Here is a 243,793-nt window from a genome sequence, read left to right as displayed (position 1 = left end):
CTATGGCGCTGAGAACTTCTCAACGAGCAAGCTGCTAAGACAACCATTACTCATCCTGGAGCGGAGCTGGGTGGGCTGCAGCTGGACGTAGCTTTTCTTGTACCACGTATTCCTCCTGTTTCTGTTCCTTACCTACAGACTGCACTCTAGGTTATTATTATCAGTTTTTGTGGGAAAATAAAGCAAATTCAATACAGTGTGATCTAATGATGGTCATGTCTCAAGGAAAGAATTCCAGTTCAAACAATAGCCCTTACAACTTCAAAATCCAATTGCTTTAACTGATGAAATACAAAGATTTATTGGGTCAGCATTCAGCTTCTTGGGAACTCTATTCTGCAGTTCAGACTATGGGGATAAGTTTAATAAAAGTAAGAACAAATGCACTTAAAGTTGACTTAGAACTTAATCTTATTTCCCTTATACCTTTGAACCACCACGGCTGCAACAGCGCTTCCACTAACCCTGTCTCTTAAATGTAGGGCTACAATTGCTTTTAAACTATGATCATCATAACCCTTCAGACGAATTTTCTGGATCCTTGTTGCCTCAATACCCCAAGGGCTTTTACTCTCAAGCATTTTTTCCTCAGCTGGTACACTGACCATAAAGCATCACAGCAAGACAGGGAGAGGAAGACATCAAACATCTACTGAAAGATTTCTGCTGACTTCAGTAAACATTATATCAAACAAACAACCATGCATCAAACTATGTTTTGATTAATGGATTTCAGTGAGAACATATTTCATAAGCAAAGCTTACAGAAAGAAAACATCCATTCTTGTTTCTCTGAACTATCTTTTAGTGGATGGAGCATGGAGCTAAAGCACCTTAGCAGTGATCTTCTCTGTTGGTTACCAGCATGTGACTGTGAGCAAGAGAACTATTACACCAATTTCTCATATAGAAACCACAGAAGAGGTCTAATAACAACTAACTATCCAGGGAGCATGGGCTGTCTTTATAAATGCTGAAACTGAATACAAGTCTTCTGCATTCCAGCTGAATGTCTAAGCAAGCAGATTAGTCTTATCAACACAGGAACAGTGCTCTCTTTAATGGGTATCAACTGCCTGGCTTCTATAACCTATCCTTTTTAACCACATGGCTTTGAATAACCTGTTTTGACTGTTGTGCCAGGTTGTGTCACAACAGTTTGAACTTCCAGATTTCTTTGGCATGAGTCTACCCTTCAAATGACACCGATTTGAATGCCCGTCTATCATCATCTTTTACTCCTGTGCTCAAAACGAAAGACCATCAATCTCTTGTGACATTACTCACTCAAATGTAGGAAGTTAGGTTAATTTGGACTAAGAATTTTCCAAATCCATGAGTGAAAATAATTTGTGTTAATAGCTGTAGATGGTCCTCTGTGGATTTTTTTGTTCTTCAGTACCATGTATAAACACTACTTATAACCAAGCTCATTGTTCCACCTTATTTAAGAGTTATTTAATATAATGGCTTTCCTGTTTTGTTCTCTGTATGCTCAGGGAAGGGAAGGAAGCTCATGAAAACAAGGAAAAAAAGAACCATCATTTTGATAGCTCTGCAGTAATGAATAGTTATTGCTACATCTAGACTACTTAAGCAAATGACCCATCTAGTGATTACCACATCTCTGGAGCTGATTGAACCTGCGATCCCTGTGTGGTCTCCCCTCAAGGGCATCTGTTTAACTTTCAGGCAGAAGCGGTTATCTTTCTCTGATCAGAACCTGTTCCTTCTCTTCCTCAGCAGGGTGTTGACCTGAAGCCTCCTTGTAAATCACAGTGATCGTTCTCCACTGTCTGAGTGCAATTCAGCACCTGCAGAACTTTTCCCTCAGAGGGTAACAGAAAAACAGCTGATCACTGCCTCACTTTTGCAGAGCAAAATAACAAGCTTAGGACAAAAGCACTAGCAAAAAAAGCAGATAAACGACTGTAAATGATTCATATACATGCTAATCAAACCAAGATTTGAATCAACTTTGCCCGCTCCTGGACTGAGCAAGAATTTCTTTTCCAAAGCGAGAGCTCTCTCCACTCATTTTGCTTTTATTCTTCCTTCTTAAGATGGAAGAAACAAGTATTCGAGGCTGAACTGAATCCACCCAGTACCCTGGCAGGATCTCTGTTTACTCTTACCCATGAAGTTTGCATTTCAAAGGAGTGGGATACCACACCTGGCACAGTTTGGTACCTACCTCATGACTGCATCCCACTGCAGAGGAGTTGATGCAAATTGCCTTGGATGGCATCAGGTGGAGAGAAATGGCACATGTTGGCCCAGCTCCATTCACCTCCCTTGTCCCTACAAGTCAGATCTGCTCATTCCACTTTCTGTACGACAGGATTTTTGTCAGTAAAACAATTTCACTCACCTACATTTCATTTGGTGCACCCCACAAACAGACACCTGGGGCAGCTGTCCCTCTTGGGTTCATCCTGCCGGAGCTCTGACACTGGATGCCTTTTCCCACTTTGCTGTGGCACTTCTTTGTCACACATTATTAAGGATTTGCATTAGCTCGTAACTTCAGTTTCTACAAGAAATCTGTCTTGTTCAGCCAGGAACTAGAAGGCTTGGATAACGGTAATTCCCTCTTCCTCGGCTGCTCCACACTCCCATAGCATCTCACATCACAAGGCTTCTTTTGAAACTTCTTCCTACAGCCTGCTCCAGTCTCCTGCAGAGAACCTGAAAAATACGTTTCTTTTCCTGTAATTCCTTTGCAACGTTTCGTGTAGTTTTACGGTAGACAAGATTAAAAAGAAACAAAATGCCATGACCAACAAGGAGTTCTATACCAGGTAACAATTTAAGCTGCAATTCTACAACAAAAGATTGTTCAGATAGCAGTTTGTTATAGCTTTGCAAGAAACAGTGTGCCACGTTGCGGTCATATTTAGACATTGTCACTATGAAGATTACACTGCCTTGGTCAAAAGTCTCTCAAGTGCTTCAGCATGTTTTTTCTTTATACTCAACTAACATTTCAGAGTTCAAACTGTGGAAAGAAGTTCTATTTCTTCCTTATTTAACATCCCAGCACCTTCTTTTAAACTGTTTGGGATTTTTTTTTTTTTCCTCTGAACCTTCCCTTTTGTGCAGAATGGTGGGCTGCAAATGGAACACGAATTATGCACTCATCTTCCCCCTTCACCCATTTTAATGGCTCTGAAGAACTGTTTCTTCCTTACAAAAATTACATTATATGTAAAAAATGAAGACCAATTAAATAAAAGTTTTAAAATATTCTTGTAGATAATTTTTTTTTTTTTTTCCTCCACGTGGTACAGGGCTATTTCCTTGGGTACATGGAAGGGGCTTTGCTATAATAGCTGCATGAGCTGCTGTAGATTTTTATCTTTCTAATCTCATAATCATCATTAATGTTTTTAATTCCAGGTGGTAGCTACTGAAAAACTTGGAATACACAGCAAAAATGACAGACCCCAGATTCCGTATCAGTTTCCATTACACACTTGATTTGTGGGTCCCCAACCTTCATGATTATGTGCATTTCTAAGCCATTGCCACCAGCTTATTGGACCACATCCAGTTCTCAGTAGCCTATGCTGGAAATAATGCTGAAGGCTTTGAGATATCAAAACCATTTTCACTCTAGACTCAATCCAAAACTTGAGGTTTTGAGGTGGTTTTTTGGTTGGTTTGCTGTTTTTTTTTTTTTAATGAAAAAGATGACTTACAGAGGGGTGACATGGGTTTTGCCACCAGCCAATTAACTCATTTCCCCTTCCCGTTTCCAAAGTGTGCCTACGAAATCTGTACTAAATCAAAAGGGTATACTTCTTCCAGAAAAATGCTTCTGAGTTGAGTAGCTGACATACTCTAAGAAAAAAACAAAAATTTGCAGAGCTTCTACCAGATATAGTTAGATGCATTTTGTGCCACTGTAGACTTTTATCTCAAATTTCAACTGTGCAGTAGTGCTTTAAGCCAAGAAATTAATCTGACAGTAGAACTCTGCAGCTTTAATGGCTTCACATTTGATTATACTTATACCCTATTTAGTCTTGCAAAGCATGAGAGAACTATGTTTAAGATTTCATAGAAATCACAAGCTCAGCCAGCAGTCATAGCTCATGAGACCCGTACTGCTTCACCGACGTTATAAGCAAAATCTGCTCAGCCATTTGAGTTACGAGTTCCCCAAACACTTTTTTCTTCACAAATGACTGTATCCTGCATTAACTGCAAGAGTAGGTGTTAAGTTTTATCATACAATTTAAAACCATACTATTGCAGTCTATTTAACAGAGCTGACTAAACTTCCTGTGGGAACTGGTGATGAGCTCCATTCTGCAAGTGTCTGGTGAGTAAAGCTAGGAGCAATGTTGACCCTGATACTGAAGTCTTAAGTAGAAGCTTCCCTAATTCACAAGATTATACTGTCCTAAAAAATAAATTTAAAAAAATATTGCCATGTTGTACCTTAAATCATATATTTTTACTTTTAAATTTGTTTCTAAAGTATAGTGAGCTTCACAAGAAATTGTATTTGTAATGGCTGAAACCATATTTTACCTTTTGAAGTGAATATAATCAATTTGAGTTTTCTTATATTATTCTGTTTTTGCAGAAGATAATTTTATGCTTAATGCATCATCAGTAGAACGTCAAGTTTACACGAGTGATGGTAAAAAGTATCCTATTTTGCAAACCAACAGTCTTAAACCAGTTCTATTAGCATAGCAACAGTAAACACAGAGCTCACAGAAACACCCTACATTTTGGTAAATATGATCATTATTTCTCACTTTCTGTTGGCCTTGTACCTGCAGTCACACAAGGGTAAATTGCTGATAATTTCCAGTGTAAGCCCTGGTGCTGACTCTTTTTCCAACTTTTAATTCTTACCTCTGGCCTCATAGAGGGCAAAAGAGTGGAGGCTCTGTCATTCTTTGATCCAGCTCCTGTAGTGTGATTGGCAAAACCATCAACACAATCATTTGTTAGGGGCTTTTTGGTAGTTTTTCACATTTCACCAATATACTTGGGTACACAGGACCGGGAGGCAGGCTGGTTATCCCTAATCCTACTACAACAATAACAGTAGAACTGAGGCGTTATTTCTTAACAAAGAGACCTATCTATGTATCTTCCTCCATCCTCCCAGAACAACCCACTCTGTGCTGACTTGTTCAGGAATGTTGCCATTAGTAAGTACTGAACTTACACAAAGGCAATATTCTTGTTTTTCTGAACCATCCAATAATTACTAAAAAGAGAAGTGAAGAGTATTGGAAATATTTTCTTGGGCATGTTTATTCTAGTTACCTAACAAGTTTATGCACGGTTTTGGTATGTTTAACATAAGCTGGCTGTTTTGATATCTTTGTTTTACTATATACTGCTATTTCATCTCAACTTTGGGTCTTACAGTTTATTAACAACTGCTGTTAGGTTAAAAAAATTGAAGATAAACCACTTAAAGAAGTTGAGCCTTTAGCCACTAAGTTATGCATTGGGTAACAGAGGGTTTGGGGGACGCCCTCAAACATTTTGTTAAAATTGTTTGGAGTTGTGGGGCAAAAAGGGGGCAGTACAAAAGGAAACGCTGGTTTGGGTGTTTATGCAGATGTGTTTCAGCCCTCTGCTCTAACAGTGTTTCCCGAGTTTTGCTCCAGGTAGTCACTGTTATACACAAAGAACCTTTGAGTGCCATTTTCTAAGTCATTAGGGCCTGTGCCTTGGGTACGGAAAATAATAGAAATGAAGGATTCATTGGAAGGTAGTAAGCCATTGGTTTCAACTGGATTCCATTCAGATACATGGATTCATTAGGCCCTCAGCATATGAACTACTTACAAAATTTGCGTTACTAGAATGGCACGTTTTACACAAAAAGTCATGGGTGTGCTAATTTTGCACATGAATGTACTTTCAAAGTAAATCTCCTGATTGTCCCCATTGATCTGCATTGGTTCACATTCTGGACTATTTTTGGTGTGTGCTAACTGGACTAGTTTGAGACAAAATTAAATTGGAAGTGCACATCAACCATTAATGGGCACTTTTAGTTCACAGAATGAGATCCTAACCAGTCTGATGTAAACCCCACCCCTTCAAAACACATACAGTAAGTACATGGAGCTTGCAACACCACCTCTTTGTTTCTGCAGATCCACAGCCACTGCTCCACAGTATTTATTAACGCAGACACAGCCTAGAGAATGAAAAAGCTCAAAGAGCGGACTGTATTTTAAGACTTCTTGGGGTGGAAGCTAGTTCTTGTACTTGTTTTCACTGTGCCCAGAATAAGACTCCAATATAGATCCTAAGAATTTCTAATACTGCAATAGTTGCACAACCTAGGAATACGACAAAAAGATAACAAGCTGCAAATCTGGAATCAAAGCAGGTTCCACGCCTCCAACTAAAGGGGGACTGAGGCTGCCAGACAGAATGGAACTAGGAGAAAGTTCCTTCCCACTTCAGTGCTATAGGAAAAGCAATTAAATCAGAAGGTAAGTCTCTTCTCTTTCTATTCCTACTGTCAGAAGAGAAGATGGAACAACTTCTGACTTACTAGGTCAGCACAGTCCTCAAGGCTTTGCAAAATAACAGAGATGCAAGTACTTTCCTATGCCTAAGGCTTGCCCTCTCAGAAATACATATATATAAATCGTACACACATAAATACATATATCGATTACATTTTAAACTTTGTGAGCACTTTTGGAGACACTATCATCAGCTGGGCAGAGCAGGGAACGTATTTTAAGTGATAATACTTACGAACACTAATGCATATTTTCACAAGAAGTAACACATCTTCCATATATACCAATTCACTGCAACAAGCATTTCATATTGCTGGTTTGTATGGTTCTAGTAGAGCTAACCTGACCTTGTTCTTTAGGGAGAAGTCTTTTCAGCTGAAATATATAACTGTTCTCATATGACCTCAAATTCAGACACTTTCCACCTCCCACACTAAACTATGGCTATTTCGTCAGTGTGAATCACTGTTGAGTGGGACCGCACGTGCAATAATCGCTTTTTGCGAAAAATTACAGATTAAGAACCTACTCAGGGAAACCCATTTTTGTGCATTTTAATACTTTTCAATCGATATAAAACAAAATGAAAATGTACAATGTATCAAGCTTGTTTCAGCTGTGGGGGTGCGTGGAAAGTCTGTCTCATTTTAAAGAAAGCTTTCTACTATTTCATAGACAGCCAAAATAGGACAAGCTAACGATAGGGTATTTGGGAAAAGGTATGTATTTTAAGGTAATTTGATAAATTTACATAATTAAGGACTTCATAATGGCTAGGTCTAATGCAGCTGCTCAGGTAAATACGAGTCGCATTATGCCTGTTCTTTCTTCTTTTCGAGAAAATACTGTAGCTTGACTCAAGCCCTGGTGATAGAATGGGCTGATTGCTCTTTTGTACCTTTTTCCATCCTACATGGTGGTGATGTAGTGACAAAGGGCAGAGTTGAGCAGAACAGAGCCAGCACGTACGCATAGTGGGAATTGTTCTCTTATATGTGCAGTAGTAAACTAGCCTTCTCACCTCTACTTACCCTTACAGCTGGGAAATAGAATTTAGCTCTTAGAAATCATGTAAATTAGTGCTTCAATTTGAAACTAGATCAATTCAAACTAGTGACAGTATTACCCAAAGAAATGTCTCTAGGATACAGATTGAGACAACTAATAACATACACTTAGTTTATACTAAAATCATACCTGAACCAAACTCAGAGAAATGATGTATGTTTGCCTACTAAACTCCAAAGACATGGGACCAAGTTACACTGAGCATTTTGGTTACATTTAGCTCATGATCTGTGATATTTCTGACTTTAATAATCACATCTTTAAGGAGAAGATATAGTTTTTGTATTGACCAGATGTTTCTGGAAAAAGCCATCAGCATCAGAGTAGCTCTTCTGTCTGTAAGAATTTAAGAATGGCAGCTGAAAAAGTTTAATTTCTTATGTTTTTAAGATAATATTGCAATATAATATTTGATCTGCACTTAATTACGAGAGGAAACTATGTAATCCACTTAATGAGACAGAGTTATATATAGCAGAAAGGGATACTATAATATATAATGAATTTTGGCAGCTGCTTTTATTTACAGAAATAATAAATTCTATCCAAGAAGTTGAAGAAATGTAAAAGGAAGTAAATTCTCATTGTATGCCTGAAGTCTGAAGGGCTATTCACCAGGGTACTAACAATCTTCAGAGCCAATAGCTCAAGATCTCATTAAACCATAGACTAGATTATGCATATTAAAACACTAAGGTTTAGCCGATTGCTCAGATGTGCTGCAGAAGTGTAAAATCTCATTTAGTTCTACTGCTAGTTTTCTGCCCAGCTTTACCAGAGTGCTTTTGAACTGGAAAGCTGTTTTAAGAACTTCTGTACGACGTATTTTCTTTCCCCAATCAGTAAAATCAGTCCATATTTGGTTTGGTATTGCAAACTGCAGTTATTCTATCATCAAAGGATTTATTCTTGCATCAGTTCACAAAATAAGATGTACTATAAAGCCTGAAGCATATTAAAAACAATGGACAGATCATAGGTTTTCACATCCTCAGGTTGTACAACCATACTCCTCATTCACATAATGATCATACATGAATATTCTTTGCATCAAAAATTACCTACGATGTACAGTCTGTATATCTACAATCAGTAAAACTGTAAAAGAAAAAAAAGTCTTTAGCTAAATGAATCTCTTCCAAAAAAAAAGAAGTCATCTTGTTCCCTCAAAAAATTGAAGGAAATTAAGCACAAAAATTGGGAGAAACAGGTAAAAAGATGTTCCTTCTTAAATATATGGTACTTAGTTCAATCTTGAAATATTATTTCAAGAATAAGCAGTTCTAAAAACATTTACCTGATTCTTCATCTGAGTTGTCAAAAAATAATTTGATCACCATCCACTCTTGCTTAAGTTTTAACTCTGAAGGGCTACAGACCTACAGAGCAATCCGTAACCAATTCAACAGCTGGAAGCTCAAGAGTTAAGACTGGAGGTAAGTTTCATCTTTTTAAAAAGTGAAAATAATTAAGCATTGCAGATAAGGTCTGTGGTAGGTTCTCTGGCATTTGAGCTCTTAGATCAGGATGAAATGTTTTCTGGGTCCTTTATTGAAGTCCTTCAAGCTTCTTCGGTGTTATTAAAGATGCTCCTATGAGGTGATGGGACAAAGACAGATACCAGGCCACTGAAGTAGTCAAGACCCCAGGCACAAACCTTTACCAATCAACATGAAAAACTCCAAGATATTTTCAAGCAAGCAGGACTCTGCAAGAGCCTTTGAAAACTTATGGGCTGTATCATATGAAACTGCCAACATGAGGCAAACAGATATCCTTAAGTACTACCTCACCTGTGTCCTCAAATCAATCCATAATAATAACTCCTACTGCTGGACTTAACCTTTCCTTCTAGACCATAAAATATTTACTCAGAAAACAGAAACATGCCTTCTCATCTGCCCATTATAAGTAAATTTTGCTGTCAATGCCTTCTCAAGTTGTCCAAGGAGGTAAATCACTTGACACAGACGTGGGTATCTCTAGGTTTGCTTTATTAACTCAGAGTTGGGCCAGCACCTCAGGTGTGTGACAACTGAATTCCAAGTCCTTGCAGGTTTCATACTTTTTTTACCTGCAGATTTTTTCTTTATCAAGACACAGAGTCCAAAGTCTTTGTAAATTTTCACTCAACCTTTCAGATCTTCATATTCATCACTGAAGTCCACTCACAATCCCCTTACTCAGCTGGGTTCATCTTTTCTGGTTCCAGTTCTTGTTTCAGTTTCGGGTCATTGTCTACAAAATTATCTTTTCTACTAGTCCTATATTGTTACAATTCTGAGAACTTCTTCCACCAAGTACTTATAAGCCACAAAGTTATTAAAGACTTCAGCAATAAGTAAAACTCACACTATCCTAATCTTATTTCCCTATGCTTAGCACACTTGTTACAAATTAATCACAGTTATTTTATTTTCCTACATGACCTACACAACTGGGTTGGGAGGGTCTATACAAAGGACAAAGCTAAGAACATTTTGTTGGCTTTTAGAGCAGCTTATTCCACTGTAAAATTTTGCTACACAAGTGACTCAATCCCTGTGTGCGTTCTTACCTCTGTCTAACAATTTGTATGATAAATACAACATGTATCTTTCCTCATTTTTATTCACTTATTAGCAAAGCAAGCAGTTAACTGAGGGGGACAAAATAACCTTTCAGACCAATGGTATGGGGAAAGCATAACATAAGAAGGCAACAAGAGACAGACTTGCTAGGTCCCATAGCAGTTGCCATGGCACTGCGTCTGACTACAATGACTGCAGACTTCCTCTCTCTCAGGCATGTAAAAGCAGTCACAGGAGTCACTTTTCATCCTCTCTGGGACAGGACATTTTTTTTCCCCCCTCACCTCTTGGGCATTAAAACTCAACCTTGTTCACAGTGCAGAGAAATACCGGGCTTACCCTGAATTTCACACACGTAGAGTCAGCCTACACCATACTCCACACACTCTTCTCACACTTTCAGGCTCTCATCTTCGGTACCAACCCTGTTCCAGTGAACCTCTCTCCAAAACTTTTTCACTGCTTTGTATAGAAAAGTAATTCCTGTTGCTCCACTATTTCTAAACCTTTTGGATCTACAACATACTTTTATCTTTTCTTCACTGAAATTTGACTTATCCAAGCGACCAGGTAGACACTGACAAAGTCCAAGTCTTATCTTCATAAGATTTTTTTAAGCTTTTTGATGATTGAGCCTATCAATCTATATAACGTCCAAGAAAAAAGGAGAAGTAATAACTCCTCCTCCTCCAACTTAATCTCATTGCATAAGCCGATAAAGAGACAAATTTACTTTTCCTGCAGCCTCAAGGGGAGCTCTTTCGGTGCACTTTGCCTCTTTCACCTAAATGACATCACTTATTCTCAGTATTTCCAAAAGTCATTTTTGCCTTTGAGTGATCTAAATCTCTGCTGGCATACTCCCTGCTCCTACTTGGAGCAGTAGCATTGAATGCCTTGCCACCTCCAGCTAGCTAACAAAACTAAAAAATGCTTCAAGTTTGTTATATCGCTTCTGTCAAACTTTTTTTTCTTCCATCATCAGAACACTCAAACCTATTTCTCCTTTAGCTAAGCTATCGCTAAAGCCTATCTGCTTCTCTTCCACATTGTTCTCTAAACCTGTTTTCCTCTCTCTCTGATCCTGAAACCATAGTAGATACCTTTGGCATCATCCCTTTTCCTGCTTGTCACCCTGCGTTCTTTGGTTTAGTGGGAATACAGCTACTAACCACCCCTTGCCCTTAGCACCTGGTTTTGTCATTCCTTTATCTTTCAGATCACATCCAGGCTTTTCATTTTCTGCTTCAGAACTCTCCAACTCTTGCCTAAACTGACATCTCGGGCTTCAGTTTAGTCTATGTGCAGTCTGAGTTCTCCCCTCCAAATGTCCTGTTTCTGAATCCTTTTCATGGTATGCTCTGTCAGTACTTTGACACCTTTATCCAATACTATTCTTCCGTTTGGAATAACCTCTAGAGATTTTAGGTTACGACTTTTTTTTTTTTTCTTTCTTCATCTTTCTCCTACTGATTATAAATCATAAGATTCTTAGCAAAGTGTAATTCTTCATGTAACTTCATTTTAACACCAGATAAAAGGAATAAAACTTTGGTAAGTTCTGCATAAAAAACAGCTCAAAACTTTTTTTCCCCTCAAATAGTTTCTAAATTTGAAATCAGCAGTTATCACTCCTCCATTTGCAGAACAGATTATACTACGGGTAATCAGAGCAGTCCTCAATCCACGTTCAGTTTGGTATGTACCAATGAACATGGTTTAGGTCCTTCCATGAGTAACATGGGACCATGATGACGCTGAACATATAAAATTAACATGGAAAAAAGCAGTAATTGATTATTTGAATTTTTACAGCCTATTTATTATTATGATTTAAGAGGCTTGGCAAGGTACAATCTCCCATATGAGGAAAAATTAAAAAGGGAGGATGAAGTGGCTACAACTGAAGACAGGTACACACTGAAATACATGTCATTAAGAAAAGCCAGTTGTGTCAAAGTCTTTTGGCTCTTTGGTTCTCTGATGCTCCATGGACTTCCCTTTCTCTTTGACAATTCTCACTTAGCATTTCCCCAAAAAAATCAGGTAATCGCTGTAGAGTCAGTATTAAATAATTTGACCCAAAAGAGGATTGGATGGTATCAGAGTAACCCCTGTACCATCAACTAAGTAAAATCTAGCACAGTTGCCTTCCTCTGGGGAACATGGGTAAAACTGATGTATCTTAAAAATTGGAACTTCCAGCCCTGTAACTATCTAGGACCACTTAGAACAATGACATTATTTATACACTGGCCATAAATGTCAGCTTCACTCTTTGCAGCTATACCCTTTATTGCCTTTCAGAGTAGCGTGTGGTAATCACCAGCTTTATAAAACAGTAACAAATTCACGCAGCAAAGGAAAACACAGACTGCAATGACGCCATAATCTGGAGGTGAAAGTTCCAGACCTGTTGAAGCCAGTCTCGTGTGTGACCCACTGTCACACGCAACTGTGCAACTGATTTCTGTGTAAGTAATAAAAATACCCGAGCTCAAGCCAGCTACAAGGCTTATTTCCACGTCTAACCATGTTCCAGTTCCGTAGCCACACATCTTTACTTTTTACCTTTTTTCTTCTTACATTTTTCAGTGAATTTGCTTTAGTCATACTAGGGCACTTCTTACATTTACTTTCCGTGAGTGCTCAAACAATTGAGTTTTCCTGACATAAATGCCTGTGGAGAGGGAATAAATGTCAAGGTCTTAAGTCAAAGCATTTGTGGCAACCTAACTTATCGTTCAATGCAGAAATGATGTGTACTTTTTCGTTTAGTAAATGGAAAGAAACACACCATTGTGGTTTGATTGAGTACCTCTAAACAACACAGCTTGAAAATGAAAAACTAGCAGAGAGTTGTCTACAGTATATAAAGGGGAAGGCAGGGCATGAAAAGGTGAAATGCAAAAATACATGTGGAATTCTAAATTAGTAAGTAAGTTTAAAGAAAAGAAAAATCTGATTTTTACCTTTTTTAATCTTGAGTTGGTAATATCTTTAAGTCTTTGTCACTAGTTTTGAACATCAACTTCAATATAGAAACTGTGAGCCATCTTTCTTGCCTTAGTTTCCTTCTCTGGTCTTTGCTATTCTAGTTCTTGGTGAGAGAGGCAGGTCTTCATGGTTATCACTCACATTCATCTACCACAGCTGTACCTTTTCAAGTTACATTTCCCTTCCACCACAAACTTCATTTTCCTCTAGTCAATTTATACTGCATTGCTGAGTAAAATTTACCAGAACAAGGATTTTCATACTTTGTTTTATAAATAATTATGTCTTTTTGTCTTTTGAGAAAAAAAAAATAAAAATAGTCAGTAACATACAGTTAGCTGGACAAGAGCTGGGCAAGCTGCAAAACAACTTAATACAATAACTGCAAATATAGACACTAAAAAAAGAGTAATTGCATTCTATATTTCTGCAAAATACATTACAAAAAATTAAAGAAGCATGTTTTACTGAAATACAAATGGTATATGGCCCATAGAATACTGATTTTGATGTCCTCATTACTGCTAAATGATTTTCTTCTCGTGTACCATTTAGTAAAAATATTGTCAGTTAATGACACTGTATTAGAGTTTAAATTATGTTTTTTTTTTAAATTAAATCTGCTCAGAAAGTCTGTTTCATAAAAACACTGCTGAAAATATGATTACTAGGAAAACACTAAGATCAGATTAATGTAGGACTTCTAATGGGTGGCTGATGGGGGTCACTGTAGGTCCCTGATCTGAATGCCAACTGCTGCACGAAGAGATTTGCACCCGTGTACAGCAGTGTGCCAGGGTTAACACGGCAAACCTTGAGCCGTAACTCATATGCAACCCAAAAATGGTTAAGAATGACTCTACAGAAAAATTGTGACCTAAGGAAGTTATATGAACATCGATTATTTTGCTGTTCTCATCATTGCAACACTGAAATGTCTTCCCCAAGCAGTATCTCCTTAGCATCAGCTTCTCATTTTTACTTGGAAGTTAAAGTTGTGTATAGGATTTCGTAACTTTCTCCCCCCTTTAGTTTTAATTTCTCTGTTATATAGGAGAAGGCAAGTGGAAGACAGTACTGACACAGCACAGAGCTATGACATGTATTTCAACAGGTATTTACATTCATTACACAGCACTTCCAATAGATGGGGAAAACTTGTACTAAAAAAAAAAAGCACACAAGACAAAAATCAAGGATTGGACTGCAACAGAACTATTCTTACAAAAAATAATGTTGCTTTACTTACTTGGCCTTGCAGCCAGCTTCCAAACATACCCGTGCGTCCTTTTTTTACATCTGAAACTCCTCAGGAAACAGGGCTTTGCTTTGTGCTTACATCTACTTGTATTTTGTCAGTCCCAAAGCATTTTACAGGAGGAATAAACGTTTTAATTTCCACTTTATTAAGATCCTTACTCTTTAGCTACTAGTGAAGAGAGATACACTGATTTACTGGAGAAGATACAAATACACTCTTTAAGGAGATTTATTTAAAAACCTTGACCTACCTTTTCAGTGACCCTCTCTAAACAAAAAACCCAAGTACTCTTCCGCTGCATAAGAATTTCTGTTTTAGAAGAGTACAGCTGGGTTTGACGGAGGCCAGCAATGGACTGATCCATGCTGTTCTCTCCTTGCTGAGGGGCTCATATTGAGCTCAGGAACTAAAAAAAAAAAAAAAAGTTTCTTTTAATACTGGCTTTTAAATACTATTTCTTAAATAAACTGAAATTGGAAGTCCCTCAGCATTAAAAATCTTTTCATCTAACTTGGAACGCCATTGTTAATCTTAGATCAATATGAAGATCCAACATTGTGTACTGAGGAAACAGAAAGATCATATTTCTTTCTGTAATGTATGCAAATAGTACATTTTAATAAAATAATTTACATTGCCCCAAGTTAAATCCCGGAAATATAAAGATACATCTTTTACTGAATCTACAAATAAATTGATCACACTGCCTGTTTTGTTTGGCAGTAGACATAGTGGCCCAGCAGTCCGCAAAAGCAGCCCAGGATCAGCCACACTTTTTTTGCTCAGTTAGCATTATAAGGTAAAAGATGAAGGCAGTCAACTGGGCTATACAAAACTATCAGGTAGGAAAAAGTGTGGTAGGGCGTAAATCCCTAGGAAAGTTGGTGCCACTAAGGCGGTGTTCTAATGCACAACAAATAATTTGTTTCTTTCACAGTTGCAGTTATAATTTTATTCATTGTACTTAACACAATGATGTAATAAAAGTACTTTATAATGGATGAAGTAAGTAAAGCATTTTCATGATCCAGAAGTCCATGATAGGGAAAAGTCTCTTACATTCATCCCTCTTTCCAGTAACGCCTGCTTGCACAGGAAATGCGAAATCAGAAGTCCATCATGAAAACATGCTTGGAAAAACTCTATTCTATTCTTCAAGCCTCAGGTTCTTTTGTCTGTTTATGCACTCTGTAGGGAACAGGCCAAGCAGAAGAAATCTCATGTTTTACTAAGTATGTGTTCTCACCACCCTTAGTTTTCACCACTTCAGTCTCAGCAGGTCATTGCAACTTAGCTATGTCTTTCTCGGTTTTCTTTACTGCACTATATGCAAACATGGTCAGAAAGAGAATTTCCCATCATAAAAAAATCAGCTTAGAAGGGAGGGAAAAGTGTCTTTTGGATTCTATCAGCTAGAAATTCTGAAGTGCCCCACACCTGGTTACATCCAATGAGCTGCACAACTGCTGGCACCTGTGTGCAGCAGCAGCTGCCTGAATCATGGTTTGAGAATCCCTCTATCAACTGCGGGACTCCAGCACCCCTTCCCTTCTCAGGAGGGTACTAACACTTTTTTTTTTTTTAATCTTTATCATCTATGTGTATACTCTACATCTAGAAGAACGGATTCAACTATTCCTATGAGGCTGCACACACAGAACTGGCCCAATCCTGATACATATTACAAGTGTGAATAAACAGCCATAACACCATATTAAAAAGGGGGGAAAAACCCTACTGTTAATCCAGATAAAAAGGTTTTTTTCCTTGAAGGAACTTTCAACTCTACTGCCACCCATATTTGAGCCAGTAATTTAAAAACTCCCTGTACTGAACAGACTAAATTGATATTTTACAATAATATATTTTGTCAAGGAAGCATCCAATGGCAGCAAGTTACTATACAGACTCTAGCATGGCTTGCCACACTTTTGCTAGTGTTTTCAATGTCCACACAGCAAGAAGCTGCCCATTAAATTTATAGACCAATTTTATGCTAACTGTACTCATTACAGTCTGTGAGGAAACGAGGTAATTGGGTTGTTATACTTCTATCTTTAGAAATAAATTAGCATTACTGCTTAGTTAGAATAATTTAAAATGTCTGACTGTGCGTGCTCTAAGCATCCACTAACAAATGCTGGCTTCTACTCGACTTCCCACTGCATTAAACAGGCCATTTCTGCACACAAGACAAAGCAGCTAATCAACTGGAGGTTGAAAATAAATATGCAGGGAGCAGGCACACAAACCGCAGTGTTAAAATACATTTGTCTTACGCCAAGATTCATTTGTAAATTCAACTCAAGTGTTACACTTACTAAGTCATGTTGATGTGTTTTCAAGATGGTTAAATGCTAGAAAACAAATAATATTTGCAGTACAATTAAATGGAGTGAGTTACCCAGCAATACCCAAAAGCAGGATCTGCAAAGACAGGTGTACGGAAGCATTTGTATGCTGCAGTACTCAGTACTGTAACATCTAACTCCTAGATCCTTTTACAGCTAAGGGACTCTGACTTCCATGCTCAAGATTTCTAAAATTATGCACAGTCTCTATGTGACTCTTCAGAGATCTAGGAAAGCTAGTATAACAAAGCCAAACCATCCAGTAGAAAATACCAGCAAGGACTGCAGAGACAGAGTGATTCCGTCTTTGTGAAGACACACGGACTCTCCACAGACAGCTGCAGGGAAACACTTCCCTGCACTTACGAAGGTTTTAGGTTCAGAAACGTGAATCCTTTCTGAAAGTGGAACAACTAACTCTACTCCAAACATACCTCAGAGGCCAATAAAGCATCATACTATTATCTTTTAATTCCGTATCTTTGAGATAGCTAACCAGAGTTACAGAAGCTATAAATTAAATTCTCTCTTCTGTGTGTCATAATTAACTCCCAGCTACCAAGAAGTACCAGCCATCATGCCATAAAACATCCTAAATACAGATGCAATCCCCCAATCCATTCAGTGTTAAGAGTTCCTCTTTCCATTCACTGAGCCAGGAGAAAAAAAAAAAAAACCAACAAAAACAAACCTGTAAGCTACTATTTGGAAAGCTCACATAGAAACAAGACGACAGATGTTTAGTTTGTTTTGTGAAAGGTGGTAATCGAAGATCAGTCATCCATGCATCAAACAAGTGCTCCGAGTCTGCTGACTGCACGGTGCTGTGACAGCACCACAGCTCCTCCTGAGAATGCCTTCTAAACTGACTCCTGTAGGCAAAATAATTTAAGGATTGCTTTGAGATGTGACTAAACCTCTTGGCAGTAGCTACACCTCTGCTATTTTTTGGAATTCCAGAAATAGCTATAGGTAACTAAAGAAAGTCACAGGCAAAAAACTAGGCATGGATGGGTCACTATGCAAACGCATGTTACGCGGACACCAAGCTATGACTTTAGTTTATATTTTGAAACTGGCCACCTATGAAGTTCAGCATTAATTCACCAACTAAATGTTGCTACAGCTGCTGCCTTAAAACAGGAATATTTACTCCTATAAGACCGAGCATTCTGCTGTTGAGTCAGGAAAGATACTGACTGTGAATATAATCATGAAACCTAAAGTGGTTCTTTAAGGGAATTATATTTTTAATTATAAAAGTGAAAGCAACTCTGATATTAGGAAGTAAGATCAGGAGTCTTGTATGAAATGTCAGTAAGTTTTGCATCAAACTAAAGCAGTAACTCTAGAACTTGAATAAACTAATAGATCTTCACAAAGAGAAAAATAGAATACATAGTAGAAAAGCAGTGGGAGGCTTAGTATCATCCCTAAAATAGATTTTGGTAAGAATGGATGCACCCGCCACCTGGATGCTACGGCAGTATATACTTTGTAGAGATGAGATGATGGAGGAGCTAGAAAAGAGGCATTACATACATCCATCAGTGGCCCAGTTCAGGGAGAAAACAGAGTACAGCAATTCCAGTATCAACAAAAATTTGAAGTTACTACCTATTAGATGTAAACCAGATGTAATTACCTGTTACCCATTAGATTCCCTTCGTAAATGGCTCATTTTGGATAGTACTTCCACAGAATAAATAATTTCTTAATATTAGGGCACTTCACCTTAGAAGTAAGAAGTTTAAGATTAGAACTTCAAATTATTTAAATTAATTCATGCACCAACTAAGATAGACACTTTTTTTAGGTTGTTCATTTGGCCAAAAAGCTGGTATTATATACAGCAGAAATGCATCCAGCATGTTTCTGGCCCTGTAGTTTCGCCATCCATGAAACCAGAAATTACATTTGATCGGAAGTACAGGAATTTTCATGGTAAATTTATTCACAAGGGTAGTATTATTCTGTTTTCTTGCTTGTACTCACATTAATGCTGGGTGCAATATTAATGGATAGGACAACAATCAGAAGTCCCACATAACATGCAGATCCCAATTTCAAGTTGCACTTCTACTTGCAGGAAGTGTAAGGAATCCCAACAGAATGCAGAAAAACAAGTGCATGAACTGGGATTCACCAGGGTAGTAAAAATGAAGCCTCTTTATTTTATGTATTACCATTAGAAAGCTGCTATATTGTGGTACATTCCAGCCTATCATGAACACTTTGAGGCCATATAAGATTCCCCAGTATTCATCATCGCTGCTCCAACATAAGGTTCCAAACAGAAATTTTTTCTGAGGACGACTTTGTCTCTTTATTAATGTACCTTGTACCCCAAGAACCATCTCCAAATGGTGGGGAAAATCCATATAGTCCCCACTTGGCAAAAAAGCCTGGACAACATCAGCTGCTAAGATAGAAATACGAGTGCAGTATGTATGAACAGAATCAGAATATCCAAATGTGAGCAGGTGTTTGCTCAAAATCTGGTAATGCTGAAAATTAAGACAACCATTAGCCACATTAAACACTAAGCAGGCAGTTACCAAAAGACCTTAGGTGGGGGAAACAAAGGAGTCAGCTTAAGATCAATTATAAAAAGCACTAAAATTCTTAACAGTGAGGAGAGCACCGGTCAAAAGCTGGTCTGACACAGAGAAGAGGCCGTCCCGGCATCTCAAGCCGTGTTGAGGCCTGAGGGAGCACCCTTCCCAGCAGCCATGAGTAGGCTGCATGCCTGCCAGTGGGCTGACAGTACAGGGTGCAACAAGCACCAGCCTCTCCTGGGGTGTCCACACCTCACCTTGTGAGGTGCTATCCCAGCAGGTGGGTGGATTAGTGCAGTGCAGGGAACAGCACCCACGCCTCCAATGAAGACGGATGTAAGTAGGGTAATGTATTCCTAGAAGGGTGGGCTCTTATAACCCAAAACTCCTGTTAAAGGGATAGAGGTGAGCATGTAACCACAAACCTGTGGAGGATTGCCGTGGAATGGTGTTTAGATATCTGAAGTTGTCTAGTAAGGTTTTGTAAGGGTCTGGTACAGTCATTTATCTGTTATATTGCTATTAATCCTGCACGTATAGTTCATGGGCTAACAGTTAATTACAAGCCATTAATAAATCAACAAACCACTTAATTCTAACTTTTGTTTTTCCCTACAACAATCACATGCACTCTCTTCAGTGTATTCTACTTCACACTGATATGCAGCCTTTGGCTAAAACTTAACTGTCTCAGGTTTGGGGTTATTTTAATTCTTTTTCCTTTTCCTTCACTTGAGGGCAACCAGCTAGCTATACAGGTCACATTTGCTTCAGTACTCAGACTGATTCCAATCAAACTACTACAATAACTGTACTCCCCCAAGATAATGGCTCTGAAACCTGGACCAAAATAGATCCAAGTCTTTGAAAAGGGGATATTAAGATCTCATGTTAGACAAATGAACATTTAAAAGGCTTCACATATAAGCTAGCTTTCTTACTGTGGCTTCTTGGACAAGATGCTCTAATGAATTTAATCCACTAGGTCAGATCTTTGCATCAGGAAATTCCAATTAAACACTACACAAAAGACTGGTGTGCTCCTCCCCCCTGCAACTGACAAAGTTTAGTTTTAGCTCACTTCTAGAAAACATTGAAAAAAAGTGTCGTACATATTTATTTCTAAACAGAGTAAAAAAATTAGTTACATTGAATTTTGTATGGTTCACCTCTGAATTCTGCTGATGACATTTTTATAAATTAGAGATAATCAGGAATCCTTTCCCATGTTTTAACTTCACAAATTCTCAGTCTTTTGAAAGCATAGGAGCTGCAAAATCTGATGCTTGGGTTACAAGCTGTAGGGCTTTGTTATCATCCCTGTATCTTAAGTATGACTTGCATGAAACGACATACTTTGACAGATCTCATAATCAAAGACGCTGAACAAGCAAGCTCACTGATCTGTGACTCAGACCCTCAGAACCTTTTGGAGGCTCAAAAATACTAATGTTCATTAAGTATAAATGTGCTGCTTCTAAAATTTGCTTTTCATTATTTATGGGTGCCTAACTTTTGATTAGTCAAAATAATTACCTCCCAGAAATCTTTTTCCTTTCTTCTATAACCAAGATTAAAGCATTTTGTATTATGCATCAGGATTTTTAAAACTAAGCTTAACAAGAGACATTGTCACCTTAGCAACTACTTTTTAGAAGTCACTTACTCTGCAAAATCTGATTTTTAATACGCACTTAAAAGTTTAAAATAATTTCTAGACTAGCAACTGGCAACCACATTGTTCTTCATCACATCTTCAAAAAGCCATAAAGACTTAAATCTGAAAAAGAGAATCAAAATGTAACAGTCTTACATGACAAAAACATCTGTTCATAGTAAACTAGCTCTTTGCAAAACCACTCATTCTGCCACACAAAGCAAGCAGCTAGTGGAAACCAGAGTAACACAGAATTCCAAGCAATACTACAGAAAAAAAAAAAAAGGCAATTAAAAACACATATAAAAGGCAATTATTCAAATGCAGTCAGGCAGGGAAACGAACACCTTACCTGTCAGTTGCTTGCCCCCTAATTCTATCCAGTGCTGTATTTATTACTCCCCACTTCTACTACTCCCCAGCCCTTTTTCAAGTTAACTGAATATCTACATTTTTTTTCTTCCAGGTGCTAGAAAGAAAAGCTCCCACATTTCTCCCTGTCCAGAAGGTACCTTCCCCCATTAACAACCACATTCTTACCTACTTTACTGTTTGTTTATTCCATCTGTGGAATATGGCATCAAAGAACTGGAAATCCTGCCTTTCCTCCATAACTTAACCGAGTGCTTCAAACAAGCGCAGTAAGAGCACTTCCCCAATTAACATTTACCCAGCACATTCCACCTCCTCGTTCCCTTAACACATCTGAGTCACAAGCACCAGCTCAAGTGACTGGAAATTAACCTACTAAAGCAAAAATGCACATAGTTCCAGTCATTTGACATGTAACTTCATAGAAGCCTATGTTTGGGAAAGTAGAGTTTCTCCTTCAATTAAGTGAATTTTACTAAAGACGCAGAGGATATGTAGAGAGATGCTGTGTCCCGTATTAACTCCATCGATGTACTATTAAAAAAAAAAAAAAATTAAGCTTTCAGAGACACAAGCTCTTCTTTCAGATTTAGCCTTATTTTTAAGGGTTAGGAAGGTTATCAGACCACTTAGAGCCTCTCGCCATTGTTCCAGGAGGGTTACTCTCCTTTTATAAGGAAAATCAAAGATGAACTCATTCCTCTTGAATAATTATGGATTAGGCTTGTAAGCAAAAGCAGGACAGAAGATTCCTTCCCTCCTTATGAGGACGTTTTGTACCTTCTCTGCCCATTTCTTATTTAAAGTCAAAACCTGGTAGATAAAATAAACCCCCAAATTAGGCCTTTAAATTGATCAAGTCAGCTGAAACCTGCATGAATAGGTTCTTTTTAAACAGCATTTCTGTTATTCTGAAAATTGAGTATTTACTTAAGCAGTAGGAGGTAACTTTACTATGTCTTATTCTTTGAACCATAATTCAACAATCCCTGACGGAATATGAAGGCTTCTGCCTACCTTGCCTATTTGGTCTGTGCCACACCATTCCGTCCAACTCCACCTGCTGGATAAACTTCTTACAACCAGCCTAGAGAAGCTCTCGTTTCACCAGCAGATACAACAGCTAGGTGCAACGGTGAAACTGATGGAACAGTATACCTGATTACATATTCCTCATGTTTTTCCTTTCTATCAGGACTACAGTCAAGTGAAATCTCTGGGTAGGCATTTTTATTAAACACCTTGGGTTAACGGGCCATATTTGTAATGAATATCAATTTCTGGTTTTACAGGAAAATCCATAGTTCCATGTCACAGCTAAGGAGAAAAAAGTATACTTCACGCTTTTCAGCCTCTGGTAGTAGAAAAGCAGAAAGTAATATGTAAATATAATTTTTAACTAATATTTAAATAAATTATCACCTGTAATATTTCAAATCCTACAAGCTAAAAGAACAGGTAAAAAAAAAAGCCATGGAATGCCAGAAGTGTACCAACTCCAGCGAATGCCAATTCTAAGATAACTAATTTGAAAAGTTCACCTCCATCCGAGTGCTAGGTGACTCTTCTGCTTGCTGCTCCTTTCAGTAAATTAAACCAAACCAGACACGTGCACTGCTGTTTGAGCTACAACGAAGGATTAAACATTCCTTATGGCTCACCTCTACTATTCACGTTCAGAAACATTTCTAGCTTTGAGGGGGAAGGAAGAGAACCGAATTTGAGGGCTGTAGGTGAAGGGTACCAACCTGAGATACTTTTATAACACAGAACTTACTTAACCACTTCCTTATACACAAGACAAACATTCAAATTTCAAACAGTAACTGACAGTAACTTTTTACCCACCATTTCCAAACCACAAAAGCATAATAATTTAGATCTGTGTATTCGATGGTATTTTCTCGAATAGGATGCCTTATAAATACACTTGCCACCAAGTAATAGTCTTTATTATCATCTACCATCCTTCAGGAATAATTAAAACATAATGCAGGGTGATATACACTCAAGACTTGTGATTCATACCTGGAGCAGCCTGTGATACTGAAATGCTGGAAGAGGCATCACATTTGAGAATAGTAATTTAATCAAAAGTTGGGAGAGCATGTATTCACTTTCCAGAATACTGCTCAAATATTTCTCTACAAATAAAAAATGAACACCATTTTACACAGCTGACGTTGTAGTACAGGCAGTAAAAAAACCAACCAAAATCCCTGCTGCATGCAGATTATTATAATTTCAGAATGTCGTCACAAAATAAGCACAAGTCAAGGCTATCTTCAATAAGAAGTTTTTCAGAAGCTTCAAGACAACTTATTTCTGACAAAGGACTATTTTTTCCCTCTTGAAAGAAGTCCATCAATTTTTGCCAGATCTCCAAAAGACACTGTTGCAGAACCTCTCTGGGCTGGTCTTGCCTAAGAAAAAAAAAAAAAAAGAAGAAAAGTCTATAGTGATAAGTTAAAATATTTTGTAAAAAGCTTTTAAAGAATCAGCAATTTACAAATACCTTCAAAACAGAAAATAGCTCAGCTTCACATTACCTGTGATTCATGGAATTTCCAGCCAATCATGTAGTAGATCTGAAACGTGGCAGGTACTGAGCCATCGCTATTTCCGTACATTTCTGTTAGGGCATGAAGCGGGGGGGGGGGGGCCAAGAGAGGTACACGGAATGTCAGTTCTAAGAAATACTGAGTTCTAAGAACACTAGAACCAAGTATGACAGATTCATCATAATGACTCTTGGTGAAAGATTTGGGACAATAAAAATATCTCACACTGCTGCATCAACATAGTTCAAATCCTGTCATTGTAATTAAGGTTAAAAATATCTGTACGATAACGGTATTTTGTTCTATTCAGAAATGTGGGGGTTTTTTGTTTTGGTTTGTTTGGGGTTTTTTTTACACAGAGGTCAGAGAAAAAGATATGGAAAATATGTTCTTAAAGTCATTTCAGATTAACTCATTACCTCTCAAATACTTACCTTGGTATATTGCAGCAGCTGCCAACATTGTCTCCCTGTGTAGCAGAGGTTTTCTATTCCAAGAGCAATTACTCTCCCCCATACCTAAAAATATGTTTCAGCTTTAAGGAAAAGAAGATACAGCATACGGCATGAGTTAAGTGCCATGCACTAATGACAGATTTTTACTAAACCACAAGTATAGAATCCTTTGAATCTCACTGTAAGAGAGAACAACGTACCGCAAATAATTAGGTGAGTTTCTTGCCTGTAAGAATCCAAGCCTTTTAAAACCAATGCTTCGCAATTTACAGTTTGCATTGCTAGGAATGATTTCAAATTATTACTCCTTCATCTTGAGTCCTCAAACATTTAGGTTTTCTAGTATATTTTAAGCACGAGTACAAAGTGTTTATTCTGACACACCACTCAAACGTTTGGGTTTTTTAACAGATAAGCACTATTAGATTACTATTTATAACCATGAGATTACTATCCCATGAGATTTTTAATAAGAAATAAAATAACCACAATTCTAGTCTCTTTAATCACTTACTGCATCTGAATGTTTCTGCAGAGAACGAGAGTTTTATTTTCAGTAAGGAATTACTCTAAACCGCAGCAGCTGATCCACAGCAAGAAGATGCCCCAAATCGCTCTGTAAGTAACAAGCGACTGCACAGGAATGACCACTTCACAATCCATGACAAATGCAATCAGGAGACTAACTCAATTGTTAAGCATTTCAACTGTGTTTTGCATTCCTCAGCAGGGTCTATTTATTTTCAAAGCAGTTTCCTGAATGTCTCGATAATTATGGAGGTTCACAGGAAAAACTAGTGTGTGGGATACATGCTTCTGACTCCCCTTTAGGGCTTTTCAGCAGCTTACACTGAGCAGGCTCATAAAGAATGGGAATACAAGGGAAGCAGAAAATTCATAGCAGACCACAAAGTAGCAAATCTTTGACTTCTGCTTCCCAACACAAAGCTGCTGACAGGCATAATTCCCTAACTCACTAGAGATCAGGAAAAAAGTAATGCTTCCACTGTTGCAACAAGCCTTACTTATTTTTTTTTAAGGAAGAAGTATTTTACGATAAATGTGGTGAAACACCAGCATAGGCTGCCCAGAGAGGTGGTAAAAGCCTCATCCCTGGAAACATTCAAGATGGGGTTGGATGGGGCTCTGAGCAATCTGATCCAGCTAAAGGTGTCCCTGCTCATTGCAGCGGATTGGACTAGACGGGCTTTAAAGGTTCCTTCCAACCCAAACTGTTCTACAATTCTATGATTTGGAGTTAAGAAATACACAGTGAAACTCTTCTGTGTCTGCATCACTAACATAGAAAACTAATATGAAATATATACTTGCCTTGCAAGTCTTCCATAACCTCAAACAACCCTGGGTAGTTGACTTGAATTTCGTCAGTATCCTAAAAGAATTGGGAAGCTTAGTTTTAGAGCATATCAAGCTAAAACGGTAGCATTATTCAGTCTCGAGAGTTGCTCACGGACTATTCATCTGCCACATCTGTTCAAACTGCACATTTCTAAGAACAATACTTCTAAAAAGTTTTGGTTAGTAGCCCAAATACAACCAAATTTTCATTGAGATGCCATTATTGTCTTCTTGGTTTTAGAAGAAATAGCAAGAGTGTCTAAAGGTTTTTCAAGCAGGTCTAACATTTGCTGACATTTCTCCAAGAAGACCATCCAAATTCAACCGGGCCAGTAGCCAAAGATACACTTCATTAAGTTGGTTTCATTAATCACAGTGAAGCCGAGAACAGAGGCAGTCCAGGCTGTTTCAGAAACTTATTCAGCAAGATGCATCACATGCAGAAGAAAGCAGTACATTACTAATACATGAGTAACCAGTATTTTTTTATATACCAGCTGATGGTTCTGGATTGTTCTCTTATTCATAATTACCACAGTCAGGGTGTTAAAGCCAGCTCTTGACAACAGATGTCCCAAGTCAGAGACAGCAGTGAATGGTGATACATGAGGAGAAAATCCCCCTTCTCTTTCCAATTCTGCTAGCTGCAAAGAGCAGCGAAGCTCATACAGAGTGTCTCCCCCAAACATTGCACCAATGAATACTCCATCTGGCTTAAGAACTTGGTGAATCTACAACACAGAAAAAAAAATTAATGTTGTTATTAATAAGCCCATTTAACTAAGAAGTTCTAGGACTTTTTTTTTCAATTAACTTAAAACACTGCAAGATAAATAATCTGTCTGAAAAGAGACTAGTTGTTCTTAAGAAAGAGTGAATCACCAGAAATTACACTTACCGTCAAGAAACGCAAAATGCACTGTGGAAATCTAGGGTAAAACTGTTTTCAGTGGGATATTCCTAAAATAATATCCTCAATTAATTTACTTCTGAAAATAAGGTAGATTGAGTAGCTTCTGCTTACTTTTACTTCCTCAGATGAGGGCTACAAAAATACTTTTTAATGGCTTGATTTAAGAGAAATGGAGGCCTTAGTTTCCAGCAGTGATCTTTGCACTTGTAGACACACAACAGAGTAATGCAATTCACATTATGCCTATCCCTACTTATTTTTAAGTTGCCAGAATAGCAATACTATAGCTCAAACGCCAAGGTTGACAAGCTGCTTTCTTGTCTTCTAAGTCCTAGCCCCCTTCCTACTGCGATAGTCACTAAATTCATGCTTTCTTTCTTCCTCAAGAATTGGCAATGATCCCCAGTTTAGATATCTGGAAGAGCCATCTTAACAACAACTAACAAGGCAGCAAAAGTCTCAAACAGTTTACCTTACTCAATTCAAACAAAGATCTTTTAAACTGGTTTTTAATTATGTATTAATCAAGCTACCTCTTCTATGCTAGTAAAGAAGCCTTTAATTGACATATGAGAAATTTAAGCAGTTGAAGGCAGTTTCCATCAGCTAAAGCCAATGGTCCCAACATAGGAAATAAGCACTCATGATGCAAGTGAGACAAGAATCCCAGTTCCCTCCCCTTTGTGGGACATTATAATGTGTCAGTCAATTTTATGTGGGGGTAAAAAAATTTGACACTCCATAGAACACTTGAATTCCAGAGAAAATGATCTATTTCTTTCCAAGACTTTTTTTGTTTTTGAAGTACTGAAGGCCTTCTGATTTCTATTTTTATTATTACTATAACAGCAGGTTACTCCTATTCATACCAATGGGTGACAGAATAGCACTGTAATGACTGGCCAACGTGAAATAAACGAAAAAGCAGCAAACTGGTTAAAATATTTCCTGCTCTTGCTCCGAAGTTAGCTGATTATAAAAAGTTTTCACCTGCAGGAAGGAGCTGGAGTAATCCAAAATCAGGTTTTGTTCAGTAAGTTCCAATTTTCTGTCCTCAATAAGCATTTGCTTCATTTCAAAATCAAAAAAGCTTTTACCTGATAAAAGTCATATTTAAAAATAAATAGCTGAGACATAGAAGTAACACAGGTTCCATAAACCAGTTCTGGAGAAGTTAGATTTTTTAAAATCTTGTACTACAATAACACATAAAAAAACCCAATAGCGTCGCCTCAGTTTACATTAGTTATCATGATCTCAGCTGTTGAGACTACAAAATATTACACAAACATGTTGCTTCACAGTTATTTATTCCAAACTGATTTGAGACAGTAAATTAGCAGAAATAACAACTGATGCTCCTCAAACTGCCAAAAATACTGAAAAAAACCCGCTCATGTACAACATGAGCTGTTTCTGGGCCTTTTATTTAAAGAACATATGGAAATACAGAGTGCTCTGAATGCAAGTAACAACAAGTGTTGATTTTTAGTATTAAAAACCAGGTTCTTACCTCTCTAAAAGCTCTAGGAAGGTCATTCACCCAATGTAAACTGAAATAACAAAGTATAAATTTTACAGCTACATACTAAATAAAATTTAATGAATGCAAGTAATTGTTACATTATCTAAGTATATTTCAGAAGCCAAAGCACTAGTTTCTGAAGCTGCAAAAGTTCTGAAATGCCCGACTAAAAGCAATACTAAGTAAAAACGTTACAAATAGGGGGTTTTGTTTGTCTGTTTGTTAGGTTTCTTGCTGTTGTTTTGTTTTTTTTAAAGTTGATAAGATGCAAGCCCTGGGGACTAGTTTGTCAAAATGCAAGAAAGAGAGAAGCTACACGTGTTTTGAAGGAAAAACAAACAAAACAGTAAAAACCACCAGGACAGCAGTTTTTCCAAATCTAGAGTCCTATTAACTATGGAAATACATTTCTTATCGCTGTTTAATGGACTAATAATCTTCCTTTTTTTTTTCTTGAAGTTACTCTGAAAAGAACATTATTTAACACCTTTAACCAAAAAATAAAACGTAAATAAATGACTAATGCATACCTTAGGCTGCTAACAACAAGATCAAATGTGTCTTCTTTGAAAGGAAGGAATTCCTCATCAGCCACAACACTGATTGTAGGGATCTCAGATTCTACAGCGTTTTTCTAGTGTTGGGTTAGAAGAAAAACAATGTCAGAAGCTCACCTCTTTTGCTTTCCTGTATTATGGAACTGAAGCACATTAGCATTCAGAAAGCTACTTACTAAAGCATTCTCTGCAATATCAACTTGAATAAGTTTTTCAACTGTTTCCTGAAATAAAATTTCAAAAGTCTATCAAATATGTGAATCATTTTATAAATGGACATTATTCATTTTTGGGAACACTTACACATATTTACAGTAAGTTAGAAGAAGGATTCTCTTCAACCCTTGATAAAAACTTTATATAAAGCAGAAAGCACTTTCCCCCCAATGTAACACTTAGTAATTTCTCACAGGGAGAACAGCCGAGATAATCCATGTTAATCTGTTACTGCTTCTAACAGCCAATGAAGCACCTTTCCTTACAGTGCAGTTCATGAACGGTAAACTGTTCGCTGCTTAAAAGTCTCCATAATGACACTTCTAACAACTAACTGCGTCCAACAAAGCCTGATCGAGAAACATGCACTTTCCTACTCAAGACTGAAGGTTAACTCTCACACCACAGAGATCTTCCCTCGCACTACTGCCTAGTCTGCGGTGACAATCAACAAAGAGTAACAGCCTGCACAACACCCATCTTTGGGCTATAGCTACAGAAATGGGGGGCGGGGGGAGATTTACCTCATCAGGATTCAGAGATTTGTTTTAAGTTATAATAGAGCTCTATCTGAAAACAGAGAGATACTTATTTTAAACATTTTCACATGAAGAGACAGTACCTTGGTTAAATGTTGAGCTATGTAACCTCTTCCAGAGCCGACATCCAAAGCAAGGGGAAACGCTCTAAAGAATAAAGTTTAGCAACACAAAACGTAATCAAGGCTTAAGCCATTCGAAGTCTTAGTCCATATTAAGTTTTGTCTGCCAATTTCCAAACTTCTTTTCCAATTATGGGCATCGAGCATCCTTCTATGGTTTTACCACCACAAGACAGCCAAGAGAAAGGCGCTCACAAACCAGCGTTTCTGGTTCCCCTGACCGTCACCCTGCAGCTGCAGGGGAGCGTGTGGGATACGGAGCGGAGCCCTGTTCCACCCGCGGCAAGGCTTACCTGGTGATGTCAAACACCCTGTCCGCTATCCTGCTGCCGACCTAGGGGGAAAGCCCGCCCGTCAGCGGCGGCGGACGTGGCCCACGCCCCCGGCAGCCGCCCCCCGCCACCTCCGCGCCTCGCTGATGCCTCCCCCACCTTGCCGAGGGGGCCGCCTCGGGCCGCCGCCCGCCGCCCCCACCTCCTCCCGCAGGTAGTCGCACTTGGCGGGTTCGCCCTGCAGCGCCGCCCAGTTCTTCTGCTTCCGCTTCAGCCGCCGGTCGAAGGGGCTCAGCGCGCCCGAGCCCGCCGAAGCGCCGGAGGGAGGAGAAGCGGCGGCCGCGGATCCTCCTGACAGCGCCCAGAGCCGGCGGCAGCCCCAGCCCGCCCGCAGGACCGGGCAGCCGGACCCCCTCAGGGACCGCACCCTAAGGGCCGCAGCCGCCATAGCCTCAGGCGCGCCCCCGGGCGCATGCGCGGGAAAAACAGTTCCCCCCCCAACCCCAAAGCCTCCCAGCTTGGCCTCACACCCCCGCCCCCTCCGCGCATGCGCGCTGCCACTCCTCCCCCTGCTTTCCGCCGGTCGCGCCGTATGATTGGTTGAGGGTGCTTTGCCCTGCTGCGGCCGCCGTAGTGCCGCCGGAAGTGGCTGTGTCGGCGCGTGGAGGTTGGGTGTCCGCAGTGAGGGAGCGCAGCCGGGCGGTGAGGCGGGGGCGGGCGGTGGGAGCAGGGCGCCTTGTTAGGGCGCCTTCGCGGGGCGCTGCCCGCCGCTGGGTTCGCGGAGGGAGCGGGGTGCCGCAGCCGGCTCGGCGCAGGGCAGCAGGCGCCTCGGGGAAGGCCCCGGTGCTGCCGTGGGGCCGCTGGGCCGCGCTGAGCCTCTGCCGGGTGGCGCTGGCCGGTGCTCGCCAAAACGGCCGCGCTCTTGCCGGCTTCGTTCCTACCTGGCGCTTTAAAATGTGAAATGCCCCGGTCCTCTGGGAAGTGGAAGTCTGAGGTCCGGCTTACAATGAAACTGCTTGAGGGCGTGTTCGGGATTGACCGGGAGTCACTTAGGGCTGTGTCTGCAGCCGCTGAGGTCTTTTTAGCTGTGTATCCATTATCTGAGGAAGCTAAGGTTTGTGGCAAAGACTGCAGGAGTTGGAGGATTATTTGTGACTTGTTTATATGTGCATTTGGAAAGAACTTTTAAGGTATACGTTAGAAATCTAACTTGGCTTAATTCTTTAATTTTTTTTTCAATTATGTGTCTATCTTAATCAATTTTTTTATTCAGAAGCGAGTTGTTTTTTCTTTCCATATTGTAGACGTCTAAGTCTTCGACAGCATCAAAAATGTCATCCCAGGAGGAAATACTGAAGGATGGGCGGTTTAGCTGCGTTACGAGGGATCCCAGGTTTTGGGAGATGCCCGAAAAAGAACGTAAAGTCAAGATTGACAAACGATTCCGAGCTATGTTTCATGACAAGAAGTTTAAGTTGAAATACACAGTGGATAAAAGAGGTCGCCCTGTTAACTATACTTCTACGGAGAACCTCAGGAAATTTTATGCCCTGTCAGAATCTGACTCTGATCTTTCAGAAAATGATAGTGAAGAACATACTGAAAAGAAAATAAAGAAAAAAAAAGCTAAATCGAAAGGAGAAGCAGATTCTGCAAAACTACTTGCCGATGGTCTCCCTCAGGAGGACAGCAAAATAAACAAACGAGGAGTGGGCCAAACATGTGAAGTGGTGACAAAACTACATGGCCCTAAAAGTGAAGGACAAAAAATTACATCTAAATTCAACTTGAAAGAGGACTCCAAGAAAACTGCAAGAGAAATTGATCGCTTTCAGGGAAACAAGGACCTTTTACACAAAGGGGAAAACCAGCAACTAGATGCATCAGGAGTGAAATCGATTTCTATTCAAAACAAGCAAAAGTCTTCACAACCAGGTGGTACTAAATTGGTTAAAGCTCCCACGAGGGACCATTCTGTAGGAGGAAAAACAAAAGAATCAGGTTAGTTGTTCAAATAATAAATAGAATGTGACTATGTTTGCTTGGATGTTGTTGCTTTTGTTTTATCCATGGAAGATCTTTTGCAAGATCAGTCATAAAACAGTTGACTGACTCCAGTTTGGCATTGCTAAAGAATTGGAGTTGATCAGCTCTGTGTAGAATCCATGCTGACTGTAAACATCCTGGTTAGTTAGAAAAGTAAAATGTCTAGTAGCGTATTCACTGCTGTATTTATCAGACTGGATAGCAAATACAAAGTCTGATCCCGTGAAGGCTTCAATATATACACGCTTGTTGACTGAAAGTGTAAGGATGGCAGCATCAAGCCATTAATATTTGAGGGCTTTAGAGAGAACAGGTGCCTTGAAGAAAAGCTTTCTTTGTGTGTACGTATGGCCTACGTTATTAAATCCAATTTCTACTTGTTGATTCTATACATATAAATAGACTAACAGAGTAACACTTCATTAGAGTTTGAGATAGATAACACAATTGTAAGCCTAAAGAGCGATTAAATTAGATTAGAAACCTGAAGAGGTGATACTGATCATTTATGTTGTTACCCTTCCCTGCTGTAGTTTGTTCCTGCACCATTCCACATTTCAGGGATTCTGTACATCTGCATGAAGAAAACCAGAAGTTTTTTCCTTTGTAAAGGATCATATGTAATTCCACCATAAAAATAGTATCTAATGTTTCTCTTTCAGTGGCTGTATGCACAGACACCTGTGATCAAAGTGACGTTAGTAAAAGCCAATTAGAGGAAGAAATTTCTGCAAGTGATGCTTTTGAGTCCGCAGAATCGGAAGAAGAGGAGCCAGAAGATGATGGGGAAACGGGCGAAGAAGATAGTGATTCAGAAGATGACGAAGAAAGTGATAGTGGGCCTGATCTAGCTAGAGGCATAGGGAACATTGAAACGAGCTCAGAGGATGATGAGGATTTAAATGACCTGTTTCCAAAGGAGCCAGAGATAGAGCATTCATGGCGCGAGCTAGATAAAGATGCCCCTCGGGGAGATGAGGTAACAATATCTTGTGTGTGAAAAGTTGCTACGTGACAAACTCAGAAACGTGCACTGTTATAGACCTTCATCTGTGAAACAGTTTGTGAAAGTATTTTTCACAGAGGTATTTCAGCCTTTTAGTTACAGAATGCAAGTGGCAATGAAATTGGTTGAGAATGAGACTTGCAATTTTCACTGGTGTTCCCCCTTCCTTCTAAGCAGAGGCTTACCTATAGATAGATAAACTTTCTATAGATGAAAGAACAAACAGAACTGAGCTTTTCAGAAATTCCAGAATTTAAATAGTACTGCTTTTGTTCACTACTGATTTTTTTTCACTTTTTTAAATTTAATTTTTTAACTCATGCTTTAAGAAATTGAGAAACCATTAGATAGTGAAGTAGGAATTTAAAACTGAGGACAATTAATGTCTAAGAAATCACAGTGCTCTAGTGCTGTTATAATTCTGTGGTACTGGTTGCTATTGTGACTAACCATAACTTAAGTGATGATGTTGTAACTGCAGTCCTAAATCTGTGATTGATGCAGTTCCTTCTGGGGTGTTTCGCTATTTATGTCCTTTTTATTTGCTCTGGTGGTTGCTGCTTCTGACTTTTGCTAGTTTAAGTGTTACAAAGTCTTGAGGAAAATGCTTCTTTTATTTTTTTCAGCAATTTATTGCTGACTTTGATTTTTACCAAGGATAGCTGCTAGAGAATTGTGTATTCCCCATAGCAGTCAGGAATTAAACCGATGAACTTTGTCCTTTTTTTTTTTTCTCTCTGTTCAGATTACAAGTAGATTGGCAGTTTGTAATATGGATTGGGATAGGTTGAAGGCCAAGGATTTGATGGCTCTGTTTAATTCTTTCAAGCCCAAAGGAGGAACGGTGTTTTCTGTTAAGGTAAGACCTGATTTCTAAATAAAAAACAAAACCAAAAAACCTGCAAAATAAGAACAAAAGTCCTGTGGAGAATCAAAAGAGAGATTAACATGATAAATGAGAAACTGTGCTGCAGTTTAACTTGCTGTGTTAGAAATAAACATCTGCTGCTCTGCAGCAGCAGGCATATATTTGGTAGAGTTAGAGCCTGAAGTTGCTGACTTCTCGTGTTCATAAGGTTGGCTCCACGTGCTGTTTTTCTGAGACTAATAATGAAGTTCTCAAAGTCTAGTAGGGGGGGAAATCCATTTCCTTGGCCAGTTTAATTTTCAGTTATCTGTATGGTAGATAACCCAGCCTTAAATCTGGCTATTTCTAAATGCTTTCCAACCCCATTTAACATTGCACAACACTTCTTGTTTTTCACCACTTTTGAGTTACTAATAAATTGATTGAATTCTGATCAGTTAAGTTATATTTTTCCGGTTTTAGTGTCTGCCTTCAGTTTTCTGAGAAATGTTAGTCAAATACCCCTTTCTGAAAAGGGCCACAGTGAAATGAACGAAGTCAGGGTTCCTGTTGTTCTTCATCTGTCCCAAAATATTCTCGTTTGTAACAGGCAGTTTGTTTGTTCTACTGTCTTTTCTGTAAATTAAAATTAAGGGGTATTAAAGCTTATGGAGTTGATGCCTTTACTGATTTTAGAGAAAAAACATGGTGAGATATTTTTTCTTAGTTGATGTACATTGTGGTGCTACAGTTAAAAAATTACTTTGGTGGTGGTGTATTTGTAGATTTATCCTTCAGAGTTCGGAAAAGAGAGATTGAAAGAGGAAGAACAAAAAGGACCTGTGGAACTGTTCGATCTTCCAGAGGATACCACAGAGAATGATGGGTATTAACTTTATCTTCAGCTGAGAGATACAATATGTCTAATTCTCAGTGAAAATCCTGATCGGCTGCTGTTTCCAAAACTTCGTATGTGGAAGTCTCCTGTGGATGCCTTCCTTTTTACAGCTTTTTCGAGGGATATTTTATAACTGGCCCTGGTTCATTGTCAATGCATAGAGCTTAACGTAGCATTTCTTTGCTACAAACTGCCATTCATGCAAACTCCCTTTGTTGCTTACTGTCAACATTTTTATCTACGTAATCAACAGGGACCTTAACTTAGGCCAAGAATTCCCACATTGAGATTTCTTGAATGCCGCCAGCAGCAGCCTTGGCTTACTAGGCTGAGCTCATCAGTCCTGCCATTGCCCAGGCTCCTTCAGGCATGTCACTTTTTTTTTTTTCCACCCTTTTGTTCTGCTTGAAAGTCTTGTCTGTATGGAACTTCAGAGGTTTTGCTTTTATATTTTTCCAGAATTTCCAGATGTTTGGCAGCCAGACTGGGGACACTTTTGTATAATACATCCTGCTGGACTGCCCTATATTTGGAAAATCTGGGTGCTTCTCAAATAAGTGCAGATCCCTTTGAAGAAACTCTCTAGTGCATCAGGGAAGTGTATGATGAAGTCAGCTTCACTATGTGCATCAAGGTGCGTCCTGAAGCATTAGATTACTGCTCAGGGGGCTCTAGAGCATCTGGAATACAACAAACAAATCCAGATGTCCTAGAGGTACCTCAGTGAAACCTGTGCATGTACCCTTCAGATTCACGGGACAGAACCTCAGCCCTGCGATCTCGCTCCTGCATTCTTCCACTGATTCATCCACCTCTTAATCCCTTTTCTGCTTTTCTTTTTCTCTTGCTGTCATCTTCTATGACACCCCCACCACGTCTACTACCCGGGTTAGTATCCTGATTCCTTTCCTCACCCATACCGCTTTCCTACTCCTGCACTGCCTGTCACTAGCGTGAGGATCTGCCATCCTGTCCGTACAGTCTCGCAGTTTCTCTTACGTTCTTGACATGCACACTTATATATGAACATCCTTTTCATTGGCCTTGTTAAGAGCCAGGATAATTGCAAATAACTTGATAGGAACTAGTAAATAGTACTTTCTGTGGGCTGCACAGAGGCATACAAATATGCTATTCTATGCCTTGCTCTAACCTTACAATGCCTGTGGGAAGCAGAGTCAGATGCAGAAAGTGTACACTTAATAAAACTGTGTCAATTAGTCTTTACTTGAGTAAAACTGAATAGATACTGGTGAAACTTCATGCTGTTTAACCTCTAGTCTTACAAGATTAGTAGAGTGTTTGAATGGTGCATATTTTTAATGAATTGAATGAAAATATTTTGCAAATGAAAGGTTGTTAAAGCCAGCTCACTTGGTTGTGGTGTTTTCCATTTTGCAGGCTTTATAGGGAAAAACTGCGGGAATATCAATTTAAGCGACTGAAATACTTCTATGCAGTTGTAGAATGTGATTCTCCTGAAACAGCCAATAAAATTTATGAGGAATGCGATGGACTGGAATTTGAAAGTAGCTGTTCTTTTATAGACCTAAGGTAACTCTGTTGGTGACTTTAACATGTTGGGGAGGGGAGAGGGAATTAAAGCCAATTGAAAATAATTTGGAGTAAACTATATGGTCTTTATTCTGTCACCAAAATGAGATATGTAAATAAATTAGGCATACAGCGAGTTGTTAGGTTTCCCTTTGGTTCTTTTTTTCTTTTTGAGCGTTTTTACTGGAATATGGAAAGTTTGAGAGGATCTCTGCATAGAGAGATTATTCTCAGAGAAGTCGGGTAAAATGTTCTCATTGCATCTTCAACCTTTTGGTGCAAATAATGAAGTGGTAGGATTTAGAAAACAAAACAACATACTGCTGCTTTTCTCTTTTCTTCTTTCCCCAAGGGTCCAGAAGTGGTTCTTTTTCAGGATTGCTTACCACAGGGCAAGAATATTGCTGCTGTTGTCATGAAGCTGCAACAGATTACTATGCTAGCTCCTATGAATGAGCTGGAAGCTCTAAGATTTCAAAAGTCACGTTTGGAAAGAAAGAATATTAAATTACAGTTGTGCTTTATTGTTAGTATTTCCTTTTGTTACAAAAAAGCCTTCTAGTCTGAGCAGAAGAGAAGTTACTAAATCATACTAAGTTTTGACAGAAGCTGGCTTTGTCTGCTGGGATCTGTGTTACGGGCACTCTTGCAAGTCAATGAAATACAAGTTTTTTTGTTTTGAATCATTTTCTAGAGAAGCTTAATTCATCTGCTTTGAACCATTCTGGAGAAGATGATCTCTGCCAAATGAACATGTAACTTTTCATGCTTTTAAACATTGAAAGATAACATTTTACAACAGACACAGCTGTTTGAAATTCTCCAATGCTTTTCTTAATCTTCTTTGTTAAATTTTAATGTTGAATAGTATTCATCATACTACATTTGCAATGATTTAAAAAAAAAAAAGCACAAGTAATTTCTCATGTAGTCTATAAAGGTTTTTTTTAATCTAAAGTCTTCTGTTGTTACTTTTTTCCCAACTAATTGTACTGTTAAAGATGTGCCAGGCTTTCCTAACAAGTTTAGATTTTTTTTGTTTCTAAATTCCGTTTTATTCACTTTTTTGTTTTGAATTTTTAATGTTAAGCTTCCTGAAAAGGTAATTCTTAAAACAAACTAAAACACTAAAAAACCCACTCCAACCCTGCTAATACCAGAGTGAAAGTTGTTTAGTTACTTTCACAACATTGGTGGTGTTATACATGAAAAACCTGTGGAATAGGTGTGCAGAAGCCAGTTAATCTTAACATGTGTGGAGTACTTGTCCCTTTCTTTTGTTTCCTTTTCAGGCATACCAGCTTTTTATTTCAACAGATTCTTTTGTGCTTACGTAGGGTACTCATTAAAAGTTTAGATTGTTTATACTATGAAATTTCCCAGTGTATTTGAATAATAACATGTTTTATTTGCCTTTAAGATTCATTCCAGATAATGTTACATTTGATGATAAGCCAAAAGATGAAGCCTCAGAAGTGAACATAGCTGTATATAAGCCAAAGTACTTCACATCTGCTGCTATGGGAACATCAAAGGTATCTTTACAGTGTTTTTGTAATGTTTTTCTAATTTGTTTAGTTTTATTGTCGGCTTATAAATTATATATGTAGTGGGGAAAAGATTCCTGATTACCTTCACCATTTCAAAGTAAAGACATCAAACGTGTTAAGAGAAGTAAGCATGTTACAGAGCCACAAGTTGCAACCCCATAAATAAGCTCGAGTTTTGGATTTTAAGAGATCTGGTTTCTTTGTTACAAATGAAATACTACATTTTGACCTCATTATACTTCTGTTACAAGTCGCACATGGAATTACTTTGTTATTCACAGTTAAATCTTCTGATTTGCCTAAAATGGGTATTTGCATGTAGCTCAACAAGAGCCATTTTGGTGGTGTTGCCAGACTTAAACAGTTGCTTCCCCTCCTTGTAGCTGTTCATACCTACTCTGTCTTATGTGACAGCCAAAACTTCCATCTGGCTGTGAAGGGAACTGGATTGGAGAAGTGATTAGTTGAGAAAGAAGTAATTTCTGCTGGATCATTTTTCAATCGGATCTGTTTCACCTTCCGGCTGAGGGTGCAGTTGTGCAAATGCTTTCATTGTCCCCATTGCAATGCATGCGTGATTCCAGGGAGGAGTTGCTGCTGGAAGAGGAAAGGAGAGGAGTTGGTGGCTGTTTCAACACCAGTATCTGCTGCCATAAAGGAAATCTGGCTTACAGACATTTTGTGTTGTGTGACCTGCTGTTACAGAACCTTTCAGTGCATAAGGAGACTTCTTTGTTCTTTCATGGAGTTAAAACTCCTTGAAACTCATTGTAGAACAAATTCCAAAAAGTTGTCATTAGGTTTATTTTAGTAAATGGTTATTCTACCTAATTGTTGTAGAGAACACGAGTGACAGCTTTACGTTGCTTCTTAAATGCAAGGTATCAAATATTTTTCCCTAAAAAAGAGAGAGTTACAATGTTTAATTTTAACGTTTCAGCTTCTACAAGTGGCTTTCTTATTTTTAAGGTAGATATCACATGGGATGAGACAGATCATGAACGAGTTATGTCACTTAACAGAACTTTTAAAAAAGAGGAACTTCTTGACATGGATTTTCAAGCTTATTTGGCTTCGTCTAGTGAAGAAGAGGAAGAACAGCAGCAAGGTACTTATGTTAATAAATGTTGTCCACAAAGTCATTAGCTGCAGTGTTTTGAACACAAGTTATTTAAATATGTAAATTCCATATCTTTAGAAAATGCTTTGAATGTCATCTTTTACAGGGACAATATTATGCTTGTTGTATAAAAGCTGTTGTCAAGTTCTACTATGAAAATAACCTACCTTTCCTCCAGAGCTAAACGTCTCTGAAAGTGACGTGTGCTTAGTTTTTGTGTGTGTGACTTAAAGGTGGAGGCCAATTGGTGAGCATGTTGGTGTATATGGTCTTCGCTCTTTTCAGTTAGGAAATAAATGGATTCATGACAGAACACTGACAGATTAACGTGCTAAGAATTTTTTTTAAAAGGTTCATAAGTTAGTCGTGTTAACATGGAAGCTGTAGAGTTCTTTAAATTTGCTGGAACTAGGCATTCCTTTACTTCTTTGTTTGTTTGTTTGAGTTAAATACACTTTTCCGGTGTTCTTTATACATGATAAGAAAACACACGTACAAGTTTTTAGACTCAGTTGAGATTGATTGTGCAAACCTGATTCTGATTCTCCAAATAGTGTCACTAGGATGACCTCAAAATGACTACATTCTTGTCTTTGTTGAAGACAAAGTATGTTAGCTGAATTTGAAGTTACAGCTTACTTTGAAGATTGATCAGTGAGAACTTGACCTAAGTATTACCACCCTAGCTTTAAAAGAGCTTTCTCGTTTTTATTTCTGTACTGTAAAATCTCTTTACCTGGTGTAATTAATGTTTAAGTCAGCCATGTGTAATGATTAGAACTCAAGTGATTTAAAGTGGCAAGATCACAGGTAATTAAGTCATGGCATATTTTCTTTATTGCTGATATGGTAAATCTGTTTGATTTATGTAGAGCATGTGGTAGCTATTCCGTTCATTCAGTGCTGAATGAAGATCTGCTCCCTTTCTGTGAAGTCTGAGTAAAACTGATCAAAAATTACCCAGTGGTAGGTGATGAGGAGTTACCCTAAGGATTGAACCCCTGAATAGCTGCTTTCTGAATAGGAGCTTGCACCTCCAAGTGTAAAATAATTTTCTTCCTCTTCCCCCCCACCCCTTCCTACCCCTCTCTTCCTTTTTTGGGGGTACCTGAACATTTCTTTATCAAGTTTGGCAATGCCTACTTTAATCTCTTCATTTCTGAGATTAAATTATTTTCAATAGAACTGGAAGTGCTTACTTTTCAGATGAAAAGTCCTAGTTTGAAATCTGAAGTGGCTAAGGACCAAATGGGTTAGGTACAGTGCTCACTGTGGAAATCTATTTGTAGGTTATACAGTGTTTTGTCCTCTTCGTGGTCCTCTATACACGTACTAAAGTCTTGGCAGGGCGAGGATATTCTGAAGAAGCTGCTGTAAGATTGTGCTTGTTGGAATGGCCCAGACAGGGTGTTGAATGCACTCCAGACCTGAGGGAAATGTGGATTGTACAGAGCTGCTTCACTCCAGCCGTAGCTCTTCTTTGGTGACCAGGGGAATGTGAATGGCAGCGCAGAAAATCTGTGTTTTGGGCCTTCTGGAACTCCTAAACTGTAGGTCTTGCATAGTGAGGGGAAGGGTAAGCAGCAGAACATATTTGAGGGAACTTTAGAGAGTAGTAACATCTTTGAAATGCTTTTTGATTCATGTACTTAAGAATATAAAGAGAATCTCATCTAACTTCGTAAATCTTCCGTGTATGGTGCACCAACATGAACATTCCTGAATTACTTTGCTTGTTTTCACTCTGCTCTTAATTAATAATACATATAGCCTAAATGACAAGGAAAATTTCATTAAGCCTTAATCAGGTCTTTCAAACGGATGTTAGAATTGATTTATAGTGCATTAAAGCAGGTTGTTGCAATCAGAGATGAGTTTGGAGCATTCAAAAGAACATTACAGATTTTTCTGGTTATAGAGTTGGGAAATCTGGTAGCAAATTTGGCTTGGCAGTATCTTGGCAGGGTTAATGTCCATTTGTTTCTCATCTTACGTAAAAACGCACTTATATACTGCACCTCTGTGAGCTTTAGTTGCTCTAGTAATGCTTAGTAAAGTATCCATATGGGAGCAGTAGATGCAGGGGAAAGCATTTCCATCTTCTTACTGCATACAAGACTACTGCTGTATTAAAGAATAGCATCTGTAATGGGGTGGTGAAGAAAGCAAACATTTATAAGTGAGCAAAACTTCAGAAAAAGTAAACTTCTGTGGCTGGGAAGGAAAAGAAATTGACCTTAAGTAATCTTATCACACTAATAAATTTTAGACCTGAAATGTCTAGATTCTAAGGACGTTTTGAAAAGTCAGTTATTAATAGAGGGATTATGCTGCCATGTCCTTAACGTGTTCCTGACCTTTTATCCATTCAGTTCTGTGATACAAAACAGGATTCCATCCGACAGGCTTCCATCCAGCAGAATTATGTGGCACTATGCACAAATGGGAAAAATCAGTGTCAGCTGCTTGAATGGAAATGTAGGAGTGTGATAAGCAGGAAAAAAATGTCCTGGACTTTTATTCATATTTTTTAACTTATTAAAATGTTGTATTTATAAACAGGTTTTTGTTGGCCTGGTCTTATCTGTTTGTTGGTTTTTTTTTCTGGAATTTTTCAACTTAAAGTATGTGTGTCATGAATGTTAGTAATACTATTATACAACAGTTTTGTAATGTCAACTATTTCAGTGACCTGATATGTTGTTGTGGTACATAGCACAAAGGATCTCCTTTATGTTGCTTCCGAATTTTCTGTTACTTGGATGCATTTGTTCCAGGTAGGAAGAGTTCGTGGCATCAAATCCAGCCCATAATTGATGTTTTGACCATGAGCACCAGTGCCTTAATGTGTGGCATTTTAAATGAGGCTTCAAATTAAGCATTATGGGGTTTGTGCCTAAGCTTTTGTTCTGTTTTGTTTGTTGTTGTTTTTTTTTATCTTTGCGAGAGCAACATCCAGTGGGTGTTATAAAATGCATTGAACAGGTTATTATTTGGGTTAGCCTCTGTCCCTTTCTCCTGGGTAGCTGCTTTGGACACTCAGGCGTTACTGCTGCTTCAAAAGTAACAAGGATCTGACTTTCAGAATATTTCTGTTGAGCTATTTTTGTCATATTACTAATATGTTTCCTAAGGAAACAAGCTAGCAAGAGGAAGTTTGTGATTTAGCCAAGCCTGGGTGAAATTTCGTGGGACAGAAGAGAAATACCACAACCTGGTTATTTTCTTTCTATGAAGATTCAGAAGCTTGGTATAACTGATGCAGGTGTTGGATACTTTTCCAAAGCACATTTTCAGGAGCTTTTGTGTTGGGTTTGTTTTTTATTTAAAAAAAAAAAGGTGCTTGGAAGGCGAGGAACTAGCTTTCCTTCTAAGAAGTTCATACAAGCTGTTAGAGGTGTCCAGTAACTTAGAGCTGAATGTATGTTATTGCAGGCCAGTGTGTCCCTGCTCAGAATTGACTGGACAGGAGCCGGCTCTGCCTGCGAGCATGTTAGTCTTGGCTTACCTCTGGCTGGCTCAGAGGCCTGGTTCTAGGAATGCCCGGACACCTCTCATGCGCAGCTGGTTGCTTAAAGGCTTCAGTAGCTACAGTCAAGTAGTTTGCAAAGTGGGTTTTAAAAACTGCATCCAGTGCACACCACTCAATTGGTTAGACTACCCTGACCTGCAAAAAAAATGCAAAAAAATTTAAAAAGCCAGAATGTAATGTTTACCATTCATTTACTGTTACCTCCCTGTTCACATTCTCCTCTTCCAGTATCTGTCTTCTCCCTGAAAAATATCTTATAAAAGACTTTGATATTCTTCAAATAGACTTATTGGATTACCTTGAATTTGAAATTTTTTCTGTTTCTATTATCATTTGGATGAACTAATGCAATTTGCACAACTTCTTGTTCAGAGAGTGCTGGGAAAGTGGAGTTAAACCCCAAAGTTTTCTTTGTCGCTATTTTCTGGCTCAAGACTGAAGTCAACACATTTAATTTTCCATACCATGCTGTGGTACAGCGCAATAAGTTCTACCTTGGACTTGCTCCTTGAACACTGGAGTGTAGAGCTTTTTAGTTTTTCCTTCTGCGAGCCCACATGCCTTGTTGGGTTTTTTTGTATCTGTCTGAATTTGAGTAACTATCCTGGATAGAATTGAGACATTTAGTACATTTTTATGGTATGTCCATCAGCATCCAGACCAGTAGCTGAATTTTCTGATGTGCCATTACATCATGAGGGGGAATTTTATCTTTTCACCTTTAAAAGAAATGCAGCTTTGCAGCAGGCCTTTTGTCAAATGTTGTGTCTGCTCTAGTTTTTCTGCTCTCTTTAGTTTGCAAGGGGAAGTTAAAAACAAAAAGTGAATCATCTCCTTGGCCACTGCAAGATAAACTAAGAATACGATCTCTTCAAAACTCTTTGATTACGAGAATGGGATCTCAGCTAACGTGCTGCCAATCAGCAATTGAATATATTGAGCCTCTGCATTTGTTTATATTTTTGTTGAATTGCAGCTTTTAAAAAATGAACAAAAGCCCCCTACAAACTATTGTATTGAAATGTTTCTGACCTTCCTCAGGATTTTAACTTTTTCTTTTAGCACTTGTGTTATTACTGTCCTTTGAAAGCAGTAAGAATGTATTTAAAATTTTCTACTCTAAATTTCATCAGCTTTTGCCTTTTTTTCCTTCACAGGTTAATTGTGTTTCTCTTGCAGTGCAGCTGTTAACGTACCAGAACTTTTTGTTTGTGTGTTTTGTTCAAAAAGTCTTTGAACAAGCTATTGGCAAGCAGCATTACTGCCTTAATATCCAGCAGAAAGTGGTTCCTCGTGTTGTGCAATGCAGCGTGATACTTGAAAGCTAGTGGCAAGGTTATTTGAACTGTGAACAAACTTTGAGAACATATTCCAGCTCACTTTCCTTTCTTGCAGCTGTTGTCAAGTGTTTTTTATTTGCTTACAGAATGAGAAGGCTCTTAAGGTTTTTTTTTAAGGTGATGTTGAACATTTGTTTTAAAACTGTTACTTTTGACAAAAGAAATGCGTATTTTATCTAAATGAGAAAGTATGACACTATACATTGCCACTTAAATTTCTCCTAGCAAAACCAGCCATAAATACAAATCAGTACCCCCTTACTTAGGCAGTTTCAATGGAGCCTTTCTTAGCTTAAGGATTTCTTCAGTTCCCATCCAGTATAGCTTTACTTCTCATTTCATGTGACACCCAGAAGAAGAAATTCAGAATGCTTATTTTTTTTCTCAGTCTTCAAAACAAAGTGCCATTTGCTTTCTGCGTGAGCAGATGGTTTCCTCTTAGATCTCAGCTTCCGATGAGGAAAGTGGAAAAGCAGCTGCGGTTAACTGTCCCCATGTGCCAAAGGACAAACCAGGGGTGGGGGGAGGAGGACTCGCCTGGCTGAACAGAGGGTTTTGGCTGTAACTCGGGCGAAAAAAAGAGAGTTTATGACCTTTGGAAGAAGGGATAGGCAACTCAGGAGGACTACAAGGATGTTGTGAGGTTATGCAGGGAGAAAATTAGAAGAGCCAAAGCCCAAGTGAACTTAATCTGACTACTGCTATAAAAGACAATTAAAAGTGTTTCTATAAATACGCATGCAACAAAAGGAGGGCTAAGGAGAATCTCCATCCTTTATTGGATGCAGGGGGAGACATAGCAACAAAGGATGAGGAAAAGGCTGAAGTACTTAATACCTTCTTTGCCTCAGTCTTTAACAGTAAGGCCAGTTGTTCACCGGGTACCCAGCCCCCTGGCTAGAAGACAGGGACAGGGGGCAGAATGAAGCCCTCATAATCCAAGGGGAAATGGTTAGTGACCTGCTACACCACTTAGATATGCACAAGTCTGTGGGGCTGGATGGGATCCACCCAGGAGTACTGAGGGAGCTGGTGGAAGTGCTCACCAAGCCGCTTTAGAATTATTTACCAGCAGTCCTGGCTAACTGGGGAGGTCCCAGAAGACTGAGGCTTGACAACGTGATGTCCATCTACAGGAAGCGCCAGAAGGAGGATATGGGGAAGTACAGGCCTGTCAGCCCGACCTCAGTACTGGTGAGGGATGCGGAGCAGATCATCTTGAGTGCCATCGCCAGCACGTACAGGACAACAGGTGATCAGGCCCAGCCAGCATGGGTTTATGAAAGGCAGGTCCTGCTTGACTAACCTGATCTCCTTCTATGACAAGGTGACTGGCTTGGTGGATAAGGCAAAGGCCGTGCATGTTGTCTACCTGGACTTTAGTAAAGCCTTTGGCACCATTGCCCACAGCATTCTCCTGGAGAAAATGGCTGCTCATGGCTCGGACGGGCATACCCTTTGCTGGGTAAAAAACTGTCTGGATGGCCAGGCCAGAAGAGATGAACCCAGTTGGCGGCCGGTCACAAGTGGTGTTCCCCAGGGCTTGGTACTGGGGCCAGTCCTGTTTAACATCTTTATTAATGATCTGGACAAGGGGATCAAGTGCACCCGCAGTAAGTTTGCAGACAACACCAAGTTGGGCAGGAGTGTTGATCTACTCGAGGTCAGGAAGGCTCTGCAGAGGGACCTGGACAGGCTGGATCAATGGGCTGAGGCCAATGCTATGAGGTTCAACAAGGCCAAGCGCCAGGTCCTGCACTTGGGTCAGAACAACTCCATGCAGCTCTACAGGCTTGGGGACGAGTGGCTGGAAAGCTGCCTGGTGGAAAAGGACCTGGGGGTGCTGGTTGACAGCCAGCTGAACACGAGCCAGCAGTGTGCCCAGGTGGCCAAGAAAGCCAACAGCATCCTGGCTGTATCAGAAATGGTGTGGCCAGCAGGAGTAGGGAGGTGATCATGCCCCTGTACTCTGCACTGGTGAGGCTGCACCTCGAATGCTGTGTGCAGTTTTGGGCCCCTCACTGCAAGAAAGACATTGAGGTGCTGGAGCATGTCCAGAGAAGGGCAACAAAGCTGGTGAAGGGTCTGGAGAACATGTCTTATGAGGAGCAGCTGAGAGAACTGGGGTTGTTTAGTCTGGAGAAGAGGAGGCTGAGGGGAGACCTTATTGCTTTCTACAACTACCTGAGAGGAGGCTGTAGCGAGGTGGGAATTGGTCTCTTTTCCCAAGCAACAAGTGATAGGACGAGAGGAAATGGCCTCAAGTTGCACCAGGGGAGGTTTAGATCGGACATTAGGAAAAATTTCTGGACTGAAGGGTTGTCAAACACTGGAACAGGCTGCCCAGGGAAGTGGTGGAGTCACCATCCCTGGAGGCATTTAAAAGATGTGTAGATGTGGTGCTTAGGGACATGGTTTAGTGCTGGGTTGATGGTTAGATTTGATAATCTTAAAGGTCTGTTTCAACCTAAACAATTCTATGAACAGTGAAGATTTCTGCTCCCAGGCAAGAACCAGCTTCTTGCAATGATGGAATATGGAAGAGAACAGTGTCACACCTCTAAGCTTTAGCCAAAGACCAGAGGTCACGCTGTGTTACCTTGCAGCTTCCGTCTGTCTTTCTAGACACAGTTACGCTGTCCATGCAACTCCATACAGTAGGAAGCACAGCTTTGCTGCTATACCAGAGAAAAAGAAAAAAGGGGCTTGCCTCAAACCTAGTTTTCTACGGTTCGAGGAGCTGCAGTATCTTTAAAGCCTAAAAGCTGTGACTTTACACATTGTAATTGTGTTTTTTCTGGGGGAAAAAAAAAGAGGGAAAAAAACTCTTTCCTTCTTGCTTCATTTATTAGTTAATTCAGCAAGTCACTGAAGATTAAGGCATTGAATAATTATAGGTGTTACGGAATCTTGCAAGGTTTATTTGTTAAAATGTAGCACTATTTTCAAAATGCTTTGCACAGCTGTTTTTTTGAGATTTAGATACTACTCTGCTCTGAGGGACTTCTGAAACTAATAATTTTAAAATGCAGTAAAGGATGCTGTGTCTGACCAGTGATTTCCTTTGCTGGATAAATTTTCTTTTGTCTTTTCTGATACTATTTTTATTTCATTTAAGTAGGGGAGTTCTAAAACTGGTTACTCTTCAGGGATGTAATAGATATAATAGATGAAAATATTTTAGATTGTTTGGTAGAAACAGTGTATGTGCTTTAGGTGTGTTTCCTAAACATCAACTTCAATTGATCGCTGTCTTGAGACTGGCTGTGATAGTTTTACTCTCTCTTTCTAGGTGGTGAGGTAGCTCATGAAATTGAAGATGACAAACCCAGGAAAAGCCAAAAAGACGATGAAGAGCAAATTGCCAAGTACAGAGACCTTTTGAAAAGTATCCAAGAAAAAGAGAAAAAACAGGAAGAAAAGGATATAGGAATGGAGATTAAATGGGTTCCAGGTATGCTGTATTTTTTTTCTTTTACTAACTTGGAGGATATGCAGTATTGGCCTGCTAATAGGGATTTAGTGTAAGGTGTTGGATTTATAGTAGTAGAAACTGACCTTTTTTTCCATAAATTGGAATCCAGATGGATTATAATGAGGAAAATAGAAGAAGTAATATGACTGAACTCAGTTCCTCAGCTGTAAGCTTCTCTTCGTAGCTTACTTTTTCGTCAGGTTTTTTTTTGTGCTTGCTTTTTTCATTCATCACTTTATAGATTTTCTTGAATAGAATTCATGTGTTTGCCATATAGTCCTAAAACATATCTACACTTTTAAAAGTGAAAACCAGTATGATTTGGAAACATGGCATAAAATTAGAGAATGATTTGGAAATGTTGCTTGCATAATGCTGAAGATTTGGGGGAACAAAGAAGGGAGAAGTGTGACCTTCCACCGAGGCTGCTCTGTGCCAAAAAAAACTACTACAAGAAAAGTTGGGGGATAGTGACATCCAGATTTTCATCTGGAAATTAAAAGAAGATAACTTACCCATATAGCATCCCAGCAGAACTCATCCTGAGATCTGAAAACCAATGTCTAGTATGTTTTTTTTCCCCTTTATGATGAAAAGACATCCAGACTGATTTTTATGTTTTGTTTCTGTGTGTGTGCTTTCCCTGAGGTGGAATGAGCCAGATTTACACTAACGTTATCCTGAATTCACTCAGGTAACTTCTGTTGAATATGAATGCTCGCTTTTTAAATCTTGTTCCGGTCTGTACCGATTCACTGAAGTTGATTGAACTGAATGGAATGGTTTTACTTCTAGTTCTTGATAAGATCTGTGTTCAAAAGTATACGCTGGCGTTAAAAATTGTTGTGTGTTTTCAGTCGTGCTTATATAACTCCAATCATTTCTGGCATGAATTCTCCCGAATGAGAAAGCATGTTATCGTGTGTGATAGGACACAGCCGTATTGTCATGTATTACTTCATCTGTCCACAGTGTGTCAGTATTTGCATTTTCATGTTGCTCGCTTAGTGGCTTTAATTCGTTCTCACTGAGCATTCAAGGCAAATGAGTTTTCATACGTTGGTAGCTATTATAAGGTTTTTAGAAAGATTTGTTGTTGCCACCTTTCAGACTGAAGGTGGAAACCAGAGTTGAAACCATTGCTGCTAGGAATGTGGTCTGTATTTATAGAGGCCAGGCATTGTTTGAACAGTTAGAAAAGCTACTGTTTTTTGTGTTGGTGTTTTTGTTTGTTATATAGCCTGTCTTCCGAAGAATCTTGCAAATTGTATGAATGAAGTTCAGTGAATTAAAAAAGTCTAAACAATGTAATGTGGTGACATAGTTAGGAATCTAGAGCGAACCATTCAGTGGAGGAGACAGAAAATTGTTTTGAGAGAGACTAAAGGAAACTCTCTTTAGTCTCTCTTACACACGGAGAGCAAGAAGTTTTCTGAAAGGCTCTGTCTCTTAAAACTGTGCCTTGCATGTTACAAGTAAATAATATTAACATCTAGGAACTGTAACAGAGATGGGATCCAGTTCCCTAATTCATGGGCTCGCTATTTCTTTGCAACGGAACTTGACTTTAGAAAATGGCATTTGTTCTGTATTGCATCTAGTCTAGCCCCTTCCTTACTGCACTTTCTTGTGGGGCTCCTAGAACTTTTGCTATATCCTCATCTCTTTTGAGGGAGGGATGGAAAAAGACCCACCAAAACAAACATAAAAACACACTATCCTGATAAATATGACTGACTTTGTCTAGAGTCAGTTGGATCTGTGCACTGGGTCAGATTTGTTCGTATAATGATGGCTTGAATGTGCACGTGTGCACGATGCAGTTTACATTGGTAGTTTATAGTACTTGATGTCAGTTTAGTAACTACATTTTATAACATATAGTTAGTTTAGCAACTAACTGTATGTTAGTGTTTCCTCATTTCTTACCCTGAAAAAGTTAGAGTATTGTCAAATAGCAGAGGTTGTGGAAATGATAGAAGTGTTCGCTTGCCTTTGCTACCTCCATGGAGTCAGTCCATACCACCACTAGCAATCAGCCCCTGGAATACGGAATTTTGTCCAAAAGTCCTACAAGTGAGGATGAGTGTCTTTAACTTTTCTTTCGTGTCTAATGTATGGGAACACTTTACCTGTTAACTGATTTCAGGCAGCATTTGGAGAGGAGGTCCTGCACACCTGAAAGGGAGAAATTTATTTGTGTATTTATTTACAGTGGAGCATAGTCAGCACATGCTGAACAGTAGTTTGTAGCTCTGGCAATATATACACAGTTGAGGCTGTGCTTTCTTAAGGGAGAGCAGTACATTAATTATTATGTTATTTTTTCTTGAACCAATGTGCTTACTTAAATTCCAAAGCAATTTAATTATGTTTGGTTGGAGCATTCTGGGAATTCAAAAATAGTTTTTGTTATAATCTCTTAAGACTCCTTAATTTTTTTCAGAACTAGTTTATGTCTGTTGAAATATTTTTATTATCGAGCTCTGTCTTAATCTGCTTGATGTATTGCAAAGTCTTCTTCCCACCCAAGTGTTTAATATACAGAGAGTTACAGCAGTTAAATCTAGGAAGCTTTTCAGTTGAAAAGCAGAGATTTGAATTAATTTAAAAATTTGAGTTTTGGCACAAATATTTACACATGGTTATAGAAAGCATACTTCGTGAATGATTCAGTTATTCTTGAATCATAATAGTTTTAAATAAACCACAGTGCCAGTAAAAATAAATTAGATGTAGTTCCAACTCTCTTTGGTCTGTTTCTTTTAGGCACAAAATCAGTGTTATATTTAAGCATCCATCTGTTTTCTTAATCATATCTGATTTGAGCAACTATTACTAGGCATCCTTATCCAACTCCCAAAGCTCCCTTTAGAAGGTGAAGAGAGAGAAGACCACAACTGCATTTCTTCATGATATTCAGCCAGGTTTTCATACAGTTTTTTTTTATTGGACTTAAAAGATCTTCCTTTGGGAAGAGTGAGATGTAAATATTTAGCTAGACTTAAAGGAAATTTTGTTTTCATCTGAAGTAGAATAGCAGGCAACCATGTCTATGTAAAATGCATAGTAAACCCCAACCGTATGTTGTTACAGATGATATGGAGCACAGAAATGCTCATATGGAATATGTATCTCAATCTGTATCACTGCTTTGCGTGTCCTCTGACTGAAGCAGTCTTGGCTCTTGCAGCCCGAAGCAGTGTGTGCTCAGCTGCACGTGGGCTCAGCACTGTAGTTCTTCACACATGATGTCTTAGCTGTGAAGTGTGGTGGGTTTTTTTCAGGGAGTTAGACTATGTTCGGAAAACTGTTTTGAATTAAGGTGTCTTGTCTTTGTGGGTGACAAATTCTAATGTTATCAGACTATTTCTGTCTGCCATTCCTTTCAGCTACCTGCAACAAGGCATTTCTTTTTTCCGAATTGCTCGCTTAAATTTCCTGAGACTAGGCAAGTCTCTTATTAGCTTCCAATAATTGTGACAGTTGCATGCTATTAAACTTCCAAAGTTTTCAAAACTAAGCGTTTAGAGAAGTAAAAATTCTGGCCTGCTCACTCTCCCTCACTCTTCCACTGGTGTGAGAATCAATATACTTAGGTTTGTTGTAGTATTTATCACAGTTCTAATCCTTTAGCTCAGGTATGATTAGTTGTAAGCTCATACAGAAGGCCTTTTTCCCCTGCTCTTTTCTTGGCCCTTATTTGTGAAGATTAAATAAAATTGGTGTGATTCATTTATTCTAAAAAACTTTGATTTCGATAACAGTATAAATTAGCCTTTTCTATGGACAGTTAATAACTCTACCTAAAGTAGACAATTCCTTTCCCCTTCTGCAATCACAAGCCTTTTGACCACTTAAATACACTCTTATTCTCGGGAAGTGGTCTGGACAGTAGTTTCTGAGCCATTCTAATCTGTGGAGAAACTCTAATGCCTTTCATGAGACTGCCAAATACCACAAGAAAGGGCTGTATTTTCCTCCAAGTCCTTCTCTGCCAGATGGATCAAATGATTCCATTTTCCAGGCAAATAAATAAATCAGAAATCTTGTAACCTCCTTTGAGATTTTGGGTCTCTCTTTTTCTGGAGATGTGACATACATTTTTTTTAATCCAGTATTTACTGTCTTCAGAGAGAATCTGCAAGGTTGCTACCTGACCAGTAATTTTTTCCACAAAAGTACTGCAAAATAATATCCAAAGTAATAGTAGTTCAGTTTCTGGGAAGCTGTTGACTCTGCTTTCATTGACTTTGGAGATGAAGAGGTGTACACTTGGAAATAACTAAATATTTGTTCGTCTTGTATGAGAGGATTTCTTAGTGTCACGTTTTTAGTGAACCTATACAATATCCTTTCTTTAACATGGCTCTGCATTTGTTTGCTGATTAGTACCCAACTTTTGTGGCTGTAAAGATTTGCTAGTTACTCTTAATTCTGGCTTCTTTCCAGGATAGTAGAAGGACGCTTTATCTTTATTTTGCTCCACTCTTTTCTTCCTATAAGGCATGATTTAGTACGATTTTAGAACTCGTCCACACTTAGTGTTTCAGACATGTTGTAACCAGCTCTCCAGCCTTTTGAATTATTTTTGGAGTGCCGACAAGCGCGAGAACAGGAATTGGTGTTTGCAGTTTTTCAGAAGAACGTTCTGCCTCCTTTTCTGAGGAAGGGTAGAACTGTCCATGAGAGCTGCCCACTTTTTCCATTATGAACTCTGTTTTTAGTTCCTTCTTACTGAGGAGGGCTGGAAGCCATAATGAGGAGTGGGGACTGGCCAACTGAGAAACCTGAGAGTTGGGAGAAAGAATGGGATCTAGTCTAGGATGTCTGAGAGGTCTGGGTATGATTTCCAAGCAATAAAACTGGTATGAGGGGCGGGAGAATAGGATTTGGTTAGGTGAGGGCTGGACTGGGATGGTAAGAAGGGGTTGCTGAAGAGAAACAATTAGAACAAGTAGAATTGTGTCGGGGATAGCCTGACTGAGGAAGATGATATTGGCCTTGACAGCATCCCAGTATACCCGTGAGAAGATGAAAGAAGTGGGTGAAGAATGTTGTAAACAGGTTTGAGGAGGTGATAAGAGACTAAACAAGTGAATACCACAGAGCAGAAATTTGGCAAGAGAACAGTAGATCAAGTGGGAAATACAGTAGGAGCTCCAGCCAATTAGTATGTGAATAGAGGCAAATGGTCAGAGCTATTGAGTGAATCATTTTAGCAGCCTTAATGCATGAACCGGTGGACAGATAAGAAAGGTTATAAAAGGGTATGCTTTTTCTGCTGCGCCATCTCGGCCATCTTGGCTTTTTGTAACTTAATAAAGTCTGCCTTCTTACACATATTTTTGTCGGTGTCAGTCCCTACCGCGACAGAATTGGGGAAGAGAGAGCAAGTATCAGACTTGGAAGGAGAAGCAGAAACACAATTCCTACACGTTCCTGAGATCTATCAGTCACATTGTAAAAGAGGATGTTAACTATAGGATATCTGGCTCATTTGTTACAGAAGTTAAAAAAAAAAAGTGTGTGGTGAATGAAGCAAGGAGTTGCAGGTTAGGAGAAGAATACTTCATTGCTCAGGTTGTTACCTCCTGCTAGGAAAGTGGATTCTGTCTTTCTGCCACTGAATTCTGCTCCAGTGTGTTGCAAGGCAAGTCTGTTAATCTATTTACATCATGAAATTCTGCTTTTGCAAGTGCCCATCTTGTGAAGAACGGGTTGAAAGTGTATAAATTGCATCTGAAAGCAGTATTTGTCCTCAAAACATGCAAGTGCTATGTGATGTAAAGACTTTGAAAAAACATTCCTGAAGTGTATGGAATTTTTCACCAAAAAAATGAAGATTGCTTTTAAAATAAGTGCTTATTCTAGAATTAAATATTCTAGATGTCAAATGGGGATGCTGCAGTTATTTAATGGATTCTTTTTTAAGGTGATGTTTTTGCACCATTGAATACCGTAATGGTGTGTATTATAGAAAACTCCATTCTGTTTCTAGAGTAGGGTTCAGTTACGTTTGGTAATTTTGCTGTACATTATTGTATTCAGTAACTTAGCTATACCTTGAATAGTAACACAAAATATTGAGTAGTTACATGTTCATACCTTATAGCTCAAATGGTTGAGATCCTCTGGAAAAGGTAAAGTGTGATCATGTGATGAGAAACTATCAGAATGCATATTTACGAAAAGTCTAAGTTAAAGGTTAGGACGTACTTGTGCATGCAGCTCCAAGTGCTAGGCATTGAAACAGTGGCAGTCTGTGCTAAATTACGGAATTTGATGTAAACCTTAACTGTCTGATCCTGTTATGCAACAATTATTTAGAGCCAGATACGTTGCACTTCTACGGGGTTTCCTTTTCTAGGACCCTTGGAAAACTGAAAGTAAAGAGGAAACTTCCTTCAACAAAGTGTGTAGCCACCTTCCCAGCTGTTGACAGGTCAGGAAACACAAACTTGAGGGCTTCTCTTATTATACCTGTAACAAAAGGATACAGAAGATGTGCAGGTCTGAGGTAATGGTCTAATAGTTACAGTTCCTCACTGAATCTGGTGAGAGAATGGTGCTCTTTCTCCTTCAGTCTTTCAGTTCACGTAGCTGTTAAGTACAACAATGACTATTGCTAACTTGGTGTGCTAACAGAGTGAGAGGATGGTTTATTTCTCATGCTGCTTCTTTTTTTTTCTTTCTTTGATCTTGAGTTACTACAGTTTGGACTAGTAATTGGTGATAACAGAAAACGTTCTTTCGAATACTTTGTTTCTTTGAGATGCTGATATGTTTCAAGCAGTCTATGCCCTTAATCTCCACTTCTTGTTAAAAAATACTTTAAAAAAAAACCCCAAAACATCTGTCTACCATAAGCATTGAATCTGGATCTACATTTATTGTCATACCAGGTGTGTACTGCTTTTTAATTTTAGATAGTTTTCTGTTGTTAAAGCAGACTGGTACTAAGTAGCTTTAAAAGGCTAGATGATTTGAAAATAACCTGTCTAGTCTAACTTAATGCATGTCGTGTTATGACATTAGTACATAATGAAAGAAATTATTTGGGGTGGGTTTTTTTATTTGTGTTTTTCTGTGCTTTCTAGCTGTGGATTTATTTTTACTTTAAATTTGTTCAACTAACGGCTTATTGTTCTCTTTCACAATGATGGATGAAAAATACACTGGTCATCAGAAATACTGCAGTATTGTCATAGTATTATCACAGAGGCAAAGTTTCAGCAATGGAGATGCTGTATATAGGAAGTTTATCATGTGACCGAGGCATACTGATACAGCAACAACCAGATAGTATTTCTGTGTGAAATGGAGAGCGCCAGCTATAGGGGATCAAGCCAGCTGTGAGATGACCTTGTGTTCTGATAGTGGTTTAACATTTCAGAATCACTGTCGAGTCACTTCTGTATTTGTTTTGCCATGCACAAAAAATGGGTATGACTGGAGTGTATTCAAAGTGTTTAGTTATAGTAAGGTGCATTAATAACTATAAGGGCTCTGTGTATGTCTGTTGTTGTTTTGATTGTGTTACTCTCCTCCTTAAAAAGTGGCATCTGTAGACTGTGCAGTCTGAAGTCTGGAGAGGAGACCTTTCTGAGGAATAGCAAGAGTGCTGGGAATCATATATCACACAAGCAAGCTCTTCTTCTGCCTCCTGTACAATTTATTACTGAAGGAATGTTTTATTTGGAAAAACACTTTGTGTAAAGTGATCTTATTTATGAAGATGTAGTTTCAAGCAACGTTTATGTTGTTTTCACAGACTTGTTAAAGAACTACTAGATTTTTCTTTTATAAAGGAGAAAACTGTTGATTTGAAAGAAAAAAAATTTGAGATTCCTCTCATTTCTTTAACTTACTTTTTTTTTGTTCTAGGCCTCAAAGAAACTGCTGAAGAAATGGTCAAAAACAGGTTGGAAGGAAAGGATAACCTAACTCCATGGCAAAAGTATCTAGAGAAGAAGAAAGAAAAAAGAATTCTTAAAAAAAAGAGAAAGGTAATGTTTGCATTGGCCACTTGGGGGGAGTTGTTTCTTTGTTTTCTTAAGTTACTGCTATTGTTCGTTTTGGATGAACTACACAAAAAAATTGTATAGCTTCCAGTACTGTTTTAAGGTTAGAATGTACGTTGGTCACTCATGTGGAAAGACGAAGCGTGCCTCATGAAACATACAGAACAAAAGGATATTCAGGATACCACTGATGACACATACGCTTACACAAAATTTCGTTTATCTGCTTGTGTTGCTTTAAAGATAAATAAGTCCTAATAACAGTTGGTTTTCAATTTACATTTTTGAATGCATTAGGAAACGTCTTTTTGCTACTGTATGCGTATCAATTCAAAGTTGTTACGATAATTGTAGTTTTGGAAATGTTTGGCCTAAAATAGCACAGACTTATTTCCCAAAGCTGTTAACAGCAAAGAATTAATAGCCACGAAGAACTATTCAAATTTCAAATTGCAGGAGCAAATTTGGTAAATGGTTCTGTGTATGAATAACAAAATGGTCCTGTAGTAATGTGAAAATTGCTGTTTCTTCATCTTTCCACATGCAGAAAGTAATTGTGAAGTAACTGACTGCTGTGGCAGTAATGTGCAGAAGTAGGCAGAGAAATGAAATGTTTGTGCATATGTGAGGAAAAAAAAAAGCACGTAGCATACAGAATCTAGCTTCCCTGAATTCTTAAATTACTCTGAACGTAATTCATGTTGCAGAATTATGTTTTTAAGAGTTCTGTCTACAACTTGAGTTACACTGTGCATTCCAGTTAGTTTTAACTGTCGTTTGATGAGTAACTTCTTAAACCTTACAGAAGATGAGTGCTCTGAATAGAGTAGGTAGCACTGTTAGGTACTAGACCAACTTTTGCTAGCATAATATTCTTGTTCATTCTGATAAATGAAGTCAAGGGGCAAGGTGTATGACATGATACTTCCAGTAGTAAAATTTGTTCTTTTAAATCCAAACTCAGTCTTTTGGAATTTCAGAGCACAAAATGAAGCTCATTGCTCAAGGTTTTTCCCCGATAGAGTTTTTGTGGAACATAAAGTAAGAACATGACAATGCTGTGATCTTGTAATTTGTTACTATGGTTAGCTAATGCATCACAGTTTGTGGGTAGACCTACTAAAGATCCTTGGAATATATGAATAGCCCTTCTTCAGGTACACAAAAAGCTTTCCATCTGTGAAACAGATTTTAAATCGTTGATTTGTCTTTACTAGCAATTTTTAGTGTATTCTAGTTTTATGATGTTCAACATACAGCATTTCAGTTTTCATCTTCATAGTTACTAAGAGAGGGAACATATAATTCCAGTGCAACCTAAGAGTTTATGTGTTGACTGAAATAATGTTTGTGCTTTCTTACAGGCTACTGCTGAGAGAGAACAGAGTGAAGATGAACTTCCATCTGATGTTGATCTCAATGACCCGTATTTTGCTGAAGAACTTGAGAAAACAGGTGGGTTGAGACAAGTGACTTCTGGCATAAATCTGCCCTTGCTTTAAATAATGAGCTTTAGATACAAAGTTGGGCTAGAGTACATGCAGAGATAGCATGTTCAGAATGAAATAAAGTAGGGGTCATTTGCCAAAAATTGCAGGTGCTGTTCTTGTAAAAAGTTGTGTGTTGTAATATGTGGAATGGTAGGAAACGTTGTTCTCTTAGCTTTATCAGAGACCATTATTTAGCCAATTTCTGTACATGGCTGTTGGAAACAAGCTGACTATCTGCTCCCCTAAATAGTCCAGAGAAATAACTTTATTGGCTTCGAAGCCTGTTTCCTTTAATATAGGAGAAGCCAGATATGTATGGTAACAGCAAATTTATTTTTAGTTTAATTTTGCTGGTTAAAATTTTAAGGTAGGGATAATCAGTAAGTGTGAGTTCCTGGGTTTCCATGCTTTTGGGAGCCAAAACCGAAGGGTTTCTCATACTGTTGTATATTAAAAGCAGAAAAAAAGAAGTAGTAAGAAGACAAACAAACAAAAAAGAAGGCATCAACAGATTTACACGTATCACCAGTCTGTTGTTTTGGTTGTTTCTTTTGAGTATAGCAGTACAGATCCAGGTTCTATTTAAAAAGAGTAAATTACTTCAAGTTTGATACCAGCCAGCATAGGCTTCTGTCCTGATTGTTTGAAGTTTATATTAGGAGAAAGTAAATAATTAAAAAAACAAACCTGGACTTCTTTGTCTCTTAATGTCCTTATATATATGTCTTAATAGTCTGAAGTACAGAACAGTAGGGTGAGTCCTATCCATGTTTTATAGAAAGTACCACAATTTAAGTTGTCATGCAATGCTCTTTGCTGCCATGCTTTCCTGGTGAGTTGTGTGTAGGTTATTCCAGGACTCTGCCATTCCTTCCACCGCATTTTTTCCCAGTAAGATTACTTAGGTACTCTCTGACTAATGTTTGATGTTTCAATGTTCTATGTGAAATCTCTGAAAAAAAGTTTTCTCCTGTGTTATGTAAGAAATTCTTTGTGTCATGGAGGGGCTCAGCAGAGAACTATCATACTTGCAGACTCTTAAGGAGAAGATGCTTTTAGAGTGCATGGAGTCTTTGGGGATAGTAAAATAGACATAAAGGTTAAGAAAGTGAAGTTATTGTCTGCAAGATTACCGATAAGATACTAAGAAAGAGGAAAACAGAATGTGGCTAGCCCTGCAGAAGTTTTAAAGTGATGGTACAGTGGCTGGCTGAAAGCCAGCTAGCATTTTAACAATGACTATACAGCACAACTTTGTCTGGGTTTCTGAGCCTCTGTCTCATAGCTGGGGTTGTTTTCCAGCACAGCTAGCTTATCTAGTTGGGGAAAAAGGGTTACAGTCTTTTCTGAACTACACTGTAGCTGTGCCAACTTCATATTTAGGGTACAGGCAGCAATAACTTGAATGATCGTAATTTTTCATAAGCCTTCCACAATTCCCCTGAAAGATTGAAATTTCTCCCTTGAATTGACTGTCAGATGATCTTAGATTATGCTGAAAAAAAGCATATGACAGGATATGTTTGCAGACTCAGGTGCACCAGTGCAGAAACTGAGGGTGCAGTAGTGCTGTCAGGGTTTTGCAGGGGTGTATTTGCTGCCATGCTGGATTCACTTGTTGACTGTGGTGTGTATGGGTCTTGTATAAGTTAGTTTTTGACAAGCTGAGGCAACTGAAGGGAAACAGGTGTGTAAGGAACTGTTAGACAAAGGGCCTAACAAATTTGTGTGCTGTGAAGGGAAAGCTGGAAATTATGGGAAGTGTACGTGAATGTATATTCATCAGGTTTGTCTTTGTTCCTGAAAACTGTTTGTAAAGCAGGCAATGATTCTTAGACTGTGGGTGCTTCATCTGGGGTGAGGCAAGGTAGAGCAAATTCTTTGTGCCTGCTGTGCTCAAAGAGTGTCTGTGCAGGTGTTTGCAAACTAGCACTCCTGAAATTCATGACAGTGCTTGCTTTGCACAAAGTTTTCATGTGAGCATAATCCCAGTGTGGCTTTTCAATAGTACCATGGGCTAAAATGTAAAATGCTGCATATATATGAGCCTCGATGTTCAATTTCAGAAGCTTGTTTGACATTTGTCAAGAAAAAAATAATTTGTCACTTTCGTTTTACATTGATGTACACATTGTTCCAAAAACTGTTGTAAAACTTTTGTTTGGCTTGGCCAGTTCCAGTCTTGTGCATCTGTTTCTGTGGAGTCTCAAAAGGTTCACATAAGACAGAATGACTTTTGTAGCTTAAACTGTTGGAAGATTAATAGCTGAATAGTGTAATTGCTTATCAACATGAAAGCAATGTCCTGCTTTTGGAGATCACTGAATAGTTTCTGAACACTTTGGACTATTAAACATAGTTTCTGTTGATATGTCTTTGAGGAAAAGGCCTATGTGTCTTTACACACTATTGTAACTCCTATCAATGGTTCCAAACCGTTTGATGCCTTCTCATGATCTGATTTATGTAGGAATTGATGGCTTTTTAATGCTGGAAGGTACCGGTACGACTTCTGGGACACAAGAGGTTAACAGCAAAATCTGAGTTAGATGTAGACCTGCACTTGGAAGATAAAGGTCTTAGCTGTATTACTGATCCGTGTATTGTGTGTCTTTGCAAGGCTTTTGAGACTGACTTTCAAGTTTCTGAGTAAGACGGCTAAGAAGACTTGTGAGAAGAGATTTTGATCTGGGGTCAGTCTCTGAAATCTCAAAATCATGATTAGCTTTTATTGTTAGCACTGGAAAGTTGTTGATATGCAAATGAATGTTGCGAAGTAATGGCAGCTTGGGGAGGGACTGCAGCAGAGACTTTTCTCACTGGCTGGTGGCAGCTATCCATTCTGCATAGCATTGAAGACAACTATCTACTGCTGTAGGGTGGAACAAATCAGATTAAAAGATGGCAGTGGGGATTAGGTGCTAGGAAAAACCTAAGGTTTTGCAATACGGAAAGACTCTTAGCCATAGGTTTTACATTCATAAGTGTGTAAAATGGGCGGTGGGGGGGCTTCCAGAATGTATGTGGGCAGAGGGACTGTGTCAGGATATGTTAAAAAGACAGAAAATGATGTGTTTGTGAATTCTGAAACCAAACCGGTTTCAGTATGATGCAAAATTTTTAGTGCTAAGAGTGAGTTTAGGTCCCAAGCTGATTTTATTAGCTGCATAGTGTTATAGTAAGAAATAGTTTTATTTATTTATTTTCAAGGACAAGAGCTTAGTTTGATACTAGCTCCTGGTTCACCCCCATCTGCAGCAACAGAAATCTTTGAGGGCGTCAAGATAAGTTGCCGTCACTTCTGTGATTCTACATATAGTGAAAGATGAGGGAAGATGACTCAAGGGGCCCTTCTTTGGAGGATGGGTAGAAAGGCCAAGAGATTTACTGATTTAACTCCCAGAATAATTGTTTTCGATTTGTATCTCTGTGCCCTGTTTCCTTTTCTGTAGTTCAGCCAGTGCTGGGAAGATACAAAAGATTTCATAGTTGTTGAAGTCTTACATAAGACATTTATTTCTCCCTTCTACACATTAACATAAATTGTGTAGGTTAGGTAACAGTATTATATCTGAATCTGATTTTCCTGAATATTTTCTGGAACTACTAAATCAACAGTTTAGTTCTTAAGCTGATGACATTATCCATCTGGATAACTTATTTTTTTGGTGGCAGTGGTTTGTTTTTTCTAGAAGTCAATTTCCAGCTTGGAATCCATTTAGAAATAGTCAAGAGAATAGTTGAGGGAGAAAAAAATGTTCTTCAAGAAATGTGTCCTCTTCCAGAGTATACTTAGTGATATAACTTGACATTTTTCTGGCATGTTTGTATTTCTAGTCTGACTAGAAATCTGGCTTAACAAAATGGAGCCAAATATCTTCCTTAAGAGTACCCCCAGTGGACTGTAATAAATTGCCTGGGAATGTAATTCCAAGCTCAAAGGTCAGAGTGTGTGGTTCAGGTCAGGAAACCTTCTGCTTTTCCTGCTCCTTCTTGATCGAGGTCTATAGACATTCCAGAGAGAATAATTTGATTTTGTAGGATTTATAAACAGGTCTGTTTTCATTAAAAGTTATGTCTGATTAATGTCCTATGCTGTTACTATTCATTATGGCTGTCTAATCAGCACTGTGTGTCTAAAGTAAATTCTAAGAGAGTAAGAGAGCTTCATCAGAGTAATATTCAATCTGAACAGATTCGATCGTATTTTCATTCACATGATTCTGTTCAGGTCTTTTTTGCAAGGCTTTTTGCACCAGTGTGGCTAATAGCACAATATGGTCTTTTAGCCTTGCATATAAATTATAAAAACTGTTTCTTTTTTTTTTCTTTTTTTTCTTTTTTTTTTTTTTAAGTAATGAACTCTTATTCAGCTGGCAGACGTGTTGTGGATACAAAGAAGAGATGCACGCTTGCTATTTATTCTAAAGTATTTACTACGTTGTCTACTTAAGTACAAAGAATGAGCAATTTGAGAACTGCAGGACACTTCAGTTACATTTATGAATATGTAAACTAATTTCTGTTTAAAACGCCCTGGGAGCGGAAGAATGCCATGTGTTTGCCTGCACTGTTGTGATACTGCTGTCTACTACTCTATGAAAACTACAGTAAACCCATTTTTTCTAACTGTTCTTTCTAACTGTTGACTTGTCATTTGAATATTGCTGCCTCCTTAAATGGAACACATATTCAGCAGATTTTTATTGCTTTAAGTCTAGCTGTTTTTCTTAACTTTTGAGCCATTTTCCACATCTGACATTTAAGTATTGATTACCAGAAAATGGATGCACTTAGAGTTGCTATTCATAGGTAAACTATTCATCGTGCGTAAGCTTGAATAAATGTGTGTGTGTCCTGTCTTTGCACTTAGGTTTAAAGAAGAAACCAGAATCAGTTGAAAGTACCTCAGAAGATGAAGATGAAGTTGAAAAACAGAAGGTAAAGTGGTTTAATATGTTAAGAATTACAGATGTTGCATTGCCTGAATTCTGCAAATATCTATGTTATGTGTTTGTGGGTGGAACTACTGAATTCCATAGGATGGCAATAGAATAAAACTGTGCAATTTTAATAGCGAGAGCTGTTGGAACAAAAACTACCCAAGAAGAAAGGTAGATGGTCCATGCCTTTATGTCTTAAGATTATGCCGGGATATCTTTCTGGAAGATTGTAGTTGAACACAGCTCAACAGAGTTAGGCAACACTGAAATGTAGGGACACAGAAGCCATAGTGGTTGAGCTGGTAGTCCCTCTTGCTTTAAAGCTATCCCAGTATGTTTGTGTGTTGGGTGGTGCCGAATGTTTGCTTTTAGCATCAACGTTGTATGAAGCATTTGTGTGTTCAGACTTTGTCCTGTAGACTTTTAACCTCAAAGGCTGAATTGTTTGCTATTGCATGTTTGCTTTTCATTCTTTCACAGAACAAGTTAACTAAATAGATGTGTTAAATTCATATATGTTAATTTTTATTTTGCTATAAAAATATCAATATAAAATTATATCTGCTCATGATTTCTAAGTTATGGTGTACAATTTTCAGATTAGATTATTGGTATGTTTAAATGTTGAATGTGGGTATTAGCATTTATTTTATGTCTAATGAAAAGTAAATCAGCTATTGTGTTCAATATTACACCTCAAAATCACAGAAATGACAGAATGGTGGGAGTTGGAAGGGACCTCTGGAGATCATCTGGTGCAACTCTCCCACCAAAGCAGGTTAAAATGTTAAAAGAATGTTATGAAGGAAATAATACTGCCCTGACAACCGTATTTCAACTCAGGTGTATGTATGTAGACTCATACAGACTTTATTAACTATTTTTCACAGAAAACTTAATTTCATTGTGTACATGGACTTTCTTATTTTGTAACAGGCTGAAATGGCCCTACTTATGATGGATGATGAGGATGATAGCAGAAAACATTTTAATTATACAAAGATTGTAGAACAACAGAATTTGAGCAAGAAGAAAAAGAAACTTTTAATGAAAAAGAAAGAATTACTAGAAGATGACTTCCAGGTAATGATGTGCTCTTGATTTTGAGGCTCAGCTAGAACCTTTGTTACTGTAAATTCTCTTCAGGACAAATTTGGTGGTTTCATATCCTTCTCCTCCCTTACTCTATCTGAAGGAGAAGAGCTAGATCTACCTTTTTAGGGAGTTACAGGCTGTTTTCAAAAAGCAAGAAATATTCTGCTACAATGTTGAAGGGAGCAGTCTCAAACACTGTGTAAGGTAACAAGACAGTATTTATCCAAGGCCTTGTACAATGTACTGCCTCAAATACTCATTGGTGTGTTTGTTCCGATTGTTATCCACTGCTGCTTTCGTCCTGGTCAGTTCTCAACAGCAAACCTTTCCTTGGTCTGCCCATAGAGGCATATACAGGATTTGTACAAGCACTCACTTGTCTGTTCTACCAATAACATCTTCTGGCTCTTTACTTCACACTCACTGGGTTTTGTGACTGGAGCAGTTCCAGCAATGGTGAACAATCTCATGAGCTATGACTCCTTAAGCACCTCATATTTTATTGTGTTAAAAGCTTTGCTGTCGCGGGTAAAGGCTACCCAAAATAAATACTCCTTTTCTGCCTTCAGGTAAATGTTGCCGATACAAGATTCCAAGCCATGTTTACTTCTCCCCTGTTTAATTTGGATCCTTCAGATCCAAATTTCAAGAAGACAAAAGCAGTAGAAAAGATCATGGAAGAGAAAGCTCGCCGAAGAGAAGAAAAGGAGCAAGATCTTAAGGACGCAAGCATGGGGCAGGAGAACAAGAAAGGAGAGGTTGCTAAGAAAGCTATAGATCCTGCCTTATCAATGCTAATAAAATCTGTCAAAAATAAAACTGAAGAATTTCAGGCAAGGAAAAAGCAGAAATTCAAATAACTGAACTTCATTTTTACTCAGACTTTACTTTAGTCTCAGTTTTTCCAACTGGTGACATCTGTTCAAGTTACTGCATCTTCCTCTGATTCCTATCCACCTAAAATTTCCCAAAAAGTCACTTAATTGCGGTGGTGAGTTTTGAAATAACTACAGTAGTAATGACTCTTCTGCCACCATAAATACTGGTTTGTGCTATTATTGAAAAACTACACCTTGAAAATGTACCTAAGTAAGGAATTGATGGTTTTGGGGTGGTTTGTTTTGTATCATTCCATCTCTTTATAAAGATAATAGAAGTGCTGAAAACAACTACAAGAAGTAGTCATAATTATGGTTGTACTTATAAGTAAGAAAATCACTTCTGCAGAGGTTTATTGCTGAGACTAAGGGTCTTAATGCTTTCAATTCCGCAGAAGTCTATAAAACGTATCTCTCTTGACAAAGAAGATAGTAATAAAACTAAAAACTGAAGAAATTTTGTATCCAGTTTCTTTGTATATTTTTAAAAGATTACATATATGCTTCATTCTTCTTTAAATACTTGAAGACTTCCTGGATAATAGAACTAATTAAGGGAAATAATGCTCTTTAGAAGTGTTTCAGTAATATATATTGGAAATAAATGGTTTAAATTGGCCCGAAGGAATTTTGGGCACTTAGCTGTGTTTTTTTCTTCTGTGCCTAAATGAAAGTATGTCAAAATTAAACTTTTTTGCTATTAACATTGCATTCCCATTAATATAATTACACTTCTACAAAGTCTTCCAGCATTGCAAGTGTTAAGAAGGAAAGAAAGAAAGAAGAAAGTCAAAGGCAGATCTAGATGATACAATTTCAGAAACCCTGTTGTTTGGTCATATTAGTATCAGTGTCAGTGATGAAGGTATGAATGGTGCAGGGAAAAATACAGTAGATAGAATATGATCTTTCTTCCCTGGAGTATGGGGATTGATGTGTCTTAAGGTTTGGTTTGGGTTTTTTTTTTTAAGTGCTTGCTCTTTCAGCTCTAACAGCAGTGCAACATTATATCAAAAAAAGAATGAAAATTTTAGAAACAAGGAGCTGAAAGGTAATTTGTCATTTTAAAGAAGTGTTGTTAATTCCGAAGACCTTCTACTTCTTTAAACAAAGCATTCTATTAAAAGAGAGGTTAGAAACTTGAAGATAATCAAAACTAGTGTTTATATGAAGTAAATATATCTCAGTATGTAAAGGAAATTATGGAGTCAGATTTAGCACAGGAGAGACTGTACACCTAATGGCCAGAATGGACAAAGTAGTTAAGGGACACAATATAGAAATACAGGTGGAGAGGGTTTTTACAAGAGTGCTTTGCAGTGGTGTGCCTGAGGAATACTTGCAGACCTCGAACATTTTAAATGTAATAGTTCTTTGTAAACCTTCGAACATCTTCAGATTCATTTTCAAGTAGCTAACAGAAAAAGTTGATCTACAGTCTTTGATCCCAGTTCTGTGGCTTCTTAGCCTTTCAGGCACTATGGCACGACGCAGTAAGCCCATGTTTTGTAGTTTGAGCTGACCAACTGTGATGGAGAACAAGGAAGACTTGTCCCGCTGGAAGTGGCAGGAAGCTTCTGAACGTGGGCGTACAGTGGAGAAGAGCATAATGATATTCACCAAGATAGGAATTTTCTATAAAGAGAGAGAGGAAAGGAAGTTGCTTTGGGAAACAGAATTTCCACCAAGGAAAGCACCCTTGCATCAAACAGCAAAGTGAGGTGTTATTACTAAAGAAAATGTGTAGTGTTATACGAAAGTGTACACATATGCCTCTGATACAGACAGTGGATAAGGAGATAAGCCTCTTCCATGATGAGAGACCATATTATTTGTATAATAAAATTGCAGCATCAAAAACTAAGTAGTGGTCTTCAATGCAGTTTCTTAAGACTGGCACACATGATATGATTTCCAGGCACAAAGTAGTGACACCAAGCTGAAAGGGTAAAATGTAGACATGCCATGTATTTGTACAGATTTTTTTCAAATTGCGATTCATTGTATGGCTTATATTTTGCAGGGATATGAAATGCACTAGGGACAGTAGCTTGAATTGCATGAGGTTTAGAGATTAGTATATCGAGTCTTAGTGGTGATGGAATGATAAGCGTTTCTGTGTAAAGTGCATGGAAAATTGGACAGCTGAGAACAAAAGCAAAAGGTCTGAACAGAAACGTCAGTTAAATGAAGGATCCATGTAGCCCAGCGTCCATCTCTGATGGTGGCCGGTAACAGGAGATACTAATGGTACATGGACAACATTACACCTTGTCAATGGGGAAGTGGGTAAGTTAATAATTGTTTTACCAGTTTCTTTCAGGAATACAGCTTGGGTAGGACTAATTGTTGTAGGTACCTAATTTGTAAAAGCACCGTTTCACAGCTGTAGGAACCCCACAAAGTTTCATTCTGTGTTGGTGCACTTACAAATTCTGTGTCAATACGGGGTCTGCAGACAGTCTCCCATAACTGTTTAATAATTTTTATGGAAAAGCAAGTTGGGGGGGGAAATGAAAGGCAACAAACTGCACTGTCTCTTGAATCCTCTAACCCTGCCAAGTTCTGCTCTGTTTTGATGCATGTTACATGCATGCTTTTACAAAGGAGTGTTCCTAGTTTGTGCACTAGCAGTAGGCATAGCCTGCTGTGTTTGACTTCCTGGCAGTGCTGAGTAGGGTCACTTAAATTATCAGTGCTTTTATTTTTGGCTTGGCGCTTTTATAACTTTACTGGAAAACAACGCGTGGCATGGGTGAATCTCTGCTCCTCCAGAATGCCCAGGTACGCTGAGTGACTCGCTAGTACAAAACACTCCAACAGAACGCCTGTACTTCTGCAACGCATCTGTCCTTTACAGTAACTTTGCTGGAAGGCTAATTTGAAAAAAATGGTTACAAAATTAAAAAGTCACAAGTAGTGATGATGACTTATTGAAATTAGATGGTGTAAGTTACGTTGTGTCTTTTCTTCACCTGTACGTGTGCTGGCTACCTTCTTTCTTCCTGTTGGGAAGCCTCGCCTGTACTTGGAAGTCATAGCAAGACAAAATGCACAAAAATACGAAGGCAGACTTGACAGTGATTTCAACTATTGGTTGAAGAAATTATGTTGCTGTGCGGTAATGTGTATTGGGTGTCATGTAAATGCTTAGTGTGTGGTAATTTCATCTAATCAGATGTTGCCGGTTTTGTTCTCAAGTTGCTGAGTCCTGAGGGGGTATCTTGGTTGGGAAGAACTGCAGGATCTGTCCCAGCATGCCCCTTGGATGGGAAATTTTTGGTCTGTTTATAAAATGGTTAGGTCTAAAGTCTCTCCCCCCCCCCCCTTTTTTTTTTTTAAATCAAGTTATTAATTGCTAACTGCTAACGGCTCAAAGCCCATCAACTAATCTCCATAGCTGCAGAACAGTGCTAACAAAATCTGATTTCTTTCTGTGTTTTCTGCAGAAGCATATCTTGGAAGTCTGGTAAGAAGTGGTCAGGTCTCATCTACAATTCCTTACAGTTCGCGGCCCTTGGTGCAAACCACACAAAGGATGTTTTTGACCATCTCATCCTTTTAAACATGAAAATGGGATCTAGAAGTTCTAACCTTGAACTTTAACATATGATTTTATTTTTTCCCTTTCACTAAATGTCATGTAACCAGCAAAAGTGATGGCAATTAAATAAAATAAGGCATTAAAAAACAGGACTGTTAAAAGTGAGACAGAGCTAATTTTTCTAGCAACTTATGGAGGTCTGGTATAAAGTAGTTTGTCTCCAAGTTGGCAACCATCAGAGCTCATGCTAGAGTGTAAGCCAGATATTTAAAGATCTAATATTACAAGTAGAAATCACAAGAGGGTTTGATTTATTCAAAAACCGAGAAAGATCAGACAACCAGAGATGAAGAGCCACGTATGTTTTCTATTATTCCTTCCTTCTAAAAATTAAGTGTATTATTTCCAATTAATAGCAAGTTGGCTTTTTGTTCTTTTCATATTTCAGTAGTGTCCAAAAATAACAGTAAGTTGTGCCGTCACATACTTTTTTAGCAAACAAAACAACCAACCAAAATACTGTGGAATTTGGGGTTTTTTTAAGTTTAAATAAAGTCTTAGAAACTTACATTATATATATTTAAAACTATGAGGGTAATTAGGCACTTGTCTTGAATCATCAATTAAATACCTCAACCTCAGTTTTGTAGCTATGGTAAGAATAACACAAGTAGTTCTGACAGCACAGTAATATTCATTATACTTTATTTCATAGAATACTTTAAATAACTGCATCCTTCCGAAAGTAAAAATGTACCTTTGCATGCACAGGACTATATTACTGTATTCCTGTAAAAAACCAAGACAAGGTGGCAGAAAGGTCTATTGTCTTGTGTATTTTTTTCTGTGCTTGACATATGGTCTTATAAATGGGAATATTTTTGTCCGGGCTGTGGATCCAATCTAGATTAATGTCACTTAAGGTCATTATTACTTTATATCCTCCTCATCACTAGCATATGAGTAATCCCTGCTCAGTAATGTTCCAGCTCTGTATTTCAGCCATGCAAGTTTTGAACAACATTGCTTCTAGCCTCCAGTGAGCGCCCTGGCAAACCTCACTCCTGTCCCATTTTCAGAGACACCCGATCCAAAGGCTGGCTGCCACGTTTTCATGGGCAAATGCTCTTGGACCGCATCCCGTGCGCTCCTTGGCATTGCACAAGTCCCTTGGCTTTGCTCTGAAATCCTGCCCAATGCACTTAGACCTTTCTCTTTTTATACTTCTGGGGCAAGGGAGGAGGGAAAAGACAACTGAGGCAGATGGGGTTTGTATTGACTTCCGACAGCATGAGTCAAAGATGGACATTGTAAGTCTGAACAGAAAAACTGCCCATCACAGTCAGCAACGTGTGTGGCTGAACCGCTGCTCAGATGGGTTGGCAATTTGTCCATGGAAAATATAACTGAACAGAAGTGGTTACTAAAAAGGACTAAGAATAGCAAAGTGACTGTTTTAGGATGGCTGTCATTTCTGCAGGGGATTAAGAGTTAAAATCACTTCTGTGGAGTGCAAAACTCCCTAAGCATGAGCTGCTTCCCTTCCTGCTTCCCCTGTCTGCTTTCCCCCTTAGGTTAATGCCCGGGCAAAGAGGGAGTGGGTGCGTGAGCTGCCCCAAGAACGGATGCCTTGGCCTTTAGGAGGATTTTGGAGCAGGGCAGGGCAGCCTGAGCCCTCGGTCCTTTTCCTTAAAGAGTTCTGCAAAAGTAATGACTGAGCAGCATCAGCAGGGAGAGAGCCTGAGAAGATGCTCGGTGATGAACGCCGCCTCTGGTGTCAACTAAGAGTTGCTCTGAAGGGTGTCCTTACAGCCAGAGGTGGGAAAGAAGGTCAGTAATTTTCAAACCAGCTGCAAGTTACACAATTTATTTTTTTTTTGCATGTTTCTCATTTGGTGACTTTTAGAGCTCTGTGTGAGGGAACTAAATACAAATGCCAAGGAACCAAAACCATGTCAGAGAGAAAATCAAGCATGGTACGTGTGAAATCAGCACTAGCATTTGTTTCGGTTACATAAATGGATGCTTTTCTTTCAGCTGTAATCTGACACAGAAGTGCCATGAAAGGAAGCAGTCTTCATTATTCTATATTTTGGTGTCAAGTGCTTGACTTCACGAAGTAACTGTTTGGTTAGCAAGGTTTTAATTTTAATTTATTATAATTAAATAAACCCCACAACCCTTATGATCCACGGAACCCAAACTGCCTCATGGATCATACCCTTCTCAATCCAGAAGAGCAGACCGACAGCTTTGTCATGGACCAAGTGGTCAGTCAGGACCAGTGGATGCCCTAACTGTTAGCAGCGAATGGTGGTGTGCTGTGTATGGCCCTTGGAGTTCACCAAGTCAAAGGCACGCTGCATGAGGTGATGGCTATGGAGCTACTCACAGCCCTCTTGTGTTAGCATCAAAATAGGTGTAGCAGAACGATGACACTTTAAAGGAATATAAATCTATCACTAAAGTTAGCTGGTTTTCTTAAGAGGCCCAAAATTTACATTTGACAGCAAAACAAGTTGCCTTGGTGAGCAAAGATGCATTTGGCACAGACTGGCTGCCTTACTTTGCTGCAAGTCAAATTTTTGAAAAGGCAGAGGGCACAATATACAGAATGAGGGTAACAGTAGTGAACTTAAGTTCATGTATTAAAAGAGATTTAGTTTAAAAGTGCAAATTCTGTTTTAAAATAAACCTTCATCGATTTTTGTATCAATCTCAACCCCTCCAAAATGCAAATTTGCTGACAGAGCTTGTGAGCTAGTCCGAGGGATGTGAATGGATTTTTTTCTCCTCATTTTACATCCTGAAGATCAGAACTTCCCCAATAAGAGAATGAATCTGCCAGTTATTCTTAAACCTTCATAGTGAACTTGGGTAGCCTGAACTCTCTTTGTTGCAGTTGGATCAGCATCATAGAATTTGATGAGGAGGATGTTCTGAAGACTGCCCCACTGAAATTGTATCACACCTTGAGTGCAATAAAACAACTTTGGTTTGGACTAAATCATTACCCGAGAGAGCTGCAGAAAGCAACCATGCAGGTCAAAACCCATAAAAATAATGAGATGATAAAACCTGTGGAGAAAACCCAGTCCAGGATTTACTTAGTCACCAACTTGGCCTGTTTTTCCAAAACACGTACTTCTAAATTGTCGTATTTAAATCTGTACCATGCTTTGTGTGGGTGTGAAGAGAAATGATCTCTGACTTTGAAAGCCACTGTTCTGTGAGTCCTGGCTTCCTGATTGCCCATAGCGGTTGATGGGGAGAGATGACTACCCTGCTACAACGGCCAGTACGTACCCAGTACACGTATAACTCACTTTCCATCTTTAAAGAATGAAGACAAAACCTTGCAGGGATTTACTACTAGTGGTTATTTTGGCAACAGCTGATGAATGCATATTTGAAGTTTCATTTCTCAAAAGTCCTGTGTCTTATGATTTGGCTCCCGTCTAGTTACAACTGCGAAAGCTGGCTGAGAGAACATCACAATCACACTGAGTTAGGGTTGTTCAAGATGGCAATGGAATGAGCGTTGGAAATAACCATGTGTGGGTGTTGAGTGGCCGGGAGGATGAGGAATGCTATTTAGACAGGTCCAGGATGCTAGAGTATTTTCCTCATGTAAAGTGGCTCATTATCTGGAAAAAACATTATTTTACTGGCTGGAAGTCAAAGAAGGGGCCTCTTTCATACGCAGAGGAAACAACAAGTGTGCCTGGAGAAGACCGCAGGCTTATTTATGCTACCTGTGAAGACCAGTCAGACTTTCAGGGGGATTAATCATGTGGTATCTGAGGGGATTGATCGCAGCCTTTTACAACGGCCGTCAGATGCTATTCTCCTTTTGCATGCCACCATTCAGATAACAGTTCCTGTTCGTATTTGTTGGTGCATTCAGCTGCTTTTTCTGTTGCAAAGTTCCTAAACTAAACTGGAATGGTCGATATAGGGCTGTATTTCGATGTGCTTGCCTCCCCCCACCCTCTTCCCAGACAAATTCTTTGTTAAAGCATTGAAGTTGTCTTGAACTGATTGTTTAAGGTTGTCCTCTCATCTGGTCAAAAGTGATAGGAGAGGGATGTGAGTCTTCTCCTCTTCTACTGCCTTTTCTCAGCATCTCTGTCCTTTAGCGAGTGTCCAAAGCACAGGAACCTCCCAACCCAAAGGTTCACCTATTTGTTGCCTGGAACAACCTTCTTTTGTAAAACGGGGACAAAATGGTTTTGTGTGGTCAGGATCTCTATGCAAAGCAGCTCTCCTGTTGCCTCACAAAAAAAAAAAAAAAAAGCTGAAGAATTATTAGAAAGGAGATCTAAACCATGATGAAAAGCCTGCCTTTCTTGTCACCTGCTAATAAATATTCTTTGTTGCACCTGAAGGCTACAGCTTAGCATCTCTAGCTCCAAATTCTAGGCTGCCTTGAAGGGAAGTAGCTGAATTACTTTGCTATAGGTTTGAAAAAACCTACAAAAACCTAATAAAAATCAGCAGTCCTTGAAGGTTGTAACTAGCAGAGGTATCGAATGGTGTCTCTCTTTTCTTTGTCCATATCATTGTAACAAACTAGTGTGACACCTGAATGTATGTTGTCAGATACGTGGGCCTGACTTGACAGAACCTCATAGATGCATCCTGTGTGGTGCAGGCTTACTCAAAGAAGCTCTGAAATTTATGTCTGCAAGGAATTTCCTCAGTGGAGAAACTATAGGACATGTGTAGAGCACCCATTCCAACCCTGTTTTGACAAGTTTATACTGCTGCGTCTGAAACAGGAGTTGTGAGGCAGCAGAGAGAGGTTGGACTTCATCTTGTTCCCCTGGGCTGAGGCAAATGATTTCGCCTGGTATGGTGTTAGGCAACTCGCCGAGCTTAACAGCCAACGCACACCCCTTACACGTAGCTCCTAACTGCATGCCACTTGCCCCTCTGGAGCAGAACGCTTCCCAAAATCCCGGTCAAAGAAGCTTCCAGCTGCATTGTGTTAAAATGCTTCTTGTAGGGATGTGCTTGTACCCGTGTGAATGTCTGTGGGTCTGCCTGGCTGCAAATGCATTATGATTCTTATTACTGAGCACAGGGGATCACCCCACTCCACGTTTGGTTAAAAAAAACCCCAAAAGTAGCCACTCTCTGAGCTTTTCTTTCAGGAAATGGAAGGTGTCAGTATTAAACCAATACTTTAAGTTCCAAGAAGTAATTAAGCAGTGGCAAAGGTGTCTGCATTTTATTTAATTAACGGTTTCATTATAGTACAGCAAGTGAGATGAAGCCTCACTGAAGCCTCTGGGCTTGAACAGTCACTTTCATTCAGAATAAATTAAAGCAACAGGTAAGCTTTTTATCAAATTAGGAAGTAAAACTAGTAGAGTCTGCTTTGAAACACAGACAAAGTGCAAGAAGAAATCTAAGATAATCAGCAAGAAATAGAACAAAACCAAAACCAGGCATTAAAACACAGCTGGAAACCTTGTAAAAGGAATAAAGGAAGCCTTTCACTTCAAACCTGTATGCTGAGGAATGATTTACAGAATGAGATCACCTTTTTATTGGAGTAGCACCACAAATCTAGAGACAAGCAAGGACCAGAAAATAGGAAAAACCAAGAAGTATTTGGCCAGTTTGGAAACTGTCACCGGCAGCAAGGGACAAGTTAAGTAAAAGCGTCAAAAACCAAGTGAAAACAGACATTTGGATTTGAAATCCAGTTCTCCTGGAGAATGGGGTAGGACCAAACATTGACACTGTTTTTAGCTTCTCCCCTAAAGAAAGAAGGATGCCGTGATCACACTGTCCATCCATCAGTCTGTCAGCCTGCCTTCGTAATTTGAACCTGCTGGCCAACTTCAAGGAGATTTGACAGAAAGGTCAAGTCAAAATATGCGTAGCTCAGTCAGCCACATGTTCTGCTGCCTCCTCCTTGGCCAACAGACAGGGGAAGTGAACAGAGAAAGGGAAAAAGGGGGCGGGGGGGCAGAAGGTGCATAGGACCTTATGCATGACAGAGAGGTGAATGCACAAGGACAAATCGAAGCTGCTCTGGTAGTGGCCAACGCTGTGTGTCGAAGAAAGGGCTGCAGCCAGAAGGCAAGTGCATGGCAGCACTTCCACAAAACACCCTACCTTTCCCCAAAAATCAATTTGCCTAGGTTGGATGTAACTATTGCCATCTGAGAGGCAAAAAAAGTACCTTGTAGAATCTCCTTGGTTCACTTCAGCATCGCTGTCAAGAATAATGAGGAATTCTTAAAAAAAAAATTGGCAACAGAGCAACTCTAAATTGGGATTTGGACCTCACGTTAAAATCTGTGAAAGGAGGCCAAAGAATTTCTAAGGGTTTGTGGACTTCACGTTTTTTCCTTGTAGTTTTATCCAACAGAAGAGGAAGCACCTGGTAACGTGGAAGACAAAAGCTGATCTCCATAAGCCACATAGTTCTGCGTGCCAAAAACGTGTCTTGAAAAAGGAGACTTGCATTTGTTCTTGACATTTTTTGCATCATTAAAAAAATTTAAGGCTGGTCTTTTGGAAAAAAAAACCCAAACCAAAAATTAACAGAAGCACATTGTTATTTATTGGGAAAAAAGCCATAAAAGGGGTTTCTGGGATTATAAGGCAGGCCAGGAAGGAGCCTCCTGAATGCCTGGGGAGATGCTACGTAGGAAGATTAGGACACAGTGGAGATGGAATAAAGTCTGGGGGTAAAAAGGTTAGTTTCCAGATTTTTTGTTTGGTTCTTGCCAGTTCAGCAATCAAATTTCTGTTAATGTTTAATACACAATATAACTTGTGTACAACACGGCGGCCATAGGCTAAAATGTATTCACCACAATCGTGAGACCAGATGATGTTTCTCTTACGTGGTAACAATGGTCGGAAGTGTAAGGAATCGATTACTAGTTATTGTTTGCTTTGAAATCTATTTTGGCTAGTGAATGAAATCGATGGAACAGGCTGCCCAGAGAGGTTGTGGAGTCTCCTCTGGAGACATTCAAAACCTGCCTGGACGTGTTCCTGTGTGATCTACTCTAGGTGGTCCTGCTCTGGCAGGGGGGTTGGATGATGATCTTTCGAGGTCCGTTACAACCCCTAACATGCTGTGAAGTGCTGTAGAAACTTGATTTGTAAAATTTCCCTTTGAAGATGTAGTTTGGCTGAAGCAGGTGATTTCCGCATGGCTGGTTTGCAGAGAACGAATGATACTGTCCACTGGTGCAGGAACCACTGCAACAGCTACATGCTGTGCTCACTTTTAGGAAAAGAAGAATGGGGAGGAGTTAAAATCTGTTTCATCTGGAGGGCTCAGGAGAATCTTTCATATAATATATATCTTATCACTTCTCATGTTGGAGCTTGAGCTCAGGGAAAACCTCTGGAACCAGGGAAAACTCTTCAGTGAATTCTGCAGAAAGAACAACTGTGTCTCGATCTTATAAAAATTTTACAGTTTCAACTTGAAAAAGCTGACCTTTGCAAATGAAAGTTTGAGGTGTCAGCTGAGATAAATGTACTCTACAATGAAAGTCCGTAAGGGCTTCTGGTCTTGTTTCACAGATCTATGAAGAAGAGCAGGGGTAAGCATGAGGGCACTTTGGCACTGGGATAACGAAGTGGCATGCATGTACGCAGCCGGGTCCCAAGACTGACAGCAGCAATCATCTGAGAAGGTATCAAGGCAACAGGATTTATATATGTCTGCCTGCATTCCTAGGAAGGTGGCTTTAGAAAATGATGTTGAGTCCCCTCTACAACAAAGTGGGCAGAACTTAATATCTCTGTAACAGTACACAAGACTCAAATGTCCGTTGAAGCAGGAAGATGCAAAATACCCCCATTGTTGTAACAATTTCCTGACAGGCCTATTACCAACAATATTTATTTGCAATCAGTACATTTTGTTGTGTTCCAGCCAGCTATCAGAAGTCACAGGTCTGCTGGGAGCAAGGTAATGAAGCCAGAGGCCACTGCCCCCCCCTCCTTACACACAACCCAGCTCAGCGGCTGGACGCTGTTTCCGTTAGGTTTTCTCGCCGTTGGTGAAGATGTTGCCGAAAGGCAGGGAAAAAAAGACAGCCCAAAGGCCCAACAGCCCGCGAAAGGGCCGGTACGTGGGCCATGCCCGCCTCCCACCCCACCTCCCCACAGCCCCTGCTTCCCCTCATCCCGCCCGCCCAGCGCCTTCCCCTTGGGGAGGCCTCGGCCGCCATTTCCCCCACCCCGCGGGGAAGCCGACGGCCCCGGCCCCCACCTGGGCGCTCTCTAAGGCGCCTCCGGAGTCGCCCGGGCAGCAGCGCCCGCCTGAGAGGCAGCAACCGAACAGAGCCACCACTTCACTCCGCCCTGGCCCTGCCCGCCACCCTCACGGGTAAAGCGCGGGCGCCGGGCCCCTTAGCTGCCGCCACAGCTCCCTCCCCCCGGCTGAGCCCCGCCCCCCACCGCGATTGGTGTTCCCGCGGGAGCTGGCGTCGCATTCGCCTTCCGAGCCGCCAATCGGCTTTACGCCATTTCCGGTCGCCTGCCTCGCCTCGCCCAATCGGAGGGAGGCAGTGGGAGGGACGCCTCATCCTCACCGAGGCAACGGGAGGGTGGACGGTTCCGGGTGTGCGCGAGGCTGGCGGCGGTGGCGGGTGAGTGCTTCGTGCCTGGTTCCGCCCTGCCCCGCCTTAGCCCGCCGGTCCCCGCCTCCCCCCGGCCCGTCCTCTCCCCCCTCCCCGCGCTCCCTTATCCTCCCCCCGGGGCTCCGCGGGCGGCTGTGCACCGTAACGGCCGCGCCGCGAGGCGGCCGCGCAGGCTGGAGCGGTCGGGTGCGCTGCCGCCGCCGGGGGCTCCCCCGGGTGACGTCACCCCCCGCCGCTGCAGCCCCGTTTCCCGGGAGGGGGGTGGGACCCCTGAGCGTTGCCGCGGCCGCGGCGGCGGCTGCGCCCCAAGGCGGTAACGGGGCTGAGGGCGCGCCGGGCTGCGCCACCTTCCCGCTGGGCGGCCCCCGGGCCTCTTCCGCCGCGGGTTTGTGGCAGTCCCTGGGGGCTTCGGTGCAGCGGCCGGTCTCGCCGAGGGTTGGTTTTTTTCCTCAAATAAAAGTTTCTTTTCGACTTTTGTTTCGTGGCTGCTCGTTGCTCCTTTCCTCGTGGGCTTCTCCGTTGCCGCCCGTTCGCCCTCGATGGGAGAAGCGCGCGGGGCTGAGCGCTTTCCTCTCGCCCTATTGCTCTTCCCGCCTCAGGCCTCTTGCTGTAAAACCCAAAAGCTCTTCCAGAACGGACTCGTCCCTGTTGCCGGTCTCTCCCTTCGCCCCGCTGCCGCGTCTGGGTTCGCTCTGTAGGGCTGTGTACTGTGCCGCGGGCGCTGAGCAGGGCTGGGAGCTGGGGGGGGGTGGGGTGGGGTGGTGGTGGCGAGGGTCACCCCTCGGCTGGCGGAATGGCTGTGGTGGTGCGCTGCAAGACTCGGCGACTCCTGCCTTGGGTGTGATGCTCGAGTTACTCACGTTTATCTGAGTGCCTGTGTAGGATTCAGTGTTACTTTTTCAGCGCAGTAAGTGCTTTGGGCTACTTTGTTAAAATCGATATGGTTCGTGTTCTTCAGGAATCAAACTACCTTTCTCCACCACTTCTCCAGATGTAGAAGTGTGAACTGTGTGGCGAGGAGGGCTGAGATCAGAGGTGATGGATGTCTGACAGCCAGGAAGGAGAACAGATAAATCATAGAAGAAAGGGGAGGGTTGGGTGCACCCGGAGCTTTCCAAGTGAAAGCAGCGGGTTTGTGAAGGAAATCTGAAAGGACTTGAAGAACGGTTTGAGATGGAAGGGGTTTGACAAAATCCAGTTCATATGGAGGAAGTGTTACAAACTGAAGGAAATTACTGAGATAGGTTCACCGCACAGTTTCTGGTAAAAATAAACGCAGCCTCGGACCCAGGTGTATGTAAAGGCCTAGTAAGGGTTTTCAGCCTGGACTTAGTCTTTAAGTGGTGCCTGTATCTTCATTTTCAAAACTGGTTTAACTACCATCATTATTACTTTCCCTAACACCACACTATTTCATCCATTTCTTCAAGGATGTAGGTTCCTTACTCGCTTCTCTGCCACTTTACTGAAGTCTTTGTCATGCCCCTGTTGCTGTGAGGATGTTCTTTGAGGCGTGGTAAGATGCAGCAAAGTAGTTTGTAAGAAACAGGCTGTGTTTCAGCTTACTGCCTGTACCAATGGCTGCTGGAGCTTTCTTCATCATTATTAGCAAAAAAGGAAGTAAATGCAGTGATTAGGACTTTAATTGTAGCTCTGAAGTTTATACAGGAGACCATTACAAATGGATGTAGTCCATAAATGCTTTTTTCTCTGTAGAGTCCATGTAATGTAGTGGTCTTTCATTTTATATAAATATATATAAAAGTAAGTTCATATTAAATTTTGAAGTCTGAATTTTTGGATATATGAAGATACCTATATACATTTAGCATGTAAGAAAAAACAAGCAGAAATAAATAACTCTTAGAAAGCTGGGCTAATTTTCATTATTGAAAGGATGGTTGTGGTAAACCAGCAAGTTTGTCTGCTCTGTGCCAGTGCTGAATCTCGCTAAGCATAGTTTGTATTGTTTTGTTTGTTTCAAGGGAGTGGTGTTTAATTACTGGAGTGAGCCATACAGCCTTTGCAAAATCTGGAGTTTAAGTCCTATGTATTAAACATCTCGTTCTTTTCACTTCTATTCACCTTCTAGTATTCTTAGGGTACTAGCAGACCCTTTCAAGGTGGCAGGAGTGATAGACATCGTACTGGAATATCTTGATATGTTGTAGAGGTTTTCTCCATTCGTGCATTAACGCTATATGCTTTTTTCAGTTCCTGAATTAATTCAACGTGAATGTCTCTGGTTTTAATTTTACCTGCTGAACTAGAGAAACAATATTGTGTTAGGATTAACATGTATTAGGCCGTGGATAAGAGGAGCAATAAATACAGTGAATTTTTTTCTGACTCTTGAAAAGATACAGAGTTCTGTACTTTAGCTTGGGAGCTTTTTTGTTTTGTATATTAGAAAATACTGACAGTTTTTCCATTATAAATATTAAATTCTATAAACAACTTAAGGGTTACGTTCAAAACCAGATAGGGTCACTAAATTATTTGAGATTGACTTAAGCATGTGTGGTTCCCTGATAATCATGGTAGCTAGCCTTACAGTAGGTAAACTTCGTTTCACTGCGTTAGGCTTATTTGGTGCATTTTTTTTTTTTTAGAAATACTTTGCTATTAAAAAAAAAAGTTAATTGTTTTCTTCTTTGCCCCCTGCAAATTACTGGAGAATAATAAGGGTAAGGGATGAAAAAGTATGGAAGAGTAGGAGTTTGTTATAGGATCTTAAACAGCTGTTTCCTGCAAAAGAAAGGAAGAGGTATAGCGTTTTTAAGTGTTACTTGCTTGCTGCAGTTCTTATATGACTGTTGAATTTGTGTTAATACACAGATTCTACATCTCCAATGTAAAATGTAGACACAAAATCAGGCAGGCAGATGCCAGTGTGTGATTTGAGGACAGGAGATTCTGCCGTGCAACCATATATACTATCTTTCAGCTCTTGTCAGCATTGCTACAGTGCTGCCTAGGACTTTCCACACAAGCAGGGAATGGTGCTTTTCAAAAGTGAAGATTGTGACTATGGGGCATCATCATATTAAAAACTAGTCAGGCGTGATGGGTGGAGAAGTAAGTTATGCTGTTGAGTGAAAGATGACTACAGAAAGCAGCTTTCTCTCAGTCATGGGCAAGCTTTATATCAGCAATTCCCTACAATGTATGGCAAGATAATTAGGTTCAAGTTAAGTTGTAACGAAAAGGCTGCTTTCAACTTGTGGTGTGGACTTTGATTATTTTAAGTCTCATTAATAGTGTTAGCTAGGGAAGCCCTTCTTTCAAGAGGCATACTCTCCTTTTTTCAAACCTCTTTTCTGAAAGTTCTTTCTGAAGTTATTTCTGTGAAATTCACCTCTCAAAATCAGTATCTAACTTATGCATGTGTTTTGGTTTTAGGATGATTCCTCTCCAGAGTTTATTTTTGAATGGAAGCATGCCCTTTTCCAGTAGAAGATGGTGATCCTAATGTATGATCATGGAGAAGGGGATAAGTTCAGTAGAAGTGTTACCTTCCAAATCATCTCAGGTTACAGCTGTAAAAGTGGTGGTCAAAGAGCCCGAAACAAAGCAAACCCAAAGAGGGAAACGAGTGGGATTTGTGCTTGTCCATGCAGGTAAGATGCAGAAGCTGGAATGGAAATAGTGTGTATGCAGATTAAATCTCAGCTAAGATTTTGTGTTGGCTTTGGACCACTACCATGTTAATGAAGTGACATTAGCTTTGGGTGTGGATCTGGGAGTGGAGGGTTTGATTAGAAGTTGCATTGGCTGGCGGATCTTGCAAATTGTTAATAATGTTCTGAATGGGTTTTTTGGGTTTGTTTTGTTTTGTTTTCCTCCTTGACAAAGAAAACCCCAAACAAAATCCCTAAATTAAATAGTTATAAAATATCAAATTCTGCAGTTATCTGCTAAGCTTGGGAAATCTATGAAATGTGAGACATTTTTCCGTATATTTCCTTACCCTCCAGAAAGATCAAACATAGCTCTTTCATTACTGACAGTTGCTTGTCTAGCTTGTCCGTAAGGACAGTCTAATTAAGACTTTTTGAAACCTGTTTAGGCCATTTGTGGCAGAACTTCATTATTTTCACCCTTTTGAAAGTTTTCCTCCAAGTCTATATTTTTTTTTGAATCTTTCATATTTAAGTGAATTACTATTTGTTTTTTTCCACATGTAGTGAAGAAGTCATCTACTCAGATGTGATACAAAAATGACGTGTTATATCTGTCTTGTTCATAAATTCTTTTCTAATAGGTTCTTTCTTAAATACTGTTAAAACTTGAAAATATTAGGGATGCTTATATCTGGCTGTGTATTTGTTTTTGGCATATGTGTGATGATGAGGTAAAATTGAGCAGAGTAGCCTGATGACACCTAAAATATTTGAAAAACCAACATGCTACTTTGTTTATAATATCCTTACAGTAAAAAAAACCCAACATCCCCCCCAAACCTCAAAAAAACCCTCAAAGAACTTGTTCTGGGTTGATATTTGACACCCCCGTTATTCTATTTTAAGAGCAAATAGAATTGCTCAATATGTTTTCCATTGCTGGATTACTTTGTTTAAAATTCTTTTTCTTTCACTGCTAGAGTTAAAACTTTTTTTTATTAGAGTTTCTCAAAGCTAACCTTTCTAAAGGTAAGGAAAGGGAAGTTGAGATAAATACAACAGTATTTTTCAAGTTCAAAACCCAAGAAAAACAGAAGGATTTAAATATCAGCGTGCTAGTCTTGTCTGTTATTTTTCTGATGCTGTTTTTAGTTGAATACTGGGCACTGATAAATTTTTCAGGTGTGGAAGTAGCGAGTAGTGGTTACAAAACAGGACAAAATGGTTATATGCAAAAGGATAGCCATGAAGACTGAAAATGAGAAAAAGGTGAAAAAAATTGTATGATCTTTATTTTCAGGAACTCTCCTGGTTCTAAAGCAGCAGTAATGAGCTCTAAATATGTAGTGTAAGCATGAGAAGATGAACAGAAGAATGGTGATTGCAAACTTGCAGATCTGCAGAAAGGGAAAATTTGAGTACATCTTAAAACCAAGGTTTTTTCCCAATGATGGACAATAAATAAAAAAAACTATGCTGGAAGTCCTCCAAGAATGGGCAAAACTGCGATCTCTTGGAGAATGTTTATAGGAACAGATTGTGCGATGCTGAGATTTATACCTGTGTGCTTCTGCATATTTGCTCTGTATCCTGTATTTTACTGAGTGTATTCAAATTAGTGTTAGAATGCGTGAGGTTGTCAATCATTGATAGAAAAAAGGGAATGCCAGTGTAATCCAGAATAACGAAGGCTGTGTCTGTCTGTAGCTTAATTCTTCATGCGAACTATAGGCTGTAGTTTGACAGGTAGTATAATCTTTTTTCTTTTTACCTTGATTGTAGGTGCAGGTTATCACTCCGAATCCAAAGCTAAAGAATACAAGCATGTGTGCAAAAGAGCCTGTCAGAAGGTATGTCTTAGCAGCTCCGCAGTCTCGTAGTCAGTATACAAGGAATATATTTGGTAGCACTATCCCTTCAGTATGAACGAGCATATCTGGGTTTAGCTACCCAGGCTGAATGCATTTGTAGAGGAAAAATGGAGCAGCAACAGTTAACGTGATGCGGAATCAATAGAGTGCACGGCCATGAGGTGCAGCAATGTTCTCTCATCAGTGGTGGCAAATAGCACGCACCAAAGGAAGGGGGGGCAGGAACAGGAGAAGGTCACGGTGGGACCATACAAGGAGTATTCCTGCAGCTTCCTGCACTGTTCCCAAGGCTCTGGGATTTCTGGAGCTAAATATGGTGTCTTTTATCAATGTCTACTCTTTTTGGAATTTATTTAAACTCTAGCATCCAAATTGCTCGATGAATGCAGGGATTTCTAGAATTCTTTTCTTCTTGATAGCTCTTCTTAATAGGAGAGGAGGTAGAAACAGGAAAATCAAAACCCTCTTCCCAAAGCTGGGGAGACATGGCAAGACTTTCATTTCCATTGAAGGTAATTTTTTTGTTATCTTCTCCAATAACTTAGCTTCGGAGCAGGCAAGTCCTGCCTACTAAGTGTTGAATGAGAAGCTGGAAGACCTGTCTCCAAAATTTCTCATGCCTTTTGCTTTCTCCAGGAAGAAGGAGCTGGGGAGCTTGGCAGGCTTTTTAGAAGAGTCTCAGAGTTGGCCTCTGATAATTATCACTTCATCTTCCAATTCTGTTGCTCAATCCTAATACCTGTGTAATTTTGTAATGAGAAGCCTCAAAAATCAGCCAGACTTAACACTAACTTCATTAAAGTTGTGCATTAGCCCTGATGATATGAATTTTCCAGCTAATTATGTGTGAAAAAAGGTTGTTTGCTGTTGAATTTAGGTCTGTTTTGAGATTCCATTTGGTTCCTTAAGCTAAACAGCCAACATAGGTAACTGATGTGAAGAGCAAACAGTCAGAGGTTTGTCTTGCAACTGAGGATGCAGCCGTAGTTGTTTTCTGGGGTTCCCTGGGAGAACTGGACTGTAAGGTCTTGTCCACTATGGATTGAAAAAATAATATTAGGCTCTAGAAGTTCATTTTTGTGTGTGTATGTATTTTGAGATAAAGATTTGTCTTACCTGATCTGCTTTTGTGTGTTGGCTTTTAGATGAGCTTACTTGTAGATTCTGTTCCATGTCATCACAATTGCCATAGATGGTACTAGGGACTTTTGTTGAATCTTGGAAGGAAAATTAGAAACTTCTTGAATGAAACACTTAAGAATTTGAGGACACCAGGTATAAGAATTTATTTTGCCATAAATTTGACTACTAAGTGCAGTGTCACAATGTCCAAGTAGTAAAATCATGCCTTCAGATCTGCCCTTGCTTGGTGCATACTATTTCAAGTTTTCCAGTGCCACTTGTTTTTATGTCCTCTTATTTTAAACTAATTGATGAAGGTTTTGTTTTGTACAGGACTGGGAAAAGACAGAATATTAGACTTTCCTAATCATCAACTAAAAATTCTGTTTTTCAGGCAATTGAAAAGCTACAGGCTGGTGCTCTTGCAACAGATGCAGTGACTGCAGCACTTATAGAATTAGAGGTATGAATTTCTGACTAGTAGTAAATGTGTCTCTCAGGTACACTGCCAGATTTTCCTGTGAGAAGGTATTAGTTCAAATGGGAAATCTGCTGAGATTTCTGGTTTTGTGCTATGCTAATTTTGTCTTTTGCTTTTCCATTAAATTTTGGAGTAAATTTATTTTAAAACTTTCTAAAAATGCAAACTGAATAAAAATTGTTTAGCTGGTGCAATTTGGTTGTCATCTTAGGAATGCATTATCAGATAGTCATTAATATTTACAAATAAATACAGTCATGAAAGACTTATTGAACACTTTGTAGGGAGCTTTATCTCTGGTTTACTGAGCTACAGGCAGGCTGTACTAGCTCTGCGGTTTACATAGATAAATTCTTGATGAAGTCTTTATTCCTTTTGTTTGCATTAGTAACTCACACTGAGTTATGTTTCACTTCTTGAAATGATGATCCAAAGAATTTAGATGTAGTTGGTCTTTAGTAGTTCTGTTAACGCTGTCTCTGAGTATGCTTTCTTGGGTAGTGTTAGTCATATCTTTTTCAGTTCTTCGGAATAATTCTACAAGAGCGATTGCATAAACTTAATGCTGCTTGTCTCTACATCCAATTAAAGCACTCTGTGAAAATAAAGTACGAATTTTAAGTTCTCATTGGTCATGCAACATACTTTTGCTATGCACTTAAATTAGTGCAATTCCCGAAAGCTACTTTGTGTCTGTATGATCTCTGGCACAGGGTAAGAAGCAGGCTGTTCAGATAGTGCTTTTTCTGATTTTTATGACAAAATATGCGTAGAAGAATAGGACAAGCAATGCTTTTATTTCAAAATAATACTGGTTAATTAAGATAGAAAGTCTTGATAATCATAGAGAGATGAGCAGCTGTTTGTGAGGTTTTTGGAAAAGTGTCTTTTTGGAGTGGTGACATTTTTACAGCATCTGACTTCAGTGAAGGGGCCCTGCGAAATAATGTAGTAGAGAGTAAAGGCTAAAAGAATTTCTGGGGTATAAATGAGGCAGTTTGGTTATTGTCCTAGGTCCCTTGAAACACTCTTGTAAGGAGTAATTGCTACTTCCTCTCTAACTTTATTGGTAAAGAAGGAAGGCAAAGTAAGTGTTGTGCTGTAAAAATAATTTCCTGGGTTTGGAATTTATGGTAGTATTCTGACAGGATTAGCCCTGGATTTGCTTACACATATTTAGGAAAGTGTTAATTAACATACTTGATAGGGTTAGCATAAAGCAGGCAGTACGTACTTTAATATGCGTTAGACATGCTGACTAGGAGCCAAGACTTCAGTCATGCTCTTAACTTGGCGAGCTTTTTAGCTTCAAACAGTACTTTTGGTCTCCACTGAACTGTTCAAATATGCTTTCATGTGTTACGTTACGTACTAGAATACAGCTACGTGAAAACAAAAGGTATCTCTCTAATGGAATTATTTATAATGCACTTCCATAAACTTACTGAGGCTGCTGTTACTCCACAAAATTTTTTTGTGTGTCAGTTCCCTCCTCAGTGGGGAGAAAAACCAAACCCCAAACCTACTTTGTGATTTGTATCATGTTTCTGAGCTATGCAGAAGAAAACATGTTTTAAGAAGTTTAACTTACCGGTTCTGTATTTCTTTGCAGCTGTGCCTGGGGTAAATATTTTATCTGTTTTTGTTATCCCCAAGAGACTTCTTTTTCTTTAGTAGATTTAAATTCTCTGAAGTGACATCTGTGTAAGAAGTTACGGCTTTAAGATGAAATTAAAACCTTTTTATGAAAATACTCCAATCAGAAACCCTTTTCTCCTCGTCTGTCGTGCTACTATTGTGGTGGTGCCTGCCATCACTCCAGTTTCTGGTTTTATAGTTGTCTTAGGGAGTATTTTTATGTGTAGTGTGGCACAAAACCTTTTTTTTCCTTTTCCCTGTTTTTAAGATTAAATATTATTTTGTTCAGGTTGTACTGCTGTCATTAATTGTAATTATTTGCTTTCATTTATTCATTAAGTGATTTATATAACCTCTTAATTGTGGGTTGTTCTCTGTGTTACTGGGATAAAAAATACTGAGTTTGGGATTTGGGCTTCTTTTAAATTAAAGTACGTAGCTATGCAGTTATGTCAAGGAAAAATCAAAGGTGTACTCAAACCAGAATATGGTGTGGTTTACAGTGGCAGTTTTGGGGATCTGATATGAGGAATTCCAAAGTGTTAGACTGTCGGCTTTCAAAATGTGGAAAGGTTTGTATCTACTCATATCTCATTCTGAACATCACTGTCAGACATCTCTTGTCATTTCTGGAGCTGCATCTTCTGTTTTAATTCTGATGTTTTCCCTCTTTCTCTGTGGAAAATGGAAGCTGCAAGTGGCAAGTCAATAAAGCAAACAGAATTTTTTCTCACCAATTACAAAGTTTTGTGGGTAAAAATATAAGTTTGTATGTTGACTGTCTCTCTAATGAGCTATCGCTACCCTTTTGCTTCTGCAGGAAAAAATAGTGACTTTTGGTAAAGTACTTTAGCATTTTGAGTTGGCAAATATGTAGTGAAAATCTGTATGAAAGCATTGCTTGTTTACATGTGTCACTGATACTGATTAAGATACAGAACAACCAAAGTTTGTACAACATGTGATAACAAATTCCATTGTGGAGTACTGTTTTGTACTCCTTGATATTTTGGTTGCTGTAGAACACATTGCTGTGATGAATTTATCTGAAATATTTAATCACTTTTACAGTTCTCTAGGACTTTTAATGCTGTATTCCAAAAATCTGCAGTCTTTGCAAGGCACAAATATCTTTTCGTGGAAGTGTCACAAAAAATGATTTTGTTTTCCTCAGTTCCGCTCAATTACACAACTCCTATTACACAGAATTTCAGCTAATCCAAGAGGCATCACTTCAAAGACTTGTTGAGGCACAAGACTTGCTCTTGATCTTTTATGAGCAGGCTGACAGTTTGCTTGTGGTATGCTGTCTGTTTTTTTGTTTTATTTTTGCAGGCTCTAAATGGAGAAGGAACAGACTTTCTTTGTTGGAATATATGAATCTCAAGTGAAATAGTGTTCTGTGATTAAGATAATACTTAACTAGAGAAAAGGTAGACTTCTTTTGCAAAGTAACAAGAGTAGCTGACCCAGAATACTGTTAAAATAACTATGCTGGTGTTCGTAAGCATTGGCTGTGTTTGATAAGTTGATTAAAGGCAGTTTGTCATTGCAGAGAAACAATGAACATGTTGCCTCTTTCAGCTTTTGGTAATAAAGTGGGTCTGGACAAGGTGCTTCATAAGACTCATCGTTTACACCGTATGCTTCTACAAAGATATTGTTGCAGGACTATTTCTTTTTGCACTCTTGCTGTCAGCCACCATATGAAGTATGAGTTTCTCTTGAAACACAAAGAGGTTCAGGCAGCTTTTTTGGGGGAAGTGAGGAGGTCCCGCTCCACACACACCCCTTAAAACTCGCAGTTTTCAACAAAACCACATGCTGATTGCATTTATGGCTGGCTGCGAGAACAATCTGCAATTTCAAGTGTTTCTTTGACTGTAGAGCACTTCAGAAAGCCGTCTGTTCAGGTGCTGGAGACAAAAACGTAAATGGTGAAGATTTCAAACTTTAGAAAAAGTTTAGTCTAAGTTTATTAATATTGTATGTAGATCACTAGTTTCTTTACTCTGACTTCAGTAGAATGTTCTGTATGAACATCATTTAAATTGGAAATTAACGATTGGTGGGGAAGCAGATGTCACATTTTGGGTTTCGATCTCCTCGCTACTGAAATTACTCAGTTTACTTTGCATTTTTTGTTGTTGTGGACCGATGCAAAGGATATTTTGAAGCTGTTGGTATACTCAAGCAGTGTGTTTGCATGACTGTCAGCAAAATTTTGCACTGAAAGAACTTGTTTCTTGTTAAAGTGTTTTTTCTTTGTTTTTGTTTATTTATTAATTTTATTGTAATTAAGATTTTTGAATATGCAATCTTAGTCCCAAGGACTTCTCTTTAAAGATGAAAGCATGATGCCAGTGGCCTTGTTGTATTAAGGCAGTCACCATAGATGAACTTTTAATGGGTAGTGAACTGGAAGTTGTTAATTCTAGTTAAAAGCAATTCTATGATGTTTTGCAGCAGAGTGGCTAACAGTAATCTGTGACAAAAGTGTTCTTTGAAAACATTGTAGCTGGTGTAATTGAAAGGGACGCAACTCATCCTTGTAGACTATTAATTCTTGTCACTAGATTCCCACCGAAAAATAAATTTTAAACTTACAGTGTGTAAAAAGAAATGCCTGTAGGCTTTGAATCTCTTTTGAAAGTTGCAAATAAACCATGGCCAAAACTATATCAAAGATGGACGGAAAGTTCTTTAATGCATGTTGAAAAGAGAGCATTTTAACTATTTGCCTCGATGTAATTCAGGACTATTACGTTGAGTAACGTCTTCAAGCATTCCAGCTTTGACCGCAGCTAGAAACTTCAGCATGCCTGTGTTTGCTGCCAGAACATTCATAAATACGTCTTGAAGTAAAAAGGATTCTGAAAATAAATATGATACCCTCGGTAGCTTGAGAGTTTTTACAAGATGGGTAACTTGGGAAAATGAAACTCTTTTCACATCTTAAAGCTCTGTATTATCTCCTTTGCTACAGTTTTACGTTGCAAGTTAGAGATACTTCAGTGGAGTAATTGCCAGGTAGTCTAGTATTTTTGACATAATTGAAAGCTTATGTTTTGTTACAATGCTTTAAATAGCCATTTGTTTGTCCTTTCCCTCTTCTTTTTCACTTTTCTGTGGTAGTACGGCTTGCTGTTAACATGCAAAGCTTGTGCTTGGTTTGCTTTCTTGTCTTTTTTCTCCTTGGAAATCTAAAGGCTGATCTCTGTGTGTAATTTTAAATAAAAGTATATTCCCAAAGATACCTTCTGTATTATAAATATTTTCTTCCTTTCCCTTCCTCCCTCTTCTTAGATACATGCTTTGATTGAGTTCTTCTCCATCCTATGGTAGTTACGCAGTTCTGGCAGTACTGCATCTTTCTGTCCGAGGGTATGAAGAGACTGCTTCACTTAGATCAGTTTATTTTCTTCCCCCTTTGAAAGCATGCACTCTTCTGTTTTAATAATGTTTCTGCATTCCTTGTAGGTTCTGAATTTTCATTTCAAAATACACCTTAATTTTAATAAGTTGTGTTCCTCCATTTGTGTATCAGAGTCTTGAAATCTTTTGGTCAGAGATTCATGTTTTCAAAAAGAGATGTGTTTCATGTCCTTGCCTATTCATAGGAGTAGGCGTGAATTTCTGTTTCCATTTTTTTAAAGGTTTTTTCCTGCCTCATTTCAAAGGCTTTATATTTCATCTCAGAGACACTCAGGTAGCTATCAAAAATTCCATGCATTCACAACCAGTTTCTGCACTGTCTGAAGCTGTTATCAGATCACCTTTTGGATCTGTGGAGTCAGAGTAGACCATCTTCCTCTTGGCAATTCTGATTAATTGAGTGCAATCTGATGGTAAAGCTAAGTAAAGCTACACAGAAATTTTGAACAGGTGTTGAGAATCTGGTCTTTATTTCTTTTTACCAGAGAAGTTACTCATGTTGTAACTGATTTTACTGGTAAGATTCCTTCTGAGTCCTAAAATGAGGTTATACCACCAAAGAGGCATCTACAATTTTGTGGGTGTAGGGTTCTTGTTTATCCAATATTCTCTAGTATTCTGATAAATACTCTGTAGGGAGAAACAGGTGGCATTCCCTTTGTCTTGAGTTCCTCTGAATGAGCTGTCTCTTGGTGCATCCTTGATGTTGTGCCAGTGACGGTGGTATGCCAAAGCATCAAGCACATCTAGATTTTTAGAAATAAATTGAACTAGTGCCACTCTGTGTCCTGTATTTTTTTCCTACCCTCTGTTGATTACTATGCTTATCAGATGGTAGAGATCTTTGTGTCTTGACTGCAGAAGGATTCTGAACAGTGTTACTAAGACTTCTGTTCTGATGGGTCCCTCTTCCTCCTTTTATTTGGCCATGACATCTGCTCTTAAACTAACAACTGTTTTTGCCTTGTGGCAGTGACAAATTTGTAGAGCACAATATTCTTCCTCTTTGCTAATGCTTTTGAGTGTAATGCATTAAATGAATGTTTTTGGAACAGAACATTAGAAATTTGTCTCCTCCAGGCTTGCAGGTTTATGCACTCTGATTACGCACAGGCAAGGGAGTTGGACAGCAGTAGGAGCAAGCAGTGTTCATCCCAATGCATTCCTGTTTTTACTTTGTCCTCCAAGTACCTTTCCCCATTTGTGTTCAGATGCCTTCCGTCACTTCTCTGCTCCTTTGGTTCTAAACTTCACTGACTTAATTTTCTTCATACTTGTAGAGCCTGGGGAGCAATGATGTTGGTTAAGCCAGCAGCTGCTCTGTAGTTTTCCACCTTTTCAAGGCCATCATCTTGGTAGCCTTTCTTTAATGATATTCCCCCCCCTGCCCCGCTTCTAGGGGAAGTTATGCCCTGTGCACTAAACTACAAATGTTTCATTATCCTAAAATCTTTTCAAATTTACTTATTTGCTGTGAGGCATAGCTGTCAAAATGAACAACACAGTGAATATACACAGTGAATTTGCAGATCTGTGTGGGATAAAATAGGATGGGATAATGGTATAAAATCTTGTGCTATTTCTTGGATGCAGAAGGAAAAAGCAGAAAATAAAGATGAGTAGTATAAAATGAACACAGAGCGATTACAGTCTGTTTCATAATCATGTGTTAATCACATATTATGTATTCAAGATTCTTCAGGAAGATAGCGTTTTGGTGACTCAAACACTAAGAACACTTTAAATCAACGTCTTGCAAAACAGTTTTTGAATTTACTCACTACTTGCTCATTTTAAAGTTAACAAAAGCTAACTGACTTACATCAAATTTATTTTTCATTTCTGTATGCTCTTTCTTTCTTTTGTTTCCTTGTATACATTACAAATTAGTATGTACGAAAGAACCAGTTCATTTAAGACAGAACTTTGAGCTGTTTCCAGAGGATTTGTTTCCCGATTCAGCTTTTATTACATGTACTGTAAAAGTATAACCACCTAATGTCATTGACATGTTCACAAGTGGTCTAGGCAACCATTTTTCTGTGTCGCATCAGGTTGTTATGCTGTTGTAATAAAAACAGATGTGAAACTCTGAATGGATGCAGCATCTCCGAAATGTTACTGTTTGGCTGTTCTGGGCTGTTAGCTTTCTCTATCCTGTACTCATTTTGTGCTTGCATCTAGAAAGAGGGGATTATATTGAGCTAATAGTGAGACTCCTGAACTGTGCTACTTCAAATTGTTTTTTTGGTTTTAAAGTCATGGGGATGCTCTGATGAAATGGGAGGGCACAAATGGGTGTTTTTAATTCTAGCATGCAAAACTTCTTGTTTGAAAACCTTGAGTTTGTGAAAAGCTAAAGAAGGTGCTAATAGAAGAGGAGTTAGGTTTTTAATGAGTTTATTAAATGTTGTTCCATACTTTCTATGAAATACATCTTGGTTTTTATTCAAGAAACTTCCAGACCACAGTAATGACTGTTCTTATGCTAATGAAATTTTGCACAGTGAATTGTTACTGATGCTGGTTCTTTATTTCTGTGAGCAGAGCTGTGAGCGTAGATTTAGAATGTTAAGGGAAGGTACAGTTGTGTTTTGCTGCTGCGTCGTACTTAGGAGTTTCAAAGGCAGACTGCAGTCTGTGCAGTGATTATTAGGTGTTACTTAAATGTCACTTCATGGGTTAGGGACCAAATGACGTGTGTATTTGGAGGGAGGGAGAGATTTTCACTCATGTTGTGAGGCTTTTGCTTGTGTATGAATAATAATCTTAAATCATTGGGTGATTGTTTTTCATATTAGTGCATTATTACGCTTGAGATACATCACACCCAATAGAGGGTGTAAGGTATCCATTAATGTAATTTGAGATGCCCTGTTCAAATTGCTGCTGTTTTTGTTGCGGAAGATCAGACTACTGGAATAAGAAAGTGCATTGCAGCAAGACTGGTGTTGTCAGATCAGTTATGCAAAGGTTTTGATCTAGTCTGTTACAGATGTGGCCTCATAGTGTTTTGTTCTTATTTTTAGGATTCTCCTTTTACAAATGCAGGATTGGGGTCTAACCTAAACCTTCTGGGTGAGATAGAATGTGATGCCAGTATAATGGATGGAAAATCATTAAATTTTGGAGCAGTTGGAGCACTGAGTGGTATGTTAACTACGTATCATAAAGCTAACTACTGATTTAAGTGCAAAGATCAATTTTGGTTCATTTTTGTTACTTTTTTTTTTTTGAGGGGGGGGACATTGTAAAACTGGCCAGTTTAAGTAAATTCTGCCCCTTTGAAAAAGAACGGGAGGCATTTTCGCTCCCTGAAATACTGTTTTAATTTGCTTTGTGTGACATACTGTCTTATTAGTTCGCTGGTAGTCCTTTGATCCAGTACGGTTGTATGATACTCTACAGTATTCACAATGGGAGTGAGTTTGCTCAGATGAATTTGTAGAATGATAACTTTATAAAAAAATGCAGTTATTAAAAAACAAACATTACAAGCATTTAAATTAGGCTTTATATTTCATTTTGTTCTCTGTCTTCTCGAAGAACTTACTTGTATGTAATTCAATCATAAGGTCAATTGATATTTTGGTCTCTTAGTTAAGCTGGTCAAATTGGGATCCTAAGGGACCAAAGATTCCTGTATAGTATCAGAAGTCTATGCAGGGTGCTAGCCTCCAAACTGAAGCCTCTCACGTATTCTTGAGAATGGGCGCAGGTGCTCATCTGTCAAGCTGTTTGCTTGGGACATAAATTTTCTGTACACTGTATAGATTTTTTTTCACTATGATTTCTCTCACATGGTCAGTTACATTTGGATTTATTTTGTGTGTTACTGTTACAAGGTTAGATGCATTTGCATATGGGACTTATTTAATCTGAGAGCTAATGTGCTTATCTTTTTTTTTGTCTAATTTTAACTTTCAGTACCAAACAAATATAGGTGTACAGTCCCAAATAGGGATTGCTGAGGTTTTGTCATAAGTACATTGAACAGCCTTAACTGTTACTGTTGAATAGCTTTTCTGACAACATTTCAAGCTTTGTTCTTTATCCTAGAATAGTTCTAAACTGTGGTAATAACTTCCTCATGTAGATATAAATCTAAAATAAATAGTAAAATTAAGTGTTTCAAGGCTTATTTGTTACAAAATATATCCTTCCAGCCATGGGGAAGGAGGAAGTGAGGGAGTGAGAGGAAACTAAGCCTGAATCCTATAATCCCTGTTCTGGCCAGATAGATCCAAATGAAGGCTCTAACCACCTTGAAAAATTAATGCTCATAAAACATCTTTGGCCTGTAGAATACCATAGATTTGAGATTTCTGTGGTATGAGGTCAGTCCTAATACTCCTTTAAAAAAAAAAAAAGAAAAGAAAAAAAAGGGGGGTGGGGCTATTGATTAGAAGGCTTTGTCGCTACTGATATGGTATGTGAAGGAAAAACTGATAAAGTTGTTCTTAAACTGAAACATAATACAAGATGTATCTTAATGACTTGGCAAAGCCTTGGAAAATAGAGGAAGCTGACTTCCATTGCCAAAATGAACACTACAATGCTATGTGGAAAAATATTTTAATGTTTTGTTCCCATTTTTTGCTAATTTTTCTTTTCAGGAATCAAGAATCCAGTTTCAGTTGCAAATAGATTGTTGTGTGAAGGGCAGAAGGGAAAACTCTCTGCTGGCAGAATTCCACCTTGGTAATTGCTTTGTTCTGCTTGACTTTGCTTTGGTCTTTCGTCTGTACTGCATGCAATATTTGAAGGTTACATCTTATCCCAAGAAGGCTGGTGCTGTTTTACATACCAATGATAGTGTGCCTTTAAAAAGAAGATAAGATTTGTTCCCTGATCTTGAAACATCTTGTGCGCTTGATGAGGCTGTGGGTACAATGATGTACTGTGAATAGATGGCAACGCCATTTTGTGTTAATTTCTGTCTGTGGGATTATTTCCAGTTATGTCATACTGAATTCTTATATTTTGTATCATTTTGAAAAATGCCTAAATACATCAAGATTAAAAAATAATTCTACTACCATTGCCTCTGTCTACCTTTAAAAAAAGGTAGAGATAACGTAGTTTTTAGCAAGTATATAAAAGAATCCTACTTTGCTGCCTGTCTTTGTGGCTTTATTTTGTAGCTATAGTGTGGAAATGTGCACTGTTTAGTAATTTTCTTTTATCTTAGCCAAAATGGGAAGTTATTTTAAAGATAGATTTAATAGTAATTACAGAAACAATGAAAACAAGCAGTTTATTGGGACGGGTATAATACTTAGATGGAAGAGGTAACTATTAAACGCATAACGACTTTAAATATTATTGCGTCATTTTGGAAAGAATCCAAGAAATGTCAGAATCAATTGCTCTTAAAACCATCTTATTTTCATTAGAAGCTTAAATTGACAAGTAGAGAACTTGAATGATTCATTTGTCTTAAGTGATGCTATCCTCTGTTGTCACACCTGTTGCAGGAATTTGCTACCGTTTGCTAACTAATATACTACAGTGTTTGCAGATGTATTAAACCGGTGTTTATGTATTTTAATATATATATATTTAGATTCACAAAATTTATTTTCCTTACTATGTTATTCTTATTCTGTAAAATTAGCTGAATAGTCTGTAGCTTGATGGTATAGTATTCCAATTTAAACAGTGAGGAAAAGCACTATATCAATGTTCTGTCATGCTGCAAAGGAAGTTCATAGATCAGAAAAAGCCACCCTGAAACCAAACTGTCAACAAGCAGATTTTGCATTTAAAACTCTTTTCTTAAATGAATAAAGAAAAGAGTAACTGCAGTTAGTAAGACCTTTTTTTTTTTTCTTTTTTTTTTTTTTCCAGAGGAAAAATTTACTAAGGAATAGGAACTTGAATTTCAATGGCGGTTAGTAGCTCATTTCTTCAGATGTCGGGAGAAAGCAGGGCTTAGCTGAGTTACATTAAAGAGACTGTCAAATGAGGTGGGGTTTTTTGGTGTTTCACAACTGGTACTGAAGTCAGCTACAGGAGTAAGCACTTGTGATTTATTTTTGTCTGGATCATCGCATTGTTTTCTCAAATTGTTATAAGGAAGAGCACTTGGGCATATTAGCATGTGTGCTGTAACTTCATGACCGGGTTTATGCTGCTATTATTTTAAAAATCACTGAATGGAAAAGAAACTGTATCCTCTTGTCCTCAAAGGAAAAGACTAAATCTTTCAAACCCTGTCCAAGGTCTTGGCTGACAGATGCTTTTAAAGACAAGGGAGCTCAAACTCTCAAGGCGAGAAGTGAACTGTCTTCAGAGCCAACACATACAGTGTATTGTGCAAGTGTTGTGGACCTGAGTTACCTAGTACATGCTTTGATTTCCTTTTTCCCCATCCTGGATTTTGAATGTACACTTTATTAGGGCAAAATAGTTACCATGGGAACAGTCTATATTAGAGGGATACAATGGGTTGTGCTTTAGACTTGCCTTGGTAGATGCTCCTGTACACACATTGTATCCCAAGTTCAGAATGATACAGCCTATGTTCATTGTAGGTGATGACTGTTGACAAATTCATGCCTTGCCTTTCTGTCAGGGTTTGGCATGACGCATTGCTGTTTGGGGACTGAAATATATTCCGGCACAAGCTGGGAATATATATATATAGTCAAATGACAGGAGTGCAGCTGTATTTTGGCATTCCTACCAAGGATTTTAGTAACTGATTTCTATTTGTAAAGATATGCAAGTTACGTCTTGTTTCTCATGGGCAAATAGTATATTGGGGAATCTTCCAGATACTGCTTAGCCTGAGAACCTGTTTTGTTAAAGAAACCTAGTGGTAGAGACTGTTTCTATAGCATGATCTAAGCTAGCTTGATGTTTTCTGGCCAGAATGTTTGGCACGTGACCACACAAGAAAAATTCAAGAAGTGTGAGATTAGTAAAAGTGGCATTATGGAGCTTCTTGTCTATAAAAGAACACATGGAGGCAGTTAGTTTGGCCTGTTTACCCCTGTTCAGCACTCGTTTTTACAGTGACAGTTCAAAACTGATTCAAAGCGATACATTTCTAATTTTCAGTAGAAGAAATTCTAGTGAGTGTGAATTCATTTATTCGAAGATGGTAAGCTGATTGGGAGGGAGTGATCAAGTACCCTAACTGATGTATCCAATTTGCTGTAAGTTGCTCTGTAGAGTGTGTCATTGTGGATCAGTATCTTGTCATCTTGTTTAAAACACAGAATCCCACTAACCAAATTGAAAATTAAAAAGTTTGAAGTGGAGGATCCCTGAATGCACGAGTGCATTTGTTGAAACATCTTTCTGTCCTATTTTATTCATCTCAATGTTGTCAGGATTTTCTCTGCCTGTGTACGCAGGAACAGAAAATACTGGACTTGTAGATGTTGTGTATTATCATATAAGATATTCCTGTTTGTTGTATAACTTTACAAAAGAAAACACTATTAGGATTGCACAGTTACGTATTGCATGGATCTTTGGAAGCGGTCTTTGGTCACAGAATAATGGATTAGATGTTTGCAGTAGTAAGTTTGAAGATTTTCTGTTTCTTACACTGAAACTTTGACCTTCCTAAGGGAAGAGGCTTATTTACATCTGTTTACTATTAAGTGTAGATACATAAGAATTGCAGAATACAAATACAAATATACCTCAATGTCTCCTTTCTTAAAACTCCTTACTACTACTGATATCTAAGTCCATGTCTGTTTCTCTTTTCCAGTATTAATAGTAACCCATATGGGAAAGAATCCCTTCATAAGTGTTTTGGGGTTTTCCCTCCCCCGCTTTGGGTATACAGGGATTTGTAATTGCTTCACAGTTTTGCTGCACTGTAGGCAGGATATCTGCATTGTGTAACTTGTAGGGAAGTGTGTAGTCACGGAAGTGCCTAGAGTGAAGAATTGCACCACCTTTTATCTCTGTTCTTTGTCTTCGAAAAGTTTCTTCTTTGTAACGGTGACTTGAGAGCGATCGCTTCATTTTCTAATAAGTGTTACAAAGTGAGTTTGTTACATTCAGGATCCACTTGACCATCTTTAATGAACCTGATGTTCTTCTGCCACTTCTGTTTTAGCCACAGGTGTGGCCTATCTCCCTACAGCTGGTATTAAATGGTTCTGTTTGGAGCAAATAGCACCAGGATAACCATGTTCTTGCAGAAAATTGCCTAAAAAGACCATTTTTAGAGACCTTTAGTTGCATTTTCTGTTAATGTGGTCTAGTTTGCCTGAAACTGAAAAGTGTGTCCAAGCATTGACTCCTTGCTGGGAGGATGTTTTCATCTTCTGCATTTTGAGCCTGTGACAACTACAGAGTACTCTTTTGTTTGATATATTTGCAAGAAAAATCTTTTTATCTTGTTTGTGCAGAACCAGCTTTCAGAGTAGCAAAGCACAAACTCATTCATCCTTTGTTTCTCGTTGTTTCCCCCACCCCCCTTTGGAAAATTGTATTTTGAACTAGCCTAAAGGGTTTTGAAGCTTGGTGGGTGTTTGGCTTTTTCTATAGCCCACTGGCTTTATTCCCTATTTTCCCTCTCCCCCAGTGAATCAAGCTTGGTGGTAGCTGTTTAGAGGTAGTTCTGTTTTTATGTCAGCTTAAAGTATTGCCCTGTTCATTCTTGCCTGCTACAGCTACATGGAGGATTCTCATGGCAACTAAAGCAGCTCCTTAGTGCCAGATCGCTGGTGTCCACTCTCTTGCCACTCTGTCGTCTGTGGCTGGTACAATTGTGTGTGTGTCTGTGTGCTGAACAAGATCATAGAACTTGCATTTTTGGGAGGTGTAAAGACTGTTCAGTCTTGTTTAGATTATACTTATTTGGCTGCCTGCAGAACTGAGTTCATGCTGTATGTCCTGTAGGAATCTCTTACCAACTAATTCTGTATCAATTTATAGGAGATACAGTATAGGTAGTACAGACAGCAAAGCACGGAGGTGCTGATTATTTTTTCTTTTTGGTAAACTGTTTTAACTTTTCTGTGATTGTGCTGACCTTCCAAGACATCCAAACTGAAAAGTTTAAAAAAGGTGAATGATCTCTGTCATGTTATGGGGCCTCAATTAGATGTCTGCTTCAACTAATCTAACTGTTCTTTGGGACCAGAACTGGAAAATGGTTTGTCTGTGCCCATCTTATAGGAGGGAGAGGAATCTTGTAATTAAGGACACAAGTCTGAGCGAAGTAAAATTCACATAACTTAAGTTTTGAGACGTTCTTGGGTGATTTTTTCCTCACTCTTCATAAATACTAGTGACTGTTTCTGTGGTTTTTAAGTATTAAAAAGGCAATTGTGAGATTTCTTGTAAAATGCAGTGTTTCTGACTGATCTGTGCTATTCCAGTTACCATATATAAAATGTCTAAAATTTGAACTTGTTACTTTCTCCACCTATCCTTCCTCTCTGTAAATTGTTTTATTGAACAGGAAGTGCTTATTCATTTCCTGAGAATATATTGTTGATAGAAAACTTTTCAGGACCAAAACCTTCTTCTTTTAGTCAATGGAGAATACTACTTAATTAGGTTTGGCTCCGGTTTGCATTTCTCTCTTATGTTAATGAAAGTGAAAGGTTGTTTCTTGAGCACTAGCTTACCTAATAGGAGATGCTTGAGGTCTCCCAAAGTGCCAAGTAACTTATCCTGCAGTATCTTGCAACATGAACAGTATTTGTCTGGAGCTGCACTAATGATGGTAAGAACTATATATTTAACAATTCAAATTCTCATCTAGATAAACTTTTTTTTTGAGACTTTTGTAAGGAAAGACTGGACACACCTCTCGTTGGTTGAGTCATAGCAAAGTACCACCTCAAAATACTACATGCTGAAAGCTGCAGATATAGCATTGTCAAGAAGACTTCCAACAGCGTTAATGCAAATCAATTGCTATATCAATAACGTTCTCAGAAATTGTAGTACTGGCTGCCCCCAGGGACTACTTTATACCTGAAATAACTTCTTTAGCATTGCATTCATAAATCTGGTATTTCTGGAACACTTTTTGAAATTGCTGTAAATCCCGAGTCTTTACTTCTTGTGTCCATTAGACAGTTGTGCTATTCTTATTTCAAAAGCAGGATATGAAGTTAAGATTGGAAATAGTTGTCCTTTATTGTGTTGCTGTTGGTGGTGCTGTTGGTGGTACTCTTGTGCAGCAGCTTTCTGAAAATGTATGATTTCCAACCACTATATTGCCCTTTTCAGGGAATCAGATAAATTTCTTTAACAGGAAGCAGTATAGATAATTGAGGCTTGCTTTTTTTCCTCTCTCTAAAAGTTACGTGTGCATGTGTGTGTATACTTTTTGTTATCATTCATTGTCACGGTAGTGTGTACTGTGTCACTACTGTAAAGTGTTCAGTACTGACTAGAAAACAACTTCTCATATTGTTGGGGTTTTTTGCAGGTGTATTAAAAATTCAGTAGACCTGTCTCATTTGCAAATGCTTGATGAAATTCCATTAGATAGACCTTCATCCTTCTAAATAAGGCTTATTTTTAGCTTATGTTTTACTTCTTGAAATACTTCTTGATATTCCTGTGGCATTGGCTGACTTTACTGGAAATACCTTACCATTCTCGCCTCATTCATCCCATGTTGTTGGTCTTCAGGATCTTACTAAGTTGTTGTAGAGAGCAAGGCTCTAGATGGCTTGTCCTGTTTTAGCTGCAATTAAAAGTTGGTGCTATTTTGTAATTAATATCAAATTTGATGGCACTTGGTTTTAGCCAGTACTAAGCTTAATGTCAGAGCTGCGTAGTCTTTTAATGAAACTACGTTAGGCTGCCAAATGTAATTATAGCTGACATTTCTGTGAAATGTAGACAGCTTACAATTTTAAAATGACCAAACCAAATAGAAAAAAATAATTGCAAGAAAAGGGGGATTTGTTATATGGTTTTGTTTAAACTCCCTCTTCTGTGTCTCCTAGCTTTTTAGTTGGTGAAGGAGCTTACAGATGGGCAGTTGATCACGGGATACCAGCATGTCCTCCAGGTATCATGGCTACAAGTGAGTAAACTGGTGGTGTCAGTAGGAAGAACAGGACAGAGTAATTTTAAATGGTGCCTCATATTTTGAGGTGTACATCACTTCACTGTTCTTAACATTCAACTAGCTTATGGTTTTATGGTATATAAGGATGGTTTAAGTTTACTAATTTTCTATTAAGTATCTAAATAGAAAAAAATATAAACTATTACTTCAGCTGTATTTTAGCGACATCTAATTCAAGCGAATTTGTGATTCTAGGATTAAATCCAATGAAGGACTTTTTTTACCAAAATGTAGGCTCTTTAACAGCTCAGTCCTGCAAGTCTCCAGTTGTGGTCCGTCTTGGATCCTGAAAGCACCAACTAGCCATGTGTCTAAATTCAGCAGGTGCCAGTTTGAGTCTCAGGTTCTACAGTCACACCCATCTCTGAGTCTTTGTCCAGAACTGCTCTGGTCTAAACAGGCTGTCAAATTCATTTGCCATTTTTTAACTTAGGTAGGCTTTGCATCATCTGCTGTAGTGGAATAACCCAACCCAGAAAATGGACTTGGATTATACTGTATACTAGCAGTAGTTGGGTCTCTTACAAAACCTTTTTTTCTTAAAATAAAAGAACTGGTTATGTTGTATTGATACGCATCTGTAAACTAGGCTAAAAATTACTGCACTTGCCCATGGAAAGGAGGATGGGGTTCCCCTTCCTTCTCTTCTTCAATCCCCCTCCCTTTTGGAAAGCGCCATTACTACTAGTCTGTAGTTTGCTATAGGTGAGAACGTGCCCTGTGCTTCCTGTTGAAGTCATGCAGAAAAGAAATTAGAGATCGTTTCCCAAGGAAGGAGGAGAACACAGATGATCTGTGATTCTGTGATTACAGAATGTTTCTTTATTTTACAATAAACAGTATTGCTGCATAAAAGATATGAGTATTCTCTAAACCAGAGATTGAAACCTACGGCTCCCATTAAGGCTTTTATTTGATCTAGATCTAAATGTAGATTAACATCCAGAAATTGCAGTTCAGAGTTGCTAATACTCGGTGCTTAAACGTAACCTCTGAAACAGTGGCAGCATTTTACTTGACCATGCCAATTTTCATACACGCTCATGATACATTTCATTTTGAACAGAAAGTTTTGGGTTCGAGTTAGTTCCACGTGACTAAATGGGGAATTTGCCCTGTCCATCTGCTGTCTAAAACAGCATTTGCAAAACAGCTTTTGGGCTCAGTTAAGCAGAACACCTTTATTTCTGTGCTTCTAGAAAGAGTAAAAATACTTGGTTTTGGGGGGTGGGGTGGGGTTTTTTTGAAGAAAGTAGTTGCTACTTAGGTGTAGGAGATACCCCAGAAGGAAGATTTTTTGAGTAAGTCTGTTTGCATACACAACAGTTTCCATTGTTTCTGGTACCAGTGTGTTTCTGTTGTGATAGAGATGATTGGATTGTAACATTAATTGCCAGATGATATCTTACTAGCTAAAATGTACCCTATCAGAGCAAATCTATGCATTACAGCTTAAAAATAAGGGTGACCACTGCTAGTTTGGTTTACCTAACCCAGGCTATAAATTTAAATTGGAGAAACATCAGAAGGATAATCCCACCCAAGATATTTTCACAAACCTGCTCCAAAACGCCAGTTATTTCTTTCAGCATACTTCTATTTAACAAAGCAATTTGCATTAAAACAACCAGGATTGTGAAGTTAATTCAAATTGGATTGACAGAAAGGAGGTGTTTGACTATATAGTCTTGTACTTCAGTTTCCTCCTCAAAAAAGATTGGATGGTAGTGGCTGAAACGGATACATAGGAAAACAATACTAGCACGACTGCATTATTAGCCATTCTAAGAGGCATCTGGGAAAAGATTGCCTGAGCAGCTTAAAAGTTGTCATTTTTTCTAACATTTTAGTACACGTAATTTTGCAAATAATTATTAACAGTAGTATGTTTGATTTTTATTTAAAACAAAACCAACCCACAACAGCAATAAACAGCAAACAAACCCCTGAAATATCGATTACAGAAAATGGTATTATGTTGATTTGCATACCAGTCTGTAGCAAAGTTAGTCTTTTAATGCATAGACTTCTGGTCAGTGGGGCTGGAAGGTAACCATTAACAAACACAGTGTGTGGCAACATGGGATTGTTATAGCTGAAAAGAAATGGGAAATTACTCACAGGTAACATGTAAGAAAGCCAAAATTGTCTTTTGCAGTATTACTAGGGGAGGGAAGGTTAGTACTTCAGAAATTACAATTAAAGAGAATGTTGTTTTCAAACAACCACAAAGGATCTCATCTGAAGCAACCTACTGCACTAAATAATGTAACAAACTTTAAAAAATGGGAGCCTTTTTCATGATGCTTGCTACAGTCTCTATGGTGGAGCTTGCAAGGACAATTGGGTGTAAATTTACTTGAAATTACGTGACTGTCGAATAGCTCTGTAAAATGAAAAATAAAGTAATTGCCAAACATCAGGAAAATACCTTTAGTAACTTAATTACAAAAACCAAACCCAACTCCCAAACCCAGTCTAACCTAAACCTTAGACATGTACTTGCAATAAGTATTAACAGGGAGAACTAGGTGCCTGTGTTTTGGCTTCTCTGTGCTGTACGTGGAAAATATATTCTTGAAGTCACATTATTCTGTCTCGTTTTTCTCGGACCTGGCAAGGCTAATGTTATACATGCTGTAAGGCTGTGGGATTGTGTGGTTGGTTTTGCATGGATGGAGCTCTCCATCTGATCAGTTACAAAGAAAGTTGCACGATCAGCTTTGTGGTCACACTCCATAATTCTCTCAGAACTATCAAAGTATCTGAGCACCAAACTGAAATGATGTTTTAAACCATGTTACTTGTTGAACTACATCAAGGTTATGTCAAGGCTCACCTGCTTTGTTTCTGTGGTTTGCCAAGTGTGCGAGGAAATGGGATTTCTACCGTTTGTAGAAATCTGGTGGCTTTCCAGTGTAGTGAGGGGGTGTTTTTAAAAAAAAACAACCCTGAAATGTGATCTGCCTGTATTGCCTACAGTCTGCAAGAAAGCTGAATTTGTGAATTCCTTCACATAGTAGAGCTTAATTCCTGCCAATACTAGAGCCCATACTAGCTTATGCTAGAGCTTTGTTACACTGTGCTAGAGAGACACCTTTGAAAGTGTGATGAAAGTGTTGAGTGCAATTACAGTTTAGAAATGTATCGTGCAACCTAATGTTAAAAGTATACTTTAAACAGGCAATGTAAACTTGAGGTACATCTTCAACTGTCCATATCTGTGCCTGCACTAGTGATAACCAAACAACTTTTATCTGAATTTTTTGGTTCGGCCTGTAGTAGATGTAAAGTAGTTTATTTGACAAAGATAACGTGGTGTAAGGCAGCATCTTACAGTTGCTTACAGTGTTGAGTCTTGAAGGGGAAAGAGAAGGACGGTGACTATTCATGCAGCAAGCTTGTACCTCAGACTCTAGCAATGTGGAAGTGACCATAAGTACTTCAGTAAGTTATGTTGCATAAGAACAAGAGCAGCTGCAGTGGGTTCACGTAGCTTGATAACTGGAATCCAAGACTAGCCACAAATTATGCTTAAGCAAGAATGTAAGAACAGAGCAAATATATACTTCCCTTTCCCTAGCCCATTTGCTGTCCCAGAGTCTACATTCCTGAGTCATGACTGATTCCTGCATACATGGAGGTAATCAGTGGCATTTTCTGCCATGAAATTGTTGTTTCCTCTTGAGCTCATATTAATTTCCAGCATCTGCAAAAATCTTTACTGCTTAACTGTGGGTTGTGTGAAGAACTACCTCTTTTTCATTATTTTGAGACTTCCTGAATAGCTGCTGTTTCATTGGCAGGTCACTACTCGGAATCCTTATTCACTCAAGTTCTCTTATTACCTTGAATAACATAGTGTCGTCAGTAAAATGACATCATGTTGTTAAACAGGGTAGGTGCTACTATAGGTTGATTTGGCATTCTACTTGTAGCAAGATTTTTATTTACTCCTACTTTGTTTTCTATTTTTTAACCAATTTTCTGTATGCAAGGATATTCCTTTTTATCTTATGGCTGCTTGGCTGCTTTAATGAGGGAGAGCCTTTTCTAGATAAGTGTCATGCAGATGTCATACTCTAGTGACACTGTATGTCTCCCTGTCCACCAGTATTGTGTACCTAGCCTGCATCTCCTCCAAACCCCCAAACCTCACCTCACCCCTAGTTTTCTCCTCCACTGCACTATTCTTGCATTAAGAAAAATACTTGCCAAATTGCTGGAACTGTGCTATGAGGTTCAGTCAGTGGCTCAGGGCAGTAGCTTAGATTGTGTTTTGTTTCTTTGTTTTTAGGGTGAGAATGAGAGATCTGAAGAGAAACTCAAGGGTTTTAGGGATTTGATTAGGAAGCTTGGTTAATCTAAATACAGATCTGGTTTTAGGAAGCTAAGAGATAACTCAGATAGAAGATGCTTTTACCTGTGAAAGTTGCAACCTCTGTTACGTAATACGCAAAGTAAATGAGCTTTGATAAGTGCATGTGTCGCACTGGTAATAAAAAAAAAAAAAAGGAAAAAAAAAAAGCTAGACTTGATGTAAATCCTCCCTGGAACTGAATATAACAGTGTAGGTTCGCTTGCAGTTCTGAAATCTGAGCAGCTAACTGCAGCCAACAGAATGGCTATAAGTTAACCAGGAAAAAAGTTGGGCTGGAGTACCCAGAAGATAGATGCTTTGAATGAAAATCTTCTGGGGAGCAGGAAAGGCTGCTTGACGGGGAAAAAGACATTTCTTCGAGAAAGAAGTAAGAAATGGTATGTCCAGCAACACCTGAGTTCTTGTTACGAAGAACAGATCTATGTAGTAGTGCTCTGGGAAAGATAGGTTATTTTTTTTATGTGCTTTTGATGCCAAGTGGGGGGGTTTTTCTCATTCATGTTGGTGTCTCTGTCAAAGTATGGCAACATGGGAAGCAGCACTAGTAGTCTTTGGTCCCAACACAAGCATAAGTGGTGTTAATTTGTCATTTAAAATAGCTTTGTTAAAATGAAATTTATTTTCATCTGTCTGTTTTCATTTGTGCTATTTATTTTAGTAACTGCTCAACAGAATTCTTCACTGGATCATTTTAATTCCTGTGGGTTAACTAATTTGCTAGTATATTCCTTTTTAATTCGCTTCTCTCCAATAGTTGCATTCTCTTTTAATATGGAATAGAAAGATAAAACACAGAAAGTTCTCCTTTCTGGTTCTTTCAGTTGACTGTAAGAAATGTCTGCCAGGGGGTGCTATATGATTGGTCAGAGCTCAATCTGTACTTCGAAGATTTAAAGATATTCTTAGACTTTTCTTAGTATTTTCAGTTTACAGTTTGCTTTTGAACAAGAGTTGCCGAACACTCATTGGTTGCATAATGTTCTGTTGCATAATAATTTGTTCTGCCTGTGAGAGAGACGTTGGAGTTTGGGTTCCCAGCTTGCTGTTCCACCACTGTAAATAGAAATGTTTGAGTGTTGTCCTGAACTTGATTTGTAATTTAGCGGTGCTAGAAATTTGAATTTGTTACTTCTACGTGAAAACTTAATTGTTCACTTAAATATTTTCTGAATTATCAACCTAGCCTGAAAATATGTAAGGGAATAGATGTGGCTTATGAAAGCATGGGAATTTTAAGGAAACATGGATGTTTTACAAAGAATGTTTTGCATTAACTTTAGGTAAGAAATAGTAGTGTATTATAATAAACAGCCTGTCAGCTATAGGCCTGTTTAAAGTACCAGGGCTAGAATTAACAGGTAGATATGTATCAATTTTACCATTATTTTAAAAGGTCCCTTAGTCTTGCATTTTGTTCTGTACGTACAATTCAGTAGTTTCAAGGACCCAATGAATAGGACTATTCTAGTTTTCTAATCATTTTTCTCTTACCTCTGTTCTCTGGATCATTTCTAATGGGCTGTGAAAGGTGACTAAGAAAATGTTCTGAAGAGGTATGAAGAATGGAGAATACCGTTGTCTTTCATTCACTTAGTTACTGTTTCATTGTGTAATAGAACTGTCCAAAGTTTTGGTTAAATTTTTACTTGTACATAGTAGAACAGTAAAAGGGGTTATGGGAATGATCAGACTGCCAGAGTGCCCAAAGGATTAGTACAAGAGACGAGTAAATGATGTGGAAGTTTTATGGCAAACAAGTGGCACACAGGTGATGTCTCTGAGCTGACTCGTAGACCAATGATCTCTTTCTTCTTCTGCCACTGACCTGCATGCTGAGAATCACTTTCTCATCTCTTCATGTTAAGTGGTGATAACAATCTAAAAAGCCTGTATAAAAGCTGTATTTATTGTCTAGCCATGGTAGTGTAGGAGAAGGTTCTTGTGCTAATGAATTGTGTAGTGAAGGTCTTGTGGTCTTTTCTCATCAGGGTACCCAGTAACACTGGAACCTTTTGAAAATGGGAAAATCCATAACAGTCTTAACTTTGAGCAAGACATGCCTGTGAGATTTTTCTTCTGCGTTTATAGATACTATGTCGTATTATGAAGCACGTGTTCTGACACCACATCCACAGATACCAAGGCGAGTAGCGTTGAGCAGGAGCTACTTCCACATGTTCTGTGCTCAGCCACTGAGCCTTCTCCACGGCAAACCCCTACACTTGTCTCAACTTCTACAACTCTACTGTGACCACGTACTTCCACCAATTAACACAGTTAGACCCCAAATGCAGTGCATTTAAGAACAGAGTCCACGTGGGTAGCTCCTGTTGGTACCTTGCAAGGTTGAAAGGAGAATGTGGTGGGCTGGGAAGATGTTTTGAGGTCATTGAAGATTATTTGTTCCTAAAGAGGCACCCCATGCTGCATTGCAGGGACATATGATAAATACTGTAAATGTGAGACTGAAGTCCTAAACTTTTAATAATATTCTAGTTGTGATGTGCTTTTGTTGTCGGTTGTTACACATCTTTAATCTTGATGAGGCCTGAGCATGGCATTTAAATGCTAACAGACAATAATTTTGTAAAGCTGTGGGTTTTTTTGTTCTTTTTTTCCTTCCTCTCCCAGCAGCTCTGAAGTAGTTTTATTTATAACAGTGTGCACATAAATGAGAAAGCAAAACAGAACGGCTGGTTGTACTCTGTGGCTTCTGAGATGCAATTCTTTTAAAAATGAGTTTGAGCATACAAGCTATTACTGTGTAGAGCAGTAATTGTCAGGGACTTTTAACTGAAAGTACATACTGGATGTTCATCTAAACTTTTAAATTCTTGAGCAAAATCAAAGGGTATTGTACTAAATACCTTTCTACAGATTCCAGCAATACCTCTGGGCTGTGATCCAATAATTTTTCACACTAAAATGCCATCTACTCCCTTACCTCTCTTTTTTCTAGCTTTTTCCCCTCCCCAGTCAATAAGCTCTACCTCTCTTGCTTCCCTTTCTCCTTGGCCCAGGCAACATCAGGCTGATGTAGCTATATTGCATTTGTTTTAGGAAAACATGCCTGTCTTCAACACTGTGTTGTGTCCTTTTCCTCTTCTCAAGCTTGGAATATGCTGTCTTGTTGGAGAAGGTGAGAGTGTTTTTTGTACTGTCATTTAGGACAAATGAAATTTCTTAGCAACCTTGCACCACAAAGTTGAGTTTTTGTTTTAGATTTAATGTGAATTATGAACTTAAACTGTGTGTAGGCGTTTTCCTTCTGTGTATAGCGCTTATTTTCAGAACAGTTATTCAGTGGGTTATTTTTCCATGTTACGTATGCATCGTTGACCAAGCACATTTGAATCTTGGAATTTTTTTAGTTCATAAATGATATTTTATTGAACTTAAGGCCCCATAATATATTCTTTGTCAAGGACCAAATTTACAGGATGTTTTCAGAAAACTTTAATTTTGTCTTTAATTTGTTTAGTGTCAAGCTCACTTGTGTTTTCTGGTTTCTTTTGTCACTGGTAGAGCAAGACAAAGCAACAGAGTACTAGCCAGTGTAATGGCATTTATAGTGGTTTTATGTAGATGGAACATTGCAAAGGCAGGAATACATTGAAGGCAGGCAGCATTTCACTTGCTATTAGTCTTTTTCCTTTATTCTGGGGAAAAAAATCAAGTTGAAGATTCACGATATTTTATTTTTAACTGATAATCTGAAGTTGGGCATAAATCTATGTCAGAGGAAAAAAGACAAATTGCTAGGTTTTGTTTTACAAGGTAGTCCTTTGTTTCACAATTCTTTGGTCACTTTGGAGATATTAGCTCTTTTATCCTACTGAGAGGAACTGATAATCACTGATAATAATTATTTTGCCTGAATAATGAAAGGCAGATATTCATGAGTCCTTCCTAAAAAAAAAAAGTCTTTCATCTGAATGTTGAAGTTAATCCTAATAACTATTCTAAATGTAGCCTGAGCACGAGAATTTCCTCTCTAGAGGAAGGCTGAGTAGACTGACTTCCCCTTACAGTGTGGAAAGCTATGACATTTCATGCTAAACTGAATAAAATTTAAGAGTGATTGAATTAATACCTTAGTTCATGTAAATAACTCAAGGAAGGGAGAGATGATATTAAAAAACTACCCTCCTCCACCCCTGAAAAAAAACTTCCCCAAAACAATCCCCTCCCCACCTCTCACAAAAGACCTTCAGGTGTTTTTGATAAAAATTCCTGTAATCTGGAAATACAGAACCATGAGTGGCACCTCTAATATCTCTATTGTAACAGTATGAAACTTCGAATGTGAAAAATATTACAGTACCTGTCATAATAGGAGCTCATGATTAAGTTTTGTAGATACTGTGATGGTAGAAGCTGGGAAAGTTTGTGTAGGGAAACATGCTAACTTCCTTAACCTAGGTTGTTCTGTGTTTGTGTGTTTAAGTGTTGTATTACTTAGGTACGGTGGTGTCTCATGCACAGGGCTAGGATGAGAGAGGACTGACGTAAATTAGAATATGTGAGATTTTGACTAATTTAAAAAAATAATGAAATATTGGAACAGAGGCCCAGAGGAGTTGTGAAATCTCCATCCTTGAAGGTATTCAAAACTTGAAGTGTTCCTATATAGCCCTTTTGAATCAGACTAGCTTTTCCTAGGAGGTTGGACTACATGGCCTTCTAAGATCCCTTTCAACCTACATAATCCTGTGTTATTAGAAAACTTCCTTCATCTGTCTGTCTGACATTATCTAAGATATGCAAAAAAATGCATGCCGCAGCATCTCCTGGGGCTCTGGATATCCAATCAGCCAGTAAAAGAGTCCTTGATGCACTGCACCACTTCTCCCGCATATGAGACTATCAAAGTAAGAAAAGCAGTAGAGAAAAATTGCATGATAAGAGTTTACCCCAGGACACAGTTGAAAGGCAGTTGGGGTACCCAGGAGCTGAAAATATTTCTGACACCTGAGGACTAAGCTACTGGTTTTTGTCAGCCAAAATCATTGCTTTGTAGGGTAGTCATCCATTCTGTAAACATGGACATGGTAGTACATTGCTAGCCTAATTTCATACTTAGTGTTTCTTATTGCCTAGTTAAATGTATGCTTCTCTGTTAATAATAACCTGTTTTCTGCCCTATATTTCCTAGCTTACTGATACCACTTTATGTTAACAATGCAGATAAGAAATTATTGTGAACAATTAGATCCTTCAAAGCAAATCTTGTTTTTTTTCTTGTTTTGAAAAGACAAATAGAATCTTAAAGCACAAGGTAAAATCTGAAAATTGTTTAATTGCTTAGCTAGAGACTGAGGACTTCAGCAAATGAAATTATCTCTCTTAAGCTTGGAGAATTTCATATGTTGTGGAAAAAATGGCTGCATAAGTAGCGACTAAGGTAGAGTTGGAGTGATGATGCTCAGAGGCCATATAGCAGCACTCTTGTAGCTGGCAGGGCAGCTTGGAACTAGCTTGTGTGTCCTCTAGTTTCGATGTGATCTTTGTGCATATATTTGAACTGGTGAACATGCAAATACTGCAGAAGGTTTCAGGACTCCACTAGCATTAGATTCTGGAGCATAAGGAAAACTTTGTGCAGGTTTGCATGTGTGGGCTCCTGCGCCCTCATATCTGTCTTGCTTCTCTAGGTACACAGCTTTTTTCTGACTTGGCAAGAGGCACTGGCAGCAGTAGGTAACAGGCTTAGGCATATCCCTGAGAAGAACCTATTTTTGATGGGTACCAAGGCCAGGCACCATTCTTACTCACCCACATTGTGGCTCTGCCCATAGGTATTTGCTGTATTTATTGAGGTCATGTCAACTTACAAGTTCTGCTGTTTAAAAATTCTGTTAAAAACAATGTGCTGGCTTGGTTTATTTTGGGGCACTTCTATTTAACAAATTCTTGATCTCTGTGAGTGTTTGTGTTCGTTCCCCCCCACTCCCAATTAGTACTAGACTAAAATGATTGTTTGCCTGCTCCCCCTTATTAAGGGTTTGTTTTTTAGCTTTGGACCTAATTTCAAACATAGAAATGTGTTGTCCAAAGTAGCTGCATTAATCAGCTCTGTATGGTAGAAAGAGTTCTTTTCTTGGTGATGGCAGATTAATATGTGTTTACAGTTTCTATGAAACTGGTATTCATTAGGTTTTTGGAGAGAAATGCCAGCTTTCTCATTACTTTTAGGTTATATATTTGAATAACTGTGGTAGTTTAAAGCTCCAGGTTTATATACTTAAAAACATGTTTAAAAGGAGAGTTCACTAGGTGATTTTGGCACCTGAATGGGGAAGTTTCAAAGAAGTAAAATGCTCACTGTCTGTGTACCTTGTGAGAATTGTAAATGAAAGCTTTGTGTTCTGTTGGCTCTGCAATATTGATTTTATTCGTAGACTGTTCTTGCAGCTTTTCTAGTCTTCTGAATAATAGTGGTGTAGCCATATTCAGAATTTAATTGTAAATTATATTTTAAGGCTTATGGATTAAATAGGAAACCTGTGCTTTTTAACTTCATTGAATTTGTGACTTACCTGCGTATACCTCTGCCCTCATAACAGCTTAATTTTACAAGACTAAACAAGTGACTAAAGACATTTTTCCCTAGTCCTCTTTTCTCTACATTTCAAAGAGGATGTTAAAACAATCTGTGGATAATAAGTCAAAACTAATTTAAGTATGTCAGTATCTGCAATATTTTCATTAACAGAAACTTCTGAAATGGGAACATGGGAACATGTAATTTTGGTCTCTTAAGCATAACAATTTTTTTTTTTACTCCACTTTAGAGAACACTTCCTTTCTGAATGTGGGACTTAGATGTGGAAAAGACATGTTTGTCTTTTCAAGACCTAGGTGGTCTTTAGACTGTGTTGGATTATGGAACATAAAAATACTGCGAGACTATTGTGTGGCTTTAAATATATGGGTAAACGTACAGATATGCAATTAAGGTAATAAAATAGAAGCCTAATTTTATGGATATCAGAAGGCGCTCACATGGTATCTATTTAGTTGTCAGCAGTCAAAAACAATAATTTTAACATAAGCCACTTATTCCGTTCTCTTCTGTGCAGTGCTGCTTCTTTGCCAAACAGAGAGATATTTAGACCAACATAGCTTCCATATGTGTTCAGCAACTTGTTTCTACTAGATATTTTATCCATCACTCTTGCTGAACAATAGTAAAACTTTTTCACTTAGGAAAAGATGTAAACATCTTGGACCGAAACTTAAATACTTAGTTGTTGGCTTTTTTTATTGATGGCTTTTGCATCAGTAATAATGTGGGGAACAAGACTTCCAAAATGTCAGCTTATCAGTAGTTGTTTAAATTAAGTAAGTTTTACTTAGTTAAATGCTTCTGAACTATTTTTATAGGGTTTAGTTTAGCAGCTTTTAAGAGGAACAAGAGGAAGCTGGAGTTGGCCGAAAAGGTGGAAACAGATCTCATTCACCTAAAGAAAAGAAGACAATCAAATGAAAAGGTTAGTTCCTCTTTAAAATTTCATTGTGTCATCTTAAACTTACAGCTGGTTGCTAATAGATTTCGTGTTGTGTATGATAAGACTAATGTAGCATCAGAAGCCACTTCTCCTTGGCCATCCTAATGTTTAGATGGTATAATGATAACTTAGTACAACTAAAACTTTCTGCCTTGCTATTTGAAAACCAGACTGTTACTTTGTATCTTGTTTGTGCTATGAAAAATATTTTGCTCTATTTGAACTGGAAAGATGACAAATGTAAACACAAACAGATAATTATTTACTGAAACATTTTCTTTAGCTTGGGATCTCTGTCACTGTTTCCCACTTTTTAATGTTTCCTGAGCGCACTGCATTATGGAGCTGGAATTGGTGAAATTTGAAATATCAGGTAGGTAAACATGTGCATCTGTGCATGCATCTAGCATTGACCTGGCCCATATTACTTGTACTAAAAACCTCTTAGGATTCCCTCTGTTCCCCTCACTCCTAGTTTGAATTTAGGACCTTCGCTACCATTTGAGAATGTCAATCGCAGTATTTGTGTTTGCTATTGAATATCGAAGTATAGGTCATTAAATTAAATGCCTATGTTTTATTTGGGGCCTGTGGGCTTTTGAATTGGCCATTTCTCTCTGCTCTGGTAAGCTGACTGACCACTGCCTTAGGTAGTTGCATATGTTGATATAAATAACGTATAAATCCCAGAGAATTGGCAAAAAGAGTTTATTCTCTGTAGTCTGTGCAAATGCAAACCAGTGATAAATTAGCAATTTTTCCTCTGTGTTCTTAGATAAGAAGTTTTCCCTAGCAAGGTGCTAATTTTTCTATTTTCAAGGAGATAAGACCTGTAAAAAAAGTAAGGCTAGAGGGGGGAAAAAAGTTATTAATTTGGGAATTTTTCCTGTTTACAGGACTTCACGTACCTCCTTGTGAAACTAATGATCTTAAAACGTAACTGAGGGAGAAGGGGTCTCTGTACAGTATTGATGTTCATGTAATAAGGGGCACGTCAATGCTTGAAACATATGCCAATGCATGAGCTTACCGACCTGCAATTTGAAATTTCAAGGGCTCCAGAGTCATGTGCAGCGCTTGTGGGAGACCTCCAAAGGCCAATGCTGGTAGGTAAAGGAGGTGATCAAATAGAGCTCTACTCACTGGTAAGTAATTGAGTAACATAACACACTGGTTTTGTCAACTTTCTGGGCACATCCTTGTCCATGGAGGGGGGGATGAAAACGAAACCATGCTAACAACATGGACTGCTTGTGTTATCCACACAGTGAGTGATACTTGCAGCCTTACAGGAAATTCAGTTTTTCAAAATGAAATAGAAATGAAAAATCAAATTCTACAAGAGAAAATTCTGAAAAAAAAGTAGAATAATTCTCTCTAAGCTACTAGAAAAAGGCCATTTAGCAAGGATGAGGCACATGGTGTGTCATCCCAAAACTCATACTGTCAAAGCCAAGCTCTCTTAAAAGGTTTAAAAATAATTATTTAAATACCATATAAGTACTTTAATAATTAAAAGTTAATCATCTTGTCAAAGTTAAGCTTTAACTGATAAATACTCATTTAATTTTTTGTTTGCTATGCTCTTCTGGAGCTGCAGACCTGTCCATTTCAGCAGGACTTGATAGCTGTTTCATGGTCTAGTTTGACTCTCACCTGCTTCAGCCCTGTGCTATAACTTAGCTTATGTGCCTCTGTTGTCAGTACTGCACAGCTGTTATAAATTCTGGTCCTTTTTGGTCTATGAAATTTTAGAAATTGGGAGAAGAGCAAGGTAGAAAGGATGTTAACAAAGTTGAAGTTGAAATCATAACTAAAAGGCCTGTGAAGAGATAGTGTTGCAGACCAAAAAAGGCAGAAATTACCTGAAAGTTTTAGCTGCTGATAAATTTCACTAGATAAAAATAAACACAGTTTCAAAAACTAATTTTGAATAAAAGTTAAATTATACCAAGCTCAGAAATAATGAGAGGCTGCTTGAATTTAATAAAGATTGTATGGAAAAACTAGGCAGTGTGACTTACTAAAGGACTCTTATTTTCCGAGCAAATGGAATGTTCTCTTTGCTGTATTCTCATTGCTTACCCAGTGTAGGATTTGTAGAGGGTTATGCGATGGCACACAGGAAGATCCTTTAGCAACTTCATTAAATTTTGAAGGTGTGGAAATAGAGACTTTATTTTTTTTAATATTGAAGAAATAATTTCTTTCTCTGTGTGAATTAACTAAACGTATTCATAGGGGGACTGGCTATGGTGTGTTAATTCAGCCAGATGCCATTCTGAAGTTCTTACCTCAAGCACCAGTAAACATCAGAAGTAAATGTTTGTCTTCGTACTGTTAACCTGTTTTTTATGAGAAAATTGTTTCTGAAAATAGCTAGATGTGGCTAAATGCCATATTTTAATTTGTCTTCTGCTATTACAAACTTTTGTTTTACAATTATGCTGAACTTACTTGTAAGAGGAGTTGTCCTCTCCTTCATTTGAGTAAGTGGCACTAAGAATTTCCAGTGCACATGAATTTTTTTTATAGGTTAGTGTTTATAGGTTACTTTTTTACAGGCTAGTTATTTAACTCCATAAATAACATTCTTTAGTTTGAGGTTTATGAAAACTGGTTTGGTTTTTATCTAGTTTAACTTGTGTAGTCAAATCAAGTCTATCTGCACAACAGTTTGAATTATATGTATGTAATCAGCAGTTTCATATTCTTCAGCTACTGTATTGAGACAGTAACACTGAACATTTAGAAAAGAAAAAGATATGTCTGTTGCACAGAAATACATGCTTTTCTTTGAAGTATTTTGTGCATTATAATTTTTGTCATTGATCATCTTGAACATACTATGTGAACTTTTAGGCAGTTCCAGCTTGAACTCTTCAGGTGAGCAACAATCAATGCGTAGCACTATGCATCATTCCCATTTTATATGGTGAATTTTAATCACAGCTTTTTCCTCAAGCCAAATTTTTTATGGCTGTGTGAAGGTAGTTGTGAGTGTAGAAGTCAGCTATGGCAATCCTAGTTTCTGTCTTTTTTTTTTTATTATTTTTGCAGTTTGAACAGGAATTGGAATTTTATGCATTTCCTTTTCCTTAAAGAATGAAATTTTCTGTCCCACATTCATGCTGAAATGATCTTTGATAATAATACTTTTTAGACTCCAAAAGTATACTTCCATTTAATATGGGAAAAGAAACTTAAATACTTTTCATCCGTTCCAGTATAAAAACAACAACAACGAAACAACAGAACTCTTCAGTGGAATACAGTATGAAATAATTCCCTCATCTTGAACATGGAGGCCAGACAAAATGTCCTGTTTACACACCTAAGAGCTATTAAACTGGAAAGGCTAGGGTTGTTTATCGAGCTTTGTGTATTATTAGCTCATAACTGCCCTTCTTCAAACACGAATATTGCACCAATCATGTACGTCATGCTATGCTGTCAGTTGCCCTAGAGAAAAATGTTTCTGGATATTGGTGTGTGTTAACTGGTCCCCAGATAGTGACATTTTCCCTTGACTTAAATGGATTTATAAGTATTTCTTCAAAATACTTTAATAAATAAAATGTTGGTTAAAATATTGCCTCTTACCTTGTTAAATGCTGCCATAATCAGCAGAAGCACTCCCATGAAGAATCTGAGATTTTAGAAGACCAAAATACATTAATGGTTGCATTTTCTAGATAACGCTATCCACTGTTGTGCTCCTCTGTGTTCCCACTTGATCTATAAAGGGCCAACAGCGGACATACTAGAGGCCAACAGCGGACATAATAGAAGATTTGTCTGTAACATCTGCCAATGTGTTTTTCCCATTGGATATGGAATAGAACTGATCCTCACTGGCTTTCAGTTTGTTGAGTAAAGATAAATATGGCATTAGCAGTGATTCTTTTTCTGATCACAAAACCCCCCTGAGTTTACATTACTGAGAAGGAAAATAGGGAATTCCTTTGCTTCAGTGATACAGATTTCCTTCAGAATGTTGTGTGGACCAGGTTAAATAAAATGCTTCCCTTAGAAGAGGTTTCCAGCCTCATAAGTAGCCCCATCTGAAAATAAAATAAGCCAAAGCAAGCAAACTATACTACCTAATTGACAGCAAATGCTAATATGAAATAGATCTTATTTTCAAGGAAATAATGGTGAAGAAACTTTCCTTGCAACATATACTTGTAAATGCTTGTGCTTTTTGATTAAAATATATTTTAAAAAAGAGATTAATAATATAGCTACTGAAGGCAAATATTTTATGCATGTGAGAACTAAAGTGAAAGGTGGATGGCAGATTGAGCAAATAATTTTACAGATGCTGTGAAGGCTGCAAGCGTTTTTTCTTTGCTGTCAGCTGAATACGGAAAACATACTGATCCATACTGAGCCTCATCCCTCTAAAATGTATTTCTGTTCATTATGGGAGCCCCAAGTGTTTGATTTAATATGACTTAAGATTACACAGGTGGCCTTAATTCTGGCATTTCCTAACTTTGATGGGATTGATTTTCATATCTGTAGTTGTCTATTAATCAAGTTTTTTGTTGTGGGTGTAATTTCCTTTGATAAAAGGGAGCAAGGCATGGACAACAAAACCTGCATCATATTAGTAGTTCTTCTCTATGTAAAATCATAGGATCATAGGGAAATTCATGTTGGGAAGAGCTTTGTCCAGTCTGATCTTGAAAACCTCCAAGGATGGGAGTCTGCACCTCCAGTGAGCAGTCTGCTCTGCTGCTTAAGATCTTTTCTCAGTCCACTGACTAGTGTTGTTCTAACTGGGTTAATCGTACCTGAATTAGGTTGTGGCTGGCAGTTCTGGGAGATGTGAAATACATTTGCCTATGAGATGTTAAGGAAGGGTTCAATAATTTTCTTTTATCTTTACAACTCGGAAGGGAACTTGTTCTTTTCTTATCCCCTTTGCTCCAGTCCTCAGAATTCCTTTTGCCTCTCCTTTTCCTGCCTTCCCTGATCCTGGTTTTTACCTTCCTCTGCTTTTCCACTTACTCTTCCTTCCAATGCCAGTTGAGACCCTAGATCTGTGATTTTTCACCTCTCTTTTCTAAGCAGTTGTGCTTTACTGTTAGGCCATCCATCTGTTTCTTTTAATATTGGCTATGGTTAGTGTCAGCTTCTGAGTATAGAACTTGCTCAGAAAGATCTTGGTGTAGGTGAAGATAAGAAACTTTCTGTTCCTCTGGGTAACAACAAAGGATGACGCTCCTGCTTAGGAGTTCCAGCTGCTTGAAAAATACTGTAGAACATTAGTGCTGCATTGTGTGTTTTTCCTTTTAAGACTGGCTCAGTATTAACTCAAGTGTTACCTCTTAAGTGTGGCCAGAGTATCATCAGCATGAGTCTCCTAAAGAATTCTGCTTAACGAGTGACATTGTATGCCCAAGGAAATTTTAATAGGTGATGGGAACTTGATAACTTGAAGTTGGATATTTGGGTGTAGTTTTATTGGTTTTTTTCATCCTACCTCTGGATCCTAGTCCAGAAAAAATGCATTTATATGAATAGCTTAATGTCCTTTGGGATTATTTCCTTGGGTAAGTTTTATGTAGGATTTTTTTGACACAGGTAAGTTTTTATACAGGGAAGACTGATCAGCTAAAGGCTTGAGGGCTTGTGCAAACAGCAGTGTTCATCTTTGGAGTATGTGATGGATGATGCATCGGTTTTGTTTTTTCATTTTATTTTATGTATGCTGCATGCTGTGTCCCATCAAAAGTATATGATTGGGCATGAAATCAGAGTGCCTTCGCCTGGCTTCTGCAGAGAAGGGAATCTAGGGCAAGTCTAGGCAGAGAGAGGAAGACTGCTCTTTCTCTTAGAGTGACTGAATTAAGTGAAGGAAGGAGGGAAGGACAGAAAGATCCAAGGTGAGACAGCTGAAGTGTTTGTGAGACAGTAGGCAGAGAGCTTGATCAGGAATGAATGCTGAAACGCCCCTGCTCTTAGGGGAGCAAATTTGCCTCAGAAGCAATGGAAAAAAGGATGATTTTCTAGTGACCCAGAGGGAACAAAGGGTAATCTGTTTCAACTGGGAAGCCACTAAAGCTGAACCGAGAACAAGTCTGGGAGAAAGCATCTGTCCTGGGGGAGGTTGCTTCTCAAGGCTTCTATTTATTGTCTCACTCAGAATATCAGAATTTCCTCTTTATGTGGTAAGCTGCTTCTTGGGGACTTTTTTTTTTTTTTTTTTTTTTTTTTTTTTTAAATCACACGTAGCTTTAAAGATTGGAGTCTCTGAAAAGGCCATCTTGAAGCTTTTGGAAAGGCCTTTTGATATGCCATCTTTGAAATGAGCTGCTGAATCATTTCTTAGTGCACAAGTGCCCACCACTAAGAAAACAGCATTTTTGGCAGTTTTGTGAGTAAAGGCAGGTAATCTAAGCATCGGATGAGTTCTGAGATGTTTATTACCTTCTTGTTTCCAGAGAGGTTTTCTTCAGGTCCTGTCTGAGACAAAAGAGCATTTTGGGAAGATTTATGGCAGCACAATTGGTACAATATGCATGAATAGCAAAACCGTTCTGTTGATCGGCCTGTCACTTGGTTTTGTGCACGTTAGTTTGCACACTGCTAAGAAGTGTAATCTGACTTTAATATACTATTTTTAGTAGATGTTTCTGTTTGTGTGTCCTGCAGGAGAATGACTCAGGAACATTGGATACAGTTGGTGCAGTTGTTGTTGACCAAGAAGGAAATGTTGCTGCTGCTGTCTCCAGTGGAGGTTTAGCACTAAAGCATCCTGGAAGAGTTGGTCAGGTGATTATACGTTTTCAGTTGGGAATAATTGTTCTGCAATTGTGACACTGAGCAAGAGCTGTGATAGCAAACTGATGTTCTTCCTTACTTCCCATTAAACTCTGAAAGCATTATCACTGCATTGGAATGCAAGTTTGGTTTTAGTGTCCTCCATCAGTGTTAAAAAGCGTTGGTAGGTAAAAAGTCGTTCTGTAGTTAGTTACCTTTTGCCAGAGCTGTTAATAAGTTAATTTCTTGGGCTTAAATACGTCCTTAATACCACAAATATCTCTTAAATGCTTAGAGTGTTTTTAAATAAGATTTTCATCAATATTTAGAGAAGCTAACGATTTTTAAATGATCATGTGAATTGGTAGAAGTGACAAAGGTATTAAAAGAACACATCAAGTATAGGCATTCCTCATTGTTACTAGGTAAGGGAATTTTGAGGTGCATCAGAAATGTCATACTCTGTTGCCATACAGCTGTATTTTTGGTTGGCTTTTGCCACTCTCCTAAAAGCAGTTCTCTTTTGAGTTGTACGTAAAATTTTCTTTTGGAATAGCAAGGTGAAAGGGACTTTATATAAACAGGGAACAGCTGGAATTATTTTGTCTTTTGATGTCTGTACCCTCATTTTCTGTAAAGTTAGGTTTGAATGCCATGCATCTATGATAATCAGTTCTGAAGAATAGTAAAGAAGATGTAGCAAAATGGATTGGAATTACAATTGTGACTGTTGCAATTTTCTTATTTATCTTTTGTATTAATACTTGGATTTTTCTTGAGTTTCTTTTTTTTTTTTTTTTTTTCTTGGTTTGGGGTTTTTTAGTGTTATGTTTCGTTTTGTTTTAAGGGAAGGGGACAGACAAACCAAAAAACCTTATATACTGACAGATGCACTTCTTTCCTTAGGCAGCACTTTATGGTTGTGGCTGCTGGGCTGAAAATACAGGAGCTCATACCCCTTACTCCACTGCTGTGAGTACTTCAGGTATTTACTACTTTTATAAATATTTCAAAGTTGCTGTCTTTCTCTGTAATTAGTTTACACATTCCAAATAAAATATTCCTATGAATGTTGAATTAAAATATTAACATTATTTCCAGGCTGCATTCTACATGTGTATAATTTATTGACATATATATATATATATATATATATACACACACACACATGTTGGTACTGTCTTTAAATCCATGGATTAATCTCTGTTGGTTGCTTATATGGGTCTTTTTACATAATTAACTACCATGTGAATTTTTATCCTGTTTAAAAGGTTTAGTATTGCACTGAAAGGATGTGCTGTATTTGTTATGTAGTAAGGGACCTGTCCTCCTGTAAAGATGTGCTGATATAAGCCTAATACTGTGTTAAACACAGAATGCCTCTGACTGGCAGCCTTATGTGAAGGACTAAGATAATTAGAGAGTCCTTTAACGTCAGAGGGTCCCTTGGATACAAAAATGCTACAAACAGCATTTTTCCCTGCAAAATATTTAATTACTATTTTAAGTGAATTTGTTCTTCATCACTCTTTTCCTCTCAAAAGGAAGGGGAAAGGGAAAACCAAATTATTAGAAAAAGTGTCTTGGAAAACATTTATTCAGAAATTGTGAAAGTAATGTAAGAATTAGGATAGATTCTCTTCTCTTCTTTGGGAGTCTTGGGATCATGGATACACAAAAATGTTTTGTTCGTTTGATATCTGTCAGCCAGGTATCGCTCAGAGCAGTTCTATCAGTTGGCATGCTGAGCACTGGAGACACCAATTGTAAAAACAAGTTTGCAACAGTTCTACTAAATCTAACAGGACTGAAGAAATAGTAAAAATTAGAAAGAAAAAAAAAAAACACAGCACAAAAAACAACCACAAGATAACTAGGAAGATAGCTCACACTGCAATGTAAGATGCTGGGATGTTTTTAACTTGTCCAGAAGAGATGTCGGAAAGATAATTGTATTGCTACACAATACTGAGTGAATATTGTAGAACTCAAAAACCTTAAGGTGAAGTTATGTGGGAGTGGCTTTTACTTTGCAACTTCCACATAAAAACAGTTGAAAGGACTGCATTTCATATATTTTTTTTTCCTAGTTGTCTGAACAGTCTCAAACAGAAAAACTACTTGTAACACTTCTTTGTAAATGCTTATGTCAGGATGCAAAACTTGTGGTTTGGACCACTGCCTCATGGTCAGAGTTATCAACGTTCAGTACAGGCAGAAATGAAAAAAATCTGCAGAGTTCAGGTTTAGGTAATGTAAACTGTATCCCAAGAGTACTGCAGAGTTAGAGTCCTTTACAGAACTACCTGGGGGAGCAAGGTAATGGGGAGTAGAACTAAAATTTGACAGAGGCTGAAGAGCATCAGAAATATCCTGTGCTGCTTTTGAAGTGTTATAACTTTCTAATTTCCGATATATTTAAGCCTGTCTTGCGCTGTTGAAAATTTGTGTAGATGTTCACCTTAAGTTCAATGTTAGTAATAGCAAGTGTCCTTTTTAGTACTTAGGCAAAGGAAAGTTCTGCTAAATGCAGAAGTGTCAGAAGATCTTCCTGCTCAAGGAACACCATGTTGATTTTAGTTTAATAAATGCTTACCTATGTAAAGCAAATACATTTAAATATTGCAGTATTGGGGACCAGAATAGTTAGTGAGTATAAGTCCAATATTAGAGATTGTTTGTGGAAAAGTTGAGGACACCTTTATTTAATCTTTTAAAACTGTTCCTCACAAAGTCAGCTGGATTTGGGGGTAGGGAGGCTCTACAGAGGGACCTGGACAGGTTGGATCAGTGGGCCGAGGCCAACTGTATGAGCTTCAACAAGGCCAAGTGTTGGGTCCTGCACTTGGGTCACAACAACCCCACGCAGCGCTACAGGCTTGGGGATGAGTGGCTGGGGAGCTGCCCGGCGGGAAAGGACCTGGGTGTACTGATTGACAAGTGGCTGAACGTGAGCCAGCAGTGTGCCTAGGTGGCCAAGGAGGCCAACAGCATCCTGGCCTGCATCAGAAATAGTGTGGCCAGCAGGAGTAGGGAGGTGATCGTGCCCCTGTACTCGGCACTGGTGAGGCCACACCTTGAGTACTCTGTTCAGATTTGGGCACCTCAGTACAAGAAAGACATTGAGGTGCTGCAGAGGAGGGCACAAAGATGATGAAAGGCCTAGAGAATAAGTCGTATGAAGAGCAGCTGAGGGACCTGGGGTTGTTTAGCCTGGAGAAAAGGAGGCTGAGGGGAGATCTTATCGCTTTCTGCAACTACCCGAGAGGACATTGTAGACAGGTAGGTGTGGGTCTCTTCTCACAAGTAATTAATGATAGAACAAGAGGGAACAGACTCAAGCTGCACCAGGGTAGGTATAGGCTTGACATTAGGAAAAATTTTTTCGCTGAAGGGGTTGTCAGATGTTGGAATAAGCTGCCCAGGGAGGTGGTTGAGTCGCCATCCCTTAATGTGTTTAAAGGTCGTTTAAAAGTGATGCTTGGCGATATGGGCTAGGGGTGTACTTGGTAGAGTAGAGTTGATGGTTGGGCTCAATGATCTCAAACCTGAATGATTCTGTGATTCTGTGCAAGTACCAGCAAGCATCCTGATACACTTAAAAGAGGTATCTGGGTTTAATGATGGCCTTAAATAGAAGCCTTCTTTCTTTTTGCTGGTACCAATTTTATATAGTGGTAAATACTTTAATGTTATACTATTTATAACTATCGCACACGTCTGTGTGTGTATATATATATATGTGTGTGTGTGTGTGTTTGTTTCTTTGGTTCAAATCTAACTTCTATGACATTAATACCAATCCCAGTTAATTGAAATAGACTGCTGGCATTCAATGAAGCATGGTCATCAGTATATTCAGTTATTTGAAATTCAGACTAGTGGTGTTTAATTAAACTCATGTTTCTTGTTTTCCTTTAAAGTGTGTGTGTATATGTGTGTGTGTGAGAGGGAGATAGAGAGTTTAGAGGAAGTGAGAGCTCTTCTGTAATCAATACCATTCTTTTTTCCATTTTCAGAAGCTCATAAAGTTTTATTTTGTAATGTAATTTATATTTAGTGCAGTTTTAAAATATATTGATGCCTGACTTTTGTTTAAAATATGAACATCCAACAATGTGAACCACGAGTTAATTAAGGGGTAGAGGGATGGAAAAATTAAATTATAGGAAAGGTTGAAAGAGTGAAACTTACAACTTGGCTGGATCACAGCTGGAGATGGGAATGGGGACATAAACATCTGCAGATATTCAAAAGGTGAAATTGCCAAGGCTAAGCAAGAAAATAATATGTTAACGTACATCATTGTTGGATAAAATTTGAGGAAAATAAAGGTACTGCCTAAACTCTAGCAGATGCCTTGATTACAAAAGCTCCAAGATTGACGGTGCTTCCTAAGAGAAGTGTTGTCACTTGGTGTACCTGAAATCAGGCTAGACTGTATTTGTAGTAGTGATTATACGCCCCTCTTGTAGGTTTCTAAATTGGTTTTGTGTGAACATGTATTTTAAAAAAACAGCAACAAATGAAACTTGGTTGTTATGTATAAAAAAGAAGTTGTGTGTGTGTGCACATTCATGTCAGATTTCATTTTACATATAGACATATATACTTGTATGTAAAAGCATTTAAAATATGTACAGAAAATAACTGAAACTTACAATCAGTTTAGATTTCTGTGGTTTTCACCATTTTGTCTTTAGGTGGTAAATTTGGCACAAATTTATCCTAATATTTTCTACAGAGAGGTTTTTTTCTGTTGTATGGTGGAGGTGGATGGGAGAAGAAAATTAGGCTTTGGTGCTGTGTGTATTGAATACTGTATGTGTAGACTTTTAATATTTATTGTTAAATGACTTCAAAGAATAGCTAATTGATCAAATCGCATTTGAAATTTTTAAAAAAATCTTGAACTAAGTTTAACTATGATTCCCTTAAAGCTTTATAGAAAGTATGCTCAAAATTATTAAGTATTGATATATGTTAAATCAAATAATTTTCACTTAAGGATTCTTTGGGAAATAAAAGGTTTCGCATTTGTGCTGTTTTAGACTTTTTAACTTTTTTTAGTGATAGCTGAGGATAGAAATTCAAGACTTGAGAGTCCGTTATATCAGGCCGTATGTTTGACATCAGTTTCCTACAAGTGATTTCTAAGGGCCAGGTTACCATTTTGTTTCCATACTTGTGAAATTTCTCATGTCTTTGGGTTTTGGAGGCTATGATCAGCAAGAGATTGAACAGGTTGGGGTAATTAAACTTCTGTTGTGGGGAAAGGAGAGTTTGGAATAGTAATTCAAAGTACACAGTATGCAAACTCTTGCACATTGAAATCCATGTGGAACTGGCAGGAATGCAAGAATGGACACATTGGTTCATCGGTTCTGTTAGAGATAGACGGTGTTTGCTGGTCTCCAAGGAAAAGTACAGGACTGGGAAAGGCACAGCCACTGTGTTATCCAAGCTTTTAGCAATTTGTGATATTGAGACTTTATAAGCTGGAGATATCTTTATTTTTCATAGGTCGGGATGACTTTCTCAAGATTTCTCATTTCTTCTTGTACTTAGAAGACCAGTTATTTAAATTTTTCTGGGAGTGTTTTTCTTATTCTGTCATGGTTTACCTTTGTCGAAGCTTTCTTGGATAAAGAAAAGTGTTAGTTTAAATGCCACAGCTAGTAACGCAGTAGGTTTTATTCTTGAATTTTCATTAATTTTGTTCTAAAATACTTCTATTGAAGCTTCAATTTGGGACATATCTTTCAATACCTTCCTCATAAAAAAAAAAAAAAAGAGGAAGAAAAAAGGTCTTGCCATAGAAGTACTTCATTAAAAGTACCCAAATTCATGTAGTTTTCTTTCAGTGGTCATTATTATTTGAAGACATGCTTTTACATCTTGATCATCTGTTGGCCCTGTGGATGATGGCAGGCCTCCTGCTTTTGCGTGTTCAGGGAGGATTTGGTATTAGTTCTTATGCCTTTAGCAAGTTGTTTCTCAAATATTTTTGGCCATTTTTGTAATGATTTTATATTGAATGTGCCAAAGGTGGTGGTTCTGAACTCGTTTGGGCATGACTTCAACTTTTTGAACAGTATTTTCTTACCTCTAACAGTCTCTTGGCCTTGTTGTTTAGCCACACTCTCTTTGGCTTTATTTTTTTTGGCTTTCCAAAAGTTACTTCATGGTTTATAAAATGCAGGATATTGTAAAACTCATATTTTATGGCTATAGTTTGATATGGGGGGGGTGGGAAAACTGAAATCAAAAGATGAAGACTTTCTAAAGACACAATGGGGGAGACGGTGGAACTTAGGAATGACTGAATATAAAGGGCCTTAAATTCAAGGTTTGTTCTGTAACTTTCAGTCTAAAATTCAGTTTCTGTGTAAACAAAGTCTTTCCGATTTTTTCTTACCAATTTTTGAAGACATGTCAATGTATGAACTCTGAATTATATTGAAATTAATATTTTTTTAAAAAAAAAAACCTCATAAAGTTGTGGGACTTTATTGGCAACTGAAGGATAAACATTACAGGAATTCTGTAAGTATCTCAAAACCAGTATTAAAATTCAAGAAATTCAGAAAGTGTTGCAGTTGCAGGCATAGCTGAGATACCTGGGCAACCTTAACTGTGGCATCTAACAACACAAGTGCCATTCCATGCAAGAATGATGGTAGAGACTGAGTGAAAGCTTGTTAAATGAGATGAGCATTACCAGTGGCCTTTGTTTAGTATAAATGTAAGTAACAGCTAAACTGTTTTTCGGATCAATGTAGCAGAAAACAAATCTCTGGTTTTTAAAAGCTTGTGCAAGCACGTGTGCACACATTTGTGCGTGGACACAGACAGGAACAAAACAGCCTCCCCTTTAACCACCACCCCAAAAAAGGGGCCAAAACCACACTCGTAAGGCCACTTGGAACTCTTTAATGGATGCTTTTTGTTGGTATATGAATGTAAACACAGGAAGATGGGTATTATTTGGAGGGAAAACATTTGTGAAACAAAACCCAACCGCAGGAGAAACAATAGTCCTTTTTTTGGCTGTAGTTTATGAAAACATTTCCTATTTTTTCCTGAACATAATAGGAATCAAAGACTTTGTGTATATTATTCTCATTCAAAATAATATCAAGTGTGACACTGAATCCTCTCCTCAGTTGGAATGTCCATGATGATTGTCGATATTCGTCCACTAATGGTGCCAAAAGTAATACTACTGGGGTAAAAGGCAGGCTGTGTTTTACCTAGGAGATAAGTTGAAAGGTAATAATTCTCTTTGGATATACAGAACCTTAAATATAAAATTTACAGTAATGGCTAACTCAGGAGGCTTTTAAAATGCAACTGTCAGTGGAATTTTTGAGTGGAACTGTAGAGACTGAGAATAATGCGTTCCTTTTTACATCTTTACAACAGGAGGTAGTAGAAAGCGTACTTACCCAGTGTTCATGCATGGGTGCTGTGCTTTGTGTATGTGTATCAGCCACTGAAGCCAGCGAACCTTTTCGTATTGCATTTCTGAAGACAGAAAGAAGGTCTTGCATTATTTACAAAATGCAGAAATTCTGTAACACAAAGCTGCAAAGTCTCCAGCTTTTACTAGAATCCATTTGAGGAGAATATTTGATATGAGAAAGGTATGACGATGTGATGTCCTAGGGAGAATTTAAATGGGACCTAATTATGGTTTATAATTTTAAGGAAAAAGGAATAAACTCTTTAAATATGTTGAGCTCTTTTAGAAAAATTAAGCGTGTTAACAAATATAATTGGACTTCAGGACTGAGCCCAAAGTTGTGTTTTGTTGAGAAAGTAGCAGGGATATCATATTTATGGACCCAAACTAAGGTATAGTTGAGGATTCAGTCTGGGAAAATGATGTCTTGCTCTTCTCCCCTGCCCAGAGTCTATTCCTGACTAAATGAAAATCAGATACAGATAACAGCAATGTTTTAGGAGTGCGTATACAGACTGTATGTATTCTGTGTAAATAAGCAGAATGTGCCTTACTCCCTTAACAATTTCTTGTGTTTGTGAATTCACCAAGATCCTAAAGGACTGGCTGTTAAGGTCTCTGGTCAAAAGCAGTGACCTCTGTTCTCATAAAGGCGTTTTAGGGATTACATCAAAGTACTTTAAAAGCTGTGTTGGATATACATGCATTTATATGATGCATCATTCCATGAAGTGAAAAAGAGCATTGTGAAGAATCACAGAATTGTTTAGCTTGGAAGGAACCTCTGGAGATCATCTAGTCCCACCCCCTGCTCAAGAAGGGTTCTCTCGTTTTTGAAATCCGTATCAGTAAGGAAATGAGTGTATTCACTCTTCCTCCTCCTGCTTTTCCTGCTCAAACTTTTACTTTTTTGTTCATATGTGTTCTTTCCAGTCCATTTTGTGCCTCATGGATGCTTTTGCTGGCCAAATGGAACAGATAATGTGGAACAGCAAATGACACCTATGGAGAGATGACTTGTCCTTGTTATATTGGTTGTTGAGCTATGCCGTCAGCCAGCATTTTGGTCTCTCCTTATGGAAGCCTCTGAACTGTAGATTCTTACTTGAAAACTCATTTTCAACAGGAACCACAGTGATGTGCAAATCTGTGGAGTAAATACTTTTCAAGGAAGCTTTAATGCCAATAAATTGACTTGTGATGTAGGGCTTTGGCTTTGTGATCCCCAGGCGTTGAGGGCAGTAGTGGCTGCACTGGAATCCAGTGACTGCCAATACCTGGGCAGGTGCCACTGGTCTGTCTGGCCTGCATCCTTCTGAGTCCATGCTCCAAAAGTCCAGAGGAATTTCACATGCAAGTCTTGTATCCTGTGTAGATCGTTTGAGCTACACTATGTGAGATAAGTATTATGATACAGTTAATCTCTTTGTAGAAATATGTGTTATCTCTTAAAATCAGTCTGGTCCTGTAAGATTTGGGGAATAACAGGTAATTTAATGCATCACAGATGAAGCAGCTGCATATGGAGAAGAGTTATGTCATTGTTACAGTGAACCAGAGAGTAGAGGAAGAAAGAGGTCTATCTCCAGACAGATCAGTATTTACTTCTGCAGTGAATGCTTCTGTCAAGAGTTCAGCCTTTGTGTCCAGATGCAGTTTGGAGGCTTCAGTGATATAGCATGTGGTGTCTGAACTAACTCACTACCACCACAAGGCTGTGTGAAGAGAGAGGAAGCAACAGGCAGAGATGATTTGTGGGAATGGTAGCATTAAGAAGCAGTCAATTAAACACAGTACAGCAGCGTTCAAAGCTGAGGGTTTTGTCCACAAAATAATCAGAATGGTTGTTTGAATTGCCTTCAGAAGGGTTGTTTTGAAGCAGAACTGGATGGATGCAACAATCAAAGAGTGCTTATTGCCTCTTGAAATTTTAATTGGACTTAATGTAATAATATAGTGTAAGCATGAAGTTCCACGGGCTTTTTAGAAGTGGTAGTCTCCTCCAGAACGCCCACTGCTCACAGAGCAGTGTGTTCATAACCCAGGGCAGCAGCCAGCCATACAGCGCCATCTCCTTCTCTGAACAGTGGTAGTCCTGTTCCTATTTGCCATGCCTTGTCCAAATGGCTTGAAGTCAGTGCAAGGATAGAAAGTGAACTGGAGATGATGGCAAACTGAATGCTCTTTTTATGTCTTAAACATTTTTCTGTGATTGGGAGAAAATGGTTGTATACATCTAGTTAGCTGACACGTAAGCTACTATCTTATTTCCTTTCCTGTAACTTTTATGTGACAAAAGTGATGTAGTTTGGATATGGCATTTCCCACTATTTAGAAGTGAAGGGTTCATACATTTGTCATATTTTAAGTCTTTAGCCTTTTTTTTCCCCTTATCTGTAAGATTGTAGAAAAGCTGGATGAGTTGTTCTTCTGAGCGATTTTAATTTATTTTGCCCATATTAAAAATTTAAAGGTATAGAAAGTGTTTTCCCACCTTTCCATAGAGAAGATGCATTAGACACAGTTTGTCTGGATGTTGAATTTGTCTTTTGTGTCTTTGAAACCTACCTAAATTTACTGGAGTTACAACCTTTTGGAAAATTTCTGTTTGCATATTCTTAGTAAGTGTTTGTTAGTTTGGAAGTTAAATCATCTAAGAATTTTCTGTCTGCAACAAGAATGTGCTTCATTGATCCTTCTAGGATCAATGCTTTAGGAATTGGACAGGACTTCGTTTGCAGGTGTTCTTCCTGGCAGCAGGTCAGTAAGTTAAAAATTTCCCCTGCTACTATGAAGGCAAGATGCAGCAGCTGATAGGAGTACAAAAAGCTAAAAGTTATGCAACTTTAATTCAGTACTGTGATGCATTATGCTAGACTGTAGCATTTTAAGTCTTTTCAGAATTGGACTTTAAATTTTTATTTTAATATGTAACTAACTGTATCAGTAACTTACCATCCAAATATGTTTATTGTACTGTAATTTGTTTTTTAAAATAATTGGCTTGCAAGTTTTTAGTCCACTCTTTCTAGAGATGCTGGTAATGACAATCAGAGCTTACTAAAATACAGGTTTCACTGTGTTTCCATTACGCATAACTAGAAGTTATTCAGGAAATAAAGCAGAAATAATAGGTTTTAAACTTGTTAACTTCTAGGCACTACTATTGAACTGAAAATAACGACATTAAAGTTGAAACAGCTTAACAAGACCAGGTTCATACTCTGCTGCATGGAACAGATAATAAAATACAGATAACCTGCAACTTCTATCTTTAGCTTCTGAAAAGAGAAGAGTCATACTTTGGCAGCGGAGTAAACTAGATTATTTTTTCCATTCTCAAATGAATGTGAGTAATGCAAGTTTCCATTTTGTACTCCTTTAAAACAAGTTCCAACACTTTGTGTTGAGGTACTGTACGTTTCAATAGCTAGACAGGCTCCGGCAGCTTGTCAAAGCTCCATAAGCTCTCTGCTTATGGCTTGCAGAAAGAAAGCTAGATTTTCATTTCTCCTTCCATTCAACAGGAGTCTCTTTCATGTCTGAAAATTGGAAACGCGTGTTTTTCAGTGTGGTGCATGGATGTGTGTGTGCCCTCTGGCACACCTGTTTCCAATTTCCTGACTTGAAAGCATCTTCCATCAAAAGGAGCAGAAAAACAATTTCTTTCTGACATGCTGCTCGGAGGCCCTTGCTTTGCAGAAGGCCTTCCTTTCGTTTGCCATCTTGGTTCCATTGGTAGGACATTATAAGATGCAGAGCACGCATTGTATGGGATGTTCAGCTTCCATTGTGCTGGGTTCTTTTCCCTCTTGTTGTGGTTATTTCAAGCATTAGAAATCTACTTGAGAAGTCACTATGCTGAGGAAAAAACAGTATTTTAATCATTAGTTTCTTGCATGAAGCTCAAATTAAGGACCAAAGTCTATAGCAAGTTAAGGTTTATGTAACCTATGAATTAAGTAGAGTATTAGTTACTGTTTGCTACAGAAGGTTAGATTAACATTTAAATATAGCTCAGATTTCTTACCTTTTCTTCAAATTAGTATGCACTGTAAAATAGTATCCAATATAATAGTTGAAAATTAAAGATGTTAATAGTCTTAAAAAAAAACCCAATCAACCAAAAAAAACCCCAGAAAAGCCGCACAAAACACTCTAGTAACTTGACTGTTGTGAAAGTTGTGCCTAGGCTACCTAGCAAGTTACTACAGAATAGAGCTATAACTTTTAATGATCACTTAAGAAAGAAAAATACAAAATTGTAAGCTCTAGCTTAAGCATTACTGACTTGTCTCTTTTCTCAGTTCAGTAACTGACATTTTCACAAATGGCGTCTGGATTGTCTCCATAGCTACCGTGCTGCAGTGTGTACCTGTCCGGTGGTATGCTGTGGAATTACACTGGTTTCATTTACTGACAAGCGAAACAGAACATAATATTCAAAAAGAAGAAGAGCTTAAAAACCATTATACCCATACAGCTAAACAGTACTTGAAATGCAAAGACCAGGCCTGGCTCTGCAGCTTAGTGGCTAGTAGTTCATATGCTCATAAAACTTGCCTTTGCTAAGCTTCATTCTTTCCTAATATGGTCAGGTATACGCAGAAAACACTGAAAATATGAATCAGGGTATGTACTTCTATGTAATTTTATGGACTAGAACAAAAAAAATTCTTAAATCTTTAAATCGGTCAGTAAGGTTCATGTTTATGCCTACTAAGGTATGCAACCATGATACATTTCATGTCTTGTGTGTATATTGACATTCAGGGACCAAAGAGTTGCTTTCTAGAGTATCTGCCTGCTACTGGAATTATGAATAACAGTGGAAAAATTATTGTCATTTGTCAGCACAGTAACAGGTTTCCATGATCGGTTCCTGTCTCTCATTCCTCTGCAAAAAGGCATGTATCTCTCTCGTTGTACAGCACTGGACAATGTAACAGGTACTTCTGGTTTGCCTGATCTGATTCACTAATCAGCAAGGTCTGGTGCACGGAGCGTGGGACACAGGAACGACCGTCTTGCTGTGCTCAAAGCTTGAGAAAATGCCTGTTGAGGGCTTTGTGCTTTTCTGCGCTGTTTTTGGCTGAAACAGTAACTTGAGAGGACTACTGGTACATACTTAACTGTTATGTTATAATAGGATAACAGGAGAAGAGACTATGGGGAAAAAATAAAAGAGGATGCAGAGTCCCAGATTGTTCTTGTGGTGATCTTGTAGGAATCAGTGAGGGGTGTCTGAATAGGAAAAGTGGTATTAGCCTCAGAAATTGCACATTTAAATACCCACAGAAGAATGAAGTTGTGTTTCACTGTTGGTCAGCTTTGCACTTTGAAAGAAACACTGAGTTAGAAGCTGTACTGTGGCATGATCCGAGAAGGGTATGTGTCTCTGAAAGTCAGTTCTGATGCTTTCTGTATGATCAGGGGTTTTCTATATGACCTCCAAATGGTTTTCAGGAAGGGTTAGAAGATTCTTGTTGAAGACAGGTTTTCAGGACGGAGTGGTGTTGTGAGTTTTGGATATTTATGCGGGTTTTTGTTGTGGTTTTTCTTTTGGGGTTTTTTGTGGGTTTGTGTGTGTGTGTTTTTAGATTCTGGTTTCAAGCATGTTGATTTGAGTGCAAAATAAGTGTGTTATGACTGTCAAGCCTGATCCTTCTTTGCTTCCATTGTCATAGCAGCCTTTCGTGGCCATATACCTCTGGAGCCTTTAGGAATCTATTTTTTTAAACTTCTTTCCCCTTAACCTAGGAGGCTAGAAACTTGCATCAAAATATCTGTCTTTACATGTATGTATGCATGTGTTTATTTGTCAAAATAGACTATACATTTCCTGTAGAACCATTGCTTGCTTTGCCAGTAGTAGTCCTAGAGGAGGGCAACTAATTGTACCTACCCCTGCAAACATGGACAACAGTAGTTCCAACAGCAGCATTTTTGTCAGCAGAGGAGTTATGAGTATGCAACGAGGTGTTTGCACAATATTACTGTGTTAGGAAAATAATTTGTTTACTATATGAAACAGTTACTTCAGTCAGAAGCACTAATTAACTCAGTAAATTTTTCCAGATAGTCATCTCCATTTGAGTCACTCTTGTGTGAAGGCTTATGGAAGCTTTAGTCTGTCATTGCAAAGTGTTTGTCTCTGAGGTATAATGAGCTTCAGGTTGCCGAAGAAGTCGTCATCTTAACTGGGAAAGGATAATAAAATCATTTAAACTCTGTTTACAGGAAAGTTACTAAAATAAATGCATTTCAGACTTTAATGTAGAATTGAAGAATTCTTATTAGGAGAGTCCCTGTTGGTTTGGTTTCAGTATTATTCAGTGACAAACTGCAAAGTATAACAACTCATACAGTTAAATGTAGTATAATGTGAAAGAGTTAAGCAAATGAGCCAGATTTGCATTTTCACCAGCTTATGTGCATGATTTGGAAATGTGTTAGTTTTGACTGTAGTTGCTGTCTTGAGTCATGTTAATAAAACTTTGTTGGAAGTTGGCTAATGCTGGTGGTTAGATTGCAAGTGAATGAAACTATAAATTTGAACCCACAACTTAAATATGAAGTTTTAAATTAGGTTTTGATTACTGTAATTCTGTATACGTTTATTTTGTGCCTAGCCCTAGTATTATCAACAGTGTTCTGGTATGAGAGTATAGAGACATATAGGTCTGCTAAACCAGCAAGACAGTTCACACTCCAGTATTTGGTTCTAACTTGAGATGATAGGAAGGGCAATTCTATTGGAATAGTGATATAAATTCTTTTTCTCAGCCTTTATCTGGTCAAAGTATGTGAAACACTGCTTAGTTATTTTTCTTCTTCAAAAATAGATGTTTCTACATCAAAAACTGCAGTAACAAATTTTTCTTTTCAAAATGGGGGGATTATTTTTCTTAGTTATCTGTCCCTGCAGATTGCTGGCATGTGATGTGTTGAAAGATTTTTACATATATTGCCAGCAGCAGTCTGTAAGTTTGCTGCCTTACAGGTTGACAAAAATATGACCAAAAAAAAGACTTTTCTGTGGGGATGTAGAGATGTGTGATATGTTAGTAGAATCATAAGGCTGCTTTCCTTGTGGTTGATCCTGGATCACATCAGTGGGCTGCAGCTGTTCTTAAACCATATTAAGTTTTCGCTCTCTTAATTTTATTGTTTTTTGTAGCAGACTTGATGTTATGGGAACTTTTCAATAAAATCATTCTCTTAGGGGAAAATAACATTATACATCATGCTAAAAAATGGCTATTGTCTTTTTGATGCCAATTTAGGAATTACTTAAAAATTGTGAAGCAGTAACATCTGGTTTTATTACTGGATGCATAGGAGATGCATAAGCTCACTCTGATTTTTGTGTCTCATTTGCTTCATTCACATGCTAAGTCCCATGCTTCTTACCTCACATAGGGTATAAATCTTAGATTTAAAGGTATTAACAGGTTCTTTTCAAGAAAAAATCAACTTACTAGATTTTTTCTGGAGCATATGCTTATTTTGGTTTCTTTTCTTTACAGCAAAATTTCACTATGGTTACATTTTCTTAGTTTACAAAAAAGTGATAGCCACGTTGTGGTCTATGGCTAAAATGCATCTTGCAGTTTTTGCATATTCTTTATACATTGGTTTATCTTGAATAAATATTAGATAACTCTCCATTCTATTGTGGACAAAAGCTTTTGAGCATGGAAGTAATGAGGCAAAGGAACGGACAGATCCTCCTGTTAGCAGCTGTTAAGGACACTGTATTGTGTGAGTCTCTTGAAGATAATATCCTCACCAGGACACTTTTCTCAATAACTCGAGAGCTTGACAGTCTCAATGAAAACGATTTTTTCTTGTGCTCTCAAGAACTGCCTCCCTTTGTTGTGTAATTGTTGTAGTATTTCAGCTCTTTTACTTTCCTCAGATTTATAACTGGTTTTTACTCAATCTGTTTGCTATACAAAGAATTTCTCGTCTTTGTTCTGCCAATTATATGTAGATGCAATGCTGAAGTGCCCCGCTTCCAACAGTTCAGTTTAACTGAATTCTATTAATCAAGAGACGCTGCCTGTGATTAGGAGTACATAACTGAAGACGAAGGTGTAATTTTGATGATCAAAGATACCGAGATTTTAGGATGTGTACATAATTTTTCTGCAATCTGGTCCCTGGGCTTGTTCCCTGACATCTGATGCATATATAATGCTCCATAGGAGTTTTTTGTTGTTTTATTAATCTTAGCAATGAGGAGTAAGGAGTCTTTTTTCTTCTGCTGTGTTAGCCTTTGAAGAATAGTGTTTTTAAACTCACTTTACCTATAAGGGAAGAGGTGTAATTGTGTGACAAGTAACCAGAAACAGACATTTTTGGAATAGGCTGCCACGTTAATTAGACCTTAAAATTGATGGCAAGAACAAGAAGCCAGTCTGCGAGTAGCTCCAAGACATAGCGCTAGACCTGCCCAATGTTGTGCCCGAACCAGTCAATGCTCCAAACTCAGCATATTGGGAAGCACAAGGATGAGATGCTCAGCAGGCTGCACTGGAGCCAGTTTGGGTTGAGTTTGTTTATTAGCTCTTTCTTTGTGCCAGATCTAGGCTGGCTTCAGCCAGAGTCGCTCAGTTTTCTCTGTTCTGTGCTTGTTAGTGCTTCCAGTAAAGTGAGTGTTATCCGTGGAGACTGAGCTGCCTTTGCCTGAAGCCAGCTTAGGTCTGATGTCTTACCAGCTCCAGCTCTCTGCCATGTGAAAGCAGCTAGATTGTTTCCAGCCTTAAATTGTCTCTGGAAGCTGGGTAGGTGTATTTATGTAGTTCTGCACCTGAGCTAATAAGTCAAACTGGATTATAGCAGCTTTTTTATGGAGGCAGCACAGTGCTTGCATCTTGTCATGGTTAATGAGAAATTTACTAGAAATAGATAATTGGGACTTGACTATATTTGACTTCTCTCTATATATTCTGGTGTTAATGCAGTTTTAGGTCCTGCTATGTTCTGAATTTGCAAGTCTGATGATCCAACTGTAATCACCCACATTTGGATAAGTTGAAATCTTTGTCATATTACAGCTGTAAATTAGTTGTGTTTTTCCTTTTTTCCTAACTGGATAACACATTTCAGCTTTCTGGGTGCTTGGTTAGTCCTCTTCTAGCTGCTTCGTCTGCTTCCTTGCCGTTGAGGAAAAATGTCAATGGGAGGCATAGTAGTATAATGCCTTATGTTATATGCAGAAGGTATCACCAGTGTGTTTCCCTGTCCAAGAAAACGCTGATCCAATAAACACGCAGTGTACCTTTTGGCCACACCTGTATGTCCCAAAGCACAGTACAGGAATGGAAAAGAGCGTGGGAGAAAACCGGCAGGTGTGAAAGCATTCCTACAGAGTAAGAGTAGCACTAATGACCTGTTTGTCTTCGTCATCAACACGTTTCAGGGGTTAGTTACAGAAAGCACTGAAGCAATAAGTGGTTGTTTGCTGGAGCTTTTTAGTTTCTTAAAGACAAATCTTTAAAAATTACAGGAATTCTTATTATGAGTCCAATAAGCAGTGACCCTGTCCAAAAAGCATAGGTAAATTCACTTACATTCCTTCATTGACAAAAGGCTAAATCAGATGGAATGAATAGAAGATTACATCACACAAAAGAGTTACTGTGGCATTGGGTAAAGATGTTCTTGGTTTGAAGAGAGGTGCATCCTGGGATCACTCCTGTGAGAATGATTAGTAAGTGCATTCTTTAAGAGAGAATTTCAGGATTTGGGTAAAGATGACAAGCTAGAGACAGTCATGCTGTTTCTTCTCACTATTTCTATTTTTTCTTCCTTTATCTAACCTTTTTTGGTTTATGACTTTGTGCAGTGCAAATTTCAGGAAAGTGTGAGAAAAACTGCTACCTTGGAATTTTTGTGTCACTCTTTTTAAAAAATAGAAGAAATACGGCAGAAACCTGTCATATGCATATCTATATATTTATTTTTTTTCCTTAATTTGGCTGTGATGGTATAAAACAATGACAGAGTTTCTTCATGGTAATATCTATATTTTGACTATTCCAAATCTTGATATTCCTTTAGGTTGTGGAGAGCACCTTGTCCGAACCATACTGGCCAGAGAATGTTCATGTGCTTTGCAAACGGAAGATGCCCACCAAGCTCTCCTAGAGACTATGCAAAACAAGTTTATAGGTAAGTATATGGTGCTAATTGCCTAAACATTGCATAACATTGTTTAAAATGCAATTAACCCTATTAAATAAAATTAAGATACTTTTTTTTGTGATTTCTATGGAAGCCTCATGTTGCAGTTGGCTTCAAATTTAGTGTTCTGTTACATCTAAAAAATGTTAAGTCAAACTACAGAAGAATGTTTTGTAAACTCTAAAGGAAAATCCTTGGAAATACCTCAATTGTTATGTGAGTCATAGAATACCCAGAGAGGTTTGAAGAAAGAATTTCCTCCCTGAATCACTGGCTGTGGTGTGCAATTGAATATTTTAGAGTTGTTGGTTTAGGAGCAGTAATAAAAATTACTCATCCCGTTAACCCTTTTAAATATAATAGACCTCAAAACCACTGCATGTTCTGATTAGATGCTTTGGACAGACAGATTCTGGTTTTCTATTTACATGATGAAATTAATTTCTTGAAAAAGTGAAGTAGACTTCATTCAAGACTATTGTAAGCTAAACCCATTTTTTTCCTTGATTTGAGAGGGTTGCACATGACTACTTATGTTTAATTTCTTGTGAATATAGATGTTGTTTGCTTTCTTCAAGTCATGACCAAAATAAGAATGTGGAATTTTAAAATACATATATAAGCTTGAACTTCTGAAGATGGCACAGATTCCAGTGAGGCTTCTGGCATATATGTTGGCTTGCACTGTCTTTTTAGCCCTTAAAATTTTTGAAGCTTTAGAATCCACAGACAATTTTGACCTTCAAAATTTCTTGTGGACAACGTAACACTTCTTGTACCCTGTATTGCCAAAGTTAATTTTTATGGTATTTTAATTAGAACTGCAAGAGGGGCATATGGATACCTTTTCGGGCCCCAGGAACCATTACCCTTGGCATTGCACTTTCTGTATTTATGTTTATAATATTGAATCCATAGTAATCTCTGCTTCTGACAACATTACCTTGACATTGCATTTGAGGGGAAGTCACCTTCGCATTGGAAGGCTGCACTTGATAATCTACTGCTGTATTTGCAGTCATCTCTAGGCGCTGTTAAGAATGCAGAACAAAATAATCCCAGTATGTTTCCCAAAGGGGTTGTAATCCAAGCAGCACAAATGTATCTTTTTGTATTACTGACTTATTCCAGTGTACAGTGGCACAAAATTAGGCATTTATTTACCCAAGGAAGGATGCTTGTGATAGCTTCGCTAATTTGTAACGCAGCTCTGAAGGTGCTGGATGGAAGCGGCCTAACTTCAAGAAAGTCAGATCTTTAGTCCATACTCCAGTATTTATTGTGCTGTTTGTAGTAGGAGTACTAACAGCAAGCACAAATTGTACATATTCTTATGCAATTTCATCTTAGTGCGTATACACATAGAAAATAGAAAGCTGCTGCCAAAGTAATTCATAGAAAGGGCTGATAAAGACCAAAAAATCCTGGAACTTTTTAGTTGAGGTACTTCCTTTGAGTTTTCTGGGCTTTCTTTTTGCAAAAATGCAATTCTTCTCTTGCTGTTTAGTCCAAATGTATTTTGCTACAAGTTTACATAGCAGATGTTTTCATTTTATTTTATTTTAAATGTTAATGGGCTAGTATGTAAGAGATGCATTTACTGAAAATGTGAAAATGTTTGTATTGGACTTAAGAACATACTGAATATTGCTAAAGTTTTTGTTACACCTGAAACTGTCAGTTGCAGAGAAAGAGGAGCTGCACAGACAGAGATACCAAGCTAACAGTGTGAAGTCCTGTTGCCTTGGGAAAACAGACTAAAACCAACAAAACAAGGGAAAGTGAAAAGAACAAGAGACAGTACCAAATTAATGCTTTTCATGATAGGAAAATTTGGAAAAAAAAATGTTTTATAATTCCTTTTTAAAGTGTCATGTTTTAATCAGGGATAGGTTTGTCATGTATTTTCAGAAACTTATCACTGCAAGTTTTTGTTGCCTGACAGCAGGTATGTGTATTATCTTCTCTGTTGTACTTTGGGGCAGTGCTGGCATGGGAGAAAAAAAAAATATACAGCCACCTTTTTTTGTGTGTAGGTGAAGTGCTTGGATTCTGTGTTTTGATTAGAAAGCATAAAATCTAGTTTACCCTCAGCTGTCCTGTGAATGAAGACTGATGAGAAAAACCTCAAAATTCAGATACATCTTGCTGTTTACATGTGACATAGTACTAAGTTTGTAGCCACTAGTGTAACTTTGGGGGATTTTGGCAATTCTGAAGATGGAATGTAGATTTGTCTTGCTAATACAGTGCAACAGTTGAAAACATGCATTACCTTTAAACAATAGGCTAATACTAAATAATTTTTTCTCTGTGAATTTTCGTAGACAATGTGCTAGTTGGTATCTCAGGATGTATGGTATGATGCAGGATTTTTTACTGTTCTGAAACAATAGGATAAAATGGGCTAATAGCCTACTTGCTGATGGCATGGATTCTTTCTTAAAGCCTGATTTTGTGGTCTTGTCAAACTTTCACCAGAATTAGAATGGACCAAGGCCAACCCCCCCGCACACACACTTTAACAAGCAGAGCTAGAATGTTTTGTCAGAAGTCAAAATGTATGTTACTTGTATGGAGGGGTGAACAGCTGATTTTGGCAGTTGCCATCAGATTGGTGCTTCCTGTTTACAGAACTCTCCCAGTCTCCGCAGAGCCCTGGGAATCCTTCCAGCTAGGGAATGCCTGGCTTTAAACAGTGAGTGCTGTTTAAACAGCAGGTGATGAGCAAACTAATGGCAGATGTGCTTCTCTCATCCTTTCTCAGAGCCAGCTTACTATGGATAATGCACGATTGATGGTTGACTTGGGGGTGAAAGAAATTAAATTTAGATTTTTTTGTAAATCAAATGGGCTTGATATCTTTAGTTGAAGAGCACTAAAGGCTTGGTATGCAGTCGAATAATGGTGTTCTATAAACACAAATACCTTCCAAACAGAAGAACAGAGGATTTTGTTACTCATCATTCCTTTCAAATGTGGCCAAGCTTGTGGAATGTAGACTTAGAGTAAATGTTTGTGTCATCTCACTGGCGGGAAATCTGGGCTTTTAACAATGGCAGTGTTACGAATTGTGCTTTAAAGCTTCTTATAAAGTATTAGAAAGTGATGAGTTGAAAGACATAGGATAACGCTGATGCTTTCTCTCTTAGAAATTTTGTGTCAAATACCTCTCTTGGAGGCAGGAGTTTGGATGGTTAGGAATCATAGAATATGAATTTGCTGATTATGAGTAATACTTGTTGGGGGGGGGGGAAAGCCTCATACTTTAACAGTTACAAGACTGCCAATGACCGTCATTGCACAGTGTTATTGTTACTTTATATTTCGGTGCTGCATCACTCTAAGCTTTGTAGTATCCTTTGTGGTTTTATAGTGCAGGAAGCCTGCTATGGAAGCATTATTATGTCTTCTCTATGACACAGGAAAAGATTTGAGAAGAGGATGAAGTGATCCTGAAGTTTTCATATAACCTATTTTATCCACTGCAAGTTTATGATTTCACAAGTTTGTATTTGATGGTAGACAGAATGGGGTAATACTCTTCGTTATCTGTATGGTCAAACCAGCTAAAAAACTAACACAACGTAGTGATGTTACATAAAGGTTTGTGTAGGTCCTGCTTCTTGTTGAAAACATTGGGGTTTTATTGGACAATGGTATCCTCAGTTATTTAATTTCTTACGGTCTGATCTGTAAAGTTGGAAAGTACAGGTGCTTTTCCTTGCAGCTTCTTTAAAAATTCTAAACAGATGTTTTAACTTATCATGAAATGTAAAGATCTCTGGTTTCAGACAGCTTGCATTTAAACATTTAACATATAATGGTGAATGAAATTAAAAGCAGGCTTCATTTAGTGCTTACATATTCCTCTAATGTTCATTTAAATTGTTAGCTTGAAGTTTAGCGGGTTACATAGCAGAAGCAGAGTGGCAAGCAGCTTCACTTTAAACACATTCTGTACATAAGCTGACAAAGTCCAGTGGCGTAGGTGATCTGTAGATTATTGACCTGAAAATGCCTGAATTTCACTCACATTGCAGCACAAGAAGGTTTAGAACTGTTTAGCTGCACGCCGTTAAAACTGGGTGTGCTAAAGCGCTGAATTGGTTACACCATGCCACAGTCAGTGTTTGGACCAAAGTTCTGAAGAGTTTGAAAGCGAATGTAAACAATGAAGCTGGTAATGGTTTCTCTGCTATGGAAGCATATGAATGTAAAACATCTGATGAACAGCTGGATAGTCCTTCAGCTGGGTAAGTGTAAATAAAGCACTTCTTTTACAGTGTACTATTGAATCTGTGCTAGAATGGATCTGTCCAGTAGCTACAAATGAGAATAAAACACAGGATCAGAAATTAAAAACTCATATTGATTACGTGCTCTGGGGGAAGCAATCTTTGTCATGGGAGCAGTTTAATTTACAAGAGATATAGAAGAAAAAAAGTTCTTCACTTGTAGCTGTAGAGCAAGGCTGGATGTTGTGATCATTATTTGCCTTAGCACTTGTGAAATCTGTATGCTCTATTCCCAGCCTGAGGCTGAACTTGGGTCTTCAGTTATGGTTGCTCTTGCAGAACTTGATGGGATCAGTGAATGTGGAGTTGCTATGAAGACCTGTTTGCTTATTTTTAAGAGACCATTACTGCAGATTAATAATGCTCGAAATATATAAATAAAAACTTGATAATGCTTTCTGTATGTCAGGTGGCGATAACAGATCAGTTGAGCTTTGAAGGAGGGAAATGTGTTTTGTAAAATATCATTTTGTGACTGGGGGAGGTGAGGATTAAACCAAAACTATTGAAAGATGGATTTTGTTTGGTTTTTTCCTACCCTTTCTCTCTGGTGTGGCCAGTCAGTGCAAACATTATTAGTTAATGCTGTAGTCGAAGTTTTGCTTTGGATTTTTCATGCCAAATTCTTCAGTGGTATGCCGCTGTAGCTAGGAAAGAACAATGAGTTTCATGAGACTTAAAATGGTATTAAAAGCCCAGGTTTTTGTAGTTTTGTCGGTAGTAAGCTATTAGATCAAAGATTTGTCTAGCAATCCTATTCTATTGCAGTATAAAAAATTGGTTTTGGCTAGTAGGCATATTTTGTTTTATTTTAACTAAATTTTTAATTGTATAGCAAGTTCTATCATTCTTAAGAGTACAGAGAGAGGAAAAATGGTGTAGGAGTGTGGGAGCCAGATTACTTTTTCCTTCTAATGAGAAACTGTTATGACTTTAATATATGTGGCAGTGTTTCAGTTGCACCTTTTCTCTTCCTGTTTTAATACTAATTAAATATAATGTATATGAAAAAATTCCATTACCTATATTGTTGTTTTTACAGAAGTCTGCACTATTATTTCTTTTTCTCAATGGCTTGGCTGTAACAAAATGATTTTTAGAACTAAATTAATGAAATATGTTGCTAACCTTTGAGAACACTCAAATGAATCCCTGTGTACAGTGCCTGGATTCTGTTTAGAAATAGAGTATAATACTACTTTTGTCTCATTATTTTTACAGATTTAGTGATGGATGCATAGTGTTCAGCTGTCTAGAATCTTGCTTAACACAGACATACTTAGTTGCACTGTATTGCTGTGTTAAAATACACTCTCTAGCATAATTGTAATCCTCAGTAATAAGTCTGCATATCCAGAAATATCTTTGTTTAAAAAATTATTAATATATTTGAATCCCTCTTTTAACTGTTCTTTAAAATTGCTTTAATTTGAAAATAAAATACATTCTCTTGTTTTAAAGAATGTGCTGTTCACTGTGTATTTAATTTGGCTTAGAGTCTGATTTTTAAGAGAGGAGAAACTGTCTGAACTTACTGTAACATAGAATACTGTAATATTATTACTGCAAGCAAGTGGTTTTTACTGCCACTATTTAGAGGTTAATTCCCCACAACTCTAGCCAGTGCAGTGAATTGGAGGCACATACTGTATTGCACTGAGACTGTTCAGCTGAAATTGCTGGTGAAAGCAGTTGGAATGGACAAGGGTCTAGTCACACAATTTGTTCCTGATGACTCTGTGGATGCCAACATTGAGCAGAAGTGGGGAAACACATGGCCCATGAAAGTGCCATGGTAAGAAGACAGAGAACCATTGCAGAGGTTTTGCGAGTGACTGCGTGTTCATGTCTTCATTTGCTGCTTGTGTGAGAAAAAGGGATATGTTCTTGCTTCAGACTTTTTCACCTTTCCAGAATAACGTTCATTCTGCAGCCAATGATAAAATGGCATAGAAGATTAAAAGTTGGCTCTGCATTGTTATTTAAAAAAAATAAAAAAATAACAGTAGCTCAGCTGACAATACTAAATCTCAGTAGTTTCTGGAGTTGCAACTGTATTTTGGTTCAATCTCTATTGCTATGAAAGCCAACTTGATTCCATCGTTTTCATCATTGTGTTGTAGTATATTGGTCAGGATGCTACAGATCGGGGTAACCTGTAGGTTCTGTGTTTTGATGTTGTGCACCACTGGGCAAGTAACGCTGTGTTTCTGTCTGTAGGAGAGAGACGCATCTGGTCTTCTTGGCTTTGTTTGCATAACACAAACTTTTAAGACATATCCTCATTTTATACTCCATTCACATTACCCACTACAAGTCACTCTAAGTGATTTTACTCACCTCTGTATCACCCCAGTACTACTGTCATGGTCAATTCTTGCAAAGTTAGTGCAGTAAGACCTGGTCTTGTTTGACGTAACCAACATTTGTCCTTACTCCAAGGGCCTAGCTTGTGTTATTCTTAAAGAAGTCAGCTTCTTGCTTATCTGGTCTGTTTAATAAGTGCTGAAGTTAAAGCTGTACTTTATCATGTTTTTATCATGCACAGTGGTATTAAATTAATCCTCCCCTTGAGTTTTCTAGTGAAATAGCAGTAGAGTGGCAATGTATTTCAGCAAAAGCTGAATTAATACACAGTCAGTTTTCTAGCTTTTGAGCATTTAGCATGGACTTAAAAGCCTTTGGATTTTGTGGGCTGGTAATAAGGCTTTCATGGTGCATAATCATTGAAGGAAGTAACTTGATTCAGAAAACAGTTGTGTACATATTTAGGGCAATACGATGGACAGCATGTTTAAAGTCAATAAATAAATGCTATTTACACTGGCAGAACGGGATTCTCATAAGCATAGTTGTGCACGCATAGGTAGAGTGTCTCTGGGTGAAATTGTAAGCTCAAGAGTTTGTCTTATGTGCTTGAAGCTTAAGTTTTAAATTATTTTTCTAAACTCCTTTTTAAAAAAGTGTTAGAAAACACATAGCAATTACTTTTCTCATTCTGTAATCCACTGAAGAAGATGAATGTTTTGTTCTTGCAAAGAAATCCCTGTATAAATGAGACAATTCTGATGTTAATGTAGTGTTACATGTTTTGCGGCACACTCTTTACATGGAAAGCAATATACTGCCAAGTCTTCTCTTAAAGTTTAAAAAGAGAGAGCCTAGCATGTGCAAGTTATTCAGATTATTGAAAATTTGGTCAGTGATGATGGCACATAGTTGACAAAAATAGTGGCAAAATTAAGAAATATGTGATTGGTTTATTTACAGACTTTTCTTTCATCTACTCTTTCCTGAGTGTGGGAGAAAAAATGATTGATTAACCCAATGTAAGCATTTCTAGAACAAGATTTTACTGGCACCGAGTCTATAATCAGAAGTTGCTGTCTGTTTTTATGCGCATTCATACAGTCTTAGTGTTTTAGTATGGCTTTAAATATGCTATCTGCTTTAAATACTGTTTGCTGGCTATGTTCTGCTGAAGTAGAACATTTTTAATCATTCTGATTAAAGAGATTATTAGTACTTTTCACTGGAACCTTGAAAGCACCTTTCATAGGCCTTGAAAGCAGAGGAGAAACAGTGCTTATTAACAAACAAAAGAAAACTTTTTCTGTCTGTGTACAATGACTTTTCACCACAGCATGGCTTATAGCCTGAATAATTTGTGCGACTGAGTATAAGATTAGATCTGCAGACCAAGTTCAGGTTAAGATGTTGTTTTTGAAGTACCTGAGTTTCTGAAGTAAAGATTAAAGGATGCATGTCCTCCATGAAGAAAACAACTTGGTTTTTTTGTTCATTTGCTTGCAGAAATCGTACCACATACTTAGCCAGCACTTGGTTAACGCAGTGAAAGTATAAGAGATATACTGAGCATCTTGGACAGCATGTAGTAAAAGATTTTGATTTGAGTGGTAAAACTCTCTACAACTTCCCAAGCCTTGCATTTCTATTTTAACCAAATATATTTTCCTGTTTTATTATCCATTGTGTTATGATTGGCCGGATTCTTGATTCACAGGGATTCAGTCACAGTCAGTGAGAATTACAGTGGATATAATTGATACCTAGTAAATAGTTCTTGTACAAAGCAAGTGGCGCTTTAAAGATAATATCTGTTTGTATTAGATCAAATAACATTACTGTTTGTTGAGCATACCACATTTATTATTTTCCTGCAACATGGGCTTCTGTTGTAATGACCACCTTGTATCACTTTTGAACATGGCTGCTCTTATGTCGAAAGAAAACATGGTAAAGCATTTGGTTTTCCTTATAGTAAAGCTTGAAGTTGGTTCTTATTGGCTTTTTTTGTTTGTTTGTTGTTATTTGCGTTAAAGGAGTCATTTTAGTCATACAAATAGCTGTGGGCAAGTTGAAGGAGGCTGATGAGTAGATCTGCTCTAAAGTTCTTGTGGCCAGCAAATCCTTTTCCAGTGTCTGTACGCTAGACGTAGTATGCAAACATACATAATTTATGTAAAAGAAAATCATGAAAAGAAATATATGAAAAGCCTGTTGCAATTGTCTGTTCAACTTTAAATCACAGTGTATTGCACATGTGTGACTAGAGTCTCTTTGGGCTTAAGTGCAAGAATGTAGTTAATTATGTGGCTTAAGACATTTTAAATCATATGTAAATCATACCATTGTTTCCACATTTAAAACGATAGGAATCTCATTTCAAATTACAAACCAGAAAAAGAATACTTAGACTTGATTCGGCTAACTTTAAAACTTTTCCAGCCTCTGATAGAAGACATTTTATATCATATGTCTTAAATTAACAACAGAAAAGCCACTGTAAAAAGTAGGATGTGTTTTGGCTTTTCTGCTAATATTCATAAAACAGCAAGGAAGACAGTCTGTAGCAGTTTGATGATGTCTCTGTACAAAGTGCTTTAAATTGAGAAAAATGAATAAACTGTAAAAGTGACCCACATTTGCTTGTTTTTTCATAATGTAGCCATCTTTATGTTAATTATAGTAGAGAAAGAACTAAATATTGAGACACTATTTTTTTTCAACTTAACACTCCATTTTTCATTATTATATCTTCCTTGATCCACGAACAAATGGTTTTGCACTCACAAATGTAATTTCCAATATGTTGTTTTATTTCATGTAGCTCTTTTTCCTTTTTTTCATTACTGGTAGGGTAGTAGATTACTATTTAGAAAGTTACTCATTAGAAACACTAGAAAAAATAAAAGTGATGCTTCTGGAAAAGCACTGGTTGACCTGACAGTCTTCTCAACCGTTAGTGAGAAGATTGAAGGGGGAAGGCAGAAAAGTCAAATAAAAAAATACCCAAGAAACTATTCCCTATTGCAACTAATTCTTCCCGACGATTTTACACAGGTTCACCTTTTCTAGCCAATGAGGATGGTGTACTCGGAGGTGTGATAGTTCTTCGATCTTGCAGGTGTTCAGCAGAGCCTGAATCATCACAGGAAAAGCCAACTTTACTAGGTGAGAAATTCGTACTCCTTTTTGCTTGAGCTAGGTGCTAACTCAAAGTGAAAGATGAAATAAAAACTCTCTGTGCGTGTTTACTGTTGTTCAAAAGCCACAGAGAAAAGAAAAAGGAATTGGAATGATTTGAGATGATAAAACTCTAGAAAGTGAAATATAGTATTAGCCTTGTTTGTTCTCTAAAACTGTGGAAAAGAGCATTCTTTCTGCCTCATTTTTAAGCAGAATTGTGATTCAGACGGTTGTGTGGGATCCTTCTAAAACCATGGCATAGAAATAATGGTTGCTTGTGGTGAGGCAGGGTATGTTCCTCATTGAAAAAAAAATTGCATTTTTAGCTAGGGGTAATGTGTGTGACTGTTTACTGTTTCTCAGTGGTTTATATGCTAAAAATGCTATCTAAAAAGTTCTTTGTTCCTCCTCTTTGCAGGATAAAATGTGGAAAATTTGGAGGTTACACTTAAAATTTAGGAGGGAAGTTGTTTTATACTTAGAAATTTTTTGTTATGCCCGGGATAATCTGTTCAGAAAAGTCACAGTTACTATTTGCATATGCAGCCAACAGGAGCACTTGCTGTTTATATTGAGCTCAGCAGAAGACTGTGCTTTGTCTCCATCAGTAGCTGACTGGTTAAAAAGGCTCTGAGCTTTACAGCCCTTCGACCTTGTTTATGTCCTAGAAACAAGATCCTCATCTGTATCACTGCTTTACAGCAGAACAAGTGTATTGTAGTAAACTGTCATGTGGTTTGTCGTAGAGAAAGAGCTCGGAACTTAAACACTGTGGGTTACTAGCAGAGGTGGGTGGAAATACAACCCAGAGACAGTAAAGCCCATGTTCCTCTTTGAAGGCAGGGGTTTGGGACCAGGGGCATATGAATTACTTCAGCATGACGCATGTACTATCTCCTTTCCTGCGGTGCTCCTCAGATGTGGGCATGTGTGTCTGGTATTGCTATGTGCTTGTGTATTGGGTCACATGGACCTGTCCAACTTATATTTATCCTATGCTTCCAGAATTGAAGGGGTTTTTTTTTCCTTTGTATAATCCTCTGCTTCATTATTGTTTCCTCAAGTGTTTAATGAATTGCTGTCAGTAGCATTACAGTAGATTTGAAGTAGCTTTCATATCTTTTAAGGTCTGACATGACAAATTCAATCACCTAATTTCACTTTATGTGTTAAGGCAGGTTATAGCATCTCACCTGATAATTCTTGAGCTGCATAATTTCTTTTTAATCTGTAGGCTCTTATTTAGAAGGACACCTCACCTTTGTTTTAATTCATTGCTGCTTTTGTCCCACTAAATCCTAGCATTGTGTCAACAGAGTTTGCCTGCTTACAGCCAGCCTGGAGTAGCAGGCAGAGCGTGTGCTAAAGGTGAGCCGGCAGATATATTCTTAATGATGGGTTAACACACATGAACTTCAAGATTTATTGCTGTCTGTTCAGTGACTTCCAGGATGCTAAGGTCAAGTTATTACAGTTGCACAGAATGAGGTGTATGTTATCTTTCCGTTTTGTTCTCGTCTTATACCTTGCTGGTTTTCTTATTACAGGAGTCTTCAAATACCATGTAGTACTTTGTGTTGCTTGACTTGTGTCTGGTCGTTTCTCCCCTCCAGTCACTCGCTCTAATAAGTAATTTTGCTCAATACAGTTAATACCATTCATGTTTCTCTACCCAACATTTGAAGTTTATGTGTGTTTTATGCTTTCGGACAACATCTCATCTTGTCCATAGGAGTTTCGTGTGTGTTTATTTTGCTATTACAAATAACCAGAGAGTTGGAAGGTGAAGCCTGACAATTCTCATGATGGTTCTGGGATTATCCTGGTGGACAGCAAAGGAATTTTGGAAGGCTTGGATGGGAAAAAGTGGAATTTTTTGGAGTTATTACTTTGAATAGCTTGTCTTTTTGAAGAAGTAGACTATCAAATAGACTTTGACAATCATCTTACTCTTGTCTTTCAGCTATTTGAAAGCCAAGACTGTCTAATCCTGACTCCAGAATCAGGGCATGTGTTGCTAAACATACACAGAATGTTTCAAGTTTGTTTTACAGTTTTCGGATTTAAGAGTGGAATAATTGTGACATTATTGATCTAGTGGAAAAGCATACAACAACATAAATTCTGTCCCTAAAAAGAGTTAAGAAAAAGAGAATACAAGTTTGATTAAATAATAATGAACAAGATGAACGTAACCTTCAATTTCTTATGTTTGGAAGTGAGAGAAATATTTCTATTCATTTGATGTTTGTCATTCATGTAAAAAAACATGTTCCTATTAAGGAAGATTTGATGTTTTTTCCTTAAAAATTAATAAAGAAAATGCCTATATATCATACTTCATAAATAAACATTATTTGTCTGTTGATTTTTGGTTTTCTTTCCACTGAAATAAGATTCATGTAGCACAGCTTATTCTAAAGGTATTTTTTCTGTACCACAGAAATTTCCTGCCTAGTGTATGCTGAGTTAATGTATAATTAAACATATGTAGTATTTGTGGTGTTTGGACTGAAAATAAGTTGTGTAATGCTGAAGAACTTGGTGTATAGAATAATGAAGTCTTGTGTCTTTGTTGCAGGCATGATTTTTAAAATTTATTTATTTTTTAATTATTGAAACAAATTGCAAGAACGTGATTTATTAAATGGTTGAAAATACGTGAAATGTCTTCAGATAAGTATGTAATTTAGGATTTTTGCTGTAATTCCACTACTTGTGATAGCTAGTGATAACCACGTTTCATGCTAGTACATGCTACCTTTGGTGGACAACGTAGAAGCAAAAAATTATTAAAAACTTAGAAAAATACGCCTAGAGTTATCGAAGGCAAAGAAATAATTTTTTGAGGGTATTTGGCCTGAACTGTTGCCCAGCTTCGCAAAATTGAAAGATAAGATTAAATTTGTCTCCAAAAATAAATGTTTTCACTGACAGTTGAACCTTTAGGGTATTAGGGAGAGGTTGGCCTCATCGAATGCAGTTACATTGCACTGAATATGTTTCACTTTCTGAAAGCTTTTGACTAACCTTTGGCAATATTAGTCATGAATCTGTTATGGGGGAGCAAGTCGCATACCTAAATGAAGTTAATTTTTCTTTCATGATGTTATCTACATATCCGTCAGAATCTTCGTCTTGCCAGGATTGTCTAAACTTTGATCTTCTCCTCCGGGTTAATTGCTATGCAAGGATAAATGGTTCAAAGGATAAGCATACTCAGCATGCTGTGACCTTCATCAACCATATTAAAGGAACATGAGGAATAGGAATGAATAAGAGTTTTAAAACCATCTAATGATGCTTTTTGCAGTATGTGAAAGTCTCTTCCTAAAGAAATATCTGGAAATAGCTTTTCGTGGCATCGTAGCATTCATGTAAGACTCCTCCTGTAATCCAAAGGAAAAAATTATACTTTGGTGCAATTTTTTAAACCTTTTACAGTCTTCTGTGAAACACCCTGAATTCTGTTCACTACTCTCTCTTTCTTTTTCTGCCTTCCAAATTATGTACCTAATGAACACAAATTAAAATGGCTGTGACATAGCAGGAAGAATACAGTGTGGCAATTTATAAAGCTCCACTGGATGGGAGCTAAATGTATGAATAATGTGCTCTTTATCTGTGTTGCAGCTGAGTAAGAGTGTGTGTGTGTATGTATATAAAGGTACCTGTGTATGTAACCAGGTAGATCACTGTAATGGGCCGTTTAAACAATTGATAAATTGGGCCCCTCTCAGACTTCAGAACAACACCTGGCTGGTTTAACATGCATTAGCAATACACATTAGCAATGGTTAGTTTTCTTAATTGTTATTACTACAAACACCACAGTTGGTCTTTAACATTTGTGTCCTAAATTAGCTATGAGTATACAGTACCAGAGAGCTGATACTGTACAGCTACTGCTAGAACTCAGGGTGGTCAGACATGAGTGTGCTTTGATAGGGAAGCCAAAATCAAAATGGGCTCACTTCGTCTTTCTTTCCTCTCTTACCTTTGGAGCTCCTTAACCCTCCCCCCAAAGAAAAGAGGTGATTGGATATGCTCTTGATGTAATTCAGCATACTTTTGGGACCAGGTCCTGCTCTAATTTTGCCAGGCATCTTTCTTGCTCATTGTGCAGTGTTACTCTCTTTCCATTGGACACCTCTCCTGCTTTTTCTGCAGGATTAGTTTGTTTTCACCAGATGTCTTTCCTGCCTGCTCTGTATCTTGCAGACTTTACTACTTCTGCATGTTTTCCTGTATCCTCCTTGTGCAGTTAAACCACGAATCTCCGTTTACCCACTGGTAGTTACATACTATATATATATTTATGCTCAGTTCTGTGAAAAAATACTTGTTACTGGTTATTCTGTTGATAGTATTACAATTCTACAGAATCCTTGTATGCTATCTGGGTTTATGCAATTGTAGTGTGCTTATGTCTGGGCTCAAGGCAAGCAAATGCGAATTATATCTGCTTCTACTTTATGGCCTCTGCTTTAGAAGTTGGTCTTATCTTTTAACTGTAGTTGCAGTTGATGCATTTCTCATCTTGGAGGCTCCATATCATTGACGTAACCTTCTCATTGCGGGTATCAGTTCTGCAGTGTATGACTGCAAATAGTGCAGGAAAATCGTGTTTGTTTGATAGCTGTTTCTTTTGAGATTGAATTATTCTGGTAAGTAGTTTTTGTTCTTTAAATTTGTTCTTTTTGTCCTTTCCCAAACTATATTTTAAGCTATATTTGTTTCTCAAGATTCCAGTCTTGTTAAATTACATCTTATATTTTAAATCAATGCATTTTTTGTGACTTCTTGCATTTTCCTTTGTAGTGGAATTTCTGTGGAGCCATACAACAGAGAGCATGTGCGTAGGATATATGTCTGCACAGGATGGCAAAGCTAAGGTAAGCCATGAAGAATAGGTTGTCGTACAGTAGAATGAGTGCAAAGCTAAGGAGAATATGAAATGATGATAATGAAATATATAAGAAATTTGTCTTTAAGGGAACGGAAAAAGTAATGGGTGTGTAAGTAGTGAAATGCATCCATTGATTTGGCGTTTCTAATCCCTTTTTTTTTTTAATTGTAACAGTTAACAAACCTACATGCAGCAGTTAACCAACCTGTGCTAACATATGTATAAGTTTTGCCACCCTCCAGGAAGACCTCGACAGGCTGGAGGAGTGGGCTAGCAGGAACTTTCTGAAGTTCAGCTTGAACAAGTGTAAGGTCTTGCACCTGGGAATACCTAATCCAGGAGTGCAGCTCAGACTGGGATCCACCTGGCTGGAGAGCAGCCCTGTGAAAGGGACCTGGGAGTCCTGGTGGACAACAAGCTCAATATGAGTCAACAGTGTGCTGCAGCAGCAAAGAAAGCCAACAGAATGCTGGGTTGCATCAACAAGGACATCACCAGCAGAGACGAAGAAGTCATTATCCCGCCCTACTCAGTGCTGGTCAGGCCACACCTGGAACACTGTGTTCAGGTTTGGTCCCCACTGTACAAAAAAGATGTGGGCAGGCTGGAGAGGGTCCAGAGAAGGGCCACGAAGACAGTCAGAGGACTGGAAGACCTGCCATATGAAGAAAGGCTGAGAAAACTGGGTTTGTTCAGCCTTGAGAAGAGAAGGCTTAGGGGAGACCTTGTTACCATGTACCAGTACATAAAGGGTGGCTACCAAGAAGGTGGAGACTCCCTTTTTACGAGGAGTCACATGGAAAAGACAAGGGGTAATGGATACAAGTTCCTCCTGGGGAGATTCCAATTGGACTCCAGAAGAAACTTTTCCACCATGAGGACAATTAGATAGTGGAATAATCTCCCAAGGAAAGTGGTGGATTCCCCTACATGGGACAGTTTTAAGACTCAGCTTGATGGGGTGCTGGGCCATATCGTTTAAACTATATTTTTACCTTGAAAGGTTGGACTAGATGATCCTTGAAGTTCCTTCCAACCTGGTATTCTATGATTCTGTGATTATATCAGGACAAGGTGCCACAAACACGTTTCCATTTCCTCTGCTGATAGTAATTGTATTTGAATAACTTTTGATTCAGTTATACTGGCTAGTTAGGGTGGCACGGTATTTTTCTATATGCATGTCTTCCTTCAGAATAAAGCATTTGCACCTAGGAAGAGGGGAGAGGGTGTAAAACAAACATCAAGGTAGTTTGTAGAATAGCCTCTGTGGTAAACAGGTTGGATATTAACATCCATGATCTTTTAGTTTCTTGGGCTCTAGTTATAATTTTTTTTCTGGAATGTGAGAGATAATACGTTAAAACTGTTTAGCAGTGGAAACCGGAAAAATCCTTAACATGAAATAGTAGGGATTAACTAAGAGGATGAGAGCTACCTACTCTTAGGAATATAGCATTGAAATGAGAAAAAGGCAGGTTTTGTGATGTTGCAACTACAGCATTTAGGAGAGGTGTTTGGACAATGAAGATGAACGTGGGAGAAGTTGAAGGCAGAGACAAAATTATAATTTCTGTAGACTTCTATAAATGTACAGCCATTGGTATTCAAGACTAAGAGTGAGCAATCAGAACTGGTCAAAGGAAGTGACAAAAGTGGGGGAAAGAGCTAGAATAACAAGATGGCTCCCCAATATAGTTAAACTAGCGGTGGAGGTGGGGGTGTATAATGGAATTTTTGCATGTATTAGAGAAGAAGATGACAGCCGGGAAATTTATACCAGCAGATAACAGCAAGAAAGACATCAAACATTTTGATGGTGGAATCTACAGAAAGATGAATTTTAAAGCCTGGAAAAGGAAAGAATTTGAGGGCCTGGATTTATTTGCTCTCTGCAGAAGTGTCTGCTTGCGGATCTGCTGAGGGAGAAAGTTTAGTCATCAAAAATGGAGGCGGAGAGGAGTACAAAACCCAAATCTTTCTCTCTTTCTTTTTTTTTCTTACTTCCCCCTGTGTTTTATTTGAGAGAGAAATACAAAGGAGGACGTGAGTGAGATAATAAAAGGAGGAAAAACGGAAAAAAAAAAAAAAACGAAGGAAATTCTCATCAGATATTTTAAACAGCAAGAATGGTGGTGGAGGCATTGGGAATGAATGAGTTCATCCTCAAGGAGTGAAATGTAGAGAAAAAAAAAGGCAAGAATGCCCCAGAAGGAGAAGGAAGATAAAAAGCAGCTGGTAAAGGAAGTGCTGGTAGAAATCTTATTGAAGTACTCACTTCCATGGCTTATGTAGAGTTCTTCCCAGTTGATTATCCATGGAATAGGGTGGGTTTTTACTTGTTTTCTTAATATTTATTTTAGATTTGTTAGAAAAGAGTCCAAACTCAAGCTAAAAGCTCAGACTGAACTGGGTGAAGCTAAAGCAAGCTCAGCTGCGGATGTTCTAGTATTCGCTAGTTAGTTTAAAAGTCATTATATTGTGCTCACAGTGAAATGAGAATTATTGGAAAGCGCAATGTTAAATTATTACAGTGTACACACCTGCCTCTGGCTTAACTGCAAGCTCAAAAGCTGTTTCTAAGGAAATATTATTGTTTCTTCCTGGTAGTGTCTAATTAATAAATAAATGCTAAATATGAAATCTGTTTGGTAATGAGTACTAGCATGACAGTGCCATGCCCAGAGATGTTTTCCTACTCACAGTTGCAACATTTGACATCTGGTGTGCATTGTTTTCATACTGCTGGTAAATTCTCCAGCTGGTAATCTTGATTGCGCTGACAGGCACAGCTGCTCTTCTTGGTTCACTTTTAAATTATGTTTTTGACCTTCATTGAAGAGTTAATCCTCCTCCCTTTCTTCCTCCTTTGAGTCTGTGGCCACAAATGCTTTCCAGAGAAAAACCACAAATGCTTTTGCTGCTGACTTCTATTGATCAAAAAAAGTCTTCTGTCATAAAAGCTGGAATTTTATTCTGCTACAACTAGGGCTAAGTTTTAGATGGAAAGCTGGGCTTGAAATAGAGCATAATGTATTGCAAGTGAAAAAAATAATCCTTTTCTTTAATAGAGTACCTGTTTTGGTACAATTAAATTTGAGTGCTTGCCAGGAAAGAGTAATGATATAAGCATTCATAAAAGTATGAAGTATCATTTGTTTATGAGTACCATAGCAAAACTATCAGGCAGCGGCTTGCAAGGAAACATCTTGCTTTCCTGTTTTTCTAGGGTGGTAAAGAGCTTCAGGTTTGTTTTCTTTCATCAGTCTAGGACTCAAGTTTTATTCTTAAACTGAGAGATTGTCACAGTGGCTGATTTTGGGCAGGTTCGATTCAGTGAACATGAAAACATATTTTTATAGCAAGACTTTTAGGAATTGAGAAGGTTTTTGTGTCTACTGTTATGAATTAGACTGATATTAGAATCATAGTTATATAAAGGGGATCATACTAAGGTACAAAAGGATCCTGCTTTATAATTTTAGTGTAATTCTTTGTGCATTGGAGGTTAATGCATTTCATAATAGGACCTAGCAAATGGTGGTTCTGAACCCCACACAAAGATTGTGGAGATATAGGAGACCTTTTTCTTACAAAGCACTTAAGCACTTAGAAGCTAGATGCCAGCTCACCTGCAGACACTGGTATGCTCGAGAGGTGGAAACATACTCAACCGATTAACTATCAGCAGCTCTTCTAAAGAACAATGGGACAGGAAAGTGGGATCAGAGACTTGAAGTGGTTTGTACATGCTGACCTGCCAGTGCTTCTGGCTGTTAGCACTGTGAACTCTCCAAGTACCGGTGTTTGGAAGTAGCTTTGCAGCAGGGGTTTATTTCCTCCCAGTTTAGAAAAGACTGGGTTCTGCAGCTGGCCGCTCACCTCTAAACTATACTGCCTGAATGCTATCATGCCAGCATAAAATGGCTAAGCCTGCAAGAGCTGTGGAACAGTTTTGCACTGTGACTAATAATTATTTGATTTAAAGCATACTTTCTGGAAAGGTGTCCAGTCTTTTTTTGGAAAACCAGTTGCCTGGAAAAGTCACCATTTCCTGTTGAATGTTGGTTTGAAATGTTTGGTTGAATGTTGCTTTGAAAGTACTGTGGAGGCTTACCAGATGAACTAAGTTCACACCTTATGCTGACACAGTCACCTCTGGTTGCGTGTCCTGTTATTTGCCTTCAGCATTCTCTCAATGCTGGAAGTATTTCAGCTCCTCCATCTCTGATAGCACTGACAATGTCATCTTCACTACCCGTGTAGTGGGTATCTCATTGACTTCTCTCTGATTCTTATGCCCTTGAACCCTTACATCACTGCCACAAGCAGCTGATCAAGGCAATTCCTTGCTGTTTAAACCGTACTCTTCTTTGTTTCTTGTCATTCCTCTTGACACGAGCAGTTTCACAATCACTTGGTGCCAGTGTTCGTCACATTGGATGTGGAAGGAAACAAACTTTTCCTGTGAACAGCTTTGACTTTTTTATATACTTCTTGGAACTAATCTACACTACCTATTGCTACAACTTATCCAGGCTGGTGCCTGGGAGCCTCAGCTATGATGAGCTTAAGGGACAGATATGCTCTGGTTTAGAAGTTGCCAGTCCCAGACTTCCTTCCTGAAGCAGTACCATGACAGGCTGTTTCAACGTTAGGCCTGTTCTTTGGGAAGGTGAATGGACTTCCCGAGGTGTCCTGAAGCGAGTTCCCCCATTGCCATCTATATGATAGTAGAATTGTCACATAAGCTGTCACTTAACTATTTCTAGCCATTAGTGAGGCTGTTAGAATATTCTAGGCTGCTGTGGAAGTTTCTGGCCACGGCCATGAGAATAGACAGAAAATACTAGTCTGTGGACTTCCTCTGCGCTTACCCAGCTCTTTTGGTAGCAGCAACTGCTCCATCAGCAAAGCTTAAGATTTCTAAATTGCAGGACTGGGAAATTAAATAACTTCATGAACTGAGGAGGTATGATTTTTCTTTTTTGTTATTGTGATGTTGACTCATTAATTACTTTATATGAATTCAAGGTCTTTGATAAGCAGTTAGCTCTTTCAGATTTCCTGCCCAAACTTTCTTTTCTTTCTGAGACACTAGACTTCAGAATAACCTTCCAGATGTTTTTTTATGGATCCATAATAGATCCAACAGCTGACCTTAGCATCAGCTGAGAAGGTCATCCTATTACCAGAGCTCTGACCCCTTTAAAGATACTCTGGCAGCTTTCAATTAATCAGTTCCTATTTTCCTGAACTGATTAGGTTATATTCTGGGAGCTTAAGCATTTTTGTCGTCACTGCTGGAAGAATAGCTCTATTCTGATGACTACAGCATTGCTTCTTGGAGCTCTATACTGCCATGGGTGATGTGCAGTATTTGAGGTCTTAACAGTTGGTGTAGCGTTTGGTAGAGCAGTTTAAGTGTCAGTTTGCATGAAGGGCTTTGAGACCTTCTGCCATGTAATTTGGGAGGGGGAGAAATAACTCCTTGCATTCACCCATAATGTGATTTTACATGTAAATGGAGAACGGGAAGGAAAGGAGGTTAGTGAGTAGCGTGCAAGTTAATTGACTCCTCTTTGCTACATAGTCTTCTTATCTTCTTGTTTCTTGTCTGCTTGCACAATGGAGGATGCTGCAAAGGAAAAAAAGTTCTTCAATCTCAAATGACAGCACAGCGTGTGCCTGCAATGTGAATTCACATAGGAACTGCATCTCTTGAAGGTTCTGGTTATGGGTAGGCAGCTTTTCTTTGATTCAGTGTTGTATATCTGTGCATAATCAAGCAGGAGCCCTTTTATCTCAGGCAGGGTCTGGAGAGTATTTGTTCACTCAAGGCCCACAGTCTGCTGTGTGCAGAAAGTGTAAGTGGGCAGGAATTGCCACAGAAATAATTTTTTTCTATATCTATCAAGTTCCTCATATTATCTTAGTGGTTGAGAGTAGTTGGTGGTGGATGATGTTTTTGCTTGAAAATAGGTACTTCCTCACTGTGTTTTCAGTAGTGTTTGAAGTCAGAGCGTTTCTTTCCAGTGAAAGATCCAATCTCAATACCAACAGTATGCAGTTTTGATACTGTGTTATGCATAGGTATTTGAAATAATTTGTCAGCTCAGTATAGTTCTTAGTATGTATAAATTTACTATATAACCTGTGTATAAATGTTGCTAACTTTTGCAACTACTGTGAATGTTGCAGTACTTTTGAGATATCCTTGTAGTTCAGCTCCTTAGGTTGTAGTTTTTGTAACAGCTAGATGACATAGACAATGAATTTCTAAAAACCCAGTTGTAATATTGAATGTAACCCAGTACAGTTGCCAGTTTGAATCTCTCTTTGACAGATACTCGGTTCTTATAACGTGAATTACTAAGCTTTATAGTATGGCAGGTTTTAATATTGCGAAGCTACATATGCCATTCTTTCAATTTTCTACTGAACTAAATACAAATTGCTTTGCAAGATATGGGGTAACAGTAGTGGAGAGTGTTGCGTGTTGCTGTGTTTGAAAACATCCGTCAGCCACAACTGCTGTCTACACCAAATGTTGTGGTTGCAACATGCAAACAGAAAGTTTATCTTTGACAGTTAGTTTCATTTTCCAGTATGAAGAAACATAGCGGACAGGGAGACCATTTCCAGCTCGCTTTTCCTGTTGAGATGTTTGTTGTTGTAATCAGATTTATTCACCTTTACTAACACAGTAAAATTTAGCAAAATTGCTTTCCGCTATGTTTGAAGTGATACATATGACAAACACTGATTGTGGTGATCGTTGTTGGTTTTCTGATAATGGGCTTCTGTATTTCACTTTGTGAGTAAAAGGTCTGTGAAAGCTTTTTGTCAGGAGAAGGGTGGTTATCCAGTGCTCACTGGGTGAAGAAATACATCTTGGAAGAATCCTAATTCTAATTTGACAATTAGTGGAAAAATTTACTGAGCCTGTTTAGTTAACAGAAATACTAAGTCAAATAATTCAGTCATTCATTTTAGACTGCAGAGACAGCCTTTTAACTTCATGAGACAGGAAAAGTATATGTCACTGTTATACTTTTTTTTTTTTCTTTCTTCTTTTATCTGCACTCTTGTCGGGAGACTGGGGAAATCAGTCAGAAATTTTCACTTGAACTCTGTGCATACAGTAAAGCATCCAGTTCTCTCATAAAAATAAGGTATTTATATTTTTTGGAAATAACCTTCAGTGCCAAGATACCAGTTAAAATATTCAGCTCATAGATCTTCATGGGAATTATGGGCTCTGAAATGGGAAGATAAGTTCAGGTTTTTGGGTTGAGTTCTTGCATAAAGGCAGTAGTTCTGGAACTCTCTTTATATTTGGCTGACATATTTTAGAATGGAGCAGAGAGGATGGGATTGTGTATCCAGGTATGCAAATATAAATGCAGTAACCTGACTTAGCATCTGCAATTCAGAATGGTAAAAATCATGGTTTAAGATGTATGGCCTTATTTTAGAATACCTCTACAAAAGCCTGGGACGCTGGGCTGAATAGATGATTCATTGGTACGTGGCTTTAGACTGTCTAAATATGTGTATGAATTATTTAGAGAAATTAAAATGCTTTAGTTTTTAACTTTCGTAAAATTTGGTATTTTTTTTTCTTATGCATTGTATTAATGTTTTTGGATACATAAATACTGTATAGTAATATACTTAACCCACAGAATGAACTTGAGCTTGGAACACCATTAGCTTCCTAAGCAGCCTGTATGTGCAATCAGTATTTTCAGTGCCTGAGAGCCAGAAGCATGCCATCAGTATATCTGTCTTTCTGTCTTTTGCCCACAAGGACAATCGTTCTGGAGCCCCTCTTCTCCCCCGCCTGCCCCCACCCCACCCCCCTGCCTTTTCTTTTCTTTTTTTTTATTCTTAAGATTTCACCAAACAGGTTGCACATGGAATATTCTGATAGCAGCGGTTGCCAGTATTTCACGGGGCACCTTCTCCCGTCACATTCAAGCCATGTTGGAGGAGAGCTTCCCAGGAGACAGAGCAGCAGAGGATGGCTATTGCTGCCAAAATGAGCTATTACTGCCTAGAAAATAGATCAACAGGTGGCCAAATGGTTCTTATGGTGGAAGCATGTGCCCAGCTAGAAAGCTTTTAGAAGTCTGAGTGATTCTGAATTTCTAAAGAACGTATGGGTTTGGTGGTACTTCTCTTTAAGGACTAAGGTGGTAGAAAGCAATTTCGTTAAGTATATGATGTCTTCTGTCTTTCATTCTGTTTCATCTCAATAGGGTAATGAATGGAAAAAGTTTGTTTTATAAATTATTCTGTACAAAGCACATCCTGAGCATGTGATAAGAAAGGTGAACACACGAAGTACTCCCTAGATTTGCTTAAGAACTGAATGTGCTTCCATCTGATAGTTGTACTCTTGGCAGCGTTTGATCAACTTCAGTTTTCTCATGCAGCACTGTCTGTCTTTTGGCTTCAACTTTATATTAATTTTACATTGTATTTATGCTTTCAATGAAAAAAAAAATGAAGCTGTTGTGACAAACTAATACTTTTATGTGACTAAAAGGAGGAGACTAGCTCTTTAAAGACAAAAAAAAAATCTTTTTGGTATTAGTTGGTTTCAAGGTTGTTTCAGAATCTTTGTGTATGACACATGAATTAAGAAAAAAAAAGTATACTAAAAATATGTAACTTGAAAAGTAAAGCAAATGTTCATGATGAAAAGATGAAACCATATGCTGTCCCTGTACCAGTTAACACTTATTCTAGGGCAGAATGACCTATTAGTTTTGGCTTGAAGGGTAGTGGGAAACTTTCCAGTCTGTATCAAAAGAGACTGAGAGGTAGTAATGTTCCATGGACAGTGTGCAGCACTGGGGTTGGGGGAGTTGGTTGCTCCGTGGTTTTGGTTTGATTAGGAGGGCAAGAGGGAAACATTGTGGTTTTGGATGGCAAATACACGGAGCAAGAATCAGTGTCTGAAGGTTGGTTAGCTTGTTTGTGCTTTATGGAGGGGTGGGAAGCAAAATCAGGTATTTCATCTAGCATTTACCTTTTTTTCCTTTTGAACTGTGGGCATGAGGTTCTTCCTCCAGACAAAAGTCTGTGGTGACTAATTGGTCTCCTAGCTGTCAGGACGTCTGCTCCTACTAGGCCCTCACCTAACTTACTTTCCTCTAGCAAAGCAAAGCAAATCAGAATATTCTCAGGGACAGTAAAATTTCTATTTGTGGAGCTGAAGATATGGATAGCCCCGTCGTTCTTAATCTACCTTTTCTTGGTGTATGGTTTTCTTGGAGAGAGGCTTCCATGAAGCTGAGTAGAGGATTAATTCAGGAAAACTTTTTCTTTTCCTGTTTTTGTGCTCCCACGCACAGTTTCCCCCAGATGTGGGTTCATTCGACTTGTAAAGCTGATGGACTAATCAAATTCAATTAAAAGCTTTCCAGCGTTGTTCATTTTGTTTGCTTTTTGTTTTTATGTTTTTTAAATCTAAACCTAATCCACTGCACAATCTGGAGTTAATGTAAGATATTATGTTGGGATATAAAAATGTAACAAACTGTACAAATAAGTTCTGTGGTTGCATTTAAAAATATTAAATGTTCTTTGATCTTTCTTTTGTTTACTAGAGTTTGTTCTTATGACTAAGAACAAGGGAGATATAGTTGTAAGAATTCATTTGGGAGTTAACCTGAAGTTGTCTTGACATGGCAATGTTATCCTTTCATATTACTTATTAGGTAACATATTTTAAACACTATCATCTTAGATCTGTCTCCATTTTGTTCTGCATAAGGCAGCCATTGGTGAAAGTAGTCAGTGTATAACAGCATCTGTACTTGCTCCATCATATAAAGTATGCAAATAAACAGGATGCAAGTAAAGGCTGTAGGAAAGGTTTTGTTATGTGGTTTGTGTGTTTCTGTAAGTGGAAATGTTCAGATGCCGGTGTGTAGTGGTTTGGGGTCTTTTGTATGGGAAACGTATTTTTCTTTTTTTTATGAAATGAGTTTTTGTATAGGAAATGTGTTTTGGACAGCTGTTTAAGCATAGCTGCTTGATAATGTATTGATAGATATTGTCTGTCTGCTTATCGCCTGTTGTATATTTTCCTTTCCTTGCTCAAATACTTATTAGGATATTATGCTTAACTAACTTTAAAATAGCAGGATCTATACATTTCATATGGTTACAATGAAGCCTCACACTTTCCTCCTGCAATTACATGAGGGTTTATTAGGCGTTTAACTTTGGGTTGTGGGATAAGTCAAGCCTATGCAAAAGGTTCATTTGTAACCTGGGTCAGAAAACTAATTTACACAAATCAGGTCTGTTGTAGTTATAATGAAAAAAATTGATTATAAGATTCATGATAATCATGATAGCTCTAGTATTTCTTCTGTTTCGGTAACAAGCTTGCTCTCTTAATGCCTCTTGGCAGTGTCCTTGGGCCTCTGTGCTTTTTACTGTATGGCTACAATGATCTGCTAATAATTCTGACTGATCACTGTATAAGCAATCTCACTTATAAATGATGCCTGCCCTAGAGTAGACCACTGGTTTGCTTTGATTGTAGTTTCTCGCTAAACAACCAGTAGCATTCTTCCACAGAGGAAATTTGCTACTGCGCCTGTCGAACAATGCTGCATTTATACTGTCATCCTACCCCACTTCTCATTTAGAAATTTTCATAGACCTAGAAAAATGTCTTGGGTCTGTCAGTCATAAAATAAAAATATGTCCTTCTTCCACTTGTTTTTCTTCCTTTTTCTTTTTTCTTCTTCTTTTTTTTTTTTTTTCCTTTCTTTAAACTTAGGAAATAACATCTCCAAAAATCGTCAGTGATGTTTTGGGGGAAACTGTAACAGATTTGAAAAGAATCTTTTCTTCTTGAAGTGGTAAATCACAGTTGTAACCAAAATTGTTCTGGAAGTAGGAAGATGTTCGTGTATCAAACAGGAAGGCCAGAGATCAAAGTTTTAGCAGTAAAATGAAAACCTTTAAATGTTTTTAATTAGATCTCATTCTGTAATTTAACTGAAAACAAGACCACCTAAGAGCAGGCACCAGGATACCCTTATCAAGAAAGGAATTAAAAGAAGCTGCCTCTAAGATATAAAATGTCTCTTCGATGCAATGAGTTGTGGTTACAGTCTCAAATCCCCTTCTGCTCAATTGGTGCAAGTTATTCTTACTGAGCTTTTACATCTATACTCTTTCTCACAACCCATTGCCTCATTGCAAGTTAGACATTTTGCAGCACTTACATCTTTTAAATGGGATAATGTACGCACAAAAACTTAAATAGTTGGCTGCACTTAGAGGAAGCTGTAATTTCCAAATGCCAGCAACTTCTATGTTGCAAGCTTTGTATCGTAGTAGGAATCATTCCTAATTGAATAACTGTTTAACCGTTATATTGTCTGAGCATTAATGAATCACTTTGTGAGACGTGTAACTCGTGAGGGGAGCGAAGGCTAGCACTCCTGCCTTGGTGGGAGGAATGACCGGAGCATAGCTTGAGCTGGTGAGTCCCTGCCATGGCACTTTCTGCCCCAAGCCCATGGAAATGCTGTTATCAGCCCTGTTGCATTTTGGTATTCCACTAAAGCTCTTTTTTGTGTTTACCAGAGCCTACTCAGCAGCTCCGAAAGTAGGAAATAGTAATGTTTGTATAAACACGCTTCTAATTCCTTTCGTTGTTCTCTTTAAAAGCTGCTTTAGCCACATGACCCTCTATGAAAGCAACCAATGTATCCATAAATGTCTTTTGCTGTCACTCAAAATCAACAGTGTGGATGAAAACAAGCAGTTTTCACAGTATAAAAACATGTGTAAGGGGAGGGGGGAGGAAGTTATTACTTTCAACAATAAGTCAAAGTATTTTTAACTAAGTGAATGCTTTTGCCCATCAGTAATAAATATAAATTTATATTTATATAAAGTAATAAATCCTCAGAATATGAAGGATCTTTAACAGATTTTTAGTGTCACTGAGTTACAATAGAGTTAGAAACTGAAGTTTTGTGTACGCACACACGTGCACGCCCACTTTCTGGCTTTTTTATTCCGGGATGAAATATTACAGAGCCATCTCAAAGGCCTGCTTTTAAAACTTCTTCATGGAAAAGTTGCCAGTTGACAGAACCACAATTGCTCTTTTGGTCCGTATATTTAACAGTTGGCAAATATATTAGAGGAATTTGGGGTTTTTCGGGTGGGCAAGTAGGTATTTTGTGCAGAGAAATTTCTTCTTTGCATCCTGATCGTCGCAGTTGCCTTATGCTCTGAAGTGTTTGTTATTTTATCTTTGTCAAATAGTTTGTAGTATCTGAGATTTCTGTAAGGTATATTTTTGTATGCGATACTAAACTTTTTTGAATCTCCCTCAGAAACAGACTTATAAACCATGGAATGCCACAGTTACTTTTCTTTTGTCTTCACACTGGATATTCCTTTCTTCTACTTTCAGTGCACTGGGTCATCCAGTTTACCTTTTCTACACATCTGTCACGGTCCTTCTCTTCATGTGTTAAACATTAACACAAACAAAATAAAAAAAGAATCCCAGTTGTTTGCAGCTTTTCGAGTCGCTTTGTAGTTTGCCCTCAGACTTCAGTGATGGAACAGTTTAATTGTTCAATACTTACGAGTTTGCTTTATGTCCTGCATAATTTTGCCTCTCTTCTCATTCGATAATACTCTCTTGACTTTTCCACAGACTCACATTTCAAGACTTCCTCCTGGAGCCGTGGCAGGACAGTCCGTGGCAATAGAAGGAGGAGTCTGCCGGCTGGAGAGTCCAGAAAGCTTGAACAGCTGATTCCTCACTTCATTGCAAAGAATGTGAATGACTTTTTGTACAATAAGTTTTTTTTGTGTTTTAACAGATGTTGGAAATTCTACTCTTGTTTTATACCCCGTATTGCAACCATGTGCACCATAACTTGAGACAAGTGCTGCTGTAGTTTATGTTCTCACTCTGTGAATAGGGGTGTGTGCATGTTCATTTTTTCCCTAGTAAAATAGGAACTCTTCCCAGTTGTGCAAAGATTATCTATGATTAATGATTACATTTTCATTGTTTTATGTTTGAAAAATAACCGAAAGTTCCAAAAAAAAAAAAGTTATGGTCACAATTGTCATTCATGTTCTAAATTTAAAAGGAACAGGCCTTTTAAGTGGCTATGTAATTATGCAAAAATTATTATGGTTTCTAAGTTTCTCAGTGGTTTAAGGAAATCCAGAGGTGGTTTAAACATGGATTGTTTTTTTCCTCCCCAATAAGGAGGATTTTTTTTTTGTCAAAGAATGGTTTCAGTGAAACAAACTAGAGCAAAATTAAGGCTAGGATTGTTTTTAAATAGTCTTATAGGTCATATCTCTGTTCCCAAACTAAGATGTTAATAGCTTCAAGCTGTATGTATTACAAAAAGCTATATGAAGATAATGTATCGTAATGCAGTCTTTATGTATAATGGAATATTACAATGTAAATAAGAAAACAAAGTTTATGGAAAGATTCGATATTATTCTTCGCTTCTGTTTTAAATCTATTTTTGAGAGGTACAGAAATGAACATATTACTGGATGCGAAGTGCAATGTGTATTAAAGGGATGTTGGGAGGTCAGATACTAGCTTTCTTATTCATAAAGCAACTTCCTGAAGTCCAGCCACAGCATGGGTATTTATATAACTGTGTGTAATATGTATGTACTGTGCATAAATTTGCTGTAATTCTTTTTATACCTTCAGCAAAACTACATTATAAAACAATGTAATCCTTGTCTGCCTTGTGAAGTGTTGGCAGGTGAACTGTCGTCTGTCACCAGTTCTGGTACGTTAGCCAGATTGCCTGAGTCCTAAAAATGAGTTCTGACATACAATCTTCCATTCAGTACTATTTTTCTTCACAGCACTGGCAGCAATAGCAGACTTTTGTAATTAATTCATTGTCCTGATAAGTATGCCAAAGAGAAACTAAAATAGTTCCCTGGTGGATATTTGATAATTCTGTTTTCAGAAATAGTGGATGGATAGATACTCAGACTGTATTCGCTTAATCAGGCATTGTAATTGCCTGTTTTGTAATGTTGTGCCTGCCTATAACAGACATACTTGACTGATTAAATGGTTACATTGATTGTAGTACCAATCTTTCATGAAAGAAAAAACTTAATAAATTTTTTTTGATAGCCTGAGTTCTTTTTCACTGTTATGTTACAGCATACGTTGGGATACTGTCATCTTTGTGTGGTTTTTTTAATTGCGACATCAAGGTAGTCCTCTAGGTGAGGATATTTCTGTACAGTTCCGTAAGTATGAAACAAGGGCTTTCCACTTTGCAGAAACAAAAAAAATGGAATGTATCTGATTTGAAATAGTTTGGGCTGAGATGTCAGACTGGGTCCTCAGTGATATATTCATGGTCTGATGAAATGAACTACAACACTTCAGAGATGTTGTTACAAAGAAGCTGAGTCGTCACAGCCATTAAAATTGCTTTAACGTGCAGCATTAAATGATCGTGTGGACGCTTCACTACACAGTGAGTGAAAAATTCAAGATCATGTGTATGGGTTTGTACGTTCCTGCATTTGAAAATGGCATTGTTTTTTTAAAAGCTAAAGTAACTGTTAGCCTGCTTTTATTCTAAAAGTGCCTTTCAGTGTCAACTTCACAGAAACTTTGGCATAATTCACTCTTTTGTGGAATAAGCGTGACAGAATGGCTTGTAAAATGTATATCGATAAATTGTTTCTTCCCCTTACTTGCTTAATATCTCTTTATGATGATTTGGGTTCCAGCATATGGTATTTTTCCCCACACTACCTCAACATTTTATTTGTGTGTATAGATGCATATATACAAAATAATAGCTTGGAACAGCAGATGACATGTTTTGCTGTTAGATTGCTTTTTTGTCTATAGAATACTCCAATCAATTTTATTTTTTTTGTCAAAATAGCCATGTTTCTTCAGGAAGTTGCTTAGGAATCGTTGTTTGAAATTGAGCAGTGTGCCTTTTCATTGTCAAAATATTCCTCCTTCTGTCTAGGTACAGGAAAAAGGAAAAAAAAAGGATTCTCTTGTCTTGAAAATCACAAGCAAGGTGCAGAGCACCAAGCAGGTACGGAGCTGACTTTCTACCTAAGGTACTTAAGAGAAGAAAACTGTGTTAGCGCATATGGATTTCTGTGTCAGTAATCGTGAAGACTGGCAGGAGCATTATTTCCTATCATCCAGCTCCCACTTAAGCCAATGACAGATCTTACACTATTTTAATTATGGGTCTAGTTCTGCTACTAGTTCTATTTTGAACTTAAAAGGGGCTTATGAAAAAAACAAATGGTGAGGACAGACACATGTTGCAGTGACGTGGTCTGTAAACTTTTGTACGTGACGAGTAACCATTGCCACTGGCATAACCAGATACAGTCCCAGAGGAAATTATACAGTTGACAGCAATAGCTGGCTAAAATTATAAAGGAAAGGCAACCAGATGAAATGCATATGAATACAAACAAATTTCAATACTGTTGATTTTGTACTCGAAACACACAATTACATGTCCTACTGTATTTTGTAGCAGACAGGTTGGTGCCAGAGTAGTTCATCTTCTGCCATAGTAAATTTCGCTTCTAAAAGCTTGTAATAGCCTAAACCAAACCTAACGCATAGCCAGCTCTTTTCTTCCTTTGCTTTATCTTTGCTTTGGTACCTTCACAGTGTGGCTCTCAATGAGTAACTTCAGAAGGCTGCACTTGAGCAAGTCACAGAGGAGAGGCTTGTAACACTAAAAAAAGTTTAGAGGTGATTTGAATTCCATTTTGTGCATTCTGTAGGTACAAACAGGGTGGTTCTCTGCTTGTGAACTAACCTCTGGAAATGCTGTGAAATGTAAGAGATTTGAGTGGGGAGGAAGAGGGGGCCTGATTTAGGGAAACTGCAGCTGTTTCCCTATAAAGGACAATATGGAAGGTGCCGTGGAAGGAGAAGGAAGTCTAAAAGGAAACAAAGCTGGTAATAAATACAGAAGTATTAGCAAGGCTGCAGTAACTGATATTGTTGCTTAAAATGTAAGTTAATTCAGGGTCTAGGAAAAGAAGCCGAAGCTATTGGTTATTATGGTATTGCAGGTGAAATGGGTGCAATGTTTCACTGTAGCATGTGGTAATGGTGCAACTGGGCAGTCTTTATAGCTCGATTTTGAGCAGAATGATCCAGAATTGGATGGGAAGTTCTAGACTATATATCTACACATTTTAAAAATGAAAACTTGGAAGTCTACCATAATTTCTGTTTCTTCTGGTTGTTATGAGAGCCATTTACTTTGGGTCAACAAGATACAGTAAGAGTTCTAGTCATGCCGTGGTGGCAGGATTCCTTTGTTTGAAGATATTGAATTGCATAGGAAGTTTTTATTGTGTTTTGTTTGCAAATAACTGCAGTCTATGCGCAGCCCTATTTCAAAAGCATCTCCTCAATCTCAAAAGGCTTGCCAGTATTTGGACCTATGTAATTCTAGGTGACTTCAGTCGCATCCTCTACTTCAGTAGAGAGGCACCTTTCAGGTTAAAATATGACTTAGGAAAGAATCTGTTTTTCAGATCAGCTTGATTGGCAGGAGGAGGCTTAGAAAAGAACTGGAGAGTTGAAGGGTAAGTTTATGATGTGGCTAGATAACAAAATAAAAGCTCCTGTTAGAAAGCAGAGTATACAAAGAAACTTCTCTAACAAGGAAGAAAGGGAATCAACGTAAGTGGGTAGAGGGAAAACAAAATTATTTTTAAGGAAAGAAAATAAAGAATAAGAGGAAATAGTTGTGAGAACTTCCAAGAAACCTGGGTAAGAATTGGTATGTCCTTCACAGTGCTAATGAGACTCATCTTCCAAGGGGTATTTGAAGAGACAAAGGAGTATAAGCTGTTAACTTATACCTGGCCAGGATTTTCCTGTGAAAGATGCATTTTGGGACAAACACAAATTTCTGTGGCTTTTAGCATGGAGTGTCAGTGGAGGATTTTGTGGGTGCCTTGCGGGTGAGTTAAGAAAGTGCCACTGCCTCGTATCAGAGTCCAGATCTACCAAGAAATGCTGAGAACCTACAACTTGTGGGAAATAAGGGGATTTTATATGGAAGATGATGTCATCTATAGCTCGTGGTAAACAACTCCTGTCGTGGGTCCAAAGATAGCACTACTGATTAATAAAACTTACCTGTTTTATTTTTGCTCATTTTTTACAGGAAAGCTTGTGGGAGGTTGTTCTCTAATAGCCCTGTGCTTGATTGTTCACTCCATTATGAGATAACACAGAGACAAGGAGGACTTGTGCACTGACTTTTATTGTTTTAGATCGTATAGTGACACAGCATTTATCTTCCAAAGAACCTGGCCAATAAATCCCCATGAAAACCATTAGCATCACTTAATGGTGATTTCAACACAATAAATGTCTGTCTTGTTACCCACTCCCATCTGCCTAATGAACCAAATAAAATATGTTAGCGAACACACAAGCAACAGATACAGCGAGACCTTCTTTCCTATGGCTTTGAATCTTAACCATAATACCCTCACATTAGAAGTCTGCTGTGTGACAGCAATGCAATACACTTATTTTATGTTCTATGCTTCTTTAACAACTCTTGAGTTCACGGTTCCTTGCAAGGTAATATCCTTCTCTTCTTCCCATGTTCCCTACAGTACTGAAGCATCAGCTACCCCAGCTCTTCTGCCTCCTTCCACCAACCCTCGTGCCCCGAGTGTCCACATATGTCTGTCACACAAGAGACAGCGTACGCGAGTGGTGACTGTGTATGTGGCTCCTACCTCTTAGCTGCAGGTCTCAAGAGTTGCCTGTAACCCCTAGGGCGCTGTCTGTGTGTCTGTCAGATCCATAGTCCTCTTCAGATTTGTAGAAATTGGCTAACGGACACCAGAATTGCTGAAACTGTACAGATGGACAGCGTGAATGTGTAAGTATGATTTCCTTAGGGTCCAGGCTACAAGAGTTTGAAGCAGCTGCATTTTGCTTGTTTCTGTGTTCACCAGTCCCTCAAGAGTGATTGTGGGATGTAAATGTGGCAAAGCTGGCAGGCTCCAACCTGTTCATAGTGTGATCATCCCCAGAAAGGAAAGCGCTGTGAAGTTATGGTGTCAGTACTCATCCTGGAGTTTGTACAAGCCTGCTAATGACTATGGGTGTTGTGTCCTCGCATGGTTAGCCCTGACTAGATTCTGCGCCTGCAGGCGTGCATGGCTGTTCTTCTGCGTGGTCTATGTCAGTCAGACATCCAGGTCGACTCACAGAGGAAGAGCCCCTGTAGCTTATCTCATCATCCCTATTGGAGCCTATCAGCTACAATACATTGTAATAATTTAGTCTAGAGTTGCCCAATTTATTATAGTCAGTTATATTGCTGTAAATATCCACATAGACATGCAGAAAGAGACCACCTAAACCTGTCTGTCTAAAACAAAAATCTTTTGACGCTGTTAAAATGCGGTTTTCAGAAAGCACCGCATGAAGGCAACTGTTTGAGGTGAGATCCTGTCCCTAGCCAGGTCACTTTGAGCTCATCAGTCACCTTCAACAGAGCTGGGATGTCACCCTTGGAGGTATTTCTCTTAGAGGACTCAAACATTATGAGCCCCTTAATGTCAACACTGGAGACTTTGGAAACGAGGTGGTGTGAGATGTTTTCATGACTCATGCTTATTTTTTGGATTATCTGGGAATATCTGCTGGGTGTGCAGTGTTCAGAAAGCCGAGTGGAAGAACAAAACCACAGACGACTCCGAGTAAATAATCTGACGCAACCAGGCGATGACTGCTCCAAAAGGAGCTCTTCACTGGCCAAGGGCTCTCAGTGTAGTTTTATAATATAAACAGTTTTCCTGAAGGGGATCACTTCTACAGCCCTGATTTCACTTCAGATGCATGGGTCTGGAATCCGTACATACCATCACAGCACAAACGTGGTGAATTACGACTCGCCTGTGGCAAAACCACCATGTTCGAGGTTAAGTGCCAATAAAACACAATACCAGCCTGGCCTGTAACACCTTGTGTATGCACCGTACCTGCAACAGAAATCCTGTTAAACACGTTTTTTAGACTTGTTTCCTTAAAATGTGAGTTGTATCTGATTGACACAGCTGCGTGATGTGATGCTGTGCTGGTAATCTCCTGACCCCAGTGGCCATGGGCTAGGGGAGATTCGATTCCAGGTTGAGATCAAGTTGTCCATATTTGAAAACATCGCTTCTCTGCTTTTTGGGGCTCAGAGTAAGCTCTTTTGTCTCTGGTACTGTATGCACGGCGGTGGCAGGGGGCTGTGAGCAGAGGGGGGGCTGTGAGCAGAGGGGGGGCTGCCCTGCGCCCAGCGCAGCCAGTCCCAGCTGGTCCCAGCAGGCGCACCCCAGGGCATGGCCTAGACCCTTCGCGCTGCCCACTGCACCTCGGGGGGGAGCACCTTTAAGAAAATGGAAAACAGCACCGGGCAGTGAGGGGTGAGGGGAAAAAAACGTGAGACACAGCCCCCCCGAGCCCCTCCTGCAGGAGAGAGTGGAGGATCTGGGGGTGAGGGGGTGTCGCTGAGCCTGGGAAAGAGGGGGTCGGGGAAGGCGGTGTTTTAACTTGCCCTTGTCTCTCACTATCCAAACCTGTGTTAGCTGATGATAAATTAAATTAATTTTCCCCAAGTTGAGTCCTTTTTACCCATCATGGCACTTGGCAAGTGATCTCCGTGTCGTAACCTCAACCCATTATCGATTGGTATCAATTACAATCGCACCCAGAACGCCCTTCAGGACTAAATCCAAAAGCAAAATGTCGCAGGAGGTATTCTTCTGGTAGGTTAGTTTTCTCTTGGGCCAGTGAATGGATATTTTGTGCCCTGCCGCAGCAGGATTGTTAGAGCTAGTGGAAAGGAAACACAGGAGCGCTCGGCTGGAAGAGGGATGGGGAGGGTGGGATAATCCGCTTTTGGCTGACATTAAATCGGACTAGGTATAAAATGAAACTGCCCCCTTGTTGTGCTCACTGTGATTATTCATCTTCTTGGATGATCTCTTATTGCTTCCAGTCCATCTCTGGAAATAACTGCTATAATGCACCATGGATGTTGTTGGGAAAAATTCACCGTGTTTATAAAATTGCATTTGTGTCTAATTTTACAGGAATCAACTCTAGTTAAGTGCAAATCTCAATCCAATGAAGAAACAATTTCTAAAGTTTGGAGGAAAGCCCTTTTGAAAGGCAGTGAACTCCTCCAGGGAGATAAGAGCATGCCAAGTCTTGAGGTAATTAACAATCAATGTTGTGACATGATGGCCTTTGAAACTAATGCTGTGTGTGTCTGAGGAGGGAAGGGAGATTGATTCAAACCCCATGTTTATTGTATTAATGTGTCATGTAATGTCCCTGAAAGGAAATTAGCAAACCAAAAGACAATGCCATGGCACAGCAGAAAATGCTTTATGATACATGATTTGCGAAATGTTACAATTTGAGAACTGCAATCCAGTTCATTCCTCAGGGAAAAGGATGAAGGGATAGAAAAAGCATAATTCTGAGTGTCTTCTTTGCACATCAAAAAAATAATTAATCCAGGTAAGTTTCAAGAATCTTGACAAATTTAAGGGAGGTACCTAAATTAAAAGAGAACTCAAAAATAAGGGAATTCACAACTATAAATGATGAACAGAAACTCAGGGTAAAGTTCACTGTTAAAAACAATATACAAGGGGCAGAAGGTAACTGAATTTTCCTGTTGTCCAAAATGTGACTCAGACAGAATTTTAAGTTCAGGTTATGACATAATGCTGTGTTCTTCTTTCGGTACTTTTCTAGTTTATTTGTTTTCAATTTTGAAGCTAAGATGCCTTTCTTTTGCCTTGCTAAAGTAAAAGTATTTTCACTTTAGATATCTCTAAAGTCACATAAACTTGTTTAAAACAAAGATGCTTTTACTTCTGTCGGGGTGACAAGCCCAGATAAGATAGTTGGTAGGGACTAACACTGCAGGTAGGGAAGTGGCACCCAAAAGCATTCAGGTGCCTGAGGAAATGGGGTAGGTTTTCAACACTCCCCTGTTCTTTGTCTTCAACCTATTTCAAATTCTAGTCCTTCATCTATTTAATGCAATAGAACGAGCCACAGACATGTTAGGTGGTCTTATAAGTGATAGACACAGGGAGGTGAAAGGCTTGCTTTTACCCCTCCTGGAGAGGTAATGGAGCAAACAAGACCTGTGGAATATTTTTCTCCCAAAACTGAACTGTACCATTCACGTTGCCTAAACCCTGCCCCGAGAATATGTCACAACTTCTTCAGGATGCTTTCTGAATGCTACAGCCTTATGATTTGCAGTCCCAGTACTAGGAGTACTAAAGCCTCTTTCCAGTGCTCTGATGCTGTTGCCCCTTCTAGCAGTGAATTACTGTCAAGGGTTAGCAGAATAATTGGGTGCCTGAGAAAACCCTTGAAGACTCATTTTAAATTACTCAAAGAGTATTCTCCATAAACTGCACCTTAATGGTTTTTCAGTAATAATGGTGGCCAGGCTGGCTAGTAAGTGTGATTACCTATTCATTTGGAAATCCTGGGTGTGGGGTTTTTTCAGGCTGGGGTTTATACGTGCGTGTACTGTCTTTATGTATGTCCATCTTTATTTGGCACAAATCTAGAAGAAGCCAGGCATTGTTTGTTCCACTGATTACAGAACAGCTTGATTCACAATCAAGAACCTTTGAGGTTGGTGGAAAAGTTGTTTCGTTTGTTGGGATTTTTTTTTTCTAGTTTTCACCAGTTTATTTGCCTTTTTTGTTTCTCAGATTTTTCACAACTGGTAAAAATCACCTGCACAGTAATTTAATGCTAGGCTTACACTGAGTATCACCTGAGGAAGACAGTGCACCCCTGCTGGCAACAGTGGAGCTGGTGAAGGTGACAAAGGATCCATGTCTACTTTCTGTACTGATGAAGTTTATTTTTTCTGCCCCACAAATTCCCCATCAAAGCTGTCCCTCCCTTAGTGCACATGCAGACATTTTGCTAAGAACAATCAACGTTCAGGTGATTTTGCCATGATAAGTCCTGTACCTGTTATACAAAAGTAGATAGAGTGGCTTTTTGGAACAGGGCTTATAACAGAAAGACCACGTAATCTCTTGTTTCTTCTTTGCCAAAACCTTTCATGCTGCTGGAAACAAGACACAAGCCCTTTTCTCCTGCTGGTAACTAATCAGTTCTCCTTACCCAAAAATAACAAAAATGCACAAGTCGTTCAAATGAGAGCTGACATCTCATCCTCATCTTAAATTTTCTAATTATTCATATTTCACTGGCAGACAGGCTGCAGGACCTTGTTCTTTGTTAGTCCTGTGCCAATAAGGATACCAAATACATTTTGGGTTGGTCTATCTTGCCAGGAAAAAAAAATGCAATAGTACTTGCCAGTGGATCTTTCCCACTCCCAGTTTGCTCCCCAGTGAAACAATGCAGCTCCCAAATTCACTGTCTGTGCACATGCATGCACAAATCCAAGGAGGGTCACCTGTTGTTTCCTCTTTCCTCTTTCCTCTTTCTGTCCTTCTGGCAGCCTGTAACACATCCCTGATCTGTCATGAGCTGTGGAGGCCTCATGCTGTGCTTGTGGCCTCAGTTCAGGGAAGGGGATTGAGGACTTTGGTCCAGCTCCAAGGAGACGATGGGGGGAAGCTCTGCGACATGCCAACGTGTCCTGGCTTTGAGGTCTGGGATTAGGCTGGGGAGAGGGAAGAAGTCCTGCATGATGTATCCTTTCGATTTGAAGCTCTGGTGAGTGATGATGTGGGTCAAGCGCAGGACTGTGAGGCTCCAACCCTCTGCTGAAGGGGTGTGATGAGCCCTTCCTCTCTTGTGGGGCAGAACATCCTCACATGCAGAGATGGAGAAATCCTGGGATTCCCCCATTCTGAGCTATAGCTTTGTTGACAGACTTATTTTTCACTTTAGTGTAGCAAACAGAGTTTGTCTCCTGCTTGGAGATGATTCATTTCTCATTATGTTTAATAATTAGAATTCCATGCTCATCCACTCCTTCCTCCATGCTCTGCCAAAGTGAGCCGTCTTTGCTCTGAACAGCTCCATCTGTTGGCATCACATTGCCATATCGAAAAAAAGGCTAAAAACTAAAATCACAGCCCCCCCCCCCCCCCCCCCCCCCCCCGCAAAAGCCAGCAGCAAACAGAAGTGCCTTTCCACTTGGCCTGTGAAGAGAAATGATGCGCATGGGGCCTGGTGCACCAGCTGCCTGCCTCTGAAACCCGCTGGGTAGAACTCCTGCATCCCTGGGTTCCCCTGCATCTTCAGCATCCTCCGAAAACAGGAGTGCCACGAGTCTGCTCAGCACGCTGCAGATCTGGGCAGAAATGGTGTGGGAAACCCACTGCACTTTCTGTCCTCGTGCTATTTCCTTTTGTTTCCCGGCCCAGACTTGCCACACTGGGTGCAGCCGGCAGCAGCTCACCGAGGGCTGACAGGGGCTGTGCCGGCTGGAAGCAGCGGAGGTGGAGGTGGCTGGTGATGCCGAGTGGCCATGGGGTCTCTCAAGCCCTGCCCGCTGCACACAAACAGCTGGAAGGGAGCTGCAGGAACAGCTGGATTAGAAGATGGAGAAAGAGGCAGGAGCCATCTCTACAAAGCTGCCCAGCTGGGAGCGGTGCAAAGGGCACCTCCATTCCTCTGGGCAGTCTCCAGTGAGCAGCAGAGCCAGGGGCCACTGTGCCCTGTGCAGGGGCAGGTCTGGCACCCAGGGCTGTGCTCAGAAACCGGGGGCCAAGGGTCCAGGGCAGCGCCGGGCTTGCTGGGGCTGACGATGTGCCGTGGGTGGCTTGGAGGTTGCTGTGGGTGGGCGCGTGGCATGGAGACCGTGAGGGATGAAGAAGTGCTGCAGGTGGCGCGGGGATTGCTATGAATGAACGCGTGGCGTGGAGTTGACTCGGGGTGAAGAAGCGTTGCGGGTGGGACGGCGGTCGGTGTGGATGAAGAAGTGCACGGAGGCTGCCATGGAAGAAGAGTCGCAGCAGACACAGAGATTGCTGTGGAAGAAGCACGGCAGGTGGCACGGAGATTGCTATGTCAGACCTGGCCACAGGGGGGTACCACAGACAGTGACACGGTTTCGGTACGGGAACTAACACGTGTGGTGACGTCACGCCTTTTACTCCGTATCCCCTCCTGCCCCTCTGCTACAGGTGTGCTTGAGAGCGAAGGTGTGAGCACGGCTCACATCCGAGTTGGGCAGAGCATCAGCCTGTCGTGCCTTCGTTTGTAAATAAATCCCCCGCAGTGTTTTCCCCCCTGGGCCGTTAGGAATTCGTCTTCAGGATTAAGCCTTCATGTTGTTCTGGAGGTGTTAGCAAAGAGCTGTGACTGCTGTGTGATTGCCTGGCACACCGGCCGTGGAGAGCGAGGCTGCTTCCCAACATGGCTTCATAAAGACGCTGAAAGTAAAGCAGTCTTTGCAGAAACTGTGTTGCTCAGGAAGGTAAAAATTCAACATGTACTTCTTTCAGTTTTTAAGGACCTAGAGCCCAATGCTGAGCACCAGTAAATGCAGTCATCTCCCTGGTGGTTCCATACATGCTGGGCTCAAGTCTGTGGCTGAGCAGCTGCATAGCTTGCACTAGGCATCATGAATAAGGCTGGCATTGACGAGGACAGCTTCAGTTGATGATAATTGTCCAAAGCTGGAGCCATTTAAAAAATTAAGGTTACAAACATGTTCACAAACAAATAGTTTTCCCTTGTATGGTTTATGAGTTTCTGCTTCAAATAAAGCATTAGCTGCCTTCTTAAAAGTGTTGCCTTCTTCCAGCTGCCTTCTTGAAAATGTAGTCTTCTTCTAGTTGCTTGTGGTGTAGGTATGAACAGGCTTACAGGGCATCCAGTGCTTGGCATCCAATATTGGATGTTTTCAGTGTTGATGTCTTTTATATGTGGCCTGGTCCTAAAGCAAGAATGAGGTTTTGCTCATTGTACGTGCTTATTATTTGTTTTTTAAGTATCTTCTTCTTTAAGGGACATCAGATGTTCAGCATATCAGAAAGCAGTATTCTTTATGATGAGAATAAATACTCTGATTTTTTGGCAGAGGTTTTTTTTTACCTCCATAAAAGGCAAAAGAAGTCTGCTAGCTAAGTGAATGCAAACATTTTGTTTCTCATGCTATCAAATGCAGCACGGAATCTGATTCAGCCTCATTTGTGAAGGAACAGTTCTAGTTACACAGATGAAAAATTATACTTAAAAGGCAAAACCAAACAAAACTGTGCAGCTTGTTTGCTTATCTTCAGCTGTGATTGTCCTTTGGAGACTGAAGCCTGGCCCGGAGCTGACATAACGCAAGATAGATTGCTTCCATGGGCTTCAGCAGGAGTTTGAATTGGGCTATGTGATGTTGCAAAACTATAAATGCCTCTCAGAAGGACGTGAGTATAACTTATTCATGTTGGAAAAAGTGGAGTATGAACACTGCAGTGATCACTTCACATTCTCAGATTTCTCTGCCTTGAAAAGGTGTGCCGGCAGCTCCATGTTGAAGGTGGCTGTTCCCAGAGGAGGACAGGCAAGCAGAATTTGAGGTTTCCCCCACATAGGAGAACACCTCCAGGTGCTCTGTTATTCCCCTCTGGCATGGTGTGAGTTACTTTGATTCGGGTGCAGCTATGGCCATCCCATGAGAAGCAGCAGCCTTCAGCAGAAATCCTCCCTGCCCTAGTCAAAGCATCGACGTTTAGCAGACATGGGGCTGCTGTGGGCGCTGGATGCTCACAGCATGGGCAGGGACCCACCCTGCAGCCTCAGCAACACTTTAGCTATGGAGCTGAGAGTTTAAGAGCAGCGTCCCTTCTTTGGCAGATGGGAGGTAGAGATTCAGGTTGCTTAGCAATGTCAGACAGAGAAAATGAAACAGAAGTTAGCTGGGTGCCCCCAGAGCAGCCGCCTTTTTTTTTTTTTTAATGTCCTCATCGCAGCACTGAGACAGTCTTGAGCCTGGTGCTACAAGCCAGTGGCTTGTCAACGCTAAGGCAACAGTGCAACAGTTTGGTCTCCCTGCTATCAAAGCAGATATTCCTTCTGGGAGTTAAAGGAAAAGAAGGGAATAAGAAAGCTGTTCCGTGTTGGGAGGCAGGCTGCTCTGCTGGGTTTTGACTGCAGTAGGTTTGCTGGGTGCTTTCACAACAGCCTGATGTTGCCGTGTAATTTCCAGCATCCTGCAGGATCCTCTGCGCTTCTGCAGCCTGAGATGGCTGTGGCCATGGAGTGCTGGACTAATTTTTCCTGAAAAGCTGGGTTGTAAAGAGACAAATGCCAGCCGTAGCTGTGAGTGTTTCTGGAAGGTGCTTGGATGATGTGTTGGCAGCTTGAGAAGAACGAGGAGCAGAGTTGGCGGAGCACCTTGTAGATGAGGAAAAAAGAGGAAAACTAAAAAACTAAAACTGAGTTGTTGCTTTCACTTCAGAAGCTTTGGGGTTGTGTTTCTACAAAGTGAAGCTCAGACCAGAGAAAGCAGCTATGCCTTCGAAACAGCCCCAAATTCTGCCTCTTTGCTGAGCTACCCTAACCAATTTGCAGCAGCCTTGAGATGTCTTCACAGTTTGAAAAAAAAACTGCTACCAGGGCTTGGGAAATGTGAGTAAGTCTGACTTTGGTTATGGAAAAGCTACTAGGCAGAAGTATGAAAAGCTTGCTGGTAAATCATTTACAAGAAAATATCTTACTCAGCATGGGGTTTGCAATGAGGGGGTCGTATTTAATGACCTGCTTCAAATATTATTATAAATCATTACTTCCTCACCAGCTAAATCACGGCTGCCTAATTCTCCGTATGCTCTCCTGTGGAAATGTCACTAACTCGTGAACATGTTGGCGTTTGGAGCCATGTGGGCCCATGGGATGGAAGGAAGTGCAGGAAGCATGAGGGGCCATCAGGTGTCCTGGAGGGGTGAAGCCCGTCTCTGACTTGGCGGCGTAGCTCCTGTTTTCATAGCACCACCCACCTCTGCAAAATGCGAGACCTTTGGGAGCTTTTTGACAAGATGCTAAGTTTGAGTAACCTAAATGAAAGCATGTCCCTGGTGCAGAAGCAAGAACAGTTTTCAGGAGGATAAAGAAGGTGGGTATTTGGCTTTGGTTGAATGACGCCTTTGATTTATGCTGGCAAACTTCTTCCAAACTGCCTAATAGACCTCATGCCCACCTAGAACAGGCAGCAGAGCTTCGCAACACACTGCTCCAGAACCACCTCGTGCAAAACTGCCGAATCTTCCTCAAGTTACGCACAATCTGCAACAGTTAGAGGTGCAGGAGTGATGACAGCTCATGGGTACATGGCTGCACAGCCAGAGGCATGTCTATGTATAGGGGGGGAAACACACTCCCCTTGGAAAATGAACATCTCACCTCTGGAAGGCAACAGCCACTGCAAACACGAGGGAATGTGAGTCCCACATCCATTTCTTGACTGAGGATCTGCTTTGTGCTGGAAGGAGGCTATGGGCTGCCTTCACCTATTTATTTCACACAAAGAAGTGGGGGAAAAAAAACTCAGGGCAGTCTGTCTGTGGACGCAATAACCCCTTAGGAAAGTGTACAGTAGTGAGGGTGTCAACAGAGAATTTGTACTCGTTGCTTTTTTTTTACCTTTAGATCATGACTTTAAAGAAAATCTCTGTGCATCACATATTCTTTGTCCTTGCTGCCTGTGCAAGTATCAGTCATCAGTTCTGTAGGTCATTTAGAGAGATTTTATGGTAAGAATATGCAAGTGAAAGCAGTGTTTCTTTTAATGCGTATGTTTAATGCTTTTACACTTCAAAAAAAATGAGAAGAGCGAGCTTTAGTATTATCTCTTCAGCCCATAATAAGCATAAAAAACAAAGCCAAAGCACATTTAAGGTCTTACTCTTTCTTAAGAGAACTATCTCGGCCAAGGAGAGGAATTAGGGCCTGTGATCTGGCTTCAAAGTAACTGGACAATTTTTGATTTGGGGTGAAAGTGAAGTAAGAAGGTGGGGAAGACTGTGTGAAAGGGAAAACGAAATCTTCAGCAGACACAAAACTACCATAAATGTAGATGTAAGAAGGCCCAGAGACCGGTGAGGGACGTACCCTGGCTGGGCTGTCCTATTCCCCACACGGAAACCGAGACTGGTGTTTGCCAAGTCTGTCTACATCGTTGTGTGTTTTCCTCGGTCTCTTTTTTTTTTCTCCTTTATGCATGAGTAAGATTTTAATTTTAGAATAAATTCTGGTAGGCTTTTGTGGGCAGCTTGGAGGAGGGGAGATGAAGGATGGTATTTTTGTTTCTGCATACAAATGCAGGGAAGTTTGTCTGAGCTCAGCTGGCCAGGCCACCATCAGACAGGTGTCACAAGCCTGGTTTGCACTTAACTTCCCAGGGCTTTTTTGAGAAAAGAATATTCAAAGTCACCGTGCATGGGCAGGCACAGAGCTCACACTGTTCATACAGCTTTGTAGGTGAATTGTACACTGGTACAATTCACCCAGATTGGTCTGACCATGCCTGCTCCTCCACACCACACTGGACCTGCTCGCATGCCTGTCACTCTGGTGCCTCCAGAAAGTGGCTTTGCAGCCCCAGGTCTCTTCCCTCAGCCGCGTTTAGGCAGGTCCGGCTCACATTGCGATGTGGCTCTGTGTGAGCAGAACCTGTTAAAAGGTATGCAGCTCTGGTTATACGTGTTGCAGCTCTGGATGTGCCAGCATCTGCCTGGATTGTAAAGGAATCTCACCGACCAGAGTAACTCACCCAGAGGCTGAATTTCTTTCATGTTGTGCTTCGATACTACTATAAGGGGCTCATCCAAGAGTGGGGTGATGTTTTGATGGGTTTAACCACAATGAAACAGGTAACTGAACTGATCTCACTGATTCAGACAGGGACCCAAGGCATCCGTACCAGTATGTGGTGTGAAAGCAGAGAGAAAATAGCCCAGGGTTTCTTTTGACTCCTACTCCACTGACCAACGCTGGAGTCTGAAAGACACCCCTGCCCTCCCTGTTTGTTTGTTTGTTTGTTCAACACTTGTACACCCCTATTTACTTACTGACACAAGGGATGTTGGCTCATTTGGCAGCCTCTAATGACAGCTTAAGGCTCACCACCCTGTACTAATTCTGTGGTGTTAAAAATACAACTTTTTCCAAATGAGGAGCGGCAGTAAGCGAAGGCAGGGAATGGCTCTTCTCTAATTTACAGTGTATTTGCTTTGTCCCACACCTTTGTTTTGGGAGTTGCTGTTTTTGTAGAAAATGAGTACAAAGCTGGGTACGTCTAACTCAACTCTTTCTAAGTATGTTTTGTGCGGATTATCATGTTGGCTGAAAACCAAGATACTTCTCACAGCCAAAACTGTGAACTGAAAATGAGGTCAAGAACTATTGATTACAAGTTGAATGGAGGCCTTTCAATTAAGACTGGCCTCACTGCCGTAGGATGGTTATTACTGGTCAGACACTTCCTGAAAGGCTCGACAACTCCCATAAAGTGGTGTCAGGAGCTAAAATTACCAACGTTTCTGGGGTTTTTTAAAAGTAATTCTTACTCTGTTCCATCAGCCACTGTATCTGTTGTCATCAATATTTTTGCCTACATTGGTACAAGGGGAAATAACCAGAAGAATAGTAAATGAGCTATTTATAAAGATGTACTGCAATGCACACTCACCTGCTTCTGATGAGAGAAAAAAAGCATCAACAAAACCATGAGGGATTAGAGGGCGAAATATCTTTGTGTTTAATTTTGTACTTTGTTAATTTACAGCATTTGACCTAACGCTCTTCCAGCGTCTGAGCCTCAGAGGCATTTGTGCAGATGAGACTTACCTTGGTTGCTCTTGTCTGACTGCTGAGGTCGAATGAACGGATGGACAGGTCCTGCACAACACATTAAATAATAGCTGTTCATGGTGGGCATTCGCCACTTCCACTCACAAGCAAAAGCTCTTTGGTTTAACAAAGGATTTTTGTATGCCACTCCTTTTAACCCCCCTGTAAGTAAATAGTACATGATGTGCATTTGCTGTGGACCTGTGGGCAGCAGAAAGATAAATCATATTTTTCAGCTGGTGTCTGCTCTGTTGGTATGATGATCTTGTAACACTTCTAAAATACTTGGGAATATTTGGCGAGGGTTTTTTTTAATGGAAGTAAATATTGACTTTCAGTGGGAATAGACAGCCTTCTGTGTTGTCTGAAGTTGAAAGTCCTTTACAATGCTAAACTAACAGTGTATTTGAACTCCTCTCTGTGGTTTATCTAAGACAGTCTTTTAGTGTTGCATCACTGTTGGGTAGTTCAATTTATATCTGTCTTTAAAAGTAACTTGCTTACCCATTCAGGTATGAATTGGTTAAGCCAGGTAGACATTGCTGTCGTGCTGATAAAGAAGCAGTGTCATGTCCTGGCCATGGCTGGGACCTCTCTAGCTGGGGCTTTGGCTGGTGAGGGCCCTGCTGTGCTCTCGTATTTATGCATGCTCAGATTTACTGAAGAACAAATAAAAGTGCCATTTGGCCTCCAGTGTATTCTCGTGATTAGTATGTGGTTGTGTTTGGGTTTGGAATGAATAACCACCTAGAGCAACTTGCTGCCTCTCACTGAAGAATTTCCTCTCCAACCCCAGGTATATTCCTGCCAAAGTTAACCTGAAAGAGGCTTACAGTGGTTTGTGGGCCTCCAGGTTGTAGTATCTTCTCACGATGAGACGGAAAGTCATGGGTGGTCGCTGAGGTTTGCTACAGGAGTGGGCTATATGCAGTAGAAAGTGTAGTCTTGTGTCCATAGGTCTGTAATCAGGACTGCCTATTAACACTGCTTTTGCGGAATCGGGAGCAACCAAAGCAGTTGTGACCAAAGACCAAAACTACGTACTTCTGTCTCCCTCACTCTTCCTCAGTTTGGACACGGGGCTTTTCATGTCCTAGTGTGGTGTGAGCAGAAACTAATTACTATTCTGTGAGATAAATAAGCATGTATGCACACATGTAAATTATATGGTGAACCAGATGCCCTTCTCCAGACAGCTTTCTGAAAAATGACTTCATAAGGAAAGTTGTATTTTTCACGTCTGGCTCTTGAACATTGTTTTTCAGTTACATGGTACTTTCTGTAATTAGCAACGAAAAATCAGGCACAAGAATATAGTGTGTGTTTGTTCCATGAAGAGCTGGGCCCATTTTGATATTTTGCAAAAAAAATGAAAAGCTCATTTAATACCCGTCCAGCTATTTATACCCTTTGCACAAACTTAAACATAACAAAAAATGCAACATAACTCATGAAGCAAAAGAGTGCCTTTGCCAAGTGTAATATTTGTGTTTGGAAACATGGTCTATATTGTATGAAGCAGTAGCCTTCTAGCTGCCTCCAAGGTTTCTTTTGGCTGATGTTTATCCAAACAGTCTTGCTCTTCATTCATTTTAATGGCTGAAAGGGAGCTGGGTGTTTTTACACTGTGAGACTGGCACAGCTCAGTCTCTGCTTTTTCGGCTGGCGCCGAATGCCCTCCTCCTCTTGCCCAGGCGACCATGGTGCAGTGAGCCCCAGAGCGTGCTGACAGCGGGCTAATGCACACAGCCCATGTACAAATGCCTGTCTGTTCTGCCCCTCCTCAATCACATCCCAAAATTTTGTGCACTGATTCATCTTATTCTGCTTTAGAATTCACCCTATGTGTCCTGCAGAACCTGTACGAAGGAAACAAAAGAGTCCCAGCACCCTCGTTTAAAGGAGGCAATGCCCTTTGCTGTCATGGCCATGAGTTACCTGAACAAAACCACTGGATGTGGGAGAAGCACTTGCACTGGTGATGCCAGGGAGGGGGAGACTTCGGGAAGTCTGGAAAGTGGGAAGCATCCATAGGCTTCTGCTCTGAAGATGACAGTTGTTAGGTAGAGAGTCGGAAATGGGTTGTCCTTGCTTTTTAACTACTTTATGTGTGCACTTCCTTACCTCGTATGTGAGGTGAGGCTGGTGTCATCTCTCTTTTCCCCTCTCAAGAGGTTAGCAAATACTCCCAGCTCTTTTTTTTTTTCCCTCTCTGAGTTCTCTTTTTAAAATAGTAATAATTAATAATAATAGTCAAATCTAATAGACAGACATATTGTTGTCTGGACTACTGGACTGGATTTAAGCCTTATCATTTTGGTAAGCTTAACTAAGTTAAGCACACGCCTAAATGACTGCAGGACAAGCTTTCCATATCCTTGCCCTGAAGAGCCCAAGACGCAAGGATGTATTTCAAGGGGGCTCTTAAACACAAAATAACTAAACTTTTGGGAATGGTACAATTAGGAATAAAATACAATTGCTACACAAAGCAACGGGAACAAGGAGTGAAGAAGACAGGAGTCATTGAAATGTGAGTCAAAGAGTCATATTAATAATGGAAACTTTGGAAGAAACAAAGACAGAGCCACATCTCTCTCTCTACTTTTCTCATCTGTCACTTATATAGGACTTACCGTAGGCTCCATTGGTCCTGACACTATTGCAGCAGCCATTTCTTCATGTGGATGAGTTGTTCCTGAAAAATGCCATTGGCACAGACCGCTCTTGTTTTTCACACAAGGAATGCAGGTCTTCCTGTTCCACATACTTTTCTTCAATGAGCGTAGTTATTGTTGTCACTGGGAGGAAAATCCTCCATCTGTCTGCTAAAATACTTGAGAGGGGGAGATAAAGCATGCAATCTTTTTGTTGTGGCTGAGGATTTCCTCTGCAAGCCTCCACGTCTTCGGTGATTCAGTGCTCTTCTCCAAAAGAAATGCAAAGCTGGGATGGGTATTAATTACGATTTGCAGTCCCTGGGCTAAATCCTCAGCTAGTGTAACTCAAATGTTCCACGGCATCTATGAAGGACATTTAGACTGGCCTTGGTGGTCAGAGCTCAAGCATGTGCCACCTCCTCGTTCAGCTGTCATGCTGCCTTGGGAGTGCTGCTTGGTGCTGTTGGCACTGAGGGGGATTGCCAGGTATGGGGCATCGCCAGGTATGGGGCATCATTTGTGCTGTCCCCTTCGGTGTTTGCACGGCAAAGCTCAAGGCATTACGTGGCAAACTCTCTCGGGAAGTCACCTGCCAATCCATTTCACAGCATGGAGTCTGCTGTTGTATTTTTTTCTTCTAGTGCGAGAAAACTATGCAGCTGATGGAGTCATAATAAATTTTGGCAGGGTTAAAGCAAAAAAATAGAGGCAAGTGTTCTGATTTTTCTCTAAAGTTAGAGCTATTGTTCATCTGGGCAACTTTTTGTGTATGAAATGAAGGCAGAGATCTGTGTTTTGGGGGAGAGCCACACTGTGGATAAGTGCAAAGGAATTCTGCCACAGCTTTGCCATGAATTATATGTTGTCTGAAGGATTTAACAATATCACAAAGTTCATCAAGAACAGGAACACTCATTTTCCTATCTTTTTCTGCCAGCAAAATGAACAAGCGATTTAGCTTCCTTAAAGAAATTCCATCCGGTAGCTGTGCCAGCTCTGTCTTCCTCATGTTCGTGTGCGTTTGCTTTGTTCCTGAGCCCCAGATGGATTTCTGAAAATGGCACAGGGTTGCCAAAACGCATCTGAAGACACATATCATCAGTATGCACAAATTGTAAAGAATGCAACCCCTGGAGCGATGTGTGATTTCATCAAAAGTGACTTTCCAGCTACGCTGAAACCTTTCATGTCTCTTGTGCAATCTGCAATGCTAAAGCAAACAAGTTGAGTGCCAGATTGTCATAAGTATCTGAATGCTTCAGCTTATTAAAGGGCCACAATCTTATCAAATCAGAGAAAATATGAAATCTCAAAGAAGATTAAGCTGCTGTAAATACAGCCAGGTAGATATAATCAATTTCTCTCCCCTACAAAAAAAAAAAAAAAAAAAAGATTAAAAAAAAAAAAGAGACGAAAAGCAAAACACCCAAACACTTTTCAACCTATCAAGGATTTTTAATTAAAGCACCAAGGTATACTTGCCAAACCTTTGGGTTTCTGGAGCCCTTGGGCCACGTTTTTTTTGTGCAGTGCTGTGCTTCTGGTGGTGTCATGGAGTTTTTTCAGTGTCTCACCTAGGAAAGAGCGAGGAGATTTTGGATTTCTGATGGAGCTGTTATTGTCTATTTTTTGTTTGAATGTGGCAACCTGTATAATCTTCAGTTGTGGAAACAATAAAAAATAACAGAGGAAAAAGTGGATTCTGGGTGAGTTATGGAAAATTTTCGAATGTGTGGGCTGCAGTAAGGAGGTGTATTCCGTAGTAGACATTGAAACTGAAACAAGTGCAGGAGTTCATTGGAGCTGGCATGCACATAGACAAAAACGTGTACAAAACAGTGTACCCTTGCAGAGAAACCCCCATGGGTTTAAGTACCACACTTCATGGAAAACAAGAAGAAATGAGGAAGTGAGAAGAGAGCAAGAGAGAAAGAGCAAGCCTAGGAGAGACAAGAATAAGGACTTGGTGCAGTAACAACTTCTGGCTATGTAGAGGACAGCTGCAAGGAGAAAGGGAAAGTGTTGCTCTCGGTGTCTGTTAGCCATAGAAAAGGATGCATGGCCTTTGAAGCTGAAAGGAAGCAGGCTTATGCAAAAACTTGCTAGTGAGGAAGATATCTTTGCTCAGGTGTGGAGAAACTTCTGAAAATACATGGAACAAATCTCTGCTTTAAGGCAGGACAACAGACTGGAATTCCTTCTAAGGGCTGCTGGAGCCCAATTTTCTTCTCATTAGTAGCATAGCTGCAGCCACTGACTGCTGTTGTGATACCTTTTTGTAGTGCCTAAAAGAGGATGATGTCTCAACACAGGTATTTGGATATGGCGCCTACATTTTTCTCCCCACCTCCTTTTCTAGGCTTTGGGAACAAATCTTAAACGTTCATCAAGTTTCAAAACAACAAATTAATAGGTCACAGCATAACTTTGCCAGCTGATTGATCTGAAAAGAGTAAACCATTTATGAATTCCATACAGTCTGATGTGTCTTCGGTAAAGGCACCATCTCCTCTTCAACTCCGTGGTGTTAGAAGGTCGGTATTTTCATGGCATTTTTCTTCAACTTAAAAGATTTTTATGAAGACACTTCAGTCTCTTTCTTTCTTTATTCTATGGGTTTTTAAAAACAATTTAGGATTTTTTTTGTGTGTTCAAAGGCAGTGCTTATATTCTGGTTGGAAACTTCTTTTCTTCTTGCTGAGGATTTCAGCTGGATCAGCTTCCTGAATTGAATTGCTGAATTAACACCAGGGTGAACACAAGGGCTAGCAGGAGAGAGAGGCAGTGAGCACATCTGGCTGAAGGCAGGGGGTAAGGAAAAGAGACAGTCTGGGTGAGGAGAACAAAGTGGATGCAGCCCCTGGTTGCTTTTCCAAGGGTCTACCTACACTACCAAGGGAGCTCACAGCCGTGGGATGGAAACTTGTGAGCGATGGCAATGTAAAGGCACAGCTGTCCCTGGAGCTGATTTTAAGCTGTAGCTTTTGTTTTCCTTCCAGACCCTGTGGGGTTACGAGCAGGTCTCTGAAGTCAAGACATCTCTGCCACAGCAGCAGCAGCAGCATCCGCAGGTGTTGGCTCCCCCTTTCCTTTCCCCTGGTGCTGCGCCAAAGGCAGCCTCGTTTTTCCCAAGCAAAAGCCTATTGATCAGGCCCAACGCAGAAGAGAGGCAGGATCCAGCCCTGGTGAAAGGCCGCCCATCCCGCTGTGCCTCCTGCAGTCAGGCAGGTGTTTGGCCCTGGCGAACGCTTTGCAATCTGCTGAGATGGCGGGGGGGGGATCAGAAAAACGTGGCCCAGCTCGATCCAGGACATGCTACAGCCTTTGCTTCAGTATGTTTTGCATCCTGCAGTCAGTGCTGTTTGCAATCTGCTCGCTGGTGAAGTTGTCCAGTGCCGGCAGCATTTGTCGGTGGAGCTTTAGGGGTGCTCATCCTTCTTCCCCTCCCTTCCCCTTTTGCTAATTTATCTTTTAAAAAGGACTGGGGGACAGGGGCAGTGAGAAGGTGGGTTGGCAGCTGATGTGGCCAGCGAGGCAGGGAGATACACCACTGTACCTGAAGAAAGTAGGTGGGACTCACTGTTCCGTTTTTTTTGGCCAAATCCTGACTAGCAACAGAGAGCTTTGTCACTGGTGTCGCGGGGGAGGTTGCATTGCAGTGTGCCCCCACCACTGCATCCATACCTGCTGTTTGCTTTGTTGCCCTGTGGCTGGTTTGTGGCCAATACCTGCACAGGCCATCTGCCTGAGCCCTTGATGGCGTCAGGTGGGAGGTGATGGATGGGGCTATGTCCCAACCGCTCACCCGTGCCCATCAGAAGGGCTTTGCCAGACCCAAGCAATCCTCTGTGAAGAAAATGCATGTCCTCTGTGCTTTCATCATATGCATGCTTACACAACTGGCTTTGTGACTCATCCTTTTGGCTTCTGCAATTGCATTTAATAAAGCAAAGGCTGAGGTTTCACCCCACAGAGAACAAAGCCCTCCTGGATGCAGGAGGACGTATCACCCAGCCACCCCGCGAGCGGCACATTCCTGAGAACTGCTGAGAGCAGACGTCTGCACCGTCTGCGTCTGCACCGTCTGCACCAGCCGCAAGCACCCTGTTTCGGACTCTTCAAGGTGCGGAGGGTTTGTGCGTGTGCTGCTTTGAGGTGCGGAGAGTGTTTAAGAGTGTTTAATATGGGTGCACAGGCTTCTGCCTCACACAACGTGGTGGCTGCTCAGTTTCTGTCTAAACTAACTGTGGGTATGAGACACAATCACTGAAATCTTAGGAAATATCAGCATTAAATCCACTTATGTTCCAGTGATTTTCCCTATTAGTGCTTGTGCCTTAAGAAGTAAGATGGAGATCTATGGGAAAAGTAATTTACAGTCAGCTCGCAGTTTTGCCACAGCCCTTCCTTTCTGACTTTGGGTGGATTAATTCTCTTGAAACCATGAGTTTCCCTAAAAATCATGAAGCTAGTATTAATTTTCATGCTTTAAAGCTGTGGGGAACACTAGCTCACAAACATTTGTAGTAGCTGGGGCTCCTGAGAGGGACTTAGAGAGGTTTTGCATTGTGGCATAGAAACGTACGAAGTATGGAGGGCATTGCAAACCATACTGGTATGGCTGTGGTCCCGCTGCCTAAACCTGCCTGTCCCGTCTGAAGGTGTGTAGGGGCTGACTATTGCTCATAAGAAGCATCGGCAGATAATCAATTTTGGTTTTGACACAATGCTTATGTCAGAAAGTGCTCTATTAGTTGAAAGGCCCCAGCTCCTTCCCTGTTTTGTCTGGAAATTCTGCCTGTGGCAAAAGAACACTCTCAGGAAGGGGTTGTATGAGCTTTGCTCTATGGGTATAGTTAAGCTAACAGCTCATAGTCCCCTGAAGCCCTTTAGTTATGTGCCAATAATCTAATAAAGTTTGCATTACCATTGCCTATGGTTATAGGCAAGTTCCTTTGCGTGGAAGTACTAAAAAGCCTCGCCCATATGTGTTTGTGTGGGATCACCAAGAAGCAGCACGGCCTTTATGGTCGCTCAGCTTTGAGCTCTTTTGTGCAACAGCACCAGTTACAACTGGCTTTTGCAGTGGGGCTGCTTGTCCACAAGAATTGAGCTGGGACCATGAAATAGCCCCAGTTAGCTATGGTCCAGTTAGCAATGGTGCCAAGATAGCTGATGCTGTTTCCTTTGTGGGGAGAACCTGAAACAGCACAAATGTGCAATGTTTCATTGGCCGTTTCCTACTTTTCCCTCCCTTGACGAAACTGTCTTACCCTTCTTTCTGAATTACTTTCATTGCTGGGGTGCAGTGCATTGTGGGTGTGCAGGTGAGGAGCTCCAGCACCAGGTGAAGGGAACCGATGGGTTGTCAATAGACATCTGCCCACGGAGGGGCAGAGCCTGCGGTCCCAGTACGGGACTGGGGAGGCCAGATACTGGGACATGGCTCTGGTTTTGTTACAGGCTCCTCTGTGACCACCAACAGCTCTAAAAACTGCCCTCTTATTTCCAGTTCTTTGCTTCCTAAACCATTTTCTTTGCAAAACTATTGCAGAGTTTGATTCACAAAAGTGCTTTGAGGCCTTGGGTGTGAAATATTATGACTAAAGAAGGCATTCCAGCTCTTTATTACATCGCACATTTTAAATCATGGAAAAATTGGTCTAAAATACAATAAATTTAGCATAAAAAGGAATGCTTTCCAATTGCCTGTCAGGATCCCTTCAGTCTCATAACTGTTTTTGTGTGAAGCAATGAGTGTAACGCTTGGTGATAGTTGTTTGTTCCCTTGTTGTCTAGAAGTCGCTGGAAGCAATTTACAAGTTACTCTTGCTCAATGACTACGAAGAGAAGAGAATGGAAAATGTTTACTTGTTTCTTTTTGGTAAAGAGTTTATTCCCAAACCAACGGACTGGGCTAAAGATGATTTCAGCCTCGCCGTTGACTTTGGAGGCTGAAGGACTCAACCTTTTGCATCCCCCACTTGCCATAGGTGGTACTGAGCAGAAATGTGTGTGTCAGGCCCATACGCCCACCGCTGTGCCTGTGTATTTCAATGTCCATTTGTGCCACTCCCATTAAGGAGAAGGTCGTTGTGAAAGTCATTATATGAAGGACAGAATTGTTTATTGGTTTATACTATCTGTTGGTACAGAATATCTTTCCCTCCAATGTGCAATACAGTCCCATTCATCTCGCCCGTTTTTGTGCTGGCTGTGCCGCTGACGCTTTACTGTCAAACCCAGCATTTTGCTCACCTTGTGCAGACCTGAAGACATTATTCAAACACTTTTTGATCAGTCAGGGTTTGTTTTCACACATTGTCTTCATGTGTGTGCATGTCTCTACATTGAATGAGGGATTGTGTTTGTAGCTGCAACACAACGACAGAGTTTCTGAGGACACATTGAACTGCACTCTCCCTTTGCAGCCTGCCCGGGGACGCCGACCCAACGCTTTGGGGAAGAGAAGTGATCATCTCCCAGAGACCGCACATCTCCTACAGCACTGAAAGCATCACAGTTTGTTCTTTATGACTTTCTGCAGACAGTCTAATTATATGAAAGAGCACCGCTCTCCATTTGGTCAGAAGATGTATTCTTAGCTAAGTTTACCTAATGCTTCCCTGATTTGTGTGGGTTTTGCACTTCCCCCCCGACCCTCCCTTGAGCTGGACAACAATGTGAACTTAGTCCAGCAATCAAACATGAAAGAAAGCCCATATGTATAAAGTACCCTCCTCATGCTGAAACTCAGCCAGAAGAGACAAATTGTCTTCATGCAGGAGGTCTGGTTTTGCCTCTTCCCATTCCAAAAAAAAAAAGTCTGGCATGAGATGTGTCTTGGGATAAGTCAGGGCAAAGCAGTGGCCACGGCCAGTGGTGCTGAGCTGCAGATCTGAGAGCTCAGAGATGCCTGTGCGATGTGTGACCACATTTGTGCAAAGCTGACATGGCAAGTAAGTGGTAAGAGGGGCGCTGGCACTTGTCCCCTGGGTGAGCAGCAAACATATTGTCACGGTGTCTTGCAAAGGAGGCTTTCAAGCAGTCTTCGCTGGTTGCAATAGCAATCACTGAAGTCCACACCTGGCTTTACCTGAAAAACTCAGCCAGTGGGTAGAAAAGCTGGGAGTGCTGGTACAAAGAAGGGTCTGGCAGCTCTTGGCATTTTCTGGGGAGGGTGCAATGACGCGGTGGATGTCATTTAGCTCTGTGTGGGGTGGTAGTGCTGCTTCCCCTTCTTTGTTTTGCTGCCAGACAATGAACCTCTCTGGAGGGCTCTGGTGTTGAAGAGGTTGGAGAGCAGCTATATGACTGCTGAAAGTGGTGGGAAATTTTGCCAGAAGGCAATCTGTGGGAGAAACAGGTTGATATTCTTGGGAGGAAAAATCTCACAGTTCCTATCAGATTTGCTGTTCCCTATTCAAGCTCAGGTTAAAGACACTTTTGCAGCTCACATTATAATTGCCAGCCTGGAGGTGTCAGTTGGACCAGGTAGTCCTGTGGGACTCCCTGGCCTTCCTGATCTCCTCCTCAGGAGAGGGCAAATCCACTGTCCTGGGTGGCTGACATGGGCGTGAGAGAAAGCGGGTTGACCTTTTGAGCAAAAGCCGCATTAAATTACAGGAACACTGAAGGCTGTGCCACTATGGGCAAGGGCAAAACACAGTTATTTGTCAAGGTTAACCACCACCATTGGCCTCTCGTGGACAGCTAAAAGCTGTGGTGCAGCTACCACTGTGCTGCGGCCTCTGTGAGCATGAGGCCCTGTGGGCTGTTATTCAGGAAAAAAGGCTCAGGAACTTTTCCGCCGCTTACACCTACTGGTTGTACCTTTCAATTTGGCTTTTCTGGTATTGTGTACCCAGGGGTGATGAAACACTTGGTGAAATAGTTGGTGAATGGGTCTGTGAGTGCACGGCCAGGCAAGAGAAGCCCTCAGCCTGCTGAGGACTGTGCATTGCTTCAGCATTTGCTTTGCAAGGCTCCTTTTCAAGACTTGCTTTATTCCTTCTGACTTTCTCCTCTTTAAGGCTGTCTTCCTTCAGGATGGATATCATTACCCACACAGAGATTTAAATTTTGGTGATCCTTAGTGAGGCCACTTTGTAACTCAATGTGCTGTTGTTTCCTCTCCACACTGGCTAGAAGTCATTTCCATTCCTGTTACTGCATCCTCTTTCTCAGACCGAAGAGACTCCTCCTGTTTCTAGACTCTTTGTCTGTGTGTTTCCCAGGCAGGTTGTAAGATGATGGGGGTTGTGTAAGAGAACTGGTGCATTGCCTTCAGGTCATCATTGCTTTCAGACATGGTTACTGCACCACTGGTGGTGGTGGACCTTGCTGTGTCTCCAAGCCATCACTCGTTGGCATGCCTGGATACTCTGGAATAGCCAGGACATTTGCATGTGAAATGAAGCTGTGCTTTTGCCTCCTGGTGGGGGCTGTCTTTGGACAGAGGCGTCATGCCAGGCTGGATCCCCTGTCCATCTGGGGGCGTGATAGGGACTGTGGCAGTGCTGGTAACATGCTTGAGATTTGCCACCATGCTTCTTTGGCAGGCAGGAGGTGTATGAAGCTGGGCTGTGCCATGGTTTGAAGGTGTTCCCCATCAACTGTCTGATGGTAAATGCTGCCAGTGACAATGGGACATGGGAATCCAGTATATTTGCACTTTTCCCATCTTCTTACCTGACTCAGAGAACCCTAGTCAGCCAGACAGGGCTTTTCTCAAGGCCTGCTGTGCCCCGGCTCTGCTTTTTTGTGGCTGAGCAATGTCCCCTCAAGAGCTGCCCCTGGGAAGTGAGGAAGGGGGATGGCTGCAGCTGGGCTTTGGGGACAAACACATGGGTTAAGCACAGCTGTGCAGAGGCAGGAGCCAGCCCAGAAGATGGTGCTTGGAGTGAGAGATGCTTCTCAAGCCTTCTCCCAAACTTTCTGACTCACATCCTGCGTCTACCACCATGGTGTGCAGATGCCGTCCCTTGCTTCAGGCATGTTTTGGAGTCATACCAGAGTCCTCCTGATAACCATAGTGAAGCATTGATCACAAACAGCAAACTGACTTTTAACACACGTAGTGTGTTGTTCACCCAGTTTTAGAAAGGAAATATTATCTAAGCGTTCCTCTGAAAAACAGAGCTACCCACACTTAGTTTTGCTAGGTTTGGCCAGTTTGACCTGTGTAATATTGCTATCACTTCCAGAATGTAACATTTTGGATTCCTTATAAATTGTGCATTTTACTAAATGAAAAGCTTCTCCGTGTGTTTAAAAATCTCCCGCAGATTCTTCTCGCGATAGAGTACAAATAAGGAAAAAATTTATAACTCCCTAAACTGATAGAAAATTAGCGCAGTCATAAAAGGCATATGTGGCTTTAGCAATGCAGCTGAAAAGGAAAAATTAATAAACCTGCCACTCAGAAAGTAAAAGGCAGAGCTGAAGAAAGACTGCTGCTGTTTCAGCTTTCCAGCCCTTTCCCCTCCACACAAGTGCAAAAATAGCCTCATCCCCCTGTGCAGGCCAAGAGGAAGCGCTTTTCCATAGGTCCTCTCCTGCAGACACTGCACTTGGCAACGTACTGCTATGAAGTGCATGGCTAGGGGATATCCTAAATTAATTTACATAGATATATAAATATATACGTGTGTGTATTTTGTATGAAATGCGAAACCAGTGATTTCTTAGCCAACCCCTTAATTTGTCTGAAACAGCGCAGGCATAATGGAAACTGCCCACACATTTTTCCATTAAAAGTTACAAAGGGAAGGGAGGAGGGGACTTGTGATAGAAAAACACATGCTCTCTCAGCTGTCACATACATGCCGTGCAGCCAGGCAGCAACGTACACTCACACCAGTTTGCTGGAAAAAAATGCCACTTTTGTTCTGGTGCTTACTGCTGGTCTTGTTCCTCTCCTGCCCTCCCTCCTAAGCGCTCTGGGCTCCGTGTGTGTGCAGGGGAGGAAGGTGGCCGTGCTTGTGCCTGCGCAGGTGCATGCAGTGAGCATAAAGAGCTCCACCCTTGTCTCTATCTGTTTTGCGAGCTTCCTCTTCTGGATTAAAAAGAGAGAGCCTTGCCACGCCACTGCCCCTCGCGTGGTGTCAGATGATCATGCGGGTGACTGCATGGAGCCCTGGGTGGGTTACAAACAGGCTCCCTCTGCCCCACCAGCTTCTTGACCCTGCTAGGGGTGCCACTCGCCAGGTTCCCGTGGAGTCTGTCCAGCCTGACCGTGAGTAATTCTCTCCAAGGACTGATGAACATGTGACTCGGAGCCGCCCAGCAGGCACCCACTGCAGTGAGCCACGCTGGTTGCTGGGCGGCTCCAGGGGCTCCGTGGTGGAGAAGGCAGGAAGGGGAGCAAGGGGATGCCTCGGGGCGCGCCGGCAGTTCCTCGGCCTCAGGCAGCTCCCTGGGCCATCACCATGAGGTGCGGGCCCTCCCTCGCTGATGACCAGGGAGACCACCACAGGCAAGAGACTGCGGCATGAGGGTTCTCCGTGGTCTGGCAGGGGCATCCCCTCACTAAATGGCTCACGTAGGTACTGCAGTCCCCTGCCATGAGGCAGCAGAAAGGTTACTTTCCCCCCGCCCCCCACCTTCGACTTGCTTGACCCCACTCAGTTAAGTGTCAGGTGCATCAGTTATCCGTTGCAACCGACCCTACAACCTCAATGAAAGCGCTATACAGGGAGAAGGCAGTCCCATGAACTCACCAGCATTTTTTGAAAGAATGCTTTGTGTTGACAGTGCTAACCATTTTGCACAGCGGGGGGAAGAAATGCAGCTGGTAACTAATGCAGGACTGTGGGGATTCGTGAATGTGTGTATGTTTTTGTTTTTCGCTATATTGTCCTATAACCCATATGCATCACTGTGGGTTATGTTAGTGGAATTTTGCTGCTCAGCAGCTGTCCGGGCAACGTGAAGCCAGGCCCGCTCATCCTTTTAACCATCAAAGGTACGCATTCAATCCATTTATGGCTGCCTCGGGGCACTGCTCCACACATCTTTCTCAGCAGCAGTGCCAGCTTAAGGCGTTCCCGCCAACTCTAAAGCCATGCGGTGATCTGGATCTGTTGATTGATCGGGGTTAAAAATAACCCAGATGACTTGACTGGTTCCTTTAGCTGCACAAACAGCTGTGCCTGCCCAAGAGAAAGGTGGTGCAGAAGAATGAGAGGCCAGGAGGTGAAAACACCCTACTCAGGCGCTTTGCTGAAGAGAAATAGGCAAATGGAACTGCTCAGATAGGGAGTGGTTGCTGTAAAGTCTGCATTTTAAGTCTCCTTTTGGGAAGCAGGATGACTACTCTGAGGCTTTCTCAGTGTTGAGACCACAAGCCCTGTTTAGTTCTGCTTGTTTCAATCCCCTTCGTATCTTTGGTTGGGTCTTCCAGTGTGGTGGCTTAGGAACACAACAGCTGTTTCTAACTACCGACCTCTGCTTAGGTATGTAAGGCCACAAACCCTTCCCCAGGTCTCACTCTAAGAGGAAGAGCTTTGTGTTGAAGAGACAGAGCCAAGTTTGGCCAGAGCAAACTCCAGCACCTTGCTAAGGACTACTACCCAAAGTCATTCCAGGTACAATTTCAGTCGTTGGAAAGGAGACAAAGAAAATAGAAAAGAAAAAAGACAAGCCCAGCCCTAAATGGATCATAATTTACTCCAACATAGGACCGACGTTTTTAATGAGGACTGTTGCTTAAGGCTGCGGAAGTGTGAACACTCTCTTGATCTGTGCTCCGGGAATCATCCTACGAAAAACCTGGTGGGTCCCTAGCAGTGGTTATTAGGCTCCCTCAGTTTCTAGCCTTGGCAAATCATGAGTGGTAACACCTGAAACTTTGTGCATCATTTCATTTATTAGCATAATGTTTCCTCTTTCCTGGCACTTTGTTATGTTCAGTAGTCATGGTGTGGTAGCATTTCTCAAAGGCACCATAATTTACTAATCCATCAACTGCAGGGATGTGTTTTATATTTCAAGAATTGTGACTCCCCTCTCAGAGACACCCACTGCTGTTCCCCTGCACTGCTAAGTGAAGTAAAAAGCAGAGCTTTGTCCCCCGTGCCACAGAAAATACCTGTCTTCCCTGCTAAGTGACTGATCCTGGAATTGCTTTTGCCGTTCATCCACCTGCTGTCAATTTAACTGGCTCTGCTAGCTTGTGGCTCCTTCTTATGACCTTCCAAGAATTTACAAAGCCTGGTTCCTGTAAAAATTAAGAGGTGATCCCCACGCTTACCCTCTCGCCCAACTAACCGTGTTGTGTTACTACCAGCTAGTGCTAGAATACATCCACGTCTCGCCCCGCCTCCAACTCAAGCCTGCATCTGGGAAGACCCAATAACTTGGCCAAGATTTCCAGCTGCTGAAGTTACCTCAGTCGAGCAGTGGCTGTCGACGTGTGCAGTCGCTTTGCCTGGACCGCTGCGTTCCTGGAAGCCTGGAGCGTAAGGAAGGAGAGTGCCGAGGCTCTGCAGCCTGTCAGACCGGGTCTGGCAGAGCCGGGGAGAGCCTTCGCAGGCTGCGCACCCCACGCCTGGTCAGAGCGGGTGTCTGAGGCGCAGGCGGCTCTTTAACCCCCTGATTTGCACCAGCTGGGCAGGGCAACACACGCCTGGCACGTCCCCGGCTCAGCGGGCGTACGCGCATGCTCACGCCGGAGGGACCGCTGCGCGCGCTCTGCCCGGGCAGTCGCACCCAACCGGCACGGGAAAGGCCAGCAGAGCTAGGGAATTCACAGGGCGCACGTGTGCACGCGTGTGCACAGCAGAAGGAACTGGCGTCTGTGGCTGTCTTGAAACCTGCAGCCAAGACTGGCTGCAACGCAAGAGAGGCTTTACCGCTGTGTGAGGGTCCACCTGCAGCACCCATATGTGTTACCAGGCCATGTAACCCAAACCCAGGCATTTCTCTAGTAACATTTAGCCGTGGTTTTCCCAATGAAGACACTGACTTGCAGCGAGACAGCCTTTTACAGGATGGAACTGTAAGTATTTATTTACCCACGGTGTAATTTTTAACTTTCATAAGAATGCAGGTATCAGCTGCTTAATTACAGGATTATGCATGTAAACTTGCACTCTATAAAAATTTGGAAGTGAAACCTTTGCCTAACAACAGTCTTATTCTTGGCAATCAAGCTCCATCTACAGAAGCCTTTCATGTTAGAGACATATCCCACATGTGAGTTACTGTTACAATTCAATAAATACTTTACAAAAATAATGCTAGCTTTTTAAAAAAAATTAAGACATTTTAACTCACCGATAGTTCCTCCCAGACAGCTTCGTCTGTAGGACACTGTGCACTTGCATATGGTAAATGGGGGAAAAGGGCTGGTTGCGTATTTTATCTCAGGAACTTGGAAATGTGTATTCCGCTTTTGCTGTTATTTAAAAAAACCAAACTTCTTTCTTTGCCTCAAAGAAAGAAACGAGCAGATCTAAACACCCTTCACATTAAAAACTGGGAAGTAACTGTGATTTTTTTTTTTTTTTCCCCTTTGACATGGTTTCCTTCTCTGGCCTCACTCCTCCAAAGGCTTACGGCATGCTCAGTTTACAGGTAGCTGCCCTGAAGATCTGCTCCCCAGCGTAGGATGTAAGCCCTGACAGCTGTAGCTCCGTATTGGAGATGTCTCCAGGGATGGGCTCTTTGAAACTTCTGCAGAGCCACTGCACTGGGACTTCTGCTCTGTAGGAAAACCAGAGCTACGTCTCCCTGCAAGATGGACTGCAAAGGCCTGAGCTAGAAGGTAACAGGACGAATTCCAAGACAAAATTGCTAGTGACTGTCTATATCCACTTTTGAGTATTACCTTTCCAAAACCCAATTCTCCCTTTCTTAGATACGACTAGTCACGAAATCAATTACAGAGAAAACTGATGCTGTAGGTGCATTAATCTTGTAAACCATTTCCATATGGAAGAGTACATTCTTCAGTCCTATTGTTTATAACAACTTTTAAATATGTGCCCTCCTCAGCTGGGGCCCTGGGGCCTGATGGTGACGGCAGCTGGCCCCCCCACCTCACACTTGTGTTACAGCTGGGGAATAAGATGAAATGCACATTACTAAATGAGCATTATTGCAGTATAAAATCCTACCAGGACAAGTTTTATGTATGCCTGTATGTAAAAACAGGTGTGTGTGAGATAGACAGATATGTGTTTATAAATTACACACACTATGAAAAATACTTATGTATTATATTACAGCTATATACATTCATTGGAAAGAAACTGATCAACCCCTGTCAAGGAGACAATGCAGCACCCGTTATCAGTTCTTTGGCATCCAGGAAACGAATGCTGTTGTGTGTCTGAAGAGGAGGAAAACCTTCTCAGTATTCCCTTGCTTCTTGAAATTGCTTGTAGTAGTCTTCGTCTGAAGGGTTTTCCGTGCACTTGTGCCCATTGTTTGGAGGTCGTGCTTCATTGTATCGGCTCCAGTCACCTTTGCATATAATCCAAGGCAGAATGTCCACTTTGTAATGGAGTTCTGCTGAGAATTCGATGCTGATCAGGTTTGGTGTGCCTGCCCCTTTCCCTCTGGTAATCAGCTGCATATTATCATCATAGCAGCAGTGCTGTGCCGCAAGCGTCGTGCTTTCCAAAGAGAGCATGGAGCGGATGCAGTATCGTGCAGTGGGCTTATAGATCTCCAGTTTTTCCTTTGGACCGCTTGCGTCTTTCCAGCGAAAGTTCTTCCTCTTAATTCGATCGTAGATTTCAGCAGTGCTGTATGCAACTTCTCTGGGGTAGGAGCACGGGCAGCTGGGAAGATCATTGACCACTTTGTGCATATATTTCTTCAAGAACTCGCTTTTGCAGCTCATCCATCTTTCACAGCTATCAGTATCTGTTTAAGGGCCGGAAATGGAAACTTAAGATACATTATGCAGCATCCCAGTTCGTGTAATCACTGGTAACAAATGAGTAACGTGGAAATGTTCAGCACCAGTGCTTTGCTTAAGAAAGAAAGGGCAGTCAGAGCTTGCCTCCGTGCCTGCAATGTGTTAACGTGCTGTCTTGTCAGATAAAGAAATCACATGTGTGACTGGCTTTAGGGCCTCAGGCAGTGCTGGTCTGAATTACAGTGCAGCACCATGCCAGTAGGAATCTTTGACATTTCTTCTACCTGGGCAAGTTCTAATTAAGCTGCAGATATCCCCACGTGGCACAGGAGACACTGTCAGGGGCTTACAAGCAACAGCACCGAAACAGGGAAATCACGGTGATTTGATATCAGTCTCCAGTTTAAACCCCTAGTCCACAAGCTCACCTTGTAACAACAGCAGATTCAGAAGTTGAAGGATTAAGTTTCCCATGATGCTAGAAATAGCAAGATAGCAAGCAACTCCTGGATTACTTTTTCTGAAGTTCATTATTAAGCCCTAATTCAGTCTTTCTTTTAACTAAGAAATACTTTTTTTCTATTTGGTCTCCATCTTCCCAAAGGGGTATTTCAAGCAGCTGTTGTTCAAACATGGAGACCGACATCTTACCTGGCAAATGCAGCCAAAAGTGATTCAGATTCTAAAAGGGCATATGTGACATAATATCAGAGTGTCTGTACATTAGGAGGATTTAATGGCACCAGAGCCACGACTTAAAGCTGGGATTAAAGAGACTTATAGACTAGTAGCACAGTCAATACTGGCACTTTATTATTTTGCAAGAGTCTTGGGAGAATCCAGCTAAACGTCTCCTACCTAAAACATTATTTAAGCTGTCTGTATCATGCTACAGGCTTTTCAAAAAAACCTGCACGTCTTGCTCCACACTTACTTAACGCTTAACAGGACTCTGGAGTAAGGCAAAGACTGGGACCTAAAATTCCATCAGCAAACAGTCTTGCAAAATATTTACTTAGTGATCTGTGTCCTGTTTTTCTGTCTCCTTAAAGAGGCCTGTCCTGGCTGTCATTGACTATTGTGTTCTACCACCATAGGAGGGAGGTGCCAGATTACATTATTTATCCCATTAGTCCAGCACCCAGTGTCTAAGAGTGGCAACACTATGGTTTCATTGGAGGGACAAAATCAGAACGTTATAGAGGTTGGGCTGAGTTTCAGATAGATCAGTATCAAGCCATGCCCTACACAATTGCTTTGGCTAGCCCCACTGCAGCACACGCAGTTACAAAAGCTTTGCACGCTCCTAAAAGTCACTGTCATTTTTTTAATGTGACAGCTGTACCTAAAATGCTTTTATAGTATATTCCATTTGAGGCTATTTCAGCAAAATGCTAAACAGCGTTTGACTTTTTTTTCCCCTCCAGTAGTGCGGAGCCTTACAGCTCTTTTCTGAACTAGGACAGAGAATCACCATTTTATAACGAAAGAAGCACAGAAATTCGCCAAGACTTCAGAGGAGAAAGATTCTATGACAGAAGCAAGCTCAGGTTCGGACCATAAACCTAAGCAAGATAATAAATGGCCATTAGGACTGAGATTTTTAATGGTAAACTCGAAATATCGCTCCTGCAGCGAGAGCCAAACCAGGAAAATCTAAGGAAGTCTCTTATCTATTACAGAAAGATTGACTAGGCTGCTTACCAACTTCAAACAGCTTGGTAGCGTTGAAGTCTTCACTGCCTGCAAGTAAGCTCACTTCTGTGGCGGCTGTCCGGAAGGTATCTTCGATCCCTAAGACAAACACCTGTTAGCGGAGGTGGTGTTTTCCCATTAACGCACAACGCAATCAACTGCCGCCCTGCCATCCATCCCCTCCTGCCTCAGTTCTGCAAGGTGCTACTGTTTGGCAGGGAAGGACGCTGAAGCTGGAGGGAGCGTTCATTTAAAAGTATGACCAAGGAATCTAGGAAAGTAAAATGTTAGCTTAACCCCTAAGTCAAAAGCTTTCAAGTTTTAGAGCTTATATTATATTTAAGCAAGAAACGAGTCAGTTATGAACCCAGTGCAGGGACAGCAGTGAGGGGACCAATTTTGTTCCTCCTCTTCCTGATGCAAGGCTTGCCAGCATCTCCCAGTAATTCGGGTAGGAGCTTTGCGCACACTTCACCGACAGCCACCCGGTCAGTGTTAGGTGACCAGCACCTTCTCCAGAGCGTGTATCACAAGTGACTGACAAGATAAAAACAAGTGTCCTAATAGAAGCTCTAAAGCCCTGGCTAAAATGTGATGTCTACAGGAGACAGCCTTTGTGCTGCTGTCTAAAACTGAGCAACATGCCTGCGGACAGGCGAGTAAGTTCATATCCATATGTGGGCAAACGTTTTTCAGGAAGTACGAGGAAGAATGATGCTATTACAAGCAGACTGGTGCTTGCTGGTCTCTCCCAGTGCCAGGGCGTTGAAAGGTGTGAGTAGGCGAGAGATAAATAACCTCTCCAATCAATCCCATCCCCCCCACCTACAGCAATCAAATAAAACATCAAGATCTTAAAATACCAGGATCTTCCAATGACCTCCAGTTAAGTGTTTGATATCAGTAGAGAGAAACACCGATTGCAAGAAAATGTATTATTTGATCTTGCTAAACGTCCTTTCATTGCTGCTCCAGTTTGCCCTCCCTACCAGCCTAGTATTTCCATGCCATGTAGCCTTAGAACAAATGTCTCTCTAAGGAAGCATTTGAACAGGCTTGGGTTTTTGTTTTGGTTTGTTTTTTTTTCTCATCTCCATAGAATTAAAGACCTCCAAAGACATAAGAAAGCTCTTTAACAGGTGATAACTATATGGTTAATAATGAAGTCTGTTCACCATCCATCTTCTTGCCAACGAACTTTCTCCTGATCTCCTGAACTGGGGCGTAACAGTGGCTTGCAAAGCTTCAAACAGCCTCAGGCCGCTTTTCAATAAAATTATCATAGGGTTTTGCCTTAACTCCAGCAGTAGATGCAGAATAATAGATACCCAAGAACCCATTACAAGGCAGTAATTCACTGCTGGAATTATAAACAGCAAAAGCTGAGCTTTGCCCTTGTAATTTTAAAAATGTCAGCACAGCCTCAAAGAGTGAATATATTTTGCTTGCTGATCGTTGGGGGTCTGTTATATGACATAATATATTCTTTCAAGTTTGCCACTGTTTGATGCTAGCTGGTAATAAATACTGGAGAATATAACTGGGTCTACAAGCTTTCTTCTGGAATTAACCCCTTAGTATTAAGGTTTTAGAATGTACGAGAGCATCCAGAAACATTTTTCCCCTGAGCTGCCTAGCAGCCATTACCTTGCAATGGATGCATGCACCTATCTGCGAGTGAGAAACTTCTCCCCGACTCTCTCACTGAGGCTCCTAAGTCTTCTCTCCAGCACTGCTGGCATTTCACTTCCCATCAAAAAACCCTGACCTCCAGTTTAAGAATTTCTGCCTTTCTGAGTCATTAAGTAAACTCAGTGAAATGCATACCACCATGGCATGTGTTTTTACTTCTCTCCTTGGGATCTTGGGAAGTAATGAAATTGCACGTATCCCGTGCATTGTGGCAATTACTGCATCACTGCACTACAAACTTGCCTAAATCCAAACACACAGCAGCATTTAGAGAACATCACGGGAAAGTTTTCCATAGTAGCTTTAAATTTTTATGAATTAGGTTTGAGTGCTCAGCCCTGCTTTCAGGGAAAGCGAAGTGAAAACTGCCCGATGGTAAGGACACCTCTGTTACTGGCATTTAAACGCAGGTAGGCAGGAGCTAAGGTAAGGCTCCTTGGCCATATTTTCTCAATATATTCAAGCCAACGCTATACATTCCTTCACCCCATTGTGCGCAGCTGTTGCAGGACCAAACTCACTGTTTGATAATTATCAGGCAACATGTAATGAAACAGAGATGACATTTCCACCTCCACAGTGACTCTCTAGGACAGGAAATTTTGTAGCTTAATGCCCAATGAACCCAAAACCTCTGGAGTGAAACACAAAGCAGGTATTTAAAGTATTTTTTTCATATTAATACACATGGAGTCTTAAGCCAACTCTGTATCCATTAGGCACCAAACTTAAAAGCCATATAACTGGGGGGAGCTATTGGTGCACAACACAGGCGTGCCAATTCACTGCACAGCAAAATAGGAGCTCGCTGAGGTAACAGCACAGCTGTTTTGAAATTCTAAAGTTAATACAAATTTGTTTCAAGAGAGTAATTACACCCTTTGGAATACAAAATGTACTGTGCACAAAAATGACCGCCGTATCCTAAAAAAAGCCTGTACTTGTCTTTTAAGTCCCAGGGGATAGCAGACTGCAGCTAGCAGCATATTATTACCAGCAAAGAACCTGCCATTTCCTACATGGCCTTAAGAACCAGCATGTCTCTTCCCACCGAAACTCTTACCTAGCCAGGGAATAAACGGGCCCTGGGCTTTGTGTACAGGAGGGCTCTCCCCCCGCCCTCGACCACCTCCCCCCACTCCCCCCTGACAGCCGTTCACGTGAACTTGATCACACCTGGGCAGTTGGGCCTGTCGCAGGTCCGTGACTCGGTGGCAGTGCAGGCATACCCGCAGGACCTCGTCCGCTTCTGACTGCCGCTCCCGCAGGTGACGCTACAAAGGGACCACGGGCTCCAGTCTCCCTCACCATCAATATAATCTGCGTAAGAACAGAGATGAGGAAGGAAATGAGGAAACAAAACTCCTACTACCCAAAACTACTGTGTAGTGTTTTTTATTAAGAAGGCAAAACAAGAATGGGATCCAGATGTCTCTACCTGAAGCTCGGGCTAAATGCCAGGCATAAGCCTGCTGTTTAAATGGTTTTCACACTTGACGCTCCTCAGGGAAATGCAGGCAACATTATTTGAAAAAATATTTCCTTTCTCTTTTGACCTTCTGGCAGCTGAGAATCCTCAGCTGCAAAGCTGGGTCATGAACTAACAGTACACATCTCTTCAGATCATTTCTCTGTATACAGGAATATATTTTCTGACCACAGACTAATCAGGCACAGGATAAATGAAGTTTCCTTTTTCTTCTTTTCAAAACAGACAGCAATAGCACAACAGTACTCAATTAATTTTTAGGACACGGTGCATGTTGGACCATGGGAGGCTGAGGGTCATGTGTGAGAATTGCAATTTTGTTTTTCAGTCCCTTGAACAGGAAACAGCCATTAGAGGAACACTGCCACGAATACAGGGAACTGTACATGCATCTTGCACCCAGAACAACATGCAATTTGTAGTGTTTAATGTGAATTATTAAATAACATCAAATCTGTCTGTTTACTAGCCAGAACCTTCTGAAAACAAAACACATCTTTATTCTCTTTGGGTAGACAGCCAAGGGCAAATGAAACCAGGTCTGCACCACTGTGGCCCAGTGCCACTGTAAGTATCTAAACCCCTTAGAACCAGTCTCTCTGGTTTGCTAACTGTTGCACATCCCACCTTGTGAAGGCCACCAAAAGGAGTCCATGAACAATCCCAGTTTTCTTGCCTTCCCACTGGCCTCCCCAGCTGAGTGTTGTCTCTCACTAGGGAACGTCTGGCTTAATGGAGTTCTCTGCAACCTACAGGAGATACTTAGCTGACCCTGTGATCATCACTTGTAGCCTTTGCTCATTTGGGTTAAATGAGCAAAACAAAATGGAGGTCAGTGACTCTGAGCCAGCCCTGCTCTATAGCTATAGGCTGAACGTGTATGTGCAGGCAAGACATAGGGACAGATCCCTGCCTGCCCTGGCCTCTGTGCTACACGCGATTCCCACTCCCTCCTCACTGCCATGCTGTCTGTGGGCTTCCTGAGCTGGTTAGTAGAACACGTAACTTGATTTGTACCATATGTAATCACTGACGACAACTCTGTGGGGTGCTATTAAACATTTATTGCCAGGAGTATGGGGAGGTTATATATCTCACTCGTAGCAAGCTGCCTAGATGCGAGTTCCTTGTGGCAGGGACCGTATGTGCTTTTCCTCCTTTTCTTGCACTGCTGCTGATTGGGAAGCCACCACCCTTGAATCAGGCGTCCGTGGTGTGATGTGGCTGGGAGCATAGCTACCACCTGTGTGCAAAGACCCGCGATTCCGGGATTTGCCAACAGGCGGACACTACAGCAGTCTGAAGAGGCGTAAGACGTCTTAGGAAAATGTGATCTCTTCCTGGCCCTGCTCTCCTTCCCAGCTCTTTTCCGCCGCTGATTTTTTTTCTCCACGTGGCTGGCAAGGAAGAGGGAGGCTGAGCAGGTGCAATGCTTGTCAAAGAGCCCAGCCTGAGAGGCCAAGGAAGGGCAGGGAGAGCCGTGCGGTGCTTTTTGGCAGAGGCACAACAAGGGAGAGCGAGCCGTGAAATGTGTGAACGGGTCAACAAGTGGAACTAGCATAAAAGCCCCACACAGGCAGGATCTGCTGCTACATCCTCCTGGCCAAGTGCAATGGCACATGACATTTTAGGTTAGTCAGAAGGCCAGGAGTCTTTTCCAACTAGCAGGGTGCTCTGGTGCACTGCAGAGAGCTCTAGGATAACTTTTAGTCTTACCTCCCTAGTGTTTATACTACACTATGAAACACACAATATCTACTATGAAATATACCACATTAGATTTTCAGCTGGAGCTCAACCTGTTCTTCCTGGTTTTATATTTGTAATTTTTTTTTTCTAACACCATTATTTGTGAAAGCAATTTTATTTTACCTAAATGAATAACTACCCAATATATGAATTCTTGGCCATAAAGTGTGCCCTCAAATAAATGCAGGTGCAAAAAGAAGGGATAGACTTTAATCTTCTGGCCACAAAATTTAATACTTATGTATGTGTTTAAAGACACCATTCCACAAAAAGTCTCTCTCAACTGTAAAGGCTCTAGGACTTAAAGTTAACCAAGACAGGGGAAAAATAAGACTGAATCAGTGCATGACAGCCACTCTGCAGTGTCTAGGGAATGCAACAGAAGTGCCAGGGTAAAAGTACTTTGGCTTTGAAACCCTGCTCTAATAAAAAAATCTTCTGTATTTACATACAACTTAAATCCAGAGGCTCTGAGCTACCTGTGAGCACATACTAGTTCACCTCCCGTGAGCCATTCCCATGTGGACAGTTACAGCCCCTTGGGGCAGTGAATAACTGTAGCTCCTCTGTTTCTAGTTTCTGCAACTGTTTCGTACAACAAGCTGAAAACAATTGTTTTCGCCATGACACATCTGGAAGAGAATTACACACGCAAATACACAATGTTCCTGCTGCATATGCCACTCCCCACACATGCACCAACATAACTCATCTTATTTGTGTATCCACCAAATACTACCACATTGTAGATCTTGCTTATTCATCCAATAATTATATTTTGGTTCCCAAACCACTGCACGATTCTAAATTTGTACTTACCCTTACTCTAAAAATAAATACGAAACCTTGTTTCCTTTGCTTTTAAAAAAAGTACACTTAGGACTAAAAAAAGGTCCTCTTAGGGGATAACTGGTATGATTTTCAAGATTATAAGACTTACTAGTGGAATGCAGCTACCACAGTACAGCTTGTGTATCTGCACAGATTTGTATTTAAAAGCTGATGAACAAAAGCCACATGTTGAAAAATTCTATTTTGCTTGGCCTACTTTCAGTGATGCCTCACCATTCTCATTTCCCCCAAACTCGTTTTTACAATCCCAAGATGCCCATAAGAGGCCTGGAACGCAAACTTACCATACTCTGGCTGCTCCTTGGACTCAAATGTCCGGTGACTGGGTGCATGACTATCCCACCCACCGAGAGGGCTTAGGAAGTTGCTATCCTCAGTAGTGCTGTCATACTTGTAGTCCTGGTCACCGCTGCTCATGCGAGTCAAGGTGGAGGACCTCTGCCACCAGTTTCTCCAGTCGGGCGATGGGACTGGCCAGCTAGGCTTGCTGTTCTCTTTCTGCAGATCCTTGTCTGTCTCAGTGTCAGGGCCATCCACCACTTCAATGGTAACCTATGGGATTCAAAGTAGACCAGCCTGTCTGTCAGTACCTCCTCCTAGTCAGTGTGAAACCTTCTGTACAGAGAAGACAAATGACTAGTGTTGCCTTGCAAAGGGGCTGTGTCATACTGTAGGGTTTGCGTGTTGTAAACCATATGCGGATTACTGAGCCCAGAGATACACAGTGGCTGAGTGGTTCCTTCTGCTACCTCTGCTGAATCAGACCTTGGAACAAAGGCTAGGAAAAACCCCCCACACAACAATGATCTGTGCTGTGCCTAAAACCTTCACGGCAGAACTTTCTGCCTTATGGGGAAAAGATATTTAAACTTGAACCAATATGACCAGGAAAAAGAAAATTGAATCTGTTACTCTAATTATGCTGAGGCTGAATTTGAGGCAAGCATGAAGCACACCAGCGTGCAGAGCCCGTTCCAAGGACTTGGGCTAACTCAAGACAGGGCTAAGCCGCACCAGGAGTGTGAAGGTGGAAGAGGCTGTGAGCGCCCAGGGTGTCTGCCGGGTTTGCACCTGCCTTGCCCTCCAGTGGCAGCTCAGCCCAGCTCATGGCCTCCCCACAGCACCAGCACTTCCATGACACCACGGCGTGGGCTGTCACCGCCACGGGAAACCACACGCTGCGGCAACGAGGCCAGCCACTCTGTCAAGTGTCACCCAGCGAGTCACTTGCTGCTGAGCCCTTGGAAGTGGGTCCTCTTTCTGTGCTGGAGACTGTAATGACATACAACCCCTTTATGGTTTCTACAGAAGCCCAGAGCCAAGATTCAAAGATTACTGCCCAATTCCCTCACAGACATCATGAATGTAAATATAATTCTGCACAGGAGCAACCCTTGATTACTCCTTTTCTGTGCTGAACAATGTGTAATTATGAAACTCTTGGATAAATACTGTGCCTGCATATAGGTGCCTATTTAGGTAGAAATAGGAACTAGCCGTCAGAAACCTTGGCTCTATGAGCCATGCAAGCATAGCGTGGCCACAGATAACTCATAAAATGCTCTGATGCTTCATCCTAATGTGGCTCAGTGATTACATTGGACTGGCCAAACAACCATGATGCGGAAGTGACTAGCAGATATACCTGTAATGTTTAACAGGTACAGAGGTATTCTTCATGTTTTATAGATTCACAAAGCAGTCTTTCAAGACAGTACTCCATGAAAATTGCATTGTGTAAAACCAGGAAAACCAGAATAAGGTATTATTATGCTAAAAGCCATTTACATGGTTCCACAAATTTGCATTTTGGATAAAAGGCTTAGTTTCACACAATTGTTATTAGTAAAATCACAAGATGCACACACAAGAATAAGAAAGAGTGTCTGTGTTTCTTCAGCTCCCTGTGATCCACAGGGGCGTGTGACATAGGAAGCAAACCAGAACTGCTGCCATAGCTTCATAGCTGCAGACACAGCTGCACAGACAAGACAATGCCCCCACATCCTTTTTTGGAGAAAGGAGATTTTACATCTATTTCATTCTTTGCATTTGACCATAGACCGAGCCATTGAAATGAAAAACTCTGAGGCGACTAAAAAGCTCCACTGGGAGAAAGAGCAAGAGTGAGGGAAAGTGCAGTTGTCAGCCTAATAGCATCTTTACACGAGAGATATTTTACTCCCAGACTAAATATGGAATTGGAATGATTATTTCATTAAACCTCAGTTTCTACAGACTAAGAATTAAAATGGATTTCATAAGTTTGAAAACATCAGGGTTAGTTCAGGGATTCAAAATCATTGCATCTATCCAAGCAAAACAGGGTTTTCACAATAAGTGAAAGGAAATGGTGTTACTGAGTGGCGAACTCTGTGCACTGCTGGCCAGTCGCAGGACTTTAGTACTGCCCACATGAAAATTAGTATGACTCTAGTACTTCAGTAGCAAGTATTTTTAAGACCACATTAACTCTGTAAGCAATGACTCCCCAAAGTGAAACAAAGAAACCAAAACCCAAAACAAAACACCGAACTAAACAAAAACCTCTCATAGAAAAAGGCAGGGGGCACTTGATAATCATTCCATTTACTTTGTTAATCTGTAGTTATATGGTAGTGAATCGGCATGAATTTGCATTATTTCAGCCAGGTACCGTTTGAAGAACCATAGGGATTTGATCTACAATACTTATTCAGGATGCCAAGTCAGTTTAACTGAAAGAGGGTTTGTAGGGACAGAGAAACTTCTGTTGAGCTACGTGCGAAGAGAGGCAGGTGTAACGCACAAAATTCCAGGCTCATAAGACCTCATCCGCCCTCCAACAGCACTGCCACTGACTTACTTTCAAGACACGCCTGTGCAATCAGATATCCCTCCTCAGTCTGTTTTTGCTACCAAGGAGGCTTATTACAAAGGCCTTTAAAATGAGTTTTCCAACACACAGCCTGCTTAAAAGCTGAACATAACAAAAGCAAAACCCAGCATAGCAGTCTGACACCCACCTATGTTCCTCTCTCTGCTGTTTTAAGTTTTGATTACCAAGTTGCTTCTTTAACATGTGGCATAAAAACCATAGAGTGAAAGAAATTCTATAAAGAATCCTGGGATTGTCTGAATTGCCAGTCTTGGAAATTAAAAAAAAAAATAGACAGCTTCAGTGGCCTCTAGTTGCGTTTGTTTCAGGGACTCAGCTGTGCTCTGCCCAGCCCCATTTAACTCTAATGGACCTTCCAGAGGTATCAGTGAGCAATCCTAGTATTCCCTCCACGGTACGACCCAAAAGGTAGGGCAGAGGCCTGAGAAGAGGCTGCTGCTTCAGGAGAGCAATTGCTCCCCTAATCTCAGCCTTAATTTTGGAAAATCAGCATTCACTGAATTCTTCCCAGTATTTAAGAGATAGACTTAACAACATTAGCTCATGACTGCACATGTGCACATACATCACACATATACATGCATGTTGTTTGATTGATTTCTATACTAGGGGTTGTTTATAAAAAGGAAAAAATAAATCAGATCTAGTACTGGAGTCATTAAAAATGTGCATTCAAGGCATCTCTGGAAAAGCTTTCATGTTCTGTGCAACTACTGAAACAAAACCATGTTCTCTCAAAACCTAAAAAACCCAGATCCCTAGTATTTCCATCCTGGAGACTGTTTAAAGACTTCATTTTCTCTGATTTCTTCTTCCAGTAATTATCAAAAATATAAAGATTACTTTTTTTTCCCTCAAGCGTCCCAAAATGTCTGTGGTAACAAGATTTTTGTATAAATCCACAATCATCTCCAAAAGTATTCAAAGCTAAAATGAAGCCACTTCTTTTATGGTTCTGTGAGCTACAAATAAGGAAGTTCCTCTAAAAATTGTTAAAAACAATTGGCACAGGTACATTAAAACAACAGATTTGCAGTCAATTTCTAATGAAACAACTGTATCAAGCACACATGTCTTGAGACACCAACATCCAGTTTTCTCCTGGCCAAGAATATACAGAAGATAAATATTATCCTCGCCTCTTGGAATGCACAAAAAGTTCTGTGTACTTCATCCTGTTTACTGAGACAATGTTTCTGAACTCACTTTAATGGTGTAAACATTGCCCCAAGGAACTGGAAGATTATGTTTCAGGAAGAACTGCATTCACACTATTGTGCAAGCCATGGATCCTATGACATTTCTATCCCGTTTCCTTCATGCAACTGACGCAAATTTGCAATGCAGAACTTGCCATTCCGTAAAGGTGGATATGTGCAAGTCAGCAATGAAGTAACTTTAATAGCAGAACAGAAATGAGTTCATTATAAGATACCGAAATGGTGAATTTAGGTTTACACCACACAACAACTTCAGTTAAAATGATGTCAGTAGTGACAGCAATTTACTTCTCATTATGTCATGACAGCTCACTTTGAGAACAATTTTCTGGACTTGAGGAAAAGTGAAGCACCCTCAATTTGCTGGGAGCAAAGAAGAGCTCTCATTACACCATGACATTAAGAAATCTGCACAGAGGTAGTAACAGTTCAGTTACGGACAGTGGTTTAACCATGGCCCTCTGGCATCCTGCTTTGCCTACACCAGTCTCTCCAGCTTGCTAAGAGAACTAGCTAGTTCCTGGCAAGGCTACACTGTGCTTCCAGTGCTGCAGCTAGGGGCAATTGCTTCGCTCCTACCTTAAACTATTAAGCCTTACAGGCATTACAAGAAACAAGCACTGCTGGAGCCCTCCAATTCTTACTGTGCCAGATTACTGGTGAGAGCTCAGAATTACAGATACTGCTGAGTGTAACTCTTCTCCGGGTTCATCCACGGCCATGCTTTCCAATGCAGTGAAACCATCAGCTTCAAATGACAAATACAAATGCTACCTAAAAAATAGATCTAATAAAATGTGTTAAAAGTGACGTGTGATGTAGATGGAGGTGAGGGAAGTGGCCATGGACGAACCCAGAGAAGAGCTGGTTTGAAGTCTGCAGGTCTTTTTTAAAAGCATATCATACAGCCTTGTTTCTCTGTAGTTCTGTGTACGTGACTTTTTAAGAGAATGTAGAAACCGAATAAATTTAAAAGAGAATAAATAAAGCTAACACAGCAGCACTGGAGTGGCATGACTGGTGGATATGGCCCACAGGCCTCATGCAGAATGCTAAAGACAACACATCACCAAGCAGGCAGCTTAAAATCGCTCCTATCAATTATTACCGATTCCGCAACTCAAAGCAAGGATAATAATCACAACAGCTTTAATCACATGCTGATTTACTTCAGTTTTCCAGGGCACATCAACATGTTGTCAGGACAGGAATCCTACCTAACCCTGCACAGTTTCTACTTGGAACCTGTCACCTCATGCAAAATGTTTAACACATCCATTGCAGCTGGAACTCACCCAAGCTGTGTTTCAGGTATACTGGTTGTGAAGCTTGTTTAAGATTCCAGTTCTCTGAAGAGCATTAATATCGCCAAAATGCCCTTGCCTGACAAACAGTAAGGAGTTTTCCCTTTTCTGATCATTTGTATGGTGTAGAGCACTGCTAGGAAAGCAGCAAAGCAGTGGCACAGCAGAGAGCAGCGCACTACCTGTTACAGTAAACCATGAGTGAAAAGAAAAAGGGAGGGACAAGAACAAGAGTTCAGTTGCAAGCTGAAGTATCTGGCTCCAGAGGATCGGCTGCAGAGAAGAGCTGAGAGGTTGTAGAAGGCTGGTTGGAACAGATGAGAAATGAACCATCAGAAATGGAAAATAAGCAGGTTCCTATACACCTCCCACGTGACTTCATTCTGTTTCTCAGGGGTAAGAGCAATTCTGTCTTACTCTGAATAACAACGCTGCCCAATTACAAGGTCTGCATAGGCATCCCTTGGCTTCCCTTCCTCCCTGAAAGAGCACACAACCAGGGCATGATACAGCAACTGCCGTCTCACAGGAAACCAGAGAGGGAATGGCCATAAAGAGAACTCACTGGAGTATCTTTTCAACTTGCTTTTTCAGGCTGAGTTTTACATCTGTTTATCAGATTTTTTAAATTTCCAGGTATAATTTCCCTTAAAAACGTTATTTTTAGTCTATGCAGGCTTGTACTAGTAGAAGGGAAAAGGAGTTGTGGGTTTTGGGGAAGTAAATGTGTCCGTTGCACTAGATTAACACACACACGCTTTTTTCTCCTTTCCAACCTCACTGACCTAGGAGGAATTTTTAATTAACACCCCCAGGATTGTAATTTACAGAGCCCGAAGCCATTGTGCAAAAAGAAAAATGAGCATCAATTCTGCTCTCACCTGCCAAACAGCTGATGAGAAATTCGACGTCAACAAGTGTCTTTATTTCCATTTAGGTCAGTACAGTACTGTTTAACGAGCAAGAATTCACTATAATCCCGTTTTTCCCGAAAGATTAGGCCACTTCTTACAACTTTTAAGCAAAGAAATAAACTTTGACTGACTCTCTAATGAATTAATGGGAGTTTTATCTCCATGAGGCCTGACCTGCTGCAGGACTCTCAACCAGAAACTCAAAAAAGCTTTGCCTATCCCTATTTACATACCTACGTAAATAGAGTAAATATTGCAGAACTTAGGCAGCCTGTTTCTGAAAGAGCTGATCCTCGTGCACAAGAGCTCTGGGATTAATGTTGCCCAATGTTTTCCAGTTTACAGGACTAGGCCTCCCAGTTCTGAGAGTCCAGCAAAACCGCTGACATAGTTGGCTGACACATTTCCAAGATCAGGTGGTGGAAAAAGAGGTCATAGCAGAAGCAGTTACTATAGAGACAAGACAGGGAAATGTTTCCATCTCATTTATCTATTCCCTGAGTCTAAACATGAAATGCTGTTACCAATCACAGAAGGTTTTTGTTTCCTCCTGTCCTCCTCGGCGGTTTATGTACTGTTCAAACAATGATGTTACACTGTTTACCTCATGTCACAATCTGGGGCCCCTACAGCTTCCCTACCTTCCCTTCCTAAGGCTTTCTGGAAGGCTTCTCCTAGCATGAGGGACGTGTACTGTCACCACGTGTTGAACATGTTTACTACCTTGGCCCCCCAAGTATTGGACCCACACTTGATCCAAATCTGTTAGGCTTCCTAATGTTGCAAGCCATCTATGATGTAATGGAGCGTCAACTTGGAGACAGCTTGTTCTCGCCTGATCATGTTGGTCTCTCACCAGTAGATCTGTTACATCTTTACGTACGTATTTCTTAGACATATCAAAAGGATGGTAATTTTGTGGGCTGGGGAACTATAAGAAGCCAGGAATTGATTTAACCAGCAAACCAGTTCTATTAGCGTACTGTTTTTATAAGCCCATCTTAGGCAGAACAACATTTCAATTTATTGTTTTGGTTAAAAAGGACTGCTTATTAATGCCAATTTTGCTTTAAGGCTCTGAATTAAAAACAAATCAGTCATTTTTTCCTCTTTCTAATCCTTTAAGTTTCAAGATGCGAGTGGCTTGTAAGAGGCCATTCCAAACCCAAGAGCAGTTTGAGGAATAACATATAACAAAGCTTCTTGCAGACAACTTTTTTGACTCTAGGCAGCTGCTGCAGAAATTAACTATAAGTCTTAGTTTCATACAGAGGACCACATTTTGAGCTGAAATTTAAAGACTTGTTGTCTTATAATCTTTGGGAATGGTCACCTTTTATAACAGCACACCAAAGAGAATCTGTTCACAAACAAATTTTGCAACAGAGAACTGAAAACAGGGTTTAAAATACCCATTTAATATCAATGAAGATAATACGTTCTGAAATGGCGAAGACGGCTTTAGTATCATAAATAGGTCTATATTGATAGCCACACTTATGCAATCAACACTACACAAAGAGAAATTAAGAAAAGTGCATTGACTTAAGACAAAAAGTATATAATAGATCACATATCCATTCTCTATATATAATATTACATTACATTACGCGTTATTATGTTATGTACATTCTCTCTTGGTGCTGTTGGTAGAGAGACAGGGTGTTCTGACTGCACGTCATGGAAGCCAGGCTTGAAAGTTGTCTTGGTTCAGTAAAATAATTTTGTGCAGCTCATAAAAAAATCACAGGTTAACATGAATTTGTACCTGAATGTTGGGATTCTGCCCATTGATATCTGCTTTTGACAGGTCAGGGAAGTTTGGGAGATCCAAGAGGAAAGATCTGGGTCCATCTCTTTGCAAGGACGTATGCCCGTTTTCCTGCCTGAATCGCTGCTTAGGGAACGGCCGGTGGGCAGCCTGCAGATCAGGGTATTCTCTTCTGTCCTCGGGGTTTAGGGTGAAGCTGTCTTCAGGAGAATGGTCATCTGCAGTGAGGGTGTTCTGGGGAAAAAAAGCAACATGCTGTAACAACAACTGAGAAAGTGTGCAGTCCTGCCAGTGCCCCCATCTCCAGCTTCCTGCCAACGATGGCTGCAGTGTGCGTACTGAAAGCCTTCCAGCCTGCAGACCCACGGCTCACACTGAAACACACAGGATTTATGACTGGTATTTCCCAGGGTGCTCATGAGCTTGGCACACTGAAATATACTTGGTTCCAGTGGTGAAAGTCTGTAACCATCTGACAAAAGGTAAAACTGAGTCAGACTTGCATGCTTAACTCTTTCACATTGCTGGAACGTTCCAGCCCTGTGGTGAGCACCTACACATTGACACAAGCATCTAACTTAAAGCAAATCTGCAAACATGAAGCTCTGAAGCAACCCTTGGCAAATCAAATTATATCACATTAAACGTGTCCCTGAAATGGTAAAAGGTATCTTTATTATAAATTGTTTTACTTCTCCTTGTTCTTCCAAAGCGGAGCAAAACCACTGACTGCTAAGTACATGTTGAAATTTATGATATTAACAGATCCCACCGTTAAACTGGCAACCTCCTCCCCGTCTCTCCTCAGTCTGCAACATTGTCTGTGTTCCTCACCCAATTTCTCTGGTCTTGAATATCTGAACCTTCCTTCCTCTGGGATCTCATTTTCATGTTTGCCTAATGGTGGGATTGAATTTCACCAAGTTGTGGGTCAGCAGTTAATGCTTTTGTTATTGTTGAGCGTACTTTCGGGTTTTGTAGTATATTACAGCAGGCCGCCTTCGAACCAGTAGCACTGCTGCCACTGCCTTTGACCTCACCAAGGAGATACATTTAGTATCAAAACACTCACTCCCTGGGTTAGGGCTGGCCTGGGGACTCGGGGGAAAAAAAAACAGCAGAGCAGTCAAATCTTCTTATGGCTACCAAAAAAATGCATGGGGCACATTCAGCACAGGTTTTGCTTTTGACTCAGCTGAAAAATTTTAGGCTTGAGGTCTTAGTATGACCGCCTGGGGAGCTTTTATTTTCAGTTCATAAAGAGACAGCAAGCATGGAGAGGGTAAATGTTAAAGACCTATCTTTTAAAACAAGCACAATTAAAGTGGAATGGCCACATGTGGTTCTGGCTCTACTGAAGCACATTTTTGCCAGCATTTCTGGTTAAACGCAATCTCCATCCAGCTCCCCTGGCTCAAATTAAGCTAGCATACCTTTTGTTAAGCTCTCAGATAGATAACAGTTCCAATGCCTTTTATTTTGTGTTTATTTGCTTAGAAGGTTCTAAATTGACCTTTGAAGAGATCTTACCATAGAATCTGTGCACATTATAGGAAAATATTCAGTGAGTTAAATAAACCCAATTTAAGAGTTAATCTGGGACTAAGTGAAATTGTCTCAAGCGAAAACTAAGGTGGTTCTCCTCTCCCCTTCTTGCTGCACTGCATTTGTAAAGAGCAAAATCAGATTCAGCAGAATTAATGTTGTCTTGGTATTTTCATGGTCAGAAAGGTTACACTTTGAAAGTGCCAAAAGGGTACTTTCGTACATCTGTCTACAGCACAGATGCAAAAAGTTCATTCTGCATTAGTGTACACGTGCAGTGCTAAAACTGTATGTGCTCCTGACAGTCCGTATTGCTTGAAGGCTAAAGCAAGAATGGTTCTCTTTGTTGAGGCCCAGGTAGGACTTTCAGACGCCTTTGGTGGGCCACCCATTAACACATCCCTTATTCAATACAAAGCAGAAAGCAAATCACACAGCAGCAAGCTCTGGGAAAGAAAATTGAGGGCCACTTAGCTAACATTAGGTTCCTTACCCATATGCTAGTGCTCTAACTTAACACTTATCAAACAGAATTTAACTGCAAACATCTTGGTGCAGGAGGATTAAACGGCTTCTCAGTTACGTCTGACTAACAAGGTGTAATTGTGCTGTTATTAAATTACTTCAGACAGAAACCAAAAAAAATGTGGTACTTAACTACTTTTTTTTTCTGGGGTATCATGCCCATAATCTTACCTTTATTAAAAATAAAGTGAGATTTTATTAAAAAATAATAAAATTCTCACGTACAATTTCATACTTTCCCTATCTGCTTGCCACTTCAGGAGCATCTTGATTCTCCACATTAACATACCGTACAGCTAGAGCTGGCCAAGGACTTTAGAGACCAACACTTAATTCTCTGATAAGGCTCGCTGTGTGATCTTGGCAGGTCATGGTCTGTCTGTGCCTCAGTGGGGATAACAGCACTTCCCTTCCTCACTGTGATGTTTGTGGGGAGCTCAGCAACTACAATAATAACGGCTATATAAAAAGTTTTTAATAGTGTCAGACAGATGGAATATCACATGGAGTTAGTTAGAAAATTGTCATGGTGAAGTAATGACATCAGGCTGATCGGGCCCACTACCAAGCTGCTTGGGGCAGGGACTGTCATTAATTACAGACTGAATGAGTTGGGGTTGTTTAACAGTAAAAAGAAGAACAGAGGGGGGACATGATAACTGCCCTGTACTAAAGGCTGCTGCAGCGAGGAGGGGATGGACCATGCTGCTTGCTCAGGGTGGACACGATCAGAAGACCCCAGTTCAATGGTGGTGACAGCCAAGCTCGAGAGCAGGCTTTGGCAGGGAACATGGAGTTTGCCTCTAAGAGCAGGGTCAACTAACGCCTGGCAGGAATGGCACAGCTTAAATAGCGTGTCCTTGGCCTAAAAGCAGTGTTATCTCTCGCAGTCCCTTTCACGCTAGGACAAGCCCACCCCCTATGCCTCCTTGGGGCTCCTGTGTCATGCTGCAACATCAGCAAACAGAAATGCTCAATACGCATGGTCATTTCAGTTATCTGCTCATACCACCATGAGCCAGAGACCATTTGTTTCCAGTTACTAATGCCCATTTTTTAGATAGATAATTCTTGCTGTAGTGTCTAAGCTGATTTGCTTAGAAATTTATTAGAAATGTGTATTTCTGGTAAAAAGGTAAAAGAGGCTGCCATTGATTGAGCTTGAACTCCATGTGAAGAGAAGAACATGGACTCACTCAGTTCTACTGCATTAACAAGGGCAAAGGCTCTTGCAAGGCCAATCTAGCAGGAAAAAGTGTCCTTACTGCAATGCCAGCATCCTCTCTGAAGAAAACGGGGTTTGAGTTCCAAAGCTAACAGACGAAACTTAATTTTTTTTTTTTTTTTTTTCAGGGGAGGACGATATTCTTCTCTTCTTATTTCTGTTATTTCACATGGTTATACTTCACACAATTTATTTTTAGGTGTACACAATTTGTATTCCTTTTTGCTCTTGGGAAAGCGGTGTTGCTTGCCTGCCTTTAAAACCTATGTCACCTCATTCTGAGCTACTGACTCAGTTTCTTTGAAGTTATGACATTTCTAATTCAGGCACATTGGTGTCTTACCCAAATGATGCATCTGCTCTAAATATTTTAGGATAAACTGCTTTTTTTCCCCCTTAATTTAACAGGATTATTCACAACTTTTAAACTTCCCATTAAGATGATTTTAAGGGGTTACTCATGCTTGCTGTCAGCTACAGTTCTGCTGCCCCATGGGATCAGATATTTATAGAAGTTCCTAATACAAAAACAGCTTAGGATTTCTGAGTGTTCTAAGTGTGGACAGCATATAAGGGCACTATCACATTATTCATAGCTGTGTGACAAAATAAACCCTAGAGAGAGAGAATCTGCTGTATTGTTTGTATTACAGAACACCACACCTTGCCATACCAATCACTGAAAAAGGGAGGGCAATAGTTCAGTACATATCGATGTCTTTGTGTCCAGCTATGAACCTGGGAAGAAGAGCAATTCCCAGCGATTTTAGAAGGATAACTTTAAATGTTAGTGATCCAGGCAGGACTTGCACCACGGCAGAGTTTATTGCACAAAGAGACAACCCTGAACACAGAAAAAATTTCCTACCTGATACTGCAGTTTAACTTTTCAATAATCAAATGGGTATTTTAACTCCCTCCACTGCCTTACTTTTCTGTCTCTCCCTCCGTCACATTAGACATTAGCTGCAGGGAAGTGTACTGTTTCTCTTCCCCACAGAGAAGTTAAACAGAAATGGGAACTTGTGAAAATACCAAACTAGGGGGAAAGGGAATTCCTTTGCATTTTTAGCAAGTGAGGAATCCATCTCCCTCCTCTCTTCCTTATTTTAATCCCATTTCCAGTTCTGGAAAAACAACCAAGACAGAGAATAAGTGAGGAATGACTTGAGCTACAGAAAATACCCTGGAGCAGCTGCCCTTTCTCTGTCCTTCATCTTTCTTACCTTCCTTCATTCCCTCCCCACTTGCCAAACTAAGAGTGCATTTGCGAGCACTGCTAATTATAGAGTTGAAAGAATTCGGGAAAACTGATGCAACTTATAACCCTAAGAGCTCCCAGACAGCAAGGGAATCTATTACTAAATCCCTGCTGCAGCTACATTGCTTTTTTATTTCTTGTATACTCCTTTGAAATATCTTGTAAAATGATCTTGACAAGAGGTCTTGAATTGAAAACCGACAGTCTGTCAGTGCACTTTCATGATGCACCTGTACAGCATCTTCAACCACCAGGAACAAGGAACGTTTATTTATTAGGAAACTTCACAGACGCTATAAAAGATTATATTGCTATCAGAGACAAAATGAGGCCTGGGGCCTTCACAGAAAACCATTATAGCCATTAGGACTGGTTTCATTTCCCACCTGCCTAAACAGATTGTTTTGATTTTGAAGGCTGTCGTGTGTTTCCAGGTTAGTGCTAAATGATCACTTTAAAATTAAACGGTCTGGGGAGGCTGAGTAACATACCGGGATACTACAGGCGACTTTCACCTCTGCAGATCCAAGATCTATCATGAACTTGGGTGATCTAATTTCTGGGCTTTATTTACATTTCTGTCTATCACGAGTATAAGCAGCACAGGACCTAGCAGGAAGAAGTACGAGGACAGTGTTAGATAAGCAGGCAGGGAAGTTAACAGCTGAAAAGCATTATCAGAGATGCATGGAGAAAAATTTCTTTTATGATTAATGCCACATACAGTCCAGGCAGTGAGAAAACCTTTGTTCTGATCTTAGCTCTGTCTTGGCTTTCTCATGTAACAGGCAGACCACTTAGGTTCATATTTTAATTTCTGTGTGACTGGCTGAAAGTGTGCAGTGGTACTGAGCCTCACAGCTCCGGTTCACTGCAAGGAGTCACTGACAGTTCCTGCCTCCAGAGGGGTGTCGCATCAACCACTCGGCTACTGAGAAACTTTCATTTTTTTGTTAAAATGTGCTTGTCCCTCACATTCACATCTATCAATGAAGCAAAAGCTGCAGAAATTAATTGTTGCAATAATTAATGGCACATTTGAGATAACCGCTGTTCATAAATCGTTTACAATGGACTACATTGGCTTGCATGTACACAATTGCTTTCACTAAGGGGCTCCAAAATACAGCATCTGCTTTAAACATTGTGTAAATAGCAGATGAATCACTGGTTACAGTTGGTAATAATAATAAGTTCTGTTTATCAGAGTTTATTTTTTAATAATGCTCTATTTAGTCCAGCAAAATCAGGAAAATGACATTGTATCCAGTTCTTTCTAACTTGCAGTACCTCTGCATGTGTGACCAAGTGGCTATGCAAAGACCCAACCCAGCCATCCCATAGGGTACTGCTACGGGACACATTAGCTTCAGGGGCTGTGCAGATCTTGAAGTGATTTTGTTTCTGTGGAGAACAGGATGGAGACACAAATCCTGTTGCAATTAGGACAGCAGAAATTCAGAGTAGACATGTCAATCCACAGTTGCTGTTGCAGCAGAGGTCTTCTGTAGACAGCTTAAACATTGGGAGACAGTGGCAACAGTTAGGCAGTGAGCTGCTTGGGGTGTACCCAGCCACCACCACTGTTTTTCTGCCGTATGCTGAAATAGCTCTCAGGAGCTGTGTACAGCAGAAGCCGAATCTCAAAGCACCTGGGCACATTTATTACCCTTTTGAATCCCACCTTTTGAATTTCAGGTTTTTTACACTAAAAACTTCCAGCCCTCATAGCTACACAGAAAATCTTGAGAACTGAACATGTAGCCAGGACGTATGTTACAACTGCAAAGATCCTCGCGTGGTGGTGTTGAGGCCCCCTTCACATCTAAGCGCTAGTAAGCCCCAGACCACTCTTCTGAGGCACACGGCCAACACTATGACAGGACCCTCCACAGTGGAGGAAAAGGCTGTTGCCTTGTTGAACCATCAGAGCTGATACAGCCCTACTGCCATTCCTCCCCTACTGAGCCTGTTTATTCACTTTCAGTCATCAAGCTTTGGTCCATCCTTCGTTCAGGCTCCAGTTGGGAGTTTCACTCACCAAGCTCCCTGTCTCTTCCACACCATTAGTAAACAGTGGGTCCACATCTGAACTGCTCTGGCCAACAATACTTTCTCCTCAGAGCTGAAGGAGAAAACCAACCATATCACACCCGGATCTGGCAACCTTTTGCTACACATTGTGGAAACACATTTCACAGCACAGCTATTTTTTATGCTCTGTTGTTTGCTTGTATTTCATGTTTTCCTTCAGCTGGAAAATACAAACAGTACGGTTCAGCTTCAAGGTGAAGAACTGCCAGTTTGTATAAACACTTTGATAATAAAAAGGACTTGGTGGTGATTACAGTTCAATGTCTGCTGGAAAAAACAGAGGCCCTTGAGCAGATTTTCTAACAGAGTACACACTGGTGCTTCGTTCTTCAGCAGATACCCAGCCATCCATGGGATGGCCAAGCGCACAGAATCAAAATTGTGTAAGGCTTTGACAGATTTTCGGTGCCAAGTTTTGCGTGTAGTTAACAGACATTTTCAGTTGCCTAAGCTGGTGGTAAACATTTAGTTGTTCTTCACGACTCTGAAGATCTTCCCTGTAATCACTGCCTGGCTGGAGCTCTCCATACAGGATGCATTGATTTAGTGGTTGAACAGGCAAATGTACAACTGAAGAGCAGCCCAACTATTCTACTCCAATAACCTGTGGTGCCAAAATGCAAATTCTTTGGAAGTTTCAATTCTTTTTAGGCTTTATTAAATACTTGCATAAAATCAGTAGTATAATAAAGCTTTAAGTGGAATCCATTTCTACCATAGAAATGGAAACCATATCTAAATTAAATTTAGAATTTAATTGAATGAGTCTAATCTCACCCATCATTTGAAATCTGCATCATAATTTACACATCAGGTTCCAACAAAATGGGAAAATATGCCTTAAGCTGCAATCAAAACTGCAAAAGCAAAGGAAATCCAGACTATGAATACTTTTTGTACACAACTTTTTGGTCAGGCTTTGCAGGCCAGCACATACAAAGTCAGTGTAAATGAAAGAGAACAAACATACATCTGAAATTATTTTCATGGGTTTTAAACTAGGTCCTTTTGCAAGTTTATTCCACTAAATCACTACAGCTAGAATTTCACTAGGTGAACTTGCTTTAATAAACAAAGTTTTCATCTCTCCCTAGCCAAAAGAGTAACCTTACTTAAAACCTTTTCAATTTCCAAAGTTGCCTTCAGCCGTTAGTTTCCAAGAAACAGCTATTCCCAGCCTCTGTGTCTCCCTCTCATATGCCACTGAAAATCCACTGTGCTTTCAAAAGTGTCTATGACTCTGGCTGTGTTAGCTGGCAGATGTTTTTAGAGACTAGAAAGTGTTTAGTCCCTGTGGACTAAAAGTTACATGATGACTTCATCGCATAAGCAAAAGCTAATAACGGGAAAGCAAGAAAGCAGACAAGTGTTATATTCCAAAAACATGATGTTTCCTGTGCTTCTGGCAATATTACTTCTGTGGCTGAAAAAAGGCAAATCACTTGAGTCTTGATGCTCAAAACATTTACACCATCGAATCACTGCGAGATAATTTACTTGACCCTCCCTTAGCTGCCTTTCCCACCAATGCTCATTTTTCTTTCGATGGAAGTTAGAGGGTGAAGGCAGAGGAAAGGCAGTGTTTGTTGATGTTCAATATCTATGCACCAACTATATGCCTCTCAACACTCTCTGGAAGGGGCTGTTACTACACCCAGGAGTTTACAACAAAACAGCAGCAGAAATCTAAGCGGCTGCCTGAGGACCACGCACCTCTTCTGCTCGTGCAGAGAAGTAGTCTTTCAAGCCCGAGCATACGCTTTACCCTCTCCATTTAGAAAACTTTGGAGACTGATACACGAGCAACTGGAAGTCATTAGTATAAATGGCATCTGTACACGCAGTGCGATAACTGTCTTCTTTTTGCATCAAGACATCAGCAGTGGACATTATGCCCTCTCTCTACATCTCCGTGAACTGCCCTAATGACAGAACAAGAGCAAGAAACAAGAGGAAGCAGATACACAAGAGAAAGGCCTCCCTCCAGTGACGTTATGGGGAAGAAGAGCAAGCGAGTAGGTATGCAGTACACCATGACAAGACAATGTGAAGACCCTGTTTAAGATGGGAGAGAAAAGATTTGCCCCGGAGAGAAGTGTGGGCTTTTTGTATTACGAATTCTATGCGTGTACATATAAATTTTCTTAGAACAGTAAGGGAGGGGGCTATTTCCTAGAGCTGATTAAAGAAGCATGACTCGATTTTCAATTTCAAACGACTCGGGGGGCATTCCAATCGACTGCAGACAGGAAATGAATACCATACATGCACTGAACAAGGCAGATGCTTTTGAATCTGACACTTACGTGAAAAGAAAATATCTTCATTTCTGTCTCTTCTCTGCCCCATGATCACTAGTTAGTTCTGAGCTATTTTTAGGATAAATGGTTTTATTTTTCAAACTTGTTATAATCTTAGCATGTGCCTGAAGCCACCCAGACGCCACTGACAATAAACTGTACGAAGGAGGCCAAATGCATCTTCAGATTAGTCCCAGCAGCCAGATGCTGCAGCAAGGTAGAAGGGGAAAGATAAGCAGTTCAGGTTTGAGATATCCTAACCTCCGCTGTTGAGGAACAGATGGGACCCCAGCTGACATGACAGATCGCAGGGAGGGAGAGCTGCTTCTGTACAACAAGAGATTCCAAAGCATATACCGCAGACATGCTGCAGAGCAGGTTGGAAGAGCATTTCCTGGTACGCTGTGGCACAGAACTCACTTTCAGCTACTTAACTGTGCTAAAGAGATAAATATCCATCTTTTCTCCTCATACGGCTCTTACAAGTAAATGGCAGTAATTGTCATGGGAGTATTATGGGGTTTATATCCTGATTGCAATGTAGCTGTTGCTCCTTTTATAGGGAATTGGCATATACAGCTCTTTCGCCCACTTAGACCTTATGTGTGCAAATACACGATTTCAGCTGCAAACTCCTTTTGTGTTTTATTGTGGGAAGACTTAAACAGGATAAAGAAAAAAAATCAGACAGGTGGTATTAATGTGTCCCTTATTCTGCTGTTATGCAAATAATTACTTCATTTTATTTTGATGTTAAGTCTGCCATAGCTATATTCCTAAGAACATGATAAAATGATCCTCTTAGGAGCGAGACAGGAGAAGAAAGAGGGATGGGCAGGTGAGAAAGGCAGCTCTGATTTACACTATCCAAAAAGCCATGAATGCTAGATCAAAGAAGAGCAAGAATCAAATTCACTGCCATTGAAGGATTTCAGCAGCTTTTTCAGAGGTATTGATCCCTCAAGGGCAAAGTCTTTTAAACACTAGGTGATGCCTCTAACTAGCCAGAACTCCCACCTTACACTGGCTAAGCCTCACGTAGTTTGCTTTCATCAGCTGGCATACTGAGGAAAGCTAAGACACTGCTGTATCTGGGCCTGATGAAGGAGACATACAGCAGAGCACAGAAATAGCATGTGTGTATTTTCTGCACCAGATGTTGTCTTTATAACGGCCGTCATGGTAGATGTTAAATAAAAGAACAGATTCCTCACTGAAGAGCCGTGTGTTTGGTGACCACCGATACCATGGAGTGCTTCGTCCAAGGACAACGCAGTCACCCTGGCGAGAGGCCTGGGCAGTGTTTGTCTGCTCAGTGTTGACTTACTGGTAAATATAAAAATCACCCCATAGTTTGTTGTGGGATGAAGGTGGGATAAGAAATCTAAGGAGCTACTGCAGCTCAGCTGGCAAGCGGTGACTTGTTCATGAGTTTGGACTTACAGGTCTAATCTGAACACCTAGAAGGCACGGGATGCAACCCTAAATCAAGTCCTGAGCTGTCAAATGCACTACAGATTGGCATCTTTACCGCCCCCCTGCTTCCTTTCCTCGGGTCAGGTGTCTTTGGAGTCCAGTAGAGAAGCTTCCAGGTGTCCTGCCTTGTCAGGACACTTCAGGATCATGCCTTCAGCAAGAGCCGCTGGAATTGGGTGCAGTAAAGCAGTTTCACCTGGTGCATCCCCAGACGGTTTCCTAAGAGCTGCCTTTGGGCTTCTAACAGAGATCCACTTGAGCCGGGTTGATTGCTGATGCCATCGTCGCATCCCTGGGAATGCTCTGTTCATCCTGCCTTCCACATCTGCTACAACAGTGCATTGCAGGTTATTCACCTCTTTCCAAGCTCTGCTCACAATTCAAAGTCTACCTACTCACACCAGCACTTAGTGCAACTTGGTACCTTACACATTTTCTTGAGGTGGACGACCCTTTTCCTTCTGCACGTTTTGACCAAGAGCTGGCGCTGCTACCATTTAACTGCACATCAAAAGCTCCAGGACTCTGTGAGGCTAAATAGTTCATTTGAAACCTTTGGCACTATTGTTCCAGTATGCATGAAGACACAGGCATAGTGTGGCTGCCCTAGGTTCCCTTTTGATATGTATTTTCACAAATGTTAGACATATACATATCAACCCCTCTATTCTTTCCTAATAAAAGCTTGGACTTGAAAGCACAAGATGAGGAATAGATACTCTATTGGCCAGCTGCAGCAAGCCTTTGGTAAATAACAGGACAATCAACCCCTGTAAAGGAAAATGATACTCCAGAACAGACAAGCATCTGTTTTCCTACTGTAGGAAGGAATAAGAAGATAGAAAAGTTAAATGCCGAACGCCTAAACAAACTCTGAATTAGGACGAGATGGTAGTAGTAATGATGGATGAATTGCTAACCACCTGCAAATGTTAAGATTGCTGCACTCTTCTGCATACCATTGCATCTATATTGCAAACCTCCAATAGACAGGGACTGTGCTCTATAAAAATCGTGATGAATACAGGCTTGTTTTTATATTATGGAGGTCCTAATCCTCCTCCTCCTCTGCCTTTGCTCTATTGTTACAACATCAAAGACCAACTGCTGGCCGAGATACAGTCAATATGAAAAGGGCGACCAGCAAATTTACTGCTTGACTTCATTCCCTTTAAATGGAATAGGCACCATGGCCCTTTTTCAAAGTCCAATCACGGACATATATCTTTTTTATTGGACATCATGTACAATAAAGTGAAGCTGTAACTTGGAAAAAAAAATAGAACACCTTTAAAAATCCCATGAGATGAACATTCCTTTATAAAAATATCACTGTGGTTACGTGTTTTGAAAAACTCCGGGCACTCTGCAGGGCAAAAGCCATGGGCTGGCTAGGTTATAGTTTAGCCAAGATGCATACCCATGCCTAATATCTAGTTGGTTTAAAAAAAAAATAAAAAATAAAACAACCTCAGTAAAAAAAAAGATAATAAAAAGTGATATATTTAAGACAGAATGCCAGTGTCATTCAAATAAACTGAAATGGCAGCATTCATGTCACAAGAATCATTAACTGCTTTGTTATAGCCTGCTCTGTGCAGTGAACCTTTACAGACTTCTTCAGTCCAGAGAATCTTAAAATCAGCAGCACAAAATGCCGATATATACACTGCATCTTAAACAACTCCAGTCTGATTACTGAGGTAATTTCAAGAGACACTTTCAGATAAGACTTGTATCTGTAGACATTAAAGACAGGGACAGTTTTATTGATGTTGTGTTGCTAAATAAATGCTAAATAATTTCTTGCTACGAAATTAAACAGTGTTTAAACAACTCCTATGATGTAGGAGGTGAGTATATTGGGGTGTACAGAATCCATGCTAGTTAGCTGTGGTTTTTATTTTTTAACAAATTGTATGTCAATATCGTGACAAGTTTTTGTTTTAAACTGTTTAAACTATTAATCCTTCTTGTTTCTTCAGGTAACTTATGCAAACAGACATTAGTAAATGTCTGATTACTCATGTTTTATCTAGATCAAGTCCATATTGATTTTACAGTCCTGCACTGATATATGTGGCAGAGAAAACCACCATAGTAATGTTCGGCAGCTGGTTCCAGTGCAGTAATTATGGCTTCCTCATGGCAAAATCTGCTGCTGCTGGGTTACTTCTAAGGCGAGAAAGATACCAAAGCTATGTGACTAATTTTTGGAGCACTAGCTTCAAAAAATAGCCGTCTTGTTGCTAGATCCTCTTCACTGCTCCTTCCGTTGTCAGTCACCTCCTCTTCCCATCACAGCCCACATCACAGTTCTGGTGCAAGGACCTCAGCCTTCCTGAGCATGTACAAGAAAAAGTGTTTCAATGACAGTGTTCGATACCTGAATGCCCAACTCAGTGGGAACACAAAGGCAAGACACCTGAAGGAAGCTTTCTGGAAGCTAAACCTGGCCCAAGGACAACACTGACTCAGTAAATGTTCCTTAGAAAGGAAGGAATACACTTTTTTTTTTTAGACTAGTCCTGTAAACAGTGGCAGAAAAAGATGGGGCACGTTATTTGGGAGGTTTTTATAGATACTTACACTATACTCATAATGGTACTGTCACAAGTACTGGTCTCAACAGCCATGAAAGCAAAGAGGAAATTTTAACCCTCCTGAGGAAGAAGTGATACTGTGGAACAAAATGGTCCAGGATTTTTCAGTGCGTATGAAACTAACAGCGAAACATAATGGATGGAAATGAATCCATGCGATCTGAAGAAAGCCACATGCCAAAGCTGAGCTTGTCTTCATGGATGGAGGTCCAGACTATGTGCGTTGTGTGCATATCAGTTCTGTAGAAAAAGGAGCTGTGAAAGATCCAAATCAAAGAGGAACTTTGAGTCTGCAGCTGACGCAAGCCATTGACTCATCTTGCTTTGTGAAAGTCAGTGGAGCAAGGTCAATTTAAACACAGTGAGAATGCAGATCTACCAAGGAGGCGTAAAAGCTAAGGTACGTTTGAACTTCTCCTGCCTTTCAATGTGGACAGACTCTACCAAGAGTGGCAAGAGAAAGATTTCATCTCTGATTTTCCTGTCTCACCTTTATGAGCACCTCCGTAACATTAAAAGCATCCAAACAACCATTAGTCTAGAAGAGCCAAGAAGCGAACGCCAGGTCTGCTTTCATCTTGCTGACTGCTAAAAGGGAAGAATAAAAAAATATGACCCACTGCTATGAGTTCTCCAAGCACTGAAAAACAAGGGCAAAAGGATAAAGGAACTGCTTACCAGTACCGCCCACACCAGCTCCTCTGACCAAGCATTATACTGCCACACAACTGACCACTGTGGCAAGCCATCATTTGTTGAAATAATAAGTTACATTTTACTTTGTTTTCTTTCTTTTTCTGGTATTTCAAATCGAAAGTACACGGAAATACCAACATTGGAAACATTCTGCTCTTACTGATGTATCAATGAGCTCACTACTCTGTTTCTTGGAAATGTTATTCATCTCTCCGCTTTAGAATATGAATTTAGCCTGGCATTTGCTGTCTTCAAAACTTGTAAAATCGGTATCCTGGAGACACAATGGTACTAAAGTGCAACAGTAACCTCTGCATCATTTAAAGTTTCCTCTTGCAACTTACTAAAGCACTTTGGATTTTTCTGCTCTAAGTTATCACTTCATTACCCATTTGCGACGGTGCTTACAGCCTCCATTCAGGCCTGGAGACCTTTTACGCTACACATTGTACATAAGCAACACCACAACGGAATCTCAACCACAAAGAGCTTGGGTTAGAGATTTAAAAAAAAAAAAAAAAAAAAAAAAGTGTCAGTGACCTGACTCTGCTACCACGGAAAAACAATGCTTCAAAAAGTAATCTTTTATGGAAAACATTATTCAGTCAATTCAAAGAGCTTTAAAGTAGCATAGTGTTAAAGCAGACAGCAAGATAAGAATCATAACAAAAAGGCCAAACAAGCACTAAACAACACTGTAAACAGAACAAATGAGGCACAACTGGGTACTACCACATTTTTTTTGGCAAGGAAGACTGGGAAAACACTCAGAAGAGCATAAAGCAACCAACTGCGACAGTTAAACCTGCCAGAGCTGCTAAATCTTGTCTATTGTTGTGTATCACTCTACTTCCAGGACATAAGCACAAACAAAAACTACATTGCTTCAATTTTTTAGTTTATCTTTGTGTGAGGGAACATCTAAATTGTCTGCACATACATTTGAAGTATGAGTGCATTTCAAGATTTTAAAATGATGACTCGGAAGATTATAAGCACATGAAAAGTATGGCAAAACAACTTCCTACTGTTACATGCACTCTGTGCACTTTTACATAGTGAAGGAAAAAAAAAAAAAGAAGATACATTCTTAAGCATTAATATCTACAAATCTGTGTATCTTAAAAAAACAAAGCCACTTTCAAACCGATCTTTCCTCCCCACTGGAATACATACTGATGACCAGGTTTTCAGAAGTCATGTCTATCTCTGTCACATACTATTTTAGAAAGCTTTTCAAACATGACTAGTATATGTATGTGTTAGGTCAGTAGGCAAAGATAGCACAGTCTGCATCATTGTCAATACTACTGTCTTCTGCACTTCACTTTCTGTGAAGTTTTCAGATGCTGCAACACAACACAGCCAGAGTTTTCACCTAATCAATAATTCTTTCATTGTTCTTTGTTTTCTTTGAAGACATTTCTCACCATTTTGAAACAATAAGGCATTTACTATTAATCTACAGATGTAGATTTGAGTAGAGACAAAAGAACAACTGCCGAATTCAAACCATGGTTCCCAGTTTACATTTAATGTAACCTGGATTGGTTAAACAGATGTCTCCTCAACAAAAGAATTCCACAGCAGAGCAAGGTGTCGAAAAGCTTAGTATGCTGCAGCTTAACGTACCAGGGCTCGGTTACCTATTAGCAGGTCATAACATGTATGTTAAAAATCACAAGGGAGTACACAGTGACCAGTTCCAGACAGTAAAATGATGATGAAATTGTTGGGGTCATAAAGACCAACAGCAGAGCTTCAATTCTAGGCCTCCTGCTTCTGGGGCCAGCTGGCATTAAGAAAGGACAGAGCAGGGAGATGTGACTGAACCTAAGGGCTGACAACCAAAGCTAGAGGAGAGAAGAAGAGATTTTTAGACCAATCAGATAACAGCAAGGGGTCAGCAGCAGTGTGGCTGTACCGCTGTTACACGGCTGTGATGTTATAGCTGTGATGGACCAGCTGTGTTCTTCCTGTGTAGAACAAACTTCTCTACGCGATCAACAAAGACTACAAAATAAAAGCTACTCCAAAACTAGTGCTGATTGTCCAAGTTAGATCAACCAACACAACAAGCACCAACCCAGCTCCTTCCAGGATCTCTGCATATCCATGTCTTGTCTCTCTACTCTCATTGTAACCAAGGGTGATCATCACAGCTCTGGACCTTCTCAGGAACCAGACTCAGCCTACCATTCCTTTTGCTACCGTGAGCCAGCCCTCCGACTGCCGTAGGGCTCAGAACCCCATGTTAGCAGGCTTCCCTTTAACCACTCTCCCTCCCTGCCCCCAGCCCCAGAGCACAGGTAAGGATGGACAAGAGAAGAGAAAGGCAAAAGCAGAAATGTCTCTGGGACCTCTGTCCTGTAGTAGTTACCATGGTTTGTGCCTAGCTCCAGGCCCATGAGAATGGACATAAAGACATCATGATGGCCCAGGATGAATTTAGAACTACATACCCTCTGTATTTTATATACAAATACCACAATGCTATAAAGAACTGGGAAATGATCCTAAATCTTGCTCAAAACAGAACTCAAGAACTCCAGTAGACTCTTCTGTATAAAGCACTAGGAAAAAACTGCTCCAAGCTACAGTTACAGAGACAAAATTGAGAGGCACCCTGGAATTTAATGCCAGGTATTTCCCAGTGATGATCCAAGATGAGCAGTACACTAATTGTTAGCTCTTGAGCTGAAGAGAATTTCAGCAAAATCTGCCTCATCCAAACATCTTGGTCAAATCTAACGCAGGAAGTTACATTCGCACCCGCCTAACATTGCTCCTCACAGGCATAATTAAACACAATATTCCTGGATCCCTGCTCGAAATTATTGCAGTAGTCTTCGATACTAAAAAGCTTGCCACTTCCTACCCTGAAGGTGTGGTAGCTCCTTTCCAGCAGGGATACTTTAGTTTGCTAGAAAATTAATTGAAGTGACAGGTATGAAGACAGGCTTAATTAATACTTTCTGGAGTTTTCCTGGAGCTAGGTTTGGAAGGTGGAAGAATCTCTCCTGGGAGCAATGGACAACAGCAAGTACTCCTCTGCTCAAAGCAGCAGTCTCACTCCTTCACCCTTGCTTCCCGTTTTATCCTTTGCTTCCATGCACGCAGCAGCAGCACACGTAAAGCTAATCACCCTTCCTTCCCCCTAGATCCTGGAACAAGCCACAGCCCACTAGCAAAACCACTAAAGAGCACACATAATTCTCTCCCTTGGGAGATGACAGAATGAACTGCACATGGTCTAAGTCATTCGTAAAGCTGAGTGCGTAACTGGAAGAACATATGCTAATGGTAAGGGTGAGCTTTAGCTAAGAACCTAATGAGCAAAGCCTGCTGAGAACAGGCAGGTTTTACTATCCCTGTCAAAAAGCACGAAACAGCATCCTCTGTGATGAGTAACAACCTCACCAAAAGAGATTTGGGGTTTCAGAGAATCAGCCTGCTTCGTTCACAAGCCACCTGCTCCAGAAGTTATTTATGTAATGTACAAACTGCTCTTAAGGCAGAGAAGGATTAAATAGATGATGTACATCCACTTATTGGCATCTCATATAGGATAAGGACAGTCTGGAAAACATGAATGCAAAACATAGAATCAACAGTTTTTCAAACATGATTTAGACCATCAGCTCCTATTAGAACTATTAGAACAAATGTAAAGCTCCAGAGCTCAAATATGCTTTAAAAAAACCTCAGTCTAAAATTCCCCCAAAGTAAACAGCTTGAGTCCGACTCAAAGCAAGAAAATCAGAAAGCTGAAGCACGCCACTGTATGTGACTGGAGATCATTTCGCAATTTGCCTGAATCCAGTACAAGGGCAGCAGGAACACACAAACCTGAAAAAGACTGAAATGCACCCAGGCAAAGGTAACAGGCAGCACGCCATTTCTGAACTTCTCATTGCATTGAGCTGTGGATCTTAGGAGAAAATTAAGAGCTCAGCCCTGTAAAGCACTCCTCACACGGCTTGGCGAGCAACTCTTGTGCAACCGTTTATAAGCAGCAGAACGCGTTTCTTCTGGTAGGGCTCAAAGAACATTTCCGACACACTCTAATTGCTTGCATGCTTATTGAGGAGGGGGGCAAGGACAGGAGCAAGGAGATTAAAAGTAAAAAGCTGTTTACAGCATTGTGCTTCTTTTCAAATCACGGCCTCTTATATAGCTCCAGCTCTATGCACAACTACTGAGTTTCACGCTAACGTAATACCACTGCAAATATCGCAGTGGAGAATCTGACTTCATGTGCTATGGCATATATTGTTGGTGGCTCTGTTACTACATTTTACAAGGTCATTTTTCTTGGTGTGGGCACAGTGTTTTTCTTGGTGTGCAAGGCCTGCTACGGAAAAATTAGAAGTGATGGGAATAAACTCGAAATATTTTCTCTCTGAATGAAAGTACAGATTTTAGAGCATCATAAAGTATTACAAACATCTTTCAAAATTTATGTTCAAGCCTTCCCTTCACTTTAGAACTACGTAAAAAGATAAAAACATACCCAAGAAGCATTTTTCCATCTCTTAATATAGCTTCACTTGCTCTTATTCAGAATAAAAAGTTTGTACTTATTTATTTCACAAATATACTCCATAATAATAATTTCTGGATGCTAATTAAATTACACCTAATAGAGTTCTCGCTGGGAAAAACAAAGTCTCCCCCTTCCTCAATTCTCCTTTTTTCCTTTGGTAGAGATGGTAGGAGGGAATAAAATCTGATTTGAGAAACAAAAGGCCGATTCCTTCTCATAACTCAAAACTGTGAGGTATTTTGCAGCTTCAAGCTGGATTTCCCATTTTGAGTCAGTTCACTACCACAAACCAATTCTAACAGCAACAAGAAACTGCAGCAATGCAGAGGTCCAGTGACTATTTCTGCAGTAGGGAACTGAGGAAGTCTGTGCCTGTATCTCACCCATCCCGAAGAGGACCAGCTGAGCACGTCAGGATTTTCCCCTCACTGCTGCTCCATTACAGGCAGTCACAGCGGCACAACAAGATCCCAGACATCTGGGAACTCCAGAGACATGCACAGTATGGGGAAGGGCACCAAAAGTAAAAATAAGAGGGAGAAAGAAATAACTTGTTTAATTTTTGAAGATTTTTTCTGGATTTCTTTCATCTACTGGTCTGATTAATTGTGGGGGTTAACATAACTGAAAGAGCAAAAGAAATCAAAACCTATCCTCCAAATTCCTTCCTTCGTTTGAAGGACCGAGGGATGGGAGAAAGAGAAGCTTTTCCTCTCTTAATGAGTCAGACTTCAAATGCACACAAGTCTCTATTTTAAACTATTTAAATCTCCAACAATATTTTAAGATTACCAAGGATTCCTCCTGAATCTGTTCTATGTAAAAAGGCTCAAGGAGATGCTAAGTTTTTGGGGTTTGGGGCTGGTTTGGTTTTTGTTGGGTTTTTTTTTTTTGAACCAAGACCAACACTTCCAATTTTCTTTCAGACACACAGGACCGAATTGGGACCGTTTTATTTGTGGAAACGGACCGCCTAAGTCCTAAAATACCATACCCTGTATTTGATAATAGCCAGTTTGTTTTTATACAAATTTGCCTTGTCAAAATACATCTATAAACAGTTGCTGCAAAGACTGCTCTTTCCTGGATTTGCCACAATGTGCACAACAGACTTTGTCAAATGAAATTTCATCAGATGAAACACTGACCTAATCATGTCTCACAATCTTTTCTCTCCATAGACCTATCAAGACAGAAAAAAAACAGGGTCTTTTTCAGCATAAGTGATAGCAACCTGAGAGATTTCTTACACCAACAAAGGGTTCGTGCTTTTAAGCTTTCCACATTGACTCTTTACCTGGCAATGCAATGCACTAGGATTTTGCGTTTCATTTTAGTATGTGCCATGATAATAGCCCAAGAAATGCCAAAATCTGAAGATCCTATCACAAACTTGCCATCGAGATCTGTATCATGATGCTCTGAATGGAAGCATCTGCCTGTCAGAGTACAATTTTCTAAAGCAAGTTACAGTATTTTCCAGCTAGCAATAGAACCTATGAAAGTTATAAAACCAAAAAAATCAATAGGCTTCCATCTGTTTAACTGATTGCTCTAATCAATATACTTTCCTCCCATAATGTCTTGTACAGACACACTCTCTCACATACAGAACTGCAGAATCAATTCAGTTGGGAAGTATATAAAAATTTCAGTTCTACAAATGGCAAAACATGATGAAAATATGAACTGCTAAAGCTATCATGATGCTTAAAGGCACAGAGTTTTATTAAGTTATCTGTAAAAAAATCACTGGACAGAAAAAAATTCTTGAAGTCAAAAATCAACAGATTTTTCACGAGACAGCCAACTACAAAGATAATACTCTAGGATAATTATCTGAAGATGATTTTCCTCTTGTTTCACCCTAACCTTACAATAGTGCTCTAAAAAGAGCTCCTCGGGGAAATGGCATCACCCAGAGTTCCCACTTGCCCAGATGTTTCCCTCATTATGTTACAAGCTTGTCAAGAAAAGGCAAATTCAGGGTTATTCTAATGATAGCAAACACCTCATAAAAAACCTCTCCAAATTTACTTTTCCAAGGAACATCATTTTAAAAGGCATTTCAAGTGCCCATGAGGAAAGAAAGCATCATTTATAAAACATTATTACCAGAAATCTTGAAGATATTAAAAAAAACATTCTGGAATGTCAAGCGGGTGATAAAAATGCAGCTCAAAGAGAGGCAGCATCATGGGGCTTACCCAAAGCATGTGGCTGAGCACTCCCAAGCAGGACTCCCACCAAGTTCAACCGGAGGTTTTCTGAGTTAAAAGGACCTGATTCCAGTTTGTGACTGGGATGTTGAGTTTGCAGATCTGGGTTCCCTCCTGTAGCTAGTGGTTTCACTTTGCGGACCGCCAGCCGGGGATCCCGTACAAACTGAATGGTCGTTACAGCCTGCACTCTATTTTTCCCCATGCTTTATAGAAACGTGCTCTGCTAGTACTATGATTCTTTCTGAGGCGATAAAAGGGTCTACGAAAATGTATGGTGATAATAATTCCACGTTTTCTGAAAGTTCTTTGCATGATTTGGCGGTGGATTTTTCTTTAACACTTGGTTACAGGGGAAAAATGCTGGTCAGGGCACATGCAAGTGACCAGCGATTTACAAACTTTGCCTGGGGATTTGGATGATTCTGCAGCTTTTTATCACTGTCTCCAACCATTTTAAATGAATGGCAACATGTGATACTGAATAAAAAAGAAACACCTGCAAAAATAAGGAAACTGAACAAAAAAGTCCTTTACCTCTGCTGGACATAATTCACTGGTGGTTTCATGGGATCAGAAGACTGGAACAGACTGGCTGGGTCACAAGCCCTGTCCTTCATGGTCACAAGCATCACCCCGTTTCTTGGCTATTTCAGGCCCAAACATCTCTGCCTGTCTCTTGACACTTTCCAAGGAAAGCCATGCATTTTGTTCCCATATTTTCCAGCACCATACATCCATTTGGCCCCCTCTTGCCCTCGGGAACGCTGTGTCCTCACAAGGGAGGCCTCAAGGGTGGGACATGCCATGTCTGACACGGCCCGGCCTGTCTCCTTCCCTCGCTTGCCCCCACACATGCTCCCCAGGCCAGATGGCTGTCATCCACTGCGACCTGTCCTCGACGCACCAGCAACAGGCCCACGGGAGCCGCCCTGACACCTCCAACATGGCGTCAAAACACGGCGCTGGGCGCAGCTCTACCCATTCCCGCGCTCTGAAAGAGCGTAAAACCGAGGCGGGGGAGCGGGCAACCGCCAAGCGCCACGCATGGGAAGCCCTCGAGCGGGTGCACACCCGGCGGCAGCGCCTGTCGGTGCCTCGGCCTCGGTGCCGCCCGGCGGAGGGAGGCCGCGGCCGAGGCAGGTGCACGGCTCCGGCTCCCCTCAGCCTGGCCGGCCCCTTCCTCCCCGGCCCGGGGCCGAGCCGCCGCAGTGGCCCCGCGCCACAGCCCTCAGGGGAGACAGGTGGAGACCGGTGACCGCGGGCGGGCGCGCAGGGAAGGGAAGAGGGAAGGGGGGAGGCGGGGCGGCACTCACCTGCCGCTGGCTGTGGTTGCCGGCGCCCGTGGGGGCGTGGGGCTCGCCGCCGCCGCGCAGCACGGTGATGTGCAAGGTGAGCAGGAGGAGCCCCAGCAGCAGCAGCAGCTCGGCCGCCAGCCGCACCATCCTCTTGAGCCGGGCGGCTTTAGGGCCTCGCGGCGGCGGCGGCCGTGGAGGAGGCGGAGGAGGAGGAGGAGCCGCGGAGGCCGCCGCCGCCGCCGGGGCCAGCGCCGCCGTCGCCGGCGGAGCGGCCCCGGCACCAGCCCCAGCCCCAGCCCCAGGGCCGGCCGCGGCAGCCGCAGGACGGACGGCGGGGACCGCGCCGCTCTCGGCGTCGGCGGGGCAGGCGGCGGGCGCGGGGCAGCGGCGGCAGCAGCAGCAGCAGCAGCAGCGGGGGCCGCCACACCACGGCGGAGCCACGTCGGGGCGAGACGCCGCGGAGGCGGCGGCGAAAATCCCGGCGCTGCCCGGCTGCGGCGGGGGGCGGCAGGTAGCCGCGACGGGGCCGCGGACCGGCGGCGTCTCTGCGGGCAGCCCTGCAACCCAGAGTCACCGTGGGCCGTCGGAGGGAGGGAGGGAGGGAGCGGGCGGGCCGAGCCTCCGCCACCTCGAGGAGCCGCGGGCCGGCGGAGAGCAGCGCGGCTCGGCTGCGGACGGGGAGACGCTGCGACGACGGGGGGGGGGGGGGGTGCGAGGCGGGAGCCTGTGTGCGAGTGAGAGGGAGGAGGGAGGGAGAGGCGGGGGGGCTGGGGACGACTCTCACATGGCGGGGAAGCCGGGACGCTCCGAGGGGAGGAGAGAGCTTGGGGCTATCGCGTCGCTCCTCGCGAGGGGATGGGGGTGGCCCCTGGACCAGCTTCACCCCCCCCCCCACCCCCCCCCCCCCCCCGCCGTGTCCTCGCCCGCCCCGCGGCTCCCCCCCTACCCTCACGACGCCCGGGGCCTCCTGCCCGCCCCGTCGGGTCCCGTCCTGTCCCCTCGCGGCGGGGGTGTGAAGGAGCAGGGCCGCACTCCGATCCTCGCGGCTCCCAGCCCTCGATGAGGCGGCTGCGAGCTCCCCGGGGAGGGAAGAGGGGCAGATCGCTGCTTCCCCCCCGACCCCCCCCCCCCCCCTTGCTCGTCCTCGTCCTCCTCTCAGCTCCCCGGCTCGGCAGTGGGGAATGGGGAGGAGGTAGAGGGGCTGCAGAAAGTTTCAGCTGCCTGCCCTCCCTGGGAGCTGGATACCTGGCTCCATCTCTCCTCTCTCTTTCCTCCAGTGGCCCTAGGGCTGGCAGGGGCAGCTCCGCACTCTCTCCTGCCACCGTGCGTGCGTGTTTGCAAGCGGCTGGCTCTCCTCCTGGCTCCTGCTGCTGCTTTCAGACCAACTTTCTCGCCCCCTCGCTCTGTGTCGGGAGAGGTGCGTGTCGGATGCTTTTATACTGCCGTGCCTCCCTCCCCTGCTGTCGTGTCCCCCCCTCCCCGCTCCCCCCCTTTCCCTTCTCCCTCTCTGTAGCTCCTGCTGCAGCCTAGCATCGCCCCCCGCGCTGCCCTGCTCCCCTCCTCCCTGTGCCGACCTACCCCTCTGCAAGCCCTGGTTTGCCGGGGCACCTTGCCGCTGCATCCGCACCCCATCCCGCTCACGGTTGCACCTTATGTAGTGACTTCCAGCGCTGCTCGACAGGGACGGAGCTGCGCTGAAGTGTCATGTCCCCTTCAGCGGGTCTGTGCGTCCATCGCAGCGAACTCGGGCACCTCTGGTTTTACACTCCTCACGGGTTTTTTCCCTTCCTCTGGGTTGCTGACTGCGTAAGTACAGTAGAAAAAACTTTCTGTCTTGGATGGGGGGGCACCCAAATTTAAAATTAACGTGGACTTGAAAATACGTGAAAATGGGTGTTGGATTATCACTTGCTGTAAATCAATACCTTTGCATCCAGTCTGATGGAGCCAAACCTCTGTCTGAGTGCTGAGGATGCTGCTCAGTTTAACAACAAACACAGCTCAAATAAACTTGAAACATAAATAAAGGCACCTAGCAAAAAATGGGAGTGTTGGAATCTTTGTCATCGTTCTTCCACAATAGGAAATGTTCTGTGTAAAAATGAAGAGAGAAGCGATCAGGGCCTGTGCGAGTGTGTGACAGCTGCGAGGTGAATTGGTATCAAAATGCCTAATGGGCAAATTGGGGAAAACGTATTCCCCGTCCAAAATGTTTTCAGTCTGAGACCGATGTCCTCAGCAGGGTTCCTGCAACGTCAAGGTGAGATGTGCTTCCAGCGTGTGGTGCCAGCCGGGGCCGAGGTGCCTGTGGGAGCCTCTGCCTGTGGTGTGCCCAACCTGAGAACCTGGCGAATTTGGGGCACGAAGAGAGTCGGAGCTCATGGGAGGTTTCTTGCAAGTCTTGGTGCATCTGAAGGCTGCTGTCACGAATGAGTTGGAACGATGTCTCATACCCTTCCAGTCAGATAGGTTTCCCGTCCAGTGATAACCACTGTAAATGATTAACCATCAGGCAGGAGTATGGTTGAAATAATTGTGCTGGCATATTGTTAAAGATGTGACCAAAAGGCACAAAACCAAAACCTTCAGGTTTGAGGATTTTTAGTCTGCAGACATGTTCGGTATTAGCACTGCAGTAGGAACGATTGGCACAGATGATTGTGCAGGGTAGGGACCCCTGCAGGGCTGCCCTGAGCACGTTACAGCGAGATGCAACCCCTCCGTCCCGTGAAATCACTCGCTGATAAATACCTGATATTGCACTGATGCTCTCGGTTACACAGCAAATTATACAGAGCTATTCAATATTACATAAAGCCATAACAGCCTGTGGGACTGTCACGTGGTTTTTGAAAAATGTGTTGGTTTTTTTTAACCCAAACATTCCTTGGGCTAATCAAAATATTGAGAAGATATAAACACTGATGTACTTCAGCTGTCATCGCTTGGCCTGGGCTCTTCTGCTGCCATTGCTATGATCCTGGTGCCGGGGCAGGCACACCAGCAGCAGCAAGCACGAAACGGGGTGGTTAAGGAGGCAGGCTTGGGGAGATGGGCAGCCAAGAGACAGGAGAACTGTCCTCCAGGTTTGCCAAAGTCTGACCCTACCTAGTGGCTGTCGGTGGATCCTGGTTGTTGAAGAAAAGTGGAAACTTGGCACGTGAGTTCTGTATTTCAGAGCTTAATAGTACAAATCGACAGCCAGAGCGAGACTGAAGACTCATAATGCGAAACAGTCCAAGTGACAGCCTGGTGAAAAACATACACATGGATCTGCTGCTGAGTTCTGGGTAATGTAAGTTCTCCCTCGCCTTGTGAAAGAGTCTGAACCAAAAGACATCTTTAATCCAGATGAGACGGGCCTGTACTGGTGCGCGCTTCCTCGTGGGACATTAGATTTTATGCATTAAGCTGTTGTGCAAAGTCAGTGAGGGACAGACCGATGCTACTATTAGTAGTGCGTGGATGGCAGCAAGAGACCGAAAGCTCTTCCCACTTGAAAAAGTTGGCGTAAAAGCAGCACTTCAATATGGTGATGCTGCCTGTGTGGCTGCACTGGAGGTAACCGGAGAGGAGTGTGCACACCATTAAATCAGCAGATGACTTCATCCATGAATCCAGACGGCTGAATTGCCACCTGTAGGGGCAATGGACTTAAAAGCAAAGGGCAATCTCTCTTTTCCCAGCTGGGTGAACACTTGTTCCAGCAGCTACTGTCTAGTTCCTGGAAACTGAAGTTGGGGTTTGCCTGGGGGAGGAGGTCCATCTGTAGCCTGAGGGGGTGGGTGTGGTTATAGGCACCTAGCAGGGATGTAAATCAGCAAGTGGGTCTGATGGTGGTGCTGGGGTAAGGAAGGCATGTTCCTTTGTGAAGGTTCATAGCTCACACCTTGCTCCTCCACCTCCAGCTTTTACCTTCCACTTCTTTTCCTTCTGGTGATAAAGGCAGACTCAGCTTCTGTGCTCTCCCAGCCCCTGGCCATTGCCAGGGGAAACACACTGAGCTCAAGCTCTTCAAAACAGGATTAAATTCACACATTTTATGGAGCATTTGTGATACGACAAGCGGACTACATAGCTCAGCTGACACATGAGGAGTCGGTAAGCAGTGGTAGCTCATCATCTGTTGTCCTGCCTCTCTCAAGACCCACAGATCCTATATGATCCTCATTGCACAGCTTCAAAAGGGAGTTATGGCTCTCCATTTTGCAGCCTCCATCATGTGGTGAGGACTCTCTCCTGGGGAACTGTTTCAGGGGTCTCTTGGCTCCAGTCATGGTGCTGCCAGATGAAAGGCCCCATAGTCTCCCTTACACCGTTCTGTCAACAAAACTGCACAACAGTTGTTCATGGCCACCATGCCACTCTCAGTGCTCAAGGCAAAGAAAATGTGTCCAAGGCTGAATTTGTGATGTCCTCATTGGCGTGTCCTGCTGGTGGTGTTCCCATCTCCTGACATGGCCATCATGGCTGACCACCCCATCATGTGCTGTCCACTGCATTGCCTAGGGCCAACCCCACTACATTGCTGTGCAGACTTGGAGTTACGAGTCCTGAAAAACGAAATATTGCCTGAGACACTGCACTTTACAGAATCTGGGTGGTCCTAGTGACTGAAATGAATAGTGCATTGATTGTACCTGGTCAAGTGTGAAAAACCCTCATTTTGGATGAGTGCCACCAGGTGACATTCTTCAAGACCAGCATGAGAATTGCAGGATAATGAGAGGAGAGAAAAAATAGAGTATGATATAATACAACACAACATAAGTCACTTTATAGACTTTATCTCAGAAGTGGGGTGGACGTAGAGGTGGGAGCACCAGGGGGTTTTATGTCAGAGCATCACGGCTTGCTTGGTTCCTGCACCTCCGTTGTCCCAGCAGTTAAAAGATATTGATGCTTACCTGCTTGCCCACTTTACCCCTTTTATTGTCAATCCTGGTATTGCTCCAGGACTGTGGAGGCATTCTGTCTGTAAGATTGATAGCTTTTCAGAGGAGCATAGCTGGTAGAGCCTCATCTGCCCTTCTCAGCTTGCTCCTGCCTGCGCCCACTCCCAGGATGCCGTTGTTTTATCTTTTAAGCCTGGGGGTTGCTTTAAAATTATCTGGGATGAAAACCTGGCTCCACTGAAGTTGTTGGCAAAGCTCCCATTGACTTCAGAGGAGCCAGGATTTCACCCTAAGACGCTTTGTAGATTATTGGTGAATGGAAAGCATACGTCTGGCTTCTTGAGGGTTATTATTGTTGGTGGTGACCTCTGCTCTGGCGAGCATTGAGCAAGGCTGGGTTGAGACAGATGGCTAAAGCTTTCCCTGCCTCTTTCCTGCTTCCTCACAGGGGCTTTGCTTTACGGCTCATCATCGTGGATGCTGCTTATCAAGGAATACCTTCCCGTCGCCTGCCGGTGGAATTTAATGCCTGTTTGCCCACATTCCCCTTCCCCCAACGCCAGTAGATCAGCAGATAGGAGACAGAATGGCTGATTAGCTTCTAGCTCCAACCTCTTAGCTATAAGCTGCAAATACACACACAAGGGTCTTCTCAAAAAAAAAAAAAAAAAAAAAAAAAAAAGAAGAAGAAAGAAAGAAAAATAACCTTCCCCTGCAGGCAACCTAAGTCCTTCTGTGATGCATGGCTCCTTTATCTCAATAAATTACAACCTGAATAGTAACCACCCTCTTTTTAAAGGAACTGGTTAGCTTAGAGTTCTCCATTTTCCTGTTTCTCCTCGACTAGTGCTTTCCTTCCCATCTACATATTCTGCCACCAGCTGGGCCTAAGCTCTGGGTCCAGATTTCTGAATTCTGCAGCACCGTGCGTGACAGATTGGAGATTCAGCGGCCACCTTCTTAAAACTTGAAGCAAAAGCAGAAATGTATAATTAGGAGTCTGAATTATGGAATATGGAAATGGAGAAAACAGCCCAGCCCAGTTTCCTGCCTGTTATTTATTTTTTTTTTAATACTGAATTCAGTTTATTTTACACTCTGCCACATTTTCACTTTTCAATATGCTGCACATTTTTGGACCAATGAGGTGCCACTGCACTGTAGCATTTGCCAAGATGCGGCAGCACGGGACTGTGGGAATCAGCATGCTAGACAACATTTTCCAAAAGTGTCCAAAGAGCCTAAATTTTGCTGACTTTCATAAGAGCTTGCCACAAGGCAATTTTTGCATCTTTAGAGAAATACAGTGAAACCAGCAAACCCCTTTCCTGAGAACACAGTTTTATCGCTGCAGAAGTGCCCGGGTTGGTTTAGCTGAGTCCTACAAATGGAGTAAAGACTCAGAGACCTGATTGAGTTACCTTGGTTCAGTGAGTTGCAGCACATCAGCTGGGGCGAGCACTTTCCTGGTGGTTTCTCTGGCTGTGATGCCAGCCATGTGGCAGAGCTGCCCCCCTGGCCGGGAGCAGGGAGGCAGTCTCATGTTTTGGCAGTAGTGAGACATTATATTGGCCAATCCAGTAAACTGGGTCAGCCAAATTTTTAATTAAATTTAAATTATTACATAGAATAATGAATAACATGGCAGCTCATGCTGCATATACGTACCTATGCAGGCTGTCTACAGGTGCATGGCATTAGGTACTGCAGAGAAGGAGTTTTACACAAACATGTCTGGTGGGAGCTAAGAGCAGAGTGAGGAGGTGGCCCTGGCCCAGCTGATGGGTAAAAAAGTTGTAAATCAGTGGAAGGGGTTGTGTGACTGAGGCTTGAATTGGCTGATCACTTCTGACAAGTCTTGTCCTATGTTGAGCAGCATAGCAATGAGCAGCCTTTCTCATGGTTAAAAAAATAAAGAAATAGAGATATACAGAGCAATTACACCTTCCACACCTACAGTTTCCAACCCTTCACTTCCCCAGGGAAAATATCACATTACTGGCTTGCAACTGGATTTTTTTTTTTCCAGACTACTTTTATGACTCTGGAATTTAAAAAATAATAATAAAAAAATCAGAAAGCCAGTTGAGTGGTTGAAGGACAGCTCTACAGCAGGGAAGGAAAAGGAGGATTTCACAGCAAGTGCTGTGATGGTGGGTGAGGTGAAGGGCTGTCCATCTCCTAGAAAAAAGAGTATAGTTGTCTCCATTGCAGGGAGGCTTTCATTCCCACAGAGAAGTTGAAGAAAATATAGCTCATTTCTTGATGGCTTCAGGTGGCAAGTGTCACCTGGCTTCACTTGGGTGATTTAACACAGCTGGCGCACAGCCTGGGCAAGGTGACTCAGACTCTTGCTAGTGTGTTACTGAACTGGCACAGGTAAGGATTCCCTCATCTAGTTATGCCTCCCGGATAGGGCCTTCAGGGGTTTTATTTTATTGTTCTTGCTAAATCAGTTCCTCTACTTGGTAGCCGTTGCTTTGATTTCCTAATCTCTTTGTACAGTGCTTTGTCAAGTCAAAATTATGCCACATCAATGAAACATTCAATTTTGAAACCTGCCTATTCTAATGCCTGTAATAGTAGAGTGTTGAATTTACACTGAGGTTTCTCAGCTCAGTTTTGAGCCAGTGCTTTAGGAGCTGAATGGCGTTAGTGATAAATATCCTCTTCTTTTCCATAATGGAATCTCCAGTGTTTCCAGATAAAATACTCCATACCATGTATCAAAGCAAGTGGAAAAATGCCACAGTCCTGTTGTTACAGAAAGACTGTTCAACAAAGGTGGCAGAAACATGGAGAGTGAAGGCAAGTTTTTTTCCCTGCCATTCACCTCTTTCTCCAAGACCCATTGGTATCTCAAATCTGAGCCTAATGATAAATGCTGTATTCCTTGCAGAGATGTCTGAACGATCTGCAACAGTCTTTTAAAAGATAGATGTTTGCTGAGATGCAGGAAAAAAAGCTCTCTTCTGTAGAGATTGTGACAACATACTCAATGAAGGCGTATCTGTTACACAGCCATTTGGCACGCTGTAAGGAAACAGCGGGAATAAGCTCATAGTTATTACTGCAGGTGAAGAAATCATTTAAACTAGCACGTGTCCCTTCTCTTAATGTTTTTGATTAAATTGCTGAGGTCTCAGATTAATTTCTGCTGGACTAAGGATGGGCAGTTGGATTGGAAGGTCCTTCCACCAGTGCTGAAGTGCAGGCTTGTTTTTCTGTCCTCCTGCTTTTAATACAGTGGTGCCCATGTTTGTGATACCCTAGCACTTACGATGATAAGCATAATACCAAATAGTGATAGACTCCCTGGGGAATGTCCCAGCTAGTAGAGGACAGGGAAGGAAGAAGATATTATGTCAAATAAAGCATTGGAGAAAGAAAACAAAGAATCTGTGGCCTCTCATCTGAAGTATTTCATTCTAAGAAAAAAGTTCTCTGCTACCCAGCTTCAAGTGTACTCTCTGGCAAACAAATGTGCACATCCCTGGTGCTCTCAAGTGCAGTTCGGATAGCAACAGCTTCATCTACTGTCCACGGTGGGATGGTAAAAGTCTCAGTGGATCTGGATGAGATAGATGGTCAGAGCACAGAAATAAGCTGCAGAAAGCTTATTGCCCAGAGAGCCATTGCAGCACACCTGGGGCCTGGTGTGTGCCAGTGAAGGGCAGGGAGAGAGCACAGCCACCCACCAGTGCCTGGGGAAATTACAGGAACATCTCTCCTGGTCCTGCCAGAGGCAGTTTTGGAGGAAGTGCTGTGGTCCGCCGGAGACACAGGGCTGGGCTGGCTGGAGCCTCCTCTGCACAGCTAACTTGGGTTTACAGCAGTGCTCAGCATTTGGGAGAGAGGGAGAGAGGGAGAACAGTTTGCATGTGCAACGTTTTGATACATGCAACTAAGGAAATCACTAAAGATCAGACTACGTGTTTATTCAAGGCAGATGACCTGTCTGTAAAAGATTTTCACTCCTCCAGTACTCTGAAGACAACAGCTAGTGTGAAACAAAACGGCATGGAAAAAG

General features: G+C 40.4%; 4 protein-coding genes across 8 annotated transcripts; 2 read left to right on the top strand and 2 right to left on the bottom strand.

Annotated features, from left to right (window-relative positions):
• Window positions 1-23,277: 23,277 nt before the first annotated feature.
• Window positions 23,278-30,319, bottom strand: NDUFAF5 (NADH:ubiquinone oxidoreductase complex assembly factor 5). Its single transcript, XM_086460837.1, has 11 exons — window positions 30,074-30,319; window positions 29,893-29,933; window positions 29,561-29,624; window positions 28,899-28,946; window positions 28,696-28,799; window positions 28,154-28,193; window positions 26,261-26,458; window positions 25,701-25,761; window positions 24,348-24,431; window positions 23,902-23,984; window positions 23,278-23,775 (listed from the first exon to the last, which is right to left on the bottom strand). Exons 1-11 carry the CDS (start codon window positions 30,317-30,319, stop codon window positions 23,689-23,691), a joined length of 1,056 nt encoding a protein of 351 aa, XP_086316963.1. The 3' UTR covers window positions 23,278-23,688.
• An 865-nt stretch (window positions 30,320-31,184) lies between these two features.
• ESF1 (ESF1 nucleolar pre-rRNA processing protein) lies at window positions 31,185-64,140 on the top strand. 2 transcript variants are annotated; one of them, XM_086460836.1, is made up of 13 exons: window positions 31,185-31,872; window positions 32,595-32,896; window positions 33,669-33,782; window positions 34,556-34,656; window positions 36,070-36,222; window positions 37,643-37,757; window positions 38,742-38,880; window positions 47,057-47,218; window positions 55,127-55,248; window positions 56,628-56,718; window positions 61,627-61,694; window positions 62,633-62,779; window positions 63,361-64,140. In XM_086460836.1, exons 1-13 carry the CDS (start codon window positions 31,203-31,205, stop codon window positions 63,649-63,651), a joined length of 2,475 nt encoding a protein of 824 aa, XP_086316962.1. In that variant the 5' UTR covers window positions 31,185-31,202; the 3' UTR covers window positions 63,652-64,140. The 2 variants fall into 2 exon arrangements, with proteins under 2 accessions (XP_086316962.1, XP_086316961.1); XM_086460835.1 differs by having other exon boundaries at window positions 31,203-31,872; window positions 32,580-32,896.
• An 11,667-nt stretch (window positions 64,141-75,807) lies between these two features.
• On the top strand, window positions 75,808-163,202 carry TASP1 (taspase 1). The gene is given in 16 exon segments (XM_086460834.1): window positions 75,808-75,846; window positions 79,240-79,457; window positions 81,243-81,310; window positions 82,848-82,916; window positions 91,037-91,157; window positions 92,624-92,708; window positions 98,951-99,015; window positions 110,843-110,949; window positions 112,022-112,075; window positions 112,077-112,112; window positions 117,631-117,750; window positions 118,645-118,723; window positions 135,272-135,382; window positions 145,057-145,167; window positions 150,004-150,077; window positions 162,804-163,202. Coding segments are annotated over 15 exon segments (1,347 nt in total). The 5' UTR covers window positions 75,808-75,846; window positions 79,240-79,312; the 3' UTR covers window positions 162,906-163,202.
• Window positions 163,203-197,003: 33,801 nt separating this feature from the next.
• ISM1 (isthmin 1) lies at window positions 197,004-236,123 on the bottom strand. 4 transcript variants are annotated; one of them, XM_086460828.1, is made up of 7 exons: window positions 236,114-236,123; window positions 234,887-235,425; window positions 213,078-213,314; window positions 205,278-205,545; window positions 202,080-202,223; window positions 199,221-199,310; window positions 197,004-197,521 (listed from the first exon to the last, which is right to left on the bottom strand). In XM_086460828.1, exons 1-7 carry the CDS (start codon window positions 236,121-236,123, stop codon window positions 197,004-197,006), a joined length of 1,806 nt encoding a protein of 601 aa, XP_086316954.1. The 4 variants fall into 4 exon arrangements, with proteins under 4 accessions (XP_086316954.1, XP_086316956.1, XP_086316955.1 ...); XM_086460830.1 differs by lacking the exon at window positions 236,114-236,123 and adding an exon at window positions 219,530-219,550 and having other exon boundaries at window positions 213,078-213,298; window positions 234,883-235,015; XM_086460829.1 differs by lacking the exon at window positions 236,114-236,123 and adding an exon at window positions 233,973-234,001 and having other exon boundaries at window positions 234,907-235,015.
• Between the last annotated feature and the right edge of the window lie 7,670 nt (window positions 236,124-243,793).

The sequence above is a fragment of the Leptosomus discolor genome, chromosome 2 (genome assembly GCF_034619465.1).
Source record: "Leptosomus discolor isolate bLepDis1 chromosome 2, bLepDis1.hap2, whole genome shotgun sequence".
Classification (NCBI taxonomy): Eukaryota; Metazoa; Chordata; class Aves; order Leptosomiformes; family Leptosomidae; genus Leptosomus; species Leptosomus discolor.
This window is presented reverse-complemented; position numbering and strand designations above follow the sequence as displayed.

What these genes read in the sequence shown, in the direction of transcription:
- NDUFAF5 (XM_086460837.1), bottom strand. Translation starts at nt 30,319, where the DNA reads ATGGCGGCTGCGGCCCTTAGGGTGCGGTCCCTGAGGGGGTCCGGCTGC. An exon ending in ATATTGCAGAGAATGCTTTA is followed by an intron (nt 28,800 to 28,898) that starts GTAAGTAGCTTT and finishes ACCCAACACTAG; the next exon opens with AAAAACGCTGTAGAATCTGA. An exon ending in GCTTTAACACCCTGACTGTG is followed by an intron (nt 25,762 to 26,260) that starts GTAATTATGAAT and finishes CAATTCTTTTAG; the next exon opens with GATACTGACGAAATTCAAGT.
- ESF1 (XM_086460835.1), top strand. Translation starts at nt 31,203, where the DNA reads ATGTCATCCCAGGAGGAAATACTGAAGGATGGGCGGTTTAGCTGCGTT. An exon ending in ATGCCCCTCGGGGAGATGAG is followed by an intron (nt 32,897 to 33,668) that starts GTAACAATATCT and finishes CTCTCTGTTCAG; the next exon opens with ATTACAAGTAGATTGGCAGT. An exon ending in TACTAGAAGATGACTTCCAG is followed by an intron (nt 62,780 to 63,360) that starts GTAATGATGTGC and finishes TTCTGCCTTCAG; the next exon opens with GTAAATGTTGCCGATACAAG.
- ISM1 (XM_086460828.1), bottom strand. An exon ending in CAAGGAGCAGCCAGAGTATG is followed by an intron (nt 202,224 to 205,277) that starts GTAAGTTTGCGT and finishes GTTCTTACGCAG; the next exon opens with ATTATATTGATGGTGAGGGA. An exon ending in CGACAGGCCCAACTGCCCAG is followed by an intron (nt 199,311 to 202,079) that starts GTGTGATCAAGT and finishes TGTTTGTCTTAG; the next exon opens with GGATCGAAGATACCTTCCGG.